General features: G+C 46.7%; 4 protein-coding genes and 2 pseudogenes across 24 annotated transcripts in view; 3 read left to right on the top strand and 3 right to left on the bottom strand.

The window, feature by feature from the left end:
* The window catches only part of DCAF1 (DDB1 and CUL4 associated factor 1), a 107,000-nt gene extending 41,201 nt beyond the window's left edge, over positions 1-65,799 (bottom strand). For 3 of the 11 annotated variants that reach the window (XR_004182157.1, XR_004182158.1, XM_031663310.1), the window contains exons 1-8: positions 65,711-65,799; positions 44,877-44,994; positions 30,911-30,987; positions 27,105-27,178; positions 23,120-23,233; positions 9,943-10,080; positions 7,567-8,079; positions 7,152-7,253 (exon numbers count right to left, since the gene is read on the bottom strand). Coding sequence is in view for 9 of the 11 variants with exons in the window: in XM_031663310.1 (XP_031519170.1) it covers positions 7,152-7,253; positions 7,567-8,079; positions 9,943-10,080; positions 23,120-23,233; positions 27,105-27,178; positions 30,911-30,987; positions 44,877-44,986 (1,128 nt within the window). In the remaining 2 variants the exon portion in view is untranslated. Of the gene's footprint in view, positions 1-7,151; positions 7,254-7,566; positions 8,080-9,942; positions 10,081-23,119; positions 23,234-27,104; positions 27,179-30,910; positions 30,988-44,876; positions 44,995-51,285; positions 51,311-57,997; positions 58,045-60,465; positions 60,630-62,555; positions 62,600-65,710 lie in introns of those variants that run through there. The other 8 variants (XM_031663314.1, XM_031663311.1, XM_031663315.1 and 5 more) reach the window with 8 other exon arrangements.
* A 34,086-nt stretch (positions 65,800-99,885) lies between these two features.
* On the top strand, positions 99,886-234,663 carry RAD54L2 (RAD54 like 2). Of its 7 annotated transcripts, XM_017955424.3 has the most exons (24): positions 99,886-100,085; positions 102,642-102,794; positions 158,846-158,921; positions 160,375-160,567; positions 199,311-199,512; positions 201,109-201,248; positions 202,058-202,174; positions 202,489-202,715; positions 205,040-205,222; positions 205,367-205,500; positions 207,060-207,256; positions 208,349-208,709; positions 209,346-209,523; positions 210,621-210,872; positions 211,083-211,201; positions 212,953-213,071; positions 215,060-215,159; positions 216,223-216,428; positions 216,811-216,983; positions 217,507-217,703; positions 222,395-222,594; positions 223,997-224,086; positions 226,431-226,523; positions 228,487-234,663. In XM_017955424.3, exons 4-24 carry the CDS (start codon positions 160,429-160,431, stop codon positions 229,479-229,481), a joined length of 4,422 nt encoding a protein of 1,473 aa, XP_017810913.1. In that variant the 5' UTR covers positions 99,886-100,085; positions 102,642-102,794; positions 158,846-158,921; positions 160,375-160,428; the 3' UTR covers positions 229,482-234,663. The 7 variants fall into 7 exon arrangements, with proteins under 7 accessions (XP_017810913.1, XP_017810910.1, XP_021790055.1 ...); XM_017955421.3 differs by lacking the exon at positions 158,846-158,921; XM_009200663.4 differs by lacking the exon at positions 158,846-158,921 and having other exon boundaries at positions 99,887-100,085; positions 208,367-208,709.
* Positions 182,229-182,334, bottom strand: LOC116274026 (annotated as a pseudogene).
* A 2,836-nt stretch (positions 234,664-237,499) lies between the features above and the next one.
* Positions 237,500-270,486, top strand: TEX264 (testis expressed 264, ER-phagy receptor). Of its 2 annotated transcripts, none has more exons than XM_021934361.2 (5): positions 237,500-237,619; positions 240,618-240,909; positions 250,668-250,889; positions 265,604-265,772; positions 269,887-270,486. In XM_021934361.2, exons 2-5 carry the CDS (start codon positions 240,652-240,654, stop codon positions 270,177-270,179), a joined length of 942 nt encoding a protein of 313 aa, XP_021790053.2. In that variant the 5' UTR covers positions 237,500-237,619; positions 240,618-240,651; the 3' UTR covers positions 270,180-270,486. The 2 variants fall into 2 exon arrangements, with proteins under 2 accessions (XP_021790053.2, XP_021790054.2); XM_021934362.2 differs by having other exon boundaries at positions 237,588-237,662.
* LOC116273874 lies at positions 260,689-260,807 on the bottom strand (annotated as a pseudogene).
* Positions 270,487-273,171: 2,685 nt separating the features above from the next.
* Positions 273,172-284,797, top strand: GRM2 (glutamate metabotropic receptor 2). 4 transcript variants are annotated; one of them, XM_003894348.2, is made up of 6 exons: positions 273,172-273,318; positions 274,980-275,565; positions 278,668-279,505; positions 281,255-282,330; positions 283,821-284,001; positions 284,223-284,797. In XM_003894348.2, the coding sequence occupies exons 2-6, from the start codon at positions 275,116-275,118 to the stop codon at positions 284,294-284,296; spliced, it is 2,619 nt and encodes an 872-aa protein (XP_003894397.1). In that variant the 5' UTR covers positions 273,172-273,318; positions 274,980-275,115; the 3' UTR covers positions 284,297-284,797. The 4 variants fall into 4 exon arrangements, with proteins under 4 accessions (XP_003894397.1, XP_009198922.1, XP_017810909.1 ...); XM_009200658.4 differs by lacking the exon at positions 273,172-273,318 and adding an exon at positions 273,336-273,958; XM_017955420.3 differs by lacking the exon at positions 273,172-273,318 and having other exon boundaries at positions 273,336-275,565.
* The last annotated feature ends 356 nt before the right edge of the window (positions 284,798-285,153 follow it).

Genomic DNA, 285,153 nt, shown 5'->3' with positions numbered 1-285,153 from the left:
TTTAAAATAAACAAAAAGACTAAGATTCCTTAACATTTCTCTTTTCTTTCCTAACACCAGGGATTTTTTTTTGGTTTTTTTTGTTTTTTCCAGATGGAGTTTCACTCTTGTTGCCCAGGCTGGAGTGCAATGGCACAGTCTTGGTTCACTGCAACCTCCGCCTCCTGGGTGCAATCGATTCTCCTGCCTCAGTCACCTGAGTGGCTGAGATTATAGGCACCTGCCACCACGTCCAGCTAATTTTTTTATTTTTTAGTAGAGACAGGGTTTCACCATGTTGGCCAGGCTGGTCTTGAACTCCTGACCTCAGGTAATCCGCCCACTGGGGCCTCCCAAAGTGCTGGGATTACAGGCGTGAGCCACCATGCCCAGCCTGATTTTTTTATGAAGGTGAAAAATATTGCTATAAGGGCTGAGTGCGGTGGCTCATGCCTGTAATCCCAGCACTTTGGGAGGCCGAGGTGGGCAGATCACTTGAGGTCAAGAGTTTGAGACCTGCCTTCCTTTAAATTGATCAATATATCCCTAAAAGAAGAATCTTGAGCAAATTATCTAAACAAGTATATTTTTAGAACTAACCATGTGCATTCTAAATAGATGTCTTAAAGGTTATCTTTTAAGGTTTTTTAACTGCCTGTTCAAGTCCCACTAGCCTCTCTGGGTGGACTTGATCTCCTGCACAATGTTATGAGCAAAGAATATAATCCAAGCAGCAGGCTGCTTGATGACTCTGAACCTAGGCCAACATAAACAGGGCCTTGGGAAAGCTAGAGCTCCCCCTACTGTTTCCCACGTCAAGGTATCTTCCAGGTACCAACAACATAGATTTGTAATTACATGATTTGATATCTGCACAAATCTCACTAAGGTCAATGGAAAAAAACAGGGATGTGCCCTCTTCAAAAAAGTTCTCTCAACAACCAGGCTCAGGCTAACCCTTATATATAATTCAAATCCCTTCTATCATTACCCTACTTTTTGTTTGTTACACAACACTCTACCACACTTCCACACACTCCTTCCCGCAAGACACAGCTAAACTATGTGACACCCATTATAATTCTCCACACAAAAACCTATAAAAATAGCAACTGCCCAATCCCTTCTTCCATTGCACCCTGTTCAGGACCAGAAATTGTATCTGAAAGCAATATCGTTGGGCCACTGGAGACAACTTTGACCTCCAGCTTCATCCCACTGTGCAAAGTATAACCATGAGCTTACACACTTAATATACACACACACCAAATCCCACATGTAGAAACACGTTACTCTAATTATGTCTGACCTCCTCCAAACTTGAAATTTCTGAAAGTTAAAAGGCAAATTTCCTCATTTCTATTCCATTTCAAAATACTTTGGAACTATACTACTTTGGCCAACATGGTGAAACCTAGCCTCTACTAATAATACAAAAATTAGCCGGCCATGCTAGCACATGCCTGTAATCCCAGCTACTCAGAAGGCTGAAGCAGGATAATCACTTGAACCCGGGAGGCCAGGGTTGCAGTGAGCAGAGATCGTGCCACTGCACTCCAGCCTGGGTGACAAGAGCGAAATTCTGTCTCAAAAAAAAAAAAAAGAAAAAAATTATAGGTTTATATGCCTGTATCTCTTAACAAACAAAAAATGACAAAGACTTGATTTATTTATTCGTTGGCCTCCTTGTATCCCTCGTACCTGAACATAAGCATCTGGCCCATAAAAAGCACTCAATAAATGTTCAGTAAAGAACAAACACAAAAATAAAGTTACCAAGTGGTAGTAAAATAAGCAGTTCGGCAAAGGGAAGATAAACTAGAAGATGATTAAAGAAAAAGCAAGAAGAGTGTTGTGTCAAGATCACCGATGGGCACATCACAAAAGTTTGATCCAACCTTGGTCCCCAGAGTTTTCACAAATGCTCACTGAAGAAAATTCCCAGGACGATTTGCGGGCCTCTCAAAACTTCTGCTTCGAGACTTTGATAAAGAACCTTAGTAACTTGACTACACACCCTAGTACTGAATTCCCTTACCATCTACCAGAAAATTCACCCCAACAATATACAGGAGCAGTGATCCTCAGGGAAGTCAGAGATGAGTTGCTCTACAGGAGAGGGGTAAGAACACTGCTGTCTGTGTAGAAAGAAAAGGATGGCAAAACTGAGATACATGTTACTCAGCAGAGTTCCTAGGCTTGAAAGAAAACTAACAAACAATGGGCTTAAGAGAGTTCAGAATGAATCAAGTAGTGGACCATTCAGATGTCGCTGCAGTTTCTGCATGTATAATCGATGGGATCCTTCTGAGGATGCTAGAATACAGAATTACGACACTGAGCCACGTCAGCCATAACCCTTATTCTTGTACTTTTCTTTCTTGCTAGTAATTTTATGTAGCAGGTTGAAAAAGCTACCCCATGCTAGGATAGACTGTATACCGATAATTTTGAAATAAGTTCTAGGATGTATTTTTCTTCTTGTATCTTTTCCTTCCTACCATGATACTAATAATTTATAAAGGATCTGCATAGTTTGAACATATTTGAATAACTTCAGTATACTTTAGCTCTACTGTTTGATTTGACCCAAAGAAGCACCAAGAGGACAAAAGTATTCCCATGTGTTTTAGAAGCCCAAAGTCAGTGAGACAAAACCCAACATCAAGAATCTGAAGCAAACTCACTTGCGGGGAAAGAATGTAAAGAGAGCATTGGGTAGTTTAGCTAGAGTATAATAGATTTTCTGGCTTTCAAAAATCTAGACTGCAATAAGATGAAACTTCGTGTTATTTTTACAATTTTCAGTACAAATAAAGGTATGTATAGAGAAATAACAAAGTTGACATATTTGAGTGTCTTTAAAAAAAAAAAAAAAAGAAAGAGCCAGGTGCGGTGGCTCACACCTGTAATCCCAGTACTTTGGGAGGCTGAGGTAGATCCTTGAGGTCAGGAGTTCGAGACCTGCCTGGCCAATATGGTGAAACTCTGTCTCCACAAAAAATTTAAAAAGTAGCCAGGCGTGGTGGCACATGCCTGTAATCTAAGCTACTCAGGAAGCTGAGGCAGGAGAATTACTTGAACCCGGAAGGCAAAGGTTGCAGTAAGCCGAGATCACACCACTGCACTCCAGCCTGGGAGACAGAGCAAGACTCAGTCAAAAAAAAAAAAAAAAAAAAAAGGCCAGGTGCGGTTGCCCTTGCCTGTAATCCCAACACTTTGGGAGGCTGAGGCGGGCGGATCACCTAAGATCAGGAGTTCTAGAACAGCCTGGTAAACATGGTGAAACCCTGTCTCTACTAAAAATACAAAAATTAGCTGGGTGTAGTGGCTTATGCTGGTAGTCCCAGCTACTCGGTAGCCTGAGACAGGAGAACTGCTTGAACCCGGGAAGCGGAGGTAGCAGTGAGCAAAGAGCACCACTGCACTCCAGCCCGGGTGACAGAGTAAGACTCCGTGTCAAAAAAAAAAAAAAAAAAAGAGCAAGAAGACCCCAAACTCACTAAAGGGAAATTATTTCCTGGGTTGCAAAAGGGCTGAACATGGGAGAGCAAGTAAGACTAACTCACAAGGTCCCCACTTACCCATGATGACTAAGCTGATCTGAATGGAGCAATACAGTTGAATGAATAACAATGTGGCTATCATACAGTTCTCAACAGGTAACTACTGAGAGATGAGGCCATTGCACGGTTGCTCACATCTATAATTCCAGCACTTTGGGAGGGTGGCACATGGAAAACTTGAGCCCAGGAGTTCGAGACTAGCTTGGGCAACATAATGAAACCCAGTTTCTACCAAAAATACAAAAAATTAGCTGGGCAGTGTGGTGCACACCTGTGGTCCAAGCTACTCAGGAGGCCGAGGCAGGAGGATGGCTTGAGCCTGGGGGGTGGAAGTTGCAGTGAGCCAAGATCACGCCACTGCACTCCAGCCTGGGTGACAGAGTAAGACCCTGTCCTCAAAAATAACAAAAAATAAATAAAATAAAACGTGTAACACAAACAACATTGTTGTAGTCCAGTCACTATGCCAGAAAAAAAAAAAAAAAAAGAAAAAAGAAAGAAAACACTGTAACAATCCTAGAAACCCAAACAAAAGTTATATTCAGTCTCACTTATAACAAAGTAACTTATCATCTTTGTGTTCCATTCAAATCTTGGCTAATTTTATACCTGTTACATGTTCATCTTAAAATTTTACTTGTTACATATTCATTCATTCTTTTCTGACTTCTGCATACCCAAGATTTCACTAAAAGTTTGGAGTGGTTATGCTTTTTTTTTTTTTAACTGTAATTTCACTTTAAAATTAAACTTTAGCCTAGCAGAGTAACTTCAGTTTTTCATGAAAATCCTTATTTCCATGGTTCAACAAACAAATATTAAGGGAATTCATTCAGTTCCTAAGTGACTACTATTTGTTGATTGCTTACCATATACCAGTCCCTGTTTTAAGCAGTAGAAATTTTAAAAAAAAAAAAACCCTCAAAATTATATGCAAAGATGTTCACTGCAATGTCCCCTGTAACAAAAAAATGAAACAGCACAGGCATATCACAAAACTAAGAAAATTACAGAGCATCTAATTTGTATAGAACAATCATATAGCTACATGTAAACATTCTTAGGATACAAGTGAAGCTGAACTGTAAAGTCTAGCTAACAATTATTTTCAAAGCAACTGTGTCTATTAAAGATTAGAATGAAGCACAAAAATAAAAAGTTATTTTATTATAAGCGAGACTGAATGTTATTTTCTTTTGGGCTTTCAGGATTGTTACAATGTTGTTTATGTTATACTTTTTTTTTTTTTTTTTTAGACAGGGAGTTTCAGAGTTTCGCTGTTATTGCCCAGGCTGGAGTGCAATGGCAGGAGCTCAGCTCACCACAACTTCCAACTCCTGGGTTCAAGCAATTCTCCTGCCTCGGCCTCCTGAGTAGCTGGGATTACAGGCATGTGCCACCACACCCAGCTAATTTTGTATTTTTAGTAGAGACGGGGTTTCTCCATCTCTAGTTGGTCAGGCTGGTTTCGAACTCCCAACCTCAGGTGATCCACCTGCCTCAGCCTCCCAAAGTGCTGGGATTACAGGCATGATCCACTGCACCGGACAAAGTGTTATACATTTTTTTTAAAAAGTAATTTTAATGACCTCATCTCTCAACAGTTACCTATTGAGGAGAACTGAATGATAGCTACATTCTTATTCATTCAACTCTCTCTCTCCATTCAGATCAGCAGTCACCTTGAATTAGGTGTGGACCTTGTGAATTAGACTTAGTTGCCCTCCTATGTTTAGCTCCTTTGCAACCTTTACTGAATTAGGGTCTGCCTGTCTTGTTTCTTTCCGAGAGAGTCTCGCCCTGTTGCTCAGGCTCATCCTAGTGATCTTGGCTCACCGCAATCTCCACCTCCCGAGTTCAAGTGATGCTCATGCCTCAGCCTCCTGAGTAGCTGGAATTACACGCGCAAGATACCACGCCAGGCTAATTTTTATATTTTTTGTAGAGACCAGGTCTCCCATGTTGACCAAGCTGGTCTCAAACTCCTGGGCTCAAGCTATCCTTCTGCCTCAGTCTCCCAAAGTGCAGGGATTATAGGCGTGAGCTAACGTGCCTGGCCTGTCTGCGACCCCTTTTTTTTTTTTTTTTGGGGGGGGGGATGGAGTCTCACTCTGTTGCCCAGGCTGGAGTACAATGGCACAATCTCTGCTCACTGCAACCTCCGCCTCCCAAGTTCAAGCAATTCTCCCACCTCAGCCTCCTGAGTAGCTAGGATTACAGGTACCTGCCATCATGGCCAGCTAATTCTGTCTGCTATTTCATTACTCATTTTCTAGTTTATATTTTGTTACCCCTAGGTAATTTAACATATACAATATGTACATAGTTTAGAAAAAATTTTTGTGGCCGAGCGTGATGGCTCACACCTGTAATCCCTACACTCTGGGGGGCCGAGGTGAGTGGTTCATTTGAGGTCAGGAGTTCGAGACCAACCTGGCCACCATGGTGAAACCCTATCTCTACTAAAAATACAAAAAGTTAGCCAGGCTTGGTGGCGGGTGCCTATAATCCCAGCTACTCAGGAGGCTGAGGCAGGAGAACTGTTTGACCCAGGAAGCGGGGGTTCCAGAGAGCAGAAATCACGCCACTGCACTCCAGCCTGGGAGACAGAGCAAGAAAAAGAAAAAAAGAAAAAATTGTTGTTAGCTGATACAGGTAATATCTAAAAAGCAGCGCATAAGCAAGCACTATTTCATATTTTTCCTCTCCTATTCAGCCACAATAATGGAGGCCAACTCATGTCTAGATCCACTTTTTATCTCAACACTCAGCCCTTTAGATTAACACCTAAGTTTCTATAGAGATACACAGTAAGCCTCCTCTCTTCTATCTAAACAAGAATGTTTTGATTGTTACTATTCTGATGCATCTGGCTATAGAAATATCCTGAGCAATATAATGCAGAGAAATTACATGTTAAAACACACAGGCACATCTCTGTCAATAAAATGGTCAGTGACACAGGGTATGGTGACTCATACCTATAATCCTAGTACTTTGGGAGGCCAAAGCAGAAGGATTGCTTCAGTCTAGTTTAAGATCAGCCTGGGCAACATAGTAAGACTGTCTCTACAAAAATTTTTTAAAAATTAGCTAAGCATGGTGGCATGCACTCGTCTCACTCAGGAGACCGAGGCAGGAGGATTGCTTGAGCCTAGGAGGTCAAGGCCACAGTGAGCTATGATCACCCCATTGCACTCCAGCCTGGATGACAGAGTGAGACCTATCTCTAAAAATAAATAAATAAAGCTTCACCAGGTGCGGTGGCTCACGCCTGTAATCCCAGCACTGTGGGAGGCCAAGGCGGGCAGATCACTTGAGGTCAGGAGCTCGAGTCCAGCCTGGCCAACATGGTGAAACTCCGTCTCTACTAAAAACATACAAATCAGCCATGCACGGTGGCATGTGCCAGTAATCTCAGCTACTCAGGAGGCTGAGGCAGGAGAATCACTTGAATCCGGGAGGCGGAGGTTGCAGTGAGCCGAGATCGCGCCACTGCAGTCCAGCCTGGGCAACAGAGTGAGACTCCATCTTAAAAAAATAAATTTAAAAAAAAATAAAGTTTTTAAAAAATCCCCAGTGACCCAATATTTTTAAGAACTTTACCTTTAGTGCCTCAAATGTAAGCAGGACATCATTAGTTTGCTTCAGGTCAATATAGAACATCATCAGCTCCCGTGATCCAAGTTGCATGAATATGGGAAGTAGCTGAAATGAAGACCAAATACAAGTCTTAAATTTTGGTTTTATTTTCATGTATTTCCTATTCCACTCTTTGAGGATAGAAGCCTAAAGAAATGACACACCTCTTCCTCCCTCCCTATGAAGATAAATGTATACACGCACTGTAATCAAACAGACCATATCAGGAACAACCTGCATAAGACTTGACCAGTTTCATGCAAAGTCTTGTTTGAGGCAGAGTTAGAATATATCTTTGTATAAAATGCTACCATAAAACACCAGAGAAATGAACACAATAATTCCTATGTGTGAACAGTACTCTTCCCAATAAGCTTACCTCCTGATACTCTCCTAGAGGGGTCAAATACTGGAGAATGAGTCGCTGCTCGATAGCAGGAGTCATAGGATAAAGGGTATAATTGGTGCCAATCACCCAGGGGGACATTTCTGACCAGCTGCTGTTAGACAGCTCAACAAACATGCGATCTGGATCAGAAGATGAGAAACCCAACTTTTGCTTGGCTTTCCTAAAGTTCTCTCTGTCACCCTGTTTTGCTGACTTGTTTTTCTTTAATCCTCCATCCTCAGGTTTGGTTGTTGAGTTCACTCTGCTACTGGTCTTGTGGCCTGAATCAAGATGAAAGGAGATCTCCATGTCTCCAGAAGCTTCCTCTTGGTCTCCATCCACTACATCTACAGCCATGTCACCATAGTCCATATCCACAGCCTCCTCATCCAGAGGCAAAAGGGGTTCAGAAGAGAGCTTCCGTGGACTGGGACGCTTGTTTTCCTGCCGCAAAGCCACTTCCTGTAGCTGTAGCTCCCTCAGTCTTCGAAGCACTATTGCCACCTATCAATAGATAATTGGAGAAAAATGGGGTGCCTCTTTATTAAGGATTAAGTAATCCTTAATAATTCTTATTTCCACATAACTGGAGACTCACACAGTGAGCCCAATACCTGGTAATAGCAACAATTTGATAAATATGTTGCTTTGATTCCTACAAATTGATAAAATAAGTAACAGCTAAGTATTATTCCTCATAAAATTTTCCAGAGAACCCAAACCAGAAGATTTGCACGTAAAATACATCATTGACAACTGATCTGTTTGGGTCAACTTGACCTGGACCATCACACCTGAAGAGGCAGAAATTAGATATATTCATGATTTTTCTAATGTGTCGTTGAAAACCAAACATGAAAGTTTCTCAAACTTTTATCTACTGCAGGTATTCCATTAGATATTGCCATCTGTATTATACATAACTACATTATCATTTTTCAAGTTCTTTTTTTTTTTTTTACTTCTTAAGTACTTACTTTTTGGGCCAACCCTATGAAGTGGTACTGTGTTTCATTTTAAAAAGAGAGGGATGGCCAGGCGCAGTGGCTCACACCTGTAATCCCAGTAATTTCGGAGGCCAAGATGGGTGGATCACCTGAGACCAGGAGTTGGAGACCAGCCTGGCCAACATGGTGAAACCCCGTCTTTACCAAAAATACAAAAAACTTCCCGGGCATGGAGGCGCTCGCCTGTAATCCCAGCTACTGGGGAGGCTGAGGCAGGAGAATCGTTTGAACCCAGGAGGCGGAGGTTGCAGTGATCCAGCTTGGGCAACAAGAGTGAAACTCCGTCTCAAAAAAAAAAGAGAGGGATTATGTGTGCACTTTACTTTGAACTGCATTTTTTAAATTAGAATAGTGGATAGATAAAAGGAAGGGCACTTGGAAGCTGTTATCCTCACCAAACTAATACAGGAAAAGAAAACTAAACACTGCATGTTCTCACTTATAAGTGGGAAATGAACGATGAGAACACAGGGACACATTGCGGGGAACACCACACACTGGGGCCTGTCGAAGGGGAGTGGGAAGAGAATCAGGAAGAACAGCTAATGGATGCTGGGCCTATTACTTAGGTGATGGGTTGATCTGTGCAGCAAATCACCATGACATATGTTTACCTATGTAATAAATGTACACATCCAGGAGAGGTACCCCAGAACTTAAAATAAAAGTTGATGGGGGGGGAGGGGGGAAAAAAGGGCAGAGGGATGGATATTATAAGTGTTCACAATCAATTTAGGTGATGTATATATGTAGTTGTTCACTGTAAAATGCTTTCAATTTTACTACACATTTGAAAATTTTCATAACACAAATGGTAGAAAGGGAAACAGAGAATGTTACTATTCTTTATTGGCATACAACGTCATCATCCTTGACAAGATTAAAAGTAGCTATTTTGTGCCAAACACGGTGGCTCACGCTTGTAATCCCAGCACTTTGGGAGGCCTAGGTGGGTGGATCATGAGGTCAGGAGTTCGAGACCAGCCCGACCAACATGGTGAAACCCTGTCTCTACTAAAAATACAAAAAGTTAGCCAGGCATGGTAGCGGGCACCTGTAATCCCAGCTACTCAGGAGGCTGAGGCAGGAGAATTGTTTGAACCCGGGAGGCGGAGGTTGCAATGAGCCAAGATCGCATCACTGCACTCCAAACTGGGCAACAAAGCAAAACCTCGTCTCCAAAAAAATAAAAGGCAGCTATTTTCTATTTTTAAAAACTCTTATGGAAACTAATATTGAAATTATAGCCATGCTCCAGTACAAGGTAATCAATATGATCTACTTATTCAGATTCAGGTAACAAAGAATTTGTGAATACTCTCCCACCTTATACAAAAATTTATTCTAATACAGTCCTTACCAGCTGTGAATTTTCATCTCTATAGTTGGCAGCAATGTCTTGATTTTCCATAGCACCTCCTAACAGTCCAGTAGAGTATGTCCTCAATGGTTGATCAGCCTCTCGGGCCCATTTGAAAAGATTCTCGACAATGCCCTCCTATAGTAAAGGAAATTAAATAGTACATTTCGGAAAAAGTCCACGTTCATGATTAACAATATAAGCAAATATTTCAGTGTCATGAAAAAAATTTTAATATTTCAATGTTCATAAGAGTAAAAAAAGCACTACTACACCATCTAATAGGTTCCTTAGTTATATAAAGTATCTGTGCAAAAGAAGCCTATTCAGCCAATAAAATTCAATCTATCTCTTTTAGGTTTTTGCAGTCAGAAAAAAATAATTAAAAAATAAATAAAACTCAAGCTAAAAATTAACAATCTCCAGAATATAGTCCTAATCTAGATGTTAACTTCCGAAAGGCTCCATGATCAACTGGGGATCACTGAAAGTAACCCTCATAGAAACTCACAATAATATATTAACGTTCTGAGAAGTACTCCATCAAAGTAGTGTTTAATTTAGGCCCCACATACCAGAACCTTCTTTTTTTTTTTAACACAAAGTCTCACTCTGTCGCCTCCCACTTGGAGTGCAATGGTGTAATCTTGGCCTGACTGCACCTCTCTGCCTCCCCAGGTTCAAGCGATTCTCCTGCCTCAGCCTCCTGAGTACCTTGGCCTATAGGCATGTGCCACCACAGCCGGCTAATTTTTTTATTTTTTAGTAGAGACGGGGTTTCACTATGTTGGCTGTGCTGGTCTCGAACTCCTGACTTCAAGTGATCCACCCACCTCAGCCTCCCAAAGTGCTGGGATTATAGCATGAGTGACCATGCCTGGCCTCCCAAACTTATTTCTAATTACCTTTTATTATGAAATATAATACATACAAACATGCATGGTCCAAAGAACTTGAAAATCACCTATGTCCTACTGCCCAGCTTAAGAAATAGAAACTTTCTGTAGGCCAAGATTGATAAAAACATAAAATAAAAATAAGTAATACATTAAAATTCTTTTACCTTTTCCAGATCACAAATTTAAAAATAAAAAAATTTTTAAAGAAATAGAAACCTCCAATGTACCCCTCCTTATACCACCTCCTGCAAGGAGGTTTAAACACTCCTAAATTTTAAGAATTTTCTTGTTAAACTTTGTTAACTGCTATATGCCTTTGAACTACATAAATTGTGATAGTGTATATATTCTGCTGCAACTTATTTTTTACTCAGCATATGTTTTTTAGATTCATCTATATTGCTGCCTGTAGCACACTTAAATAGCACTCAAGACAGGCTACAAATATTAATTTATCTCATACTCATATCAAGCCTATAGGATTGGGCAGGTACTATATTTACAGATGAGGAAAATGAATCACAATAAGGCTAATGAACCAAAAGTTACAAAACTAGTTAGTGGCAGAGCTAGGATGTGAACCTAGACAGTGTACACCTACAGATGCTCTTCACTGCCATACTCTGCTATTTTATTGGCTTGACCAATAATGATGATATAAACTATGTTTGTGCTAGCCAAGTATCTAACATACAAACCTAGGAACAGAACTGCTAGGTCATAGGGTATGTGCATGCTCAACTTTACTAAATGAGGCCAAACTTTTCCAAAGTGATTGCAACAATTCACATTTCCACCAATAGTGAATAAAATTTCTCTTCCTTTTTCCACATCTTTGCCAACACTACCACTATCAGTCTGATGGGTGTAAAAATAGCATTTCATTTAATTTGAATTTCCTTGGTTATTAAATAAGTTCTGCATTTTGTCATTTATGTGTTGACCATTCAGGTTTTTGCTTCTGTGAAGTACTCTTGCTTTTGCCAGTGTCTTTTGCTAAACAAAAGTTCTTTTTTTTTTGAGACACAGTCTTGCTCTGTCACCCAGGCTGGAGTGTAGTGGCGCAATCTCGACTCACTGCAACCTCTGCCTCTCAGGTTCAAGGGTTTCTCCTGCCTTGGCCTCCCGAGTACCTGGGATTACAGGTGCACACCACCACGCCCGGCTGATTTTTGTATTTTTAGTAGAGATGGCGTTTCACCATGTTGGCCAGGTTGGTCTCGAACTCCTGACCTCAGGGGATCCACCCGCCTCCCACTCAGCTCCCAAAGAGCTGGGATTATAGGTGTGAGCCACCGCACCCGGCCAAGTTCTTAATTTTCTTATAAGCGTACTTAAGGCTGGGAGCTGTGGCTCGTGCCTGTAATCCTAACACTTTGGGAGACCAATGCAGGAGGATCACTTGAAGTCAGGTGTTTGAAGTCAGGTGTTTGAAGTCAGGAGTTTGAAACCAGCCTAGGCAACATAGCAAGACCCCATCTCCACACAAAAAAAAATTTAAAAATTAGCTGGGCATTGTGGTGGACACCTGTAGTTGAAGCTACTTGGGAGGCTGAGGCAGGAAGATCACTTGAGCCCAGGAGTTCAAGGCTGCAGTGAGTTAGGACTGCACCACTGCACTCCAGCCTGGGTGACAAAGCAAGACCCCATCCCTAAAAAGAATAAAAATAAAAATAAATTTAAAAATAAAAAAAATACTGGCTGGGCATGGTGGCTCACACCTGTAATCCCAGCACTCTGGGAGGCCAAGGAGGGTGGATCACCTGAGGTCAGGACTTTGAGACCAGCCTGGTCAACATGGTGAAACTCCGTTTCTAATAAAAATGCAAAAATTAGCCAGCATGGTGGCGGGTGCCTGTAATCTCAGCGACTCAGGAGGCTGAGGCAGGAGAATCGGAGGCCAGAAGGCGGAGGCTGCACTGAGCCGAGATTGTGCCACTGTGCTCCAGCCTGGGCAACAAGAACAAAACTTTGTCTCAAAAATAATAATAATAATAATAATAATAATTTTTAAATTTTTCAAAAACTTAATATTTTCTTTTTCTTAAATTCTTCAAAAGAGTCATCAGCTCATTCTCCTATATATTACCAAAAGTTTTTACCATTTTTTAAAAATTCCTACTATGGGTTAGGCATGGTGGCTCATGCCTGTAACCCTAGCACTTTGGGAGGCCAAGGCAGGTGAATCACTTGAGGTCAGGAGCTCAAGACCAGCCTGCTGGCCAACATGGTGAAACCTCGTCTCTACTAAAATTACAAAAATTGGCTGAGTACAGAAGCGCGTGCTTGTAGTTCCAACTATTCGGGAGGCTGAGGCATGAGAATCGCTTGAACCTAGGAGGCGGAGGTTGCAGTGAGCTGAGATTGTGCCACTGCACTCCAACCTAGGTGACAGAGCAAGACTGTCTCTCAAAAAAAAAAAAAAAAATCTACTCTGAAGAACACATTTTTGGAAATTCTGTTGTAAAATTTCTACTGATACAGAATATATTTACCATGTATTTTCAGCATATCTCTTTGTGCCCTTTTTCCAAACAGTGTAAAAAACTTAAAATATTAATTCTATCTATTATCTTCCACTGACATGTTATGAAGAATTCTGTTCCACCTTTTGTCCTCCTAAACTGTTTCTTTTGATTAACAGTTCTAGGTTTACAGGCCAGGCATGGTGGCTCATGCCTGTAATCCCAGCACTTTGGGAGGCGGAGGCAGGTGGATTACATGAGATCAGGAGTTTGAGACCAGCCTGGTCAACATGGCGAAACCACATCTCTACTAAAAATACAAAAATTATCTGGGTGTGGTGGCACATGCCTATAATCCCAGCTGCTCAGGAGGCTGGGGCAGGAGAATCACTTGAACCCGGGAGGCAGAGTTGCAGTGAGCTGACATCAGACCACTGCATTCCAACCTGGGTGACAGAGCAAAACTCTGACTCAATTTAAAAAAAAAAAAAATAGCCCTATGTTTACAAACAGACACTGAGGATATTTTCTACTATCTTCTGACCTCTACTGCCACTGTGGCAAAGTTTGCTCTGTTTGATTATTTGCAGGAATTTTTTTTACTCTAGTTGCTTTTAAGATCTCCTCTTTGGTAATCTTCACTGTACTTCCTGAATCTGAATGGTGATGTCTTTCATTAAAATTCTACTGTCATCTCTCTGAATGCTGCCATCTCTCTGAATATGCCTTTGTCCTTTCTCATCTCTCTACTCCTTCTACCTGAAACTCCCTTTAGATATTCTGAACTTTCTAATTCTAGTCCATGTTTCAACTTCTTTTATACTTTTCATTTCTTATTTCTAGGAGCTTCATTATTAGTTATCCTGTCAGATCTTCCAGTCCATTAATTGTATCTTCAGCTCTGTCTAAACTTCACTCTAACTCAGAGAGACAGGTGTCTCACTTTGTTGCCCAGGCTGATCTTGAATTCCTGGCCTCAAGGGATCCTCCTGCCTCAGCCTCCTGAGCAACTGAGACTATAAGCATGCATCCCTATACCCAGCTCATTTACTAAGTTTTTAAATTCCGTAACTATAATTTTTGTTTTTTCATAGAATCTTGAACTTTTCTTAGAGTTCGGATTCCTTATTTTACATCCAATAGTTTAACCATTTTTAAGAGTATAATTCAGTAGGACTAAGTACATTCACAATGTTAAATAACTATTACTGGTATAGTATCTATTTTCAGAACTTCTTCACTATGCAAACAAAAACTCTATAGCCCTCACTTTCAATTACGATTAAGACAACCAGACAGAAGATCAATAAGGAAATAGAGAACATGGCCGGGCGCGGTGGCTCAAGCCTGTAATCCCAGCACTTTGGGAGGCCGAGACGGGTGGATCACGAGGTCAGGAGATCGAGACCATCCTGGCTAACACAGTGAAACCCCGTCTCTACTAAAAAATACAAAAAAAAAAATAGCTGGGCAAGGTGGCAGGCGCCTGTAGTCCCAGCTACTCGGGAGGCTGAGGCAGGAGAATGGCACAAACCCGGGAGGCGGAGCTTGCAGTGAGCTGAGATCCGGCCACTGCACTCCAGCCTGGGCGACAGCACGAGACTCCGTCTCAAAAAAAAAAAAAAAAAAAAAAAAAAGTAAATAGAGAACGTGAACAACACTATAAGACATTGAACCTAAAAGATGTACACAGAAAACTCCACCCAACAACAGCAGATTACACAATCTTCTCGAGTACACACAGAACTTTTTCCATGTCCTTTTACGTTTTTTTTTTTCTCCAGAGTAAACCATATGTTAGGCCACAAGTCTTAATAAATTTTTTAAAACGATTGAAATCTCATAATCTTTTCTAGTCACAACACAATGAAATTAGAAATCAACAATAGAAAACTATAATATTCACAAATACATGGAAATTAAACATCACTCTTGACTAACTAATGAGTCAAAGAAATCACAAGGGAAATTAGAAAGTCACTTTGGACAAATGAAAACACAACCATACCAAAACCTATGGAATGCAGCAAAGGCGGTGGTTAAAATGAAATTTATTTATTTATTTCTCTTTTTTTTTGAGATGCAGCTTTGGTCTTGTTGCCCAGGCTGGAGTGCAATGGCACAATATCGGCTCACTGCAAGCTCTGCCTCCTGAGTTTGAGTGATTCTCCTGCCTCAGCCTCCCAAATAGCTGGGACTACAGGCACATGCCACCACACCTGGCTAATTTTGTATTTTTAGTAGAGATGGGGTTTCACCATGTTGCCCAGGCTGCTCTCGAACTCCTGACCTCAGGTGATCCATTCACCTCAGCCTCCCAAAGCACTGGGATTACAGGCGTGAGGCACTGCACCCAGCCAGAATAAAATTTATAGCTGCAAACACATACAATTAAAAAAGAAGAAATATCTCAAATCAAATTCGGAACTAGGCCTAACTATGCCTTATTCTATATGACACTAGAAAAAAATAATACTCAAAGCTAGCAAAAGAAATAATAAAGATTATAGTGGAGAAAAATGAAACAGAGAACAGAAAAATACAGAAAGTCAATGAAACTACAAGTTCTTTACCAAGATCAACAAAATTGACAAAGTTTTGGCAAGACAGGTCAAGAATAAAAGAGAGGACTCAAATTACTAGGATCAGAAATGAAACAGGCCTCATTACTATCAACTTTATAGAAATAAAAAGATTTATAAGAGAATACCATATACAATTGTACAACAACAAATTGGATAACCAAGATAAAATGGACAAATCTACCAAAACTGACTCATAAACAGAAAAACTAAACAGACCTATAAGTAGCAAGGAAATTGAATCAATAATCAAAAACTTCTCAAAACAGAAAAACCCAGGACATGATGACTTCACTAGTAAATTCTACAAAACATCTAAAGAAGAATTAAAGCCAGGTACAGTGGCTTACATCTGTAATCCCAACAATTTGAGAGGCTGAGGCAGAAGGATCACTTGAGGCTAGGAGTTTGAGACAACTTAAGCAACAAAACCAGACCCATCTCTTTAAATAATTAAATAAAATAAAGAAGAATTAACACCAATCCTTCTCAAAACTCCTCCCAAAAACTGACTAGGAAGTAACACTTCCTAACTCATTTTATGATGCCAGCATTACCAAAGCTAAAGACACTATGAGAAAAGAAAACTATACACCAATATATCACTAATGACTATAGTTATAAAAATCCTCAACAAAATACTAGGAAAATGAATTCAGCAGCATAAGAGGATTATACATCATGACTAAATAAACTGTATTTCAGGAATTCAAAGATAGTTCAACATGCCACATGACCACTGCAACTGATACCAAAAAAATGTTGACAAGTCAATACCTTATAATGAAAAAACTATAAACTAGAAATAGAAGGAAACATCAGCATAATAAAGGCCATTTATGAAAACTCACAGCTAATATTATACTCAACAGTGAAAGACTCAAAGGCTTTCCCTTAAGATCAAGAAAAAGATGTCCACTTTTTTTTTAAAAGACAAGGTCTCCCTGTGTTTCCCAGGATGGTCTTGAACTCCTGAGCACAAGCTATCTTCCCACCTCGGCCTCCCAAAGTACTGAGGTTACAGGCATCAGCTACCATGCCTGGTCAAGGTGTCCACTTTTGCCACTTCTATTAAACATAGTACTGGAAGTTCTAGTGAAAGTAATTAGACATAAAAAAAGAAATTAAAGGAATCCAGATTAGAGAGGAAGAAGATTACATCTGTTGGCAAATGACATGAACTTATATGTATAAAACCCTAAAGACTCCATACACAAAAAAACCTGTCAGTTAAGAAACACATTCGGCAAAGTTATAGGACACAAAATCAACATACAAAAATCAGTTGCATTTCTACACACTAGCAATGAAAAATTTAAAAAGGAAATTATTTTTCTTTTTTTTTTTAAGTGACAAGGTCTCATTCTGTCACCCAGGCCGGAATGCAGTGACATAATCATAACTCACGGCAACCTCGAACTGCGCTGAAGCAATCCTCCTGCCTCAAACTCCCGACCAGCCAGGACTACAGCCATGTGCCACCACACTCAACATATATATACACACACATATATATATGCACACACATATTTTTACAGAAGGGGTCTCACTATGTTGCCCAGCCTGCAGTCAAATACTTTTAAATAAAAATAAATTTTAGCCCAGACAGAGTGGCTCCTGCCTGTAATGCCAGCACCTTGGGAAACCAAGTCAGGGAGGATCATTTGAGCTCAGGAGTTCGAGACCGGCCTGGGCAACATAATGAGACTCTGTCTCTATTTTTTCATATATATTTTTAAAATAAATAGATTTTGGGTCAGGTGCAGTGGCTCATACCTGTAATCCCAGCACTATGGGAGGCCGAGACGGGTGGATCACCTGAGGTCAAGAGTTTGAGACCAGCCTGGCTAACATGGCGAAACCCCATCTCTACCAAAAATACAAAAAATTAGCTGGGCATGGTGGCAGGTCCATGTAATCCCAGCTACTCGGGAGGCTGAGGCAGGAGAATCTCTTGAACCTAGGAGGCAGAGGTTGCAGTGAGCTGAGATCGCGTCACTGCACTCTAGCCTGGGCAACAGGCAAAACTCAGTCTCAAAAAAAAAATTGTAAAGCTTTTTTTTTCAATATCTCTGAAAGTAAAAGTCAACAACTTTTTAAAAACAATGGCTGAATAAAATCAACTTAGTACACTGAACCAGCATTTTAAAAAAGAAACAAAGTAAAAAGTATCAGAATGAATTGCACTAAGAGTAAACAGTGTTTTTAAAACTTCTTTTTCATACATATAATGTATTGACTGGGTTTCAAGGTTTTAAAAAAAAGTACATCACTATGTTTCACAAAATTTGAAAAACATTGTCCTAGAGCAGTAAGTCTTTTTCTTTTCTGTTTTGAGACAGGGTTTCATTCTGTCTCCCAGGCTGGAAAGCAGGGGCACAATCACAGCTCACTGCAGCCTCCACCTCCTGGGCCCAAGCAACCCTCCCACCTCAGCCTCCCAAGCAACTGAGACTACAGTGTGCACCACTACACCCACAAAGAGACTCCATCTCTTTGTAGATGAGGTCTCCTTAGGTCATCCAGGCTGAATAACTCTTAATTATAACTTTGAGGAACACCAATAGTCAATTTGTTGAGAAATAATTATTTCTGACTCATTAATTGCTATAATTAAAGTATTTTAAGAAACATTGATTCATTTAAAAAAGCTGCATAGGATACTTCTGAAGAGTACAGATCATCATGTAATCAAGTAACACAATATGAAAGAGGCTTGCAATCTGTTCTCTAAACACTGGATTCAAGACAATTTCCAATCTAATGCACAATGGAGTAAGTCACTTCTCCCAATAAACCATTAATTAAGAAACAATAAAACTGTTCTTGCAGAAAGCTTTATTATTCATAATTTCCCTTAAATAGTGTTTCTAACCTCCAAAAGTCATTCATTTCTTTTTAGATCTACAATGATGAAACTATAAAGAACCAGAGATGATTTTCCTACAAAGACAACATGGAAATTTTCAAAAAGCTCAGTTAAATCATCTGTAATTGGCTGGATGCGGTGGCTCACACCTGTAATCCCAGCACTTTGGGAGGCTGAGGCGGGTGAATCACCTGAGGTCAGGAGTTCGAGACCAGCCGGGCCAATGTGGTGAAACCCCATCTCTACTAAAAATACAAAAAAATATTAGCCAGGCATGGTGGCAGGCGCCTGTAATCCCAGCTACTCAGGAGGTTGAGGCATGAGAATCGCTTGAAGCCAAGAGGCGGAAGTTGCAGTGAGCCGAGATCACACCATTGCACTCCAATCTGGGCAACAGAGTGAGGCTCTGTCTCAAAAAAAAAAAAAAATCTGTAATCTTAGCTAAACCTTGTATATACAAATATATTGCCATAAATGCTTTTACTATCCTGATTTTCAGAAGAATCCATATCAAAATTTTTTTACAAAGATATAGATTCTTCTAGTCTCACACAGGGGTTGCTAACTGGAGATATTAGTCTATAAGAAATACTGCAAATTATAACGTTAATCACAATGTTATTCTTTAAAATACTTTATGTGGCACAATTATTCTGCAATAAAAGTTAATACAAATTTTCTTAAAAGCTAAATAAGAATCCAGATCTTTAATTTGGGTCATACACTTAACTATGATAAGACTTCCAGGCTGGGTGCAGTGACTCATTCCTATAATCCCAGCACTTTGGGAGGTTGAGGCGGTAGGACTGCTTGAGCCCAAGAGTGTGAGACCAGCCTGGGCAACATAGGGAGACCTCATCTCTACAAAAAATTTTTTTAAAAATTAGCCAGGCATGGTGGCATTTGCCTATGGTCCTAGCTACTTGGGAGGCTGAGGTAGGAGAATGGTTTGAGACAAAGAGGTCAAGGCTGCAGTGAGCTGTGATCACACCACTGCACTCCAGCCTGGGCAACAGAATGAGACCTGTCTCAAAAGAAAAGAAAACAAAAAAGGAGTTCCAGAGTGCTTAAGAAGATTAAAATTTTAATAGCTTTAAAAATAAAGCAAGTGGCCAGGCGCAGTGGCTCACACCTGTAATCCCAGCACTTTGGAGGCTGAGGCAGGTGGATCACCTGAGGTAGGGAGTTTTAGACCAGCCTGACCAACATGGAGAAACCCCATCTCTACTAAAAATACAAAAATTAGCCAGGCGTGGTGGTGCGCACCTGTAATCCCAGCTACTCAGGAGGCTGAGGCAGGAGAACTGCTTGAACCCAGGAGGGAGAGGTTGCAGTGAGCTGAGACTGCGCCACTGCATTCCAGCCTGCACGACAGAGCGAGACTCCATCTCAAAAAAAAAAAAAAACAAGCCATGGGGCATATCCAATTCACACAGCAAATTCTTAAAGCTAAGATACAAAATATTTACATTACTTCTAAAACTTGAGTAACTAATTTTTTTTTCTGTCTCACTCTCTTGTCAGGGCTGGAGTGCAGTAGCATAAATAGGGGTCACCACAGCCTCTACTTCCTGAGTTGAAGCGATCCTCCCGCCTCAGCATTCCAAATATCTGGGACTACAGGCATGACCTACCGTGCCCAGCTAATGATTTATTTTTGTAGAGACAGGGTCTTGCTGTATTGCCAAGGCATATGGCCGGTCTTAAACTACTGGGCTCAAGCAATCCTCCTGCCCTAGCCTCACAAAGTCCTGGGATTACAGATATGAGTCACCTCACCTGGCCCTAATTTTTCTCTTTATTTTATTTTATTTTATTTTATTTGAGATGGAGTCTCGCTCTGTTGCCCAGGGTGTGTGTAGTGGCATGATCTTATCTCACTGCAACTTCCACCTCCTGGGTTCAAGCGATTCTCATGCCTCAGCCTCCCAAGGAGCTGGGACTACAGGCGCACCCCACCACACCCAACTAATTTTTGTATTTTTTTGTACAGACAGGGTTTTGCCATGTTGGCCAGACTGGTCTCAAACTCCTAGCCTCAAGTGATCTACCCCCTTGGCCTCCGAAAATGCTGGGATTACAGGCGTGAGCCACTATGCCCAGTCCCTATTTTTTTTGGGGGGGGGGACGGAATATCACTCTGTCGCCCAGGATGGAGTGCAGTGGCACAATCACGGCTCACTGCAAGCTCCACCTCCCAGGTTCACACCATTCTCCTGCCTCAGTCTCCCAAGTAGCTAGGACTACAGGAGCCCACCACCACGCCTGGCTAATTTTTTGCATTTTTAGTAGAGATGGGGTTTCACCATGTTAGCCAGGATGGTCTCAATCTCCTGACCTCGTGATCCACCCACCTTGGCCTCCCATATTGCTGGGATTACAGGCGTGAGCCACCATGCCCGGCCAACCCAGTCCCTAATTTTTGATAGTTGAAGTATATGTGCATAGTCACTATCAATTTAACATTTGCTTGTCTTCCTAACACTTACTCTTATTTCAAATTATCAGTTTATTTTTGTTTGCCCACCCCCAAACACCTACATGAATGTAAAGCTCTCATGTTGCTAACAAAATATTCCAAGCCCCTACAACAAACACAGCACAAAAGAGATCTTCTAATATTAGCTACACGAATACTAAATACCACGTAGAAAAGGCTTCCTCAAATACAAAGCTCTTCATCACTGGGAAGGTCGTTCATCAAGAGTAAGAGTTTGAGATCATAAATCCATTCCAGAAACACATGAGCCAGGCATGGTGTCCCACATCTATAATCCCAGCACTTTGGGAGGCCAAGGCAGGAAGATGATTTTAGCCCAAAAGTTCAAGACTAGCCTGGCAACATAGTGAGACCTTGTCTCTACAAAAAAATTTAAAAATTAGCCGGGCATGGTGGCACATGCCTGTACTCCCAGCTACTCAGGAGGCTGAGGTGGGAGAACAGCTTCAGCCCAAGAGGTCAAGGCTGCAGTGAGCCATGGTGATCTCACCACTTTACTCCAACCTGGGCAACAGAGACCCCATCTCAAAAAAAACGCTGGGTGCGGTGGCTCACACCTGTAATCCCAGCACTTTGGGACACTGAGGCGGGCAGATCATGAGGTCACGAGTTCAAGACCAGCCTGACCAATATGGTGACACCCCGTCTCTACTAAAAATACAAAAATTTGCCAGGAATGGTGGCACAAGCTTGTAGTCTCAGCTACTCGGTAGGCTGAGGCAAAAGAATCATCTGAACCTGGGAGGCGGAAGTCGCAGTGCGCCAAGATCACACCACTGCACTCGAGCCTGGGTGACAAGAGCAAGACTCTGTCTCAAAAAAAGAAAAAAAAGAAAAAAAAAAAAAAACCCACACAACATATAATCTCAAGATTTAAAAAAATACTATAACGGCCAGGTGCGGCAGCTCATGCCTGTAATCCCAGCACTCTGGGACGCCAAGCAGGATGACCAGATCACTTGAGTCAGGAGTTTGAGACCAGCCTAGCCAACATGGTGAAACGCTGTCTCTACCAAAAATACAAACATTAGCCAGGCATGGTGGCAAACACTTGTAATCTCAGGTACCCAGGAGGCTGAGGCACAAGAATTGCTTGAACCCAGAAGGAAGTTGCAGTGAGCTGAGACTGCACCACTGCATTCCAGCCTGGGCGGCAGAGCAAGACTCAGTCTCAAAAAAAGAAAAAAAAAGTAAATAAAATAAAATTTAAAACACTGCCTGGGCGCGATGGCTCACGCCTGTAATCCCAGAACTTTGGGAGGCCAAGGCAGTGGATCACCTGAGGTCAGGAGTTCGAAGCCAGCCTGACCAACATTGTGAAATTTCATCTGTACTAAAATTACAAAAATTAACTGGTCATGGTGGTGGGCGCCTGTAATCCCAGCTACTTGGCAGGCTGAGGCAGGAGAATCGCTTGAGCCCAGGAGGCAGAGGTTGTAGTGAGCCGAAATTGCACCATAGAACTCCAGCATGGGTGACAAAGCAAGACACCATCTCAAAAAGAAAAAAAAAAAACTACAGCACCCAAGCAACAAGTATTCATCAAAATAACTATTTTTAAATTTCTCGCTGGGCGCAGAGGCTCACGACTATAATCCCAGCAATCTGAAATGCTAAAGTAGGAGGATCACTTGAGCCCAGCTGCTCACTGGGCAATACTGCAAGACCCCATCTCAATTTTAAAAATGATAATAAAAAATAAATAATTTTATTATTGCCTATCAGGATCTCTTAGATTTTTATAACATGTATTACTATATGAATAACAAAAACTGTAACAATGATTTTAACCACAAAGACAAATCAAATAGAACATAATTCAATTACAAAATAACATTATGACTTTACTTTTCGCTAAGTACCTTTTCTTGAAAGACAACAGCAGTTTCCAGCCCTGGCATGATGTCTAGTAGGAGTCTGCAAGCTGCAGTGTTTAAAGGGGGCTCTCGGCTTGTCATCACGTATGCATTCACCAGCTATAAAGAAAAAAAGAGATAGTGTTCATCTAAAATTCAACCCAGTCAAACTAAGGACATCTAATAAAACCTCAACATATTCCCATTACTTTCTTAACAGGTATGAAAGAAGACTGTATGAAACTAATTAAACTTTTACTAATAAAACCTTTAATTATTATAAACACTTATGATCCTGCTGAGCCATGATGATATCACACATAATTTCTTCTGCAGCTTTAAAGCCAAATCCCCCCAAAACAACTCAGCAATCATAGAAATTAAAGCTCGAATGCTGACGCCAGTGATGCACACTTGTAATCCCAGCACTTTGGGAAGCCAAGGCAGGAGGATCACTTAAGCTCAAGAGTTTGAAACCAGCCTAGACAACATGGCAAAACCCCATCTCTTTTTTTTTTTTTGGTGAGACGGAGTCTTGCTCTGTTGCCCAGGCTGGAGTGCAGTGGCGCAATCTCGGCTCACTGCAAGCTCCGCCTCCCGGGTTCACGCCATTCTCCTGCCTCAGCCTCCCGAGTAGCTGGGACTACAGGCGCCCACCGCTGCGCCCGGCTAATTTTTTCTATTTTTAGTAGAGACGGGGTTTCACCATGGTCTCGATCTCCTGACCTTGTGATCCGCCCGCCTCGGCCTCCCAAAGTGCTGGGATTACAGGCGTGAGCCACCGCGCCCGGCTGGCAAAACCCCATCTCTACCAAAAATACATAAATCAGTCAAGGGTGGTGGCCCATGCCTGTAGTCCCAGCTAAACAGGAGGCTGAGGTGAGAGGATGCCCAGAGCCAAGGAAGTCAAGGCTGCAGTGAGCCCTAATCACCACTGCACTCCAGCCTGGGCAACAGTGATACCCTGTCTCAAAAAAAAAAAAAGAATGCCACAAAGAAACCTAACCCCTTCCATATACACTTTATTTTTTTTTTTTTTATGGACAGGGTCTCATTCTGTCACTTAGGCTGGAGTGCAGTGGCACAAGCACGGCTCACTGCAGTCTCAACTTCCCAGTCTCAAGTGATCCCCAGCTTCAGCCTCCCAAGCAGCTGGGACCACAGGTGCACACCACCATGTCCAGCTAATTTTTAAATTTTTAGTAGAGACGGGGCCTCATTACGTTGCCCGAGCTAGCCTGTAACTCTTGGCTTCAAGTGATCCTCTCACCTCAGCCTCCCAAAGTGCTGGGATTACAGGCATGAGCCATCACATCTGGCCCCTACACCACTGCATATACACTTTTTTAAAAGCATAAGCAGGGCAATATGAGCCCCATATTCTTGACAATGGTTAATGAAAAACTCAGATTTTATAATAAATTATATATATAATTAATACATATAATAATATATATTAATAAAATCTCCATTTGGCACTTATTTACTGAATCTCTAACATTAAGTGGAACTATGTTCTGTGCTGGGCCTATAACAGTAAATAACTGACACAGTCCCACCAACCCAAGATTATCCAGGCTGGGTGTGGTGGCTCATCCCTGTAATCTCAGCACACTGGGTGGCCAAAATCTGAGGATCGCTTGAGCCCAGAATTCAAGACCAGCGTGGGCAACTCAGTGAAATCTTGTCTCTACAAAAAAATTTAAAACTTAGCCAGGCATGGTGGCACATGCCTGTGGTCTCAGCTACTCAGGAGGCTGAGGCAGGAGAATCCTTGAGCATGGAAGGTCAAGGCTGCAGTGAGTGATCATACCAATGCACTCAGAGTGAGATCCTGTCCCCCCCAAAAAAAAAAAAAAAAAAAAAAGATGTGTGATTCAATAGAGGTGACATTTGGGAAAACAGGTAATACCATGAGTAAAGGATGCTACAGAAGCCCCTAGGAGGGCACACAACCCCTGCAGAGGAATCAGAGAAGACTTAAGAGAAGAAGGGATTCCAAGCCAGGATGTAAAAGATGAGAAGAAGTATCTAAGGAAACACTGGAGGAGAGGAGGGCCAGAAGGCAAGAACTGAAACTGCAGAGAACAAAGTTCAGAGACAGATTTGCTTTTTATACCAAACTAAGAAACTTAAAATTTATCCTGAAGGTAACAGAAAGCCATTAATGGATTTTAAGCAAGAGGGTACCACAATTTCTGGGCTATAAAGTGAAGAATGAATTAGAGGAGGACAAGACAAGAAACCAGTAAAGACGTTATTTCAGTAACCAAGTGAGAAATGATTGGCTCAACTGTGGTCTAGCTAAAATGGGGTCTGGTGACAAGAACAGAACTAGAGAGATTTGTGAAGTTTAAGGTGAAGGGAATAATGACATCTGTAAATCCACTGTATAAGAGAGTTTGGAGGCGTAAAGGATGCTTTCTAGCTGACTAGACAAGGACATCATTACTGAGCTAGAGAACAAGAGAAATAAATTATGGAGCAAACGGGGTTAGATACATAAAATTCAAGGTGTATATGGGAGATACCCAGAAGGAAATGTCTAGAAGGCAGTTGGAAGTGATCTGAAACTAAGAAAGACACATTGGTGATACAGAAATAAATCTAGGAGTCAACATAATACAGATAATAATAGCTAACACTGGCTGGGTACAGTGGCTCATGCCTGTAATCCCAGCACTTTGGCAGGCCAAGGCAGGTGGATCACCCAAGGTCAGGAGTTTGAGAACAGCCTGACCAACATGGAGAAACCCCGTCTCTACCAAAAATACAAAAATTAGCCGGGTGTGCTGGCGCATGCCTGTAGTCCCAGCTACTCAGGAGGCTGAGTCAGAAGAATTACTTGAAATCCGGGAGGCAGAGGTTGCAGTGAGCCGAGATCATGCCACTGTACTCCAGCCTGGGTAACAAAAGTGAAACTCTGTCTCAAAAAATAAATAAGTAAATAAATAAATGATAATAATAGCTAATACCTATTCGGCCTTTATCATGTGCCTGGCTCTCTGCCAAGCACCTTCATGCTTAATTTCACTCAAGGATTACCAAAAAGGTTTTAAATGCTATTAACTCCATTTTATAGACTAGAAAAATAAGGCTGCGGCGGGCGGGGCGCAGTGGTTCACGTCTGTAATCCCAGCACTTAGGGAGGCCAAGGTGGGTGGATCACTTGAGGTCAGGAGTTCAAGATCAGCCTGGCCAACATGGTGAAAGCCCATCTCTACTAAACATACAAAAAAATAAACCAGGTGTGGTTGGCAGGCACCTGTGGTCCCAGCTACTCGGGAGGCTGAGGCAGGAGAATCGCCTGAGCCCAGAAGGCAGAGGTTGCAGTGAGCCAAGACTGTGCCATTGCATTCCAGCCTGAGTGACACAGCCAGACCCTGTCTCAAAAGGAAGAAAAGAAAAAGAAAGTGGGGAGAAAATAAAGCTTGAAGGGACTTAAGTCTGTCAGTGAAATATGGAGCTGGATTTAAATCCAAAACATGGACTCCCAAAGCCCACGTTCTCAAACATCATGGCATCCCACCTCCAAAAACAAAACTATCAGCCACAATTTGTTGAGCAATTACTATGTTCAGGAGCTGAGTAAAATATGTATATTCTCATTTACTCCTCACATGCCCCTCAAGATAGAGAGAAAGCACCTTTCTATCCCTCTGCATGCCCAATGCATACCCCACAGTGTCAGTGCAGAAGCATGCTGTATGCATCACTCTTATTTTTCCATTCAAAAACTCAAGAGGGCCCCTATACTCTCAAATTCAAAATCATTTTGCCCAAGAATGAGCGTAGATACCTTGGGAGGCCTCACCAATATCAAAGTACATATCAAAGAGAAAGCATTATGGCCACAACCAGGACTTTGGCAAAAAACTCTACTCCCAACTTTGTCAAGGCCTTAGGAGAAGGCAAACTATTCATGAAAAAACAATAAAGATACAAAATCTACAGGTGGTAATTGCTGGAGAAAAGTAAGAAGCAAACCTACTGCATTCATGAAATCATCATTCTTGAAGAGTATTCTCAGCAAGTGGCCCAGCATACACTCTGGATCAGCTCGACCTACCAAGAGAAGAGGGGAGGAACAAAGGAATGAGTAAGTCACCCCAGTCAAGCAACTTAGACCTCTGGAAAGGCACCTGGGTTGTTACAAAAACTAATAAAATGCCAGCAAAAATAATCAGAAACAAAAGATTATTGTGCTAAACTAGATTACATAAGAAACATGCTTTAGGCTGGGTGTGGTGGCTCATGCCTGCAATCCCAGCACTTTGGGAGGCCAAGGCGGGCAGATCACAAGGTCAGGAGTTTGAGACCAGCCTGGCCAACATGGTGAAATCCCATCTCTAGTAAAAATACAAAAATTAGCCAGGTGCAGTGGCGGGCACCTGTAATCCCATCTACTCAGGAGGCTGAGGCAGGAGAATTGCTTGAACCTAGGAGGTGGAGGCTGCAGTGAGCCGAGATTACACCACTGCAATCCAGCCTGGGTGACAGAGCAAGACTCTGTCTGGAAAAAAATAAAAAAGAAAAAAAGAAATATGCTTTAAAAATAACAATGTAAAAACCTGAGACACTGCTCTCTAGCCTTCCTATCTCCTAGCACACTGCCTATACAGCACTGCTGAATTAAACAAGTACTAGATCCAGATCAGCATCACCAAGAGTATACAAGGTCTACAAAAGAATCATAAAGAAACCTAAGAGAGAGAAAACTTCTGACTTCCCATCCATAAAAAGGTAGGAAGCATGCTTCTAACTATGGGTGGCCTGGAAAAGACAGGCTCCAAGTCCAACCTCTCCTTCTACTACAATGACAATAGCAACAGAGATGCATCCTCAAACATGTAAGGACACCCTGGGTCAAGGTGACGGGGGTGAATTCCACCAAGCAATCACTAACCCTAAAGATACAGTAACCTTGGCCATCTTAACTTCCTAGCTCTTGTGGAAAGAAAGGAGGCCAGGGGCCTAGGATCAACTCAATGCATAGCCTAATGATAGAAGAATTAGTTGATGGAAGGGAGAATTACAGTTTGTTGTTGTTGGATTTTTGAGACGGAGTCTTGCTCTGTCGCCAAGGCTGGAGTACAGCAGCTCAATCTTGGCTCACTGCAACCTCCACCTCCTAAATTCAAGCAATTCTCCTGCCTCAGCCTCCCAAGTAGCTAGGATTACAAGTGCCTGCCACCACGCCCGGCTAATTTTTGTATTTTTAGTAGAGTCGGGGTTTCACCATGTTGGCCAGGCTAGTCTCGAATTCCTGACCTCAGGTGATCTGCCCGCCTCAGTCTCCCAAAGTGCTGGGATTACAGGTATAAGTCATTGCGCACGGCCTGGTTTGCTTTTAAAGCAGAAACCTCTAATTTATTTCATTTCCTTTCAGAGCATTTAGAGAGGTAAATTCAGTCAAAACATACAATAGAGGATGAAGACAAGATGTGAGCTGCTGATGTTTTTACCAAGCTGTTAATTAGTATCTCAAAGTAATTCACAAAAAGAAACATTAGAGAAAAGCACCACCAAAACAAAAAGGATCATACATTACCTAATGTTAGCTGTTTATAAATCATGAAACTGAAATCCTTATTTTTAATGAAAGAGATAATGCCACTGACAAATATTGCTTAACATTAACAGTTAGGAAAAAATTGCTTTTTAAGCTCTACTGAAAAATGGCATATCTTTCTGTCTCTCCTTTCTTCCTCATTGCCATTTAATCCATCTCCAGGCAATGACACTCAGCATGATCATCTATCTTTTAATGCTTTTCATAATCCTATGCATTAACTTAATTTCTGATTTCACATTCACTTTCTTCTTCATGCTCTGATTTGAGTTACTGAAGATGTGGGTTAAATCGCGACTATTCCTCTGTAGTCACAAGTAGGGATGTCCAGGACAAGAGCAGCAGATAACATCACATAAGCAACTAGACTCTCAATCTGAAATGCCTAGCTTACATGTGAGAACAAAAGTATAAGAAATAGCAGTAAACCCTGGAACATTCAGGTGAATATACAATGTTCTTATAACTCCCACTCATTCACACTCTCTTTCCACACACAAATTTTCTTTCTTTTTTTTTTTTTTTTTTTTTTGAGACAGAGTTTTGCTCTTGTTGCCCAGGCTGGAGTTCAATGGAGCGATCTCGGCTCACCACAACCTCTGCCTCCCGGGTTCAAGAAATTCTCCTGCCTCAGCCTCCTGAGTAGCTGGGATTACAGGCATGCACCACTATGCCTGGCTAATTTTGTATATTTAGTAGAGACGGGGTTTCTCCATGTTGGTCAGGCTGGTCGCGAACTCCTGACCTCAGGTGATCCTCCTGCCTCGGCCTCCCAAAATGCTGGGATTACAGGCGTGAGCCACTGCACCAGGCCAAAATTTCAGACTCCTCTCCAGAAAGGACTGCTTCAGGCTATAGAGCTTATATGCACTATGGGCCCATGAATGACTTCAGCTTTGCCTACTGGTGATCTACTTTATAGTAAACATAAAATGGCAGTCTCAAGTCCCTCATAATTCTGTACCACAGTAGCAAATTCCATACCAAAGCAGGTGCTGTCATGACCTTAATTAAATTAGCCCAAAATTGGTCAGGCTCAGTGGCTCATGCCTATAATCCCAGCACTTTGGGAGGCGGAGGCAGGTAGATCACTTGACGTCAGGAGTTCAAGACCAGCTTGGCCAACATGGTGAAACCCCTTCTCTATTAAAAATGCAAAAATTAGCCGACTGTGGTGGTGCATGCTTGTAATCCCAGCTACTTGGAACACTGAGGCACAAAAATTGCTTGAACCCAAGAAGCCGTGGTTGCAGTGAGCCAAGATTGTGCCACTGCACTCCAGGCTGGGCGACAGAGCAAGGCGCCATCTCAAAAAATAAATAAATAAATAAGCCCAAAATAAAACCAAATTAACACGAGAAGGCACACTTTGGTTCTCAAGACACCAAAGCAGACATAAACGTCAAGGTTCCAAATACCAACTTCCTAACTAAAAGCAGGACACTGAATGTTTTCTCAACTATATTTCTCCAACAGTAAAAGGATAATTATTAAAAGGGTAACTATTATTAGAAAGATGAAGGCACAGAGAAGAACATCTTTTGCTTTTATGGTTTAAAAAAGTTGGCTGGGCACAGTAGCTCAAGCCTATAATCCCAGCACTTTGGGAGGCCCAGGCAGGAGGACAGCTTGCGTCCAGGAGTTCGAGACCAACTTGGGCAGCAAAGCAAGACCCCATCTCTACAAACAAATAAAAAATAAAAATCAGCCAGGCATGATGGTACATGCCTGTAGTCGCAGCTACTCAAGAGGCTTGAAGTGGGAGGACAGTTTGAGCCAGGAGATCCAGGCTGCAGTGAGCTATAATCATGCCACTGCACTGCAACCTGGGCAACAGAGTGAGTATCCGTCTTCAAAAAGGAAAAAGTCCGAAAGGAAGACCACTTTTCTTTTTAATTCTTTGTCATCATACCAACCGAGTTAACTAAAGTACACCTACTTTTGTTCCTTTAGGTTAGTTAAGTGATATTTAATCAGCAAATACCAAAAATATTTCCAATTTTTTCCAGAAATTTATTTCTCCTCACCGGTTCCACCTTGAGCAACATTTTAACAAATAAAAGGTCTTAAAACTTACCACAGAAGATGCTATTGCAACTCAAAAATATTCCCATAAGCAATTTTTCTTTTTTAAAAAAGAAAAAAAAGACTCTTGCTTTAATAAAAGTGTCTTAAAAGAAAAAAAAGAGAAAAAAAAGACCCACACTTAGGAGCACAAGTCTTACCAGGATGTCGATCATCAAATGGGTCTGGATCCCCTTTACGATACTCTTCAGTTTCTTTTTCAATCAATTGAGACATCCTAGCACAAAGGGAACAAGAAGTCAACTCTGGACAAGCATAAAAAAATGCACCACCTCCTACAACAGTCAATTCGACAGTCAAGGTAGAAAATAAAACCAAAGTTAGAAAAAGGCTATTTCTTCTGACGTACATAGAAATCTAAGCAATTATCTCATAAAACAGTTTCTTCTCCCAAACTCATTCTTTTTTTTTTTTTTTTTTTTTTTTTTGATGGAGTCTCGCTCTGTCACCCAGGCTGGAGTGCAGTGGTGTGATCCTGGCTCACTGCAAGCTCTGCCTCCCAGGTTCACACCATTCTCCTGCCTCAGCATCCTGCATAGCTGGGACTACAGGCACCCGCCACCACGTCCAGCTAATTTTTTGTATTTTTAGTAGAGACGGGGTTTCACCATGTTAGCCAGGATGGTCTCAATCTCCTGAATTCGTGATCTGCTTGCCTCGGCCTCCCAAAGTGCTGGGATGACAGGCGTGAGCTACCACACCCCGCCCCCAAAACTCATTCTTATATAAACTTTCCCTGCCTCAAAAAATAACATTACCTTCACCTCAGAAACCAAAAACCTAGGAGTCATCTTTAAAATCTTCCTTTTCCTGCCAGGCACGATGGCTCACGCCTGTAATCTCAGCACTTTGGGAGGCTGAGGCAGAAGGATCACCTGAGGTTGGGAGTTCGAGACCAGCCTGAACAACATGGAGAAATCCCGTCTCTACTAAAAATACAAAATTAGCTGGGCATGGTGGCACATGCCTGTAATCCCAGCTACTCAGGAGGCCGAGGCAGGAGAATCGCTTGAACCCAGGAGGCGGAGGTTGCGGTGAGCTGAGATCGCGCCATTGCACTCCAGGCAACAAGAGCAAAACTCCGTATCAAAAAAAAAAAAAAAAACAACTTCCTTTTGTACTCCCTCTCCCACAACAATTTCTATTAGCTCTACTACAAGGTATTTCCTGACTCACATCACTTCTCTAACTCTTTACCACTCCTATCCTCATCCAGACCACCATCATCAAGTGCCTGGATTACTTCCAATGGTCTCTTTACCAGTCTCCTTGCTTCCCGCTTCCATGTCTGACCTGACGCAATTCATTCTCCAACTTCCAATGACTTACCACAATACCCTGAATTAAATCCAAGTACTACTATGGCCTGCAATTATCTGGCTTCTGCCTGCTGCTTCCTGACCATTTCTTCTACTCATCCCCACCCCCCCCCGCATTAAGCTTCAGTCACTGTTCTTCAAAGAGCCCAATTTCACTCCTATTCAGGGTTACAGTGCTATTACCTCAGCTTGTAACATTCTTCCCACCATCTAAGCCTCCACCCCTGCCCCAAGTAACCATACATCTGCTTTCTCTCACTGCAGGTGAGTTCTGTCTGATCCAGAATTTTTTTTCTTTTTTTTCTTGTAGAGATGGGGTCTTCCTATATTGCCCAGGCTGGAATATAGTGGCTATTTACAAGCATAAACATAGCACACTACAGCTTCAAACTCTTGGCCTCAAGCAATCCTCCTGCCTCAGCCTCCCAAGTAGCTGGGTCTACAGGCACGCAACACTGTGTCTGGCTTGTTCCAGACTTTCACATAAATTGAACCATATATAATCTTTTTACATCTGACTTTCACATAGCATGTTCTGAGAGTCATCCATATTGCTGAACATATGAAAAGTTCTATTTTATTCATGCAGTCTTTTTTTTTTTTTTTTTGAGATGGAGTTTCACTCTTGTTGCCCAGGCAATGGTGCCATCTCAGCTCACCGCGACCTCTGCCTCCCGGGTTCAAGCGATTCTCCTGCCTCAGCCTCTTGAGTAGCTGGGATTACAGGCATGTGCCACCATGCCCGGCTAATTTTTGTATTGTTAGTAAAGATGGGGTTTCTCCATGTTGGTCAGGCTGGTCTCGAACTCCTGACCTCAGGTGATCTGCCCGCCTCAGCCTCCTAAAGTGCTGGGATTACAGGTGTGAGCCACTGCGCCTGGCTATTCAGGCATCATTTATAAAGCAAGAAAAATGGCCGGACACAGTGGCTCACACCTGTAATCCCAACACTTTGGGAGGCCAAAGTGGGTGGATCACCTGAGGTCGGGAGTTCGAGACCAGCCTGACCAACATGGAGAAACCCCATCTCTACTAAAAATACAAAATTAACAGGGCATGGTGGCACATGCCTGTAATCCCAGCTACTCAGGAGGCTGAGGCAGGAGAATCGCTTGAACCCAGGAGGCAGAGGTTGCACTCCATTGTACTCCAGCTTGGGAAGCAAGAGCGAAACTCCATCTTAAATAAAAAAAAAAACAAGAAAAATTACTATTTGAGTGTCCTAAGACTGACACTGTATTACAATGACAAGCCAATACAAGACTATCATACTCTCCATCTAACATGCTCTGTCCTATGTCAAACTCTCCTATGTGCTTATTTCCAGGACACCATACTTTCTAGTCTTTTTTTTTTTTTTTTTTTTTTAAAGAAACAAGGTCTAGCATGGGTGACAGAATGAGATTCTCTCAAAAAACCAAACCAAAAACCAAAAAAAAAAAAAAACGGGGTGTCACTCGGTTGCTCAGGCTGCAGTGCAGCAGCACGACTCATGGCTCACTGAAGCCTCAAGTGATCCTCCCACCTCAGGCTCCCGAATAACTGGGACTACAGGCACACCACCATGCCCAGCTAACTTTAAAAATTTTTTGTAGATGGGGAATTTGCTCCCCAGGCTGACTCAAACTCCTGGGCTCAAGCCCACCTTGGCCTACCAAAGTTCTGGGATTACAGGCATTCAGCTGTCACACCCAGCCTTGCTAGTCTTTTTTTTTTTTTTTTTTTTTTGAGATGGAGTCTCGCTCTGTCACCCAGGCTGGAGCGCAATGGCGTGATGTCGACTCACTGAAACCTCCACCTTCCGAGTTCAAGCGATTCTTCTGCCTCAGACTCCCAAGTAGCTGGGATTACACACATGTGCCACCACGCCCAGCTAATTTCTGGTTTTTTTTTTTTGTTTTTTTTTTTTAAGTAGAGACAGGGTTTTGCCATGTTAGTCAGGCTGATCTCAAACTCCTGACCTCAGGTGATCCGCCCGTCTTGGTTTCCCAAAGTGCTAGGATTATAGGTGTGAGCCCAGCCCTTTCTAGTCTTAAGAGTTAAACTTGGCCGGGCGCGGTGGCTCAAGCCTGTAATCCCAGCACTTTGGGAGGCCGAGACGGGCGGATCATGAGGTCAGGAGATCAAGACCATCCTGGCTAACACGGTGAAACCCCGTCTCTACTAAAAAATGCAAAAAAACTAGCCGGGCGCGGTTGTGGGCGCCTGTAGTCCCAGCTACTCGGGAGGCTGAGGCAGGAGAATGGCGTGAACCCGGGAGGCGGAGCTTGCAGTGAGCTGAGATCCGGCCACGGCACTCCAGCCTGGGCGACAGAGCGAGACTCCGTCTCAAAAAAAAAAAAAAAAAAGAGTTAAACTTTCTTGGCTGGTGTGGTGGCTCACGCCTATAATCCCAGCACTTTGGGAGGCCGAGGCGGGCTGATCACCTGAGGTCGGGAGTTTGAGATCAGCCTGACCAAGATGGAGAAACCTCATCTCCACTAAAAGTACAAAAAATTAGCCAAGCATGGTGGTGCATGCCTGTAAATTCAGCTATTCGGGAGGCTGAGGCAGGAGAATCGCTTAAACTCGGGAGGCGGAGGTTGAAGTGAGCCGAGATCATGCCATCGCACTCCAGCCTGGCCAACAAGAGTAAAACTCTGTCTCAAAAAAATAAATAAATAAAAGAGTTAAACTCTCTGCAAAAATTACTGGTCCACTCTAATCAAGCTTCAGAAGTATTTCTGCTTTTTCTTCCTTTCCTTCTAAACTCTGAAACCTCTCTTTGACACAAAGGGCAATCACACAAAATAATGTATGTGTACATATTTTTTTTGTTGGTGATGGTTTTTATTTTTTTATTTTTTTATTTTTTAAGAGACAGGGTCTCACTGTCTCTCAGGCTGGACTACAGTGGCACAGTGGCACAATCATACCTCACTGCAGCCTCAAACTCCTGAGCTTAAACAATCCTCCTGCATCAGCTTCCCAAGTAGGTGGGACTACAGGTGTGCATAAGCATACCTGGGTGTTTTTTTTTTTTTTTTTTTTTTTTGAGACGGAGTCTCGCTCTGTCGCCCAGGCTGTAGTGCAGTGGCGCAATCTTGGCTCACTGCAACCTCCGCCTCCCAGGTTCAAGCGATTCTCCTACCTTAGCCTCCTGAGTAGCTGGGGTTACAGGTACACACCACCATGCCCGGCTAGTTTTTGTATTTTTAGTAGAAATGAGGTTTCACCATGTTGGTCAGGTGGTCTCAAACTCCTAACCTCATGATCCACCTGCCTCAGCTTCCCAAAGTGCTGTGATTACAGGTGTGAGCCACTGTGCCTGGCCTTATACCTGGCTATTTTTATTATTTTTTATATAGACAGCATCTTGCTATGTTGCCCAGGCTGGTCTTGAACTCCTGGACTCAAGCAATACTTCCACCTCAGCTTCACTAAATATATTTAGAATTATATATTGTAAGATCTACTAGTATCAAAAAAGAAAAAAAAACCAAAAAGATCTACTAGTATCCTCAGTTGAAACTAAGCAATATAGCAAAGAAGTTAAAAATACGGCCTCTGGGCCAGACACAGTAGCTCATGCCTATAATCCCAGCACTTTGGGAGGCCAAGGTGGGAAAATCACTAGAAGTAAGGAGTTAAGAGACCAGCCTGGGCAATATAGGGAAATCCCCCCATCTCCTCTAAAAATTTAAAAACTAGCCAGGCATGGTGGCAACACATCCTATAGTCCCTGCTACTCAGGAGACTGAGACTGGAAGATGGCTTGAGCCCAGGAATTCAAGGCTGCAGTGAGCTATGATAAAACTGCTGCACTCCAGGGCGGGGAGCGGTGGCTCACGCCTGTAATCCCAGCACTTTGAGAGGCCGAGGCAGGAGGATCACGAGGTCAGGAGATCGAGACCATTCTGGCTAACATGGTGAAACCCCATCTCTACTAAAAATACAAAAAAATAGCCAGGCGTGGTGGCAGGCACCTGTAGTCCCAGCTACTTGGGAAGATGAAGCAGGAGAATGGCGTGAACCCGGGAGGCAGAGCTTGCAGTGAGCCGAGATTGTGCCATTGTATGCCAGCCCGGGCGACAGAGGGAGACTCCGTCTCAAAAAATAAATAAAAAAATAATAAGAAGAAGAAAAATTGCTGCACCATGTCTCCAAAAAAATAATAAAAGTGACTTTTGGAGCCAGATATTCAGGGTTCAAATCTGAGCTCTTCCACAGTGTGAGACACTCTGGGTAAATTATGTAACCTCTCTGTGCCTCAAGCTAATAGTCTACATTAGAGTTTCCCTGGGTTTAAGTTAATTAGAACAAAACCTGGTGTTAATTGTGGGGGTTTTTCCTTCTGTTTAGTCTTCTCATTTTCCAAGAGTAATTGGCATTATAAAAACTGGGAATTGGGCCAGGCGCAGTGGCTCACACCTATAATCCCAGCACTTTGGGAGGCTGAAGCAGGTGGGTCACTTGAGGTCAGGAGGTCAAGACCAGCCTGGCCAACAGGGTAAAACCCATCTCTACTAAAATACGAAAATTAGCCAGGCATGGTGGTGGGCACCTATAATGCCAGTTACTCAGGAGGCTGAGGCAGGAGACTCACTTGAGCCAGGGAGGCAGAGATTGCAGTGAGCCAAGATCAAGCCACTGCACTCCAGCCTGGGTGACAGAGTGAGACTCCATCTCAAAACAAACAAAAAACTGAGAATCAAAAATAGGAAAAACAGTTAATTTAGGGTAGCTATTGACTGGGATGAGGCAGGAGGGTGCAATCTGGTACTCAAGTTCTACTATAACTCAATCTCGATAATGGTCTTACAAAAAAAAATCCATCTAGCAGAGTACTTTACAGTATATAAATTACATCTCAAAAAAAAAAATGGCTGGGCACGGTGACTCATGCCAGCAGTAATCCCAGCACTTTGGGAGGCAGAGGCGGGCGGACCATGAGGTCAGGAGATCAAGACCATCCTGGCTAACATGGTGAAACCCCGTCTCTACTAAAAACACAAAAAAATTAGCCAGGCGTGTTGGCGGGCGCCTGTAATCCCAGCTACTGAGGAGGCTGAGGCAGAATAGCGTGAACTCGGGAGGTGGAGCTTACAGTGAGCTGAGATCACACCACTGCACTCCAGCCTGGGCGACAAAGCAGACTCCGTCTCAAAAACAAGACCAGCCTGGCCAACGTGGTGAAATCCCACCTCTATTAAAAAAATACAAAAAATTAGCCAGGTGTGGAGGTAGGTGCCTGTAATCCCAGCTACTCGGGAGACTGAGGCAGGAGAACTGCTTGCACCTGGGAGGCGGAAGTTGCAGTAAGCCAAGATAACACCACTGCACTCCAGCCTGGGCGACAGAGTGAGACTCCATCTCAAAAAAAAAAAAAAAAAAAAATTTAAAAAAATTTTTTTAAAAAAGCCCACTCACACAGCTTGGCCCAAAGCCAGCCTCTTTCAGCAGAATCAAGTCAAAAACTAATAAAAGGATGATGATTCAGGTTACAAAATGACATACATTGTTCTTACGAAACTGTCAAAAGATCATAAAAATAATGGTCAATAAAAAAGCAGCCAGGCCTAAAATTCATTTGCTCTTCCTGGAATACACTAAAACACGCAAACCTGCAGCCAGATGAGGGAAGAAAACAAAAAACAAAACCCTAAAACTATTTCAGAAAATACCCAGTAAACAGACCCACAATTTGGTGAAGGAGGGAAGTTGCCCGCGATTAAAATAAAATAAACTGACCAGCCTGGGTAACCTGGCAAAATCCCGTATCTACAAAAAAAAAAAAAAAAAATTAGTGGAGCATGATAACATGTGCCCCAGCCACTCAGAGGGCTGAGGTGGGAAGATCACTTGAGTCCAGGAGGTTGAGACTGCAGTGAGTACAACACTGTACTCCAGCCTTGGGGGAAAAAAAAACATTGGAATTGGAGTCGAAACCCAGGATTCTAACCTAAGTTTCCACTGCCTCACTATGCAGTTTTTTGCAAGTAAATCTGAGAAAGTCTATCATTTAATGATGTATCTTTCAGAGATACTTTGAGGGACAAATGAGGAAGGGGAAGTTCAGATAAGTGCCTCTTACAGTTCTGACACCAAAACAATGTCCTCAAATATTTGTTGAGTGGAATGAACCGATTCACTCATTTTCTTTCCATTCTGATAACCTCTTTAATATTTATAAACCTTCCCATTCCAGTAGGTGTGTTTTTTATATATATATATATACACACACACACACACACACACACACACACAAACCACCATACTGCCTGATTTGGCACTTCATCATTATATACTATTTTGTGCTACTATGCATTGTTCCTTATCTGTTAGTTTTTGTTGTTGTTGTTGTTGAGAAGAGTCTCTGTTGCCCAGGCTGGAGTGTAGTGGCACAATCTCAGCTCACTGCAGCCTTGACCTACCTGGCTCAAGCAATCCTCCTACCTCAGCCTCCTGAGTAGCTGAGACTACAGGCACGTGCCACCACGCCTGGCTAATTTTTGCATTTTTTTTTTTTTTTTTTTTGAGGCGGAGTCTCGCTCTGTCGCCCAGGCTGGAGTGCAGTGGCGCGATCTCGGCTCACTGCAAGCTCCGCCTCCCGGGTTTACGCCATTCTCCTGCCTCAGCCTCCCGAGTAGCTGGGACTACAGGCGCCGCCACCACGCCCGGCTAATTTTTTGTATTTTTAGTAGAGACGGGGTTTCACTGTGTTAGCCAGGATGGTCTCGATCTCCTGACCTCGTGATCCGCCCGTCTCGGCCTCCCAAAGTGCTGGGATTACAGGCTTGAGCCACCGCGCCCGGCCAATTTTTGCATTTTTTGTAGAGACAAGAGTCTCATCATGTTGGGCAGGCTGGTTTTGAGCTCCTGGGCTCAAGCAATTCACCTGCCTTTGCCTCCCAAACTGCTAGGATAACAAGTATGAACCACCATGCCAGGCCTCTGTTAGTCTTAGTTGCTTCCCAGGTAGTTATCTCCTTGAGGACAGTATCCCTCTGTCCAAACAAATTTTAGGTTTTGCATTGCTGAAGAGCATAGCATATTGAAAAAGTTGAGGATAAAATATGATAATGTAAAATAATGTTGAAAATAAAACATTAAGTACTTTTAGTATAAGTGCTCAAAGAATATTTCTTGAACAAGTGAATGAATCCACATAACCATCTTCATTAACAACACTCTCCTCCTTTCACAGTTACATCAATTATACACATGTTAACAGCACAATATTTAGATTCTCTAACTCACTGTGGCTGCATTTCAAGTATCTTGTTTAATAGCTGGTGTTTAATTATTCTTTTTTTGTTTTGTTTTTTAAATTAAGACGGGGTCTTACTATGTTGCCCAAGCTGGTCTTTAACTTGTGGCCTCAAGCGATCCTCCTACCTCAGCCTTCCAAAGTGCTGAGATTAGAGGCATAAACCACTACACCTGGCCTAACTTTCTTTTTTTTTTTTTTTTTTTTTTGAGACGGAGTCTTGCTCTGTCACCCAGGCTGGAGTGCAGTGGCCGGATCTCAACTCGCTGCAAGCTCTGCCTCCCGGGTTCACGCCATTCTCCTGCCTCAGCCTCCCGAGTAGCTGGGACTACAGGCGCCCGCCACCACGCCCGGCTAGTTTTTTTGTATTTTTTAGTAGAGACGGGGTTTCACCATTTTAGCCAAGATGGTCTCGATATCCTGACCTCGTGATCCGCCCATCTAGGCCTCCCAAAGTGCTGGGATTACAGGCTTGCTAACTTTCTTAATCTCCAATGCCTCTACCAATTAAAATCCAGTTTCCACCAGTCAGCAATAATCCTGTTCCTTAAAGAAACGCGGTATTCTCACATGTTCCCTATGTATTAAAAGCAATTAAGAACAATGCATTTATCCCCATTTAAACTTTCATAATATCATAGTTCTCCATAAAAAGTAAGAGATCACTGCACAGACAAAACAATTTTTTAACAGCTATGGTATTGAAGATGAGACGTTAAGGATCCCCACATTCCAGTGACCTTCCCCTTAGAAAACCCATGAGCACCCCTCCCCAGCCTTTACTTTTCACTTTTTCTCCATCTTGACACATTTATTAAATAAAATTATATACCATACATATATACCTACATATCCCAGGCAGTGGACAAATCATCATTTGAGGAGACACCAATAAAAAGACATAGTCGTAGGCCAGGCATGGTGGCTCACGCCTATAATCTCAGCACTTTGGGAGGCCGAGGCAGGTGGATTGCTTGAGTCCAGGTGTTCAAAACCAGCCTGGGCAACATAATGAAACCTATCTCTTCTAAAAATACAAAAAATTAGCCAGGCAGGGTGGTGTGTGCCTGTAGTCACAGCCACTCAAGAAGCTCAGATGGGAGAATCAACTAAGCCCAGGAAGTTGAGGTTGCAGTGACCCGAAATCACACCACTAAACTCCAGCCTGGGCAACAGAGGGAGATCCTGTCTCAAAAACAAAAAAAAACAAAAAAAAAAAGGACATAGTCTCTGCCTTCAAGAAGCTTACAATTTAGTGAAGAGACGTGTAAAAAAACAATTATAGCTGGGTGCAGTGGCTCATGCCTATAATCCCAGTGCTTTGGGAGGCTGAGGCAGGAGGACCACAAGGTCAAGAGATTGAAACCATCCTGGCTAACACGGTGAAACCTGAGACCCCGTCTTTACCAAAAAATATAAAAAATTAGCCAGGCATGGTGGCGGGCACCTGTAGTCCCAGCTACTCAGGCAGCTGAGGCAGGAGAATGGTGTTAATCCGGGAGGCAGAGCTTGCAGTAAGCCAAGATCGCGCCACTGCACTCCAGCCCGGGTGACAGAGTGAGATTCTGTCTCAAAAAAAAAAAAAAAAATATATATATATATATATGTACACACACACACACACACACACACACACACACACACACACATAGTACAATGTGGCATAATGGGTGAAAATTAAAATACATACATATGAACGATAGGAGTATTAAAACAAAGTGGTGGCCGGTATGGTGGTTCACACCTGTAATCCCAGCACTTTGGGAGACAATGAAGGAACATTTGAAGTGAGGAGTTTGAGAACAGCCTAAGCAACATAGTGAAACCCTGTCTCCCGCAAAAAAATTAAAAAATAAAAATTTAGCAGTGAGCTATAATCACACCACTGCACTTCATCCTGGGTGACATAGTGAGACCCTGTCACTAAAAAAAAAAAAAAAAAAAAAAAAATGTTTTTTGTTTAATGATGGGGAGCCCAAACCTACCTATGGAAGTCAGTCAGTGAAGGTTTTACAGACATGATTCTTGAACTACTTCTTGTAAGGACTAGGCCTGCCATGCAGACATGCCAAGGAAAGGCATTTCAGGCCAAAGAAATACCAAGTGTAAAGGCACATAGACATTAAAAAATATGTTAATCCGGCCGGGTGCAGTAGTTCACGCTTGTAATCCCAGCACTTTGGGAGGCCGAGGCGGGCAGATTATGAGGTCAGGAGTTCAAGACCAGCCTGGCCGACCAGCCTGGCCAACCAGCCTGGCCAACACAGTGAAACCCCATCTCTACTGAAAATACAAAAATAAGCTGGGTGTGGTGGTGGGCGCCTGTAATCCCAGCAACTCGGGAGGCTGAGGCAAGAGAATTGCTTGAACCCAGGAGGCGGAGGTTGCAGTGAGCCGAGACTGTGCCACTGCACTCCAGCCTGGGCAACAGAGCTAGATCTCATCTCAAAAAAAAAAAAAAATGTTAATACTTACAGAAAGAGACTAATACTATGAGGGAGAAAAAAGAGGCCATCCTTCTTTTTCTCATCCTATGGGGCTATTTATGATGTGACGCCATTTATGACAGGCTGGAATTACAGGTGTGAGGCATCCAACCCAGCACCCCTTGATTTGTTTTGATACTCCTATCATTCACGTGTACGTATTTTTATTTTCCACCATTATACCACACTATAACTTTTTTTCACGTGGTTCCTCACTAAATTGTAAAATTCTTGAAAGCAGATACTATGTCTTTTTATTGGTGTCTCCTCAAATAATGATTTACCCACTACCTGGTACTTAATAACTGTGTGGCACATAATTTTATTGAAAAAAATCTGTTAAGGTAGAAAGAGAGAAAAGTAAAGGCTGGGTAGAGGTGCTCATGGGTTTTCTAAGGAGAAGGTCACTGGAACGTGGGAATCCTCAACATCCCATCCCCAATATCAGAGCTGTGAAAACAACTTTTTACACATTGATTTCTTACTTTTTATAGAGAAAGAACTACAATATTATAAAAGTAAGCCACATCATAAATGGCCTCATAGGCCACCCTAAAAACTTTACATTTTACCCTGTAGGAAAAAAGAAGCCAGAGAAGAATTATGAATGAAGGTAGGGAAATCATATTTGTGTATGAGAAAAAGGAATCTTTCAGCAAGGGGGAGGATGTATTAAAAGAAGGTAAACTGGAGACAAACTTATAAGGCACACTGCTTAATGGGCCAGTCCACATGAGCAATACCTAACGAAGGCCAGGCGCAATGGCTCACTCCTATAATCCCAGCACTTTGGGAGGCTGAGGTGGGCGGATCGCCTGAGGTCAGGAGTTCAAGACCAGCCTGGCCAACACGGCAAAACCCTGTCTCTAATAAAAAAAATACAGAAAAATTAGCCGAGCCTGGTGGCTCATGCCTGTAATTCCAGCTACTCCAAAGGCTGAGGCAGGAGAATCACTTGAACCTAGGAGGTGGGGGTTGCAGTGAGCCAAGATCGCACCACTGCCTGGGGCAGAGAGCAAGACTCTGTCTCAAAAAAAAAAATAAAAGTAAAAACAGGCTGGGCATAGTGGCTCACACCTGTAATCCCAGCACTTTGGGAGGCCAAGGCAATCAGGTCGCTTGAGGTCAGGAGTTTGAGAACAGCCTGGCCAACATGGCAAAACCCCACCTCTGCTAAAAATACAAAAATTAGCCGGCATCATGGCAGGCACCTGTAATCCCAGCTACTCAGGAGGTTGAGGCAGGGAGAATTCCTTGAACCCGGGAGGTGGAGGTTGTGGTAGCTGATATCGAGCCACTGCACTCCAGCCTAGGCAACAGAGTGAGACTCCATCGCCCCAAAAAATAAAAAATAAAAAAAAGTTTTTCAGTTTAAAATCATTTAGTTTAAAATTAAGTAGGGAATTAAAAAAAGTGTTAAGTTATGAATAAATGAGAAGGCACACAGAAATGAGGATGATAAGCTCAATTTTGGACATGGTCTGTTTCAGGTATCTGTGGAAGAGTCAAGTAGGCCAGCACGGTGGTTTCGCCTGTAATCCCACCACTTTAGGAGGCTGAGGCAGGAGGACTGCTTGAGCCCAGATGTTCAAGACCAGACTGGGTAACACAGGGAGACCCTCCCTCTACAAAAAATTTAAAAATTAGTCAGGTGTGGGGGTGCACACCTGTGGTCTCATCTAGTATGGAGTCTGAGGTAAGAATATGGCTGGAGCCCAGGAGATCAAGGCTGCAGTGAGCTGAGATTATGCTACTACAGCCGGGCAACAGAGTGAGATCCTGTCTCCAAAAAAACGGAGCCAGAAGAGCCAGGTAAAGATATATTCACCAGGACGGGCGCGGTGGCTCACACCTGTAATCCCAGCACTCTGGGAGGCCGAGGCAGGTGAATCACCTGAGCTCAGGAGTTCAAAACCAGGCTGGCCAACATGGTGAAACCCCGCCTCTACTAAAAATACAAAAAATTAGCCGGATGTGGTGGCGCGCACCTGTAATCCCAGTTACTCAGGAGGCTGAGGCAGAAGAATCGCTTGAACCCGGGAGGCGGAGGTTGCAGTGAGCCAAGATTGCACCACTGTACTCCAGCCCAGGAGACAGTGCGACACTCTGTCTCAAAAAAAAAAAAAGATACATTCACCAAACAGTTACAAAATGAGTCAAATTTTTTTTATTTTTATTTTTCTAATTTAAAAATAGGCCGGGCATGGTGGCTCACACCTGTAATCCCAGCACTTCGGCAGGCCAAGGTAGGTGGATCACCTGAGCTCAGGAGTTCAAGACCAGCCTGGCCAACATGGTGAAACCCTGCCTCTACTAAAAAGATACAAAACTTAGCTGGGCGTGGTGGCAGAGGCCTGTAATCCCAGCTACTCAGGAAGCTGAAGCAGGAGAATCGCTTTAACCCAGGAGGCGGAGGTTGCAGTGAGCCGATATCATGCCATTGCACTCTAGCCTGGGCAACAAGAGCGAAACTCTATAAAAAAAAAAAAAAAAAAAAGGCCAGGCGCGGCGCTCATGCCTGTAATCCCAGCACTCACTTTGGGAGGAGTCCAAGGCGGGTGGATCACTTAAGGTGAGGAGTTCAAGACCAGCCTGACCAACATGGTGAAACCCCGTCTCTACTAAAAAACAGAAAAATTAGCCGGGCATGGTGGTGGGAGCCTGTAATCCCAGCTACTCGGGAGACTGAGGCAGGAGAATCGCTTGAACCCGGGAGGCGGAGGTTGCAGTGAGCCGAGATCACGCCATTGTACTCCAGCCTGCGCAACAGAGCAGAACTCTGTCTCAAAAAAAAAAAAAAAAAAAAATTAAGAAAATTAAACAGCTTCAGGAAGTAGGGAAATCTGACTATATCTGAGGAAAGAAAAAAATTGATTTACAATTTACAGTCTAGGTGAAAATGTTCCTATGCTATTCTCCATACCAATTTTTGCTTCTTTTAAACTAGCTTGTGTGTGTGTGTGTGTGTGTGTATGTGTATGTATCAAGAAATCTAGCATATGAGTTGTGTGAGGTCTTTTATTAAACTAGGTTTTAAAAAAATTATTCATACCTGGTAAGGATAGGTACCATGTCCTGCCCACTGCCATGTTCCTTTTCCCACTGCTCCAGCAGGGTAGTGAGCTCAGCTTTGGAGTCCACATGTACCACTACTGTAGTCATGGCTTTGCCTAAGGAAGCAAAAAAAAAAATTAAAAAAACAACCAATAAGTGAACACAAGCAAATAAAAGTGAAGAAGGGGTAGAAAAGGGATGAGAAAGCAAGAGAAATAATTAAAAAGGGAAATTTAAATTTAACCCCTTGAAACCTTTGGATTTATTTGTGGTACAGCGGAAAACTCAGGATACTCATCAAGCCTAGATACCCATTCAGTCATGATGAACAAGTACTTTCACCTTTCTCAGCCTCAGCTTCAACTGTCAAATGAGGCAAGAAGCTGGATCAAAACAGTGACTCTTAACCTTTTGAGGAGCCCCTTTGAAAATCAGACAAAAGATATGGTACCTTTCCCTCATCAAAAATGCATTTACTGCCAGGCATGGTGGCTCACGCCTATAATCCCAGCACTCTGGGAGGCTGGGGCAGGTGGATCATCTGAGGTCAGGAGTTCGGGACCAGCCTGGCCAACATGGTGAAAACCTGTCTCCACTAAAAATACAAAAATTAGCTGGGCGTGGTGGCAGGTGACTGTAATCCCAACTACTTGGGAGGCTGAGGCAGGAGAATCACTTAAACTTAGGAGGCAGAGATTGCAGTGAGCCGAGATCACACCACTGCACTCCAGCTTGGGCGACAGAGCAAGACTGTCTCAAAAAGAAAAAAAAAAAATAGATTTACCTAATGCCTACCTGTTATACAAAAATCCGAGGCCTAGATCTCTGAGGTTTGTGCTTACATTTTTTTAAGTACAAAATGTGGCTAAAACTACTCCTAAAAATATTTTGATCGTTAGTTCTTTGAGGGAAGTTCTATCAAAGATAAACGGCACACTCCTGGTTTTTTTTGTTTTTTTTGTTTTGTTTTGTTTTTTGTTTTTGAGACAGAGTCTCACTCTGTCACCCAGGCTGGAGTGCAATGGCACAATCTCGGCTCACTGAAACCTCCACCTTCTGGGTTCAAGCAATTCTCCTGCCTCAGCTTCCCAAATAGCTGGGATTACAGGTGCCCGCCACCACACCTGGCTAATTTTTGTATATTTAGTAGGCAGGCAGTTTTACCACACTGGCCAGGCTAATCTCGAACTCTGTTTTATGTTTTTGTTTTTTTTTTTGAGACAGAGTTTCACTCTTATTGCCCAGGTTGGAGTGCAATGACATGATCTCGGCTCACTGCAACCTCCGCCTCCCGGGTTCAAGTGATTCTCCTGCCTCGGCCTCCCAAGTAGCTAGGATTACAGGCATGCGCCACCATGCTCAGCTAATTTTTGTATTTTTAGTAGAAACAGGGTTTCACCATGTTGGTCAGGCTGGTCTCGAACTCCTGACCTCAGGTGATCTGCCCACCTCAGCCTACCAAAGTGCTGGGATTATAGGCATGACCCACCATGCCCAGCTCTGTTAATTCTTAAGGAGGCCAATAAATGAAATGGACCCTATTGCCAGTATGAAAGTGGAGAAGGAACACTATAAACTCATTTATCCTTCAAGCTTCCTAACCTCTCTCACAGCTGATTTCCTGGAAAGAAGACGCTGGAAGAGAGGCAGAGGTTGGTTGGGTTGAGTCAAACTAGGAATGCAGAAGGGCAGGGAGCTGAGGTGGGCTTTGGAGGTCCAAATAAGACAACCACACGCAAGAGGCTTATCAGGGGATCCAAAAGGGATAAATGAGACACAAACATCTGACAGGTTATAGCATCAACTTCCTTATAAAAGTAGCCTTAAAATCAAAATGTCATATTCTGCCAAGCAAAATGTGTTATCTTCTCAGAAATAGCAACCATTCCATAAAAAGAGCTTCACATCAGAAAGGAATTACTAGCTGATCTAAAATGAACACTTCTAAAGATATCTATCATAAAACCAAATAAAATACATGTAAAAGATGATATCATTATTGCATTGCATTATTGCACTGCATTGTAAAACGTAAATAATATTTGTGTTTTCATCAAGTAGACGCAATTCCAGTAGTAGTGATTCATGTCACCTGGGTTACACATAACTCCAAAGGAAAGTATCTGCCCCACTCCCAAAACTGAACAAAATCAAAAAGTTTTTTGGTTTTTTTGTTTTTTTTTTTTTTCCTGTTTTGAGGTGGAGTTTCGCTCTGTCATCAGGCTGGAGCGCAGTGGTGCAATCTCGGCTCATTGCAACCTCCACCTGCTGGGTTCAAGTCATTTTCCTGCCTCAGCCTCCCGAGTAGCTGGGACTACAGGCTCGTGCCACCACATCCGGCTAATTTTTTGTATTTTTAGGAGAGACAGGGTTTCACCATGTTAGCCAGGATGGTCTCGATCTCCTGACCTCATGATCTGCCCGCCTCAGCCTCCCAAAGTGCTGGGGTTACAGCCGTGAAAACCATGTCTGACAGATTTTTTTTTTTTTTTTTAAGGGTCTCAGCACGGTCCTAGCTCACCGCAGCAGCCTCAACCACCTGGGTCAAGGGATCCTCTCACCTCAGCCTCCAGAGTAGCTGGGATTACAGTATGTGCTGCCGTGCCCAGCTTATTTTTATTTTTATGATTTGTTCAGGTGGGGTCTCACTATTGCCCAGGCTGGTCTCAAACTTCTGGCCTCAAGTGATCCTCCTGCCTCAGCTCCCCAAAGTGCTGAAACAACAAGCATGAGCCACCACACCCTGCCACATTTTCAGACTTTCTAACCAAAGTCACAAAAAGGAAATGCTGTAGGTGTGACAGACTAATATGGACTTCTGACTTCAACCTGAGAAAACTCAGGTTGCATATTTTACTGTCTACTAACTATATATACATTGTTATTTTATTTTTTTTGAGACAGCATCTTGCTCTGTCACCCAGGCTGGAGTGCAGTGGCACGATCTCGGCTCACTGCAACCTCCACCTCCCAGGTTCAAGCGATTCTTCTGCCTCAGCCTCCCAAGTAGCTGGGACTACAGGTGCACACTAGCACACCCAGCTAATTTTTGTATTTTTAGTAGAGACAGGATTTCACCACATTGGCCAGGCTGGTCTCGAACTCCTAACCTCATGATCCGCCCATCTTGGTTCCCAAAGTGCTGGGATTACAGGTGTGAGCCACTGTGCCCGGCCTTGATATATATATTTTTAAAACACATTCTTTTTTTTTTTTTTTTTTAAGACAGAGTCTCACTCTGTCACCAGGCTGGAGTGCAGTGGCGTAATCTCGGCTCACTATAACCTCCATATCTCAGATTCAAGCGATTCTCCCACCCCAGCCTCCCAAGTAGCTGGGATTACAGGCGCGCGCCACCACATCCAGCTAATTTGTGTATTTTTAGTAGAGACGGGGTTTCACCATGTTGGCCAGGCTGGTCTCGATCTCTTGACCTCATGATCCGCTCACCGCGGCCTCCCAAAGTGCTGGGATTATAGGCGTGAGCCACTGCACCCAGCCAAAACAAACTTTTTATTTGGAGTAATTTTAGATTCACAGAAAAGCTGCAAAGATAACAGTGTTCCCGCATACCTCTCACCCAGTTCAGTTTTCGCTAACGTTACCATCTTATAGTGGTACACTGTCAAAATTAAGAAACCAGCATTGTTACATTATTAACTAAGCTCCAGACCTGATCCAGATTTCACCATTTTTCAAATCATGTGCTTTGTTCCACGATCTCATCTAGGATACACTGCATTCAGCTGTCTTGTCTATCTAGTGTCCTCTGGTCTATGATGGATAGTTTGGGGGCTTGTCTTTGTTTTACATGACCTTGACAATCCTGAAGAGTACTAGCCAGGCTGGTAGAATGTGGCAACAATTTAACCAATTCTTTCTTTCTCCTCTCTTTCCTCTCTCCTCTTTCTCTGTCTCTCTCCTCTCTTTCTCTCTCCTCTCTCTTTTTTTCTTTTTTAAAGACGGGGTCTCCCTGCCATGTTGCCTAGGCTGGTCTTGAACTCCTGGGCTCAAGCAATATTCCTGCCTCAGCCTCCCAAAGTGCTAGGATTACAGGGATGAACCACCATGCCCAGCCTATCAAATTTTTTTTTTTTTTTTTTTTTTTTTTTTGGAGATGGAGTCTCGCTCTGTCGCCCAGGCTGGAGTGCAGAGGTGTGAACTTGGCTCACTGCAACCTCCCCCTCCCAGGTTCCAGCGATTCTCCTACCTCAGCTTCCCGAGTAGCTGGGACTACAGGCATGTGCCACCACGCCCAGCTAATTTTTGTATTTTTAGTAGAGACGGGGCTTTACCATGTTGGCCAGGCTGGTCTTGAACTCCTGACCTCAGGCAATCCGCCTGCCTCGGCATCCCAAAATGCTGGCATTACAGGCGTAAGCCACTGAACCAGGCCTACCAAACATTTAAAGAAGAATTAACACCAATCCTTCTCAAACTTCTCCAAAACCTGACAAGGAAAGACACTTCCTAATTCATCCATGAAGCCATCATCACTGACATCAAAGCCAAATAAAGATATCACAAGAAAAGAAAGCCACAGCCGGATATCCTTTATGACCGTACACATAAAAATCCTCAACAAAATACTAGCAAACAGAATCCAACAGTGTATTAAGAAAATTAAGGCCAGGCACATGGCTCATGCCTATAATCCCAGCACTTTGGGAGGCCAAAGCAGGTGGATCATCAGGTCAGGAGTTCAAGACCAACCTGGTCAACATGGTGAAACCCTGTCTCTACTAAAAATACAAAAGTTAGGACTGGCATGGTGGCTCACGCCAGCAGTTTGGGAGGTCAAGGCGGGCAGAACACCTGAGTTCAGGAGTTCCAGACCACCCTGGCCAACATGCTGAAACCCTATCTCTACTAAAAACACAAAAATTAGCCAGACATGGTGGCATGCGCCTGTAATCCCAGCTACTTGGAAGGCTGAGGCAGGAGAATCGCTTGAACCCAGGAGACAGAGGTTGCAGTGAGCCAAGATCGCACCACTGCACTCCAGCCTCGGTGACAGAGCGAGACTTCGTCAAAAAAAAAAAAAATTATCCGGGGGTGGTGGTGCGCGCCTGTCATCCCGGCTACTCAGGAGGCTGAGGCAGAATTGCTTGAACCTGGGAGGCGGAGGTTGCAGTGAGCCGAGATCATGCCACTGCACCCCAGCCTGGGCAACAGAGCGAGACTCCATCTCGCCGCAGGGGGCGGGGGGGAAGGTAACGCTCAATAAACTAGGAACAGAAGAGACCTCTTACAACATGATAAAGGGGATTATGAACAACCCACAACTAACATTATACTCAATGATGAAAGACTGAAAGCTTTGCCCCAAAAATCAGAAACAAGACAAGAATGTCTGCCTTTGCTACTTCTATTAAAACACTGTACTGGAGTCCTCGGCCTGGCGTGGTGACTCACACCTGTAATCTCGGCACTTTGGGAGGCCGAGGCAGGCATCACTTGAGACTAGGAGTTTGAGACCAGCCTGGCCAACATGGTGAAATCTCGTTTCCAATAAAAATATAAAATTAGCAGGGCATGATGGGGCACACCTGTAATCCCAGATATTCATGAGGCCGAGGCATGAGAATTGCTTGAACTGAAGAGGCAGACATTGCAATGAGCCACAATTGTGCCACTGCAGTCCGGCCTGGGTGACAGAGTGAGACTCCATCTCAAAAAACAAAACAAAAAAACTACACTCTACTAGGGTCCTAGCCAGAGCAATTAGGCAAGAAAAAGAAATATAGGCTGGGCACGGTGGCTCATGCCTGTAATCTCAGAACTTTGGAAGGCCGAAGCGGGAGGATCATGAGGTCAGGAGTTCAAGATCAGCCTGGCCAACATGGTGAAACCCCGTCTATACTAAAAATACAAAAATTAGCTGGGCATGGTGGTGTGCACCTGTAATTCCCAGCTACAGGGGAGACTGAGGCAGGAGAATGGCTTGAAACCAGGAGCGGACGGAGGTTGCAGTGAGCCGAGATTGCACCACTGCAATCCAGCCCAGGTGACAGGCAAGACTCCGTCTCAAAAGAAAAAAAAAAGTCTGTATGTGTCTCTCTCTCTGTGTGTGTGTGTGTGTGTGTGTGTGTGTGTGTGTGTGTGTGTGTGTGTGTATGGTATCCAAGTGGAAAAGAAAGAAGTAAAATTATCTTTATTCCCAGATGACATAATCCATATATAGAAAATCCTGAAGAATCCACATAAAAATTATTAGAATAAATGAATTCAGCAAAGTTGTAGGGTACAAGAGCAACACGCAAAAATCAGTTGTACTGCTAAACAGTAGCCAAGAACAGTATGAAAGTAAATAAAGAGAACAATTTCATTTACAATAGCACCAAAAATATACAAAATAGAAACAAATTTAATTTAAAAGGCACAAGGCCGGGAAGGGTGGCTCACACCTGTTAATCCCAGAACTTTAGGAGGCCAAGGTGGGTGGATTGCTTGAGCTCAGGAATTCAAGTCCAGCTGGGGCAACATGGCAAAACCTAGTCTTTACAAAAAAGGCAAAAAATTAGCCAGGCATGGTATGAAACTGTACAAGGTGTGCACCTGTACTCCCAGCTACTTGGCAGGCTGAGGTGGGAGAACCACCTGAGCCCAGAAAGTTGAGGCTGCAGTGAGCCAAGATCATACCACTGCACTCTAGCATGGAAGACACAGTGGGACCCTGTCTCGACAACAAAAAAGGCACAAACACAAGACTTGTATACTGAAAACTACAAAACATTGCTGGAGTCAATTCATGATGACCTAAATTTTAAATAACCTAAATAAACAAAAAAGATATCCTGTGTTCACGGATTAGAAAGCTTAGTATCAAGATGGTAATACACTCCAACGTGGTCTACAAATTAAATGCAATCGCTATCAAAATCCCAGTGACAGATCAGACTTGGTGGCTCACGCTTGTAATCCCAGCACTTTGGGACGCCAAGGCAGGTGGATCATGAGGTCAAGAGATTGAGACCATTCTGGGCAATATGGTGAAACCCCATCTCTACTAAAAATACAAAAATTAGCTGGGTGTGTTGGCAGGCACCTGTAATCCCAGCTACTCGGGAGGCTGAGGCAGGAGAATCACTTGAACCCAGGAGACAGAGGCTGCAGTGAACCAAGATTGCGTCACTGCACTCCAGCAAAGCAACAGACTGAGACTCCGTCTCAAAAAAAAAAAAAAAAAAGTTGGAAAAATCACACTTCTGGTTTCAAAACTTGCTACAAAACTATAGTAAATGGAACAGCATGGCACTGACATAAGGATCAACGTATAGACAAACACAATAGAATTGATAATCCAGCAATAAGCACTCACATTTATGATCAATTTTCAATAAGCGTACCAAGACCATTCAATAGGAAAAAAGTATTTTCTTGTTTTTTGTTTTTTTTTTTTTTTTGAGACGGAGTCTCGCCAGGTTCCCAGGCTAGAGTGCAGTGGCCTGATCTCGCTCACTGCAACTCCACCTCCTGGTTCAATGCCATTCTCCCGGGCCTCAGCTCCCAAGTAGCTGGGACTACAGGCTTCCGCCACCACGCCCAGCTAGTTTTGTATTTTTAGTAGACGGGTTCACCATGTTAGCCAGATAGTCTCCGACTCCTGACCTCGCGGATCCGGCCTCGCCCGGGCCTCCCAAAGTGCTGGGATTACAGGCTTGCCGCACCGCCTCGGCCTTTTTTTTCTTTTTCTTTTTTTCTGAGACAGAGTCTTGCTCTGTCAGCCCAGGCTAGGGTGCAGTGGCCGGATCTCAGCTCACTGCAAGCTCCGGGCCCCTGGTTTACTTATCTCTTCTGCCTCAGCCTCCGAAGGACTACAGGCCTCGCCACCCCATCCCCGGGCTACTTTTTGTATTTTTAGTAGAGAGGGTTTCACCTGTTAGGCCAGGATGGTCTCACCTCCTGACTCGGGCGATCCCATCTCGCCTCCCAAAGTTGGGATTACAGGCTTGAGCCACCGCTACCGGGTTGGAAAAAAAGCATTTTCAATAAGTAGTGCTGCCCGGGCACAGTGGCTCACGCCTGTAATTCCAGCACTTTGGGAGACCGAGACAGGCAGATCACTTGAGCAGGAGTTCCAGACCAGACTGGCCAACATGGTGAAACTCCATCTCTACTAAAATACAAAAATTAGCTGGGGGATGGTGGCGCACGTGTAACCCCAGCTACTCAGGGGGCTGAGGCAGAACTGCTTGAAGCCAGGAGGCGGAGGTTGTGGTGAGCCGAGATACAGCCACTGCCCTCCAGCCTGGGCGACAGAGCGAGACTCTGCCCCCCCCCAAAAAAAAAAAAAAAAAAGTACTGATGAGGCTGGGCGCGGTGGCTCACGTCTGTAATCCCAGCATTGTGGGAGGCCGAGGTGGGCAGATCAGGAGGTCAGGAAATCGAGACCATCCTGGCCAACATGGTGAAACCCCATCTCTACTAAAATACAAAAAATTAGTCAGGTGTGGTGGCACACGCCTGTAGTCCCAGCTACTAGGGGGGCTGAGGGAGGGGAATCGCTTGAACCTGGGAGGCAGAGGTTGCAGTGAGCTGAGACTGTGCCACTGGACTCCAGTCTGGTGACAGAGCAAGACTCGTCTTAAAAAAAAAAGCTCGGGCTTAGGGTCACTGTAATCCCAGCACTTTGGGAGGCCGAGGCGGGCGGATCACAAGGCCGTGAGATCGTAAACCATGGTGAAACCCCGCCTCTACTCAAAAAAAATAGAAAAAATTAGGCCGGGCGCTGCATGGCGCCGCAGTAGTCCCAGCTACTCAGGAGGCTGAGGCCGAGAATGGCGTGAACCCGGAGGCGAGCTGCAGTGAGCCGAGATTGCCCCACTGCACTCCAGCCTGGGCGACAGGAGCTTAGACCCGCCTCAAAAAAAAAAAAAAAAAAAAAAAAGTAGTGCTGAGACAATTGGATATTATCACACAAAACAGTGAAGTTGGATCTTTGCCTCACAGTATACGCAAAAATGGGCCAAGTGCTTTGGCTCATGCCTATAATCCAACACTTTAGCCAGATCACCTGAGGTTAGGAGTTTGAGACAAGCACGGCCAACAAGTTGAAACCCATCTATACTAAAAATACAAAAAATAGCCCGGCATGGTGGCGGGCACCTGTAATCCCAGCTACTCAGGAGGCTGAGACAGGAGAATCACTTGAACTCGGAGGGGACAGAGGTTGCCCACTGCGCACCAACCTGGGCAAAAGGGTGAGACTCCGTCTTAAAAAAAAAAAAAAAAAAACCGGCCAAAAAACACATGAAAGACACTCAACATCAGTCATTAAGGAACTGCAAATCAAAACCACAATGAGCTATCACCTCTCACCTACTAAGATGACTATAGTTTAAGAAATGAGAAAATATAAGCATTGGCAAGCATGTGAAGAAACTGGAACACATATTGCTGGTAGAAATGTAAAAGAGTATAGTAGTTATAAAAAATAGTTTGGGACTCTCTCAAAAAGCTGTAGGGTTTTTTTTTTAAGTCACATGTAGAATTACTATACGACCCAGCAATTTCACTACTAGATATATACCCAAAAGAACTGAAAACAGGGTTGGGTGTGGTGGCTCACACCTGTAATCCCAGCACTTTGGGAGGCTGAGGCAGGCAGATTACCTAAGGTCAGGAGTTTGAGACCAGCCTCACCAACATGAAAAAACTCCATCTCTACTAAAAACACAAAATTATCTCGGCATGGTGGCACATGCCTGTAATCCCAGCTACTGGGGAGGCTGAGGCAGGAGAATCACTTGAACCCAGGAGACAGAGGCTGCAGTGAGCCAAGGTCACACCACTGCACTCCAGCCTGGGCTACGAAGGCAAAACTCCATCTCAGGAAAAAAAAAAGAGGGGGAATTCAAACAAAGACTTATACACAAATGTTCAGGGTAGCATTATTCACAATAGCCAAAAAGTAGAAACAACCTAAAAAGTCCATCACCAGATGAACAGATAAACAAAATGTGGTATATTCATACAATGGAATATTCAGCCATAGAAATGAATGAAGTAGTAACATGCTATAGATGTGGAAAAACCTTGAAAACAGTAAGTGAAAGAAACTAGACACAAAAGGGCACATATTGTATGATTCTATTAATATAAAACACTGAAGGCTGGGCGCGGTGGCTCACACCTCTAACCCCAGCACTTTTGGAGGTCAAGGTGAGTGGATCACGAGGTCTGGAGTTCGAGACCAGCCTAGTCAAGATGATGAAACCTCATCTCTACTAAAAGTACAAAAATAAGCCAGGCGTGGTGGTGCGCGCCTGTAGTGCCAGCTACTCAGGAGGCTGAGGCAGAAGCATCGCTTGAACCCGGGAGGCGGAGGTTGCAGTGAGCCAAGATCACGCTGCTGCACTCCAGCCTGGGCGACAGAGAGAGATTCCGTCTCATTAAAAAAAAAAAACAAAAAAACAAAAAAACCTTGAAATAGGTATACCAATATACAGAAAGCTAACTAGTAGTTGCCAAGGGCTTGAAGAAGGGGGTAAATGGGTAGTGACTGCTAAACGGGTATGAGGTTTCCTTTTAAGGTGATAAAAACATTCTAGAACTAGAAAGATAACAGTTGCACAACACTGTGAATCTACAAATGCCACTGATTTGTACACTTCAAAATGGGCAGTGGTTAATTTTATGCTATGTAAATATACCACAAATTTTTAATGAGAAAAGAATTGATCCAGAAGAGACTGCTTCTTAGATAACTTAAGCAGTTAGCTTACTAGAGCACATAAAGACATGATTTTTAAAAAAAAACACTACCTCTAATAAAGATGAATTCAAGGGCATTAAAACACTAAAATTTTATATTTTTTAAATTTTTTAATTTTTATTATTTTGTAGAGACAGGGTCTCGCTATGTTGCCCAGGCTGGTCTCAAGTTGCTGGGCTCAAGCAATCCTCTCCACTTGGCCTTCCAAATTACTAGGATTGTACACATGAGCCACCATGCCTGGTCTAAAACACTAAAATTTTAGAGTTCAACTTAGAAACATATACATATATACTTCTGGTATCATTTTCAGAACTTCCAACTAATCTATGCCTGAAGATAATTATAACTTTGGGAATAAGGCCAGGCGTGGTGGCTCACGCCTGTAATCCCAGCACTTTGGGAGGCTGAGGTGCGGATCACAAGGTCAGGAGATCGAGATCATCCTAGCTAACATGGTGAAACCCCGTCTCTACTAAAAATACAAAAAATTAGCCGGGCGTGGTGGCAAGAGCCTGTAGTCCCAGCTACTCAGGAGGCTGAGGCAGGAGAATGGCATGAACCCAGGAGGCAGAGCTTGCAGTGAGCCGAGATTGCAACACTGTACTCCAGCCCGGGTGACAGAGCGAGACTCCGTCTCAAAAAAAAAAAAAAAACCTTTGGTGGGAATAACCATTTGCCCAAGGAAAATATAAACCTTAGTGAGACCTTGTCTCTATTATTTAAAAAAATAATAAAAAATAGACCAGGCGTGGTGGCTCATGCCTGTAATCCCTGCACTTTGGGAGGTCGATGTGGGTGGATCATCTGAGGTCAGGAGTTCGAGACCAGTCTGGCCAACATGATGAAACCCCGTCTCTACTAAAAATACAAAAAATTAGCCAGACATGGTGGCAGGCGCCTGTAATCCCAGCTACTCGGGAGGCTGAGGCAGGAGAATCGCTTGAACCCGGGAGGCAGAAGTTGCAGTGAGCCGAGATCGCACCACTGCACTCCAGCCTGGGCGACAAGAGCAAAACTCCATCTCAAAAAAATATTAATAATAATAAAGAATAAAAAAATATAAAGGCAAGGCGTGGTGGCTCACACTTGTAATGCCAGCACTTTGGGAGGCTGAGGTGGGAGGATCACTTGAGCCCAGGGGTTTGAGACCAACCTGGGTAACAGTGAGACCTTGTCTCTATTATTTAAATACATAAATAAAGGAAAATATAAACTTATAATAGACTTAATAATAGCAATGTGAATTAATTTAGTATCAATGAAAACAGTCAGCAACTGGGTGTGCTGGCTCACACTTGTAATCCCAGCACTCTGGAAAACCTAGGTGGGCAGATCACCTGAGCCCAGGAGTTTGAGACCAGCCTGGGCAACACATGATGAAATCCTGCCTCTATGAAAAAAATTTAAAAATTAGTAATAGTAGTACCTACTTCAATGTTTGTTTTTTGGTTTTGATTTTTTGTTTTGTGAGACGGAATCTCGCTCTGTTGCCCAGGTTGGAGTGCAGGGGCGCGATCTTGGCTCATTGCAACCTGTAGTTCCAGCTACTCAGGGAGGCTAAAGCTAGAGAACTGCTTAAGCCTAGGAGGTGTAGGTCACAGTGAGTCATGACTGCACCACTGTACTCCAGCCAGAGCAAAAGTGCGAGACCTTGTCTCAAGAAAAAAAAAAAAAAAAGGCTGGGCACAGTGGCTCATGCCTGTAATCCCAGCTCTTTGGGAGGCCAAGGCAGGCGGATCACCTGAGGTTGGGAGTTTGAGACCAGCCTGACCAACATGAAGAAACCCCGTCTCTACTAAAAACACAAACTTAGGCTGGGCACAATGGCTCACGCCTAGTAATCCCAGCACTTTGGGAGGCCAAAGCCGGTGGATCACAAGGTCAGGAATTCGAGACCAGCCTGGCCAACATAGTGAAACTGCGTCTCTACAAAAATACAAAAAAAATTAGCCGGGCATGGTGGCACGTGCCTGTAATCCCAGCTACTCGGGAGGCTGAGGCAGGAGAATCACTTGAACCCAGGAGGCAGAGGTTGTGGGGAGCCGAGATCGCACCACTACACTCCAGCTTGGGCAACAAGAGCAAAAAGACAGTCATCTTCACCTTGTTATGCCCAAGACAGTGAGGATGCATTACTCAAGTTCTTAAGTGAGTTATTTAAGTGCTATGAAGAAATGATGGTCTGTCCAATGGTGACACGATAGTTACCAATTAGTGAATATCTAGTATGGAACAGACATTGAGTAAGTAATTTACTATACTTACATTATTCTGAATTTTCACAACCATCCTACCCTTTTTTACACATGAGGAAACAAGCTCCGAGAGGTCCCCAAGACCAGCTAGTACTAGGTAGAAAAAGTATTTCAAGGATTCAAATCCCAATTCTGCTGACATACCTGTGAAGTCTTGGTTATTTAACTTCTCCAAATCTCAATTTCCTTATCTGTAAGATGGAAACAGTTGTTGTGCGGGGTTAAATGACAATATTGTCCCCATGGTGGGATAATACAAAGCCTCAAGAAATACTTATGTAAAATTTCCTTACCCTAACAAGTGTCTGCTAGCGTATTCCACAAAATAAATATATAGATACCACACACAAAAACAGAAAAAATATGGCATAATATTAACAATTGTTTGCCGGGCACAATGGCTCATGCCTGTAATCCTAGCACTTTGGGAGACTGAAGTGGGTGGATTACTTGAGGCCAAAGTTCAAGACCAGACTGGCCAAAATGGCAAATCCGCATCTCTACTAAAAATAAAAAAATTAGCCAGGCGTGGTAGCACACACCTGTAATCCCTAGCTACTCCAGAGGCTGAGGCATGAGAATCACTTGAACCTGGGAGGCGGAGGTTGCAGTGAGCCGAGATCATGCCACTGCACTCCAGCCTGGGCAACAGGGCAAGACTCCGTCTCAAAAAAAAAAAAAAAAATTAAAAACTTGCCAGGCACAGTGGCTCAAGCCTGTAATCCCAACACTTTGGGAGGCCAAGTCGGGAGGATTACTTGAGGTCAGTTGGGCAACATTTCGAGACACAGTCTACACAAAAATTTTAAAATTACCCAATCATGGTAGCCTGTGCCTGCAGTCCTAGTTACTCAGGAGGCTGAGGCAGCAGGCTCCTTTGAGTCCAGGAGTTAGAGGCTGCAATGAGTTATGATCACACTCGAGACCATCCTGGCTAACACACTGAAACCCTGTCTCTACAAAAAATTAGCCGGGCGTGATGTCAGGCGTCTGTAATCTCAGCTACTCAGGAGGCTGAGGCAGGAGAATGGCGTGAACCTCGGAGGCGGAGCTTGCAGTGAGCCGAGATCGCATCACTGCACTCCAGCCTGGGCGACAGAGCAAGACTCTGTCTCAAAAAAAAAAAAAAAAAAAAAGGGTTACGATCACACCACTGCACTCCAGCCTAGGCTACAGAGCAAGATCCTGTATCTAAAAAAAAACAGTCCAGGTGTAGTGGCTCGTGCCTGTAATTCCAACACTTTGGGAGGTTGACAAGGGAGGATCACTTGAGTTCCAGACCAGCCTGGGCAACACAGTAAGACTACTGTCTCTACAAAAAATAAATGAATAAAAATAAAAAATTTAAAAACTGTATAATAGGCAGAACAGTAAAACACTGTACTCAGCAACTACCCAAGAGGTACTGAGCAAAAAATGATTTCCCTACATTCCCCAAATTCTCTATTATCTCAACATCCAAAAATATACACCTACTCAAAAATGGGTAATGAATAACTGCTATATAGAAAACCCAAATGTTCACATCATTAAGAAAAATACTAAATCGATTCCTAAAGTCTACATATACACACATAAACATTAAAGGTAAACTCCAGTAAGCTGGAAAAAGAAAACGAAGGATATTACCAATTAACCTCTCATTCTGTACATTAACAATGCATTTTGAACAGGAAGATGCTACTAACATAAAAAATTAAAACGTGTAAAGACTAATTAAAAGGCTTCATCGAAAAAACAGGGTAAGGAAAAACCAAGACCAACATGACGTGGCCAAGGACAAGTCATTTCTGACTCAAAAATAACTAATACAAACACTCCAAAACTATTTCCTCAACAAATGGAAAACCAGAGCGCTGCCACTGCAGTTAAGAGGAAGCCAGACAGAAAACCGTCTAGGAAGTGAAGTTGTGAAGCAAACGCTTCTGAAACCCCAGTTGAAAACTACTATAACCCCCGGAAACAGACTCCCGGGAAGTTTGGCGGGCACTCTGAGGTTTGACTCCAGGCTGCGGGACCCGCACACCTCTTTCCAACCCTTCCCTTCTTCATGGGGATGAGAGGAGTGACCAGAAAGCTCCGCCCCCGTCGCAAGGTCCAAGAGCCGGGCGGGTGCAGGGAGAGGTGGCACGAGGCCGAGAGACTGGAGAGCCCGCCCAGGTGACTGGAGCTGGAGGTGGAGACACAGTCCGTGAAGGGGCCCGCCGTATAGTACGGAAGATGGAGCCCCCCAAGCCCGTACGGAACAGAGACTAGGAAGATTGGAAGGGAAAAGATGACAAGGGATATGACATGCGCCCCTCCCTCCAGGTAGGGGCGGACACACCCCGCCCCCCCACTCCGGGCGGAAGAGTTACTCTCGGGAAGCTTCTCGTGGGGAGTGGAGGATGAACGTGGAGGCCCCGCCCCCGGGACAAGAATCAGGAGGAGGAAAAGTCCTGTCAGGCCCCGGGCCCAGCCTCCCGGCTGACCGGCCCGCCCCCTCCCCGCCGGCGGCCCAAGCAGGTGCCGCCCCTCCCCCAGCCCGGCGCCCACTCTGCCGCCCGGCCAGCCACGCGCCCTGCTTCCTCGCGCCCCTCCCGTAGAGTCGCCTCCCTCCATTTCCCACTCACCGTCCGAGGCGGCTCCGCCACTGCCCCCGCGCGACCCCGCCAGTGGCCACAGTTCACACACACAGCCTCAGGTCCCGCACTCACTCTTCACTCACATACACACACAGCGCGACCACGGCTCCACAGCGGCCCACATATTATGCGTCACTCGCGCGCTACGTGCACCGCGCGCGCGGGCGCGCGCGCCTACTTGGCGCGAGGACAGTGAGCAAGGGGCGGGAGGAGAACGCCTGCACGATCCGAGGAAAATCGAAGAGCCCCGGGGACGCCTGGGAAATGAAGTTCCGCGTCTATGGGCGGGCCCACCAGTCCCAATTGACGCATGAGCTCTTCGCCCCGCGCATTGACTTCTGGATTTGTAGTTTTTTTGGATAAATGCGAACTGCTGAGTACTCATTGGCTGCTTCGGAAAGCGGAAGTGAAAAGTGAGGGAGTCAATCCTTCCAAGACGGTACTATAATCGCCTGATGCTTTAGTGTCTTGTTCTGACCTGTGTGCGCAAAGAGCCTCTGTTTTATTCGGCTATTTGCCTCATTTTACCTAGAACATACCGTGATCTAAGAAAATATTTTCTCATAAACATATCAGAAATCACAGCACTCATTAAAACAGAAGGCACTAGTTGTTTTTTATGTGTTTGTTTTGTTTGTTTTGAGACAGAGCCTCGCTCTGTTGCCCAGGCTGGAGTGCAGTGACGATCTCAGCTCACTGCGACCTCCGCCTCCCGGGCTCAAACAGTCCTCCCACCTCAGCCTCCAGCTCAGACTACAGGTGCATGCCACGACACCCAGTTAATTTTTGTTTTTGTTTTTGTTTGTGTGTATTTGGTAGAGACATGGTTTCACCATATTGGCCAGTCTGGTCTCGAACTCCTGGGCTGAAGCGGTCCACCCACCGGGGCCTCCCAGCCTCTTTGTTCTCCGTCTTTTTGTTTTGTTTTGTTTTTTTTTTTTTGAGACAGAGCCTTGCTCTGTCACCCACGCTGGGGTGCAATGGCGCAATCACAGCTCACTACAGCCTCAACCTCCTGGGCTCGAGCTGTCTTCCCACTTCAGTCTCCCAAGTAGCTGGGACTACGGGTGTGCACCACCACACCCAGCTAATTTTTTAAAATTTTTGTAGAGACGGAGTCCCACTGTGTTGTTCAGGTTGGTCTTGAATTTCTAGGCTCAAGCGATTCTCCTGCCTCAGCCCCTCTAAGTGTTGGGATTACAGGTATGAGCCACTGCGCCCAGCCTCTCTTTTTGTTCAAGACCTAGCCTGTAGGAATCAATAGATACTTATTGCCAGGTATTATACGTGAGGCAGAGAAGTGAAAAATCAAAAGCTCATAGATTGAGGCAGGACTGACCTCACAGGTCACTTAATTCAATTTCTTCATGTTGTTGGGAAAAATGAGGCCCAGAGGGAGTGAGTGACTTGCCCAGCATCACACAACCAATTAACAGCAGAACCAGAAGACTCCTTACTCCGACCAGCGGTCCCTTTTGCGGGGCATAGAAGATAAACATGACTCCACATTTGAGGAGAATCTTGACCTGACAAGATCCTACCCAACCTTCAAGGCCTTACGCAGCTCATTATCTCTCTGGGAATGCTGAGCAAGTCTCCGTGCATTTCCATGAGTCTTCACGGACAATACTGTCACATGAACACAAGACACAGCAAGCCTGCTGCTATGCTCAGTGTTCCACAGCTAGTAAGGAACCTGAATCCTGGGTCCCTTGGTTTCACTCCCCACTAGATCCCATTTCCCTCTTTCCAGAAAAGAGACCATCCTCCTTCTCTTAAATGTGTACTCTACTGTGTGCTGGGAGTGCCACAGACATGTCACCTCTCTTCACTTCTTTCTCCTGCAACAACACACGGCTTTCTTCTCTGTGCTTCTGGAACTTTGCCTCTATCAGTAATGGCCACTACCATTTCTTTCAACTTTAGAGCATGCTGGGCTCTGAGCCAAGTGTTCTAGCCACACTCTCTCATTTAACCCTCACTACCCTGCCACACACACAGGGAAGATATGGTTAATCACCTTTACAGATGAGAAATCTGAACCCAGAGAGGTAGATCAAGGAATGGAACCCACATACCTTTCCTCCAGCACTCCTTCAGGTGACTTTCCTGGGCCATGAACCTAAAATGTATGGAGATGGGACATTTAAGCCTTAGATATCTCCCCTCTGTCTATGGTCTAGCCGGCCCAGTGATGACTTCTCCACTGGCTGGGGTCCTAAAAGGCAGAGCCCTTAAGGGAGCTCAAGGCCCAGCTCACCAGCTCCTGGCACTGCCTCAGCCTGCCACCAGATGGCACTGCTTCATTTCAGAAACTCAACCTGGTCAGCATGCTGTGGCTCACGCCTGTAATCCCAGTACTTTGAGAGGCTGAGAATCTCTTGATGCCAGGAGTTCAAGACCAGCCTGGGCAACATAGAGAGACACCCCCCACTCCACTGTCTCTACAAAATATCTTAAAAATTTGCCAGAAATGGTGGTGCATGTCTGTAGTCTCAGCTATTTATGAGGCTGACTTGGGAGGATTGCTAGCGCTTGGGAGGTTGAAGCTGCAGTGAGCTGTGATTGTGCCACTACACTCCAGCCTGGGTGACAGACAGAGACTCTATCTCAAAAAAAAATTTTTTTTATAATTTTTTTTTAAAAACAGAAACCCAGCCTGGGGTCCTGGGTTGGTGATGGGAGCAAGAAGCATTAAGAAGGGGCTTTGGAGAAGCCAGGGCCTAGGAGGCAGGGGAAGCAGAGCAGGAGACAAACAGGGCCTGTCCAGCAGCCACGCCCTCAGGATTCTGCACTCTTAACTCCTGCAGCCTCCTCTGCCCCTGCCAACACCTCCCCCTCCCCAACACACACACGGGCACACACCTGCAGGCACCTTCAAACACCTCCTTCCCACCTCTGGGAAGGGGAAGAGGGAGCACCCAGGCTTTCCCAACTGCTCACGCATTCCAAGTGTGCTTGGTGGCATATTTCACAGTTCAAGTATTACCCACATGTGCCAGATACACAAGCATGCACACTACACATTAGGCAACTAGTCCTCACAACAAATACTTCCACATCTAAGCATATGCACATACAAAGCTACAGACAATCCAGGCCCACACACCTGGCTTAGTTCTGGCACATGGGTCCTGCACCACTGGGAGGAGATTTATTGGCCTCTTTGGTAGGACATCTCTGGACTCCCTCTCACCTTGCTCTGCCTGTTCCACCCCCTGCTCCATGGTGTGCCCAAGAAAGAGGAAGCCCCATCTGAAAGAGTGAGGAGTGCTTTGGGGGCTGCCCAGCAGCAGAGAAAAGGCAAGAAGACCCCAACTCTGGCCCCAGGACCAAGGCCTACAGATAGGCATGCTCTACCTACTCCCACCTCCAAGCACGCCCACTCCCTGGCTAGGAAAATGGACAGCACCAAGCCCTCTGAGCTTCAAGCTTCTCCTTCATTCTCCTCCCTCTCCCACTCCCATCCTTCTGTGAGCTTTTCACTCCCACCACCTCCTTCTAGGCTTACCCAGGTGCTCCCACCAGCCCATCCTCACCCTGGTGCCCCCCCACAACTCCTGTGCTTCTTCCAGCAACTCCCTGGGGCTGAAAAGTGAGGCCAGCTGTCTCATATCCACCCCTGCTCTCCTGTTGGCTAGACAAGACTGCTACTGCAAGGGTCCAGGAGTGTCACAGGAGCTACCAATTAGAGGCTCAAGACTACCAGGCTTTGGGAACACCAGCCTGGACAAAGAGGAAATCCCAATCATTCACTGGGTACCCTGCTCCTGCCTGGTGGCCCCTATATCCCACCCCCATAAAATGAGGAGAGGGAACACCACAACATTTCCCAAAGGGTGTGTAATTATGTCTGATTACATCTACATCCACTACTCTCAATTTACAGAGAAAGAAACAGACTCCAAAGTCAACAACTTAAGTGCCGACATCAACCATTGGGCACAGGTAACAGGGAGATAAAAAAGCAAGCACACCTAGCCTCTTTTGCCTCAGGTTCCTGGGGTTGGAACTCCTTCCAGGAGGAAGAGTGGAGTCAACATTGGGATGAGAGTCTGTGTTGGCCTGGCCTCCAAGCTCTCAGAAGCCCCTGAATTTTTATTTACATATTTATTTTCAGATGGAGCCTCACTCTGTCCCCAGGCTGGAGTGCAGTGAAGCAATCTCGTCTCACCGCAACCTCTGCATCCTGGGTTCAAGTGATTCTCCTGCCTCAGCCTCCTGAGTAGGTGGGATTACAGGTGCCTGCCACAATGCCTGGCTAATTTTTGTATTTTTAGTAGAGATGGGATTTCACCGTGTTGGCCAGGCTGATCTCGAACTCCTGACCTCAAGTGATCCACCCACCTTGGCCTCTCAAACTGCTGGGATGACAGGTGTGAACCACTGTGCTCTGGCCACCCCTGGATTTTTTGAAAGACCATTCAACAGGATTCAGGGATCTCTGGCCTGACCCATTTGAAGGTACTCTGGAGACTGCTGGGGCAGACCCTCATGACGACTCAGGTCAGAAAGAGTTTACCACTCTATCAGTTCTTTCATTTTGGGAGGGCCTGTGCCTGGCACAGTGGCTCACACCTGTAATTCCAGCACTTAGGGAGGCTGAGATAGGAGGATTGTTGAGCCTAGGAGTTCAAGACCAACCTGAGCAACATAGTGAGACCCTGTCTCTATAAAAAATAATAAAAATAAAAATAATTCTTATGGCCAGGTGTGGTGGCTCACGCCATAATCCCAGCATTTTAGGGGGGCAAGGCAGGTGGATCACCTGAGGCCAAGAGTTCAAGACCAGCCTGGCCAACATGGCAAAACCCCATCTCTGCTAAAAAATTACAAAAATTAGCCAGGCGTGATGGTGCATGCCTGTAATCCCAGCTACTCAGGAGTCTGAGGCATGAGGATTGCTTGAACCCAGGAGCTGAGATCATGCCACTGCACTCCAGCCTAGGCAACAGAGCAAGATTCTGTCTTAAATAATAATAATAACAATAAAATTAATAATAATAATTTTTTAAATTAAAAAAAGAGAAGGCCTAGAGAAGAATGGCTTTGTCGAATGGGACAAATTCAGAGGTCAGACACTCACCCCACCACCCGAAGTAAATACCTCTACCATGGGCCTATCCCTCTTGGAGATGTTGCCAGATACAACCTGGGGTACCCAGTTAGGCCTGGGAGCCAAAATCACCAAGGAGGGGAGTTTCTAGGTATAGAGGGTGTCGTGGGTTCTTACCATGGGGAAGTTCTTCATCCCTTAGAGGTGGAGATGTCTCTCTATGAAAAGTCACATGATGTTCCTGAGGGGAGCCACCTCTGCCCTGCTCCTGCTTCACCAGGTCCAGGCTTCTCACAAGATAGCCTTTTGTGAAGTCACAAAGCTGGTTGCCTCCCCACAGGACCAGGGACCAGGACAACCAGGGACTAGTGGGCATGACTTTAGGGGAGAAAGGACTTCACAACAGCCTGTAGGCTCTGGAGAGGGGTGTGGAGTCTGGAGGGGCTCAGTGGACCAGCCTCAGGCTGTAGTGGGCAAGAAGGGTCATTGGAGACTCAGGATGGAATTAGTTTCTCATGTCTCAGTGATCACCAAAAGATGAGAACAGCTGGGGCCTGTGCCTGTATTCCTTGACCATTGTCCTGTCCCTTGAGACCCTAGGGCTGGAGGAGGACTCTTGCCCCTTTTGAATATATATAAGGGTCCTGATCACTGATGTTCTAGGTCATCCATGGAAAAAGGAGGTTAAGGCCCCTGAGCCAGGGACCAGATCTTCTCTCCTCAGTGCCATCCCTCTATGACCATCCACTTTCTTTTCTTTTCTTTTTTTTTTGAGATGGAGTTTCACTCTTGTCCCTCAGGCTGGAGTGCAGTGGCATGATCTTGGCTCACTGCGATGTGCACCTCCCGAGTTCAAGCGATTTTCATGCCTCAGCCTCCCGAGTAGCTGAGATTACAGGTGCCTGCCACCACACCTGGCTAATTTTTGTATTTTTAGTAGGGACGGGGTTTCATCATGTTGGCCAGGCTGGTGTCGAACTCCTGACCTCAAATGATCCACCTGCCTTGGCCTCCCAAAATGCTGGGATTACAGGCATGAGCCACTGCACCTGGCCTGACCATCCATTTTCTACCTGTTTCCTGGGCAAGCACATGCTACCAAATTCTGCTGCATTGAAAAGCAGCCCTGGTAGCCTTGGGGCACCCCTACCTGTTGGATTACGCAGAGGAAGAAGAGTGTCAAGAGAAGAAACTGGAGCACTCAGTGCCCACTCTCTCCAGAGGGTAGAGACTACCACCTCCTGAAGAGGCAACCCAGGGGAGAAAACAGAAAACAACCCAGGAGAAAAAGTGTCATTCCATAAAATGTGGAAACTCAGTTACTGCCTTGGAAGGTCACACCTCGTAAGTGGGGCATGGGGGCAGCCACTAAATGGAAACCTTGTCTTAAAAACAAGTGGCAAGGCGTGGTTGCCTTACGCCTGTAATCCCAGCACTTTGGGAGGCCGAGGTGGGCAAATCACCTGAGGTCAGGATTTCAAGACCAGCCTGGCCAACATGGTGAAACCCCATCTCTACGAAAAATACAAAAAATCAGCTGGGCGCTCCTATAATCCCAGCTGCTCGGGAGGCTGAGGCAGGAGAATCGCTTGAATCCCAGAGACAGAGGTTGCGATGAGCCAAAATTACGCCGCTGCACTCCAGCCTGGGTGACAGAGAGAGACTCTGTTAAAAAAAAAAAAAAAAAAAAAAAAAGAACTAAACTGTGTTTTAAGTTAGGATTCCTGAGCCCTTGCCCTGTGCCTGGCCCTGCACCCTGTGTCTTCAGTGCTGAGGAGAATGCAGCACAGACCCTGCCCTCAAGGCTCACAGTCTAAGGCCTGAATGACCATGTGCAGCTCCCTCCCTTAAAATGAAGGCTGCTATTCCCAGAAGTCAGGGGCAGCCTGGAACTCAAGAGCCTTGTATCCCTGTCCAGGGCACTACATTTCACGAAGGCAAAAACAGACCAAATCCTGTGGACTTTTGGCGGTTAAGCTAAGACAGCATCTTACTGCCTCTCAGGGTCTGCAGGTCTGGGTCTTGGTGTCATTATGTTGAGAGTGGCTTACCACCATGTGTCTCCTCCAGACCAAGGAGACCTCTTGGCCATTTTGTGTTCAAGCCATGCCTCCACTGAGGGTTTCTGCCATCTGCTCTACAGAGCCAACAGGCATCCTATGGGACAGGTCTGGTCTGACGTACAGGAGACTAGATGTGACTCTGGGCAAGTTTCCTCATCCATCCCCCATAAGGAGGGCTTTACTAGATCTATGATCTTTCTTTCTTTTCTTTCTTTTCTTTCTTTTCCTTCCTTCCTTCTTTCCTTCCTTCCTTCCTTCCTTCCTTCCTTCCTTCCTTCCTTCCTTCCTTCCTTCCTTTCTCTCTTTCTCTCTTTCTTTCTGAGACAGAGTCTTGCTCTGCTGCCCAGGCTGGAGTGCAATGGCACAATCTTGGCTCACTACCACCTCTCTACCTCCCCCGTTCAAGCGATTCTCCTGCCTCTGCCTCCCGAGTAGCTGGGATTACAGGCGCATGCCACCACGCCCAACTAATTTTTGCATTTTTAGTGGAGATAGGGTTTTGCCAAGTTGGCCAGGCTGGTCTTTAACTCCTGACCTCGTGATCCACCCACCTCAGCCTCCCAAAGTGCTAAGATTACAGGTGTGAACCACTGTGCCTGGCCTAGGTCCATGATTTTCAAATTATGTTAGTATTACTATTTTACCACAGAGTCCTTTTGGTCCCAGCGAAATCTTGTATACCTCTTTGTTAAGTAGAGAAAAGGAATGATGCAAGGGATTCTAGGACATGATGTAGCAGAGAAACTCCTAGCGTTACAAGGAATGCAGTTTAAAAATCATGCACCAGCCGGCTGGGCGCGGTGGCTCACACCTATAATCCCAGTACTTTGGGAGTCCAAGGCGGGTGGATCACAAGGTCAGGAGTTCAAGACCAGCCTGGGCAATATGGTGAAACCCTGTCTCTACTAAAAATACAAAAAAAATTAGCTGGGTGTGTTGGCGGGCACCTGTAATTCCAGCTACTCAGGAGGCTGAGGCAGGATAATTGCTTGAACCTGGGAGGCGGAGGTTGCAGTGAACAGAGATCAAGCCACTGTACTCCAGCCTGGGTGACAGAGCGAGATTCTGTCTCAAAAAAAAAAAAATGCACCACATGGCTTCCAGACCCTTTCAGGTGCTGTGAATCTGTGACTGCAAAGCCTGAGCTTTATGAAAGATGGGAACAGGACAAAGAATGCCACATGTAGTGGCCACCTCAAGAGTCCTGCTCTGAATATTTTTGCCACAACTATTTCTCGTTCCTGGTTCCAGTTCAGCTTATTTCCAGCCACCAGCGTGTCCCCAGCCCACCTCTCAGTGGGCCCTCTGCTCCTACCTTTGCTCCTCTCTTACAGGATCTGAAATCAGTATCTAGACCTTAGGGGCTCAAAGTCCACATGGGTTCTAAGTCAGGAGTACAACAGTCACCTCTCTGTACCTGAATCCAATAGGCAGGAGACAGGAGGCTTTCTCCAGGTAACATTGATCTTTGCCTAACTCTCTTCTGAGATCCCTGTAGCCTCTGGAATTGTCCTGGTCCTTTTTTGGATGCAAGGCATATTTGATTTCATGGGCTGCCAACCTCATCTGCCAGAAGATGCTCAGACAGCCAGGGTGCAGTACAAAACCTGCCGTCTCCATTTTCTTTTCTCCTAAGATACAGATCAGAGGGAAGACAGGCAAGATGGGCTTCCCACCCCACAAGGCAGGCATGTCTGAATTCTATGAGCTTTTGTTTCAAAGAATTTATGAGAAGCATCATGGCCTTGGCCCATTCTAAGAGCAAGTCAGGAGAGCAGAGTTATGGTGCCATGAGCCCTGTTGCAGGGAAAGGGAGCTGCATTATAACTGAGAGCAAAGGCTGCTCTCTGCCTTGTGGCTAGCGAGGCAGGGCAAAGAAAAGCGAACATTCCTTAGGGCCAGGCATGGTGAACGAACAAGACTAAGCTGACAGGCTAGTACTAGGTTCTCAACCCTGGCTGCAATTCAAATCACCTGCAGAGCCTTTCTGAACCTCTAGTGTCAAGACCCTATCCCAGTTCAATTAAGTCAGAATCTCTAGGGCACAGGCAACAATGTTTTCCAAAGCTCCCTAGATAATGAATACTCTGAATACTCCGCTAAGGCGGAGAACCTCTGGTCTAGGAGGAAGACTGGCATTAAACAGGATGTGGGCGGGTCAGGTGTGGTGGCTCACGCCTGTAATCGCGGCACTTTGGGAGGCTGTGGCGGGCAGGTCACCTGAGGTCAGGAGTTCAAGACCAGCCTGGCGAACATGGTGAAACCCTGTCTCTACTAAAAATACAAAAATTAGCTGGGCATGGTAGCAGGTGCCTGTATTTTTAGTCTCCACTAAAAATACCAAAATTAGCCGGGCATGGTGGCAATCGCCTGTAATCCCAGCTACTCGGGAGGCTGAGGCAGGAGAATCGCTTGAACCTGGGAGGTGGAGGTGGCAGTGAGCCGAGATTGCGCCATTACACTCCAGACTGCGGGACAAGAACTAGACTTCATCTCAAAAAAAAAAAAAAACTAGGATGTGGGCATGATGACCTTTACCCTGAGGTGGGGCCTAGAGGCCTAAAATGTTGGGGTCTAGTAAGCTGGACCTTTCTGCTCCTGGAATCCACAGGGCTCCCTCTTACCCACCCCTGCACATCCTCCACACACATCCCACACACACCAAGCACCTCTTGTGGGGAAAGCAAAACAGAAGACTCAGGAACCCAGCTCCAGGGAGGGGAAGAAACATACGCTCTAGGTTAGAATCATGACCCTGGATTCTCTAGTTGTGTGGGCCTGGCAACCCTTTGAGCCTCAATTCCTCCTCTGTAAAATGGAGGTAGTAGGCTGGGCACAGTGGATCATGCCTGAAATCCCAACACTTTGGGAGGCTGAGGTGGGCGGATCACTTAAGGTCAGGAGCTCAAAACCAGCCTTTCCAACATGGTGAAACCCTGTCTCTACTAAAAATAAAAAATTAGTTGGGTGTGGTGGCATGTGCCTGTAATCCCAGCTATTTGGGACGCTGAGGCAGGAGAATTGCTTGAATCCGGGAGGCGGAAGTTGCAGTAAGCCAAGATCACATTACTGCACTCCAGCCTGGGCAACAGAGCAAGACTCTGTCTCAAAAAAAAAAAAAAAAAAATGGAGGTAGTAATACCTGCTTTGAGGGTGGTTGCAAGGAGGGCAATGGGAAGCACGGGCTTACAGGAAAGGCTCCAGAGATGAAGCTTCTAGCAGCAGCAGCCACAACCCCAGCGCCCTCTGTCATCTTGGACAAAGCTCTAATGATCATCTACCCAGTCCCCTTGTTTTCACGTGAAGATCTCAATGTCCAAAGGAGAGAGGTTTGCTCCAGACATGCAGCCAGCAAGAATCTTAATCTGCCGCCTCCCAGGCAGCTTCACATCACAGTAGTCTTTTTGTATTGAACTTTAGTTTTCCTCTCTCAGCAAAACTCTTAAAATTACTATGGGGGCTTCTTCTCTCTTTCTCTCTCTCTTTTTTTTTTTAAACAGGGTTTTACTCTGTCACCCAGGCTACAGTGCAGTGGCGCGATCATAGCTCGCTACAGTCTCAACCTACCAGGCTCAGTTAATCTCCAACCTTAGCCTCCCTAGTACATAGCACTACAGGCACACGCCACCATGCCCAGCTAGTTTTTTTATATATTGTTTATTTTTTGTAGAGACAGGGTCCCACTGTGTTGCTCTAATTACAGGTGTGAGCCACCCTACCCAGCCTACTGGGGCTTCTAAAGCAGCAAGTAGGGATTTAAAAATACCTTTAGGCTATCTTATCTGAGATGCCTGACTGATCCTTGAAGTAGAAGCCAGTCTGACCACTTGGCTCCAGTCCCCTTTGATGTTCCTGATACAGAGAAGAAGGTACATTACCTCAGTGGCAAGGATATGGCCATCCCAAGGCTGACGATTACATAAGAAGATGCCACTCTGCCTGGGCTGGGGTTAAGAAGTGGGTGGGGGCCGGGCGCGGTGGCTCACGCCTGTAATTCCAGCACTTTGGGAGGCTGAGGCGGGTGGATCACGAGGTCAGGAGATCGAGACTATCCTGGCTAACATGGTGAAACCCTGTCTCTACTAAAAATACAAAAAATTAGCCAGGCGTGGTGGCGGTCACCTGTAGTCCCAGCTACTTAGGAGGCTGAGGCAGGAGAATGGCATGAACCTGGGAGGCGGAGCTTGCAGTGAGCCGAGATCGCACCACTGCACTCCAGCCTGGGCCACAGAGCAACACTCCGTCTCAAAAAAAAAAAAAAAGGAAGTGGGTGGGGTATGCAGGGAAGAGAGACACTGGGTTTTCCATATAAGCCTTTTTTGAATTCTTTTACTTTTTTTTTTTTTTTTGAGACGGAGTTTTGCTCTTGTTGCCCAGTCTGGAGTGCAATGACGTGATCTTGGCTCACTGCAACCTTTGCCTCCTGGGTTGAAGTGATTCTCCTGCCTTAGCCTCCTGAGTAGTTGGGATTACAGCCAAGTGCCACCACACCCAGCTAATTTTGTATTTTTAGTAGAGATGGAGTTTGTCCATGTCGGTCAGGCTGGTCTCGAACTCCCAACCTCAGGTGATCCACCCTCCTTGGCCTTTGAAAGTGCTGAGATTATAGGCATGAGCCACCACACCCGACGTATTCTTTGACTTTTAAGCCACTGAGTATACGTGGGTTTTTTTTCTTTTTTGAAACAGAGTCTCACACTGTCACCCAAGGTGGAGTGCATGGCACAATCGCAGCTTACTGTAGCCTTAAACTCCATGCTCAAGTGATCCTCCCATCTCAGCCACCCAAGTAGCAGGGAATACAGATGCATGACACCATGCCCAGCTATTTTTGTATTTTTTGTGGAGACAAAGTTTCGCCGTGTTGCACAGGCTGGTCTCCAACTCCTGGGTTCAAGCAATCCGTTTGCCTCAGCCTCCCAAAGTGCTGGGATTACAGGCATGAGCCACTGCACCTGGCTGAGCATGTACCACTTTAATAAAAACAAAATTACACTGGAAAGTAAAGCATAGGCCAGGTGCAGTGGCTCACACCTGTAATCCCAGCACTTTGGGAAGCCAAAGCAGGCAGATTGCCTGAGGTCAGGAGCTTGAGACCATCCTGGCCAACATGGCGAAACACCATCTCTACCAAAAATACAAAATTTAGCCAGATGTGGTGGCAGGTGCCTGTAATCCCAGCTACTTGGGAGGCTGAGGCATGAGAATCGCTTGAACCCAGAAAGCGGACTTTGCACTGAGCTGAGATCGCACCACTGCACTCCAGCCTGGGGGATAGAGCAAGACTCTGTCTCCAAAAAAAAGTAAGAAAGGAAAGAAAAGTAAAGCTATACATGTCACTATATGTTTTTCAAAGCCTATAGAATATACAACACCAAAAGTAAACTCTAATGTAGACTATGGATTTTGGTCGATAATGATATATCAGTATGGGTTCATTGATTGTAACAAATGTACCACTCTGACGTAGGATGTTGATAATGGAGGAGGACTTGCATGTGTGGGAGCAGGGGCATATGGGAACTCTGTACTTTCTGCTCAATTTTGCTGTTTTAAGATTACTCTAAAAAAGTAGTACAGTTGACTCTTGCATGGGGGTTAGTGGTGCTGACCCCCCACCACAGTAGAAAATCCATGTATAACTTTTTTTTTTTTTTTTTTTGAGACACTCTTACTCTGTCGCCCAGGCTAGAGTACAGTGGCACAATCTCAGCTCACTGAAACTTCCGCCTCCCAGGCTCAAGCGATTCTCCTGCCTCAGCCTCTCAAGTAGCTGGGATTACTGGTGCCCACCACCACACCCGGCTAATTTTTGTAGTTTTAGTAGAGATGGGGTTTTACCATGTTGGCCAGGCTGGTCTCTAACTCCTGACCTCAGATGATCTGCCTGCCTCAGCCTCCCAAAGTGCTGGGATTACAGGCGTGAGCCACTGCGCCTGGCCCCATGTATAACTTTTGATTACCCGAAAACTTAACTACTGATAGCTTACTTTTGACCAGAAGCCTTACTGATAGCATTAACAGTCAATTAACACATACTTTGTATGTTATATGTATTATATTCTGGTTTTTTTTTTTTTTTTTTTGGAGATGGAATTTCCCTCTTGTTGCCCAGGCTGGAGTGCAATGGCACTATCTCTGCTCACTGCAACCTCCGTCTCCCAGGTTCAAGCAATTCTCCTGCCTCAGCCTCCCCAGTAGCTGGGATTACAGGCATGTGCCACCACACACCGCTAATTTTTGTATTTTTAGTAAAGACGGGATTTCGCCATGTTGGCCAAGCTGGTCTCGAACTCCCAATCTCTCGTGATCCGCCCGCCTTGGCCTCTCAAAGTCCTGGGATTAGAGACATGAGCCACCGCACCCGGCCTATATACTGTATTGTTAGAATAAAGTAACTAGGAAAAACAAATGCTGGCCGGGGTCAGGTGCGGTGGCTCAGGCCTGTAATCCCAGCACTTTGGGAGGCTGAGGTGGGTGGATCACCTGAGGTCGGGAATTTGAGACCAGACTGGCAAACATGGTGAAACTCCGTCTCTACTAAAAACACAAAAATTAGTTGGATATGTTGGCAGGTGCCTGTAATCCCAGCTACTCAGGAGGCTGAGGCAGGAGAATCGCTTCAACCCAGGAGGCAGAGGTTGCGGTGAGTGGAGATGGTGCCACTGCACTCCAGCCTGGGCGACAGAGCCAGAAAAAAAAAAAAAAGAAGGAAGATGAAGTGGCACCTCTGGGAGGCTGAGGCGGGAGGATCCCTTGAGGCCAGAAGTTTGAGACCAGCCTGGGCAACATAGCAAGACCCTATCTCTACAAAAAGAAAGGAGAAAGAAAATGTTAAGAAAATCAAGCCAGGCATGGTGACCCTCCTATAGTCCTAGATACTCAGGAGGCTGAGGCAAGAGGATCCAAGCTCAGGAGTTTGAGGCTGTAGGGCAACATAGTGAAACTATGGCTCTAAAAAATGTAAAGGAAGAAAGAAAGGAAAGAAAGAAAGAAAATCATAGGAGAAAATACATTTATAGTACTCTATTGATCAATATCGTAAGTTTACATTATCTGTTTACAATGATATCTGACTGAAATGGGGGTAACCACAGCTGCAAACCTCAATCAAGGAATTCAAGTTTTTCTTATAATGTCATGACTTTTCTCAGCTTCTTGGGAGCACTTCCAGCATCAATAGTGATACTTCACATGGGTCCCATGGCGTTATTTGAAGTTTACAGTATTGTACTTAACAGGATGAAAAATACAAGAGAACTGGGGGAGGTCACTTTTAGTGCTATACACAGTTTACTGGAGAGACGAATTGCTCATGTGATTATTAGCAGCACATGATGTTTTAAGCTTTAGCTCACAATAGCAACAGGAAGTGGCTAGGAAATTATTACAGTAGTACAGTACATACTAGTTAATTCTATGCAGTTATGATTTATTTATTTACTTATCATTCCATTATTTGAGACTGGATCTTCTCTCCCTATCATCCAGGCTGGAGTACGGTAGTGCAACTATGGCTCACTGCAGCCTCGATCTTCTGGGCTTGCTCAATCCTCTCGCCTCAGCCTCCCTATTAGCTGGGACTATAGGCACACACCACCACGCTCTGCCAGCAGTGTGTGTGTGTGTGTGTGTGTGTGTGTGTGTGTGTAGATGGGGTCTGCCTACGTTGCCCAGGCCGGTCTCAAATTCCTAGGCTCAAGTGATCCTCCTGCCTTAGACTCCCAAAGTGCTGGCATTACAGGCTTGAGACACTGCACCCAGCCAATTATGATTTAACACTACATCTTTACATTTGTTCATATTTCTCTTGGCTATAAATGGTGCTATATACAGTCTTTAGGTGTTTGCATATATAAGGTTTTGTTTTGTTTTGTTTTGTTGAGACGGAGTCTCGATTTATTGCCCAGGCTGGAGTGCAGTGGCACGATCTCAGATCACTGCAACCTCCACCTCCAAGGTTCAAGAGATTCTTGTGCCTCAGCTTCCCAAGTAGCTGGAATTACAGATGTGTACCACCACGCCTGGCTAATTTTTGTATTTTTAGTAGAGACTGGGTTTCATCATGTTGGCCAGGTTGGTCTCGAACTCCTGACCTCAGGTGATCCACCCACCTTGGCCTACCAAAGTGCTGGGATTACAGGCGTGAGTCACATGTGTGGCCTTGTATGTGTAAGTTTTGATAAATTTTAACTTTTTATTTTATTTTATTTTTTATTTTTTTGTGATAGAGTCTTGCTTGGCTCACTGCAAGCTCCACCTCCTGGATTCCAGTGATTCTCCTGCCTCAGCCTCCCGAGTAGCTTGGGTTACAGGTGTGCACTACCATGCGTGGCTAAAAATTTTAAGTTTTTTTTTTTTTTTTTTTTGACGGAGTCTCATTTCTGTCGCCCAGGCTGGAGTGCGGCCGGACCGCCTCACTGCAACCCACCCTGCAAGTCACGCTTATTCTGCCTCTACAGTTTTCCCGGAAGCACTACAGGCTCACACTACTTCGGCTAGTTTTTTTGTATTTTAGTAGAGATCGGGTTTCACCATGTTAGCCAGGATCTCGATCTCCTGACCTTGTGATCCACCTCACCAGCTCCCAAAGTGCTGGGATTACAGGCTTGAGCCACCGCTACCGCAAAATTTTTAAGTTTTATAACAGATTTGTGAATATGTTATGGTGGTAAATGAAAAAATGAACTCATATCTACATATATTTTATGCATTCATGATATAACTGTTTCTTAAATTTTAAAAATATTTCTAACCTGTAAGGTTTATCTGCAAGTTTTTTAAATTGTTGCACCAAAATTTTTTCCAATGTATTTATTGAAAAACATTTTTGTATAAGTGAACCTGTACAATTTTTTTTTTTTTTTTTTGAGATGGAGTCTCGCTCTTGTCAGCTTCAGGCTGGAGTGCAGTGCCATCTCTGCTCACTGTAAGCTCCGGCCCAGGGTTCACTTCATTCCTGCCTCAGCCTCCCCGAGTAGCTGGACTCACAGGTGCCCGCCACTACTCGGCTAGTTTTTTTTTTGTATTTTTTAGTAGAGACGGGTTTCACTGTGTTAGCCAGGATGCTCTCATCTCCTGGACCTTGTGATCTGCCCGCCCCGGCCTCCCAAAGTGCTGGGATTACAGGCTTGAGCCACCGCGCCTGGCCTTTTTTTTTTTTTTTAATTGAGATGGAATTTCACTTTTGTTGCCCAGGCTGGAGTGCAATGATGAGATCTCCGCTCACTGCAACCTCCTCTGCCTCCTGTGTTCAAGTGATTCTCCTGCCTCAGCTTCCCGAGTAGATGGGACTACAGGCATGTGCCACCATGTCTGCTCATTTTGTATTTTTAGTAGAGATGTGGGTTTCACCATGTTGGCCAGGCTGGTTCAAACTCCTGACCTCAGGTGATCCACCTGCCTCGGCCTCCCAACGTGCTGGGATTACAGGCATGAGCTACCACACCCGGCACAATTATTATTATTTTTTTTAATTTTGTAGAGGCCAGGCATGGTTGTTCATGCCTGTAATCCCAGCATGCTGGGAGGCCAAGATGGGTGTATGGCTTGAGTCCAGGAGTTCGAGACCAGCCTGGGCAACATAGCAACATTAGCCGGTGTGATGGCACATGCCTCTAGTCCCAGCTACTAGGGGGACTGAAGCAGGAGGATTGCTTGAGCCTGGGAGGTGGAGGTTACAGTGAGCCAAGATTGCACCATTGCACTCTCGCTTGGGTGACAGAGCCAGACCCTGTCTCAAAAAAAATTTTTTTTTTGGTAGACACAGGGTCTCACTGTGTTGTCCAGGCTGGTCTCAAACTCCCGGCCTCAAACCATCTTCCCACCTTGGCCTCCCAAAGTACTGGGATTACAGGCATGAGCCACCATGTCCAACCAACCCTCACAGTTCAAATCTATGTTGTGTTGTTCAAAGGTCATCTGTATATTTATAAATAAATACTCACACATGCAAACCCTTTCCCATGGGGTTTGCAAGGATTACATGAGCTAAGGGATGTGAAGGGCTTAACCTAGGCCAGATGAGTGTTCAATATGAGTTGGCTTTTTCTTTTATTGCCGTCTCTGTCCCATGGTTCCCTCTCAGCTGTCATTCATGGGAGGGAGATGGTGGGAACAGGTCCCTCTTGCCCTTTATCTCAGTATGCTGAAGCATCAGAGGCTTTGTCACTGGCTCAGGCACATGGCTTAACTGGTGATGCTACAAGCCAGGCCTCTGATGACAGTTACTAATCCCTGTTGGGGACAGAATTCTGCACTCAGCCCAGACTCCTGAGAGGAAGTAAGCACCTACTTTGTGCCAGGTCCTATGTTCAGCCTTCAAATTATTCTCTCGACAGTCTGACAAGGTAGGGTAGGCATTATGTTCTATTTTAAACAGATGAGTAAGATGAGCCCCAGGGAAGTTAAATTACACATTCAAGGCTACTCAGCTACAAGAACAGTCCAGGCAAAGTTTCTGCTCTCCTCTATCAGGAAGGAGGCACAGAAGTGAACATTCCACCAGCACCCCAGGGACACTCCCCAACCGCACACCCTCAGCAGCCTAATGAAAAGGCCACCTTGGAGGACTGCCTCTTCTTCCCAGGGGGGCAGGAGTAGATTGGTGGTTCCAGCAGGTCTGTTGGGACACTTGCCCTGGGGGAAGAATAAGAAAGCATTGGCCGGGTGCAGTGGCTCACACCTGTAATCCCAGCACTTTGTGAGGCTGAGGCAGGTGGATCACCTGAGGTCAGGAGTTGAAGACCAGCCTGGCCATCATGGTGAAACCCCGTCTCTGCTAAAAATACAAAACTTAGCCGGGCGTGGTGGTGCATGCCTGTAATCCCAGCTACTCAGGAGGCTGAGGCAGGAGAATCGCTTGAACCCAGGAGGCAGAGGTTACAGTGAGGTGAAATCGCATCACTGCACTCCAGCCTAAGCGACAGAGCAAGATTCCGTCTCAAAAAAAAGAAAGAAAGAAAGAAAGAAAGAATCTCAACGCTCTCCTTAGGGGCCTGGGGCTGGGGCTGGGGCTGGGGCTGTGGCTGGGGCTGCTGGAGCTGAAGGCCTGATTCTCCACAGACCCCAACAGGTTTTCTCTTCCATTCCCCTGATCTCTCCCCTGCTCCTCCATCTAGCCACATGCAGTTTTCTTTCTCTCTCTCTCTCTTTTTTTAGCTTTTCTTGCTTGGTTCCATTATTATTATTATTATTATTATTATTATTGTTTTGTTTTTTAGATGGAGTTTTGCTCTGTCACCCAGGCTGGAGCACAGTGGTATGATCTCGGCTCACTGCAACCTCTGCCTCCAGGGTTCAAGCAATTCTCCTGCCTCAGCCTCCTGAGTAGCTGGAACTACAGGCGCGTGCCTCCCAGGTTCAAGTTATTCTCCTGCCTTAGCCTCCTGAGTAGCTGGGATTACAGGCATGCGCCATCACGCCCAGCTAATTTTTGTATTTTTAGTAGAGACGGGGTTTCACCATATTGGTCAGGTTGGTCTTGAACTCCTGACCTCAGGTAATCCACCCACCTCGGCCTCCCAAATTGCTGGGATTACAGGTGTGAGCCACCGTGCCCAGCCTCTTTTTATAATTATTTGATTTAGGGCCAGGCACAGTGGCTCCCGCCTGTAATCCCAGCACCTTGGGAGGCTGAGGCAGGTGGATCTCCTGAGATCAGGAGTTCAAGACTAGCCTGGCAACATGGTGAAACCCCATCTCTAGTAAAAATAAAAAAAAATGGCTGGGCATGGTGGCTTATGCCTGTAATCCCAGCACTTTGGGAGGCTGAGGCGGGCGGATCATGAGGTCAGGAAATTGAGACCATACTGGCTAACAAGTGAAACCCCGGCTCTACTAAAAATAGAAAAAATTAGCTGGGCATGGTGGCGGGCACCTGTAGTCCCAGCTACTCGGGAGGCTGAGGCAGGAGGATGGCATGAACCCAGGAGGCATCGCGTCCAGTGAGCTGAGATTGTGCCACTGCACTCCAGCCTGGGCGACAGAGCGAGACTCAGTCTCTAAATAAATAAATAAAACAAAACTAAAACAATTAGCCTGGCATGGTGGCAGGCACCTGTAATCCCAGCTACTTGGGAGGCTGAGGCAGGAGAATCACTTGAACCTGGAGGTGGAGGTTGAAGTGAGCCAAGATCGCACCATTGCACTCCAGCCTGGGCGACAAGAGTGAGACTTCATCTCAAAAAAAAAAAAAAAAAAATTTTTTTTAAATTATTTGATTAAATTAAATTAATTTATTTGGAGGCAGGATCTCTCTCATCCAGACTGGAGTGTAGTGGTGTGATCTTGGCTCACTGCAGCCTCCACCTGCCAGCCTCAAGTAATCCTCCTACCACAGCCTCCCAAGCAGCCGGGATTACAGACATGTGCCACCATGCCTGGCTAATTTTGGTCTTCTTTGTAGAAACTGAATTTTGCTATGTTGCCCAAGCTGGTCTCAAACTGCTGGGCTCGAGCAATCTGTTCCCCTTGGCTTCCCAAAGTGCTAGGATTATAGGTGTGAGCCACCACACCTTGTCCAGTCCTCTCACTTTCAATGTAGGCCACCACCATCTCCCCAAAGGGGCCATTATAGGGTTTCCCAATCCCCAGGCTTCTACTCTTAGTGCCTTTATGGTCCCTTTAAATTGCAATTTGTCTTAAACTTCCTTGTGGCTTACAAGTTCCTGAGTGGCCCTGGCCCTATCTCCAGCCTTGCCTCTTTGCACCTTACTCCTGGAGTTCCCATCCCTTGGCCTTTGCCTATGCTGTTCCCCTTGCTCAGAATCCTCTCCTACATCTTTCACCCAACCCCAATTTCTGGCCCTGGCCTGTCCTGCCTGCTCCCTTCTGTCCTTTACCTCAGCATAGGTTGGGAGCCTGCCTAGCTACTCTTGCCTCAATAAGGACCATTGTAATGGTATCCAGAATGCTTGAAGCTCCTTTAAGCAAAACAAGGAGACGATTGTAAGGATTGTAAAGAACTGATTGTATGAGGGTGTTCTTTAGACTCCACAGGCAACAACCCTTGTCCTTCCCTCCCTCCCTCCTCTGGTACTCTCAGCCCAGGGCTTTCTGCCTGATTGTTTCACAGCTCTCTGCATCTTTGAAACTTGATTCCAAATCCTGGGATACAGAATCGAATTGGCCCACCTGTAATGAAGTAATCTCCCTGGGCCACTCAGCTACTGGTAGGGAACTAAGACTCACTAGACACACAGGGTCTGCAAGCCTCAATCCTGAGTGGGTAAGCAGTTTTATAGAGGGCAAGATGGGCTAAAAAGACCCCAAAGGTGTCTCCTATAGCTCCTTCAGGGAGTATTTACCTTGTGCTCCCCTCTTGCAGTGGTGTAACTACCACTGCCTGCTGCTGTTCTATCTTCCCCAGTGGATATACACGCTTAGGACAGAAGCCAAGTGGTATAAATCCATCTCCAGGGCCAAAATGAAATTTACCCAGTAAGTATTTGTGGGATGAAGTGCAAAGAAAGCACAGAAAAAAAGCTGGCCTTCAAGTTCTTGGAGCCATCACAAAACAGGTGACATTTGGGCTGGGCATTAGAGGGAGTAGATTTACTAGTTGGGAGGGAAAGATAACCCTCTGGCTTGAACTGGACCAGTCACACATTACTGTGCATCCAACCCATTGGGTGACTTTATGGGATTAGGATGAGGCCTGGAAATGGGTGAGGAGTGGCCAAAGGAGGGATTTGACTCCTAAATGTCTGAGGCAAATATTTCCTTTTCTGAACACCCCTGCTGATAGTTCTGTTCTCACAGGAGTTAAGGCTGTATTATAATTATGTTTGTTGGCCAGGCGCAGTGGCTCATGCCTGTAATCCCAACACCTTGGGAGGCTGAGGCAGGTGGATCATTTAAGCTCAGGAGTTCAAGACCAGCCTGGCCAACATGGTGAAACTCTGACTCTACTAAAAATACAAAAATTAGGCAGGCATGGTGGTAAGTGCCTGTAATCCCAGCTACTCAGGAGGCTGAGGCAGGAGGATCGCTTGAATCCAGGAGGCGGAGGTTGTAGTGAGCCGAGATTGTGCCACTGCACTCCAGCCTGGGCAATAGAGTGAGACTCCATCTCAAAAAAAAAAAAAAAAAAATTATGTTTGTGTACCTGTTTCTCCCAGGGGCCTTAGGGACTGTGAGGTTTTCATCTCTGTATAACAAGTCCCCTGGGTCTGTTGGATGAAACTGAATCCCCAGATGGCAAATGTGTGGGCAGTAGCAACCCTAATATCCTCTTCAGTACATGCTCACAGAAGCCAATCCTCATCCAGACTTTGGGGCTTTTGGGGCTATTGCAATAGACTGACCTGGTCCCATCTGGAGCAATCAGATACAATTCCAGTAAGGATGGGATACTATAATCTAGATAACTGCAAAAGTGCAGCTGAGTCTGGGGAACCCAGCTTACTTATGTAATTGCTTTTTTTTTTTTTTTTTTTTTTTGAGACAGGGTCTTGCTCTGTTGCCCAGAGTGCGGTGGCATGATCAAAGCTCACTTCAGCCTCAAACTCCTGGGCTCAAGCAATCCTCCCATCTCAGCTCCCCCAAGTAGCTGGGACTACAGGTGTACACCACCATGCCCAGCTATTATTTTTATTTTTGGTAGGGATGGGGTCTCACTATGTTGCCCAGGCTGGTCTTGAACTTCTGGGCTCAGGGGATCCTCCTGCTTCAGCCTCCCAGAGTGCTGGGATTATAGGCATAAGCCACCATATGTGGCCCATTTAGCACTTTAAAAAGTGTTTATAGGCATTTCCCCATTTCTTACCACTGCAAGCATGTTATTCCCATTTTACAGATGAAGAACCTAGCTCAGGGTGGTTAAGTAATTTGACCAAGGTCACACAGCATGTGAAAGAAGCTAGTCCCTCCCTCCTATCCCTAAGGAAGATCCTTTCATTGCTTTGAGGGAGTTATGGTCCCTCCTAAACATCCTAAGTTCTCTCCAGACTTCAGAGCCTTATCAGTGGGAATCATTGCTCTTTCCTTCCTCAGAGAAACAGAAATTGTGTGCCTACTATGCAGAAGGCACTGTCCCTTCTCCCTTACAAACACCTGCTCTCAGAAAAACACCAGCATCAGCATAGTGAGACCTTGTCTCTACAAAAAATAAAAAAAATTAGCCGGATGTGATGCTGCACACCTGTAGTTCCAGGTACACAGGAGGTTGAGGAGAGAGGATCACTTGAACCCAAGAGGTCAAGCCTGCAGTGAACTATGATCATGCCACTATAATCCGGCCTGGATAATGAAGACCCTGTCTCTGGAAGAAAGAAAGGAAGAAAGGAAGGAAGGAAGGAAGGAAGGAAGAAGGAAGGAAAGGGAAAGGGAAAAGAAGAAAGGAAGAAGGAAGGAAGGAAGAAAAAGAGAGAGAGAGAAAGCACCAGCATAACAGTCATTAACCCCTGAAATAAGTAAAGAAAATGCACCTGCTTTCTATCAACTGGCAGACTGCAGATCTGGAGTTCAGTTATGGTTCGCAGTTGTTTAACAACCAAGATCTCACGTAACTCAACCACTCTGAGCTTCAGTTTCTTTTTCTTTAAAACTGTGGTAAAATTCATATAACATGAAGTCATTTTAAATGAGGAATTAAGTGGCATTCAGTACATTCACAGTGTTATGCAACCACCACCTTATCTAGTTTATTTCTTTTTTGAGACAGAGCTTGCCCTGTTGCCCAGGCTGGAATGCAGTGGTGCAATCTCGGCTCACTGCAACCTCCACCTCCTAGGTTCAAGCGATTCTCCTGCCTCAGCTTCCCAAGTAGCTGAAATTACAGGCATGCCCCACCAGGCCCTGCTAATTTTTTGTATCTTTAGTAGAGACAGGGTTTTGCCATATTGACCAGGCTGGTCTTGAACTCCTGACCTCGTGATCTGCCTGCCTCCACCTCCCAAAGTGCTGGGATTACGGGTGTGAGCCACTGTGCCCGGCTTTTTTTTTTTTTTTTTTTTTTTTTGAGGCGGAGTCTCGCTCTGTCGCCCAGGCTGGAGTGCAGTGGCCAGATCTCAGCTCACTGCAAGCTCCACCTCCTGGGTTTACGCCATTCTCCTGCCTGAGCCTCCCGAGTAGCTGGGACTACAGGCGCCCGCCACCTCGCCCGGCTAGTTTTTTGTATTTTTAGTAGAGATGGGGTTTCACCGTGTTAGCCAGGATGGTCTTGATCTCCTGACCTCGTGATCCGCCCGTCTCGGCCTCCCAAAGTGCTGGCATTACAGGCTTGAGCCACCGCGCCCAGCCTTTTTTTTTTTTTTTGACAAGGAGTCTCACACTGTCCTCCAGGCTGGAGTGCAGTGGCATGATCTCAGCTCACTGCAACCTCCGCCTCCCAGGTTCAAATAATTATCCTGTCTCAGCCTCCTGAGTAGCTGGGAGAACAGGCGCATGCCACCATGCCTGACTTTTTTTGTAATTTTAGTATTTGCCATATTGGTCAGGCTGGTCTTGAACTCCTGACCTCAGGTGATCCACCCACCTCGGCCCCCCCAAAGTACTGGGATTACAGGCCTGAGCCACTGTGTCCAGCCTCTATCTAGTTTCAAAACATTTTCATCACCCCAAAATAAAATCCTGTACACATTTTTTCTTTTTTGTTTTACATTTTAAAAATTTAATTTAAATTTTAATTTTTTTTTTTGAAATAGGGTTTGGCTGTGTCACCCAGAGTGGAGTGCAGTGGTAAGATTACGGCTCACTGCTGCCTCAAACTCCTAGGTTCAAGTGACTTTCCCACCTCAGCCCCAAAGTAGCTGAGAGCACAGGCACGTGCCACCACATATGGCTAATTTTTTAATTTTTTTTTTTTTTTTTTTTTGAGATGGAGTCTCGCTCTGCCGCCCAGGCTGGAGTGTAGTGGCGCAATCTCGGCTCACTGCAAGCTTCGCCTCCCGGGTTCACGCCAGTCTCCTGCCTCAGCCTTCCAAGTAGCTGGCACTACAGGTGCCTGCCACCACGCCTGGCTAATTTTTTGTATTTTTAGTAGAGACGGGGTTTCACCATGTTAACCAGGATGGTCTCGATCGCCTGAAGTCGTCGTGATCCGCCCACCTCGGCCTCCCGAAGTGTTGGGATTACAGGCATGAGCCACCGTGCCCGGCCAATTTTTAAATTTTTTGTAGAGATAGGCTAGGCTGGTCTTAAACGCTTGGGCTCAAGTTTTCTTCCCACCTTGGCATGAGCCACTGCATCCAGCACTTTTCACTTTTCGGATAATGGCTGTGATTTCCCGAACTTTAAATTTTGATAAAATCCAATTTATCTATTTTTATAATGCTTTTTTCTTTTTTTATTTATTTGAGATGGAGTTTTGCTCTTCTTGCCCAGGCTGGAGTACAATGACGCCATCTCAGCTCACTGCAACCTCTGCTTCTCAGGTTCAAGCGATTCTCCTGCCTCAGCCTCCGGAGTAGCTGGGATTACAGGCATGTGCTACCACGCCTGGCTAATTTTGTATTTTTAGTGCAGATGGGGTTTCTCCATGTTGGTCAGGCTGTTCTCAAACTCCCGACCTCAGGTGATCTGCCCACCTCGGCCTCCCAGAGTGCTGGGATTACAGGCGTGAGCCACTGCGCCCGGCCTTTATAATGCTATTTTATTTTATTTTATTTTACTTTTATTTATTTAATTTTATTTTTATTTTTATTTTCGAGACGAAGTCTTGCTCTGTCGCCCAGGCCGGAGTACAGTGGCGGGATCTCAGCTCACTGCAAGCTCCGCCTCCCGGGTTTACGCCTTTCTCTTGTCTCAGCCTCCAGAGTAGCTGGGGCTACAGGCGCCCGCCACCTCGCCTGGCTAGTTTTTTGTATTTTTTAGTAGAGACGGGGTTTCACCGTGTTAGCCAGGATGGTCTCGATCTGCTGACCTCGCGATCTGCCTGGCTCGGCCTCCCAAAGTGCTGGGATTACAGGCTTGAGCCACCGTGCCCGGCCAATGCTGTTTTATTATGACAAAATATCCATAACAAAATTTATCACTTTAGCTTTTAAAAAAAAAAAAATTTTTTTTTTTTTTTTCAGATGGAGTCTCTGTTGCCCAGGCTGGAGTGCAATAGCGAGATCTTAGCTCACTGCAACCTCCGTCTCCCAGGTTCAAGCAATTCTCCTGCCTCAGCCTCCTGAGTAGCTGGGACTACAGGTGCCCACCACCATGCCTGGCTAATTTTGTATTTTAGTAGAGACGGGGTTCACCACGTTGGTAGGGCTGTACTCAAACTCCTGACCTCAGGTAATCCAACTGTCTCGACCTCTCAAAATGCTGAGATTACAGGCGTGAGCCACTGAACCTGACCCACTTTAGCTATTTTTATTCATTTATTTATTTTTCTCAAGAGGGAGTCTTGCTCTGTCCCCCAGGCTGGGGTGCAATGGTGCGATCTCGGCTCACTGCAACCTCTGCCTCCCGGGTTCAAGCGATTCTCCTGCCTCAGCCTCCTGAGTAGCTGGGACTACAGGTACGTGCCACCACCCCCGGCTAATTTTTTGTATTTTTATTAGAGTCGGGGTTTCACCATGTTGGCCAGGCTGGTCTCAAACTCCTGACCTCGTGGTCCACCCACCTTGGCCTCCCAAAGTGCTGGGATTACAGGTGTGAGCCACCGTGTTCAGCCCATTTTACCTATTTTTAAGTGTACAGTTTAGTGGCATTACATTCACATTGTTGTGCAATCATCACCACCATCGATCTCCAGAACTTTTTCATCTTCTCAAACAAACTCTGTACCTATTAAACAATAACTGCCCATTCCCCACTCCCTGTGGTCTCTGGCAACCACCATTCTACTTTCTGTCTCTATAAAATTGACTATTCTAGGTACTTCATATAAGTCAAATATATAATATTTGTCCTTTTTATGTCTAGCATAATTAACTTAGCATAATTTCTTCAAAGTTCACCCATATTACAGCATGTGTCAGATTTTCCTTTCCTTTAAAGGCTGAATAATATTCCATCAATTTATACACCACATTTTGTTTATTCATTTATCTGTCTGTGGACACTTGGGTTGCTTCTGCTTTTTAGCTATGGTGAATTATGCTGCTATGAACATGAATGTACAAGTATCTATTCAAGGCCTGCTTTTGTTTCTTTTGGATATATTTCCAGAAGTGGAATTACAGTGATGCTATGTTTAGTTTTTTGAGAAATGGCCATACTGTTTACACAGTTGCTGTAGTTTTTACATCTCTACCATTTCCAGTTTCTCCACGTTCTCACTGAGAATTGTTATTTTCTGTTTTTTAAAAAATAACATCCTATATTTTAAAACATCCATCCTAATAAATGTGAAGCAATATCTTTTTGTAGTTTTTATTTGTGTTCCCTATTTAGTGATGTTTGACATCCTTCCCCAAGTTTATTGGCCATTATATAGCTCCTCTTTGGAGAAACGTCCAAATTCTTGGCCCACTTTTGAATCAGGTGTTTGTTGTTGTTGTTTAATTGTAGAAGTTCTTTCTGTCTTTATTTATTTATTTCTAGAAGCGGAGTCTCACTCTGTTGTCCAGGCTGAAGTGCAGTGGCACAATCATAGCTTACTGCAGCCTCAAACTCCTGGGCTGAAGTTATTCGATCTTCCAACCTCAGCCTCCCAAGTAGCTGAGACTACAGGTGTGCACCATCATGCCCAGCATTTTTTTTTTTTTAACCTTTTGAGAGCTGGGATCTCACTATGTTGCTAAGGGTATGTTACTCATGGGGTCAAGCTATCCTCCTACCTCAGCTTCCTGAGTACCTGGGATTACAGCTGTGAGCCACCATGCCTGGCTCCTGCAGAAGTTCTTTATATATTCCAAACACCAATCTCTTATCAGACATATAACTTGCAAATATTTTCTCCCATTCCATAGGTTGCTTTTTCACTCTGTTAATAGTATCCTTTGATGCACATGAGTTTTTAATGTTGATGAAGTCCAATTTATTTATTTTACTTTGTTGCTTGTATTTTTGTTGTCATTTCCAAGAACTCATTGCCAAATCTAATGTCCCGAAGTTTTCCCCTCTATATTTTCTTCCAAGAGTTTTACAGTCTTCACTCTTACATTTAGGTTTTTTATGCATTTTAACTTAATTTTTGTATATAGTGTAAGCTAAGGGTCCAACTGCATTCTTTTGTATGTGGATAGCCAATTTTCCCAGCACCATTGGTTGAAAAAAACTGTCTTTTTTCCCATTTAATGGCCTTAGCATCCCTGCTGAAAATCATTTGACCATATATGGAAGGATTTACTTCTGGGTTCTCTTTTCCATTCCATTAGTCTATAAGGTGTTCTTTGTGCCAGTACCACACAGTTTTAATTACTGTAGCTTGTAATAAGTTTTGAAATCAGCAAGTGTGGGATCTCCAACATTGTTCTTCATTTTCAAGATTGTTTTGGGTATTTGGGGATCTCTAGAGAGTTCACATGCATTTTTGGATGGGTTTTTCTATTTCTGCAAAAATATTGTTGGAATTTGATAGGGATTGCATTGAATCTGTTGATCACTTTTGGTAATATTGCCATCTTAGTGACATCAAGTCTTTCGATCCATGAACACATTTTTATTTGTGTCTTTATTTCGGCAGTTTTGTAGTTTTCTGTGTACAAGTCTTTTTTTCTCCTTAGTTAAGTTTATTCCTATTTTTTTTTCTTTTTGCAATAGGGTCTTACTTCTTTGCCCAGGCTGGAGTGCACTGGCATGGCCATAGCTCACTCTGGGGCTCAAGCTATCCTCTCACCTCAGTCTCCTGAGTAGCTGAGTAGCTAATACTATAGACATTCGCCACTTGGCTACTTTTTAAATATTTTCATGGAGACAGGGTCTCTTTACGTTGCCCAGGCTAGTCTCAAACTCCTCACCCCAAGCGATCCTCCTGCCTTGGCCTCCCAAAATCAGGTGTGAGTCACCATGCCTAACCTATTTTGCTCTTTTTGATGCTATTGCAAACGGAATTATCTTCCTTCTTTCCTTCCTTCCTTCCTTCCTTCCTTCCTTCCTTCCTTCCTTCCTTCTTTCCCTCCCTCCCTCCCTTCTCTCTCTCTCTCTTTCTTTCTTTCTTTCTTTCTTTCTTTCTTTCTTTCTTTCTTTCTTTTCATATGGAGTCTCACCCTGTCACCCAGGCTGTAGTGCAGTGGGTCAATCTCAGCACACTGCAACCTCTGCCTTCCAGGTTCAAGTGATTCTCCTGCCTCAGCATCCTGAGTGGCTAGGATTACAGGTGCCTGCCACCATGCTTGGCTAATTTTTGTATTTTTAGTAGAGACAGGGTTTCCACATGTTACTCAGGCTGGTCTCCAACTCCTGACCTCAAGTGATCTGCCTGCCTTGGCCTCCCAGTGTGCTGTGATTACAGGCATGAGCCACTATGCCTGGCCTATTTTCTTAATTTCCTTTGAATTGTTCGTTTTTAGTGTATACAAATTAAACTGAGTTTTTAATTTTTTTAATTTTTTATTTTTTAGAGACAGTGTCTCATTGTTGTGTCCAGGCTGGACATGAACTCCTGGTCTCAAGCAATCCTCCCGCCTCAGCCTCATGAGTTTGAGGGATTATGGGTGTGTGCCACTGCACCTGGCTTCAACTGATTTTTGTGTGTTGATTTTGTTTTTGTTTTGAGACAGAGTTTTGCTCTTGTTGCCCAGGCTGGAGTGCAACTGGCAATCTCGGCTCACTGCAACCACCGCCTCCTGGGTTCAAGCAATTTTCCTAGCTCAGCCTCCCAAACAGCTGGGATTACAGGCACCTGCCACCATGCCTGGCTAATTTTTTGTATTTTTAGTAAACACAGGGTTTCACCTTGTTGGCCAGACTGGTCTTGAACTCCTGACCTCAGGTGATCTACCCGCCTTGGCCTCCCAAAGTGCTGGGATTACAGGCTTGAGCCACTGCACCCAGCCTGTGTGTTCATTTTGTATTCTGCAACCTTGCTGCCTTTATTAGTTCTCACACTTTTTTTTTTTTTTTTTTTGGTAGACTCTTTAGGTTTTCTACATATAAAATCATGTCAGCTGGCTGGGTGTGGTGGCTCATGCCTGTAGCTCCTGCACTTTGGAAGGGTGAGGCAAGGCAAGAATATCACTTGAGGCTAGGAGTTCTGAGACCAGCCTGGGCACATAGTGAGACCCTTTCTCTACAAAAAAAAAAAAAAAAAAAAGCCTGATGTACCTATAGTCCCAGCTACTCTGGAGGCTGAGGCAAGAGCACTGCTTAAGTTTCCTGGAGTCCCAGGCTGCACTTAGCTACGATTGCATCACTGCACTTCAGCCTGGGCAACAAAGTGAGACCCTGTCTCTAAAAAATAAAGAAATGAATAAAAAATCATGGCCATCTGAAAATAGAGATAATTTTACTTTTTCCTTTCCAATTTGGATTTCTTGTGTTTCTTTTTATTGCCTAATTGCTCTGGCTAGAATTTCCAGAACTATGTTAAATAGAAGCAGCAAAAGTGGGCATCTAGGCCAGGCGTGGTGGCTCACGCCTATAATCCCAGCATTTTGGGAGCCCGAGGTAGGCTGGATCACCTGAGGTCAGGAGTTCGAGACCAGCCTGGCCAACATAGGGAAACCCCGTCTCTACTGAAAATACAAAAATTAGCTGGGTGTGGTGGCAGGCGCCTGTAATCCCGGCTACTCAGGAGGCTGAGGCAGGAGAATGGCATGAACCCGGGAGGCGGAGCTTGCAGTGAGCCGAGATCACACCATTGCACTCCAGCCTGGGCAACAAGAGTGAGACTTTGTCTCCAAAAAAAAAAAAGTTGGCATCCTTGTCTTGTTTCTGATCTTAGAGGAAACAGTTTCAAGTTTTATACTTAAACATGACATTAGCTATGAATTTTTTCATATACAATCTTTATTATGTTTCTTCTCTATTGCTCGTTTGTTGAGTGCTTTTCTCATGAAAAGGCGAATTCAGATGCCTTTTTTTTTCTTGCCTAATTGCTCTGGCTAGAATTTACAGTACAATATTAAATAACAGTGGTGAAAGTGAGCATCTTGTCTTATTCTGGTCTTATGGAGAAAGGGTACAAAGGTTTCAGTATTTCATCATTGAGTATGATTTGGCTGTGGGTTTTATATAAATGCCCTTTTCAGACTAAATAACTTTCTTTTCTTTTCCTTTCTTTCTTTCTTTCTTTTTTTTTTTTTTTTTTGAGAGGGAGTCTCGCTCTGTTGCCCAGGCTGGAGTGCAGTGGCACAATGTCAGCTCATTGCAACCTCTACCTCCCGGGTTCAAGGGATTCTCTTGCCTCAGCCTCATGAGTAGCTGGGATTACAGGCACACACCACCATGCCTGGCTAATTTTTTGTATTTTCAGTAGAGATGGAGTTTCACCATGTTGGCCAGGCTGGTCTCGAACTCCTGACATCAAGTAATCTGCCCACCTCGGCCTCCCAAAGTGTGTGATTACAAGTGTGAGTCACTGTGCCTGACCAACTTTCTTTCTTTACTAGTTTGCTGAGTATTTTTATCATGAAAGCTGACCCTGCCACCAAAACTTTGGCTCTACAGTGATTTGAGAGTGGCTACTGACTGAGCTGTTGGGAGTCACTAGGAATGGTACATCCTGGCCTTCCCAGACAAACCCTCGAGTCCAGCTAGGACTACCTCTCTCTTGTCTTTCCCACATCCATGCCTTTTGTCATGCTGTTCTTCAATCCGAGTCCTCCTCACCCTTTTTTTTTTTTTTTTAAATTTTTATTTTTAGTAGAGACGGGGTTTCACTGCATTAGCCAGGATGGTCTCGATCTCCTGACCTCGTGATCCGCCTGTCTCGGCCTCCCAAAGTGCTGGGATTACAGGCTTGAGCCACCGCGCCCGGCCCTCCTCACCCTTAAAAGGCCTTCTTCAGCAAGCCTTCTTCCTTTGTACAACACTCCCACCTTATGCATTCGCCAAGTCAGTAGTCAGGTTTAATTGTGCCTAGGAAGCAAGTACCTTGCCAGTGATAAGGTAGCCATGAGTAAGCTTGGATTCCACATATCCAAAAGAATCCATCGGGGCAATCCATTGTAGGCTGGTGTTCATAGGATTTTCCCATAGTGCACTTAGGCGGGGGTATGTGGCATAAGGGTTAGTGGTATTTGTACAGTTCCAGGCCCTTTTTGATGGAACACAATTGAGGTAGCTTAAGTTAGAGAGAGACCACGCTCTGTGGAGTAACCTTGGCCACCACTCGGCTGTGGAGGCGTTGACTGTTAGGGTTTGGTGACAAGTGCTTTCACCTTCAATGCAATGGGTTTTATTAGTCCACTTGTAGGATATGCACACCATCCCTCTTACTGGGTTGGTAAGTGTCCAGGACTGCGGGCATTCCTGAGGAGTGAAAGTGAGGCTGTAGTTTTGGGATATTAGTAAGGGGGAATGTCTATCCCATACCATGGCCACTGTTCACTCATACAGGCTCCCCTGCATACCCAGCAATTGGACACATTCATGGTAAGCACGATGCGTTCTCCTAGATCTACAAACAGGTTTTTCTTGGCTTGGGAAAGGATATGTCTGCTCGTAGTTTTTTTAATAAAGGGATGGAAATACTATGGGTGGTTTTGGGTGATAGTTGTTGGCTTTGGCTTTTGCTTTGGCTATAAACTGTTCTCTCTTTATGTCCTCTAGCACTTGAGTATTTACTCCCCGGTGTCCAATTTTGGTGAAGCAAAGCCACTGCTTCCCTTTGGGGCATATAGCCCCATTACGACTGCCAGATACTCCTAGATTTTTTACTTTATAATAACTTTTCCCTGATTCAACACATTTTTCAACTAAGGTTCCATAGCAGGATCTTTCTATATGGGTATGGTAAGTAAAGGACTGTTGCATTTTTTCCTCCATAGTAGAAAGACTGATAACACTCACGGCAACTTGAAGGGCTGCTGTGGACAGCAGGGTGGCTACTGACAGCATTAGGATTGTGATGAGGGATATTCCTGTATTAAGGCTTTTGGTTGGGGCCAGGCACGGTGGTTCATGCCTGTAATCCCAGCACTTTGGGAGGCCGAGGCAGGTGGAACACGAGGTCAGGAGTTCAAGACCAGTCTGGCCAACATGGTGAAACCCCATCTCTACTAAAGATACAAAAAATTAGCCTGGCGTGGTGGTGCACACCTGTAATCCCAGCTACTAGGGAGGCTGAGGCAGTAGAATTGCTTGAACCTGGGAGGTGGAAGTTGCAGTGAGCCAAGATAGCAGCACTGCATTCCAGACTGGGCAACAGGGTGAGACTCCATCTCAAAAAAGGAAAAAAAAAAGACTTTGGTTGGAAGTGAGGCACAGCAAGTGGTTGGGTAGATACACGCCATTTCTGGAAGCAGGTAATTAGTCTTCCCTGTGTTTATGCTTTCTAGGGGGTTTTTGGTTTTAAGAAGGTTTTTTGGTTAATTTCTGCGTGGTAGGAGAAATTGTGCTTGATGACCACTTAACTGTTAATGTTTTAGAGGAAGACGTAGGCTTTGGGATGAGTTTAACCCTGGTGTGATGGATCCAGTGGGGGAGTCCTTGGACTCTCACTACAGTTGGCATGCTGAGTATCACAGTGTAGGGGCCTGTCCATTTCGGTCGCAGCTTTTTGTGAGGGTCAGGTTGGCAGATGAACACCTCTGTGCCTGCAAGACAGTTATATTGAGAGGACAAGGAGATGTCGACCAGGAGAGGCATTGCCTCATTTGCTGCTTAACAGATGAAAGACCATGTCTTACGGAGGGGAGGTAATTCCTGAGTGGCTCAGAGTCTGGGGAGGATGAAGGCCCTAAGACAAAAGTTCAGCCATACATGATTTCGAAGGGACTATAAAAAGAGGGTGCTTTTGGTGTTGTGCAGAGTCCCATGAGGGTGACAGGGAGATTTCTTGTCCATGACTGATGGGTTTCTAGAGCTAGCTTAGTGAGTTGGGCTTTAAGGACAGAGTAGACCTTTTCAACTTTGCCTGAAGATTGAGGCCTGTAAGGTGTGTGGAGAATCCACTTTATTCCTCAGGATGTAGAGATGCCTTAGGTAATTTGGCTGATGAAGGCAGGCCCGTTATCAGACTGGATGGATGTTGGGAGTCCGAAACAGGAAATTATAGGCATGATGAGAGTTTGTGTGACGATATTTGCACCTTCTGAAGTTATTGGGAATACTTCTATCCACCTGGAGAAAGTACAAAGACTAGAAGATAGCAGAGCCATTTATTGGGCGGCATGTGAGTGAAGTCTACTTGCCAGTCTTGCCCGGGATCTGGCCCTGGGCTTGGTGGGTAGGAAAAGGTAGTGGCTGGAGGGAACCCGGGGGTGACACTGAGTGGCAGATAGAGCAGGACTGGAAAAATCACTTGGACAGAGCTGGAAAGGTGAGAACAAGTGGGAATAGGGCAGAGAGTTTTAAGAGAGGTTTGTAACTACATGAAGAGTTGTGGAGACTTTGGAGGATAGGAATTGTTTGAGAGTGAGGAAGAACGAAGTGCCCTTCCTTGACATACCGTGGTCCTTGCTTTTGGAGGTTCTGGGCCTGGAAGTCCTCCTTTTCTTCTGAGGAGTAAAGAGGAGAGAACGAGGACAGGGACAGAAACTGGCCTTGCACAGGTTGTAGAGCTACTTGTTTGGCTACCTGATCTGCTAAAGCGTTTCCGGCCAATACGGGATTGTCTGGGGTTTGGTGGCCCCTGCAGTGAATGATGGCAACTTTCTGTGGGAGCCTGGCAGCTTGAAGGAGCTTGCTGATGAGAGAGCCATTTATGACAGGAGTGTTTTTTGCAGTTAGGAAACCTCGTTTTTTCCAGATAGATGAGTGTGGTGAGTGTACTATATGGAATGCATAACGAGAATCCAAATATATGTTAATTTGTTGTCCAGCTGCTAGAGTGAGAGCTTGAGTGAGAGCAATGAGTTCAGCTTTTTGGGAGGTGGTGCCTAGGAGGAGTGGAAAACCCCTGCCCCATCCTCACTTGGGGCTGATGCCATTTTAGGCCTCAGCCCACCTGCACCCAGGGGCTCATTAAAACAGCGTGTTGCTCCACAACACGCCCTTGGGGTTTGAACCGATACAAGAACTTTCATCGGGTGCCGAAACCTGGGAGCACGCCAACAGACAACACGAGGCGGTGTGGAGCAACACGCTGTTTTAATGAGCCCCTGGGTGCAGGTGGGCTGAGGCCTAAAATGGCATCAGCCCCAAGTGCGGATGGGGCAGGGGTTTTCTAGTCTCCTGTAAACAGGAAGTGTCCCCGTCTGGCGTAACTGCTACGTGGTATCTGGGTGGCCTTTTTCTTGATCTTCGGGGGTACGTGTCTTCCAGCCAGGGTAGGTGTCTTCTGGCCTGGGTAGGTGTCTTCCGGCCAGGGTAGATGTCTTCTGGCCGGCTCTCTTCCTGCTTCTGCTATCTTGCTGACAGATACTGCTGGTGCAAGTGGCCTTTTGCCTTGGGACCGGGCCTGAGAAGGGAGGAGTTACTCATTCCTTCAAGCTTTCGGGCCCCGGGGAGAATCTTTCAAAGAGCAGTTTTCTGGGGCTTCTCACTACACCTACACAGCATGATGCCCCCAAGTTCTGGTCCCTCTGCCTAGAATTCTTCTTCCCCGAGACTTTACGTGGTTCTCTCTAGCATTCTTGGCATTCAGGATTCAGCTCACAGGTCACCTCATTGGGTTGGTCTTACCCAATGCCTTCTCTCTTCCAACAGCCTCTCTCCCATACTGGTCTCTGTTTTGTGTTTTCAGCACTTATTAGAATTTGCAATTATTTTGTACTGTCTTTCTCCCCTGTTTAGAAGGTAAGCTACTTGAGGGCAGATACCTGTTCCCTCCTGTTTAGTGCTGTGTTCCCCAGGGCATATCAGCATCTGAAATACAACTGGGGAACAATAAACATCTGTTCATCTGAATGAACATCCATACAGGATAGGTTTCTATTAGTCACACTTTACAGACCACACTCTTCCAGGCTCAACTCTGAACATACTTCTTCATTCATGATGGGGATGGTTATAAGCATGGGCTCTGGACCTAGATGGTCTGCACTCAAACCCCATCCCTCTTCTTACTTCTCAGCTTATTTTTCCACCTTTGAAGTGGAATGTTGATGTGAGGATTAAATGAGTTAATAACTGTAAAATGCTTATGGTCATACCTGTCATGTCTTATTACTATTCCCCAGCATTGGGTACAGTGCCTGATACGTATTTTTTTTTTTTTTTTTTTTTTTGAGACAGAGTCTCACTCTGCCGCCCAGGCTGGAGTGCAGTGGCCGGATCTCAGCTCACTGCAAGCTCCGCCTCCTGGGTTTCACGCCCTGCCCTGCCTCAGCCTCCCGAGTAGCTGGGACTACAGGCTCCATACCTCGCCCAGCTAGTTTTGTGTGAGCGGGGTTTCACGTGTTAGCCAGGATGGTCTGGATCTCTGACCTCGTGATCCGCCCGTCTCGGCCTCCCCAAAGTGCTGCCACAGGATTACAGGCTTGAGCCACAGCGCCCGGCTTTTTTTTTGAGATGGAGTCTCACATGCGCCAGGCTGGAGTGCAGTGGCATGATCTCAGTTCACACACGGCTCACCTCCCAGGTTCACACCATTCTCCTGCCTCAGCCTCCCGAGTAGGTGGGACTACAGGTGCCTGCCACCACACCCAGCTAATTTTTGTATTTTTAGTAGAGATGGGGTTTCACCATGTTAGCCAGGATGGCCTCGATCTCCTGACCTCGTGATGCACCCACTGCAGCCTCCCAAAGTGCTGGGATTACAGGCATGGGCCACCGCGCCTGGCCAGTGCCTGGTACATATTGGTACCCAGTAAATAGTTGCTGAATGGGGAATTTTATGGTGTAGCAATTATACTAGGCTGTCGTTAGAAACTGGGGTCAATTTTTAAAAAATCCCCTAGGACATTATAATCTGGGTGATGAGTGTTATACAAGCAGAAAGGTAAAAAAAAAATCCCAAGAATGGGATAACTGTTGAAGAAAGCAATACAACTCTTTGTCATCTTGGAATCTGGTTCAGAATGATCATGGCTTTGGCATTCAGAAGTGAGGGAGGGCCATTAAGTGTGGCTGGTGGATGCAGGATTAAGCTAACTCTCATGGAATAAGGAGGAGGTGAAACAGATAAAATGAAGACGGTGGCTTGAACCTGGGAGGCGGAGGATGCAGTGAGCTGAGATCGTGATACTGCACTCCAGCCTGGGTAACAGAGCAAGACTCCATCTCAAAAAAAAAAAAAAAAAAAAATGAAGAGGGTGTTTTTCCATTTGTGTTTTCATGGTGATGAAGACAGCCTTGTTCTGGTTTCTGATTAATCAACAAGTCCATGGAGAATTTTGCCTAATCCCAGAAGGGCAGTCCCAGATCTTTTAAACTCATTTAAAGGTATAGCCAACAATAAGCAGGTATATGCATAAATCACTCTTGGGACTTCCCCCTAATAGAACCCATCTTTCTACAGGTGAATTTTGGGGTACCATGAATCTCAGAGGTTGTTGTGAGGGTGTGACATCATCCAAGTAGTCAGGGAAGCTCTAGGAGGGTGAGGAAACAGATGTTACAGAAGGGCAATGGCATCCTGGGAGGAGGGAATGGAAGAGGCTTCCATCACCAGGGGAGCTAGCTCTGGCCTTTGTGGCTCCAACTTTAGTGATATGAGAAATGTAAGTGCCTGTGTTTTGGTGGGTGTGCCTTAAGTCTTTTAATTGGGGGTCGGAGGTTGGAGGTGGGGGGATTAACAATAGCAGTGTTTTTTTTTTAATCTGACCAACCTGACTGGTTTCTTTCTTCTCTCTTTGGTAGTCTCTGGGGCTCTCATGTGAACCTGTTGCAATTCTTGAGGCCAAATCTGCTCTCTGTGTCACCCAGAGAGTCCCAGCTAAGAGGCCAAATGGGTAAAATGCAAGACGTGAAGCTGGGAGGGATTGGAATGCTGATCTGACCTCAGGCTGCTTGAGAGAAGTTAACTAGCCTTTTAAAATTTTTATTTATTTTTTTAAGAGGCAGTGTCTTGCTATATTGCCCAAGCTGAACTTGAATTCCTGAGCTCAAGTGAGCCTCCTGCCTCAGCCTTCTGAGAAGCTGGGACTACAGAAATGTGCCACTGCACTTGGCTGGAACCAGCTTTTGAGGCATCCTTTGCCTCTGAAGAACCTAGGATGAAGTTCCTCTCACCTGAGGGAGCAAAGGATCTTCCAGAGGCTTTGACTGTGCTGTTTTCTAACCCATGAGCCTGCTGTTTCCAGAAGGGACACTCTATTAGTCTATTCTCACACTGCTATAAAGAAATGCCTGGCACTGGGTAATTTATAAAGAAGAGGTTTAATTGGCTCATGGCTGTACCGAAAGCATGATGCTGGCATCTGCTAGACTTCAGGGGAGGACTCAGAAAACTTACATTCATGGAGGAAGGCAAAGGGGGAGCGAGCACCTCACAAGGCTGGAGTAGGAGGAAAAGAGAAGTGGGGGGAGGTGCCATACACTTTTTTTTTTCTTTTTTAAAGACGATCTCACTGTTGCCCAGGCTGGTGTGCAGTGGCACAATCTTGGCTCACTGCAACCTCCACCTCCTGGGTTCAAGTGATTCTCCTGCCTCAGCCTCCTGAGTAGCTGGGATTACAGGCACGCACCATTATGCCTGGCTAATTTTTGTATTTTTAGTAGAGACAGGGTTTTGCCATGTTGGCCAGGCTGGTCTCAAACTCCTAACTTCAGGTAATCTACTTGCCTCGGCCTCCCAAAATGCTGGGATTACAGGTGTGAGCCACTAGGCCTAGTCGGCACCATACACTTTTAAGCAACCACATCTTGTGAGAACTCACTCACCATCACCAGAAGAGAACCAAAGGCACGGTGTTAAGCCATTCATGAAGGATCTACCCCCATGATCCCATTACTTCCCACCAGACCCCACCTCCAACATTGGGGATTACAATTCAACATGAGATTTGGGTGGGGACACAGATCCATATCAGATAGCAAAGTGCCTTTTGACAGGCAGAACCCTTTCATTACCTCCAGAAAATAATATACATGGAAAATCAGGCATATATGTGTCTCAGAAGCCAAGGGGATATGTAAAAATGGGAAATTTGAGAACACCTGAAATCTAGGATTTTTTTTGGAACACCTTCTGCAGACCTAATTCCCATCGATAGTTAGCTCCAAAAATAACTGCATCTGGTGTCTTAGAGGTGTGAAGGCCTAGAAGAAAAGGGAAGTGGGGACGAGAAAGGAATTGTTATCCTCTTGATTTCATGAATAAAATACAAAATCTTCAAAGAAAGATCCACTTTCATAATTTAAAACACCATTTTGTGGGCCGCACGCGGTGGCTCACGCCTGGTGGCCCAGCACTTTGGGAGGCCGAGGTGGGCCGGATCACCTGAGGTCAGGAGTTCGAGACCAGCCTGCTCAACATGGCGAAACCCCGTCTCTACTAAAAATACAAAAAATTAGCCGGGCTTGGTGGCGGGCGCCTGTAATCCCAGCTACTCGAGAGTCTGAGGCAGGGGAATCGCTTGAACTCGGGAGGCGGAGGTTGCAGTGAGCCAAGATCCCACCACTGCACTCTAGCCTGGGCGACAAGAGCGAAACTCCGTCTCAAAAAAAAAAAAAAAAAATCATTTTGTTAACATTCACGTCTTGGGAAGAGGAGAAGAGAACCTGAGGCTGTAGCGGAGAGAGCTGTTATAGTCCCATCAGTAACTGGAGCCCACATGGCAGTAATTCCCAACTTGAGGAAGGAGAACCTGCATCCTTAACCTCCACTTGAGTGTCAACAATCAAGAAAGCCCCGTTTTGCTTCTGCTTCTCTTCCAGGGAATTCTGAAGACAGCTTAACAGGAAACAGGATGCTAGGTGGGGACCGAGGGTGAAAAAGGAAGAGTTACATGGTGCGCATAATTTCAAGGGCCCTTGAGGGCTGAGCACAACCTACGTTGGAGGCAATAGTAGCAGCAGCATTGGCAGGATCAGTAACGATCGTAACCCCAGTGTAGAGCTCCCTATCTCTGAGCGAGGTATTCGTATCACTTCATTCAATTCTAACAAGCCGCCTAGATTATTCCCAATGAGAAATGAGGAGAAACTGCGGCTCAATTGAGGCGCTAAATGGCTGGCGAGTGCAAAACCATTCCGTTGGACCCACCCCTAGAACCATTCTCAGGCAGCTTCTGGCTTGGGATTTCCGTACGGCATTCACTCCAGAAACGGTCCCATCCAGGCAGGAATCGCCGTACACCCGGCGCCGGGAACTGCCTTTAGTCGGCTCTCAGCGGAACTTTCCTCTCCGCGGCGCGTGTTCCCGTCCGTGCGGTCGGGCGCGCGGGCCGGGAGGGGGACGCTTTCTGGCGCGGACCGCGAGCGGAGGCTGGCGAGCGCCGCCGCCGGTGGAGACCGACGCTCGGCCAGAGCCAGCCCGCTGCGCCCGGGCCTGGCCGGCTGCTTCCCGCCTCAGCCGCCGCCTCCGCCTCCGCCGCCGCAGACTTTGCCTAGGCGGGCGCAGCGGAACGTGAGGTCCCTCGGCCCTGCGCTGTCCGGCGCGGCCCGGAGCCGCGGCGCAGGAGGTGAGAGCCGGTGCCGGTTCCTCGCTCCCGGTCGGGGCCGCCGGGTCCCGCAACAATGGGGACCGACTGGAGACGCGGCCTGGGCCCCTGGCATGCAGTGGCTCGGGGCAGCTAGATGGACCCAGCACCCCGGGCCTTCGGGACACGGGGTCCCACCCGGGAAACTCCAGTGACCGGAGGCTTGGCGGGGGTCTTGGGCCTCGACCCGGGGCCTCAGAGGCTTGATATTTGAGGATTTCGTAGCCGGGGAAGGGAGTCATAGGGACACGGAGACCTAACTGTGGTCGCCCTGCGCTTTTGGCGCTGGATGCTGGCGCCCCGGAGGATGACCAGAGCGCGGTGTGGGGTAGGGGAAGTATTTGGAATTTTAGGGGCCTCTGTGTGTCTAATCCCTAAAGCGCATCTGGATGCGTTTCCCGGCCACCCTCTCCTGAGGTCTGGGAATTTGGCAGACTGCGGTCGGGCTGGGGCAGAAGAGGCATTGAGAGTTTAGCTTGTCTGAGGTAACTGGTGATTAGTTCCTGGAAAGGCAGGAGCTCAGCTGGGCACAGGAGAGTTAAGCAGAGAACTGGATCCTCCGGGGCCTTGATGCACCCTGACGAGGAGTGGTTCTCAGGCAAGGAACTTATCAGAAGAGTGAGTAGTGACACACGGTGAGTAGTGCTAGCTGTCTTGTCGTTAGGGTGAGGCTGGTGGGAGTTGTGGTTTGGGGAGTGTAGACGAGGGTTGATAGGCTACTGAGATTGGAGAATCAGCTTTATTTGGGTCATGGTGGTGGCAGCCTGGGAGATGAACAAGGAAACTTTGCAGAGTGGGCTTCCTGATGGAGAATGACCTCTTACTGCGTGGGAGTGGGTGACTCATTATCTGTTAGGATTCCTGTTGCTTGCTAGGGATTGTGGCTGACTATATTGGTGGCTGAACATTGAGGTGTATGCAACTGGAAGGGTTATGTGGGGCTGGATGAGTTTGTTCCCATGTAGAGGACAGTGTGGACCTTTCTTTCTTACTCCAAGTCAGAGTGGTGGTTGTCATTTGACAACATTTTAAGTAAGGAATTTCTTTGTGGTATTTGGATCCACAGCTTTTCTTTGTTCATTTTTTTCTTTCCTCCGTTGTTTTTGAATTGTGACTCATACTTTCTTTTCAGCACTGTGGCTATTGTTTGAAATGATAGACAAACTTAGACTTCATCATACATGTAAGTTCCAGGCGTTTTTAGTCCAATTCTTATAAATCTAATTTGTGTGCCATTGTTTAATGTGTGCAACACTAAAGAAGGATAGGAAAACCTTAACATTTATGTTGTTAAATGGTCTTTCCATGCTTAAATCCATGAAATTTCATCTTCTCTTACTGCCATGAAGTGAGTTTGTTGAATCTGTTAAATCTTAGTGACTCTCATTTCAGCATCCTTGTTTACTCTCACAGGACATTGTCTTCACTAGAAGTATTATCCATCTTCAGTGAATTTGGCCTGTACACTGTTTCCCTGTGACAATCTGTATCATTGAAAGACAATACGCAAACTCCAACTCTGAGGCCTGCAGCTGTGGGCCAGAGCTCTGTATGTATTATTCAGGCAAAAGTTGGTGTGTTGGCTGTAGGTGAGGTATAAAGGGAACCCAACATGTACAGAAACAGTATCAGAATCATTGTACCTTCTGAGTTTAGAGTGGTAGGAAGTATAGCCTAACTGGAGTCTAGTATAAACTTTCAAGTGCAATGTTAGGTAATTCTGTTTTTGTTGTACTGAGAGTTCTCATTATTGTAAACATTATCTTTTTTCTTAAGCTTTAAATAATTATTTTTCTTCAATGGTATTCTTTCTCTCTTGGCTGGGTGTGGTGGCTAATGCCTGTAATCCCACCACTTTGGGAGTCCGAGACAGGTGGATCGCATGAGGTCAGGAGTTCGAGCCTGCATGGCAGAATCCTGTCTCTACTAAAAATACAGAAATTAGCTGGGTGTGGTGGCATGTGCCTGTAATCCCAGCTACTCTGGAGGCTGAGGCACAAGAATCACTTGAACCTGGGAGGCAGAGGTAACAATGAGCCCAGATTGTGCCACTACACTCTAGCCTGGGCGACACAGCGAGACTCCGACTCACACACACAAAAAAAGTGGTATTCTTTCTCTCTCTCCATTCATTGTTTCATAAACCAACATTTACTGCATTATGCCAGGTACTGCTTTGGGCACCTCCAAAATGCTGATGGTATTTTTAACATTTTATTAGTGGTAGTTCCTGGTTTAGATGTGGTTATAGGTCTTTGAAGAAAGAAGTGATTCAGGTATATCAAGCTTGTAATCAGTAAAGCCATTGAATAAAGTTTTTATAATGTATTAATTTTGACTGGTGACAGTTAATTATCTTAACATCTTCATGGAAAAAGTTTAGCTATCACTGTGAGTTCATGTTGATATGGGATTATTTTTGCATTATTTTATATACCTGTTAATTTTAAGTACTCCTGTAGACAAACCACAGGTAAAACATTTTGTTTTGGTGTATGTCTCAATGAGCAGTGATTTACAAATACTATATGTGTTCAGATTCCCTAGGAAGCCATCACACTCCTTCCCACTGTGGTTTTGGGAGCATGAAGGCGTTGCTTATCCCCTGTGTCTGGTTCACTGTATGTAGGCTGGGAGTGTCTGCTGATCACCTGGAGTGCTGTCCCTTGGAACAGGAGGAGTAAGATTGAGGTAAGGCTCAGTCTGTTTGAAAGTCACTTGTCTCTTCATTTTTACTGCATAAAATATAATGTAAATCTGAATGTTTTTGCTTTGTTACTCTTCATTCTGATCTAGTAAAATGAAATTCTGCCTTTTGCTGTCTTCTCTATCTCTCTGTGTATGTATCTTGGGCAAAAATAAATGAAGAAATATAAAATCAAGGTATTTAGATAATAAGTGAATTCTTCAAAATATCTCATTTTCTATCTGGACTATTCACTTGATCAAAGAAAATAAAAACTTGTTTATTTGTTGCCTTGAAGGCAAGGTGATTGCTTAAATAAATGTTTTTGGCCACCTCTTAGTTAAATGGATCAACTTCAGAAACTCTTGGAAATAAGGCTTAGAGTGTTTCTATTTGTTTAGAAAAAGCCTGAGAGAAGAAATGTCTGGTACAATGGGAAGAGCTTGGTTTTTGGAGTCTTCGCACTTTTTATTGCTCAATTTTTAACCCTGGATAAACTGTTAACCTCTCTGAGCTTTGGTTTTGTTTTGTTTTTCCATCTGTAACATAGGCCTAATATAGCCTTCTTTGCAGATTGCATTGAGGACTGGAGATGAGGGCCTCAAGCTTTGGGGGTGGTCAGTGCTGGCTGTCAGTAGTAGTTAATGTGTATTATTATATAGGACCTCTAATCTCAGTAGTATTAATAGTAGGAATGTGGCTGGGTACTGTGGTGCTGTGCAGGGTTCAAGTGCCCAGTCTCCTTGTCTGGTGAGGAAGGCAGCTGTCTGTACCTGTTGGCACTCCGGACAGGTGAGGGAATTTTGAGATTGTCTTTATTCAGTGCTGGTAGGCAGGAGTCCACACTATAAAGTCCAAGGTCATTCCTGGCAGTAGAAGGTTTTTTTCCTGACAGTTCGTATGGAGAAACCAGGAGGTAACCGTTTGGCATGTTCTTTGGGAACCGTGGGCATTCCCATTGATAGAACACTACAGTATACCAGGCAGCATTGTGTTCTGTATCTCCCCGATCAGGACATTTTTCTAGCTTTCTTCTGCTGGCACCAGAGACCTGGCTTTGGTGTTTTTGCCAGGAATTCTCCAGATGCAGGAGAGATTTGTCATCTTCTTTAATTGGGGCTACTTTGGTAGAATCTAGCACTCTGTTCAGGCATGTTTTTGATGAACAGACGGCTCACAGACTTAGTTATAGAATTTTCAGTTTTATTTTTTCCCAATAAGAGAGGAAAAAAAAAAGTCCCACTAATATTTAAGAGAAAAATAAGTAGAGGCCAGAAGTGATTTGAAATAACCGGGCCGGGCGCAGTGGCTCAAGCCTGTAATCCTAGCACTTTGGGAGGCCGAGATGGGCGGATCATGAGGTCAGGAGATAGAGACCATCCTGGCTAACACGGTGAAACCCCGTCTCTACTAAAAAGAATACAAAAAACTAGCCGGGCAAGGTGGCGGGCGCCTGTAGTCCCAGCTACTCGGGAGGCTGAGGCAGGAGAATGGCGTGAACCCGGGAGGCGGAGCTTGCAGTGAGCCCAGATCGCGCCACTGCACTCCAGCCTGGGCGACAGAGCGAGACTCTGTCTCAAAAAAAAAAAAAAAAAAAGAAATAACTGGTCTCTAATTTCTTGCAGTCTTGGTGTAGTCAAATGCCCCCTCCATTCTGGTGGTCTTTAATTCCAGATAAGAGTAAATAATATACCTCTGGTCTTGAACATCTAGACCCTGGCCTGTGTCTGCTTCAGCATCTCATAAGGACCTTTATCACCTGGCCACTTCTTTATCTTCCTTTCTCTCCTGCCACAATTACTCTGGCATGTGAGGCTCAGTTATAGTGAACTCCTTGAAGGTCCCAGCATTCTCAGGCTATTCCTTCTGTGATATTTTGCTCTCCATTCTACAGCTTGGCTGACTCTAAGGCTTGAGCCAGGAGTTCAGGCACCACCTTCTCTTAATAAAAGCCTTCCTTGATTCCCTCCAGGTTCAGCAGAATGCCTCTCCTCTGTATGACATTGCAGTCTGTGCAAGCTTTTATAATCATTCTGTCCTGCTAAGGTTTGGTATTTTTTTAAAAATTATATTTATTTTTATTTTGTTTCCTCAAATTCCTTTTTACCATGTTTTGGTATTTTTTTGTGTGTTTCCCATACCTAGTTTATTACCTAATTGAAGGCAGGAGCTTGCCTTGTTTATATCCCAGCACCTGACCATTTCTGGCACAAGGTAGCTACTTGGCAAATGTTTGTTGAGTGAACAAATGAATAACCTTTGCTTATGAAATAACAGGAAATAATTCACCGTGGAGCTAGTGATGTGATGAGAGTTCTGACTTCGTGGCTGCATCTGATCCTGGCTGAAGCAGTATCTCCGCTTTTGTATTTCCAGGTTGCTAAAGGCAACACTTTGTTATGAGAATGTGTTGCTTATTCATATGTTCATAATTTTGAGGCTGGAGGGCTATTACTTGCTTTTTTTTTTGGGTTTTGCAAACATTTCCTTTGGGAGAAAATGTGACAGTTCTTCATTGGTATTGTTTGATCTTCTGCAGGCCATTTATTGCTCTGAGTGCTTTGTCCTCATATGTAAAGAAGTGACTAGTTTGGGCCACAGGGTATCTAGACAACTAACTACTGGTGAGCCACCACCTGCTGGGAATGGGGAATGACCTGATTGATTGATTGATTGATTGGAGATGGAGTCTTGCTCTGTCGCCCAGGCTGGAGTGCAGTGGCGCAATCTAGGCTCACTGCAACCTCCACCTCCTGGGTTGAAGCTATTGTCCTGCCTCATCCTCCCAAGTAGCTGGGACTATAGGTACGCCACCATACTTGGCTAATTTTTGTGTTTTTAGTAGAGATGGAGTTTCTCCATGTTGGCCAGGCTGGTCTTGAACTCCTGACCTCAAGTGATCCGCTCATCTTGGCGTCCCAAAGTGCTGGGATTATAGGCATGAGCCACTGCGCCTGGCCTGGGAATGGGTAATGGATTTAACACTAGGATATTGTGACTTTTGCTGCCTGGTTGGCCTTTTGGAGACCTATCTGAGCTCACTGTCACCATATTCAGGAAATACAATTATTTGAACAAACTTTATTCAGGGGTTAGAATTCAGTGACTGTAAAATTATCTGTATCCGTTTTCTGCTCAGTCTAATATTGTACTAATTCTGAAGTGTCTGGAGCTGTATGTTCTGAGTTATTTACCTAGAAATTACAGAATTGTGCCAATTTATTTACCCTCCTGGATCTTTTTTGTTGTTGTTTTGTTTTTGAGACAGAGTCTTGCTCTGTCACCCAGGCTGGAGTGTGGTGGTGCTATCTCAGCTTACTGCAACCTCTGCTTCCCGGGTTCAAGTGATTCTCCTGCCTCAGCCTCCTGAGCAGCTGGGATTACAGGTGCGTGCCACCATGCCTGACTAGTTTTTGTATTTTTAGTAGAGATGGTTACACCATGCTGGTCAGGCTGGTCTCGAACTCCTGACCTTGTGATCTGCCTGCTTCTGCCTCTCAAAGTGCTGGTATTATAGGCGTGAGCCACCGCGCCTAGCCACCCTCCTGGATCTTAGTGGTAAAATAACTTGAGTATACTATCTAAATTACTTTGAATTAGTTTAAGATTTTTTTTAATTTTTAATTTTTTTTTTTTTTTGGCAGAGTCTCTCTTTGTCACCACGCTAGAGTAAGTATAGTGGCATGATCATAGCTCACTGTAGCCTTGACCTCTCAGCCTCAAGCAATCCTTTCACCTCAGCTTCTTGAGTAGCTGGGAGTATAGGCATGCATGACCTTGCCTGGCTAATTTTTATATTTTTTGTAGAGGTGGGGGTCCCACTATGTTGCCCAGCCTGGTCTCAAACTCTTGGGCTCAAATGATCTCTCTGCATTGGCCTCCCAATCAAATTAGTTTTTATGGGTGATTAGACTGCATAGAAATCCCTATTGAAGGCTGGGTGTTAGGAAGCTTATCAAAGCCTACATCAATTCTTTTTTTTTTTTAGAGACAGAGTCTCTCTCTGTAGCCCAACTGGAATGCAATGCCATGATCTCAGCTCACTGCAGCCTCTGCCTTCTGGGTTCAAGTGATTCTCCTGCCTCAGCTTCCCAAGTAGCTGGGATTACAAGCATGTGCCACCACGCCTGGCTAATTTTTGTATTTTTAGTAGAGACAGGGTTTTGCCATGTTGGCCAGGCTGATCTTGAACTCCTGACCTCAGGTGATCCCCGCCCCCACCCCCCACCCCCCACCTTGGCCTCCCAAAGTGCTAGGATTACAGGCGTGAGCCACCACGCCCAGCCAAATGCAATTATTCTTTCATGCAAGTGATAAAATAGCAGACTGCAGAAAATAAAAGCATGTAAAGTAACTGTAGTTAGGTTAAAGATAAAAGTTGATACCAGATAAAAAGGAAAACTGAGGGCCAGGCACTGTGGCTCACGCCGGTAATCCCAGTACTTTGGGAGGCTGAGGCAGTCAGATCACCTGATGTTGGGAGTTCAAGACCAGCCTGATCAACATGGAGAAACCCTATCTGTACTAAAAGTACAAAATTAGCTGGGTGTGCTGGCACATGCCTGTAATCTCAGCTACTTAGGAGGCTGAGGTAGGAGAACCGCTTGAACCTGGGAGGCGGAGGTTGTGGTGAGCTGAGATCGCGCCATTGTACTCCAACCTAGGCAACAAGAGCGAAACGCCGTCGCAAATAAAAACAAAAACAAAAACACTGAGGCACTTTAAATTTGGCAGTAGCTGTTAAAAATTGATGACATTTTGTGAGCAGTGTCGAGATGTTAGGAGGAAGTTGTTGAGGCTGGGGGCGGTGGCTCACGCCTATAATCCCAGCACTTTGTGAGGCCGAGGCAGGCAGATCACCTGAGGTCAGGAGTTTGAGACCAGCTTGGCTAACATGGCGAAACCCCGTCTCTACTAAAAATATAAAAATTAGCTGGATGTGGTGGCGCACGCCTTGTAGTCTCAGCTACTTGGAATGCTGAAGCACGAGAATTGCTTGAACCTGGGAGGCAAAGGTTGCAGTGAGCCAAGATCTCACCACTGCACTCCAGCCTGGGCAACAGAGTGAGACTTGACTTTGTCTTTTTTTAAAAAAAAAAAAAAAAAAAAAAAGGAAGTTGTTGGTTGGCCAGGTGCAGTGTCCCAGCACTTTGAGAGGCTGACATGGGAGGGTTGCTTGACCCCAGGAGTTTAAGACTAGCCTGGGCAACATAGTGAGACCTCATCTCTACATAAAAATTAAATAAAAATTAGCTGGGCAAGGTGACACACACCTAGAAGTTATGGGCCACATCTGAGCTACCAGTGTCCCAGTTAGGAGGCTGAGGTGGGAGGATTGCCTGAACTCCAGAGACAGAGGCTGGAGTGAGCTATAATTGTGCCACTATCCTCCAGCCAGAGTAAGACCCTGCCTCAAAAACAAAAAAAAAGAAGGAAGATGTTATCATATAGGTTGAAAGTGATACAAACACAGAAAATTTCAGCCAGTGGAGGCACATTGGAGGTACTAACATGTGCTTATGGTTTTGTAGTACCATCAGTAGTAGGCAGAAATGAAAAATGTTTGCTTTACTGTGATAAGTATACTTTGCATACGTATTCTGTTTATAAAACACTTTTTTTTTTTTTTTTTTTACATTTGAGACAGGATCTGGCTCTGTCACCCAGACTGGAGTGCAGTGGCATGATCTCAGCTCACTGCAGCCTCCACCTCCTTTGTTCAAGTCATCCTCCCTCCTCAGCCTCTTGAGTAGCTAGGACTAATGGCATGTGACACTGTGCCCAGCTAATTTTTGTATTTTTTGCAGAGAGAGGTTTTTGCCATATTTCCCAGGCTAGTCTCGAACTCCTGAGCTTAAGCGATTCACCCACCTTGGCCTCGCAAAGTGCTGGGATTACAGACGTGCCCAGCCTATAAAATACTTCTTTTTTTTTTTTTGAGATAGAGTTTTGCTCGTCCAGGCTGGAGTGCAGTGGCGCGATCCCAGCTCACCACAACCTCTGCCTCCTGCGTTCAAGTGATTCTTCTGCCTCAGCCTCCCGAGTAACTGAGATTACAGGTTCCCGCCACCTCGCCCGGTTAATTTTTTGTATTTTTAGTAGAGATGGGGTTTCGCCATGTTGGGCAGGCTGGTCTCGAACTCCTGACTTCAGGTGATCTGCCCACTTTGGCCTCCCAAAATGTTGGGATCACTGGTGTGGATCACTGGTGTGAACCACTGTGCCCAGCCACTTCCTCTTTTTTTTTTTTTTTTGAGACGGAGTCTTGCTCTGTCACCCAGGCTGGAGTGCAGTGGCGTGATCTCAGCTCACTGCATGCTCCGCCTCCTGGGTTCACACCATCCTCCTGCCTCAGCCTCCCGAGTAGCTGGGACTACAGGCGCCCGCCACCTTGCCCGGCTAGTTTTTTGTGTTTTTTTAGTAGAGACGGGGTTTCACCGTGTTAGCCAGGATGGTCTCTATCTCCTGACCTCATGATCCGCCCGTCTTGGCCTCCCAAAGTACTGGGATTACAGGCGTGAGCCACCATGCCCGGCCAGCATTTTCATATATATATTTACTTCATCCTCCCAACAACCCTGTGAGGCAAGTATCCCCATTATGCAGATGAGGAAGCAAACCCGAAAAGGTGAAGTGGCTTGCTTTCCAGTACACAGAGCTGATAATAAGAAAAGCTGGGAATTGCTGCCTGTTTTCTGATTCTAAGTTTAGATCTCTTTTTATATCCTTATAGGATATTGTTAGGGCTTCAGTTTGGCACGGCAGTCACCCCTTATTTCAGGCTGCTGGCCAATAGGGGATACTCACAAAGAAGATAGTGCTACACAGTGAGTAGAATCTCTGCTCTAGCGGCCCAGTAACTCTGCTTTTTTTTTTTTTTTTTTTTTTTTGAGATGGAGTCCTGCTCTGTTGCCCAGGCTAGAGTGCAGTGGCGCTGCCTCCATTCGCTGCAGCCTCTGCTTCCGGGGTTCAAGCGATTCTGCCTCAGCCTCCCAAGTAGCTGGGATTACAGGCACGGGCCGCCACGCCCGGCTAAGTTTTTTGTATTTGTGTTTTGAGACGGAATCTCGCTCTGTTGCGCAGGCTGGAGTGCAATGGCGCGATCTCAGCTCACTGCAACCTCCGCCTCCTGAGTTCAAGCTATTCTCTCTGCCTCAGCCTCCCAAGTAGCTGGGATTACAGGCACCCACCACCACGCCCAGCTAATTTTTGTATTTTTAGTAGAGATAGGTTTTGCCATTTGGCCAGGCTGGACTCAAATTCCTGGACTTCAGGTGATCCACCTGCCTTGGACTCCCAAAGTGCTGGGGTTACAGGCGTGGATCATCGCTCCCGGCCTAGCAGCCCAGTAACTCTGGAACAGCTGGCTGCTGGAGGAAACTAGAGGGAGCTCTACTGTCTTCACAGATTGCTTAGTGGTCAGGAGAAAAATCCAGAACCAGGTGGAGATAGTTCTGCAATTGAGGCCCATGAAACAAGTAGGAGCCTTTCTACTAATGTATATTGTATAGAAATTGGAAGAAAAAGGCTGGGTGCAGTGGCTTATACCTGTAATCCCAGCACTTTGGGAGGCCGAGGCAGGGGAATCACCTGAGGTCAGGAGTTCGAGACCAGCCTGGCCAACATGGTGAAACCCTGTCTCTACTGAAAATACAAAAATTAGCGAGACGTGGTGGCGGACACCTGTAATCCTAGGTACTTGGTATTGCTGAGTCAGGAGAATCACTTGAACCCGGGAGGTGGAGGTTACAGTGAACTAAGATCACGCCACTGCACTCCAGCCTGGGTGATAGAGCGAGTCAAAAAGAGGGAAGAAAAATGGATGTATTCTGGCTTGAGCTCTGCTGTCATTGTGCCTTCCAGTACCACTGTCCCCCACACCCTATCTCTTCATTTTTCTTTCTCTATGTTTCACCTACCTCCCCTACTAGCTTAGCTCTGGTTGGTCATGGTCCACAGTTCCAGTGTTCCTTCCCCAGGTATTAGAACCCTTTGCCTCCCTTTGTGCTCTGCTGGCTATGCTAGTTGCTATCTCTGAATTCTCTTGCCTGGCTGCTTTTCACTGCCCCTAGGCTGCCCATTCCTAGTGTTTCTGGACAGTCAGGAACATGTGCTATCTTGGTTGCTAGCAGTTCCTACTGCCTCACTTGAGCTGAGCTCTCTCTGCCCCTCAGGGTGCTCCTGTGCTGCCTCCTAAGGATCCCATTTCCTACAGCAGCTGTTTGCATGTTTCCCAAAGGTGCCTTTTCCCCAGGCTCTGGACCAGTGACCTCATTTTAGGGCTTGTGCTCGCAAATATTTTCCCCATTCTTTCTCTCACCGTATTTTCGTCATCCAGTCTCTTGCTTTTAGAAAGTCCTTGACCTTTTTTCTCTGGTCACATAAACAATGTGTGAGTACAGTAAAATTCAGGCATTTTTAAATAGAGAAAAGAAACCATAATTTGATATTTCATTGTTAACTACCTTGAATTTAGGCCTGCTGGGTGCAGTGGTTTATGCCTGTAATCCCAACACTTTGGGAGGCTGAGACGGGTGTATTGCTTAAGTCCAGGATTTTGAGACCTGCCTGGGCAACATAGGGAGGCTCTATTTCTACAAAAACACAAAAATTAGCTCAGTGTGGTGGTGCGCCCCTGTGTTCCCAGCTGCTCAGGAGGCCGGGGTGGGAGAATTGCCTGACCGTGGGAGGTAGAAGATGCAGTGAGCTGCTATTGTGCCACTGCACTCTGGCCCAGGGCAACAGAGTGAGATCCTGTCTCTAAAAATAAATAAATAAATAAAGTCCAGGCACGGTGGCTTACACCTGTAATCCCAGCATTTTGGTTTGGGGGGCTGCGGTAGGCAGATCACTTTAGGCCAGGAATTCAAGAACTGCTAGGCCAACATGGTGAAACCCTGTCCCTACTAAAAATATAAAAATTAGCCAGTGTGGTGGTACATGCCTGTAATCCTAGCTACTTGGGAATCTGAGGCACGAGAATCCTTTGAACCCAGGAGGTGGAGGTTTCAGTGAGCTGAGATGGCGCCACTATACTCCAGCCTGAGTGATAGTCATACTAACAGATGTGTGTACATGTGTAAGAGAAAGTAATTCCTTTGTACAGAAATGGGGTCACAGTCTATCTACCTTTCTGTGACTTTTTTTTTTCATTTAATCTTTTTTGTTGTTGAGACAAGGTCTCAGTCTGTCAGCCAGGCTGGAATGCAGTGGTGTGATTATAGCTCTTTGTAGCCTTGACCTCCCAGGCTCAAGCAGTCTTCCTGCCTCAGCCTCCTGAGAAGCTGGGGACACAGGTGCATGCCACCATGCCCAGCTAATTTTTGTATTTTTTGTAGAGATGGGATTTTGCTATGTTTCCCAGGTTGGTCTTGAACTCCTGGGCTCAAGTGATCTGCCTGTGTTGGCCTCCCAAACTGCTGAGATTACAGGCATGAGCCATCATGCCCGGCCCAATTTAATTTAATTTTTTTTTTTTTTTTTAGGTGGAGTCTCACTTTATCATCCAGGCTGTAGTGCAGTGGCGTGATCTCGGCTCACTGCAACCTCCGCCTCCTGGGTTCAAGTGATTCTCGTGCCTCAGCCTCCCAAGTAGCCGGGATTACAGACGTGTACCACACGCCTGGCTAATTTTTGTATTTTTAGTAGAGGTGGGGTTTCACCATGTTGGCCTGGCTGGTCTCGAACTCCTGACTTCAAGTGATCTACCTACCTCGGCCTCCCACAGTGCAAGGATTACAGGCATGAGCCCCTGCTCTCAGCCTGTAGGATACATTTCCTTTTCTTTCTTTTTTTTTTTTTTGAGATGGAGTCTTGCTCTGTTGCCAGGCTGGAGTGCAGTGGCGAGATCTCGGTTCACTGCAAGCTCTAGCTCTGCCTCCCAGGTTCATGCCATTCTCCTGCCTCAGCCTCCCGAGTAGGTGGGACTACAGGCGCCCGCCACCACACCCAGCTAATTTTTTGTATTTTTAGTAGAGACGGGGTTTCACTGTGTTAGCCAGGATGGTCTTGATCTCCTGACCTCGTGATCCGCCCGCTTCGGCCTTCCAAAATGCTGGGATTACAGGCACGAGCCACCGTGCCTGGCCTTTTTTTTTTTTTTTTAAAGACAGGGTCTGACTCTTGCCCAGGCTGGAGTGCAGTGGCACAATGATCATGGCTCACTGCAACCTGTCTCCTGGGCTCAAGTGATCCTCCCACCTTAGCCTCCTGAGTAGCTGGGATTACAGGCGCTCAGTACTATGTCCATTTTTTGTAGAGATGAAGTCTCACTGTGTTGCCCAGGCTGGTTTTGAACCTCTGGACTCAAACAGTCCTCCCCACTTGGCCTCCCCAAGTGTTGGGATTACAGGTGTGAGCTACCATGCCAGGCAGGGAATCAATATTTTGAATCTTTGCCAATTTGAAGCCTAGGTAACTAATTTTTATTTATATTTCTTTATTGAAGAGGATGAGCATCTTTTCATGTGTTTATTTCATCTGTGTATTCATTTCTTGTCCTTTGTCAACTTTTTGGCTGATTTAATTTATTTTGTTGATTTGTGAGAAGTTTTTGACTATTATGAATTTTAACTTCGTTTTTTTTTTTTTTTGAGAGGGAGTCTCGCTCTATTGCCAGACTGGAGGGCAGTGGTGCAATCTCGGCTCACTGCAACCTCCGCCTCCCAAGTTCAAGTGAGTCTCCTGTCTCAGCCTCCCGAGTAGCTGGGACTGGTGCCACTACACCAACTAATTTTTTGTATTTTAGTAGAGACAGGATTTCCTGCTTGGCCAGGATGGTCTCAATTTCTTTTTTTTTTTTTTTTTTTTGAGACTGAGTCTGGCTCTGTGTCACCCAAGGCTGGAGTCGGTGTGGCGGGATCTCAGCTCACTGGCGCCTCGGGTTCCAGCCATTCACCTCAGCCTCCAGTGGCGGGACCCTGGCCCGCCATTGACTAGTTTTTGTATTTTTTAGTAGAGGCGGGGTTTCACCGTGTTAGCCAGGATGGTCTTGATCTCCTGACCTCGTGATCCGCCCGTCTCGGCCTCCCAAAGTGCTGGGATTACAGGCTTGAGCCACCGCGCCCGGCCGGTCTCAATTTCTTGACCTCATGATCCACCTGTCTCGGCTTCCCAAAGTGCTGGGATTACAGGTGTGAGTCACCGTACCCGGCCTATCTTTGATTTTAATAATAATAATAATAATAATAGCAGCTCACATACTGTATACAGGCATGCTTTGGAGATATTGCAGGTTGAGTTCTAGACCATTACAATAAAGCAAATATTGCAATAAAGCCTGTCACACACATTTTTTTGTTTCCCAGTACATATAAAAGTTATGTGTACAGGCTTGGCATAGTGGCTTATGTCCATAATTCCAGTATTTTGGGAGGTGGAGATGGGAGAATCATTTGAGGCCAGAAGTTCAAGACCAGTCTGGGCAGCATAACGAGACCCTGCCTCTACAAAAAAGTTTTTAAAAAGCCGAGTGTTGCAGTGTACAACTGTTTAGTCCTAGATACTCTGGAGGCTGAGGTGGAAGAATCACTTGCCAGCCCAGGAGTTTGAGGCAGCAGTATGCTATCATTGCACCACTGCACTCTGGCCTGGGCGACAGAACAAGATCTCATCTTAGAGGAAAGAAAGTTATGTTTGCACCATACTAGAGTCTATTAAGTTCCTAATAGCATTATGTCTAAAAAAAGCAATGTACATACCTTCATTTTAAAATACTTTATTGCCAAAAAATGTTATCAATCACCTGAGCCGGCCAGGCGCAGTGACTCATGCCTGTAATCCCAGTACTTTGGGAGGCAGAGGCGGGCGGATCACGAGATCAGGAGATCAAGACCATGGTGAAACCTCATCTCTACTAAAAATACAAAAAATTAGCCAGGCACGGTGGCGGGTGCCTGTAGTCCCAGCTACTTGGGAGGCTGAGGCAGGAGAGTGGTGTGAACCCAGGAGGTGGAGATTGCAGTGAGCCGAGATTGTGCCACTACACTCCAGCCTGGGAGACAGAGCAAGACTCCGTCTCAAAAAAAAAAAAAAATCAATCACCTGAGCCTTCAGGACTTGGAATCCTTTTGCTGGTTGTGGATCTTGCCTAGACATTGATGGCTGCTGACTGATCAGGGTGGTGATTGCTGAAGATTGGAGTAGCTGTAGCAATTTCTGAAAATAAGACAACAGTGAAATTCGCTGCATTGATCAGCTTTTCTTCTCATAAAAGAGATCTCTGTAGGCTGGGCGTGATGGCTGTAATCCCAGCACTTTTGGGAGGCCGAGGTGGGTAGATCACGAGGTCAAGAGACCAACATGGTGAAATGAGATCGAGAGCAGCCTGACCAACATGGTGAAACTCTGTCTCTACTAAAAATACAAAAATTAGGCCGGGCGTGGTGGCTCACGTCTGTAATCCCAGCACTTTGGGAGGCCGAGATGGGTGGATCATGAGGTCAGGAGATCAAGACCATCCTGGCTAACACGGTGAAACCCCATCTCTACTAAAAAAAAATACAAAAAATTAGCCAGGCGTGGTCGTGGGCGCCTGTAGTCCCAGCTACTTGGGAGGCTGAGGCTGGAGAATGGTGTGAACCCGGGAGGCGGAGCTTGCAGTGAGCCGAGATTGCACCACCGCACTGCAGCCTGGGCGACAGAGCGAGACTCCATCTCAAAAAAAAAAAAAAAAAAAATACAAAAATTAGCCGGGCTTGGTGGTACGCACCTGTAATCCCAGCTATTCTGGGAGCTAAGGCAGGAGAATCTCTTAATCCACGGAAGCCGAGGTTGCAGTGAGCCGCAGTCACGCCACTGCACTCCAGCCTGGGCGATAAAGCAAGACTCTCTCTCTCAAAAAAAAAAAAAAATTAGCTGGGTGTGGTGGTGCACAGGTGTAATCCCAGCTACTCAGGTTGCAGGAGAATCGCTTGAACCCGGGAGGCGGAGGTTGCAGTGAGCCAAGATCACATTATTGCACTCCAGCCTGGGCAATAAGAGTGAAACTCCATCTCAAAAAATAAGTAAATAAAAGTCAGATGAAGAAATCAAAATATTTTACCCAAAATATATTTCTTCGCTATATTTTGACATCTGCAAAGCCATTATTTGTGGTGGAAAATTTGCATCTGTAAAGAGTCTCTATGAACACAACTAGATCTTTTCCTTTCCAGGTTCTCCCAGTCCTGGAGAGATTACCTGAGAGTCTAGTACCTTTTAAAGGTCTGACTAGGAAACATTTGCCATCTATTGCTTCTAAGGGTGCCACCTTTAAGACTTCATCTACATAATAAGAACCTTGGTCTCCACCATCCCTTGTCTTAGACACTCATTTCGTTTCTTTTCTTTTCTCTTTTTTTTTTGAGACAAGGTCTCCCTCTCTCTACCAGACTAGAGTGCAGTGGTACGACCTCTGCTCACTATAGCCTCTGCCTCCTAGGTTCAAGCGATTCTCTTGCTGCAGCCTTCTGAGTAGCTGGGATGAAAGGTGTGTGCCACCATGCCTGGCTAATTCTTGTATTTTTTGTAGAGAAAGGGTTTAGCCATGTTGGCCAGGCTGGTCTCAAACTCCTGGCCTCAAGTGACCCGCCCGCATCAGCCTCCCAAAATGCTGGGATTTCAGGTGTGAGCCATTGTGGCGGTCCCAGACACTCCTTTCTATTGATTCCAGGTTTTTAGATGATAACTCTTTCAGCCAATTGCCAATCAGAAAATCTTTTAATCTGTGATCTGTAAAGCCTCTCCCCTCCCCCACTGTAGTGCTACCTTTCTGGACAGAACTGATACATACTTCACAGATACTGAGATGATGTTTTATGTTTCCCTCAAATACATAAAACTGGCCGGGCACAGTGGCTCACACCTGTAATCCCAGCACTTTGGGAGGCCAAAGCGAGCAGATCACCTGAGGTCAGGAGTTGGAGACCAGCATGGCCAATATGGTGAAACCCTGTCTCCACTAAAAACACAAAAATTAACCAGGCATGGTGTTGCATACCTGTAATCCCAGCTACTCGGAGGCTGAGGCGGGAGAATTGCTTGAACCCGAGGGAGGCGGAGGTTGCAATGAGCTGAAATTGCACCAGTGCATTCCAGCCTGGGTGGCAGAATGAGACTCCCCATCTCAAAAAAAAAGTATAAAACCAAGCTGTAACTCAACCACCTTTGGCACATGTTTTCAGGACCTGTTGAAACCGTGCCTTGGGCCATGGTCATTCATTTTTGGCTCAGAATAAATCTCTAATTATTTTACAGTTAGATTCATTTCATTGACAGTAATGAAACAGCATATGTCTGTATTTACCCCCAGACACAAGTACTTTACTTATGTCAACTTCAGTGACGGTGACAAGCTGAGATCAAAGTCAAATGGTTGAATGTCAGAGCCTCCTCCCTTAACTGTGGTATTACATGGCCCCTTTTGCATTCTAGTTTCAGAATGTTACCTTTCTCTATATTCATTCTCCCAGAAGAGATGGTCTTCATTGTTTTTTCAGTCTAACCCCTTGAATTGAATTTTATCTATTCCTGTTTTTTCTGTAACCTTGATTTACCTGTTACATCCTTTCTAAGGTCCTCCTATAGTTTTTCCTAGCCTTGATCCCCTCCCCTTTTGTTTTTCCTACATAACAGTAGGACCACAGTAACTGCTTAGCTCTGTGCCTCTCATGATAGCCTAGCCTTCTCCTTCCTGTCCTCCTTTGGTTTATTTTTTATCATCCTCTCATTAAGTTTTACTGCCATTTCCTTACCAACTGCTTTTTTGTTTTGTTTTGTTTTGTTTTTGAGACAGGGTTTTGCTCTTTTACCCGGGCTGTAGTGCAGTGGTGCAGTCTGCTCCCTGTGGCCTCAACCTCCCTGGCCCATGCTATCCTCTTAGGCGGGTGTCACCATGGCTGGCTAGATTTCACTTTTTATTTTTTATTTTGTAGAGACAGGGTATCCCTATGTTGCCCAGGCTGGTCTCAAACTCCTGTCCTCAAGTGATCCTCCTGCCTTAGCCTCCCAGAGTGCTGGGATTACAGGTGTGGGCCACCTCGCTCAGTGCCAACCAGAAGCTTTATCTCTCTCTCTCTCCCTCTCTTTTTTTGAGACAGAGTTTCACTGTTGTTGCCCAGGCTAGAGTGCAGTGGTGTGATCTTGGCTCACTGCAACTTCTGCCTCCCGGGTTCAAGTGATTCTCCTGCCTCAGCCTCCAGAGTAGCTGGGATTACAGGCATGCGCCACTATGCCTGGCTAATTTTGTATTTTTAGCATAGACGGGGTTTCTGCATGTTGGTCAGGCTGTTCTCGAACTCCTGACTTCAGGTGATCTGCCCGCCTCTGCCTCCCAAAGTGCTGGGATTACAGGCATAAGCCACCACACCTGGCCTATATATCTCTTAATCCTTTATTGTCTGGCTTAGTCCTACATTCCTCCTGAGCAATATCTCTGAGGTGAGTTCCTGGTTGCCTGTACCAAAGATTCTTTTCCTGATGTTTATTCTCCCTTGTTCTGACTAACTTCCCCTTTCCCATCATCCTTGCTGGGAGGGATGTTGCACATGCGTGGCATACATGTACAGCTGTGGAGAGTATAGTATCATGAAGCCTCATGTACCTGTTACCCTGTTTCAACAATTTTCAATCCTTCCCCATCTTTTTCAATATATTCCCTAATTTTTGTTGTTGTTGACTTTTTTTTTTTTGAGACAGGGTCTCACTCTGTTGCCCAGGCTGGCATGCAGTGGCATGGCTTACTGCAGCCTTGACCTCGCAGCTCAAAGGATTCTCCAACCTCAGCCTCCTGAGTAGTTGGGACTACAAGTGCACACCACCATGCCCAGCTAATTTTTAAATTTTTGTAGAGATGGGGTCTCACCACATTGCCCAGGCTGGTCTCAAAACTCTTGGGCTCAAGCTATCCTTCTGCCTCAGCCTCCCAAAGTGCTGGGATTACAGGTGTGAGCCACTGCACCAGGCTGTTGTTGGCATATTTTAAAGCTAGATCCTAGACATTGACACTGAGTGTTTATCTTTAATTAATAAGAATATTCTGGCTGGGCACGGCAGCTCACGCCTGTAATCCCAACACTTTGGGAGGCTGAGGTGGGCAGATCACGAGATCAGGAGTTCGAGACCAGCCTGACCAACATGGTGAAACACCGTCTCTACTGAATATGCAGAAATTAGGCAGGCGTGGTGGTGGGCACCTGTAATCCCAGCTACTCAGAAGGCTGAGGCAGGAGAATCGCTTGAAACCAGAAGGTGGAGGTTGCAGTGAGCCAAGATTGTGCCACTGTACTTCAGCCTGGGTAACAAGAACGAAACTCCATCTCAAAAAAAAAAAAAAAAAGAACATTCTATTTTATTTTTTTGAGACAAGGTCTCGCTCTGTTGCCCAGGCTGGAGTGCAGTGGCGCAATCTCTGCTCATTGCAACCTTCACCTCCCAAGGCTCAAGTGATCCTCCTACTTCAGCCCCAGGAGTAGCTGAAACCACAGGCGTGTGCCATCATGCCCAGCTAATTTTTGTATATTTTGTAGAGAGAGGGTTTTTACTGTGTTGCCCAGGCTGGTCTAAAATTTATAAACTCAACCAATCTACCTGCCTCAGCCTCCCGAAGTGCTGGGATTACAGGTGTGAGCCACCGCCCCTGGCCAATTTGTTTATGAATCTTATGAAGTCTGGCTTATAAGCTGATTAGGGCAAAGTAGAATTTACTGATTGACCTAATCTGTGCTTTCAGAGCCAGTTTCTCCACCAGAGACGTGTGACCTGGTCTTATCTGTCAGTTGGCTCCTGTTTTAAATGTTTTAAATTTTTTCTTAGATTAAATGTTTGAAAAATTTCTTAGATGTTTAGAGGAAGACTATTTTTTTCTAATCAAAATTATGTGCTATATCAGCATCTTAAAGATCAATTTCATTTCAAAGTGATTTTGGCAAGCTTTTTTCCCTTGAAGGTCCACTTCTCTCTCTCTCTTTTTTTTTTTTGAGACAGGGTCTTGCTTGCTGTGTTGCTCAGGCTGGAGTGCAGTGGCATGATTATGGTTCACTGCAGCCTCAGCTGCCTAGGTGCAAGTGACTCCCCCCACCTTAGCCTCCAGAGTAGCTGGGACCACAGACATGTACCACCATGCCCGACTAATTCTTTAATTATTGTAGAGATGGGGGTCTTGCTATGTTGCCCAGGCTGGTCTTGAACTCCTGGGCTCAAGCAATCCTCCCACCTCTGCCTCCCAAAGTGCTGAGATTACAGGCATGAGGCACCATACTGGTATTTCTTTTACTATCCTATAAGTGGAATAGCAAAGAATGCCTTGTGAAGTATACAGTCAATACATTCCTTAATAGAAATCAACTGTGTAACAATAGCAGCATTAACAAATAGCCTATTTATTTTTGAGACGGAGTCTCACTCTTGCCCAGGCTGGAGTGCAGTGGCATGATCTTGGCTTACTGCAACCTCTGCCTCCCACGTTCAAGCAATTCTCCTGCAATAGCCTCCCTAGTAGCTGGGATTACAGGCATACATCACCACACCCGGATGATTTTTTGTATTTTTAGTAGGGAGGGGGTTTCACTATGTTGACCAGGCTGGTCTCGAACTTCTGACCTCAGGTGATCCACTCTCCTCAGCCTCCCAAAATGCTGGGATTACAGGCGTGTATTAATGGCATGAACCACCATGCCCGGCCAACAATAGCCCACTGAAATGGAAAGGGTTACTCTTTCACATTTAATGTGTCTAAATTTTATCTCCACTGATATTCTCCCCAGGTTATACTCTCCAGCTTCCTAACCTCTCATAAGGAATCTTGAATCTTAATGAGGATAGAACGTTGGCTTTTTGTGCTTGCATAAATCTTTCATGTTACATAAATAACATGTAGAATATTTATGTCCCAGATATCTTAAATTTAGTAAGTTTGGTGTCTTATACTTGGTAACACAGTGCCTCCCCTGAGTGCTTCATCAGATCCAAACTGATTCATCCCACTGCCTCACTTGATTCCACTTGATTCTGAGTGGGTCTTTCCATCTGGGTTATTCTAGCTGTCTTAGAGCTCTTCCCTTCCCTACTGTTTTATCCACTCATTGTAGATTTGGTTTATCTAGTTTTGTCTGTGAGGAATGCATGTTTTCTGGGCTTGGGGCCAAATTTTTACTTAACTTTTGGGTAAAACTGTATCCCAGCTGCTGTTCTAGAGATGAACTCTCTGAAATCAGTTTTATTTGTTTAGGAACCAGATAGCACATATTATGGTGGAAGATATACCTATATTGAAAATAAAAACAATCTTGCTCTAAATGGAACACCGGTTGTCTGTATGAGAGCCAACATACTGATGAGTACTGGGCAGTTTCAGCTACAGGAGCTTCCAAATGGACTACAGATATGATAAGGCTATGTAGTATTTTCATAAGAGACACTGTTTAGTATGTTTCACATCTATATAGGATTTGTTTGTGATGTGCTGCTATTGAGTGATTGCCATGTTGTATGCTGTGTGAATCCTCACAGCACAGAGCTGTGGATGCCATTATGCCAGTTGTACAGGTGAGAAACTAAGTGATTTGCTCCAGTTAAGTGGTGCTGTTAAACCAGGTGTCTGACACCAAAGAGCTCCCACCCCGTGATATACCTGTGGCCCCTTCAGCAGTGTTGATAGTAAAAGCTGAAATATGTGTGGCGTCTGGTCTTCAGCCTGGGCTGGTGTTTGAGGAGGAGGTGACAATAGCACTGTAGGCCCTGGTTAGGGAAACTTGGAAAAGAAACCTCATATGTCTTTTACTCTTTTATTGAGGCTTGAAGAGCAGTACTTTACTAGCGTAGTTTATTTTACCTTCCAAGTAGTTTTATTTATTTATTTATTTTTGAGATGGAGTCTCGCTCTGTCACCCAGGCTGGAGTGCAGTGGTGCAATCTCAGCTCACTACAAGCTCTGCCTCCCGGGTTCACGCCATTCTTGTGCCTCAGTCTCCTGAGTAGCTGGGACTACAGGTGCCCACCACCACGTCTGGCTAATTTTTTATATTTTTTAGTAGAGACGAGGTTTCACTGCGTTAGCCAGGATGCGATCTCCTGACCTCGTGATGTGCCCGCCTCAGCCTCCCAAAGTGCTGGGATTACATGTGTGAGCCACCGCGCCTGGCCCCCCAAATAGTTTTCAAATCTGGCCTTTCCTCTGGCTTTTTAACTGGCCTTCTATTTTCAATCCCCTTTTATTCCGCCTTCCACATTTCTTCCAGCAAATTTTTCTTCTAGGCCATGTTTTGAATACAATGTGCTAAATACTGAGCCAGGTATCTTTATTGTACAATTTATATTCATTCACCACTTGATCCTCTTAAGAAAATTTGAAGGTAGGGAATATCTTCATTTTACAAGTGAGGAAACAAACTGTGGTCCAAAGAATTTAGGTAGCTTGCTGAAGCTCATGTAGCAAAATGAACTGGTACTTGTTTTCAGTTTGAAACTGCTTTTAAGCATTAACATTCTGTGCCACAGAGTGACCTTTCTAAAAGACAGATCTACTTATACCATTCAGCTCTTGCTTGGAGGCTAAAATCCTATCTCCTTAGCAGGTCTCCAGTTGCTCTATGTTCTTGACCCTGTTACTTCTCCAGGCTCATTTCCTACTCTAATCCCATACTTCCTACTTTATGCTTTAGTAATACAGACTTCTTGGATTTCCTTGAAAACATTCTGCTTTCTTGTTTCTGAATCATTGTTCATGAAATTCCCCTCCCCCCGCTTTTTTTTTTGGTGAGACAGTCTCGCTCTGTCACCCAGGCTGGAGGGCTGAAATGTGATCTTGGCTCACTGCAACCTCCGCCTCATGGGTTCAAGTGATTCTCCTGCCTCAGCCTCCCAACTAGCTGGGATTACAGGCATGCACCACCACGCCCCGCCGAAATTCCCTTTTATCTTTTTTTTTTTTTTTTTTTGAAACGGAGTCTCACTCTTTTGCCCAGCCTGGAGTGCAATATTGCAATCACAGCTCACTGCAGCCTCAACCTCCCAGGCTTAAGCAATCCTCCCACCTCAGTCTCCTGAGGAGCTGGGACCACAGGAGCATGCCACCATTCCTCGCTAATTATTTTATTTTATTTTTTGTTCCCTGTGTTGCCCAGACTGGTCTTGAATTCCTATGCTTAAGCAGTCCTCCTGCCTCAGCCTCCCAAAGTGCTGGGATTGCAGGTGTGGGTCATCACGCCTGACTTGGCTGATTTTTTGATTATTTATTTATTGTTGAGACAAGGTCTCACTTTGTTGCCTAGGCTGGAGTACAGTGGTGCAATTGTGGCTCACTACAGCTTTGACTTCGTGGGCCCAAGCAATCCCCACACCTCAGCCTCCCAAGTAACTGGGACTGTAGGTGTGTGGCACCCTGCCCAGTTAATCTTTTTTTTTCATCCCAAGACCGAGTCTCACTCTGTTGCCCAGGCTAGAGTGCAGTGGTGTGATATCGGCTCACTGCAACCTCTGCCTCCTGGATTCAAGCGATTATCGTCCCTCAGCCCCCCAAGTAGCTGGGACTACATGCGTGAGCCACCACACCCAACTAATTTTTGTATTTTTATTCTTTAAATTTTTTAAATTTTATTTTTTTTGAGATGGAGTCTCGCTCTTGTTGCTCAGGTTGGAGTGCAGTGGCGTGATCTTGGCTCACTGCAACCTCCACCTCCTGGGTTCAAGCAATTCTCCTGCCTCAGCCTCCCAAGTAGCTGGGATTATAGGCGCCTGCTACCACATCTGGCTAATTTTTGTATATTTAGTAGAGACTAAATATACATGTTGGCCAGGCTGGTTTTGAACTCTGGACCTCAGGTGATCTGCCTGCCTGGGCCTCTGAAAGTGCTGGGATTACAGACGTGAGCCACTGTGCCCTGCCAATTTTTGTGTTTTTAGTAGAGACAAGGTTTTACCATGTTGGCCAGGCTGGTCTTGAACTCCTGACCTCAGGTGATCCACCTGCCTCAGCCTCCCAAAGTGCTGGGATTACAGGTATGAGCCACCGCGCCTGGCCAGCTAATTTTTTTGTTTGTTTTTTTGTAGAGATGGGGTCTCCCTATGTTGCTTAGGTCGGTCTCGAAGTCTGTGCTCAGCGATCTTTCCACCTTGGCTTCCCAAAGTTCTGGGATTACAGGTGAAAGCCACCACACCCAGCTTGATATTTTGTAGAGATGAGGTCTCACTTTGTTGCCCAGGCTGATCTCAAACTCTTGGACTCAAGCCATTCTCCCACCTCAGCTTCCCAAAATGCTGGGATTATAGGCATGAGCCACTGAGTCTGGCCAGAAATTTCTTGTCTTTGAAGTTCTTCCCAGTCATTCCCAGTCAGTACCTCTGCCTACCCCATTCCCTGGACATTACCTAACAGTCCAATTCTTTCTTCAAAACTCTCTTTGAGCCTCACTCTTAGTGTTTTTAGCCTTTCCTGACCTGACCTGTGTATCTTTGTGTCTCCAGTAGATAGTGGTTGTTTAATAAGTCTTTGTTGAGCTGAACAGAATCTTTGGAGATGTGACTCTCTAGAAGCAGACATTCCAGAGACCACCAAAGCTTCCACATTGGTAAGCTGTTTTGTAAATTTAAAAAACCTGAGTAGGTAAGGGTCAATTTCTGACTTGAAGGATATAAACCTATTAATAAGAGCATGTTTAGATTTTGGCACCTGGATGTGTTAGAACTATCTTTGTAGAACCATCTTCTTCCTCCTTTTTAAACTTCTGTTACTATTTAGTCTTCATTTTTGGACTAGTACCCTAGGAGACTGTTCCTTATTTTAATGGCTTTCATTTCATGTGGTATAAGAGCTTTCCAAGTGTTGGTTCTCATCCATCCCATTTACTTTTTCTCTGAAGCTTCATAGAACAGCCTGATCCATGCCTTGAGAGCCTCTTTGTGTCAGGGTGCAGAGAATGTGCATTTTAGTAGAATGACCTTCTGGTTTTTGCCACGGTTCCCTCCCCAGTGTGTTTATCAAAGATCATCAGGGTCAATAGTTAGAAAGTAATAATACCGTAGTATTTGCTTTATCATTTTGCAGAGAAGGGTTTATTTTTTATTTTTTTCTGTGTTTAAGCATTTGGTAATACATTTAGTGAGTTTTAACTGATTGTTAAGCCTGCAGATAATGAAAGTGTTGACTATCACTGACACTGGAAAAGGCCCAGGTGTGGGAGGATTAGTTATTAGGTGGTAGACTATCAGCTTGTTCTGCACAGATCGTGATCCCTTTTCTTTCACGGAGGTTTCTCTTAAATAATTCCCTAAATGTCCTGTGGTTATTTGTAAATCTTTCTTAAAACATGCCACTTCCTGTCAAGTTTAGAGGCAGCCCAGAGGGGGACAACTTATGGAAAGCAAAATTAAATAATTGATTTAGGTATCAATGGGCTTTTCAAGGTTTTGAGTCTGCTGGCTATAGTATTTTAATTCTGATGTTAATGACTTGTATAGATACAAACCCTTCTGAAGGGTTTGAGGCTGCTGCCAGTGCCTGGTAAAGCCTTAGGAAATCTCAGGCCAGGCTTCTTTTCTATTCTTCTCTTAAATTGCAATGAAGCAATATGTCTCTGCCTTACACAGGGAAACAGGGAATGCTTCACTCTGGGCCACAGAATACATTAGATTTGGAGTCCTGTAACTGCAGATAGGAGGTTTGTTATCTACTACTACTATGTAAACATAGACTCAGGAGTTAGGAATGGAGAGACTGGATAGGAGGAGGTATAAGAGGAGGTATAAGGTATAAGGAGGTATAAGGTCTGCCCTTTCCTTTAGCCATCTAAATAAGGCAAATTAGTATTATTAGGATTCAGCAAAACTTAGACATTGGCTTCTTGGCTTAACTATATCGCCTGTTGAAGACACTGGCTCAGGCCAGGCGCAGTGGCTCACACCTGTAATCCCAGCACTTTGGGAGGCTGAGGTGGGTGGATGGCTTGAGCCCAGGAGTTCGAGACCAGCTTGGGCCACATGGTGAAACCTCATCTCTATTTTTTTTTTTTTTAATTTTCTGTTTATTAAGTTTTTAAAATTTAAAAAAAAAACTGGCTCAAATATAATAGGGGAAAAAGAGTTAAGAGAGAGCAGTCACAGCTTTGCAGGAGCATGTAGTACATGTTATTTATATGTTAGAATGCTGATAAGAAACAGCTTTTCATTTGAAGATCACGTGTTTGATTCTTTTCTGTAAGTTCAAATGAGGGAAGCCTTATTTCTTCCCATTTTGTTGATGACACTCTGAAGTCAGTGTCTAGACCTGAGATTAGAACAAAGAGGCCTTTTCACTCCTGTACACTACTCACTACTCAGTCTAATTGCTAGTCCTCAGGTGCTTGGAGAAGCCTGCATGAGGTGCTAGAATGTCAAAAACATACTGTATAATTATTGTAGCAAAGGTAAATAGGCTTTAAAAAAATACTTTCCAGCCTGGGCCACATAGACCCTGTCTCTACAAAAAGTGAAAAAAAAGTTAGCTTGGTGTGGTGGCGCATGCCTGTAAGTCCTAACTACTGGGGTTGGGGGTGGGGTTGCTAAGATGGAAGAATGGCTTGAGCCTGGGAGATAGAGGCTGCAGGCTGCAGTGAGCTGAGATCTCACCACTGTACTCCAGCTGCCTGGGTGACAAAATGAGACCCTGTCTTAAAAAATATATATATGTGGTGCGGTGGCTTAGGCCTGTAATCCCAGTGCTTTGGGAGGCCAAGGCGGGTGGATCATGAGGTCAGGAGATCGAGACCATCCTGGCTAACACGGTGAAACCCCATCTCTACTAAAAACACAAAAAAGGCCGGGCGTGGTGGCTCACACCTGTAATCTCAGCACTTTGGGAGGCCGAGACGGGCGGATCACGAGGTCAGGAGATTGAGACCATCCTGGCTAACACGGTGAAACCCCGTCTCTACTAAAAATGCAAAAAAAAAATTAGCCGGGCGTAGTGGCGGGCGCCTGTAGTCCCAGCTACTCGGGAGGCTGAGGCAGGAGAATGGCGGGAACCCGGGAAGCGGAGCTTGCAATGAGCCGAGATTGCACCACCGCACTCCAGCCTGGGTGACTGAGCGAGACTCTATCTCAGAAACACACACACACACACACACAAATTAGCTGGGCGTGATGGTGGGCGCCTGTAGTCCCAGCTACTTGGGAGGCTGAGGCAGGAGAATGGCCTCAACCCAGGAGGTGAGCTTGCAGTGAGCCAAGATGGCACCACTGCACTCCAGCCTGGGTGAGAGAGTGAGACTCTGTCTCAAAAAAAATATGTGTGTGTATATATGTGTGTGTGTGTGTGTGTGTGTGTGTTTATACTTGCAGGTATTGACTACATAGAAATAAAATAGATTTTTATTTATTTTTTGAGATGGAGTCTCGCTCTGTCACCCACACTGGAGTGCAGTGGCGCCATCTCGGCTCATTGCAGCCTCCGCCTCCCCAGTTCAAGCAATTCTGCCTCAGCTTCCTGAGTAGCTAGGATTACAGGTGCGTGCCACCTTGCCAGGCTAATTTTTATATTTTTAGTAGTGATGGGGTTTCACTGTGTTGGCCAGGCTGGTCTTGAACTCCTGACCTCAGGTGATCCACCCGCCTCAGCCTCCCCAAGTGCTGGGATTACAGGCGTGAGCCACTGTGCCCAGCCTAAAATAGATTTTTCCTTATTGATCTTTGTAGCCACCTTACTGAGCTTCCTTTTTTTTTTTTTTTAAGACGGAATCTCGTTCTGTCACCCAGGCTGGAGTGCTGTGGTGCCATCTCGGCTGACTGCAAGCTCCACCTCCCGGGTTCATGCCATTCTCCTGCCTCAGCTTCCCAAGTATCTGGGACTATAGGCCCCCGCCACCACACCCGGCTAATTTTTTGTATTTTTAGTAGAGATGGAGTTTCACTGTGTTAGCCAGGATGGTCTCGATCTCCTGACCTCGTGATCTACCTGCCTCGGCCTCCCAAAGTGCTAGGATTGCAGGCGTGAGCCCCTGCGCCCGGCACTGAGCTCCTGTTATGTCTAGTAGTTTGACTGGATTTTCTATGTTGAGATAATGTAGTCCTTGACACTTTACAGTTTTCTTTCTTTGTTCCAGTCCCTTTGCCTGTTTTTTTCATCTTACGTATTGTAGACTCCAGTTTGATGTTGAGAGAAACACTCTGACTGACTGCATGCAACCTTATCTTGTTCTGAATTTAAAGGGTACGCTCCCAGTCATACTGTGTGGGGCTTGTTTCTAGTAGACTCCTTTTATCCAGTGGAAGTTTTCCTCATGTTTGCTAAGGGCTTGTTTGCTTTTGTAATCATGAAGAGGTTCTGAATTTTATCACAGCCTTTTCTGTGTGTTTTTTTTTTTTTAATGGCAGTCTCACTCTGTCACCCAGGATGGAGTGTAGTGGTGCCATCACAGCTCACTGCAGCCTCGAACTGCCAGGCTTAAGCTTTCTTGAATAGCTGTGACTATAGGCATGCACCACCATCTTTTCTGCATTTTTTTTTTTTTTTTTTTGAGACGGAGTCTCGCTCTGTCGCCCAGGCTGGAGTGCAGTGGCCCGATCTCAGCTCACTGCAAGCTCCGCCTCCAGGGTTCACGCCATTCTCCTGCCTCAGCCTCCCGAGTAGCCGGGACTACAGGCGCCCGCCACCTCGCCCGGCTAGTTTTTTGTATTTTTTAGTAGAGACGGGGTTTCACCGTGTTCGCCAGGATGGTCTCGATCTCCTGACCTCGTGATCCGCCCGTCTCGGCCTCCCAAAGTGCTGGGATTACAGGCTTGAGCCACCGCGCCCGGCCCTTTTCTGCATTTTTAGAGATAGTTATGTCTGTTGACCCTGTTGGCTCTTTCTTCTGTTTGATTTGTTCCTCGTGTGTTTGTATGTTTGGATTGTGAGCAAGACTTTATCTGTGGGAATCTCACATGGCCTGAGTCGAGATATGTGCCTGAGCTATTTTGCATTTGCTTCTAGGCAACTAAGATGTATCATTTGCCTAGGACCACTTTAGTTTTGGTTAATTTCTTGGACAGTGTAGGTAAGTATGTATTTAAACCTCAAACTGATTTGAGGGCCGACTGATGATTACAGGCTCCCATTTTGTCTCCATCCTCCAACCTAGGTTGACGCAGCTTTTATGTTGTCTTCTGTATTGGCTGGCAGATTTTTTTCTAGTTCATTCTTTCATGAGATTTTAACTCCTTAAAGTCCTGGCTTTAGGTAGAGGTCATAGTTACTCCTTTTTAGCTTTTTTGAGCCCAAGGCATTATCTCTTACCTTTTATTTGTTCCTCAAGATTGGCAACCTCTTCTCCCAGAACTGCTGCAGTGTCAGCTCTCAAGAGTATTAGTCTGTGTTTTCAGTTTGTTTTTCATTCTTGGTCCTTGGGGGTTTATATTACCTTTTTTATAAGCCTAGCTGTGAATCATTTAAAAAGGACAGTTACTATAATTTTATCCACATTTCTAGGTGTTTTGCATTGGGATAAGTTGCATGTTTTCTTTAACTGCCAAGGTACCAAGTAGGAAGTTCTTGTCCAACTTGTTAGATGTACCTTTTTCATTGTGTTATCTTGTTGGTTTCTACCAGTTATTCAAGTACTTCCTCTCAGTACTTTTTTTTGTTAACTTTTGCAATTTTTTTGTTTTTGCAGATAATAATTTTATAGGGTTTTGCTGCAAAAATGGAATCAGTAGGGAAGCTATAAAATGACATACTTAATCTTGGTTTGTGTTAATTCTGAAATTTGAAATGGGCGTATTTCATACTCATTGATCAAGACAGCAGCAGCACTAAAGGTGTTTGTAAAATGACATGGGTCCTTCTCATCCTTTTATGTGAATGGTGTTTTTCAGATTCTATCCAAGCTCAAAATATGTAATTATTCTTTTAATTTTAATATTTTAATTACTGTAAAGAGTAAACTCCAGTTGGTATAGTATTAATATGTAGTCAGAAATCTAAGTAGAGGCCTTTTCAGTATGTCATATCCAAGCTAGCACAAAAAATAATTTAGTGCAGGAATAAGGCAGGAAAATCCCTTGAGCCCAGTAGGTTGAGGCTGCAGTGAGCTATGTTGGTGCCACAGCACTTGAGCCTGGGTGACAGAGCAAGACCCTGTCTCAAAAAAAAAAAAAAGAACAGGAATATCTTAAAAATGGGGATATTTGGATGTGAAGGTGCACTCCTTTCGAATTGTTATGGTAGCTCATGTTTTTTAGCTTTAGTGGGAGAGATGATGAGATTCTAGAAATAGAAGTGGCTGTTGTGTGGGGCATTTGGTAGTTTATTACTTAGTATGGCTGAGTGGCAGTCTCCAGCCCTGGTTTATAATGTTCTGCAGCTGTCACCATTGACTTAGCTGGGCCTTTTGTTCAGCTTCACTGTTATGTAACAGTGAGTTGCAGTCCTCATTCTTGTATGCTGTGGTGAGCAGAAGGGAGGATTAGCTCCTCATCCTGTCCTTTTTCTGTCATTCACTCCTCTTCCCTTTTTTGGACAGACATTTTTATTTTGGCTACAGTGCTGGGGAAATGTTCACTTGAGAGTAGGTCACAAGAATGTTTAATAACTACTTGTTGAATGAATAACCGGAAGATTGTAACTTCATGAACCTTCCTACTCAAATGCAGGCCTAAAGTCTCTGTCCTTGAGTTTTGGCAGTTTTTTCTAGGTGTTCCACTTTTATTTTTCACTCTTAGTCAGCTAGATTGTCTGAGACAATGATTGGTTGCCAACTGTTATAGGTTGACACAGTGAGCACTGGTGAGGCAGGGATTTGGGGTTTAATTCCAGGCTGCGGCCCCATGGTTAGAAATCATGCAAACCTACATGGTACTCTTAACTGAGTATCCTTGAGCAGTAGGGTACCAGGTTGGAGCCTGTAGAAGTGTTCAGGGCAGGATGTGTAATTAGGGAAGAGAAAGGATTGTAAATTTACTGGTGGGGAATGTAGTGCTATCTTTCATTTTTGTATTAGGGATATAATTTTATATTATATGTTTTAATTTGGTGTTTATTCAAATTGTCAACCTTAAATAATGCATTTCAGAGGATATGATTAAGTATGGCGTTTATTTGAGTGCAAAGCTTGAGGATGGCCATCTGGAAACACTGAGTCCAAACAAATGGGGTCAGCATTCCAAAGTGGAAGAGTTAAGGTTTCACTTACGTAGGTAGAGACAGAGAAGTTCCAGTAGGATTATAACATTTTCCACAGAAGACCAATGCATATCTACAGCCATTTGATTGGTTATAGATTGCTACATTTCAAGCAAGATTACTTTATTACTTAATAAGTAGGGGCAGGGATCTGAGAGATCTTATCTCTAGTGCCACTGGTCTTCCTAATTGTTTATAGAAAAAAATACAGTAGTTATAGCTGCATGCCAAGTCACTCAGACAGCATAGCCACATTCCTCTCAAGGCTCAGAATAATTTAAAATTCTGACAGCTTTAAGTTTGAATTATTTATTTTCACGAAATGATACAGACTTCTTTGATGACCAAATAGGGTATTTTTGTTGATTCTCTCTCTATTTTTTTTTTTTTTCCCTAGATGGAGTCTTGCTCTGTCACCTAGGCTGGAGTGCAGTGGCACGATCTCAGCTCACTGCAGCCTCTGCCTTCTGGGTTTGAGCAATTCTTCTGCCTTAGTCTCCCAAGTAGCTGGGATTGCAGGCGCCCGCCACCATGCCCAGCTAATTTTTGTATTTTTAGTAGAGACGGGGTTCTACCATGTTGGCCACGCTGGTCTTGAACTCCTGACCTCATGGTCCACCCGCCTTGGCCTCCCAAAGTGCTGGGATTACAGGCATGAGCCACTGTGCCTGGCCTAATTCTCTCTATTTTTGAGTCAAATAGTCTTACTGCTTTTTGTTCTTATCTGAGTTCTTTTATTTGATGCTTATATTTGTGCATCATAGTGGCTGGCACAGTGTCTTTTTAATTTATATTTCTATAATATGCTAGCATTTTATTTATTATCATTTGTTTTATTTTATTGTATTTTCAAGACACAGTCTCGCTCTGTTGGCTGGAGTGCAGTGATATAATCACAATTCACTGCAGCCTTGACGCTCTAGGCTCAAAATACTTCCACTTCACCTTCCTGAGTAGCTGGGTCTGCGGACATGCACCACCATGCCCAGCTGATTTTTTAGTTTTTTATAGAGACAGGGTCTCACTATGTTGCCCAGTCTGTTCTCAAACTCCTGGCCTCAAGTGATCCTCCTGCCTTGACCTCCCAAAGTGTTGGGATTACAGGCGTGAGCCACTGTGCCCAGCCTTTTAAATTTTTTTTTTTTTGGAGACAGAGTCTCACTCTTACCCAGGCTGGAGTGCAGTGGCGCGATCTCAGCTCACTGCAGCCTCTGCCTCCTGGGTTCAAGCAATTCTCCTGCCTCAGCCTCCTGAGTAGCTGGGATTACAGGCGTCCACCACCATGCCTGGCTAACTTTTGTATTTTTAGTAGAGACGAGGTTTCACCATCTTGGCCAGGCTGGTCTTGAACTCCTGACCTCTCGATCCACCCACCTCAGCCTCCCAAAGTGCTGGGATTACTGGCGTGAGCCACCGCACCTGTCCATCTTTTAAATTTTTATTTTTAAGAATCAATGTTTTGTCATTGGCGTGGTGTCTTTATACAGAGAATGCATAGGCTTTTGTTTATTTATTTATTTTTGAGATGGAGTTTTGTTCTTGTTGCCCAGGTGGAGTGCAATAGCATGATCTTGGCCCACTACAATCTTTGTCTCAGGGGTTCAAGCGATTTTCCTGCCTCAGCCTCCTGAGTAGCTGGGATTATAGGCGCCCGCCATCGTGCCTGGCTAATTTTTATATTTGAGTAAAGACAGGGTTTCACCATATTATCCTGGCTAACATGGTGAAACCCCGTCTCTACTACAACTACAAAAAATTAGCCGGGTGTGGTGGCGGGCACCTGTAGTCCCAGCTACTCGGGAGACTGAGGCAGGAGAATGGCGTGCACCTGGGAGGTGGAGCTTGCTGTGAGCTGAGATCGCGCCACTGCACTCTAGCCTGGGCGACAGAGTGAGACTCCATCTCAAAAAAAAAAAAAAAAAAAATGCTATGAATCTTTTTTTTTTGAGATGGAGCCTCACACTGCCACCCAGGCTGGAGTGCAGTGGCCGGATCTCAGCTCACTGCAAGCTCCGCCTCCCAGGTTTACGCCATTCTCCTGCCTCAGCCTCCCGAGTAGCTGGGACTACAGGCGCCCGCCACCTCGCCCGGCTAGTTTTTTGTATTTTTTAGTAGAGACGGGGTTTCACCGTGCTAGCCAGGATGGTCTCGATCTCCTGACCTCGTGATCCACCCGTCTCGGCCTCCCAAAGTGCTGGGATTACAGGCTTGAGCCACCGCGCCCGGCCCAGTTAGGTTATATTTCAAATCTATCTTTTTTTTTTTTTTGAGATGGAGTCTTGCTCTGTCGCCCAGACTGGAGTGCAGTGGCACAATCTCACTGCAGCCTCCACCTCCTGGGTTCAAGTGATTCTCCTGTCTCAGCCTCCAAGTAGCTGGGACTACAGGCATGCACCACTACACCCCAGTAGCTGGGAGTATAGGTCTGCCAACACGCCTGGCTAATTTTTGTATTTTTAGTAGAGATGGGGTTTTGCCATGTTGGCCATGCTGGTCTTGAACTCCTAACCTCAGGTGAGCCACTGTGCCCGGCCCAAATCTGTACTTTGAAATGAGATGTTTTGGGATTTTTTAAGTGTTTAAATCTTTGGAGAACTAGGGACAGAAATATTTATTTTCTTCCTTGTAATTGTCTTTTAGAAAGTTATTTATTTTTTATTTTTTAAAATTATACTTTAAGTTCTAGGGTATATGTGCACAATGTGCAGGTTTGTTACATATGTATACATGTGCCTTGTTGGTGTGCAGCACCCATTAACTCATCATTTACATTAGGTATATCTCCTAATGCTATCCCTCCCTCCTTCCCCACCCCATGACAGGCCCCGGTGTGTGATGTTCCCCACCCTGTGTCCAAGTGTTCTCATTGTTCAATTCCCACCTATGAGAACATGCTGTGTTTGGTTTTCTGTCCTTGTGACAGTTTGCTCAGAATGATGGTTTCCAGCTTCATCTATGTCCCTACAAAGGACATGAACTCATCTTTTTTTTATGGCTACATAGTATTCCATGGTGTATATGTGCCACATTTTCTTAATCCAATCTATCATTGATGGACATTTGGGTTGGTTCCAAGTCTTTGCTATTGTGAATAGTGCTGCAATAAACATACATGTGCATGTGTTTTATAGCAGCATGATTTATAATCTTTTGGTTATATACCCAGGAATGGGATGGCTGGGTCAAATGGTATTTCTAGTTCTAGACCCTTGAGGAATCGCCACACTGTTTTCCACAATGGTTGAACTAGTTTACAGTCCCACCAACAGTGTAAAAGTGTTCCTATTTCTCCACATCCTCTCCAGCACCTGTTGTTTCCTGACTTTTTAATGATCATCTTTCTAACTGGTATGAGATGGTATCTCATTGTAGTTTTGATTTGCATTTCTCTGATGGCCAGTGATGATGATCATTTTTTCATGTGTCTGGTGGCTGCATAAATTAAATGTCTTCTTTTGAGAAGTGTCAGTTCATATCCTTTGCCTACTTTTTGATGGGGTTGTTTGATTTTTTTCTTGTAAATTTGTTTAAGTTCTTTGTAGATTCTGGATATTAGCCCTTTGTCAGATGGGTAGATTGTAACAATTTTCTCCCATTCTGTAGGTTGCCTGTTCATTCTGATGGTCATTTCTTTCACTGTGCAGAAGCTCTTTAGTTTGATTAGATCCCATTTGTCAATTTTGGCTTTTGTTGCCATTGCTTTTGGTGTTTTTTTTTTTTTTTTTTTTTTTTTGAGACGGAGTCTCGCGCTGTGTCACCCAGGCTGGAGTGCAGTGGCGCGATCTCGGCTCACTGCAAGCTCCGCCTCCCAGGTTCAGGCCATTCTCCTGCCTCAGCCTCCGAGTAGCTGGGACTACAGGCGCCCGCCACCACGCCCGGCTAGTTTTTTGTATTTTTAGTAGAGACGGGGTTTCACCATGTTAGCCAGGATGGTCTCGATCTCCTGACCTCGTGATTCGCCCGCCTCGGCCTCCCAAAGTGCTGGGATTACAGGCTTGAGCCACCGCGCCCGGCCGCTTTTGGTGTTTTAATCATGAAGTCCTTGCCCATGCCTGTGTCCGGAATGGTATTGCCTAGGTTTTCTTCTAGGGTATTTATGGTTTTAGATCTAACATTTAAGTCTTTAATCCATCTCGAATTCATTTTTGTATAAGGTGTAAGGAAGGGATCCATTTCAGCTTTCTACATTTGGCTAGCCAGTTTTCCCAGCACCATTTATTAAATAGGGAATCCTTTCCCCATTGCTTGTTTTTGTCAGGTTTGTCAAAGATCAGATGGTTGTAGTTGTGTGGTATTATTTCTGAGGGCTCTGTTCTGTTCCATTGTTCTATATGTCAGTTTTGGTACCAGTAGCATGCTGTTTTGGTTACTGCAGCCTTGTAGTATAGTTTGAAGTCAGGTAGCGTGATGCCTCCAGCTTTGTTCTTTTTGCTTAGGATTGTCTTGGCAATGTGGGTTCTTTTTTGGTTCCATATGAACTTTAAAGTAGTTTTTTCCAATTCTGTGAAGAAAGTCATTGGTAGCTCGATGGGGATGGCATTGAATCTATAAATTACCTTTGGCAGTATGGCCATTTTCACGGTATTGATTCTTCCTATCCATGAGCATGAAATGTTCTTCCACTTTATTTCATTCAGCAGTGGTTTGTAGTTTTTCTTGAAGAGGTCCTTCACATCCCATGTAAGTTGGATATCTAGGTATTTTATTCTGTTTGTAGCAATTGTGAATGGGAGTTCATTCATGATTTGGCTCTTTGTTTGTCTGTTATTGGCGTATAGGAATGCTTATGATTTTTGCACATTGATTTTGTATCCTGAGACTTTGCTGAAGTTGCTTATCAACTTAATGAGATTTTGGGCTGAGACGATGGGATTTTCTAAATACACAATCATATCATCTGCAAACAGGGACAATTTGACTTCCTCTTTTTCTAATTGAATACCCTTTATTTCTTTCTCCTGCCTAATTGCCCTGGCCAGAACTTCTAACACTATGTTGAATAGGAGTGATGAGATAGGGCATCCCTGTCTTTTGCCAGTTTTCAAAGTGAATGCTTCCAGTTTTTGCCCATTCAGTATGATATTGGCTGTGGGTTTGTCATAAATAGCCCTTATTATTTTGAGATGCATCCCATCAATACCTAGTTTATTGAGAGTTTTTAGCATGAAGGGCTGTTGAATTTTGTCAAAGGCCTTTTCTGCATCTATTGAGATACTCATGTGGTTTTTGTCTTTGGTTCTGTTTATATGATGGATTACGTTTGTTGATTTGCATATGTTGAACCAGCCTTGCATCACAGGGATTAAACCAACTTGATCGTGGTGGATAAACTTTTTGATGTGCTGCTGGATTCGGTTTGCCAGTATTTTATTGAGGATTTTTGCATTGATGTCCATCAGAGATATTGGTCTAAAATTCTCCTTTTTTGTTGTGTCTCTGCCAGGCTTTGGTATCAGGATGATGCTGGCCTCATAAAATGAGTTAGGGAGGATTCCCTCTTTTTCTATTGATTGGAATAGTTTCAGAAGGAATGGTACCAGCTCCTCTTTGTACCTCTGGTAGAATTTGGCTGTGAATCCGTCTGCTCTTGGACTTTTTTTAGTTGGTTGGCTATTAATTATTGCCTCAATTTCAGAGCCTGTTATTGGTCTATTTAGGTATTCAACTTCTTCCTGGTTTAGTCTTGGGAGGGTGTATGTGTCCAGGAATTTATCCATTTCTTCTAGGTTTTCTAGTTTGTGTAGAGGTGTTTATAGTATTCTCTGATGGTAGTTTGTATTTCTGTGGGATTGGTGGTGATATCTCCTTTATCATTTTTTATCGTGTCTATTTGATTCTTCTCTCTTTTCTTCTTTATTAGTCTTAGTAGTCTATCAATTTTGTTAATCTTTTCAAAAAACCAGCTCCTGGATTCATTGATTTTTTTGAAGGGTTTTTTGTGTCTCTATCTCCTTCAGTTCTGCTCTGATCTTAGTTATTTCTTGCCTTCTGCTAGCTTTTGAATGTGTTTGCTCTTGCTTCTCTAGTTCTTTTAATTGTGATGTTAGGGTGTCAATTTTAGATCTTTCCTGCTTTCTCTTGTGGGCATTTAGTGCTATAAATTTCCCTCTACACACTGCTTTAAATGTGTACCAGAGATTCTGGTATGTTGTGTCTTTGCTCTCATTGGTTTCAAAGAACATCTTTATTTCTGCCTTCATTTTGTTATATATGCAGTAGTCATTCAGGAGCAGGTTGTTCAGTTTCCATGTAGTTGGGCGGTTAGGAGTGAGTTTCTTAATCCTGAGTTCTAGTTTGATTACACTGTGGTCTGAGAGACAGTATTTTATAATTTCTGTTCGTTTACATTTGTTGAGGAGTGCTTTACTTCCAACTATGTGGTCAATTTTGGAATAAGTGTGATGTGGTGCTGAGAAGAATGTACATTCTGTTGATTTGGGGTGGAGAATTTTGTAGATGTCTGTTAGGTCCGCTTGGTGCAGAGCTGAGTTCAAATTCTGGAGATACTTGTTAACTTTCTGTCTCGTTGATCTGTCTAGTGGAATGTTAAAGTCACCCATTATTATTGTGTGGGAGTTAAGTCTCTTTGTAGGTCTCTAAGGACTTGCTTTATGAATCTGGGTGCTCCTGTATTGGGTGTTTATGTATTTAGGATAGTTAGTTCTTCTTGTTGAATTGATCCCTTTACCATTATGTAATGGCCTTCTTTGTCTCTTTTGATCTTTGTTTGTTTAAAATCTGTTTTATCAGAGACTAGGATTACAACCTCTGCTTTTTTTTTGTTTTCTGTTTGCTTGACAGATCATCCTCCATCCCTTTATTTTGAGTCTCTGTGTGTCTCTCTCTGCACATGAGATGGGTCTCCTGAATACAGCATACTGATGGGTCTTGACTCTTTATCCAATTTGCCAGTCTGTGTCTTTTAATTGGAGCATTTAGCCCATTTACATTTAAGGTTAATATTGTTATGTGTGAATTTGATCCTGTTATTATGATGTTAGCTGGTTATTTTGCTCGTTAGCTGATACAGTTTCTTCCTAGCATCGATGGTCTTTACAATTTGGCATGTTTTTGCAGTGGTTGGTACCGGTTGTTCCTTTCCATGTTTAGTGCTTCCTTCAAGAGCTCTTGTAAGGCAGGCCTGGTGGTGACAAAAATCTCTCAGCGTTTGCTTGTCTGTAAAGGATTTTATTTCTCCTTCACTTATGAAGCTTAGTTTGGCTGGATATGAAATTCTGGGTTGAAAATTCTTTAAGAATGTTGAATATTGGCTCCCACTGTCTTCTGGTTTGTAGAGTTTTTGCCAAGAGATCTGCTGTTATTCTGATGGGCTTCCCTTTGTGTGTAACCCGACCGTTCTCTCTGACTGCCCTTAACATTTTTTCCTTCATTTCAACTTTGGTGAATCTGACAATTATGTGTCTTGGAGTTGCTCTTCTCGAGGAGTATCTTTGTGGCGTTGTCTGTATTTGCTGAATTTGAATGTTGTCCTGCCTTGCTAGGTTGGGGAAGTTCTTCTGGATAATATCCTGAAGAGTGTTTTCCAACTTGGTTCCATCTTCCCCATCACTTTCAGGTACACCAATCAGACGGAGATTTGGTCTTCTCACATATTCCCATATTTCTTGGAGGCTTTGTTCATTTCTTTTTACTCTTTTTTCTCTAAACTTCTCTTCTTTCTTCATTTCATTCATTTGGTCTTCAATCACTGATACCCTTTCTTCCACTTGATTGAATTGGCTACTGAAACTCGTGTATGCATCACATAGTTCTCGTGCCATGGTTTTCAGCTCCATCAGGTCATTTAAGGTCTTCTTTACGCGTTTATTCTAGTTAGCCATTCATGTACTGTTTTTTTAAAGGTTTTTAACGTCTTTGCAATGGATTCGAGCATCCTCCTTTACCTCGGAGAAGTTTGTTATTGCCGATCGTCTGAAGCCGCCTTCTCTCATCTTGTCAAAGTCATTCTCCGTCCAGTTTTGTTCCACTGCTGGCGAGGAGTTGCGTTCCTTTGGAGGGGAAGAGGTGCTCTAATTTTTAGAATTTTCAGCTTTTCTGCTCTGGTTTCTCCCCATCTTTGTGGTTTTATCTACCTTTGGTCTTTGATGATGGTGATGTACAGATGGGGTTTTGGTGTGGATGTCCTTTCTGTTTGTTAATTTTCTTTCTAACAGTCAGGACCCTCAGCTGCAGGTCTGTTAGAGTTTGCTGGAGGTCCACTCCAGACCCTGTTTGCCTGGGTATCATCCATGCAGGCTGCAGAACAGCAAATATTGCAGAACAGCAAATGTTGCTGCCTGATCTTTCCTCTGAAAGCTTCATCTTAGAGGGGCACCTGGCTGTATGAAGTATCAGTCGGCCTCTACTGGGAGGTATCTCCCAGTTAGGCTACTCGGGGTTCTGGGACCCATTTGAGGAGGCAGTCTGTCCGTTCTCAGATCTCAGACTCTGTGCTGGGAGAGCCACTACTCTCTTCAAAGCTGTCAGACAGGGACGTTTAAGTCTACAGAAGTTTCTGCTGCCTTTTGTTCAGCTCTGCTCTGCCCCCAGAGGTGGAGTCTACAGAGGCAGGCAGGCCTCGTTGAGCTGCGGTGGGCTCCCCCCAGTTCGAGCTTCCTGGCTGCTTTGTTTACCTACTCAAGCCTCAGCAATGGCGGACACCCTCCCTCAGCCTTGCTGCCACCTTGCAATTCAGTCTCAGACTGCTGTGCTAGCAGTGTGGAAGGCTCCATAGGCGTGGGACCTGCTGAGCCAGGCGCAGGATATAATCTCCTGGTGTGCTGTTTGTTAAGACCACTGGAAAAGCGCAGTATTAGGGTGGGAGTGTCCCTATTTTCCAGGTACCATCTGTCACAGCTTCCCTTGGCTAGGAAAGGGAATTCCCCGACCCCTTGTGCTTCCCGGGTGAGGCTGAGGAAGTGTTGCAGTACTCTCTTAGCTTTGTAATCTGTGGATGGCTTAAGTGTTAACAGCTCAGCGGAGGGTCCGTGTGACAGCCTCTTGCACCCACCCTCATAGCACCTGAGTTCTTGTTCGGCGTCCAGGAGGAATGAGGTTGCAGGAACGAATTGAAGGTGGTAAATGCAGGGGCTTTTATTGCTGAGGAAAGTAGCTCTCAGCCAGAAGGGGAGCTGAAAAGGGGACAGAGCGGGACTGTAATCTTTCTCTGTAGGCCTTCCCTGGCTGGACTCCTCTCCGAAGCTACACCATCAAGCTATCCCTCTGAAGTCAAACTGCTTTTCTGTGACATCCAAACATAGTCTCTGATGCACACCTGCTTCTCTCTCTGCTGGCTGAGCCTGTTTTTTTTTTTTTTTTTTTTTTTTGAGACGGAGTCTTGCTCTGTCACCCAGGCTGGAGTGCAGCTGCATGATCTCGACTCACTGCAAACTCCGCCTCGAGCCTGGGGTTTTTATGGGTGCAGGATTGGGGGCAGGGCAGGCCTTGGTTGGTTTTGGAAAAGCAGACATTTGATTGGGAAAACGGATGTAAGTTCTCACTTTGGGCCATGGTTCCAGGCTTGAGGGTGGGGCCCTTGCCAGGGACCTGCCCTCTTCTGCCCAGAATTTCCCTTCCTCCTGTTTCCATCAGTTTTCTCCTAATTCTCATTATCAGTTTTATTATTATTATTATTATTATTTTTTTGAGACGGAGTCTCACTCTGTCGCCCAGGCTGGAGTGCAGTGGCGCAATCTTGGCTCACTGCAAGCTCCACCTCCAGGGTTCACTCCATTCTCCTGCCTCAGCCTCCCTGAGTAGCTGGGACTACAGGCGCCCGCCACCACGCCTGACTAATTTTTTTTTGTATTTTTAGTAGAGATAGGGTTTCACCTGTATTAGCCAGGATGGTTTCGATCTCCTGACCTCGTGATCTGCCCACCTCGGCCTCCCAAAGTGCTGGGATTACAGGCGTGAGCCACAGCGCCCGGCCATCAGTTTTATTATTACTTAAAATATGGAAAACAGTACATCTGAAACAAATTTGGTTCATGTGAGATTCTTGTCCTCCTTTGTGAATTGAGGGGGTGAAACTCACTACGTATTTCTATTTACAAACCCCTGTACCATTTAATGACTAAGTCATTAAATTAATAACTAGAAATGTGACATTTAGTAGTTTACAGTTTAGGGGCATGTGTTCTCAGGATCTCTGAGGCTGTATCACAGGCAAACAAAAAAGTTAAATAAGTAGTATATAGATAAAAAAAGGTACAGTTTACCTGTTGTGTTCCATAGTTTATTTTTACATGTGGGAAGTCAAGAAATTAATCTTCAAACTTTCTGTTGCACTTTGCAGATAGAAACTTTTTACCCTTATTTGCCACTTAAATCCTTGTACAATCACTTCTCCAAACAGCACCGTGGTGTTTCCAGCATTAACAACCAATTGTCCGATTCTCTGGACAGTGACTAGATGTTCAACAGTATTCAGTTCTGACACTGCCGAGAGTTGGAGCAGATACCACAGGCTAAGGGCTCAGTCTTACCACAACACCCCCACTTTAGACACTAGTCTGAAGTCTTGTTCTGTTATGCCCAGACCGTTTGTTGCCCAAAGAAGACCACCAGAGTCCAGAGTCAAAGCCAAGCGGCAAGGATCTTTTACTGCAAGTTCGAACTTGGTCCCTCCATTCCACAGCATACAAGAGGGCCCCGAACAATGCGAGTGCTTGCCTTTTATAGCCCGAGGTAAATAGGATAGTAAAGTTACAGAGGAACAAGGGAATTCTTTTGGTTACAGCATTACAATTGGTTTACATTTTAAGTTATACATTTAGTAGTTTTTCTATTGGTTCCCGCGCTTTCAGTAAAACCTCAAACGCTGTGTCTTTATCAGGGATTTTCCAGGTGGTGTTTGTCAGGAAATTGAGAGATATATGGTGGGATGTGTTTGTACTGGGCTCAGGAAGTTGAGAGATATATGTAGTTTGTACTGGGCTCAGGAAGGAGAGATATATGGTGTTTGTACTGGGCTCAGGAAATTGAGAGAGATATATGCGGTGGGATGTTTGTACTGGGCCTCCATTTAAAGGGAGAGCCCAAGAATGTGCCTGATTTCATTCCCTTTTCTTAGATACTCCCTTCGTGGTGAGCTAATCTTGGGTCTTATGGAGTCTGATTCTGTTTCAGCGCTATAGGTTGGTATTGGGCTCTGAGACTATTTGAGCGTAACAAAGCCAACCTTTCCCTGACAAACTAGAATTTCTGTTAACAAATACAAGGTCCCTACTGCAAAGGTGAAATAGTAGACTCATGGTGCCCGGGAAGGAAAATGATTGCCACAGAGGAATTCCACCATTGAAGCTAAACTGCCGTTTTACTTCTGTGCTTAACTTATGTGACCAGTTAACCCGTCCCCTACAAGCCCTGATTCATTTTATGTATGGCTGCACTTCCTTTAGAAACATACATGCACCACCTTTCAGCAAGTGAGTAGGGTCTAGGCCCTCCTGCCCCAGCCACCTGAGCTAGGGACGGAGCTTCGTCGCCGAAGTGGGAGGGCGACTGCCCCACCCCAGCAACGCAAATTGTTGTATAACTGTTGCTTCTATGAGGGTGTGACCCAGGGCTCCCGCCGAATGAGGGATGAGGGGAGATCTCGTGAATGAGGGAGAAAAAGGGCGGCCCGTGCGGCATCCCCTGCCCACACCGCGGAATAGGCAGTACCTTAGTCCAGCCACGCAAATTCCCAGGAACTGCTCGGCAGCTAGTAGAGTCAACCGTAAACCGACGCACAGCGACATGGTGCAGGCTGGGCACGAGGGACCAGATAGGTTCCAGATAGGCCGTCCGGCTTACACAGAAGAATACCAGCGTCGCCGGTTCCCCTTAGGCGCGCGCCAGGCAGTGATGTTGCAGAGACTGGAATTAGTTCCTGAGAAACAGTAGGGAAACTTCTCCTGACTGGGGTTTAGGTATAGTGGCACGTTGGGGATAGGGGCATATGAGAGGTTTCGGAGGTTGTTAGCTTGGGCAGAGGTAGAGGATCCCCATGGCAGAGGGACAGCAGTTAGCGGTGGACGCCCTAGAGTGGCACACAGAAAGCAGCCAGACAAGCTGTGAAGTCCTGTAAGGTTAGCAAGTTCTAATCCTTCTTGTAATAATTTTAACCAGGAGAAAGGACGTAAGTCTTGTGTTAGTCTGTTTTCTTGTCGTTGGATATTCCCATGGACCAGGGGCCGTACCTGCACTAGACCCCGCCACAGATAGAGGTGACTGCTAGGCCATGTGGGGGCGGAGGAGTAATATACAGCCCCATGTTGAGGTGTGGTCCAGCGGAGTTCCAGGGGTCTCTGACTATCCATGTATATGAAAAGTCCTCATCCCGTCTACGATGGAAGGGCCTCTTGTCGGTGTCGCTTGACCAGGACCCAGTCTCCCGGCTGGTACAGATGGGGTGTCGGTGGGGGACCAGTCTTATATAGTTCCTTCAGCTTGGGCCAGATTTCTTGATGAATTTTCTGCAAGGCTTGTAGGGAAAATAAGAGTTCAGAGACATTTTCTGTTTCAGACTTGAGCAGGTCATCTTTTAGGCTGGGAACCAGGGGTGGGGGTCTGCCATACATGATTTCATAAGGGGTAAGGCCCAGTCTGTAAGGGGTATTACGGGCCCGGAACAGAGCGTAGGGGAGAAGGACCACCCAATTAGCGCCAGTCTCCATAGTCAATTTAGTTAAGGTCTCCTTTAAGGTCCGATTCATCCTCTCTATCTGTCCTGAACTCGGGCCTGTAAGCGCAATGTAGTTTCCAATTTGCCCCAAGGATGGAAGCCAGATCCTGACTTACCTTAGCGATGAAGGCCGGCCCATTATCTCACCCTATCTGGACGGGGAAGCCATACCTGGGGAGGATATCTTCCAGAATTTTCTTTGCTACAACCTGAGCAGTTTCCCTTTTGGTTGGGAATGCTTCAGCCCACCCTGAAAAAGTATCTACAAAGACAAGTAAGTACCGATACCCATATTTTCCTGGCTTTATCTCAGTAAAATCTACTTCCCAGTAGATACCGGGCCTGGTTCCCCTGAGCCTTGTTCCCGTTGCAGCCTGGGATTGGGGGTAGGCGTTGTTAAGCTGGCAGACTTTGCAACTTGTCACGATGCTGCTGGCCGTCTTGGCTATATGTCTGATTTTGAGCTTGGAGCATCTGATGAGGTCTATCATCTGCCGGGCACCCAGGTGGGTGGTTCAGTGGATGTGTTCTAACACTTGTTGTCCTAATATTTCTGGTAGGATGGTTTGGTCATTAGTATCAGTCCACCCCATTCTGGATCTGTTTCATGGGAAGTTTGTCAATCTACTGGAGATCTTGTTCTGAATAATCAGGGAGATATGGCAAGTCCCGGGGGCCCGGATCAGGGAGCTGGAGTTCAAGGAGTTGGCTGGGAGCCTTTGCCACACTCCTTGCAGTTTGGTCTGCCAGAAAGTTGCCTTGAGCAATTGGAGTGGTTGGTTTCTGACCCTGGGCAATGTACAATAGCCAATTTTTCTGGTCTCCATAGGGCTGTTAAGAGGGCTAGGATCTCTTGCTTGTTTTTTATTTCTTTTCCTTCAGCTGTTAGTAACCCTCGCTCCCTGTAAATGGCCCCATGTATGTGCGCCGTAGCAAGAGCATATCGGCTGTCTGTGTATACTGTCAGTTTCTTCCCTGCCCCTAAGGTAAGAGCTTGGGTGAGCGCTATCAGTTCAGCCTTCTGGGCCGATGTTCCCGGGGGCAGGGTTCATCAGATTGCCCTTTCTAGTCTCTGAAGTCACTGCTGCTCCAGCGCACTCTGGCCTTAGGCACGGGCTGCCCTACCAGTGAACCAGACTACAGCCAGGAAGCGTGCTGGCCATCCCAGAGGTCCTTCCTCGGCCCGCAGGCACTCTGAGCTAGTATTCCCAAAAGAACATGAATGGCCCCAGCCTGGGCCAGCAAGCGCAGGGCTTAAGGCTGGGGCAGGAAAGGTCCCAGTCTCTGTATGGAGGGCCCCACCTCAAACAGGTAGAGAGAGAGGAGAGTTTGTAACTCCCAAGTGCAGTCTGGGTCCATGTCAGTTGGCTACTATGCCTCCCAGGCCAGTCCACTGGGCAGAGCTTTTGGCCTGGAGGGGCCAAAGGCAAATCAGCAAAGCATCTTCAAATCTGAAACACGTCTTACTGGATGCTCGCCCAGGGTAATTCAGGAGGCGGCACGGGCAGCCAGCTGACGTACGTCCATAACCCTCCATTAATTCCCCAGCCCGCCAGGTCTGTATTCTCCTCTGGCCAGGTTTTACTGCACAATGGAGTATCCTCCCAGGGCAGTGATAGCGGCGGAAGGGACCCTTTGGTCGAGGAGCCGCTGGCGCGGGATGCACCCCTTCTTACCAGGGGTCACCGGGGCTGGCACCGAACGGGGTCTGTCCCAGGTTTGAGTCTACCGTAAAATGCGCAGGGCGCGGTGTTTTGTTAGGCCCCAGCGCCCCGCTTCCTCGCCTCTCAAGCCCTGGATACTGCTGGAGCCAGGCTGCTATGTCCTGGTCAGCTGCTCTGCCCTGGTGTGGTAGCCACTCATCTTCTAGGGCTATAGCCAGGACGATATGGCTGATTTTGGGAGTTGGATGATGCACTTCTCAGGGAGGAAAATGGATCTGTGCTCCTAGCAGGTCTCCTAATAGGGTTGTAGCCTCAGGGATGACCAGGAAGAATGGGTTGCATTCCCACAGCCTGAGGTCACGTTCTTTGTAGTTGTCCAGGGGTATTTCTCTAATTCCTGCGGCCCCCTTGTACCCACGAGGACTTGGAGGATAATTCTTCATTAGTTTTGGCTCAGGGACTTCCTGAGTGCTGTGCTCCCGTGATCGCACTAAGAACTGGACTGTGACCCCTCCACTTGCAAAGCGCCTCATAGGTTCGGGAGGGGGTCCGAACCCCTGGGCCTCTTCCCTATGCCTCTTTGTCTTGAGTGACTGCACGGGTGTAGACCTAGGGGTCCTGTCCCCGCTGCTCCCCTTTAAAGCAGTCTCACCTGCAGGGCTCAGCTCTCCAGTGGCATGCTACTTGGTCTTTGCTTCAGATTATCAGTGTCTGGGACCGCTTAGGTTGGTGTTCTCTGGCTGTAATGCTCTTTCTGTACTACTGCTGCCAGGGACTTTGGCTGCCTTTCTGTGTGTAGCCTCTTTAAATTGCTTTTCTCTCCTCTGAGTATCTCTTATATTAAACTCACACAACGAAGAGGTCCTGAATCTGTTTTCCTCTAAGTCTTCTAATTTTGAGTTTCCTTTTAAATGCTCAATGCCTGATTTACAAAGACATTACGATAGCCATCGGATCTCCCTACTCTGGGTCTATGGGGTACTGTCTAAAAGCTCCCATTAATCTTTCTGGCAGGTAACAGCTGGGCTTCTCTGTCTCCCCTGCAGAACAGAGTATACTTCCTTAGCCACCCAGTGGCCGAGGAGGCTGCCCAGGTCTCGGCTAGAGCCTCCCAAGCGAGTAGGGCAAGGCAGCTGCCCCCCCGCCTCTGGGCTGCCGTGTTCCCATCACTTGGCCTGGGTGAGTGGAAAGCTTGATTTATGAGGTCGGGGCTTGCAGCTTCAGCTTGACTGGCCGGGCCCCCTGACCTTCACAGTTCTCTAGCTTCCACCAGGAGCTCTCTCTCACTCCCATTGTGGTGTCAGATTCGAGGAGCTGCCACACCATCCCAAGTGGTGAACATGACATTATCCAGTAAAGCCACAAATTTCTGGGGCTGTCTGAAAACCGAGCACCTTTGAGCTCCGTGCCAGCGCAAATCACTGGTGGAGAGTACTGAGCCTGGGATTCCTGCGGTCATCTTAAAACCATTTCCTTTGTATGCATACCGTGAGCTGCATGGCTGGGGCTAGCCTGCAAAGTGGCTTCGCACATCCTCACGCCGCCCTCTGCAGAGTTACTTTCACTTCTCTCAGCGGTCGGGTGGCGCTCGGGCCAGCCCCGGGTTTCTGCCTGCCCAGCCCGGGGGCTGAGGCCTGGGCCCGGAGGGGTACTGAGGGGGTTCTAGACAGTGGGCCCCTGCAGGCCGGTGAACAGGATGGGGCCGCCGCTTGGATTTCGCCACGAAAGTTCAATTTTAGCAGGGTCTAGAAGCACTGGAAGGGGACAGCCGGGTGAGGTGGGTTCTCAACAACCCGCTATGAGGGATATATGGGATTTGATCTGGCGAGCCTCTTGTAGGTAGGAAAATCTTTGACTTTACTCTAGAAGCATGAAGCAGGAAGTCGGAATGTCCTCTCGGGTGGCTACCCTACATCAAAGGCAGGCTATCTAGTACAGAGTAATTAGCTTTCCTTTCCATTCTATACTAAGATCAAGTGGCCCTTTACCACATTATCCTTAAAATGCTATCAAGGAGAGATAGGGAGGCTCTGGCATTACCTCAGCCAATTTGTAGTCTCTTCCCTGTAAAGGAGGTGTTTAAAAGGAAATCTCAAAGTGATAAATAATACCCAGCCACAAGCTACCAAAGCCTGCTAAATGTCTGTCGATAAAAATCTAAATCAGACGAGAGCCATGGACGCCTCCCACTGTCTCCGCTGGGCCGGCCCTGGCATCGGCCTCACTAGATCACCAAGGCTGGGGGCTTCCAGCTCCTGACCCCACCGCTGCAGATACAGGCCCAGGAAATAGACACAGGCAGAGAAACAGAGACAGCCGCCTCACCTATCAGCAGATCGACCTGGGTAGATCCATGACTAGGGAGGGGTCTGGGGCCTGTGGGAATCCCGGATTTGCTTCCCAGTATGTTGGGTGCCCAGACCAAGCTTGTTCCCCAAAGAAGACCACACCACCAGAGTCCAGGAGCCAAAGCCAAGCTGCAAGGATCTCTACGCAAAGTTCAAACTCTGATCCTCTCCCATTCCATAGCATACAAGAGGTCTCTAAACAATGGTGAGGTTTTACTTTTTGTAAGTCTTTTGAGAATAGGATAGTAGTTATAGAGGAAATAACAAGGGAATTCTTTTGGTTACAGCATTATAATTGGTTTAGATTTTGTTGGTACATTTAGAAGTTTTTCTATTGGTTCCTATTTCAGTAAAACCTCAAACGCTGTCCTTAATTTGATTTCTCTCCAGGTGGTGTTTGTCAGGGAAAATCTGAGATATATGGTGGGATGTGTCAAAATTGGGTCTAGGCTGAGAGATATATGTGTCGGTAATTTTGGGGCCCCAGAAGTTGAGAGATATATGGTGTTTGTACTGGGCCTGTGGAAATTGAGAGATATATGGTGGATGTGGTGCCTTGTAATAGGCCTGCTCAGGTTGAGCCCGGGGCTGAGGAATGTGCCTGATTTCTTTCAGGCCCACCAGTAACTTCTGACCAACCAGCTATGAATAGGGCATTCCCAAGACCCCTCCTCAGGTTTAATAATTTGCCTGAATGGCCCATGGAACTCAGGAACACACTTTACTTAGGTTTACCTGTTTCTCATAAAGGATAAAACTCAGGAACAGCAAAGTGGAAGAGATGCCAAGGACAAGGTATGGAGGGAGTGGAGGGCAGAGCTTCTGTGCCCTATCCTGGAGTGTCACCCTCCCAGCACTTTGATGTGTTCTCCAACTTGGAAGTGCTCTGAATCTCATTGTTCAATAATTTTTATATAGCTCAATTTCCAGCCCTGACAACCCTACTTCTTAGAGTTCAGTGGGTGGGACTGAAAGTTCCATCCTGTAGTCCCTGGTCATTCTACGGACAGGGTCTTTCTAGGACTTTCCAGTCCCATCCTGAGGCTATCTAGGGGCCCCACCCCTAAGTTTATTAGCATAAACTCTGGTGTGATCCAAAGGGGCTGATTATAAATAACAAAAGACACTCCTATCACTTAGGAAATTCCAAGGGTTTTAGGAGTTCTGTGCTGGGAACCTGGGACAGAGACCAAATATCTTTTGTCTTATACCCAAAACACCACAAAGGGCCTGCAGCTAACATTACCATTGATTTTAAACTGTGAGAAGCAGAGCCAAAAGAGTTTACTCCTGTCTTGAAGCTAAGTGCATAGAATGCCCAAGTCACTGGCAGAGTCACAGTGGAGAAGCGTTAATAACTATACAAATGCAATAATATTAGTATATTATTTTCTGTAGAATATTTTGAAAATACAAAAGTATGTATCACAACTTAGTAGTCATCCATTAAAACTTTTATTTGTAGTAGATACCAATTAAGGAAAAACTGTAGTCTAGAAACAACCTATATACCATGTAGGTGTAGCTATTTTAAAAGAATTAGTAATTGAAAAGCTAAAGTGACCAGTGTCAGCTCAGAAAATCAGCGGTGGTTGTTATTATTCTTATCGAGACGGGGTCTGAGTCTGTCGCCTAGGCTGGAGTGCAGTGGTGCAGTCTGGGTCCACTGCAACCTCTGTCTCCTGGGTTCAAGCGATTATCCTGCCTCAGCCTCCCAGGTAGCTGGGACTACAGGCACCCACCACCACACCCGGCTAATTTTTGTATTTTTAGTAGAAATGGGGTTTCACTGTGTTGGCAAGACTGGTCTCGAACTCCTGGCCTCAAGTGATCCACCCACCTCAGCCTCCCAAATTGCAGGGATTACAGGCATGAGGCGCTGTGCCTATTTGCATTATAAAAGGATTCATGTAGAATTCCTGCAAGTCTTATTTAAAAGCTTTGATTTGTTGAAATGCTATTTCCACAGAGCTTTTTGGGATCATGTCTGGTGAGTAGTTTGACTAGATATAATCTTTGTCACGGATTTGATACTGAATGTTCGTGCGGCTATGAAGGGCAAAACATCTCCTCTGTGCACAGCTTGTATTGGTCTGGGCTTGAAAGCACTCAGACTGAGCTCTGTGGCTCTGTGATAGAGCTCTCAGGAGAGGGAGGATCCTCAGAGGGCTTGAAATTTGAGAAGAGACTGGTAAGGGAGAATGGAGGCAGTGGTGATTGGGGAGTTGGAAGGATGAGACACTGAGCGTGGCTTGGCTTTTTTCCAAGCCTCTTCAGTCTCATTGTCTAGCAGATAAACCTGATCTGCTTTTAAGCTCTTCTGAACTCAGGGCTGATTTAGGCTTAGGGAATTCTGAGAAAAGTGGGCCCTCCATGTCCCTGCCATGTGGGTTCTTGTTTCTGTAGTCTTCTGTCCTCTTTATTTCCTTCCTTTCCTTCCCTCCCTTCCTTCCTTCCTTCCTTCCTTCCTTCCTTCCTTCCTTCCTTCCTTTTCTTTCTTTCTTTCTCTCTCTCTCTCTCTCTCTTTCTCTCTCTCTCTCTCTCTCTCTCTTCTTTTCTTTTCTTTTCTTTTCTTTTTTTTTGAGTCAGGGTCTTACTCTGTCACCCAGGCTACAGTGCTGGGGTATGATCATGACCCACTGGAACCTTGAACACCTGAGCTCAAGTGATCCTCTGGCCTCAGCCTCCCAAGTAGCTGGGACTATAGGTGGGCACTAGCATGCTGGCTAATTTTTAAATTTTTTTGTAGAGATGGGATCTCACTATGTTGCCCAGGCTGGTCTCAAACTCCTGGGCTCAAGTGATCCTCCCACCTTGGCTTCTCAAAAGTTCTGAGATAATAGACATGAGCCACTCTGCCTGGCCAGTAATCACCATCTTAAGAAGTTAGAGCTGTGTGGAAAGACATAGGACTCACAGGTCGAATGGTAACATACTACATACACAGGAGGAAACACACACACAAACAAAGCCTTTGTTCACAAGCAAATAATTTCTTTCTCATTCTTGCGTCATCCCCTGTATCCAGAGATCTTATTTTTTTCCTCTTTTTATCACTTCATGTTACACTGGTCTGATGTTTTTTGTTTTGTGTGTGTGTTTGTGAGTGAATTTTTCAGAGCTCAGCATTCTAGAGGGTGGAGCGGTGTCTGTCACACAGGCTTCTTATAGCTCAAACTGTTGTCCCTGCTTTAGCTCATCTCTTTCTAATTGTTCTCTACCCTCCACCCCCCACAACTCTGCTGTTTTTTTTTTTTTTTTCCTGCTGGCCATGATTCCATGGAGAAGGAAACGAACCTTTCATTTGCTCCCCTCAGAATGGCCTTCTAGAACTTTACGTCTATTTACTCAAAACATCTGGGAATAATCCTGTACGGTTGTGCTATTCAATGACTTCCTACTTGAAGGGCCTAAGCCAGGGAAGTCTTGAGGGGGGCCACAGAGAACCTCTCAGCTCTTGCCCATTTTAAACCAGTTGTGGATAGCAGATTCAGTGGTAAAGGTAAAAAGTTGACTTTGCAAATACAGCATTAACTTCAGTCATTGAGAAAGCTTGCCTTTGATGGCTACTTACGTATATAAAATAACCTATCAATAACACATTTGTAAAATACATATATCATTTATGTATCAGATTAATCTTATATTTTGTTGTTGTTGTTTTTGTTGGTTTTTTTTTTGGAGATGGAGTCTTGCTCTGTTGCCCAGGCTGGAGTATAGTGGTGTGATCTTGGCTCACTGCAACCTCCGCCTCCTGGGTCTCAGCCTCCCAAGTAGCTGGGACTACAGGCGCCCGCCACCACGCCTGGCTAATTTTTTCTATTTTTAGTAAAGATGGGGTTTTACCATGTTAGCCACAATGGTCTCAATCTCCTGACCTCGTGATCCACCCGCCTTGGCCTCCTAAAGTGCTGGGATTACAGGTGTGAGTCATTGCGCCCAGCCTGTTGTTGTTTTGAGACAAAACACTATTTTGTCTCACTGTTTCCCAGGCTGGAGGGCAGTGGCACGATCACAGCTTACTGCAGTCTCAACCATGGGCTTCCCAGGCTGGTCTTAAACTTCTGGACTTAAGCATTCCTCCCATCTTGGCCTCCTAAAGTGCTGGGATTGTAGGCATGAGCTACCATGTCCAGCCTATTTGAAGACAATATGGAACAGTTCAGATATTTTATGATGTTCACATGTAATTTGGTCCTCTGCATATTAGATTTTTAAAACGTAAAAATTCTTGGTTGGGCGCGGTGGCTCATGCCCGTAATCCTAGCACTTTGGGAGGCTGAGGTGGGTGAATCACCTGAGGTCAGGAGTTTGAGACCAGCCTGATCAACATGGCGAAACCCCGTCTCTACTAAAAATGCAAAAAATTATCCGGGCATGGTGGCAAGTGCCTGTAATCTTAGCTACTCAAGAGGCTGAGGCAGGAGAATTGCTTGAACTCGGGAGGTGGAGGTTGCAGTGAACCAAGATTGTGCCATTGGACTGTAGCCTGGGTGACAGAGCAAGACTCTGTTTAAAAAAAAAAAAAAAAAGTAAATTTTTTTTCTTTGTGACACCTGAAAATTTGAGGGAGGAGATCATAGATCTTAGAGTTTTGTAGTCTTAGAACAGCAAAGACTAAGTTTTTTGTTTTGTTTTGTTTTGTTTTTGTTTTTTGAGACAGCGTCTTGCTTTATCTCCAGGTTGTAGTGCGGTGGAGCAATCTCTGCCCACTGCAACCTCCACCTCCCGGGTTCAAGCGATTCTCCTGCCTCAGCCTCCCAAGTAGCTGGGATTACAGGCACGTGCCACCATGCCCAGCTAATTTTTGTATTTTTAGTAGAGACGGGGTTTCACCATGTTGGCCAGGGTGGTCTCGATCTCCTGACCTCGTGATCCGCTCACCTCGGCCTCCCTAAATGCTGGGATTACAGGCGTAAGCCACCGCGCCCGGCTGACAAGTGGTAGCTTCTTAAAGGTTAATTGTAATACAGAGTTTGAAAAAATTACCTGAAGAAATTTTTTTGTACTTTGTTAACATAAAAATCCATTTTTTATCTTGCGCTTTGGATGGCTTTTTTTGTTGTTGTTTTTTAATTGGGGTAGCCTCTTGAGCCAGAGTGGGCTCAGAGATGCCCTGAATGTCTCTTTAAACTATAATTTTGACATTGTAGTTCCATTGAAAGGGTCTTGGGGACTCCCAGGGGTTCCTGGGCCATACTTTGAGAATTGCTGTTTTAGAATCTGGAAGAGATCTTGAAGATTAACTCAGGCCCATTTCTCCCTGGGTTGGAATAAGAGGAGTGATTGAAGCTGAGGGAGGACTGACTTGCACAAAGTCATGCAGCTAGTTACTCATAGAGCTGTGGCTGGATTTAGGTTTCTTGACTGATTCTGTAAATATGTGTCTAGTGCTATGTGAGGTTCTGATTCCCTGGGGCCAGGCTCCATCGTGCTATCTTTCGGAGGTAGTTGTCTCCTGTGGAGAGAGTTGTCTCCTGTGGCCCTGGTCCAAGTCTTGAATGCATTTGTTCACCTTTTGTTTCTTATTTTCTCTTAAGTTTCAAATTGCCAAAATCATCTTTATATTTCCAAGTAAAATGTTGAGCTGTTATGTCAGTTTAGCTCTGTGGCTGCTTTGTGTGATCTAAATTTTTTTAAAGTAACTGATAGACACTCAAAAGGCATTGGGCTACATGGAGGTTTGAAGTATGCATTGGGTGTGATTGGAGTAGTGTCTGTTTTGCATAGGAAGGTGTTTGGAAAGAACTTTAACAATCCATGGTGGATCTCTCAGCAGACTGGAAGAATTCTGTGGGTACTTGGTGAGTACTATATAGTACTACATATACTATATATATATATGTGCTGTATATACTATACTATATATACTCTATGGAGTAACTGAACTCTTTCTTTTGTCTTTAAATTATATAAATTCCTTGTCTAATTTTTTAAGGGTATTGACCAAAGCTTTGGACTGAATGTTTTCCTGATGTTCTTTTTAAAAAATTTTTATTTATTTATTTATTTTTTGAGACTGGCTCTATTACCTAGACTGGAGTGCAGTGGTGCAATCATGGCTCATTGCAGCCTTAACCTTCTGGGCTGAAGTGATCCTCCCATCTCAGCCTCCCAAGTAGCTGGGACTACAGATACACACCACCATGCCTGGCTAATTTTTGTTGTTGTTGTTGTAGAGATAGGGTGTTCCTATGTTGCCCAGGCTGATCTCAAACTCCTGGGCTCGAATGATTATCCTGCCTCAGTCTCCCAAAGTGTTGGGGTTATAGGAGTGAGCCACCATGCCTGGCCTGTTTTTCTACTCTTTTTTTTTTTTTTTTTTTTTTTTTGAGACGGAGTCTTGCTCTGTCACCCCGCTCTGTCGCCCAGGCTGGAGTGCAGTGGCGCGATCTCGGCTCACTGCAAAGCCCGCCTCCTGGGTTCCCACCATTCTCCTGCCTCAGCCTCCCAAGTAACTGGGACTACAGGCGCCCGCCACCAAGTATGGCTAATTTTTTGTATTTTTAGTAGAGATGGGGTTTCACCGTGTTAGCCAGGATGGTCGCGATCTCCTGACCTCGTCATCCACCTGCCTCAGCCTCCCAAAGTGCTGGGATTACAGGCGTGAGCCACCTTGCCCGGCCTGTTTTTCTACTCTTAAAAGACTTTCTTCCCCTTGTAAATTAGCTCAAATCCAGTGTTTTGTGTAGATATTCTTCAAGAAAAAAACAAGTCATTTGCGCTTGCCGTGGACTTGCTTTGAGATCATTTGACAGAGTTTAGTACTACTCAAGGTCACCAAAATTAATGAGGACATGGCAGTCTGGGAAGGATCCTTTTATTTAAAAGGAACAATCATGATGCTATCAAGGACCATAATGACATCTTTGAAATTTCATGAGCTGCCTCACAATGATGAGACAGCGTGTGTGCTCGGAGTCTTACGATTTCAATGTGAACTCTGCAAGTCTGGTGGTCTGCGTTGTGAACAAAGGCTTTGTTTGTGTGTGTGTTTCCTCTTGTTTATGTCCTAATATCCCCACCTTGCCATGCCTCATGTCTCTAAGGGCTGTGCCTGCATGATTAATTCTGCTGATTCTTGGCCAGGTACCACTCTACTGACAGGTGTTGTTGTCTTTGAACTTAGCAAAGCCGAACAACATTTTCCTTCACTCTCAAGATTGCCATGAGGTGCTAGGTTAGGATTGTCTGTGGGTTTCTTAATAATTACAGCCTCTTTTTAACAAACCCAATATATTAAACTGCAGACTTATTAAAACACTTAGGGGTTGAATATTTGCTTTTCAGAGTGGTCCTCTTTAGAATTCCTTTAAATAGCTAGTTCTCCAGTTTCATTAAAATATAATTTGATTCCCAGAATTTGCTTTGTAGGAACACAGGTCCTCATTAAGGTGCAACATACCCATTATTGCTCTTGTGGTTTCTATGCATTAGAGGCAGAGCTCCTTGTCACTGGAGATTGAAGCAGTGTTTTCCCTGGAATGAGGAGCAAATGAGGGAGATGGATTATTTTCTTTATCACCCCCCCTGCCCCCCACCACCAACCATGTCTGTCTAACAGTTCTAAGAGCTGAGTACTGAATCAAGGCTGCCTTGTGTTCTGAAAGGCTATGCCCCCATAGAGGTATGTGTGTGTGAGGGTGAAGCCCCTTAGAGACAGAATACAGTTGACTGCTGCTGCCCACCAAGGCCAGCTTTTCCTCTGCCATTTTCACTTGTTGCCTGGGCTCAAGTGATCCTCCCTCCTCAGTCTCCTAAGTAGCTGGGACTACAGGTGCACGCCACCATGCCCAGCTAGTTTTTGTATATTTTGTAGATATGGGCATCGCTGTGTTGCACAGGCTGATCTTGAACTCCTGGACTCAAGCAGTTACCCCACCGTGGCCTCCCAAAGTGCTGGGATTACAGGCGCGAACCACCATACCAAGCTCTTTGTTGCCTTTTTTTTGGACAGGGGCCGGGGAGTCTCTCTCTGTTGCCACCACACAATTTCTTCCCTAGAATGACAGGCATTCAGATTACCTAAAAGTACTTGCTAATTAAAAATGGTTCTCTAAAATCAGCCAAGCACACTGCAGAGAAAACACTCTTTTTTTTTTTTTTTGAGATGGAGTTTCACTCTTGTTGCCTAGGCTGGAGTGCAGTGGCGGGATCTCAGCTCACTGGAACCTCTGCCTCCCGGGTTCAGGCGATTCTCCTGCCTCAGCCTCCTGAGTAGCTGGGATTACAGGCATGCACTACTATGCCTGGTTAATTTTGTATTTTTAGTAGAGATGGGGGTTTCACCATGTTGGCTGCGCTGGTCTTGAACTCCTGACCTCAGGTGATCTGCCCACTTCGGCCTCCCAAAGTGCTGGGGTTACAGATTTGAGTCACCGTGCCCGGCCAAAACACTCTTATCTCAAGGAGTCTAGGATGAAAGAGAGGGGTTATGCTGATTACAACTATTGACTTCCAAACACAGAGTAGTTATTGATGAATATACTAACATTCAGAAATAAATTTCACTGCAAATATTAAGAAGTAAATTTTACTTCCAAAGTTGTTGATAGCTAATTGATTTACTACTTCCTTTATGAACCAGTGACACAGGATAGTTAGTTATTACTTTCTTTCTTTCTTTTTTTTTTTTTTTTTTTTTTTGAGGCCAGTCCTCTGTCGCCAGGCTGGAGTGCAGTTGCGGATCTCAGCTCACTGCAAGCTCCGCCTCCCGGGTTAGCCATTCTCCTGCCTCAGCCTCCGTGGCTGGGGCTGAAGCGCCCGCCCGCCCAGCCCGGCTAGCTAGTTTTTTGTATTTTTTAGTAGAGGCGGGGTTTTCACCGTGTTAGCCAGGATGGTCTCGATCTCCTGACCTCGTGATCCGCCCGTCTCGGCCTCCCAAAGTGCTGGGATTACAGGCTTGAGCCACCGCGCCCGGCCCTTTCTTTTTTTTTTTTGAGACGGAGTCTCACTGTGTCGCGCAGGCTGGAGTGCAATGGCGCGATCTGGGCTCACTGCAAGGTCCGCCTCTTGGGTTCACGCCATTCTCCTGCCTCAGCCTCTGGAGTAGCCGGGACTACGGGTACCTGCTACCACGCCTGGCTAATTTTTTGTCTTTTAATAGAGACGGGGTTTCACCCTGTTAGCCGGGATGGTCTCAAACTCCTGACCTCGTGATCTGCCCGCCTCGGCCTCCCAAAGTGCTAGGATTACAGGTGTGAGCCACCACGCCCGTCCGCATAGTCATTTCTACACAGATTTAAAATCTGCCAGGTCACTAAGTGAATGGTAGCTCAGCATTAGTTATATGAATTTGTATTTGTTGATCACATTTCTCCCCTGTCCCTTAATGCCCTTTGCAGATGTTTTTGAAAGTGAGTTATTAATGCAAAAATTTAAATTTTATTACTAGATCCTTTCACAGCTGTTTTTTACTTTGTCTTAAGAGGCTAAGTACATGAACCATCTGGACACACGTACTCTTAATTCCTGTTATTTCTAACTCTGAACAATCCTAAAGTTCTAGTTTTCCAAAACTCTAAATAATCTAGTTTGCTTTTCTTCTTCTCTGTTCAGGAGAAGATAGATGTTATGTTTCAAATTATCTGAAGCTTAGTAAGAGATTGCAGTTCTGCAGTACTTTTTATGTTAAATGACTAGAGACTTGTACTTCAGTTTTTATTTTGGGAGATAGGAATTTGAGGATGATCTGATTGTTGATGTATTTATCTACAGCAGTTTGTCTTATAAAAGATGATTTATGGCGGGCTGGGTGGCCCATGCCTGTAGTCCCAGCACTGGGAGGCGGGGCAAGGCCAGGATCACGAGGTCAGGAGGATGAGACCATCTGGCTAACTTGAGAAGTGAAACCCGTCTACTAAAAATACAAAAACTAGCTGGCGAGGTGGCGAAGAGCCTGTAGTCCCAGCTACTCAGGCTGAGGCAGGAGAATGGTAAACCGGGAGGCGGGCTGAGTGAGCTGAGATCAAAGCCACTGCCTCCAGCCACAAACAGGCTGAGACTCCGTCTCAAAAAAAAAAAAGATTATTTATGGCCGGGCTCGGTGGCTTATGCCTGTAGTCCCAGCACTTTGGGAAGCCAAAGCTGAGAAGCGGATCAGGAGTCAGGAGATGAGGAGACCATCAGGCCTACTTGGGTGAAGCCCATCTAAAAATACAAAAATTAGCGGGTGGTGGTGAGCCTGTAGTTTCCAACTCTGGGGAGGCTAGAGAGGGCAGGAGATGCGTGAACCACTGGGAAGGCAGGCTTCCACGGTGGCCAGGTGCACCCTCCTGCACTCCATCCTGGGTGACAGAGTGGGAGACTCCCGTCTCAAAAAAAAAAAAAAAAAAAAGATTATTTATGGCGGGCTGGTGGCCCCGCATGCCTGTAGTCCTTGCTTTGGGAAGCCAAAGGCGGATCACGAGGTCAGGAGATGGAGACCATCCGGGCTAACAGGGTGAAGCCCATCTGCAAAATACAAAAATTAGCGGGTGTGGTGGTGTAGTTTCAGCCTCACGGGGAGGCTGAGGCAGAGATGAAGTGAACCTGGGAGGCGGGCTTGCGGTGAGCCAAGATTGCACCTCTGCACTCCATCCTGGGTGACAGAGTGAGACTCCGTCTCAAAAAAAAAAAAAAAAAAAAAAAGATGATTTACCTCTTCTCTGATTTTAGTATGAAAATTTGAGCCTGGGTGCAGTGGCTGATGCCTGTAATCCCAGCACTCTGGGAGGCCAAGGAGGGAGGATCACCTAAGGTCAGGAGTTTGAGACCAGCCTGGCCAACATGTTAAAACCCCGTCTCTACTAAAAATACAAAAATTAGCTGGGTGTGGTGGTATACACCTGTAGTACCAGCTACTCGGGAGGCTGAGGCAGGAAAATCGCTTGAACCTAGGAGGTGGAGGTTGCAGTGAGTCGAGATCGTGCCACTGCATGCCAGTCTGGGCAACAGAGTGAAACTGCATCTCAGAAAAAAAAAAAAAAAAAAGAGAAAAGAAAAGAAAATTTGAAATATACAGAAAAAATGGAAAGAATTGGCCAGTGAACTTACTAGTTAACATTTTGCTATATTTATTTTATCACAGAGCTACCCAACTAGCCACCTCTTTACCATGGTTTTTTTTTTTAAACCCTCAAGAAGGAGTGACCTTTATAGCTAATGGTAAAGTGATGAGAGACAAACGGACATGCACAGTACCTGACACATGGTAGACATAATATAGCAGGTTAACAAATGACGGACTGAATGTGAATGAATGAATAACTTGGGTAAAACATAATTCTAGCTCCTGAGTACTCCCAGCCACTCCTCCTCTGCTGTTGGTGCTCACTCTACCTGGAACACACTCCCTCCAGATGTCGGTATGGCTTTCTTCCTTTCTTTTGGTTTCTGCTCAGTGAGAACTTTACTGACCTCCTCTATATAAACTAGCAGCTCCTCCTGCCACACACCAGCCTTCAGTACTCCCTGCATGCTTTGTTCTGCTTCCTTCTGTGTCCCCAAACTCTAGAATAGCACCTGCGATTATATACAGCTGTTCCTCCACGTACAGTGGGGTTACATCCTGATAAATGCATCGTAAGTTAAAAATATTGTAAGTTGAAAGTTTGTTTAATACACCTACCTTACTGAACATCATAGTTTGGCCTAGACTACTTTAAAGATGCTCAGAACACTTAACACTGTCTTAGCCAGGCATGATTGTATGTGCCTGTCATCCTGGCTACTCAGGAGGTCTTAAGCAGGAATATTGCTTGAACCCAGGAATTTGAGACTGCAGTGATCTATGATTGCACCACTGTACTCCACCCACACTCCAGCCTGGCCAACAGAGCTGGACCTTGTCTAAAAATAAATAAATAAAATAAAGAGCACTTACATTGTCTACAGTCAAAATCATCTGGCAGCACAGAAAACTGCATACTTTATGATAGCATGGTGGATTGGAAGCTCGGCTCGTTGCCGCTACTCAGCATTGCCAGAGAGTATAGTTTCATATGTTACTAGCCTGGGAAAAATTTAAAATTTGAAGTACAGTTCCTACTGAATGTGTGTCATTTTCGCACAATTGTAAGGTAAACCATTGCAGGTTGGGGACTCTGTGTGTATATATATGTACATATATATATATACACACCCACACATACATATATATACACACACACATATATGTATATGTATAAAGAAATATAGAGAGTTGGTGCTTAGGAAACAGTTGATGCAGGAAGGAATGAACAAATGGGAATTTCAAGGTTTATAGTTTTGTTGTTATTGTTACTTTAAGGTGTTTTCTTGTCAAAATAGCCAAGAGATGTTTGAGCTATGCAGTCACCAAAACATGACTCAGAGCCAGTACACTCATAGAGAATGTTGTGATTTGGGTACGGTTAGCTTTCCTTTCTTAGAGAAGTTCCAGGGAATTCATGTTCAGCATTTTTTAATTTGTTTTTATTTTGGAGACAGAGTCTCACCTTGTCGCTCAGGCTGGAGTGCAGTGGCGCCATTTGGCTCACTGCAACCTCTACCTCCCTGGTTCAAGCAATTCTCATGCCTCAGCCACCTGAATAGCTGGGATTACAGGTGTGTGCCACCATGCCTTACTAACTTTTGTATTTTTAGTAGAGATGGGGTTTCACCATGTTGGCCAGGCTGGTCTCGAGCTCCTGACCTCAAGTGATCCACCCACCTTGGCCTCCCAAAGTGCTGGAATTACAGGCGTGAGCCACTGTGCCCAGCTGGCAGTTTTTTCTTTGAAAGACTTGTGCTTCTAAGCAAAACCCTTGGTGATTCTGATGTCTCTTATCCTCCTCCTAGCACCCCTGCAGTGGACCATGAGTCGGTAATGCCCACTGAGGACCTCTGGGAGCCATGTCAGACGAATCTGCCTCAGGGAGCGATCCAGACCTGGACCCGGACGTGGAGCTGGAGGATGCGGAAGAGGAGGAGGAGGAGGAGGAGGTGGCAGTGGAGGAATGTGACAGGGATGATGAAGAAGACCTGCTGGATGGTAAGTGGGCTCTACTGAGTGGCAGAAATTGCCTTATATTTTCCTCCAATGGAATTTTTGCTGGGAGACTTTGGTGTTTCCAGTGGGATTTCTTAGGCCATCCATAGTGAGAAGACACAGACTAGGAACTGAGATGCAATGAACTCAGCTGCTCTTTCCTAGGAAGTGGATTGTTGTTCCTCCACATAAGCTTTGTTTTACTGCTGAAAGAACCTTTAGCCTTTAGCTTGTCTCTGACAGATTTATGGACTCAGGTCCAGAGATTCGAGTGTTACATACTTGCCCAGGTTATGGAGGAGTCAATGGCAGAGTCCCTATGGTAAGACTTTGCAGTCTGGAGGCCATGGGCTCTTCAGGTAGATGTGAGGGTAACTGTGAGTGGTCTGTAAGTTTTCTGAAATTACACATACAATTCTGCTTGTGTGCACATGAGAGAATTCCCCAGGCAGAGATTCTCAGACAGTTTCACGACTTCAGAAAGGTCACTGCATCTCCTGCAGTGCTGCTCTACCTCTTAGCCATTCCAGTGACTATAAATTGCTCCTACTGGGAGGGTACTGCATGTCCATAGCTGGTAGGCCCCCTTTTGATACCTTCTATTTGGTTTGCTCAGCTCACTCCTTTCTTTGCCCTCAGCTTCTTGAAATGGCATTGGACTTTTAATGTTCAGTCTAATGTTAGGTCATTTGGCCAGCCACAAGACTTCTCAATTAATTCCAGCCTTTTATGGCATGGGATTTAGTTGTTTGTAAGCTTCCTACTGACTGAGGAATAGGGTTTTTGTCTGTTCATAGCAGACCCCCTAGTGGAACTGAACGTTGCATTAGATCATCTAATTACTTGAATCTGAAGGAACATAGGAAAATGCACTCCTGCCATTCTCCAGATTCCAGGAGGATGAGCACTGATCCTCCGTCTTTGCTGATGTTTACTATCTTCAGTTCTCATTCATCCTAACAGCTGTCATGTGGCTTGGGATCCATTTGCCCTCCTTTATACTGTCTAGAAGCCTCTCTCCATTTCTGCAGGGAAATGACCATTCACTTTTATCCCCCCAATAGCATTTGCTGTCCATTGCTAGCTTATTCAGTTGGAGTCTTATTTCTAGAAAGTAAAATGAATAGAAACAATGGAAGACAGTAATGTTTGCTTGGTTCTTATTATTCCTGAGATAATGTTAGAGTCCCTAGGTGTCAACATCACTTTTTGCTTTTCATCATTTGGGTTCTCATAACTGTATTTACAGACACCCTTAGAACTCCCATCAGGTTTAGATTGGATTTTAGATGCTTCTGGTGAATGTAATGGATATATACACACCGTCTTCCCTGTTGGCTTCTTGGAATTCTCTTTTCCTTGTAAAATTGTTAATTATTCAAAAATTATGATATGCTTCTACGGACTTTACTATTATGTAGAAATGACAACAATTTAATTGTGATTTGTTTCAGAATAGTGTAGCTGTGCAATTTGATTGTTTTTTTTTTTTTTTTTTTTGAGACAGAGTTTCTCTCATTGCCCAGGCTGAGTGGAATGGTGCCAACTCAGCTCACTGCAACCTTCACCTCCCGGATTCAAGTGATTCTCCTGCCTCAGCCTCCTGAGTAGCTGGGATTACATGTGCCTGCCACCATTCCTGGCTAATTTTGGATTTTTAGTAGAGATGGGATTTCTTCATGTTGGTCAGGCTGTTCTCGATCTCCTGACCTCAGGTGATCTGCCTGCCTTGGCCTCCCAAAGTGCTGAGATTACAGGGGCAAGCCACTGTGCCCAGCCTTAAATACTTTTTTCAAATTTTGAAATGACTCATTTTTATTGAAGTTCAGAGTGGGATAAACAAACGTCCCATTAGGCACTATGTCCTGCTGTGCTCTGCTAGGTTAACTGACTTCTTGGAATTTGACTCATGGACCATCTTTTATATTTCACTACAGTGTTAGAGCCACAAAAGTAAAAGTGATACTTCTGTTACTTGTAGTGTCTTTTACCCTATTTTACCTCTTAAAGCTTTTTTTTTTTTTTTGGTCGGCCCTGGCTGGAGCGCAATGGCGTGATCTTGGCTCACTGCAGACTCTGCCTCCCAGGTTCTAACAATTCTGCTGCCTCAGCCTCCTGAGTAGCTGAGATTACAGGTGCCTGCCACCACGCCCAGCTAATTTTTGTATTTTTAGTAGAGACGGGGTTTCTCCATTTTGGCCAGGCTGGTCTTGAACTCTTGACCTCAGGTGATTCACCCACCTCGGCCTCCCAAAGTGCTGGAATTATAGGTGTTAGCCACCAAGCCCGGCCTAAAGCTTTTCTTTTCCTCTCATGTTGAGCACTCTATGCAATTTTCCTGAAAAATCCAAGACCTGCCTACGTCTTTAGTCTTGTCCTTGCTGCCATCCCGTAGTCATGGGTAGAGCAGCTAGCTATTCTACCATTAAGAGTATCTGTGAATAGGCTGGGTGCAGTGGCTTACACCTGTAATCCCAGCACTTTGGGAGGCCAAGGTGGGCGGATCACGAGGTCAGGAGATTGAGACCATCCTGGCTAACACGGTGAAACCCTGTCTCTACTAAAAATACAAAAAAAAAAAAAAAAAAAGCCAGGCGTGGTGGGGGGTGCCTGTAGTCCCAGCTACTCGGGAGGCTGAGGTAGGAGAATGGAGTGAACCCGGGAGGCGGAGCTTGCGGTGAGCCAAGATCACGCCACTGCACTCCAGCCTGGGCAACAGAGCGAGACACTGTTTAAAAAAAAAAAAAAAAAAAAAAAAAGAATAGCTATGAATAATCTAGTTTTAGTTGGCGTAGTGTGATGTGGCCTTTTTGTTTTCTTAGAGCAGTGGTTCTCATCCTGTTATGATTTTGCTTCTTAGGGAACAGTTTACAATGTATGAAGACATTGGTTGTCAGGATTCTTGGGGATAGGGTAGGGATGTTACTGTCTTCTTGTGGATAGAGGCTGAGGATGCTATTAAACATCCTATAATGCATAGGAGAGCCCCAAGCTCACCTCAAAAATTATCTGTCCCAAATGTCAATAGTACTGAGATCTGAGAAACCCATTTCACAAAGGAAATTTACTTCAGCCCTTTTTATTTGAAGTTTCATTTCTTTTTTTTTTTTTTTTTCCCCCCGAGACGGAGTCTCGCTTTGTTGCCCAGGCTGGAGTGCAGTGGCGCAATCTTGGCTCACTGCAAGCTCCACCTCCTCGGTTCATGCCGTTCTCCTGCCTCAGCCTCTGAGTAGCTGGGACTACAGGCGCCCGCCACCATGCCCGGCTAATTTTTTGTATTTTTAGTAGAGAACGGGGTTTTATCGTGTTAGCCAGGATGGTCTCGATCTCCTGATCTTGTGATCCGCCCGCCTCGGCCTCCCAAAGTGCTGGGATTACAGGCTTGAGCCACCGCGCCCAGCCTGAAGTTTCATTTCTAATGGATAACCATAGCTTACTTTTATATTGTTTGTCATAGTTTACACAAGCATGTGAACAATCTTATTCTTTTCAAAAAACTGTCTTTTGGCTTTGGTATATTGTGTTTGTTTTCTTTGTAATTTCTACTTTATGATTTTCTTTTCTATTTCTTTTGGGTTTATTTTGCCTTTCTTTCAGACTTCTTATGAATGTGTGTAGCTCATTAATTTTCAGATGTTTTTCTATATAAGTATTTAAAGCTTTCTTTCAAACTTCTTAAGAATGTGCATAGCTCATTAATTTTTAGATTTTTTTCTATATAAGCATTTAAAGGTATAATTTTCCCTATAAGCTTTAGCTCCGTTCCCCCATAAGCATTTTGACACACTTTATCATACTTAATTGTCTTTCTTTTTTATTTTCCTTTTTTTTTTTTTTGAGATGGAGTCTTGCTCTGTCGCCCAGGCTAGAGTGCAGTGGCGTGATCTCAGCTCACTGCAACCTCTGCCTCCTGAGTTCAAGCAGTTCTCCCACCTCAGCCTCCCGAGTAGTAGCTAGAATTACAGGCATGCACCACTATGCCTGGCTAAGTTTTTGTATTTAGTAGAGACATAGTTTCACCATGTTGGCCAGGCTGGTCTCAAACTCCTGACCTCAGGTGATCCGCCTGCCTCGGCCTCCCAGAGTGCTGGGATTACAGGCATGAACCACCATGCCCGGCCCATACTTAATTGTCTGGATAATCTTGTGTGTTAGGTAGGGTAGATACATTTTACATATGGGGAAACTGAGACTCAGAAAGGTGAGTGGCTTACTCAGTATAACTTAACAAGAAAGTGGCAAAGCTAGACTTTTGGTCTTGAAGGCAGTGCTCTTTTTTCAAACCAATGCTGCTTCTGAGACCATAGATTCTTTTTTTTTTTTTTTTTTTTTTTTTTTTTTGAGACGGAGTCTCGCTCTGCCGCCCAGGCTGGAGTGCAGTGGCCGGATCTCAGCTCACTGCAAGCTCCGCCTCCCGGGTTCACGCCATTCTCCTGCCTCAGCCTCCCGAGTAGTTGGGACTACAGGCGCCCGCCACCGCGCCCGGCTAGTTTTTTGTATTTTTTAGTAGAGACGGGGTTTCACCGTGTTAGCCAGGATGGTCTCGATCTCCTGACCTCGTGATCCGCCCGTCTCGGCCTCCCAAAGTGCTGGGATTACAGGCTTGAGCCACCGCGCCCGGCGACCATAGATTCTTACAATACCCTTTCCTGTGATAGTTTTGCTTTCTTTCCTAGTTTCTGCTTTGAGGGAAGAAGGTGATTGTTGATTATTGTAGAGCAGAGGTGGAAGGACAGTTAGAAGTAACTGCAGGTATAAGGCAAAGTAGAAGGCAAAGTATGGCAAATGCTAAGGAATGATGAGCTGTCTTATGTACTGGACACAAGACGGGGATCACTGGAGTGAGACTAGAGAGATGACCTATGGTCAGATAGATCATGGAGTAGTTTAGAATTTGCTTTATAGGCAACATGGAATTGATGGGTGCTTTTCTTTTTTTTTGAATGGAGTCTCACTCTGTCATCCAGGCTGGAGTGTAGTGGCACAATCTTGGCTCACTGCAACGTTCACCTCCCAGGTTCAAGCGATTTTCCTGCCTCAGTCTCCTGAGTAGCTGGGACTACAGGCACCCGCCACCACACCCTGCTAATTTTTTGTATTTTCAGTAGAGACAGGGTTTCACCACATGGGCCAGGCTGGTCTCAAATACCTGACCTCAATTAATCCACCTGCCTCAGCCTCCCAAAGTGCTGGGATTACAGACGTGAGCCACTGTGCCTGGCCGATGGGCACTTTTACTGAGGAGCATCCATCAGACCTTTGACTTCAAGAATGTTACTCTAGCACTGCATCAAAGACATGGCCTGTATTGTAGATAGGCAGGATCAATTAGGTCTGTAGTAGAACTCTATGGGAAAGGGTAATGAGGATTAGAACTGTTTGTGTCAGTCAATCACACAGGAGAAGTAAATGGTCAGACTTGTTGCATTGGATTTTATAGGACTTGATGACTTACTGGATTTGTGGGGCAGATTGAAGAGGGATGGGTAAAAGCCTAGGAAGATGATGAGATCTTTTACAAAGGTGGGATGAACAGGATAGAGTGGATGGGGGAGTGAAAGCTATTTTTGGCTTTACTACAATAAGTTGGGGCATTGTTTCCTCCTTGATACTGACCTTTGTATGTTGAGTAGTGGGATAGTAGTGCAAGAACTGGTTATTATAGAACACAGAGGTTTGGCTGTTGGAGAATAGCACCATGACTTTTATCTTCAAACCAACCTTCAAGTGAGGAGAAGATAGTTCTTTTTGTTTATAACATGTTAAAGGACCCATGACATGTTGTGAGACATTTTAGATTTGGTTTTTCACCCCCCTCTTTTTCTTTTCTCCTGATATCTGTCCTTAGCTTTCTCTATTCTTTCAGAATAGTAGGGAAAGTAGGGTGTTAACACGTTTAGGGTCTGTTGTTATTAAAGGTAGAGGTTCAAAATTTGATACCTCTGGGATTGGCTTTCCTTATGTGATGGTTTTTCTTTCATTCATTCATTCTTTTTTTTTTTTTTTTTGAGATAGGGTCTCACCCAGGATCACTCAGGCTGGAGTACAGTGGCATGATCACGACTCACTGCAGCCCCCCCAGGGTCAGGTGGTCCTCCCACCTTAGCCTCCCAGGTAGCTGAGACTACAGGCGTGCGTCACCATGCCCAGCTAATTTTTAAATTAAAAAAATATATATTATTTTATTTTGAGATGGAGTCTCACTGTGTTGCCTGGGCTGGAGTGCAGTGGAGCTGTCTCAGCTCACTGCAACCTCCGCCTCCCAGGTTCAAGCGATTCTGCTGCCTCAGCCTCCCAAGTAGTTGGGATTACAGGCATGTGCCACCATGCCTGGCTAATTTTTGTGTGTGTGTTTTTTTTTGTAGAGCTGGGGTTTCACCATGTTGGCCAGGCTGATCTCAAACTTATGACCTCAAATGATCCACCCACCCCAGTCTCCCAAAGTGCTGGGATTACAGGTTTTTAAAATTTTTTTAAAAAATAGAGACAGGGTCTCTCTATGTTGCCAGGCTGCTCTTGAACTCCTGGCCTCAAGCAGTCCTCCTGCCTTGGCCTCCCAAAAGTGCTAGCATTACAGGCATGAGCCACTGCGCCCAGCCTGGCTAATTTTTTTTTTTTTTTTTTTTGCAGAGACAGAGTTTTGCCATGTTGCCCAGGCTGGTCTCAAACTCCTGGACTCAAGCAATCTGCCTGCCTCAGCCTCCCAAAGTGCTGGGATAACAAGCGTGAGCCACTGCACTTGGCCTGGTAATGGTTTTGGGGCTCCATATTTTCTTCTAGCTTAGCTTCAGGTCCAGTCTATTGCCCCACATGAGGTACTTTGGAATATTTAGATGAAAAGAACTCCTGGAATAATCCAGCCTTTATTTTAAAAAGTTTATTTCCAGTTGCTGCTTAATGTATGTTCCAGTGGATGTGAAAGTGTGGAATGGTTGGATACATGTCACAGGTAGAGTCCTATGTTTTCGTGGCTTTGTAAAGGGATTTTCCAGTGTATTGCTGGTTCATTGGCACGTTTATTTATTTCCTTGATGTCACTTCACTGTTTTTTGGGTTTTTTTTTTTTTTTTTTTTGAGACAGAGTCTCACTCTGTTGTCCAGGCTGGGGTACAGTTGCAGGATCTCGGCTCAGATTCCCAGCCTCCACTTCCCAGGTTCAAGTGATTCTCCTGCCTCAGCCTCCTGAGTAGCTGGAATTACAGGCACACACCACCACACCTGGCTAATTTTTGTGTTTTTAGTAGAGACGTGTTTCACCATGTTGGCTGAGCTGGTCTCAAACTCCTGACCTCAAGTGATCCACCCACCCCGGCCTCCCAAAGTGCTGGAATTACAGGCGTGAGCCACTGCTCCTGGCCTTACATCACTCTTTAAGCCTGCAGTAGACTCTTCCTTAATGGTTGATAGCTCTGTCAACTGTCCATGATAGGGAGCCCAGACTAAGAGAGTTGTCCAAGGGTCTGTCAGTCTGTACAAATGGCAAAAATCCTAATATTATTTCTCCAAAGTAGTTTCTTGCCCTCCTGCAGCAGAAAAACATGGGAGAAAAATAACAAGAAGAAACCTGGGCTTGAATATGCACTAAAGGTTGGAGGGTAAAGGAGACTGTTAGAATTTAATATGTTTTCTTTGTTTAACAAGAATTTTATGTTTCTTATTCATGCAGACTTATGGATCCAGTTCCTAGTTTCACTCCAGAATTTCAACTACTTTCCAGATATATGTCAAATCTTAGTTAATAATGAGATTCCCCTTCCCAGTACCACTTGCATTTCTTTTAGGCTACCCTTTTTCTCATGTGAATATTTGCAAGGAAAAGCCAGATGTTCCAGTTCTTTTCCTCCATTGCTTTTACTTTATTACCTGTGCTGGTTTCTTTGGTCTTTGGTTCTCCAAGAAGGTATCCTGAGCCACCACCATCCTTTTCTTCTGAGAACACTCTGCTCATCAAAACTGTTTGGCCTACATTGTGGATAGCCATGTTCAGCTAAGACAAGAGTAGGGCTTTTCTCGGCCAGGCGCAGTGGCTCATGCCTGTAATCCTAGCACTTTGGGAGGCTGAGGTGGGCGGATCACTTGAGGTCAGGAGTTTGACCAGCCTGGCCAATATGATGAAACCCCGTCTCTACTAAAAATACAAAAATTAGCCGGGCATGATGGCAGCTACTCAGGTGTACTGAGGCAGGTACACCTGTAATCCCAGCTACTCAGGTGACTGAGGCAGGAGAATTGCTTGAACCCGGGAGGCAGAGGTTACAGTGAGCTGAGATCGCGCCATTGCACTCCAGCCTGGGGTACAAGAGCGAGACTTCATCTCAAAAAAAAAAAAAAGAGTAGGGCTTTTGTTAAGAATTTTATTGTAAAACAAATCAAAGCCCAGACCAGAAACTACAGACATAAGTAACTTACTGGTTATTCTAAGAATGACTGCTTGCCATAGGGTTTTATTTCCAAAGTTAGTTCCTTCATTTGTGGTTGGGGGTAACTGGGAGTTTATGGAGCTTTAGGATGAACTTGACAAACTTGTTGGAACGTCAGTTTTACCGGAAGATTGGTGAAGTGGTTGTCAAGGTTAGGAGGTTTGGTACTTTAACTGGTAAAGAATTTAAATGTTTTTTTGTATAATGAAAATTATGACATAGAAATAAAAATTCACATATATTTTTTAAGATGAAGTAAGATATTTTGGCCGAGCGCGGTGGCTCATACCTGTAATTCCAGCACCTTGGGAGGCCAAGGAGGGTGGTTCACCTCAGGTCAGGAGTTAGAGTCCAGCCTGGCCAACATGGCGAAACCCAATCTCTACTAAAAATACAAAACTTAGCTGGGTGTGGTGGCCCATGTCTGTAGTCCCAGCTACTTGGGAGGTTGAAGAACGAGAATCACTTGAACTCGTGAGGCAGTGGTTGCAGCGAGCCAAGATTGTGCCATTGCACTTCAGCCTGGGTGACAGAGCACAGTGGTGCTCGCCTGTAGTTCCAGCACTCTGGAGGCTGAGGCAGGAGAATTGCTTAAACCTGGGAGGCAGAGGTTGTAGTGAGCCGAGATCACGCCACTGCACTCCAGCCTGGGCTACAGAGCGAAACTTTGTCTCAAAAAAAAAAAAAAAAAAAAAAAAGAATGAATATCAAAATAATTATGCTGAGTGAAAGCCAGAACTCCTGAGAGAGAAAGAAAAAGAGCAAGAGAGTGAGAGAGAGAATAAGGAAGAATGTGGTATTAAGCCTAAGATAGCCATTTTTTATATATATATATATGGATAGCCATATATATATATATATATATATTTCTAGGCATATATATGGATATGCCTAGAAAATACAAACCAATCCTTAATGACAGAAAGCAGCTTAGTGCTTCTCTAGGGATAGGATTAGGGGCTATATATATATGTGTGTGTATATATATACATATATATGTGTGTGTGTATATATATGCGTATATATATGTGTGTGTGTATATATACACACTGTTATATATATCTAAAAATATATATATATAAACCGATATATATATGGCTATATACATACACACACATATATATACATATATATATATAGCGCCATATATATTAGTTTTCTTCCACAGTTCTTGGCTTCTAACTCCCATAGTCTTTGTTGCAGTCTTTTGTTATAATGGTGCATGTGTTAGGCCTCAGGGGGATATCTCAGGAAACAGAATCTCTCTGACCTAGTCTTGCCATCCTTTTACCTGCCCCAAGGCAGGACTCTAAAATTCCAAGCCCCCCTTTCTAATTATGGGTCATAAGACCCTCATTCCAGAGAGGGTCCTACTTATACACTGGGGAAGTAATACTGACGTGAAGCTTCCATAAAAACCCTAGAGGGGATGGGCGTGGTGACTCAGGCCTGTAATCCCATCACTTTGGGAGGCCGAGGAAGGAGAATCACCTGAGGCCAGGAGTTCGAGACCAGCCTGGTCAACATGTTGAAACCCCATCTCTACTAAAAAATGCAAATATTAGCTGGGCGTGGTGGTGCACGCCTGTAATCCCAACTATTCGGGAGACTGAGGCAGGAGAATTGCTTGAACCCAGGAGGCAGAGACTGCAGTGAGCCAAGATTGTACCACTACACTATAGCCTGGGTGACAGAGTGAGACTCTCCAACAAACAAAAAACCCTAGAGGACTGAGTTTGGAGAGCTTATGGATAGCTGAACATGTAGAGGTTTCTGGAGGGTGTCACACAAAGGGAGGGTATGGAAGCTCTGCACTCCTTCCCCCATACCTTACCCTACCATCTCCTCATCTGTATCCTTTGTAATATCCTTTATAATACCAGTAAACGTGTTTCTCTGAGTTCTGTGAGTGGTTCCGGCAAATTAATTGAACCCAAGGAGGGGTTCATGGGAACCCCAACAGGAAGCCTATCAGCTGGTGTGTGTCAGGGGGCAGTCTTGGGACTGAGCACTTAAATGGATTTGATACTATCTGACATAGTGGGATCTGACATTATCTCCAGGTAGATAGTGTTATAATTGATTTGGAGGGCACCTAGCTGATATCTACTGCAGAACTAATTGGTCGCTTGGTGGTGGGGAGAAATCCCCACGCATTTGGTCACTAGAAGTCTTCTGTGGTGGTGATTGTTGTTGTAGTGGTGTGAGAGCAGAGGAAAACCATGGTTTTAGAGTTTTTCCAAAAGAGAGTGAGAGAGCAAGAGAGAGAATACATCATGTGATTTCATTTGTATTAAAAGTCTAGAAAATACAAACCAATCCTTAATGACAGAAAGCAGCTTAGTGCTTCTCTAGGGATAGGATTAGGGGCAGAGAGAGGAGAGAAGGACTTTCAAGGGGCATAAGAAAAACTTTCAGGGTGACACATGATCATTATCTTGATTTTTATTAGTCTTATATAAATAGTATACAATCAAACCTGAATAAAGGTGGGAAAAATGTGAAAAAAAATTTAAAAAAAATCCAAGTATCTTTTTTTTTTTTGAGACAGAGTCTCATGCTCTGTCACCCAGGCTGGAATGCAGTGACGCAATCTTGGCTCACTACAACCTCCATCTCCCAGGTTCAAGCAATTCTCCTGCCTCAGCCTCCCGAGTAGCTGAGATTGCTGAAATTGTAGGTGTACCCCACCACATCCGGCTAGTGTTTGTATTTTTTACAAAAAAAAAACAAAACAAAAAACCGCAATTACTTTTGCACCAATCAAATAGTAGAGATAGAATTTCACAATGTTGACCAGGCTCGTCTCAAACTCCTGGCCTCGAGTGATCCACCTGCCTCAGCCTCCCAAAGTGATGGGATTACAGGCATGAGCCACTGTGCCTCGCCCCAAGTTAACTTTTTTTTTTTTTTTCCAGATGGAGCCTCACTGTCACCCAGGCTGTAGTGCAGTGGTGTGATCTTGGCTCACTGCAACCTCCGCCTCCCAGGTTCCAGCGATTATCCTGCCTCAACCTCCCCAGTAGCTGGGACTGACTACGGGCACCTGCTACTATGCCTGGCTCATTTTTGTATTTTTAGTATATTTTTAGTAGAGATGGGGTTTCACCATGCCGGCCAGGCTGGTCTCGAACTCCTGACCTTGTGATCTGCCTGCCTCGGCCTCCCAAAGTGCTGAGATTACAGGCATGAGCCACCATGCCTGGCCCCAAGTAACTTTTAATATAGTACTCTGTCTATACCACTCAGTGGAATATATTATATGGGGAAAAAAACTGTAAAAAAATAAAAATCTTATTGCTGGCCACAATGGTTTACACCAATAATCCCAGCCCTTTGGGAGTCCAAGGCAGGAGGATCCCTTGAGCCCAGGAGTTCAAGACCAGCCTGAACAAAATAATGAGACTCCATCACTACAAAAAATTTAAAAATTAGCCAGGCGTGGTGGTGTGCAGCTGTAGTCCAAGCTACTCAGGAGGCTGAGACAGGAAGACTCATTGAGTCTAGGAGGTCAAGACTGCAGTGAGCTGTGATCATGCCACTGCACTCCAGCCTTGGTGACAGAGTGAGACTCTGTCTCAAAAAATAAAGTAAAACCTTGATCTTTACTTAGATTTATTGTTTGTAATGAAACTATTTGAAACTATTTTGAGGCTGGGCGTGGCAGCTCACGACTGTAATCTCAGTACTTTGGGAGGCCAAGGCGCATAGATCACATGAGGTCAGGAGTCAGAGACAAGCCTGACCAATATTGTGAAACCCCGTCTCTACTAAAAATACAAAAATTGGCCGGGTGTGGTGGCATGCACCTGTAATTCCAGCAGTTCGGGAGGCTGAGACAGGAGAATCGCTTGAACCCAGGAGGCAGAGGTTGCTGTGAGCCGAGATCGCACCACTGCACTCCAGCCTCAGTGACAGAGCAAGACCCCATCTCAAAAAAACAAAAACAAAACCCACCTATTTTGAGTAGGACTGGGCAAATAAGCAAATGTATTGATGCTGTTGGAAACAAGGTTCTCACTGGGGGACAGAAGAGATACAGATATGGAATAGGAGAACTGAAATTAAGAGTATTGTTATGAACACATGATTTTTAAAGTAAATGTATTTCCTAACTAACTAATCACCATGCCCAGCTAATTTTTTTGTATTTTTAGTAGAGATGAGGTTTCACCATTTTGGCCATGCTGGTCTTGAACTCCTGACCTCGTGATCCACCTGCCTCAGCCCCCAAAGTGCTGGGATTACAAGCGTGAGCCACTGTGTCCAGCTTTTTTTTTTTTTTTGAGACGGAGTCTCGCTATGTCCCCTAGGCTGGAGTGCAGTAGCATGATCTTGGCTCACTGCAACCTCTGCCTCAGGGGTTCAAGCAATTTTCCTGCCTCAGCCTCCTGAGTAGCTGGAATTACAGGTGCGTGCCACCACGCCCTGCTAATTTTTGTATTTTTAGTAGAGACGTGGTTTCACCATGTTGGTCAGACTGGTCTCAAACTTATGACCTCGTGATCCGCCCAGCTCTGCCTCCCAAAGTGCTGGGATTACAGGCATTTGCCACCACGCCTGGCCAGAGATTCATTCTCGTATATTTGAATAGCTCATTCCCTTTCATTACTCAGTAGTATTCCACTTTATGGATATATATCCCAATTTGTTTATCCATTTGGGTTTTTTTTTTGTTTTTTTGAGAAAGAGTCTTGCTCTGTCACCCAGGCTGGAGTGCAGTGGTACGATCTCGGCTTACTGCAACCTCTGCCTCAACCTCCTGAGTAGCCGGGATTGTAGGCGCCTGCCACCATGCCCAGCTAAGTTTTTGTATTTTTAATAGAGATGGGGTTTCACCATGTTGGCCAGGCTGGTCTTGAACTCCTGACCTCAAATGATCTGCCTTCCTTCACATCCCAAAATGCTGGGATTACACACTTGTGCCACTGCACTCAGCTTCGTTTTCTTTCTTTCTTTTTTTTTTTTTTGGCCCAAGACGTTGCTTTTTTGTTTTTGTTTTTGTTTTCAGTTACAAATAAGACCACTATGAACATTCAGGTACAAGTCTTTGTGGGGCATGTGCTTTAATTTTGTTTAGATAATGGATTCTGCCACACTACTGACTATCCACATTATGGGGAAAAAATGGAATAGATTAAAACTGAGAATAGAACTTAGTGGCACTTTGCTAGAGATCTCCCTTTAGCTGAACCATTATCATTCAGTGAATAAGGTTATTCATCTGTCTCTGAATCTATGTGACTACTCTCCAGCCCACAGATCACCATATGATCTATAGGACTATCAGAATAGACTTTGTCAAAAGCGTTAGTTGAAATTAATTTCTTGTTAGGTATGTACCTGGTAGTTAAAAGTCAGCTTGGAGTGAAAGTTGCTTGAAAAGCTGTGTAGCCCCATGAGTATCAAAGAGACCAGTGGGCATTAGGAAAGCAATAACAGTGTGTGAGAGCAGCAGGGGAAAGAGATACATTCATCCAGGCATTCAATAATAATTATTGAGCACCTGTTCTTTGCCAGGCATTGTCGTGGGCATTGGGAATGGGGAACAAAAATGCCTGTCCTCATGGGATTTTCATTTTAGTAGGGAGAGATAGATGGTAAACAAGTATATAAACAATATATCAGAAGGTATAAGTGTTATGAAGAAAGGGAGAGTAGGTAAAGTCTGGGGTGGTGCTTCTTTTTTAGAGACAGAGCTCACTGTAGCCTTGAACTGCTGGGCTGAAAGGATCCACCTGCCTTAGCCTCCAAGTAGCTAGGACTACAGGTGCATACCACCACTCCAGCAATTTTTAAAAAACTTCTTGTAGAGAGGCTGAGACTAGTGGCTTATGCCTGTAATCCAAGCACTTTGGGACACTGAGGCGGGAGGATCACTTGAGGTCAGGAGTTTGAGACCAGCCTAGGCAACAGAGTGAGACTTCATTACTACTACAAAAAAAAAAAAAAAAAAAAGCCGGGCATGGTGTCAAGCACTTGTAGTCCCAGTTGCTTAGGAGGCTGAGGTGGGAGGATCACTTGAGCCAGAGGTTGAGGCCGTAGTGAGTCAACTTTGTGCCACTGCACTCCAGCCTGGGTGACAGAGTGAGACTTTGTTTCAAAAAATAAATAAATAGGCTGGATACAATGGCTCATGCCTGTAATCCCAGCACTTTGGGAGGCCGAGGCAGGTAGATCACTTGAAGTTGGGAGTTTGAGACCAGCCTGGCCAACAAGGTGAAACCCCGTCTCTACTAAAAAATACAAAAATTAGCTGAACATGGTGGTAGGTACCTGTAATCCCAGCTACTTGGGAGGCTGAGGCAGGAGAACTGCTTGAACCTGGGAGTGGAGATTGCAGTGAGCCAAGATTGTGCTGTTGCACTCCAGCTTGGGTGACAGAATGAGACTCTGCCTCTAAATAAATAAATAAATAAGTAAGTAAATGGGGGTCTCCAAGCCTACTGTGGCTTGGAAGGCTGCCTGAAAAATAAATGAATGAATGAATGAATGAATGAATAAATAAATAAATAATTTTGGGGGTAGAGGTGGAGTCTTGCTCTATTGTCCAGGCTAGTCTTGAACTCCTGGCCTTGAGTAGTACTCCCACCTCAGCCTTCCAAGTGATGGGATTACAGATATGAGCCACTGCACCTGAGGGAAGTAAGTAGGCTACTCAGGTGGTTGTCTAGGGAAAAAATATTGTAGACAAGTAGAATAGCAAGAGCTGTTGGAGAGTTTGGGCAGAGGAGTGACACAATCTGACTTTTAAAAGATCATTCTGATGGCCGGGGGCCCCCGGTGGCTCAAGCCTGTAATCCCAGCACTTTGGGAGGCCGAGACGGGCGGATCACGAGGTCAGGAGATCGAGACCATCCTGGCTAACACGGTGAAACCCCGTCTCTACTAAAAAAAAAAATACAAAAAACTAGCCGGGCGAGGTGGTGGGCGCCTGTAGTCCCAGCTACTCGGGAGGCTGAGGCAGGAGAATGGCGTGAACCTGGGAGGCGGAGCTTGCAGTGAGCTGAGATCTGGCCACTGCACTCCAGCCTGGGCGACAGAGTGAGACTCTGTCTCAAAAAAAAAAAAGATCATTCTCGCCGATATGGAGGTAATTGCCTGTATGGGGGATAAGGGATCAAGCAGGGAGGCCAGCTAGGAAGATATTGCAGAAATCTAAGCAGGAGGTGATGATAGCTTGGTGGAAGTGGTGAAAGTAGTTGGATTCTGGGTATGTTTTGAAGATAGAGCTAACTGGATTTGTTAGTCAAATGGATATAGATTGTATGAGAGAAATTAAGGATGAATTCCATGGTACTTGGACTGATAAACTGGAAGATGCCATTTTCTGAGCTTGGGAAGATTGTTGGGGAGGTACAGACAGGGAGCAGATAGGAGTTTGGTTTTGGAATCCATCGTTTAGGTTTGTAATCCATCAGGAATTGATTTTTGTGTGATGTGAGATAGGGGTCGAGGTTCATCCCCCTTTGCCCCAGTATGATTATCTAATTGATCCAGCACTCTGCATTGCATTTTTGTTGTACCCTTTGTTGTAAACCAAGGTATAGTACATGTGTGGATCTGAACTCTATTTTGTTCCCACATAGCTTTCAGGGAAATGGGAGTAGAGGGGAGGTAGTGCAGTGTGGTGAGTTAGAGCATGGACTTTGTAGACAAATCAACCACTTGGAATCAAATCTTATCTTTACCCCTTAGGGCTTTGTGCAGTAAATGTCCTCATCTGTAAAATGGGAACAATTAGAGCATGATCTCCTTAATAGGGTTGTTTGATGACTGAATTAGTTTATGTTGTAAGGTGACTAAATAGCTGAAGAAGGATAATAAGCATTGCTGATGGGCTGGACCCAGTGCTCCTGCAGGAGTGACTGAAGTAGTTGTTGGATGGCCTTGGACATGAGTGGGAATACAATGGAATTCCTCTCTAGAAGGGCTCATCACAGACTTGGGACTGGGGCTGTAGGCAATAGTCTGTTCTGCCAACCTTCCTGAAGGGAAATTGGTTAACTCTTCTTTGAATTGTTATCTTCTGAAGTCTTCCAGTGGTCTTCTTTTTTCTTTTTCTTTTCTTTTTTTTCTTCTTTCTTTTTTTTTCTCTTTTTTGGAGTCTCACTCTGTCGCCCAGGCGACAGTGGTGTGATCTCGGTCCACTGCAATCTCCGCCTCCCAGGTTCAAGTGATTCTTCCTGCCTAAGCCTTCCAAGTAGCTGGGATTACAGGTGTGAACTACCATACCTGGCTAATTTTTTTTTTTTTTTTGAGACTGAGTCTTGATCTATTGCCCAGGCTGCAGTGCAGTGGCGCGATCTCTGCTCACTGCAACCTCTGCCTCCTGGGTTCAAGTGATTCTCCTGCCTCAACCTCCCGAGTAGCTGAGATTACAGGCCCCCACCACCATGCCCAGCTAATTTTGTATTTTTAGTAGAGATGGGATTTCACCATGTTGGCCAGGCTGGTCTGAAACTCCTGACCTCAAGTGATCCACCCACCTCAGCCTCCCAAAGTGCTGACTGAGATTAGAGGTGTGAGCCACTGCACCTGGCCTTCCAGTGGCTTTTGATACAATTAAGATTACAGAAACAGGATGTATTTGCTTGAATTTGAGGTTTTTTTTTTTTTTTTTTTTTGAGACAGAGTTTCACTCTTGTTGCCCAGGTTGGAATGCAGTGGCGTGATCTTGGCTCAGTGCAGCCTCCACCTCCCAGCTTTCAGCGATTCTCCTGCCTCAGCCTCCTGAGTAGCTGGGATTATAGGTGCCCACCACCACACCTGACTAATTTTGTAGTTTTAGTAGAGACAGGATTTCACTATGTTGACTGGGCTGGTCTCGAACTCCTGACCTCAAGTGACCCACCCGCCTCGGCCTCCCAAGTTCTGGGATTACAGGCGTGGGTCACTGCACCCGGCCTGAATTTTGTGTATTTTAAATACATCTAGTTTTGAATGTAGTTTCTCAAACAGTAATTATAATTAGAGACAGCAGCAGCCATTGCCTTTCTCTCTGCAGCTTTACTGATAGGCATGCAGTGTGGCAATGTTGGGCACACTGTAATAAAGTGAAAGGAACCTAGAGAAGGCTTTCTGGAGGAATAACCATTAAACTGAAACCTGAGAACATGAATTAAAATTAAGTCATTTGTAACTGTTGGATTAAGAGGTGGGGAAAGAAGGAGACAGCATCAGCAAAGGCCCAGAGACCTGTGAGAGCACTGCGATTTTGAGACTGAAGACCACTGGGCAGAAGCTGTGTGGGTAGAGGTGGTTGGAGAGAGGTAGTAGGTGGTCAGAGGGAAGGCAAGAGGTGAGCAATCAAAAGAACCCTTAAACATTTTAGATTTTTATCCTAAGCGCAAAAGGGATAGGTGTAGTGTCTTAAAAGGTCCTGGGTGGGTGAAGACTCACATGGTCAAATTCAGAAAGCTCACACTCCCTGCATTGTGGGTTGGAGAGGAAACAAGTTAGGAGGCAGGGAGACTATGTGGAGGTTGATGTAGGAATCCAGACCAGGTAGTAGCAATGATACAGAGAGGAGTAGCCTGAGATACTTAGGTATACTCTTTAGGTACAGAATCCATGATGGACATAAGAAAAGGCAAGGATGACATTTTCTTTTTCTTGATGGTGACATTGTGGAGTGTAGGATCTTGAGAGAGCCACTGCTCTAAAAATGCCCTTCTAGCTTAGAGACTTTGTACTGTGTTCTTCTTTTCTTTGTTCTTTTTCTTTTCTTCTTTTCATTGTTCCTTTCTTTTCACCCATCAGGAAGCAATGTTACACCATGGTCCCAGATAAATACATATTTTCTTTGAATTTTCTATCACTCTATGGAAAAAGTTTATTTTTTAAAATGTATGTATGTATGTATGTATGTATTTTGAGACAGTCTTGCTGTGTCTCTCAGTCTGGAGTGCAGTGGTATAATCTCGGCTCGCTGCAGCCTCCACTTCTCAGGTTCACGCTATTCTCCGGCCTCACTCTCCTAAGTAGATGGTGTTACAGGCGCCTGCCACACATGTGGCTGATTTTTGTATTTTTAGTGGAAACAGGGTTTCATCACGTTGGCCAGGCTGGTCTCAAACTGCTGACCTCAGGTGATCCCCCCACCTTGGCCTTCCAAAGTGCTGGGATTACAGGCATGAGCCACCGCGCCTAGCCTATTGTTTTATTTATTATTATTATTTATTATTATTATTTTGAGACAGAATGTAGCTTCGTTGCACAGGCTGGAGTACAGTGGCACGATCTCAGCTCACTGCAACCTCCGCCTCCCAGGTTGAGGAGATTCTCCTGCCTTAGCCTTCCGAGTAGCTGGGATTACAGGTGCCCACCACCACGCCCGGCTAATATTTGTATTTTTAGTAGAAATGGGGTTTCACCATGTTGGCTAGGCTGGTCTCAAGTGATCTGCCTGCTTTGCCCTCCCAAAGTGCTGGGATTACAGGTGTGAGCCACTGCGCCCAGCCTGTTTTAGTTTTTAAATGGCCAGTCAGAAAAGGCTTTACCTGCCTTCTCTGACCAGAGTTTACTCTCCAGCTTTTTGCATTCACAGTGTTAAGATTTAGGGTTTCAACTAATGAGATAGTTCAGAAGGCTCATTACATGTATTAGTTTATTATTTTGCCAAGGCATGGCTTTAAATGATGCTTGCTTTATCCTTTCTCTTAGGCTGGGGTGTGGGAACTGGTAACTTGGCCCTGCCCTCCACAGCATATGCTCTTCAACCTACTCTATTCTCTACTCCCGAATCAGCAATTCTTATCATCATTAAGGTTCTGAAGGGATCATGTAAAATTTCAGTTATACTTAAGTGCATTTTGTGGAGGAAATTATGGGCTATAGCAATATTCTTTAATTTGTGATTTTGTAAAGGTTTGTTATTTCTTCCTTGCCTCTTGTGCTTTCCCAGCATGGTGTTTGCTGTGACATCTGATGCTCTGCTTGTGAAACCCCAGTCTTCGTTCAGTCTTTTTTTCCTCAACTACTGAATCCTTTTGGGCATTTGTGTGTGTGTGTGTGTGTGTGTGGTTTGTAGTCTCAGTCCTTCAAAGTGTTCACCAGTCGAATGGAATAGTAAACTGAGTTCTGTTGCTTCCACCCCCACACCCCACAGGTTACTAGCATGCTTTTGTTTGTTCATAGGATCAATTTTATTGTCGTCTTCTCTCTTAAGGTAACAGACATAATAGCGAAAAATTTGGAGGGATTATCACTTTAGTTTGTATACCTAAGTTCTGTCAAATAAAATAAGCAGAATGAGCTATTGTTCCTTTTTGCCCATTCCTTCTTAAAAGGGACAGTAGTTTCCTCTCCTAGTTTCTTCTCGCTTGATGTGGCCACCTCTACATGGGGCCTTAGAGGAGTTTGTGTGTTATGGAAAGATTTGTATACTATTCCATATCTCTGTCACCATTTAAAATGGATTTGGGGTAAAAAAAATTAGCCGGGCGTGGCAGCAGGCGCCTGTAGTCCCAGCTACTCCGGAGGCTGAGGCAGGAGAATGGCGTGAACCGGGAGGCGGAGCTTGCAGTGAGCCACTGCACTCTAGCCTGGGCGACAGAGCGAGGCGAGACTCCATCTCTAAATGAATGAATGAATGAATGAATGAATAAATAAATAAATAAATAAATAAAATAAATGGATTTTGGGGAGGGAGAATGGGTGTGATTCTGCACTATAACATGAGGCATTACCTGGCTAAGCCCTTAGGGAAGGATCACAATCCCCCGAGGCTACCGATTTGTTCTCATTATTATTACGTGTATCTCATTCATTATTAAAGAATGAATCTTTGGGGCTAGGCTTGGTGGCTCACGCCTGTAATCCCAGCACTTTGGGAGGCTGAGGTGGGTGGATCACTTGAGGTCAGGAGTTTGAGACCAGTCTGGCCAACATGGTGAAACCCCATTTCTACTAAGAATACAAAAATTAGCTGGGCGTGGTAGTAGGTGCCTATAATCCCAGCTACTCAGGAGGCTGAAACAGGAGAATCGCTTGAACCTGGGAGGCAGAGGTTGCAGTAAGCCAGGATTATGCCACTGCACTCCAGCCTGGGCGACAAAAGTGAGGCTTCATCTCCAAAAAAAAAAAAAAAGGAGAGAGAGAAAGAATTAATCTTCTTTAATAATCTCCCCTTTTAGGATATAAAGATTCCTTTTGCTCCTCCAACTCTCAGCTCCCAGGCTCTCTGGAGATGCTAGGAGAGAGCTTTCTGTGTCTCCTTGAGAGAGGCCGCCAGTTGGAGCCCTTAAGAGGGGCAGGAAGCCCAGCACCGATTGATATGACCCTTATACCAGCTCTAAATCCAACACATCAGGCAACCGCACTGTCTGGAACCATTTTATTCCTTGTAGTGCATAATATCAGGTGGAGGAATCACCGACCCTTTAGTGATTCTGAAGTTTCCAAGAATAATATGCTTAAGGCTTTAATTCTATTTTTATTTATTCCCATGTTTTATTCATACTTTGGGAAGTAAGCAAGAAAATATTGGCCGGGAGTGGTGGCTCACGCCTGTAATCCCAGCACTTTGGGAGGCCAAGGTGGGCGGATCACGAGGTCAGGAGATCGAGACCATCCTGGCTAACATGGTGAAATCCCATCTCTACTAAAAATACAAAAACTTAGCTGGGCATGGTGACAGGCGCCTTTAATCCCAGCCACTCGGGAGGCTGAGGCAGGAGAATGGCATGAACCTGGGAAGTGGAGTTTGCAGTGAGCCAAGGTCGCGCCACTGCACTCCAGCCTCGGCGACAGAGCAAAACTCTGTCTCAGGGAAAAAAAAAAAAAAAAAGGAAAAGAAAATATTTTATCACCTCTGTTCTCCTATTCAGATACCATTCCTTTAACAGATTTTTTTTTTTTTTCCTTAGAGAGATGAGAGACCCTTGGAGGTAAAATTGTAAGAGGAGCTCTTAAGTGGTCAACCTATTGTCACTTGAATCCTTTGGCAGTTCAAGTTTGTCACTTGAACCCTAACCTGGAAGGAAGGGTTCAGATAGGTAACAGGGACCAAGGATTGCCTGTTGCCTTTTTTTTTTTTTTTTTTTTTTTTTAATTTTTGTGAGTATGTAGCAGGTGTATATATTTATGGAGTACATGAGATGTTTTGATACATGCATACAATGTGTAATAATCACATTATGGAAGATAGGGTATCCATCCCCTCAAGCATTTACTGTTTATGTTGCAAACAATCCAATTATATTCTTTATGTTGCAAACAATCCAATTATATTCGTTTAGTTATAAAAGCTATAGTTCGATGCTTCAAAGTAGGTGGCTATGCCTTAACTGTATGTATATTGTCAGGCCGAGGGCCTCTTTCATCCTTGTCAAGGACATTGCAATCTTTGCTGTGTCTCCCCTCCCCTCCACTGCCCTCCCCTCCCCTCCCCTCCCCTCCTTTCCCCTCCTTTCCCCTCCTTTCCCGTCCCCTCCCCTCCCCTTTTTTTTTTTTTTTTTTTTTTTTTTTTTTTTTTTTAATTTGATTGTGTCGGAGTCCTGCTCTGTTGCCCAGGCTGGAGTGCGGTGGCGCAATCTCGGTTCATTACAACCTCGGCCTCTGGGTTTAAGCAGTTCTCTGCCTCCGCCTCCCGAGTAGCTGGGATTACAGGTGCCTGCCACCACGCCCGGCTAATTTTTATATTTTTAGTAAAGATGAGTTTGACCATCTTGGCCAGGCTGGTCATGAACTCCTGACCTCGTGATCCACCCGCCTCGGGCTCCCAAAGTGCTGGGATTACAGGTGTGAGCCACTGTGCCTGGCCTACCTTCTCTCCTTTTATATAGCACTCTTGAATGAGCTGCAGCCACTTTCAGGTAGAACCTAGCTCTCTCTATATTCTCTGGTCCCTGGGCAGTAGAGTTTCCCATCCTTAATGTGTGGTGATGGCTATGTATAAGATTGCTTCTGGAATTCTGGGAGATGGAAGGAATGAGGGAAATCGAACTAAATATGTGATTCAGCATTTATGTTTGGCATAAGGACTTTGGTTAAAGACAGATAAAATTAGTGGATCTTTTCTCATAGCTGATGGAATAATGAAGTTGAGTGATTGGAGAAAGTGGGGGAGTACTTTTAAAAATCAGCTCAAGGCCGGGTACAGTGGCTCACGCCTATAATCACAGCACTTTTGGAGGCCGAGGCGGGCGGATCACCTGAGGTCAGAAGTTTAAGACCAGCCTGGCCAACATGGTGAAACCCCATCTCTACTAAAAAAACAAAAATTAGCCGGGCATGGTGGACGCTTGTAATCCCAGCTACTTGGGAAGCTGAGCAGGAGAATCACTTGAACCCAGAAGGCGGAGGTTGTGGTGAGCCGAGATTGCACCACTGCACTCCAGCCTGGGTGACAGAGCAAGATTCGGTCTCAAAACCAAACCAAACAAACAAACAAAAAAATAGAATCAGCTCAAATTTCTGAAGCAGTGATGCAGTGATGTTAGCTTTGGATATGTGAGATAACAGTGTTTTACATATTTTTAAGTGTTCTTTTTGTATTCTAGATATACTAATCCTTTGTTACTTATATTGTTAGTAATAGCTAGTCTGTGGCTTATCTTTTAACTTAGTTCATGATGGTCTTTGTTGTAAAAAAAAAAACAAACTAATTTTATTGTAGTCAGTTTAAGCAGTCTTTTCCCTTGTTTCATAGTCATTTATTTCATGAGTGAAAAAGTAAGGACATAGGAGAGGCATACTTTAAAGATTGGAATATGATTTTCATCAGTGTCTTTAGTTTTAATTTGGATTTTAAAATTTTGGACTTTCTGAAATTTTTCTTTTTTTTTTTTTTTTTTTTTTGTTTTTTGAGACAGAGTCTCGCTCTGTCGCCCAGGCTGGAGTGCAGTGGCCGGATCTCAGCTCACTGCAAGCTCCGCCTCCCGGGTTCACACCATTCTCCGGCCTCAGCCTCCCGAGTAGCTGGGACTACAGGCGCCCGCCACCTCGCCCGGCTAGTTTTTTGTATTTCTTAATAGAGACGGGGTTTCACCGTGTTAGCCAGGATGGTCTCGATCTCCTGACCTCGTGATCCGCCCATCTCGGCCTCCCAAAGTGCTGGGATTACAGGCTTGAGCCACCGCGCCCGGCCTGAAATTTTTCTTGATACTACCCTGTCTATAAGATTTTAGTAGAACCGGGCATGTACTTTATTTTATTTATTTATTATTATTATTACTATTTTTGAGACGAGTCTCGCTCTGTTGCCCAGATTGGAGTGCAGTGGCGCGATCTCGGCTCACTGCAAGCCCTCCCTCCCGGGTTCACGCAACGCCATTCTCCTGCCTCAGCCTCCCGAGTAGCTGGGACTACAGGCGCCCGCCACCACGCCTGGCTAATTTTTAAATATTTTTAGTAGAGATGGGGTTTCACCGTGTTAGCCAGGATGGTCTCCATCTTCTGACCCCATGATCCGCCCACCTCGGCCTCCCAAATTGCTGGGATTACAGGCGTGAGCCTGGCCCCAGGCATATACTTTATATGTTTTCATAACTCTGTGTTATTCAGAAATTAAACTAGAACCCTTCACATTATCATACTCAGTCTTTCTTCTTTTACTTCTAGCTGAGACGTTCCCACTTTGTGGCTGGTTTGCTGAGAACATGGTAATTCTTGCCTATGGTTGCAGTGGTGGCCAAAAATCATCATGATGCTAAGCAGAGTCAAAATTAATTCTGTCTTCAGCACAGGGATAGAATTTAAGATGGTTAAAAAGGCATGTAGACTGGGCGTGGTGGCTCACGCCTATAATCCCAGCACTTTGGGAGGCCGAGGCAGGCGGATCATGAGATCGGGAGTTCGAGACCAGCCTGGCCAACATGGTGAAACCCCGTCTCTAGTAGAAATACAAAAATTAGCTGGGCGTGGTGACGCGCACCTGTAGTCCTAGCTACTGGACGCTGAGGCAGGAGAATTGCTTGAACCTGGGAGGCGGAGGTTGCAGTGAGCTGAGATCATGCCACTGCACTCCAACCTGGGCGATAGAGTGAGACTCTGTCTTAAAAAAAAAAAAAAAAAAGGCATGTAGTTGTGTTTAAGAATGATTGTTTCGTTGCTACTGTTTTAGCCTTAATTCTGCTAAAGCAGTGATTCGCAACTGGGGGAGTGATTTGGCCCTGAAGGGGACATTTGACAATGTCTGGAGATATTTTTGGTTGTTACAATCAGGATGCTGCTACTGGAATCTAGTGGATAGAGGTCAGGGATGCTGCTAAACGTCCTACAGCACACAGGATAGCTTCTCCCACCACAGCGTTATCTGATCTCAAATGTTAGTAGTGCTAAGGTTGAGAAACCCTGCGTAGCCTTGCTATCTTTTAACAATGGTCTGTAGTTGTTCCCATCCCTTGTGAGAGCTGAGTGGGAAGGCTGGCCATTTCATTTCTTCATTTTTTTTTCTTTTTTTCTGTCTCTCTAGAAAAAGAGTTTTGCTCTGTTGCCCAAGCTGGAGGGCAGTGGAATGATCTTAGTTCCCTGTAACCTAGATGTCTTGGCTTCCAGCAATCCTCTCATGTCAGCCTCTCAAGTAGCTAGGACTACAGGCATGTGCCACCATGACCGGCTAATTTTTTTATATTTTTTGTAGATACGGGCTTTTGCTGTGTTCCTCAGCCTGGTCTTAAACTCCTGACCTCAAGCGATCCTTCTGCCTCAACCTCCCAAAGCGCTGGGATTAAAAACATGAGCCACCATACCTGGCTTAGGTTGTTTCTTGAGCAGTCAGAATGATCTTGGTCCCCTTGCTCTCAGATCTCTTTTTTTTAGACAAGATCTTGCTCTGTTGCCCAAGTTGGAGTGCAGTGGTGCAATTATAACTCACTGCAACCTTGAACTCCTTGGCTTAAGTGAACCTCCCATCTTGGCCTTCTAGTGGCTGGGAATATAGACATGTGCCACCATATCGGGCTAATTTTTTATATTTTAGTAGAGACAAGGTATCATTATGTTGTCTGGGCTGGTCTTGAACTACTGGGCTCAAGCAGTCTTCCTCTCTTGGCCTTCCAAAGTTCTGGGATTACAGGCGGGAGCCACTAGCGCCTGGCCTCTAATCCCATTTTTAAAGATTTATTTAGAATCCCCAGCTGCCTTTAATATTAATGCTATAATGATTTTTTTTTTTGTCCCAGGGTGTAACTATGATGAGAAATTTTTTTTTTTTTCCCTAAAGCTGGCTTCATGAGTATTTCAAAGGTGAATTACATTTTGGTTTGCATGAGTTTTTAATTAGTTTTTTATTTTATTTTATTCTATTTTATTTTATTTTTTTGTGATGGAGTTTTGCTCTTGTTGCCCAGGCTGGAGTGCAATGGCGTGATCTTGGCTTATTGGCTTATTGCACCTCCTGGGTTCAAGCAATTCTCCTGCCTCAGCCTCCCAAGTAGCTGGGATTACAGGTGCCCATGACCATGCCTGGCTAATTTTTTGTATTTTTAGTAGAGATGGGGTTTCACCATGTTGGCCAGGCTGATCTTGAACTCCTGACCTCAGATGATCCATCCACCTTGGTCTCCCAAAGTACTGGAATTATAGGCATGAGCCACTGCGCCCGGCCGAGTTTTTAATTTATTTAGGCCTCTTGGCAAATATATTGCCTTTGTATAACATGAAGAATTAGGGAAAGTGTGGTCCACAGAGAATATCAACATGTGATTGCAGATGATAAATAAACATATTGAATAAGGACTGATATACGTCAGTGGATTTTTTATTCATACATATTTTATTCTAGTGGCAAAATTTTTAAAATTTAAAAAAATTTAAAAACTCATTTAAAATTAATTATTGAATGCTTGTTATGTGACAGGCATTTTTGTCAGGCATAATGATACAATGGTGATTGAGATGGACATAATCCCTGCCCTCAAGGAGCTACATTATAGAAGGGGAGACAGATGACAAGTTTTGTTTTGTTTTTTTTTTAAATTATACTTTAAGTTCTAGGGTACATGTGCATAATGTGCAGGTTTGTTACATATGTATACTTGTGCCATGTTGGTGTGCTGCACCCATCAACTCGTCAGCACCCATCAACTTGTCATTTACATCAGGTATAACTCCCAATGCAATCCCTCTCCCTTCCCCCTCCCCGTGATAGGCCCCGGTGTGTGATGACAAGTTTTTAATCAAATTACTAAAATTGATAAGATCTTGGTAAGAACCATGTAGACAATAAAGGAGTGAGCCCCAGCAGTAGGGAGGAAGGGCCTATTTCAGCTAGAGTGGTCAGGAGTCTTCTGAGGAGGCAGCATTTGTACTTGTCTTTTCAAAACAATCAATTTGGTTGTGGTTTTGTTCTTTTTTTAAACTTATGTCTGGTTTATAAAGAAGATTACAGTGTTTTTGTTCTTAACATTATTTTTCATTTCTCTATTTTATTAATCTGCTTTTTGTTTTCTTCCTACTACTTTTCTGGGGTTTTATTTCTAGTTCTTTCTCTCTTTTTCAAAAAAAGGTTTTTTTAAAATTGATGCATAATAGATGTACATATTTGGGGGGCACATGTGATAATTTTGTACATTCATATGTTTCAAGTTCAAATCAGTGTAATTGGGATACCCATAACCTTCAATATTTGTCTTTTCTTTATGCTAGAAACATTTAAATTATTCCCTTCTAGCTATTTTGAAATATACAGTAGAGTATTATATACTCATCCTACTGATCTGTCAAAGACTAGGTCTTATTTCTTCTATTATACTGTATATTTATACCCATTAATCAATCTCTCTTCATCCTCTCTCCCCTACTTTTCCAACTTCTGGTATCTCTAATTTCTTGAGAAGAAAATTGATATCATTGACTTTTTACCTTTTATTCTTTTTAAACATGTTCATTTAAGGCTATGTATTTCCTCCTAAGCATAACTTTAGCAATATCATAAGTTTTTTTTAAAAATCAGCATTATTGTATAATTTAAATACAGTAAAACTCACATATTTCACATGTATGTGACTATTGGTTGTATACATCCAGGTACTCACCACCATAATCAAGGTAAAGAAAATATCCACTGTTGGCTGGGCGTGATGGCTCATGCCTGTAATCCCAGCACTTTGGGAGGCTGAGGTGGATGGATCATCTGAGGTCAGGAGTTCGAGACCAACCTGGCCAATGTGGTGAAACCCCGTCTCTACTAAAAATAGAAAAATTAGCCAGGCTTGGTGGTAGGCACCTGTAATCCCAGCTACTTGGGAGGCTGAGGCAGGAAAATTGCTTGAACCCAGGAGGCGGAGGTTGCAGTGAGTGGGGATTGTGCCACTGTATTCCAGCCTGAGTGACAGAGTGAGACTCTGTCTCAAAAAAAAAAAAAAAGAAAGAAAATAAAATATCCATTGTCCCAGAAATTCCTCTTTCTGGGAACTTTAATTTTCCAGGCAACCAATGAACTGATTTCTGTCATTATAGATTAGCTTTGCCTATTCTAGAATGTGATATAAATGAAATTATACAACACATATTCTTCTGTGTATGGCCTCTTTTGCTCAGCGTAATGTCTGTGAGATTCATCTGTGTTGTTGCACGTGTCCATAGTTTGTTCCTTTTTATTGTTGAGTAGTATTCCAATTGTATCAGTGTACTAAAACTTGTTTATCCATTCACCTGTTGATGGACATTTGACTCTTATGAATAAAGCTGCTCTGAACATTCATCTAGAGATGGTTTGCTGTTTTTTTCAAAATTATAGATATGTTTTCGTTTCTCTTTTTTTTTTTTTGAGACGGAGTCTCGCTGTGCTCCCAGGCTGGAGTGCAGTGGCGTGATCTCGGCTCACTGCAAGCTCCGCCTCCCGGGTTCACGCCATTCTCCCACCTCAGCCTCCCAAGTAGCTGAGACTACAGGCGCCCACCACCACGCCCGGCTAGTTTTTTGTATTTTTAGTAGAGACGGGGTTTCACCATGTTAGCCAGGATAGTCTCGATCTCCTGACCTCGTGATCCACCCGCCTCGGCCTCCCAAAGTGCTGGGATTACAGGCTTGAGCCACCGCGCCCGGCCTGTTTTCGTTTCTCTTAGATAAAATTCCAAGAAGTGAATCGCTGGGTTATATAATAGATGTGTTTAACTTGATAAGAAACTGCCAAAGTGTTTCCCAGAATGATTATACCACTCTACTCCTGCCAGCAGTGTATGAGAGTTCCACGTGCCACATACCTTTGTTAGCACTTGGTATGGTCAGTCTTATTAGTTTTAGTCATTCTAGTGAGTGTCAAATGTCATCTCATATTTTAAATTTGCATTTTTCTAATGATATTGAGCATCTTTTCACATGTTCATTGGCTATTTGTATGTCTCTTTTTGTAAAGTATGTTTCTCCTCATTTGCCCCTTTTTATTGGATTCTGTGTAGTCTTACTGAATTGTAAGAGCTTTAAAAATATATTCTAGGCCAGGTGTGGTGACTCTAGGCCAGAGCTTTGGGAGGCTGAGGCGGGAGGATTACTTGAGGCTAGGAGTTTGAGATCAGCCTGGGCAACATAGTGAGACCCTGTCTCTTCAAAAAATTTAAAAATTAGCTAGGTGTGGTAGTGCTTGCCTGTAGTCCCAGCTACTCAGGAGAACTACTTGAGCAGGAAGATCACTTGAACCTGGGAGTTTCAGGCTGCCATGATTGTGCCACTGCACTTCAACTCTCATGACAGAACAAAATTCTGTCTCTAAAATATAAATACACCACATTTTAAATATATAATAAATAATGTATACTTAATACATACATGTTTCTAGATTTATGTCTTTTTTTTTTTTTTTTTTTTTTTTGAGACAGAGTCTCACTCTGTCACCCAGGCTGGAGTGCAGTGGCAGGATCTCGGCTCACTGCAACCTCAGCCTCCCGGGTTCAAGCGTTCCTCCTGCCTCATCCTCATGAGTAGCTGGGACTACAGGCACGTGCCACCACGTCCAGCTAATATTTTGTATTTTTTTTTTTTTTTTAGTAGAGACGGGGTTTCACTGTGTTAGCCAGGATGGTCTCAATCTTCTGACCTCGTGATCTGCCTGCCTTGGCCTCCCATAAGTGCTGGGATTACAGGTGTGAGCCACCACGACCGGCCAGATTGTGACTTGATTTTCTTTTTTCTGTCGGTGTCTTTTGAGGAGCAGAGGTTTTAGATTTTGATGAAGTACATTTTACCAGGTTTTTTATTTGTGATTTGAGCTTTTTGTGTCCTTCTTTATTAAATCTTTATTACAAAATTAGCCAGATGTGATGGTGTGTGTCTGTGGTCCAGCTACTCAGGGGCCTGAGGTGGGAGGATCGATTGCTTGAATCCTGGAGGTGGTGGCTGCAGTGAGCATTGATTGTGCCATCATACTCTAGACTGGGTGACAGACCAAGACTCTGTCTGAAAAAATAAAGAAAGAAGGAAAGAGAAACTATACTTAAAAAGTGTATCCAAGGAACTACAATGGAGAGCCACATCCATACATCAATTTGAGTTAGACAATAAGATCTTGGACTTTGAGCTGATGCTGTAATGACTTGGAGGGGTTCTTCAGAGAGGGAAGTGTGTTTTGCATATGAGAAGAATGTGAGTTACTGTGGCCAGAGAGTGGAATATGACAGACTTTTTTCCATAGATGAATACAACAATATATTCTATCCCACATGCTTTTCTAGAGTTGACCTTGATAACTCCTCCAATTGAGAGGTGGATTCTAATTTCCCTTGAACGTGGGTGGGAAAGGAGTTCCTGGAGCTGCTGTGGGATAACTCTAAGATTTTTCTAAGCTCTGTTTAATGGAGAAGGTCTGCTAGGTATGCCTTTAAGATCTTCAGGAGGTCTCTTATCTGTTGGAAAAGGTCTATGAGGCCCTATCTTTTTTGTTTGTTTGTTTTAGACAGAGTCTCACTCTGTTGCCCAGGCTGGAGTGCAGTGGCGCGATCTCAGCTCACTGCAACCTCCGCCTCCCGGGTTCAAGCAAGTCTCCTGCTTCAGCCTCCTGAGTAGCTGGAATTACAGGTGCCCACCACCATGAGTGGCTAATTTTTTGTATTTTTAGTAGAGGCAGGATTTCACCATGTTGGTCAGGCCGGTCTCGAACTCCTGACCCCATGATCTGCCCACCTTGGCCTCCCAAAGTTCTGGGATTACAGGCGTGAGCCACTGCGCCTGGCCTAGGCACTATCTTAAATATTTCTGAGACTGTAACAAAAGGTCTCATAGGCCTACTCTGGATTCAATCTCTGTTTTTCATATTATTGCAGGTGACAAAGTTGCTAAAGTTTCTGACACAGTGCAATGTGTCTCTGTCTTTTTTTTTTCCAGCTTCCTTTAACGTTTTCCTTTACACTTTACCAACAATATCCTTGATGACCTATAGGCTTTTACTACCGGTCTCCTCATGGCCTTTCCAGTTTTCCATTCACCACCTTATCTCAAATACAGTGTCATGGTTTAATTTTTTATTGTGTGGCAGGACCCATGTACCAAATTTCTATTTCAATTACTACTGTTGTGTCATAAATCACCCTGAAACTTAGTGGCTTAAAACTATTATTTCTCTTGGCTTCTGAAGGTAAGCAATTCAGGAAGGTCCTGGCTGGCAATCTAACAGCTAGTCTATCTACATTGCTCTTGACTGAATTTTCTGGGCTATGGATCATATTTTCCTATTCTTTGCATATCTAGTGAATTTTGATTAAACAATGGTCTCTGTGCATTATGCATTGTAGCGACTGCATTCTGCTGTTGTCCTCTGTATTTTTATAAACTAAGAGTGAGATCTTAAGGTGTGTTCAGGCTCCAGTGCAGAGTTTTTGGCACACATACATCGTAGGTTGTAGTGTGTACATCCAGTTGCATCACATCAGGAGAAATATGATGCGACTTTGAGTCCATTTTATTTTATTTTATTTTATTTTTATTTTATTTTAATAGACGGGATCTTGCTCTGTTGCCCAGATTAGAGTGCGGTGCAGTGGTATAACCTTGGCTCACTGTAGCCTCAACCTCCTGGGCTCGAGCGGTCCTCCCACCTCAGCCTCCTGGGTTGCTACAGGCCTGCAACACTATGCTCAGCTATTTTTTTTTTTTGTTATTTATTTTTTGTAGAGATGGCGGTTTCCCTATGTTGCCCAGGCTGGTCTTGAACTCCTGGGGCCAAGTGATGCTTCCACCTCAGCCTCCCAGAATGCTGGGATTACAGGCATGAGCCACTGGGCCTGGTCCTACTGGTCTTTTTTTTTTTTTTTTTAACTTTTAGGTTCAGGGGTACATGTGTGGGTTTGTTATATAGGTAAATTGCATCTCTCAGGAGTTCGGTTAGTCTTTTTTATACAATAGGAGAGAGAAGAGATGGAACCCCTGGAAAAAGAGTCCTGGAAGTGTTTGTACCTTGTGCCTTCATTGAATGTAATGTAGGATTGAATTTTTCTTTCAAAGCTACTCATTTGCCTGGTCAAATTTATAGTGGTGGTGTTCATAATTCATTCCCAAGAAACTTACATAAGTGTTCTTTGGTGTTTATATAACTCTTGCGGTTACTACTCACAGCTGGCTCACGTGAAGGAGAAAGTTCAGGGGTATTTGCAACTAGGTCTGATTCTGTAATCCTGAATTGTGGTGGTAATAGTCATTGACTTTTAAGCTATGCAGATACTAATTTAATTTACATTTGTTGTCTGTCAAAGCACATGTCTCTTTTCCTCCTTATTGAACTTTTTTTCTTTTCTCTCAGTAACTGTTGGTGGATTATAGTCTAGAATCTGGGGAAGGGCTATTTTTTGGAAGTTAAATTATTTTGCTTAGGTTGTAAATTCGCTTGATTCAGTGTTCAGAAGGTAAAAAAAGAACACATAGTGAAAAGTTACATTTTGACTGAAGGAAATTTAATTATAGAATTTTTGAAATAGATTTATTATTAAGAATAGTTTATTAAAGATATAGCATCTGTTATTATGTAAAAACCATAATCATCATGAAACAGCAAAAATGAAGCACTTGAAAGACATTGATTTACATGACAATGAGCTTTAAATATTAGCACATCTGTAAACTAAATTCCTTTAATAAGCTAAAAGTAGTTGATGAACCCAGAAGCTGAGGATTCACTCAAAGAATGCTGGGTGGTAAGGAGCTGGTTTAGACATGTATCGTCTGTATAAGGCATGAGAATTAAATATACTGTGCCTGATGATTTTAAAATTGTTACTGCACTTGGCCATGTTCAGCCCCATGTCAGACAGGAGTTCACAGTTGGGTCACAAGCCTTGTAACTTGGGGTGAATGTTTGATAATAAATCTGTTGGTGATATTGAAAGGTCAGCAGGTTCTATTCTTTATCCTCCCAGGAACAGCCCATTCCGCAAGGCAGAAGCTAGAACAAGGAAATATAGCAGTTGGCAAAAAGTTCCCCCTGCCCAGCAGATCAATTTCAAACCCCTCTGGACTTGCGCTCTATTCTCTGACTCTGTCCTATCTGCTTACTCTCTAATCTTGCCTCCAACTGTTTCTCCAAGTGATTGCCCAATAAATTTTCTTGTGAAATAGAAACAAAACAAAAAAGACCAGGAGAGCATCAGGGGTCACTTTATCAGAACCAGGCCAGAGGACCTAGCAAAACACTAAGTTGAAGTGTGTCAACCCAGCCCCAAGTGTAGTTGGTATGTTGTAGGCCAAGCTGCAGTATTGGTGGAAGTAGTCATTTAGCAGTGGATATCCCCTCTTGGGGAGTCTGCTGCCCAGCCAACTGTTTGTTTGGGAGGAGGAATTTGATGGCCTCCCCTTTTAGGAGGGAAGAATTCAGGGCTGTGAAGTAGGAAGAAGTTGACAGCAGTATTATGTGAAATGCTGTGGAAGTATTAGGTCTTTGGAGGGGTAGGGGGCCTGAAAGAGTGATAGTTCTTTTAAAGGAAAACAGGGAATTGCTGAACTTTCTCCTATGATGTTTCAGATGGAAATTGGAGAGCACTGTTTGAAGAGGTTAGTGAATTTGGGAGGGCAACTAGTCAGACTTGGAGCTCTATTTTGAAACTTCTCTTTTAGTTCTCATGTCTGGCTGGGCACATAAGCAATGGCACTTTGTTTCCTCAGCAGGTAGAACATGTCCGTGAGCCAAGGCTTACACACACAGTACATTCCTAGTGCTGCTTGCCACCCTAGGCTCTGCTTTCTTTGGGAGGCTTTTTGTGGTAGGCCTACTACAGACCGGTGGTAATGGAGAAGGGAGTGTGACATTTTAACCTCTTGCTTATGTTAATGGTATTGCAGTGTCCCATCATGAGCATTTCTTGTCTAATGCCTTTCTTGACCATGTCCCCTCTGCTTTTCGAAAAGCAAAAGCTGTCTACCTGAAACCTTCTCTCAGTTGAGGGCCAAGGAAGTTGCTGCCAGTGCTGCTGCAGGGGAGTGAATCATCCTGGGCATCCACATGTGAGACCCACCCATCTGTCCACTTTTACTCTAACCACATTAGCCTCCCCTCTCCACCCAAACACTAGGACAGTGGAAAGTAGAATGCCAGGAAGGAGAGGTTTGGGAGTAGTCTTCCCCAGGACTGGGGTTGACTTCTGTACCAGCATACAGAGAAGGATCTTAGATCCTCACCTAAGTCTCCCTTGGATGCGGAGCTCTAGGAAAGGCACAGGAAAGTGGTTCTTGGGTTGGAAGGTCCTTCCTATTGCTGCTTTACTTCCTTCATTTTGAAGACCAGGTCTCGGTCTTCCCAAGGAAGCGCCCCAATGCCCAGCCAGTAAGCCTGGATTTGGTGTCTTTTCCTCAAGTGTTATTGCTCTTGGGCACTTTCCATATAGCATATGTGTTTCCCCATGTGGTCTGTTCCACTGTGCCTTGGCACAGGGCCTGGTACCTAGCAGATGCTCATATGTGTATTGGGCTAAATTGAAAGCAGGGAGCAGGAGAGGCAACAGTGGCTGGTTTGTAGTAGTCTCACATGGAGAGGTTTAACGTGAAAGTGTAGTCTACAATTTCATGGAGGCAGTATGTGTGTGTGTAAGAAACATTGATTTTGTGACAAGATGCAGTTTGCACATGTCATTTCTGCTTCCCCCTTTGCTTTCTTATTTCTGATCTTTGATTAGAATATATAGTTGAGATTTGAAATCTCACACAAATGTCAGCATGTCTGACCAAGGCCCCCGAGCTTTGCATGCTCCCAGACCGTTCAATGTGATTGGGAGTATGGAATTCCACGGCGTTAGGCAGACAAGGGTTTGAAGAATACTATCTTCCACAAGATAACCGTTGACATCCCTATTTTGCAGATGTGGAAACTGTGGCTCAGGGAAGTTGCGTCTGTAAACATAGAGCTACAGGATTTAAAGGCAGCACTGCCTGAATGCAAAGCTCATACTTTTAACTGCCTGCTCCTGTTTTTCTGCTTATTTCTTATATTCCCATGGGCAAGTATTTTTAACTTTTCAGGGCTTCAGTGTCTTATATTTAGAATTAGGGGAGCAAAGTCTAAGCGTAGTGGCTTACGCCTGTAATCCCAGCACTTTGGGAGGCCAAGGCGGGTGGATCACGAAGTCAGGAGATCAAGACCATCCTGGCTAACATGGTGAAACCCATCTCTACTAAAAATATTAAAAAATTAGCCGGGCGTATTGGCCAGCGCCTGTAGTCCCAGCTACTCAGAAGGCTGAGGCAGGAGAATGGCGTGAACCCGGGAGGCAGAGCTTACAGTGAACTGAGATTGCGCCACACAGCATTCCAGCCTGGGTGACACAGCGAGACTCCATCTCAAAAAAAAAAAAAAAAAAAAAAAAAGAGGGGAGCAAAAATTCTCATGTTTAGAATTAGGGGAGCAAAACTCTTGTAGAGTTATTATAAGGGAGAAAGGAGGCAATGTAAAAAGCTAAATCCATACCTCATACCTGGAGTAGTAGTAGTCACAGTAAAAGCAGCAGCTGTTTTTTGTTTGTTTATTTGTTTTTTAAATGTAGTGTTTACTATGTGGCAGACACTGTTTTAGTTCTTTCTTTCTTTCGTTTTTTTTTTTTTTTTTTTTTTTTGAGATAGGGTCTTGCTCTATTGCCCAGACTGCATGCAGTACAGTGAGTGGTGTGATCACGGCTCGCTGCAGCCTCCACCTCCCAAGCTTAAGCAATCCTCCCGTCTTAGCCTCTTGAGTAGCTGGGACTATAAGCGCATGCCACCATGCTCATTTTAATTTAATTTAATTTCTTTTTTTTTTTTTTTTTTGTAGAGATGGGGTTTTGCTATGTTGCCCAGGCTGGTCTCAAACTCCTGGGGTTAAGCTGTTCCCCGACCATGGCCTCCCAAAGTGCTGGGATTACAGGCGTGAGCCACACTTGGCCTGTTTTAGTTCTTAATTTAGGCTATCTCATAAAATAATCACCACAACCCTTAGAGGTTACTACAATTGTTCTCCTCCAGTCCCTTTATAAACATGAACAGAAAGGTATAATAAGGGGCATAGCTGGAGTTCACACTCCATCGGTCTGGTTCCAGTGTCCTTACTGCACCCCTATGCCATGTTAACTCTTAGCAAACATTAGTTTTGAACTTCATGCTGTTCTAGAATCTGGCATCAATCTGAAAGGGACCATAAGGAAGCTGGAGTAGTAATATGACAAGGAGGAGGCCATACCAAGCTATGGAAGGTGAGCAGTAACATGGATACTCATGATTCCCTGATTCAGCCAGTGAGTGGTGAGACAGCCCATATGTTATTTCTTAGTAGTGACTGAGTGCATAGGATGATGATGACCCATGGTACATCATTCTTTTGGCCTAGGGACATCAGCCTACAGGTTCATTCATCAAGACTTAATGACAGCCCGACGTCTCTTTACCAAAGGCTCTCAGGTTGAATGTTTCTTACCCCAAAGACTCTTGACTGCATACTCATAGAAAAAAAAATTGAATAAATAAATAAATGGGAGGCTGGGCACAGTGGCTCACGCCTGTAATCCCAGCACTTTGGGAGGCCGAGGTGGACGGATCACTTCAGGCTGGGAGTTCGAGACCAGCCTGACCAACATGGAGACACCCCATCTCTACTAAAAATACAAAATTAGCTGGGCGTGGTGGTGCATGCCTGTAATCCCAGCTACTTGGGAGGCTGAGACAGAAGAATCGCTTGAACCTGGGAGGTGGAGGTTGAGGTGAGCCGAGATCGCATCATTGTACTCCAGCCTGGGCAACAAGAGTGAAACTCCGTCTCCAATCAATCAATCAATCAATCAATAGGACAATTCTTCCTTACAGAAAAATTCCAAATAATAAATGTAGAAGGAAAGAGGAAAATAGAAAACCACCATTAACATACTACAATAATAATTAGTTCTAGGTAAGACCCATTGATGAACGTTAAAATTAGTGGGTAAGGCTTGATGCAGTGGCTCATGGCTGTACTCCAAGCACATTGGAAATGTGAGGCAGGAGGATCACTTGAGTCCAGGAGTTTGAAACGAGCCTGGCCAACATATCGAGACCTTGTCTCTACAAAAAAGAAAAAAAAAATTAGCTGGGTGTGATGGCGTGCACCTGTAGTCCCAGCTACCTGAGAGGCCGAGACTGGGAGATCTCTTGAGCCGAGGAGTTTGAGGCTACAGTGAGCTGTGATTGGGCCACTGATGCCCAGCCTGGGCATCAGAGCAAGACCCTATCTCTAAAAAATAGTGTTACGGTCATGAGAGACCAGAATAGACTGAGAAGCTGCCATAGTTTAGGGGAGACTAAGGTGATATGACAGCTAAATGCAACATGGTATCCTGGATGGGATCCTGTAACAGAAAAAGGATATTAATGGAAAACTGGTGAAATCCAAATAAAGTCTATAGTTAAAAGCAAACAATAAGCCACCAGCCCCCTGACTGCACCCCTCAAAAAAAAAAAAAAAAAAAAAAAAAAACTAACAGAAAAACCCCACAAAGCTCCTGGTTCCTTCCTGCCTAAGATCCAAATGGCATTGTCTAGAGCACCTCAGTTCTGGCATTTATATTCTAGTTCTGAATTCCTGTTACCTTTGGGAAAGACCTTTTGGTTGTGTAGTGCTTATGTCTGGGAAGCTCTGACGAATTTGGGGACAGGCTTGTGGTCTATGTAACTCTCAAAGCCTGTCTACCCATTGAACAGAATGCTACTCAGCAGGCTGAGGACAGGGGTGTGCACATGGATCTGCCTACTCCAACTCTAGTCCTTGCTGGTACTGGATGTTACAAATGACATTCCCACTATCAGGAATCTTCCCTGGACCCCCAACCTTTTTTGTGTGTGTTTTTTAATAGACGGAGTCTCACTCTGTCGCCCAGGCTGGAGTGCAGTGGTGTGATCTTGGCTCACTGCAACCTCCGCCTCCTGGGTTCAAGTGATTCTCCTGCCTCAGCCTCCCGAGTAGCTGGGATTACAGGCACCTGCCACCATGCCTGGTTAATTTTTGTATTTTTAGTAGAGACTGGGTTTTGCCATGTTTGCCAGGCTGGTCTCGAACTCCTGACCTCAGGTGATCCTCCCGCCTCAGCCTCTCAAAGTGTTGGGATTACAGGCATGAGCCACCACGCCCGGCCCCCAACTATCTTTTAAGGTATTACCTTTAGACATTCTGCTTATCTTTCAAGGCCTGACTCACATTTTACCTCCCATATAGTTCCTGCATGATCATCACATGTATTAGTGTCTTTCAAATTCCTGTGATGTCGTCAACCTTAAAGTTCTTTATATCTGTTGATCTGCCCTTCCTGTGATATTTAGCACACCTTGCCATGTTGAGTCTGTGTGTGTACATGCCCTGTCTCCCTAAGCAGAACACAAACTTCTTGAAGGGAAGGAGTCTTACAAAACCTTCTAAACTTCTTGAAGGGAAGGAGTCTTAGAAATATCCCTTGAAGCATCTAGGATAGTGCTTGCCATAAGCCCTCATGAAATGACTGGCAAGTTTGAATGAGTGAATGCTTTACAACACTGAAAGGAGTAATATTGTCCCTGTTGGCAGATGAGAGGTGAATGGACTTGCTTAAAGTCGTACAACTGATTATGAGCTATATTTGGAGCCTGGCTGCTCAGATTGTCCCTTTCTGAGCATTCTGAGGCCATGAAACTTCCTCACTCTGATCATAGCACTAAACTATAGTAAGAGTGATGGCTATCATTTGTTGTGGGCTTACTCTGGGCCAGGCTTGGTTCTAGGCATGCACACTATTCAGTCCTCACAATAGCTCTGAGGTATGGGCCTCACTATCCTCATTTTGTAGATACATCCACTGATGTTCAGAGAGATATAAATAATTTGCCTTAGATTCCCAGCTAATAAGTTGCTGAGTTGAGATTTGAACCCAGTGTGTCTGGCATCAAAACTTATTCCCCCTCACCCCTGTAAAGCAATGTCTTTCCCTTTGTTTTTTCAGACCCATCCCTGGAAGGCATGTGTGGCACTGAGCATGCCCAGTTGGGAGAAGATGGGCAGCAGCCACCGCGGTGCACTTCAACTACCTCATCTCAGTCTGAGCCTTCAGAGCAGCTTAGGCACCACCAAGGCAAGAACCTAGTCTCAGAGGACCCCAAAAAGAAGAGAGCTCAGAAGCCCTCCCACATGAGAAGAAACATACGGTGAGCTGTGCTCTGTGTAAGAGGAGAGGGAAGGGAATAGAGGTTTTACCTTCATCTTAAGGCTGTCAATAGCAGAAAGACTGATTTGGGAAGGAGAATTCTCTCTCCAAAGGAGAAAAGTGTCAGGTGTGTGTCTCCATTAATAGTGAAGGTGCAGCTCAGGATCACTGGACTTGGGCTTTCAGAGGACTGTAGGGAGAATGAGAAAGGCCTTGACCACTGTGGGAGGGTGTTCTACTCTCTGGAGACCCCAGGTGGCAGCCCAAAGATGATAAGGTGCTCTCAGCTGGACTTTCCGGTTTTTCCTCTATTTTTCTTATGTCTCAAAACAAGACTTTACAAGTTGAGTTCTCATCTTCTTAGATGTCAACTTCTAATGGTAGAGGACTGTCTGACCCAAAGCAAGGCTCCTTCTAAGAGCAAAAATGTGAACTTCTTTAACTGTCCAAATCCCCAACAGTTCTTCCTTCTATCAAATAACAATATGTGCCATTGAAAGGAAATGAGTGATATCTTTTTCTCCTTCTGCCTCCACTTAAAAAAGAATAACAATAATGACAACTTGAAATATTACTCTGAGTTTGAAAATAATATAAAATCCCTGTAACCTTAGTTTCTTTTCTTTTTTTTTTATTTCTTTTCTTTCATTTTTTTTGAGATAAAGTCTCTGTTGCCCATGCTGGAGTGCAGTGGCGCAGTCTCGGCTCACTGTAACCCCCACCTCCCGTGTTCTAGCAATTCTTGTGCTTCAGCCTCCTGGGTAGCTGGAACCACAGGTGTCCGCCACCACCCCTGGCTAATTTTTGTATTTGTAGTAGAGACAGGATTTTGCCATGTTGGTTCAACTGGTCTGGAACACCTGGCTTCAAGTGAACTGCCCACCTTCGCCTCCCAAAGTGCTGGGATTTCAGGCATGAGCCACTGTGCCTGGCCAATCCTAGTTTCTTTTCTACATGACAATACTATTATTATTATTTTTTTTCTTGAGATGAAGTCTCACTCTGTCACCCAGGCTGGAGTGCAGTGGTGTAATCTTGGCTCATTGCAACCTCTGCCTCCCAGGTTCAAGCGATTCTCCTGCCTCAGCCTCCTGAGTAGCTGGGACTACAGGTGTGCACCACCACACCTGGCTAATTTTTGTATTTTTAGTAGAGACGGGGTTTTGCTATGTTGACCAGGCTGGGCTCGAACTCCTGACCTCAGGTGATCCACTTGCCTCAGTCTCTAAAGTGCTGGGATTATAGGCGTGAACCACTGCGCCTGGCCAACAACACTATTTTTAATACTGCTTTTCAGCTTTGTGAATCAAATATTACTCTAGTTTATTCTTGATCTGTTATGTGGAGAGATGAGTTGGCAGGGGCATCTGTCAGGGAGTTAAATAATATGGAAAGTATGTTTTTCTAGAGCCATCTGAGCTTGATGTCCTATTTTTTTAATGCTGTTCCTTGCATGGGTGTGGTGAGGCTGATGTGGCTTCTCTTTCTCCTGCCTCAACTCTCTGAGATCAGCAATGGCTATTTCTCTCTTTAGCTTGCCATTACATTGCCCAAATCTTAATTGAACCCAAGTGCTGTCTCTTATGTGAATGTTTAGAAAGCTACTCCGGGAGGATCAATTGGAGCCTGTTACCAAAGCAGCACAGCAAGAAGAGTTGGAAAGAAGGAAGCGCCTGGAGCAGCAGAGGAAAGATTATGCAGCCCCTATTCCTACTGTTCCGCTGGAATTCCTCCCTGGTAAGCAGTGGACATGGCAGGGAAGGCCCTTTGCTTCAGGAGGAAGAAGCCCTAGGTGCACACAGTGGTCAAAAGCAGATCTGGAATAAGATTGTGGCCTTTTGGCTGGGCGCTGTGGCTCATGCCTGTAATCCCAGCACTATGGGAGGCCGAGGCAGGCGGATTGCCTGAGGTCAGGGGTTTGAGACCAGTCTGGCCAACATGGTGAAACCCCATCTCTACTAAAAATACAAAAAAAATAAATTCGCCAGGTATGGTGGCGTGCACCTGTAATCCCAGCTACTAGTAGGCTGAGGCAGGGGGAATAGCTTGAACCAGGGAGGTGGAGGTTGCAGTGAGCTGAGATTGCGCCACTGTACTTCAACCTAGGCGACAGAGTGAGACTCCATCTCAAAAATAAATACATAAATAAATAAAAATAAAATGATTGTGGCCTCTCAGGAATCCTTTAAAGTCATTCAGCTTCTTGAGAGCACACAATCAGAAGAAAATCATCTAAAAAGCTAAAATGAATAAAAATGTACTCTTTAAATAGGTTTTTATCTAGATTTTTTCTCATAACTTTGGATTTTAACTTGCCAAAAGATTGGGACCTTTTCTAGTGGTCAGGTGGATAGCAGGAAGAAAAAACCAGTAGAGAAAGGGAATTTGGAAGGAGGGCTGAGGTTTTTGAGATGGGCTCTGTTTCTCTTCTTGGTGGATACTCCCCAAGAGAGCTATAAAAGAAAAGGGGTGGTGAATTGTTTTGGGAAATATGTTAGAGCCAAATGTGGTCTTGACATCGTTCCCTTCCATTTTGCTTTTCCTAGAGGAAATTGCTTTAAGAGCAAGTGATGGTCCCCAACTGCCTCCTCGGGTCTTGGCCCAGGAAGTCATTTGTTTGGACAGTAGCAGTGGCAGTGAGGATGAAAAAAGCAGTCGAGATGGTAAGATGAAACCAGGTGCCTCCCTTTCTCCCGACCTGGTGTTCATGCTGAGATTGACTGTACTTTGAAAAGAGTCCAGTCCTTCCTCATTCAGTTTGGGATGTGGCTTTGACTAATTTCCCTGTGTCTCATTGGTAAATATAAGTTTTTTGCTTGTCTTAACTTGAGCTGAAAGAGAGAAATAGTAAAAGTCAAAATTTTAATAAGTGATGAGAAGTTCTAACTTTAAGTTTCTGTAGTCTTCTGCTCTGACTGTGTGCAGTAAATTATCTTCACTCCCTGGATTTTTGGTTTTGCTTTTTTTGCTGTCTCAGAGGTGATAGAACTGAGCTCTGGAGAGGAGGACACTCTGCATATTGTGGACAGCAGTGAGTCTGTCAGTGAAGACGATGAGGAAGAAGAGAAGGGTGGCACCCATGTCAATGATGTCTTAAACCAGCGTGATGCCCTTGGGCGGGTCCTTGTCAACCTAAACCACCCTCCAGAGGAGGAAAATGTCTTCCTTGCCCCACAGTTGGCACGGGCTGTGAAACCTCATCAGGTACAGCAAACCTTGACTGTTTCTCCTTTTCCTTTTTGTTTCCTTGTTATGAACATTGCCTGCTGGTGGTTATTAGCATCACAGCCTGTGAAGTACTTGTTTGGTACCAAGAGCAGCTTGTTCAGCTATTGAAAAGATCTGCTACTTCCTTCCAGCAGTTGATGGTTCAGGATTCCTGATGAATAGGAAGGGATGGGGAAAGGGAAGAGACAAGCTTCAGGTTTGCCCTACCCCGTAGAAAGCAGTGGATCTCTTGACCTAATAATTTGAGCCTCTTTCTGTGGGATCCCATGACTGAGGTGGTCTCTGGCGAGCAGTGCTTTGATTAGGAAGGTCTGTATCTAGAAGAGATGTGAGAGTCAGAAGATGGAGGGACTTTCTGATAGGAGGGAGTAGAGTAGTTTGTGTTGATCCAGACCCTGGAACCAGGACTGGTGAGTAAAAGTTCCATGAAGACAGACATTGACTCAGTTTACAATTAAGAACCTTTTTTTTTTTTTCTGAGACAGGGTTTTGCTCTGTTGCTCAGGCTGGAGTGCAGTGGCACAATGTCTGCTCGTTGCAGCCTTGACCTCCCTGGCTTAAGTGATCCTCCCTCCTCAGCCTCCCAGGTAGCTGGGATTATAGGCCTATACCACCACACCCAGCTAATTTTTTTTTTTTTTTTTTTTTGTAGAGATGAGGTTTCACCATGTTGCTCAAGCTGATCTTGAATTCCTGAGCTCAAGTGATCCACCCGCCTCAACCTCCCCAAGTGCTGGGATAACAGGCGTAAGCCATTGTGCCTGGCTGAGAACTTTTTGTTTTTGAGACAGACTCTTGCACTGTCGCCCAGGCTGGAGTGCAGTGATTATGACTCCCTGCAGCCTTCACTTCCTGGGCTCAGGTGATCCTCCAACTCAACCTGAATAACTGGGACTATAGCCTCATGCCACCATGCCCAGCTAATTTTTAATTTTTTTGTAGAGACGAGGTCTCACTGTGTTGCCTAGTCTGTTTTTGAACTCCTGAGCTCAAGTGATCCTCCTGCCTTGGCCTCCCAAAGCATTAGGATTACAGGCATGAGCCACCGTGCCTGACCTAGTAACTGTATTTTTGTACCCATTAACCAACGTCTCTTCCTCCCCCTCCTCTCCCTTCCCAGCCTCTGGTAATTACCATTCTATTTTCTACTTCCATGAGATTGACTTTTTTAGCTCTCCCACATAAGTGAGAATGTGTGATATTTGTCTTTCTGTGCCTGGCGGGTTTCATTTAACATAATGACCTCCAGTTCCATCCATGTTGCTGCAAATAACAGGATTTCATTTTTCATGGCTGAATAATATTCCATTGTGCATAGGCACCACATTTTCTTTATCCTTTCTTCCACTGATGGACACTTGCGTTGATTACATATTTTGGCTATTGTGCATAACTCAGCTTAAAAACTCTGCTGCTGTTGTTGTTGTTTTTGAGATGAAGTCTCGCTCTGTAGCCCAGGCTGGAGTGCAGTGGCACAATCTTGGCTCATTGCAATCTCTGCCTCCCAGGCTCAATGATTCTCCTGCCTCAGCCTCCCAAGTAACTGGGATTATAGTTGTGTGCCACTGTACCCGGCTAATCGTTTGTATTTTTAGTAGAGACGGGGTTTCACCATGTTCGCCAGGATGGTCTTGAACTCCCAACCTCAGGTAATCTGCACACCTTGGCCTCCCAAAGGTCTAGGATTACAGACATGAGCCATCGAGCCCAGCCTTAAGAACTCTTTAACAGGCCGGGCGTGGTGGCTCACACCTGTAATCCCAGCACTTTGGGAGGCCGAGGTGGGCAGATCACCAGGGCAGGAGATGCATACCTGTAGTCTCAGCTACTCTGGAGGCTGAGGCAGGAGAATTGCTTGAACCTGGGAGATGGGAGGTCGCAGTGAGCTGAGATCGCACCATTGCACTCCAACCTGGGTGACAGAGCGAGACTCTGTCTCAAAAACAAAAACAAAAACAAAAAAACTACTCCTATGGAATGGGCTGCCTTAAGAGGGGAGCTTCCCGACGCTGAGGGAAACCAGACTGACTGAAAGATCCTGTCAGGAATTTGACACTACTGATTCATGCATTACATGGGGCATTACACTGTACTAGTGAATGCTTTTCTGTTTTTTCCAAGAGGACTGTCACCAACAAATAGACCAGTCAAGGTACAGGGAATCTTCTATGGCCATCCACACCTCTCTATCTATTATAATGCCTTCTCATTTACTTAATTCTTACTAATTACAAAGTGAGTAAAAACTGGAGCCCTCATCTTTTTGAGCCCCTCTGACATTTGTCTTTGTCCCTTGTCAGATTGGCGGAATCCGGTTCCTTTATGATAACTTGGTGGAATCCCTGGAGAGGTTTAAGACCAGCAGTGGCTTTGGCTGTATTCTGGCCCACAGCATGGGTCTGGGGAAAACTTTGCAAGTGATCTCTTTCGTCGATGTCCTCTTCCGCCACACGCCAGCCAAAACAGTCCTTGCCATTGTGCCGGTAAGAGTTTTTGGGAAGGCACCACTTAAGTCACTCCTCTGAAGAGCTCTGCGTTAATGCCTTTACTGAGCACCAAAAGGCTTGATGAGCTCAGCTCTGAGTTTGTTCCATAAAACTCTCTTTTTGGACTTGGCTTTCTAATAGGTTAATACTCTTCAGAATTGGCTGGCAGAGTTCAACATGTGGCTTCCACCTCCTGAAGCCCTCCCGGCTGACAACAAGCCTGAAGAAGTCCAGCCTCGGTTCTTTAAAGTTCACATCTTGAATGATGAGCACAAGTAGGTGGCCTGCCCTTTCCTCTCTGCCCCTTTCCTTTTAGACTTCTGTCCGGGATCTGATGTTAAGGCAGTCTCTTTGAGTATGTAGCCTGTGCATCCAGATTTGTTTTGGTTTCTTGATGTGTCACTTTCTCTGTTCTTGCTACTCATTTTTTTCTCTACCTAGCTTTTCAGGAAAGCCAGAGTTAAGTAGCCTGAGAAATTTCCTGTGTTCTGCTTTAGGAGGCTTTTATATCTTGAAAAATATGTGGGGATGGTCATATTTTCCCCATGCATATTGTAGTAAAATTCAACACGAAACAATGGATCTTTCCATTGTCAGATTTTTTTTTGTTTGTTTTTTGAGACGGAGTCTTGCTCTTTCACCCAGGCTGGAGTGCAGTGGTGCGATCTCAGTTCACTGCAACCTCCGCCTCCTGGGTTCAAGTGATTCTCCTGCCTCAGCCTCCCGAGTAGCTGGGTTTACAGGCGCCCACCACCATGCCCGGCTAATTTTGTATTTTTAGTAGAGACAGGGTTTTGCCATGTTAGCCAGGCTGGTCTCGAGCTCTTGACCTCAGGTGATCCACGCACCTCGTCCTCCCAGAGTATTGGGATTACGGGCGTAAGCCACCGTGCCTGGCCTCTACTGTCTAATTTTTTACTTATTACATTTCACTTTTCTTAAAAACCTAATCATTAGTCACTTCTTTTAGGCACTGGTCTGCAGTTGACCTTTAATGGTACAACTCCCAAAGCTTTGAAAGGTGTAAGCCTCGCTTTGTTTTAGATTTAAATAAAATTATCTATCTATGTATGCCATAAAGTCAACCTGATTTCCAAAAGTCTAAAGCTATTTCTTGGTTCAACAAACGAGCTCTATATGCTAACCTTTCCCCTCATTGGTATGGATAATTGAGAAGGTAGACTTACTGTATTTTTTGCAGAGGGTGCCTTTTGTGATGTTTGGACACACACATAAAAATGAGGAGATGATGAGTTGACCTCACAGGTGGTTGCTCTGCTTTCTTAGATTTCAGGACTTTTAGTCCACATGCAATCAATGAAATACAGTGAGGGCTCTGGTGTTTGGAAGTGGAGTGACTTACTGAGGGTCATCTGGTCTCTTCTCTTTCCTCTTTACTGTTTGTAGCTCTTTATTCACTTGAGCCCAGGCAAGTAAACTGCAGAATGTTGCCCTTCCTTCTGTGACCTTGTATTTATCATGGGATTGAAATGCTCCTTCAAATGTTGAGTTGTAGTCATGCGTGAATATCCAAGGGGATTTTCATTTTCTGTTGCCTTATGTAGTTGAATTGCTATGTTTCTTGTTGTTTAACCAGCATCAATGATCCGGTTCATCCTGAGTGCAATTAGTTTCTCTGAGATGATGGGAGGTCCTTGGGTGGTAGGCTAGCTAGCCCTGTGCTTGCTGCCACATGAAATCTTTGGTAATAAGAAGTTCTGAATGTACATCAACACAGCTTTGATTGTGAGCAATTCTTCCTTGGGAGCAGTGGAAACAATAATTCTTGAGATATAATTCACATCTCACACAATTTTCTCTGTTTACCTTGCAGGACGATGGCATCTCGTGCTAAAGTAATGGCTGATTGGGTGTCAGAGGGTGGGGTGCTACTGATGGGGTACGAGATGTACAGACTCCTCACTCTGAAGAAATCATTTGCCACAGGTAGACCGAAGAAAACCAAGAAACGTTCTCACCCAGTCATCATTGATCTAGATGAGGAAGATCGGCAGCAGGAGTTTCGGAGAGGTGGGCAGCCTATCCCAGGAATACTCTTGTTGGTGTTTCACGAAAAAAGAAATCATGTCTACTAATAGCACCTAGTCAGATGTAAAGGGCATTATTGATGTGAATTGTTATCATGGATCAAAAATCCTGGTTCCCAAGATGAGTAGGATGACTTCCAATGGCTCTTAGAAGGTACTGCTTTCTCTGCCAGCTGTGCAGTTATGGTTAGGCCAGGCCACACACTGGCTTGGGGGAGATTATTCCTCTGTTCGTCTGTCCCTGTTTCTCTCACAGAACAGTTGGAATAGTAACCATTTCCTTTACCACTTTCTAGAGATGTTCTGAGAAAGCATGAAGAAAATATAAAGTGTTTAAATCACTAATATAAAGACAAAGTAGTAATACTATTGTTTGTGAATTTATAAAAAAGAATGTATCCCAGTTGCTTTTAGTGAAAACCATTCCTGTCATAGTTCTAATTCTACTCCATCTTCTAAGGGGCCTCTGCTCATTTGCGAAAGAAAGTTTTTAAGGGCTCAGAGGCCATTTCACTTTATAAGTCTCTTCATCTATGAGATTATGTTTGTTTTAGGTTTGCTTCTATGGTAGAGCTGGGATGAATTTGCCATTTAGCAATGACTGGAGAATAACTGCGGGAAGACCCTGTCCTTTAGCTAGCTCTTACCAGCCAGCCTTCAGATGGAGTCAAGACTCTGGCAATGGTGAGAGCCCACTAAAGTGTCTGGATTATTCCCATTGGTTTCATCCAGATGCATTTTTAATCCCAGGCTGGCACTCTGTAAGGTCCCTCTCTGTGCTGCCCAGTTGGTCCAAGCCCTAGGAATGCAAGTCAGTTATACTTTTCACATAAAGAAAAACAAAGTAAGGAAAGGAACAGGGGAAAGGGATATTTATTGCAAGAGTGAACTGCCAGATTAGCGTCATACCAAGTCATACCAGTCATATCCAGGAGCTTGAATGGCTGGCACCCTCTCACCAAAGGGGGGCTGACTCTTGCTTCCTGCTTCCTTCATTTCTTCTGTCTCCTCCAGGGTGCACCCCTACTTCTCATATTATTGACTAAGAGCAGGCCCTGTCACCCTCTGACTCCAGATCCTCTTCCCTCCCTAGAGTTTGAGAAGGCTTTATGCCGCCCTGGCCCTGATGTAGTAATCTGTGATGAGGGACACCGCATCAAAAACTGCCAGGCCAGCACCTCACAGGCTCTGAAGAATATCCGCTCTCGCCGCCGGGTGGTGCTGACTGGGTACCCTCTGCAAAACAACCTCATTGAGTACTGGTGCATGGTGGACTTTGTGCGCCCAGACTTCCTTGGCACCCGGCAGGAGTTCAGCAACATGTTTGAACGCCCTATCCTGAACGGGCAATGTATTGACAGCACACCTCAGGACGTCCGCCTCATGCGGTACCGGAGCCATGTCTTGCACAGTCTTCTGGAGGGCTTTGTGCAGAGGTGAGCCATCCTCAGGGTCCTGCTTCCTGAATTTTCAGAGGGCCCTGTTGCCAAGGGCATGCCAAGCCTGTTATATAGGATAGGATGTTGGAGTAGGAGGGCCCCTTCCCTGAGGCAGTAGTAAAACTTTGCTTCCTGTGACAAGCTAGCAGATGGTGGATATCCACTGTTTCAATTCTCTGAAAGTTTGGCCTAGAAGTGCTTCTCTCAAAAGTTATCTTTAAAGGTACTGGAGACACCTCTCTTGCTGAGAGAAGCAAGAAAAAGTTACCATTCTGCTGACTTACCTTAGGCTAGTCTAAAGCAGATCCCTCATTTTTCCTTGTTGAGATGGCATATGGAGCGAAAGCTCAGAGAGGCAGCCTAAATTAAAGTAAGAACCTCAGGTTCCCCTGTCTCTGTCATGCAGTCAGACATGACCTGGGACAGGTCACTCTGCCTCTTAGTGTTAGTTTTCATCCTTAAGGTGAGTTTCTTCTTGCTTGTTGAACCGCTCTGCATTATTGCAAGGCTGCAGTGCATGTTGACATCCTCAAGAGGGAGGTGTGGTAGGAGTGCAAAAGGCTCTGTTTTTATCTTGCTCTGACCCCTCCTGGCCACACTACCTTGCCATTTCTGATCTGTTTGCCTCCGTAGGAGAGGCCACACTGTGCTGAAGATTCATCTCCCTGCCAAGGAAGAAAATGTGATCCTTGTGCGGCTCTCCAAGATCCAGCGAGATTTGTACACGCAGTTCATGGATCGCTTCCGGGACTGTGGTAGCAGCGGTTGGCTGGGGCTGAACCCCCTTAAGGCATTCTGCGTGTGTTGCAAGGTGCATTGGGGCCTCAGGAAAGATTGAGATGGGTACTAAGGATACACATGGTCCCAAGGGAGTTACTTCTACTGAGAGTCTTCAATAAAGGAAGAATAAAGTGAGAAGGGGCCACCTCAGTTCACTGCACTGGAGGTTTGGGGGCTCTAAGGAGAGAGGTGCTGGTTGTGTACCACATAACTCCTGGGGGTGCCATTCACACAGTGTAATATAACTGATGCTTCCTGCAGTGTGCAACTCAGCTGCACAACTTGTTATACCAAGGGGGATAATGGAAAAATACTGTGGGGCAGTGTTTTTGACTGCTAGCATAATCAGAATTCAAGAGATATATAGCTTAGACAAGTTATTAGGGATACCTTCCATTGGATTCCATACTAATCATATTGAGATTGCTTTCATTCTTTTGTTGAGGGACCTGTTTCATTGACTTTGTACCTCTACCTCTGGCTACTCTTTAGCAGACCTGTTAGGTATTATTCTTAATTGGCCACTGCTGTGATAAGTCAGCAGAAGGTATGTGTCTGGGCTTAGGAGGGGTTTCCAAATATTTCTTTTATAGCCACAGTGCTGGGTCAAGGCCAGGAAACTAAGGCAAACATGTTCTGTGATGATGCTTTGGTGTCACTGTATCCTTCCTTCTTCCTTTCCTCTCTTCTCCTGGGAGTTCTCAACTCTTGCTAGGAATACTCCCTGAAATGATATGTGATTGATCTACTATAAGTCAGATACATTTTTGTCTATAGTTTTATACAGTAGCAGACTGTAGCCACACTGTGAAACTGGAACATTCTTACTCTTATTTGAATAAGAATGTCAAAAAGGCTTGTGACAGCTTTTTTGATTATGTAGCAAACATACTTACTGGTATGGCTCCTGGTATGAATGCTCCCATTCATGTGTCATGGTGACCAGAACTGGCAATGAAAACAAATATGCAGGCTCTTTGGCTGTGAAGGGTTCTGACTTTAATTTTTGGTGTGACAGTGTTTACTGTGGGACGTGTGTGTTTGAGCAAGTATGTGTTTCCAGACTTCCTGGGACACCCTTGCATTGTTCTTTGTCCTGTGTCCCCTCTCCCTTTCCTTGAACCTCAGATCTGGAATCACCCTGATGTGCTGTATGAAGCCCTTCAGAAGGAGAGCTTGGCCAATGAGCAGGACCTAGATGTGGAAGAACTTGGCTCTGCGGGGACCAGTACCCGCTGTCCACCACAGGGAACAAAAGGCAAGGGGGAGGATAGCCCCTTGGCTTCCTCAGTGGGAGAGGCAACCAATAGCAAGTTCCTACAGGGCGTTGGCTTCAACCCTTTCCAGGAGCGAGGCAACAACATCGTCACATATGAATGGGTAAGTCAAACAGATCCTTCAGGAACCATAAACTATTGCTGAGAAGGGGTGGTGCAAGTCCTGCCTGGGGAAAGGGTAGGGATGCACGGCTAGGGTCTCTTTATGGAATTACAAAGGTGGCCAATGAGCTGCTGCCTTGGAAGGAAAGAATTTTATTTCTAGTGATCTGACCTTGCACCTGCTCCAAGCTGCCTTGTTTCTCTCTTGCAGGCCAAGGACCTTCTGACTAATTACCAGACTGGAGTCTTAGAAAACTCTCCCAAGATGGTACTGCTTTTCCACCTGATTGAGGAAAGTGTGAAGCTTGGGGACAAGATCCTTGTGTTTAGGTAGGATGAGAAACTTCCAGTTGAGGCTGTGTGTCTGTGGTAAAGAATGACAAAACCACCACAGAACAAGACCAAGGCCACCGCCCCCCCACAAGTGCTTATTGTGAGGACCTTCTTGCATGTTGTCTGTCTCTTGGAGTTTCTTTCATTGCCCAATTTGATTTCTCCACAGAGAACAATTTAGAACCCTAGGTTAGCATTGGAGTCTAATCTTTCAAATTCTGGCCTGTTTTTGTTTACTTTGAGAGCTAAGGATAGTTTTTACATTTTTAAAGGGTTATAAAAAACGTACAAAGAATATGCGGCAGAGACTCTATGTGGCCAAGAAAGCCTAAAATATTTGCTATGTGTCCTTTTACGGAAAATGTTTGCTGACCCTTGGTTTAATCTTCTGTCCCTCCCCAACCTTTTATTTTCGGTTTTAAGCTTTGTCTGTAAAGCCAAATAAGTGACGTAGTTTGCTCCAAGTTATATTCTCAGTCTGGCTAGAGCTTTGAGTCTCATTAAGACTTGACTCCCCAGGAAAATGAAGTTGATTGCTTCTCCTCCTTTATAATCTGACCAGATTATGCTCCAAGAAGAACCAAGTGGCAGGAGCCTGGCTCAGGAGCCTCAGAGTGAGGGCTTCCACATGTGACACACTTTGAGAGGACAGCAGTGATTCTAGCTTGGGGAGAGCCTAGTGTTGATTTTATGGATCACTTCTAAGGACACTGGCTCTCATGATATCTTGGAAGCAGTTGAGTGATTTTGTCTCTCTAGTAAAACCCATAATCATATCTGATGTATATTCATGCAGTGGTAGTGTTTAATGCTAAATGCTATTTGTTACTCTGCATTGAGCTAAACCCCAGAAACTTTCAACTGTGGAAGTGAAGAATGAAGAGAGTATTTTTTCAGTGTGGTGGTAGTCATAAGTATGTGGATGACTCTGCTCCCATTATGTGCTAGGAAGGATACCCTTGGTTGTTCTTGGTAGAGTTACCTCTTTCTTTTTCTTTCTTTTTTTTTTTTTTTTTGAGATGGAGTTTCACTCTTCTTGCCCAGGCTGGAGTGCAGTAGCGCGATCTTGGCTCACTGCATCTTCCACCTCCCAGGTTCAAACGATTCTCCTGCTTCAGCCTCCTAAGTAACTGGGACTACAGGCACGTGCCACCATGCCAGGCTAATTATTTTTGGATTTTTAGTAGAGATGGGGTTTCATCATGTTGGCCAGATTGGCCTTGAACTCTTGACCTCAGGTAATCTGCCCACCTTGGCCTCCCAAGTGCTGGGATTACAAGGCGTGAGCCCCTGTGCTGAACCTAGAGTTACCTCTTTTTTTTTTTTTCCTTTTTTCTGAGACAGAGTTTCACTCTTGTTGCCCAGGCTGGAGTGCAACGGTGTGATCCTGCACTGCAACCTCCGCCTCCCAGGTTCAAGTGATTCTCCTGCCTCAGCCTCCCAAATAGCTAGGATTACAGGCGTGTGCCACCACACCCAGCTAATTTTTGTATTTTTAGTAGAGATGGGGTTTTGCCATGTTGGCCAGGCTGGTCTTGAACTCCTGACCTCAAGTGATCCACCTGCCTTGGCCTCCCAAAGTGCTGGGATTATAAGCTTGAGCCACTGTGCCCAGCCTAGAGTTACCTCTTACTAGTGCTAGGTTCTGGAGCTCCCATTGTCAGAAAGTTGTACAAGAGTATGAACCTATTGGGAACAATGTTCCCTCAATTCTGGGAGCCATCTGAACAAAATGTTTTCCATTTCAGCCAGAGCCTTTCCACCTTGGCTCTCATAGAGGAATTCCTTGGAAAACGAGAAGTACCCTGTCCACCTGGTGCCGAGGGGCAAGGAGCACAGAAGTGGGTTCGAAACATTAGCTACTTCCGTGAGTTCATTGTTGCGTTGTTCTTGAAGCCTTGGCAAGGTCTGCTTAAGGGTTTCCTTTCCTTCTCTCTCTTTTCTTTTTCTCCACTCCATCAAATGCATAGGAATATTTGTGATTAGCCAAGGAGCAGGGGAATACTAAGAGCCAGTCATTGCGTACAGGGTACTGTACTAGGGGCTGGGGGATTGAGAGAGATGGGAGAGTATAGAGAAATAGAAGGCATAGGCCTTCTCTTCATCTGAGATATGACAATTCAAGAACAACTGAGTGCCCTAACTGGGGTTCTAAGGAGGATAGAATCACTCTGGTGAGGATGATTGGCCAAGGCGTCTCAAAAATGGGGAGGATTTGAATATACAGGGCTATTGTTGCCTGAGGATCATTCCAGGCTGAAAGATCAGAGTGAACACAAGCCTAGATCATGCATTCTCTGTGGGGGAGGTAATACTTTAAAGGGCTGAACTTTTTGTTTTTGAGCAGAGGGTGGAAATCTTAACTTTTAAAATGTGTAAGTCACAGATATACATACAGTACATAAACAGATATACAGTATATCTGTGGTATTAAATTTCATGGAGGACATAGTGTCATTGGGGGAAAAAAAATCATTCCTTAGTGGGGTGGTAATGAAAAAAAAGTTGAGAAATACAGACCTCAGCACTGCTGACATTTGGGCCAGATAATTCTTTGTTTTAAGGGGCTGTCCTGTATATTATAGGACATTTAGTAGCATCCCTGGTTTCTACTCACTAGATGGCAGTAGTGACAACCAAAATATCTCCAGACATTGCCAAATGTCCCGTGGGGAGTGGGAGTGTGGAGAAATCGCCCTCATTCCACTGCCCTAATGGAAGGATTTAGAGAGCTGGAGGTTCAGGGAGTAGCAGGAAGACCCCCAGCACAAGGTGTGGCTCAGAGCTTGCCCTATAACTCAGTGGTGAGCTGTGCTTGGAAACTGTTGGAACTCAGGTTGGAAAGGTAGGTTTGGGTCCTGACATAGAACCCCAGTACCAAGCAATTAAACTGTTGCTTCCTACAACAGTAGTAATTCAGTTTTCCAGGTGGTATTTCATGCTCTTAGTTTTGCTGTTTACTCAAGATGATAAGTGTTACCCTTACTATTTATGTTTCTTAACTGAAGTTTTTTTGTTTTTTGTTTTTTGTGTTTTTTTTTGGGAGACAAAGTCTCACTCTGTTGCCAGGCTGGAGTGCAGTGGCGCGATCTCAGCTCATTGCAGCCTCCGTCTCCCAGATTCAAGCGACTCTCCTGCCTCAGCCTCCCAAGTACTGGGACTACAGGCACAGGCCACCACGCCCAGCTAATTTTTGTATTTTTAGTAGAGACGGGGTTTCACCATGTTGGCCAGGATGGTCTCGTGATCTGCACACCTTGGCCTCCCAAAGTGCTGGGATTACAGGCGTGAGCCACTGCATCCAGCCCTAAAGGCTATTTTTTATCCCTCTTTTGAGCTTCCCACCTTTCATTCATGTGTTTCATCCTACTGTTCCAGATGTATTTCCTTTATGTCTCCTTACAGCAAGTTCTTAGCCTCAGGAGCTTGTTAAAAATGCAGATTCCTAGTGGAGGAACATAATCCATATCAAAACACAAACTCTTAGTCCTTCTGCACTCACCAGGACTCACAAGACTGAGGCAGAGAGGTCACTTTGAGCCAGTATTTTCCAAATTCCCTAGGTGATTACTATACACTCTGAAGTCTAGGATTCTTGGCTTTAGAATTGACCTAAGAACTAAAGGGGAGAAATGTAGTTTATAATCCATGGTGCACCTGAGAATCACCTGGGGATATTTTCAAATTGTAGATGCCTGGGTCTTACTTACTATAGGCCCATGATATGTCCAAGGGGTGAGATCTGAGCACTGTTGTGTTTCTGTTTGTTTTGCTCTTTAAAAGACATTGCCCAGTGATTTTGCTGTGTATCCTTGCTCTAATATATCCACTTCTTATGGTTTTCCTTCCTCCTAGGGCTAGATGGTAGCACCCCTGCCTTTGAGAGGGAGCGGCTCATTAATCAGTTCAATGATCCCAGCAACCTCACCACCTGGCTGTTCCTTCTTTCTACAAGGTGAGTGGATCCCAAGAGGTGAGGTCAAAGGAATCTGTACAGGCTGTTGGCCACCTGGGCTGGTACCCCAAAACTCCAAGTTCCCTCAGAAGAGATCAGCTTAGACTTGTAATTGTTTTTGGGGTCAGAGAGGGGACTTCAAAAGGAAATTAGGTTAGCAGGGCAGTCATGATGGTATCATAAAATTTTTTGAGACCTTCATTAACAATGGTTGTGGCTCATGCCTGTAACCCCAGCACTTTGGGAGGCCAAGGTGGGAGGATTGCTTGAACCCAGGGGTTCAAGACCAGCCTGGGCAACGTACTAAGACCTTGTCTCTACAAAAAATCAAACAATTAGCTGAGTGTGGTGGCATGCGCCTGTGGTCCCAGCTGCTTGGGAGGCAGAGGCAGGAGGATGGCTTGAATCTGAGAGGTTGAAGCTGCAGTGAGCTCTGATTGAGTCACTGCACTCCAGCCTGAGTGACAGAGTGAGACCCCGTCTCATTTTTGAAAAAAACAAACAACAGCAACAAAAAATACCCAAGGGTTTTAATTGGCTTTTCTCTCAGGAGTGTTATGAGGCTTAGATGATGTGGTGAATGTGAAAGTGCTTTAAAAAGGAGAAAGTGCAAGGTAACTGTAAAAGGCTGATGGCATTGTCTCATGCCAAGCAGCTTGAAGGCTGTGCTGCCTTCTGCCATCATAATGCCCTTGGCAGGCTGTGAGCCAGTCACTCTTCTAAGCTGTTGGACTAAAAATAGTGGAAACATCTGTGTGCAGAAGTTTCCCCTCACCAAGGAACATCACTCCAAGGCCAGGATGTGGGGGCCTTACTTGGTACAGAGAAGAGGAGAGTAAGTTTTCTTTCTGAGCTGGTAGACACTTTCATGTTGGATTTCAGGGCACAATTTTCAGTGCTTGAGGAATGTACTGTTTATCAGCAGGACAGCAAAATCCTTGAGTATGTTGTGCTTAGGGCTTAGGACAGAGTAATATTGGGGTAGAAGTCACAGAAGGCAAAACTGATTTGAAAACCTTTTTTAAGACTAAAGATTCTGTGATTGTTGGCTTGTCTTTTAAAGGGCCGGATGCTTGGGTGTGAATCTGATTGGTGCCAACCGAGTGGTGGTGTTTGATGCTTCCTGGAACCCTTGCCATGACGCCCAGGCAGTATGTCGGGTATACCGTTATGGCCAGAAAAAGCCCTGTTACATCTATCGCCTTGTGGCTGATTACACTCTAGAAAAGAAGATCTATGACCGTCAGATTTCCAAGCAGGGCATGTCAGGTGGGCCATCTTCCAGACTTCAGAGAGGCATATCTATACAGCCTTTTAGTATCAAGGGTGGGAGAGGAGGAGCAGGATATGGGAACACAGGCAGGCTTCGAGAAAGCCTTCATTTCCTCCTATCTCATTCTGATTCACATTGCTTAAAAGGTAATTGACCTCAACTTGTTGAAGGTGAGTTTAATGATAACAAACCAAGCTCGTTATACAAGTTCTCCCCTTATATGATGTTTCCAGTGTCACCAGGACCTCAGACCTAGTCTTTGACTTTCAGATATGGGATGACTTTTCATTATTAGTGACAGTTATGCTACTTCTGTCTGTTGACCTTTACAGTTTTTAATGCGGTGTGCTGACTTTCTCCATGTTTTTATCCTTCTAGATCGGGTGGTGGATGATCTAAATCCAATGCTGAACTTTACCCGGAAAGAGGTAGAAAACCTACTGCACTTTGTTGAGAAGGAGCCAGCTCCCCAAGTTTCCTTGAACATAAAGGGGATCAAGGAGTCAGTCCTGCAACTGGCTTGTCTGAAGTACCCTCACCTCATCACCAAGGTAAGAACTTGGTATGCATGCAGTCCCCGGAGTGGGAATCTCTCTGTCAAGGGAGGCTTGTCTTGTAAGCTTGTTTTCTTCATCCAAGGTGATGTTTCATGCAGGTGACTTGGACTCAAGGGCTTCTTTTTCTTGCCCCACTCAGTCCCCCTCCCTTTCCCCAACCACTTACCCCCTTCCCTAATCTGGTCCTGGGAGTGCTAAGGTTAGCCATGTATAATAATTTGGCTAGTGTGAGTCTTCTTAGCAGAAAGAGAGGGGAAATTTCTAAAAATGTAGTTTGTTAATTATCTGAACTCCCCCATTCTTTTGATAGGGAAGGCAGGCTTTGATGTCTAAAGCTGGTCCTAGGTTAGAGCTATAAATTACACTCTTGACAGAAAGACAGTAAACCAGCCTGTGTATCTATGAGCAATCTCTTCACTAGTGCTGGAGACAGCCAGCTCTTTTCTTGATCTTAAAGTAAGGCTCATTATCCATCAGCCATATTGGTAACTAAATCAACATCCTCCTGTGTCCCCAGGAGCCTTTCGAGCATGAGTCATTGCTCCTGAACCGAAAGGATCACAAGCTAACCAAGGCTGAGAAAAAAGCAGCAAAGAAAAGCTATGAGGAAGACAAACGCACGTCAGTCCCCTATACCCGCCCATCGTATGCGCAGTATTACCCTGCCAGTGATCAGAGCCTGACCAGCATCCCTGCCTTCAGCCAGAGAAACTGGTGAGTTGATGCTTCCTGGAACCCTTGCCATGATGCCCAGGTGGTATGTTGGGTATACCGTTATGGCCAGAAAGGGGAGGGTCTCCTGCTGGGCCAGGCACAAACACCTTTCAACTTGTTCATATTTTAAACAAAAGCAGAGCCTACAACTTGTTCCTTGACTGCTGTGAATTGACAGGCTCTGCTCTAGGGTAGGTGTGAAAGTAGTTCAGCAGCCCTGGTGTTTTGAATGGTTCTGGTTTTGACTGCCCTAGCTGGAAAAGTGAGCTGCTGGCCCATGACCCAGGAGAGTCCTTCTGGACACCTGGATAGGAGTCGGGGATAAAACTTCCCAAAAAGAGGCCCAGCCATTCCACACAGGTGCATCTTACCCCTAGCACCTTAGTTCTAGGCCTCACTTAGCAGTGATGTTCAAGGATAAAGGATCTGTTCTCTCAGATTACAGTCAGGGAATCCTGCTGCTCCTAAGGGGATTCATTCTATGTCTGTGCCATGATCTGGAACCAAAAAATCTCTTTTTTGAGTACAACATCTAGACTTGTTCAGAATATTAACAGAATAGAAGCCAACTGCTAAGCAGAGAGAGAGGCTCCTTGTAAGATATTACAGAACAGTTATCTAGGTTTAATTTTTTTTTTAAATTTCAAAACAGTGCCTCACAGCTCTCACCCTCCACTTACTTATCAGATCTGCTACCTGATTCAGTAGCTTGCATTTTTAATTATTTGATTATCTTGAATTAAAAATAATTATTTGATGTGAACAGATTTAAATTTTCTTTCTTTTTTGCGACAGGGTGTTACTCTGTTGCTAGGCTGGAGTGCAGGGGTGCGATCACAGCTCCCTGCAGCCTCGACCTGCTGGGCTCAAGTGATCCTCACACCTCAGCCTCCCAAGTAGCTGGGACTACAGGTGTGCATCACTATGCCTGGCTAATTAAAAAAATTTTTTTGGCTGGGCGCAGTGGCCCACGCCTATAATCTCAGCACTTTGGGAGGCCGAGGCGGGCAGATCATCTGAGGTCGGGAGTTCAAGATCAGCTTGACCAACACGGAGAAACCCCCATCTCTACTAAAAATACAAAAATTAGCTGGGTGTGGTACCGTGTGCCTGTAATCCCAGCTACTTGGGAGGCTGAGGCAAGAGAATTGCTTGAACCTGGGAGGTAGAGGTTGTGGTGAGCCAAGATCGTGCCATTGCACTTTGGCCTGGGCAACAAGAGCGAAACTCTGTCTCAAAAAAAAAAAAATTTTTTTTTTCTTTTAGTGGAGATGAGGTCTCACTGTGTTGCTCAGACTGGTCTAGAACTCCTGGGCTCAAGTGATCCTTCCATATCAGCCTCCCAAAATGTCATAATTACAGGCATGAGCCACCATGCCCAGCCTAAAATTTTTTTTCCTTATTAAGATTCTCATGTTAAAAACAAACAAGCTGCAGCTCCCAGCATGATCGATGCAGAAGTCAGGTGATTTCTGCATTTCCAACTGAGGTACCTGGTTCGTCTCATTGGAACTGGTTAGACAGTGGGTGCAGCCCACAGAGGGTGAGCCAAAGCAGGGCAGGGCATCGCGTCACCTGGGAAGCACAAGGGGTCTGGGGATTTCCCTTTCCTAGCCAAGGGAAGCCGTGATGGACTGTACCTGGAAAATTGGTACACTGCCACCCAAATACTGCACTTTTCCAATGGTCTTAGCAAACGGCACACCAGGAGATTATACCCCGTGCATGGCTCAGTGGGTCCCACGCCCATGGAGCCTTGCTCACTGCTAGTGCAGCACTCCAAGATCGAACTGCAAGGTGGCAGCCTGGCTTGGGGAGGGATGTCCACCATTGCTGAGGCTTGAATGGGTAAACAAGCAGTCCAGAAGCTGCAGCTGGGTGGAGCCCACCACAGCTCAACCAGGCTTGCCTGCCTCTGTAGATTTCACCTCTGGGGGCAGGGCATAGCTGAATAAAAGGCAGCAGAAACTTCTGCAGACTTAAATGTCCCTGTCAGACAGCTCTGAAGAGAGCAGTGGTTCTCCCAGCACAATGTTTGAGCTCTGAGAATGGACAGTCTGCCTCCTCAAGAGGGTCCCTGACCCCCGTGTAGCCTAACTGGGAAACACTTCCCAGTAGGGGCTGACTGACACTCATACAGCCAGGTGCCCCTTTGAGACGAAGCCTCCAGAGGAAGGTTCAGGCAGCAATATTTGCTGTTCTGCAGCCTCTGCTGGTGATACCGAGGCACACAGGGTCCGGAGTGGACCTCCAGCAAACTCTAACAGACCTGCAGCTGAGGGACCTGACTGTTAGAAGGAAAACTAACAAACAGAAAGGAATAGCATCAACATGAACAAAAAGGTCATCTACACCAAAACCCCATCTGTACGTCACCAGCATCAAAGACCAAATGTAGATAAAACCACAAAGATGGGAAGAAACCAGAGCAGAAAAGCTGAAAATTCTAAAAACCAGAGCACCTCTTCTCCTCCAAAGGATCACAGCTCCTTGCCAGCAACAGAACAAAGCTGGACAGAGAATGACTTTGACAAGTTGACAGAAGCAGGCTTCTGAAGGTCGGTAATAACAAACTTCTCTGAGCTAAAGGAGGATGTTCAAATGCATTGCAAGGAAGCCGAAAACCTCGAAAAAAGATGAGACAAATGGCTAACTAGAATAAACAGTGTAGAGAAGACCTTAAATGACCTGATGGAGCTGAAAACCGTGGCATGAGAACTATGTGACGCATGCACAAGCTTCAGTAGCCGATTTGATCAACTGGAAGAAAGGGCATCAGTGATTGAAGATCACTGTGAGAAACGAAGTGAGAAAAGTTTAGAGAAAAAAGAGTAAAAAGAAACGAACAAAGCCTCCAAGAAATATGGGACTATGTGAAAAGACCAAATCTACGCTTGATTGGTGTACCTGAAAGTGACAGGGAGAATAGAACCAAGCTGGAAAACACTCTTTAGGATATTATCCAGTAGAACTTCCCCAACCTAGCAAAGCAGGCCAACATTCAAATTCAGGAAATACAGAGAACACCACAAAGATACTCTTCGAGAAGAGCAACCCCAAGACACATAATTGTCAGATTCACCAAGGTTGAAAGGAAGGAAAAAATGTTAAGGGCAGCCAGAGAGAAAGGTCGGGTTACCCATAAAGGGAAGCCCGTCAGCCTAACGGTGGATCTCTCGGCAGAAACTCCAGTAATTGGAGACCAGCCTTGGCAACATAGTGGGACCCAATCTCAAAAGAGAAAGTCACTCTCTTTCAAAACTTTCAGACTTTACTTCTGTCATTTCCCAAGATAGTATTGCTCAGGAATGGTCTCTTCTCTTTTCCTCCACCGGCGTCCCCCTCTTTTTTTCCCCCCCTCTTTTTTGGGCTTTTCTGTGTAACATCAGGAGTGGACTAAATCTGAGCCCAGTGAGAAAAGCCACATGGAGAGAAGATGTGACAAATGGTCCAGGCTGGCTATAAGGAGATGTCAGCTTTGTTTCTGGCTTAGTTCTGGCCCTATGGGGGCACCAGCTTCTCACAGCATTTGATGAGTTCATGATCCTGCTGAGTTTTTTTTTGTCCGCATGGGTACATGTGAGGAACACTTCTTACCCAAATTCTTAGTCTTAGTGCCTGCAGGGTATGAGGCTTGGGCTGGGTTTCTGTTACATTGATACCTGACCAGGGCCTCTAACTCCTGCCAAACCATCCTAGGAAGACATTGGGGAAACAGGCCAGATAGTACAGGTCTGGGGCCCATCTGGGAAGTTGGAGGTCCACAGGGACAAAGGGCTGACCAAAGGGGCCTTTAAAAACCTAAGAGCAATGTGATTGAGGAGTCATGCAGACCAGCTCCAACAGCAGAGTGGTATAAAAGTGTTATTTTATGTGCCAGTCTTCAGTCAGATGAGGAAGAATGTATCAGTCCAAGGGTTTCCACACCCCCCCGCCTCCGCCCCAGGCCCAAAGACAAAAGATGCAGACTTAAGAAAGCTTGTAGACAGGGACTTTTCAAAAATCTTAAATCAGTAGAAGCCTGGCTTTTGTACACAGTGCTTTGGCAGCTGCTGCTTTTGTTGTTGTCATGACTGGAGGGGCACTTTGAGGGTTGGTCCAGGCTGGAGCTAGGATGAACTCAATGAAAAGTAATGCAGAAGAGAGAGAGAGGTGTCTGTATTACTTATTGAGACTCAAGGTTTCAGAGAGAAAGTAAAGATGTTTAAAGTTGGGACAGACTATTTTTTAGGATCACCTAAACATGTGTCATTACATGGCCCGTTTTCCATGGGTGAATGGGGAAAATTCTGCCCATCTCAACTTAACATACGCCGTGGTCAGGAGAACTTTTCCTGCCTTATTGCATCTTGATAGCTTCCTGACTTCCCTTTAGGGACTAACTCCTAGTGTAGATAGTCCAGGTTCTAGAGGAGCAAATACTGTCTTGCGTGTCCAGAAAATATTATTCCACCAACATCTGATTATCCTTAGACTTTGACAGATTTTATCCCTCTGCCTCTTTTGCTACAATTGAGTCCTGCCTTCTAGTTTCCTTTTGAATTAACCAGACCCTGCAGATTCTTCTGATCCTTCTCTGAGCAGCAACTGATGGTGTAGAATGGGACAGCCTAGAGAGGCTCTGTAGCCTTTGGAGAAAGGTAAGAGTTGTTCTGGCAAACTCTTTTAGTGTCCTTGTCTTTCTCTTACAGGCAGCCAACTTTGAAGGGTGATGAAAAGCCTGTGGCCAGTGTTCGTCCTGTACAGTCCACCCCCATCCCCATGATGCCCCGGCATGTCCCACTGGGAGGCAGCGTAAGCTCTGCCTCTAGCACAAATCCATCCATGAACTTTCCGATCAACTACTTGCAGCGTGCAGGAGTCCTTGTGCAGAAGGTGGTCACCACGACAGGTGGGAACTCCTGGGTTCTGTGGCAGAGCTGCTGTCCCTTTTAAAATTACTTTGTTCATTTAGGAAGTATCTATTAAACACCTTTTGTATTTTTGACCTTACTATACTTGGCACTGTTGATAAAAAATAGGGAAGACAACAGTCCCTGGTCTTGAGGAATTTGGATTCTAGTGAAATATCTTGAGAATAACAACACAGAACTGGGTTTTCTTGGATTTGGTGGGTGAGATAGACTCTGAGCGCTGCAGGAATTGTGGAAATGTCACTGGAACACAGGGTCGGTCTCAGGTTCTTACAGAGCTGTGAATATGCTGAACCCTGCTTGACTGTAGAGCCATCTGGGTTTAAAAGACAGCTGTCAACCTTTGTACATAATTAGAAGACCTGAATTGTCACTTGCTCTACCTTTGCGAGTCTGATGTAAATTGAGCATGGTGGGCCAGTCAGCAGTGGTGGGAGGTAGCTAACCCATCCACTCCAGGAGCTTGTTCTGTAATTCAGTATGATTAAGATGGAAAACATTTTGTGATCTTGTTTTTTATCTTGTTATTTGGAAATATTTGTTATATATAAATTATTATTATTATTACTTTTTTGAAGATGGAGTCTTGCTCTGTTGCTCAGGCTGGAGTGCACGATCTTGGCTCACTGCACTCCCAGGCTCAAGTGATTCTTCTGCCTCAGCTTCCCGAGTTGCTGGGATTACAGGCATGCACCACCATGCCCAGTGAACTTTTTTGTATTTTGGTAGAGATGGGGTTTCACCATATTGTCCAGGGTGGTTTCAAACTCCTGAGCTCAGGCAGTTCACCCGCGTGGCCTCTCAAAGTGCTGTGATTACAGGTGTGAGCCACTGCACCCGGCCAATATATAAATTTTAATGAAAAGATCTTAACTGATTTTTCTAAGTAAAAAAATTTGAAACGAGTGAAAAAGAGAGCCCCTTGTAATCCTATTATCTACTAATTCTTGAAAATACTGTTTCCCAGGTGTGGGGTAATGCCAGCAAGGAAGAAGATTAGGCCATTTTTGGAGCCTAAAGTGATGTGGAGCAGATACGTGCAAATAGTTTAGGGAGGAGGAAAAAAATACACAGAAACAACCATCTGAACTAAAACATTTTTCACACCAAAAACTATGAATTTCTATTTAAATCAAGGGAAATTGATTACAAAGATAATCAGCTCAGATTTCTGGCGAGGTTCCTGTTTTCATAATATTCTTTGTTTAGATAATTGTGAAAGATCCTACTTGCTTTACCTTCCTTGGTTTTGGACCTATGCCCCACTGAGAGGCTGTAGGGAAACCAATGAAGAACTGGGGTAGATGTGGGACTTTGCAATTTCCCCCCCCTTCAGTCAGGCCCCGTGCAATCTAAATTTAAGATTTGTGTTTTTCCTAGATATTGTTATTCCTGGACTGAACAGCTCCACAGATGTACAGGCAAGAATTAATGCTGGTGAGAGCATCCACATCATCCGTGGGACAAAAGGTAAGAGCCTGACCAAGGACTTGTGGCCTGCCTTTGGTTGAAAGTGCTGGGCTGGGAAGAAGAATAAATATGTATGACTTGAGCTAGACAGGGCATAGGAATCATCCCATTAGGATGTCACATTCGGGAACTGAATGAGAAAATAGCATTTGTAGGAGCTTAGGGGAGTTGGGTTGAGCCCATAGGATTATTAGTCAGTGGTTTAAAAGAAGGAAATTGAGGTCCCTACATTTCTCTATCTTGCTGTCCTTTTTTTTTTTGAGACGGAGTCTCGCTCTGTTGCCAGGCTGGAGTGCAGTGGCGCGATCTTGGCTCACTGCAACCTCCACCTCCCAGGTTCAAGCGATTCTTCAGCCTCAGCCTCCCAAGTAGCTGGGACTACAGGCACGTGCCACCACGCCCAGCTAATTTTTGTACTTTTTTTTTTTGTTTAGTAGAGACGGGGTTTCATTATGTTGGCCAGGATGGTCTCAATTTCTTGACCTCATGATCCGCCCACCTTGGCTTCCCAAAGTGCCGGGATTACAGGCGTGAGCCACCATACCCGGCCCTTACTGTCATTTTTATGAGAATCTTGGGATGGGACAAGTAGACACAAGGAGACCAAAATTGGAGGGAAAGAGTGGTGGAATGGGTTATAAGCCTACATATATTTACCCACTTGCTTGGAGCAGGGTGGGAGTCCCCTGATAGGAAATGTATTATGTGGATGAATTACACATGGGTTGCATGATAGAATTTTTGCATGTGGTAATTTGAAAAGTCCACATCTGCCTCTGTCTTCCTTACAGAGGGACATGAGATTGGTGGAATAAAAAAGCTGGGCTGAACAGTGTTGAGACACAATCTAAGCCTGTTTTTCCCCCTCTTTTCTGCACCCACATCTCCTAACCAAGCCTGTTTTACATATTAGTCTTTAAGCCCCATGATTGTGTGAGGCTCTTTGAGACTTTTTGTTCAGTAAAGAGATTTTGCCCTAGCTTCTATTGGATTAGAATACCTTTGAGGTTAGGGAAAAAGTGCCATGAAATACCCGGACTCACAGAAAACACCATTCCCAGCCTCCTTACTGGATTCTTCCTAGTCTAGATCCCAGCCCCCTTTACTGCTCTCTTCCTAGTGTATAGCAGGAGTCACCAAACTCTATGCCCCATGGGCCAAATCTAGCCTGCTACCTGTTGTAATATCTGCAAGATAAGAATGGGTTTTACATTTTTAATTGGTTGAAAAAAAAATCAAAAGAGTAATATTTTGTGACATGTGAAATTATATGAATTTCACATTTCAGTGTCCATAAAGATTTATTGGAGAACAGTCATGCCAAGCTATTTTTGTGTTACAGCAGCAGAATTGAGGAGTTTATGACTTATAAAGACTTTATGACTTACAAAGCTCTTATAAAACTATCTGGCTCTTGTTTTTGTTTTGTTTTGTTTTGTTTTTTGAGACGGAGTCTCGCTGTGTCATCCAGGCTGGAGTACAGTGGCGTGATCTTGGCTCACTGCATGCTCCGCCTCCCAGGTTCATGCCATTCTCCTGCCTCAACCTTTCGAGTAGCTGGGACTATAGGCGCCCACCACCATGCCCAGCTAATTTTTTGTATTTTTAGTAGAGACCGGGTTTCACTGTGTTAGCCAGGATGGTCTCAATCTCCTGACCTCGTGATCCTCCTGCCTCGGCCTCCCAAAGTGCTGGGATTACAGACGTGAGCCACCCTGCCTGGCCCAAAAACTATCTGGCTCTTGTAAAAAAGTTTGCCAACTCCCGGCCTAAAGGCAGCACTGACATTCAAGGAGGTTGATCAAATGACATACCCAAGGCTGAAGAGAAGATAGATTAGTGCCTTGTGGGAACAGAATGCAGGTCTTTCTTGAATTATTCCTACTAGGGGAGAGAGGATATTGAAGCAATAAGGTTCCTTCCTTCCAGATCAAGAGGAGGACCTGGGCCAGAGTGCCTGGGAACATAGGATGCCAACTTACTCTCTTTTGTAGTACCTTATTTATTTCTCCATTGCATTGAACCCTTCCTGATACTTTGTGGTGTAAGTCTCTGTCTCCCTCTAGAGACTAAGCTCCATGAGACAGGGACTTTTTCTGCCTTGTACATTCTAGTGTCTAGAACAGTGCCTGGCACATGGTAGTCATGTAATCAATGTTTGTGAAATAAATGAATAATTATGAGTCCATAGCTCAGTCACCCCACTCCTTATTTCAGGGGTCTTGGGAGATGGTATAGCTAATTGCATAGCTATTTACAAGCCCATGGCGTATAGCCCGGAGTTTCCCAGGATTGGCTGTATTGAATGTCTGCTTCTAACTGTCTTCCTCATGTCTATTCTTAGGGACATACATCCGTACCAGTGATGGACGGATCTTTGCTGTCCGGGCAACTGGCAAACCAAAGGTTCCTGAAGATGGTCGGATGGCTGCCTCAGGTGTGATGGCTTTTACTTTCCATTTTACTTTTCAAACATTCGTTTGCTTTATTTTGGTTAGGTATTAACTTATTATGTGAACAGATAATATGTACATGGTTCACAATTCAGAATGTACACAAAGAGGTAAAGTGAAAAGTAAGGTTTTTTTTTTTTTTTTTTGAGATGGAGTTTTGCTCTGTTGCCTAGGCTGGAGTACAATGGTGCAATCTCGGCTCACTGCAACCTCCACCTCCCATGTTCAAGTGATTCTCCCGCCGCAGCCTCCTGCGTAGCTGCGATTACAGGAGCATGCCACCACACCCAGCTAATTTTTGTATTTTTAGTAGAGATGGGATTTCACCATGTTGATCAGGCTGGTCTCGAACTCCTGACCCCGTGATCCGCCTGCCTCGGCCTCTCAAAGTGCTGGGATTACAGGCGTGAGCCACCACGCCGGGCCATAAGTTTTTCCTCCACCATGGTCGCAGCCATCCATTGCTCCTCCTTTTTTTTTTTTTTTTTTTTTTTTTTTGGGAGACACAGTCTTGCTCTGTCACCCAGGCTGGAGTACAGTAGCGCAATCTCAGCTCACTGCAACCTCCGCCTCCCGGGTTCAAACGATTCTTCTGACTCAGCCTCCCGATTAGCTGGGATTACAGGTGCGTGCCACCACACCCAGCTAATTTTTGCATGTTTTGTAGAGATGGGGTTTCACCATGTTGCCCAGGCTGGTCTCTAACTCCTGACCTCAAGTGATCCACCCACCTGGGCCTTCCAAATTGCTGGTGTTAAGGTGTGAGCCACCTTGCCCAGCCAACTTTCTTTGTATTTTTAAAACAAATGCTAACATACCATAAAATACTATTTACTCCTTTTTTCACTCACCAGTAATAGTTTATTCCTTATCATTTCTTCTAGATATGTCTCCTTGAAGGTTCGCACAGGATGAGCTATAACACAATGTATTAACTAGTTCCCTGTCAACATACATTTTGATTATTATACTCCACCATCACTGACAGTGCTTTTTCAGAGGTGGTTATATCTATAGGATATGTTCCTTAAAGTGGGATTGCCAGGTCAAAGGGTGTATGTGTGGCACATGAACAGTGTTAAGAATTCTTGCCAAGTTCCCCTTAGTGGGAGTGGTTCTCATTGAATCCTCCCACCCCAAGCTAGAATTCTAGAGGGCTAGAATGCTCTTATTCCCTGCTTTGTATTATGGAAATTTCAAATTTTCATACATACAGAAAAGTTGAAAAATAGCACCATGAGCACCCATATATCCTGCACCTAGATTTAATGATTGTTGGTTTTCATAAACCTTCTTCTTTCTCTCCCTCCCTTTCTATTATTTGAGTCATTTGTAAGTTGAAGATATCATGTCATGTTTTTCATCATGTCATTTTATCTCTAAGTACTTCAAGATACATCTGCTAAGATTAAAGATATTCTCTTCCTAGCCATAATATCATTATTACACTAAAGAAAGCTAACAGTTCCATAAAATTACCTAGTATTCCAAAATTGAGATTCCTATTTGTCCCAGTTGTCTTTCATAGCTATGGATTTTGTTTTGTTTTCAAATCAGAATGAAGTGCTTTTTAGCTTGATTTTCCTCTTTCTCCCACACTGATCACTGACTGTCTCTTACTGCCAGAAAAAGTTTGACTAGTTTTAAGAATGATCGCTTAGTGTTTCATATCCCTTATCTCATAGGATTTACTTTGGTATACTTTTACAGTTTGGGGAACTGGGGTGCAGAAAAGTTACATGTCTTGTCATAGATAGACTTATTTCTGGGGTCAAAGAATTTCTTTCTTTGTGACTGGAAAAGGTTGACTGGGTGATGTTGTTTAGACATCAAACTATTATAATTTTGGGGACTACAGGATAGGATTTTTTTTAATGGAGTTTTCTCCTCCACCCTTCTTCTCTCCCTGGCCACTCTGGTTCTCAGTTACCTACATTTTGTCCCCAGGTTCCCAGGGACCTTCTTGCGAGTCCACAAGCAACGGCAGACACAGTGCCTCATCACCCAAAGCCCCTGATCCTGAGGGGCTGGCCAGGCCCGTCTCTCCTGACAGCCCAGAGATCATCAGTGAGCTTCAGCAGTATGCAGATGTGGCTGCTGCCCGGGAATCCCATCAGAGCTCCCCAAGCGCCAGTGCCGCCCTGCCTGGCCCCCCGGCCCAACTTATGGACAGCAGTGCTGTTCCTGGGACAGCTCTCGGAACTGAGCCTCGACTAGGGGGTCATTGCCTCAGTAGTTCCCTCTTGGTGACTGGCCAGCCCTGTGGTGATAGGCACCCAGTGCTGGACTTAAGGGGCCACAAGCGAAAGTTGGCCACACCACCTGCTGCCCAGGAGTCATCCCGCCGGCGGTCTAGGAAGGGTCATCTGCCAGTCCCCGTGCAGCCGTATGAACACGGGTATCCAGTCTCTGGCGGGTTTGCCATGCCACCCGTCTCCTTAAACCATAACCTCACCACCCCCTTCACCTCCCAGGCTGGGGAGAACTCCCTGTTTATGGGCAGTACCCCCTCCTACTACCAGCTGTCCAATTTGCTGGCAGATGCCCGCCTGGTGTTTCCAGTGACTACTGACCCTCTGGTGCCAGCAGGCCCCGTCAGTTCCTCTTCCACGGCTACCTCAGTCACTGCCAGCAACCCCTCCTTCATGCTCAACCCTTCTGTGCCAGGGATACTACCCAGCTATTCACTCCCATTCTCACAGCCACTCCTGTCCGAGCCGAGGATGTTTGCGCCTTTTCCTTCCCCTGTCTTGCCCAGCAACCTTTCGCGGGGCATGTCTATCTATCCAGGCTACATGTCCCCACATGCAGGCTACCCAGCTGGTGGCCTTCTACGGTCCCAGGTGCCTCCATTTGACTCTCATGAGGTCGCCGAGGTGGGGTTCAGCTCCAATGATGATGAGGATAAGGACGATGATGTGATAGAGGTCACTGGGAAATAGCTGGGGAGCCCCTCCCCACCTCACTTGGGGCCCCCAGCAGGTTGCCCACCAAGCTGGAAGGCAGTGATTTAGACTTTTTGAGAATAGGACACTTGGCAGGAGGGAAAAGGAAGAGGACAAAGGAGGGTGGTTGGCCAAAGTGGCAGAGCTCTGTTGCTGTTTAACAAAAGAGGCAAAAAAAAAAAAAAAGGTCCAACAGAGCAGCAATAGTGGGAAATCAGGGACCCAAAACAGGGATGGAGGGGCAGTGCAGCCTCTTTTCCTTCCTGCCTTGCTTATGCTGTCTGCTGGCTTGCTCGCCCATCTGAGTGTAGAAGCGCACATCCCATTTCTGTTTTTGGGAACATTCTCTCCCAAGAGAGCTGCCTTACTAGGTGACTTAGCTTGGCCTGGGGAGGGGATTGAAGGGAGGGAGAATGAGTGAGAGAAGGAGGGTGGGTAGCAGGAGCAGACTGTGATCCCATGTGAAGTGGGGTCTTTTTAGGGGTTGGGAAGGAAGCTGACCAGGTATGTGTGTTTGTGAGTGTGTGGGTGTATGTTTATGTATGTATGTATGTATATGTATGGAACAGAGCAGGGGTGAAGGTGGGAGGGGAGGGAGGGAAGAACTAAGAGGGAAACTGAAAAATGAATTTATCTTTCTTTAAATGGAAGTCAGTTTGGTGGTTCATGGCACCTATTAGTGTGAACATCAGGGTGAGCCCAGAAGAGCCATGGAAATTACAAGTTTCCTTCTAGATGGGTGAAGAGAAGGCCCAGCTAACTCAAGTGTCTGGTTTTCAGAGCCACATTTGTGTGAGAATGTGGGGAAATTCATGAGAGAAAATGGGCATTACCAATCTATGTCTCTTAACCCCGGTGGCTATCTCTGAGCAGCTCTCCCTTTCCAGCATGGAAGGTTGTCTGTGTGCAGAGGCTGGGAGGGAGAAGCACTGCAGTATGTGAATGAAAGGTCATAGAGTTGTGGCTGGAAAAGACATTTTTCACCAGGGTGGAACTGAGCCTCCAGCTGCCTATCCTGGTAGTCTTTCCTGTTTCTTTCCTTCCCCTTTAGAGAGCTCCATGTTAATTTATTTCTTATGGGCAATTATTTATTACTTGGACTTTTCATGTGTCTTGTTTATTTGGGGGTGGGGTGGGGGGAGGTTAGGGGTAAGGAGGGTAGGAGATAGAAAGGGAAGTTTTAAGATATCCCAGACCCTATAGCTACTGGTGAAAAACAATCCTGGATGGATGGTAAATTGACCAGGGAAAGAGTTAGGTTTGACCAAGGTTTGGATTAAACAACTGTATTTTTGAGAGATGGCTTTTCAGGAAGATCAGGGAATCCTGAGACTGGATAGTTAGTGGAGGGTGGGACTTATTCCACAGAAATTGAAAGTTGTGATCATAGAGTTTGCAATTGGAAAGTAAGAGACCCCAGATTTGGAGCTATATCCTCCTGGGATGACCTTAGAGGCTGGCTCTCTATGCCAGATAGTGAAGCTGTGGATAGGTGGTTGCTGGGTTGAGGGATTATTGATTTCTTGTTAGGAATTGTCTTCAGGTAGTCCATGTAGGCCTGGTGTCTGCTGCCTCCATATTTGAAGGAACATGGAGGAGCCCTTTCTCTGTAGGAGCCCTAAGTCTGGGTTTTACCTTAAAAGAACGCGCCAGTCATTCTGGGTCTCCCATTATTGCCATTGCCAGGGGAGGGTCGTCTAGTCCTTAAGCATAAACACTGGCTGTCTTCCTATTGGTGTCCCTGCCCCCTCTGTATCCACCACCCCAAGACTTTGCCAGATGGTTCTTTATGATGAACAAACTTTGGCTTTAGAGCTTTACCACTTACCCATGGCTCCCTCCTTACTGGGCAGGTGCTGTACCTGCCTCTTCCCAGCCCAGAAGGCAGCTTAGTCAGGTTATCCCAGTAGTAGCTCCTGCAGTTCTTCTGACCAGCCCATTTCCATCTTTGGAGGGCCTTAGCAGACTCTGGGGTATTGTCCTCAGAGAAGAGACAAGGACATGATGGATGGGATGCATGTGTATATGTGTGTTTGTCTGCTGTCCAATAACACCAAAAGTGGAACTTAAGAAGCTTTGTGTTTTCATAAGCACCCTGCCAGACACTTAACTCTTCTACTCATGGAAGCCTTAGATCTACAATTTAGCTATGCAAATTATTTTAATAATTTAAAAATAGCAGTTCCAACCAGTGCTTTCTCTTTCAGATGCATCCCAAGAATGGATGGTGAAGGGACTCAGTTGGAGTGGGCTCTCAGGTTGAGGCTGGTGCAGTAGGAGTGAGCTAGACTGAATCTCCAATTTACAGGACATACTCAGAACCTGGGTTACACTGATGCCTCTCAGGCCCTGGAGCACTGGGATCCCAGAGACGCATGTGTGCAAGTGTGTATGTGTGTGTGTGTGTGTTTTGTCGGGAGAAGGGGGTATTTCTGTGTTCACTTCTAGGAAATCACTGTACCAACCTCCAAGAATCTGGAAACCTTCCCAGCCGGGAACTGAAACCATTCCCTGGAGGGATGGGCTTGACTTTTGAAGTTGACAGAAAGTAAATGGGTATTCTGAGAGGCAGCACATGCTTACTCTCTACCCAGTGTTCCAGGGACTGGGTCTTGCTTCTACTCAGCAGAGGCCATCATTCTGAGAGGCTGACCTGACTAGAGAAGACTTTCTCTCATATGTGCAGTTTCTATTGTGTAGAGGGGTTGGGGGTGGGATCATGGGAAATTGGAGTGCTACCAGGTCCGTGGTTTTTGCTTTTTTTTTTTTTTAAAGAAAAGAACCTGAAAACACTTCTGACTTTTCCGCTGTCTCTTTATGTGTGCTGGTAGGCAAATGTGCATGCATACCAAACATAAGCATGTTTGTGAGGGAAGCGGGAAGTATCTCAGAGCCTAAGAACCATGTTTTACAGTTTCTTTGATCATAAACACTTGGTGGTGTCTTCCACCCACCATCCAGGCCTGAGTGGGGGTTGTGGCTGGTAATAAGAGGGAGGGCAGAAAATCAGGCCTAGGCGTTTTCCCTTACCATTGTCTTCATGAAATGTTTTCAAGGGCCTCTCAAGCCCCATTCATCTGGTTTAGCCAAGTTCTCAGCCTGGGGAACACAGTACTACTTAATGATTCAGGTTTACCATTTATAGTGATGCTTGATTTCCTTAATATATTTGTAGATAAAAATTGAACAGGGACAAAGTAGCTATTTAAGAAAGGAAGTGAACCATGTTGGGTCATATCATTTTATTTAGATTGGATATCTATGAAGTCCACACTTCTTTGAGTTATGCTTCTTAGCCATCTATCTCATCATCTCCTGATTTAAGGATAATTCTGTCTGGTCCTTGGAGCTCTCTTCCCTAAGAATTAGTGTGTGGAGTTTCTATATGCTTGTGATTCACAACTAAATATGAAATTTCTCAATTCAGGAGCAGGAAGCAAAGTGCTGGGGTAAAGTTTTGCAGATTGGTTGAAACACTTAGCCAAACTTAAGTGACCTGGGTAGGACCATCACTCCCAAAGCTGTCAGCAGAGAAGGGCCCTCTGTGTCAGTCTATTCAAGCCTGGTATTGTTCTGAAATTAAGTCCTTATCCCATGGAGAAGGTCTTCTGGGGGCTTTACATTCTTTGTTACTAGTGTTCTGGATATTACCTTCTGCTTTCCACTTTTTTTTTTTTTTTTTTTTTGAGATGGAGTCTTGCTTTGTTGCCCAGGCTGGAGTGCAGGGGCATGATGTTGTCTCCCTGCAACCTCCACTCACGGGTTCAAGCGATCCTCCTGCCTCAGCCTCCCAAGTAGCTGGGATTACAGGTGCACACCACTACGCCCAGTAATTTTTGTATTTTTTAGTAGAGATGGGGTTTCACCATGTTGGTCAGGCTGGCCTTGAACTCCTGACCTCAAGTGGATCCGCCTGCTTTGGCCTCCCAAAATGTTGGGATTACAGGCATGAGCCACTGCTCCCAGCCCCCACTTCCTTTTGATTTCTCAGAAGATCAGTCTTTCCCTTCTGAGCCATGGCCTTCTGTGCACCCAGCTCAGTGGCTCTTCACCTCCAAAACTAGGTGAAGTCATCCTTCCCCAAAAGGACACCGGGGAGATGTTCTGGCCCTCTGCTGACTACTCCCAGGAATCAGTATCTCAAGGACTATTTGCGAATGCTGTGCTCTCCATTGGTCACCTTCAGACTCTGTTCCCCTGCTGCCAGCTCTTCTCTTCTGCCCTGTGTATTTTGCTGTGATCCCCTTAATGGCTTTTCTGTGCTACTAGCTTGGCCCTAGGCCTTTTATGAATATCTGAGTCTTATAACGATGAACTTCTTGAGCAGGCAGTGTCCAACTTCTTTGCTCTTCAGGGACCTGAGTGTGCACCTTTCGCTTTTGCAGGTCTATTTGACATAGTAATCTAGTGCGTTGGGGAGGGGTAGCCAAGCAGGCTGCAGTGTCTGCAATGCAGAGGGCTTGGGGAGGTTTGGGTACTCTCTGCTGCCACTACTGGGATGATATTCAGAAGAGAGAGGACCTAATACTGTGACCGGACCCAGGACCCTCCCTGGAAGAGAGCTCAGCCCAGCTGTGTGTGTGTGTGTGTGCGCGCGCGCGTGTGTATGTATGTGTGTGCTGTGCTCATCTGCACCTGGGTGTAAAATGACTGTTATCTGGTTGTGTTACTCAGGGTGGGCTGGGGACTCACCAGAAGAATCCCCCCCAGCCTGCCCAAGACAGGTTTTTCCCTTGTACCATCTTCAGAGAGGTCAGGGGAAGAGGGTCCAGGTGGGTTAAGGGGGGTCACTATGGACAACCACTAAGACCAGACTGCTGCCAGGAGGAGTGGGGGATAATGAGGTGGCCCCAGGGTCCTGGCATCTGGCTTTGGTTTTCCGTCTTCTTTCCTCAGGACGCCCCTGAGGCCTGGGACCTGTGCCTGGCTTTGAGGAGCATCTATGGCTGGGTGATCCAGCTGCTGGTGTGATCATGGGCTTCCCTCCTCTCAGCAGGGCAGGCGCTCCTGCCCCAGAGACTGGGCAACTGGCTGTTTCTATGACGTATTTATTTTTACTTGTGTTTCATGTCACTTTTTTAAAAAAAAAAGCAAACAGAACAATTGTAAGTCAGTATAACTGCCTATCAGTTTTCTTTATTTCTCTTTTTGTAAAATAAAATTTAAACTCAAGAAGGCAGTGTTGCTTGATCAAGGAATTGTCTGGATAGCTGTTTGGCTGGGTGGTGGTGAAATAGATCTTAGAACATAGTGGGCTCTGGGATAGCCCTTGGGTGGTGAGATAGGCAGGAGCAGAAGAAGGAAGACTGCTGGCAGGCTCTTTGTTGCAGTGGGGTTCACTGGGCTTTTTCTGCTTTTGTTCACCTGAAGAAGGATGTATTACCAGGCTCCAGGGGAAACAGCAAGCTGACTTCAGAGTGGCTTGAAGCTAGCTAGTCCTCAGCCAAGGCAAGACCAGTGAAGGGGCAGCCCTGACTAGACCAGTGAGTGGCTGGGGATTGGGCACAGTGCCTTCAGAGGGTGGGAGATGGTGTGTCTGTGAGTGGTTGGTGGCAGCGAAAGCATTCTTACTGCATGTGTATTCTCTGATTGTCATCCGTGTTGGGGAATCTAAGTCACTGGCCCACAGAGTTAACCAGAGCTTTGGAGTGTGAGAGGTGGGGGAAAGAAGGGACAGTCTACTCCAGCTTCCTGTTTAATTCTTCAAGGGGAGGGGCCCTGGGGAAACAATTTTCTGGAAATGTACAAAGAAGGATAGAGAAAGAATCTCTGTAGTGATTCCTTGGACAGAGGAAGGCAAGAGGAGATGAAGGCCAAGTCTGGACTCATGATAGGGGAATCTGTGCTATTGGGAGATAAGATTGGGAGTGGAGGCCGAGCGTGGTGGCTCACGCCTGTAATCCCAGCACTTTGGGAGGCCGAGGCGGGCGGATCACGAGGTCAGGAGATTGAGACCATCCTGGCAAAACATGGTGAAACCCCGTCTCTACTAAAAATGTAAAAAAAAAAAATTAGCCGGGCGTGGTGGGGGGGGCCTGTAGTCCCAGCTTCTCGGGAGGCTGAGGCAGGAGAATGGTGTGAACCTGGGAGGCGGCGGAGCTTGCAGTGAGTGGAGATCGCGCCACTGCACTCCAGCCTGGGCGACAGAGCGAGACTCTGTCTCAAAAAAAAAAAAAAAAAAAAAAAGATTGGGAGTGGAGGGTGGTAGCAGGTGGCTGGGCGAACTTGTTTCCTCCAACTTGTTACAAGGGGTTGGAGTAAAGAAAGTGCCTTGCAGAGTAGGCTGCTGCCTCCTGGTGGCCAGCCGCTGCCTTGCAGGGATCCTGCCAAGGGACTTCACTTGGCACTGTTGGAAGCAGCCTGAGGTGTAGCTGGGCAGGCTGATGTGATGGCCTGCAGCTCCAGTCACCAGCGGACTCTCCTTCCACAAAAGAGGTGCTGAAGCTCCTGAGGCACATGCTGAACTCTGATGTGGGGCTCTAGAGTTCCCCAGTCAGGCTAAAGGAAGTGAGCAGAGAGAACAAGATAAAGAATGGGCACCTCCTTATAATGGTTTCCTGGGAAAAGCTCACCACCTTCTGAGAAGCAGGAGAAATGACCACGCAGACCCCGCAGGCGGAGGCTGTCAGTCTCTGAGCCTGGGCCATGGCTGCTCGTTGTGTCAAAGGAAATGCTTCTAAGTGTGTAGCCCGCCTGCCTGGGGCACCTAAGCTGAGGGTTTGACCATGTGCTTGATGTTCATAGGTAAAACAACTGCTGCGACCTGCACTGGCCCAGCCCGGAGTGCCTGTGAGGGGCCAGCTGCCTGTTCTGCCAGTGTGCCTAGAGAGCTGGGACAGGCTTGGCCCTGTGGATAAAGTTCAATCTCCCCTGCCTGCAGAAGGAAGAATGTGAAGCACAGGGAAAGGAAGCTGGGATTCTGACTGCCTCTGTGTGCCCAGCCTGCTCTTTGCTGGTGCAGTAGTGGGGATCCACAAGGTGAACCACCCTGTGACTGCTGACTTTTCCCACCACCACCTTCGTGGTGTTCCCATCTGCTGGATCCCCTCCCAAACATCAGTCCTTGTCAGGATACCAAAGTAGCTCTTGGCCTCGCCGGTCTTGTAGCCAAGCTTAGAAGCATAGTTGTCACGTTCCCCACCTCCCACCAAAAGTCCGGGACTCTCACTAGGGGAGCGTTTTATCTTTGGGCCCCTAGAAGAGTGCTTTGTAGTTTGTAGGTCCTCAGAAATTTGAGGCGAAGATTGAACCAATCATCAAGGAGCTTACACTTGATGTGGGAATCACGTAAGTTATCGCTAAACCAGAAAAGTAGACCAGCCTCCCCCAGCTACAACCCGGGCACTGAGGGAGGAGCCTGGAAGAAGGGCATTCCCATGGAACGTGAACTCCAGGAGGGCGGAGCCTTGGTTTTGTTCACTCTATCCCCAGCCCCTAGAACTGTCCTGGCAAGGAGTGATAATAAGTGTTGCATGGATGAATGTACTCACGGAAGTGGGAATGGGTGGACGGAGGCAGGAAGCAGATATTTGCACTACGCAGAGATTGGATCCACCAGTTTCTTCCGCGAGCCCAGACTGGGCTGCAGCTTCCTCAGCTGTGTATGCCTTGCTTGGTTCCCAAGTCTGTTGTGAAGCCACAGTGAGAGAAAGTGGCAGGACTAAAGGTGGTACAAATGCCAGAGGCTGATACTGCTTGTGCTGCACCTCCTTAGCCTGTACAAATTCTCCTCAGCCCCAGCTCCCTGGTCCCCAGCCTGGCCCTCTACTGCGGACCACTGGGCTGCCTCCCGTACCCAAGCCTGGGCCAGGCTGTCATTATGGTGCTCCTGGCAACCCAGATGCCGGGGGGTGTTGCTAAATCAACCTCAGCAACCGGATAGTTTGTTGGAGGCGGGAAGGTACGCCGTGGGTTCCGCCGCAGCTGGCGCTGGGGCTAGGCGCACGCCCGTTGCCATGGAGACGGGGCGGGGCAGGCCTCCGCTCTCGGGTTCCCGCGCGCACGCGCCCACGGCCACGGCCACGTCCCGCCGCGAGAGGGGGCGGAGCGAGCGTGCGCGGCGGGCGCGCGCAGGCTCCGTAACCGAGCCCTGAGCCGCCTGCGCGGATCGGCGTCCGCAGCGGGCGGCTGCTGAGGTGAGGGCCGGGCCAGAGAAGAGGCATACCCGCTGGGGCGTAGGTCTGGGACCCCTGTCCGCCCTGGCGCGACCTCAGGACTCCCCGTGTCCCCTCCGTGACCCCCGCGGCCCGGGCCGCTCTTTGCATCGTCTTGCCCACAGATGGCCTCGGCCGGGTCCGAGGGCCTGGATGCGACGTTGGGGCAGCCCTACTCTTACGGGCAGCCCACTGCGGCGGCCACCGGTGCAGGGCATGCCCCGGGGCCGTGGAGGTGGGGGAAAGAGGCGCGAGTCGCGTTTTAACTCCGCCCCTGTCCCCCAAGGCCGCGCCTCGCAGCCTGGGCTGCAAACTTTAGCGTCCCTTAAGTTACAGATGTGCGTGGGGCTCCGTGAGGAGGTGGGCGAAGAGAAAGGCTCTGAGTAAATAGGCGAGGCCCGGGATGAGCAGGGGCTGGAATCCGAAAGTGGGAGGCGGCGGTCCCCGACCCACCATAGTCCACCCGCTGCCTGCTAGCACCGAAGTTTAGCCTAGGACTGGGGCCGTTTAAGGGCCCGGCCCTCCGCCGCCTCGCACGTGAGCGGCACCAGGAAGCCGGCTGGGCGCAGCCTTCCCTGACGCTCGCCGGCACCGGCCGCACGCGTTCATGCCGGGCCTCCGAGCGGAGGGGAAACCGAGGCTAGAGGGAGGGCGCAGTCCGCCCAAGGTCGGCGGCAGAGGCAGTTTCTGAGCGCCAAGTGTGGTTGGAGCCCTCCAGGAAGAGGGGCGTGACCAGAGCTCCAGTGAAGAGCCCTGACCTTGTAAAGCTAGGTTTAGCTTCTGATTTCCCCCAAAGGGTTTGAGAATGGGACGACGGTGCTTTAGAGGCCCCGGTAGGCTTTCCCTGAGGAGGGTAGTCAGGGCACGATGGTCGGCTCAGTGGTTATTTGCTGGGCAGGGGTGGCTGTTCTTTTAGCTCCCAGCACTGGAGCGCTCGGCTCCTGCCGCACTGGATGCAAGCAGTTACTAAAAGTGAGCCTGGCATTTCAGGTGAACTCCCAGACCGTCTTCCTTTACTTTTGAATATAGGGGAAATTCATGTTACCCCTCCCCGTGCCGACCAAGCCTCTGAGACGCACAGGTGCATTTTCCCCCCGCCTTTCTGAGCAGTTTGGGAAGTGAGAGGAAGAGAAAGGTAGATACTAAGTTTCCTTGGGGAGACAGAAAGTGTTCAGCTGAAATGGCAGATCAGGGTGAGAGTCTGTCATTCCCAAGGCAAGTGGGGGCCTAGATGCTGAGAGTTTTCCAGCTTTGGGCTCAGAGATGTCCAACAAGGATTTAATGCTTGAGCCTTTCTGGAAGCCAGTCACCAGAGAAGAGAGAGAAAGTGGAAATGGGGGCCTGGAGTCAGAGTGTCTGGGCTTGTGTTGCCTGCATTTTGGTCCACGTGGCTCTGTTTAATACCTGTGTTACCTTAGGCAAGTCTCTTAACCTCTAACCACTTGTACCTTTAGCCTTACCTACCTCTTTTGATTGCTTTAAGGTAATGAAGTAGCAGTGTTTCAACATTTAGACAGTGCCTGGCATATAGTAAGTGTTCTGTGGAAGATTTCTCATCATTATCAAAGAAAATTGGAATGAAAGTAACTGGAGATGAGATGAGTAGGACAGGCAGAAAAGAGAGAGATACTGATGGGTAGAAGCACAGGTGGGTGAGACTAGTGGGCAACACCTCAGTTTCCTGACACCAAAAGTTTAGAAATTTACTTTGCCTCTTTGTGAGCAAATACTGTGTGCTCATTGACTCCAAAGATGTTTTTTTTTTGTTTTGTTTTGTTTTGTTTTTTTGCATAAAATCAACACCCAGCACCCACAGGGAAGAAATAATTACACAGAGCTAAGTTTTCCACAAAGCTGCAGTGTGGCCTTTTCAGCTTCAAAACTTTTTAAATGTTAAATATTACTTTTAAATAATTGAGGTGGGAATGTCCCCCCAGTGGGTCACATGGCTCCGTTCCTCTTTAAACAGTCTTCTCTGGGCTGTGATTTATTCCCCCCACCTGGGCAACTCAGGTCAAGCCCTCCTTGTAAGAGGGTTAGGCCTCTGACCCCAAGCTGCCTGAAGACCTAGGCAGCCTGCCTTGAATAGCTCACACACTGGCCTCTGTGTTACGTTCCTGGGCCTGCTGTTGAACAGCTTCTTTTCCTCTTATGGATAATTGTTACTTCTTCCTGCTATGCGACTCCCCTTTTAGCAGCCTTTTCCTCTTACTCCTCACTGTTTCTTCTATGGGCTGGAAAATTGGGATGAAGCTTGTTAACATTGGTGGTTCAAGTCTGGGAAGCTTAGTGTTGGACTTTGTTCTAGCTGCTCAGGCCATTTTGCTCTGGTCTTTCCTCTGGTTCTGGATAGGTGAGCTTGCTGGATTGCAAGGTCCCTGAAGGCCAGATGTACTTAGAAAAGGAGAGTTTCTTATGGAATTCTCTTCCTGAGGCACATTTTCCCTCACGGGTTTTTGTTCGGTATGGTTTGTCTCCCTGTTCATTAATAAGTGTTTGAACCCTAGCATTTGCCAGTCCTCCCTCTGGCAGTCCTCCCTGAGGCTTGGGGAGGCTGGGCTGGTGGCGTGGTTCAGCTGTGCGGAGGAAGAGGTAATGTGGAGGAAAGGCAGGCTGGCTGGTATCTGGTGCATCTTGGGGGAGACTTTTCAGGGCCAGGAGTATGTCTCTGGCTGACTCACTCCTGTGCCCCTCTATGACTCAGTTTCCCCAGGTATGACCAGGGCTGCCAGCTCACAGGTAGAGCTGCTCTGAGATCCTCACCAACTGCGATTAAGAAATAAAGAGGCTTGTGGCTTCAGTCATCCTTTGTAGCTCCCTTCTAGGTCACTCTGTGTGTAAACACCTCTGGCCCCTCCCCTCTCTGGGTCAGAGCACCCAAGGCAGGACTGAGGAGGTTGGGCCAGAACTGCTTGGCGGGCAGGTGGGCACATTGTCAGAGCAGGCTACCAGCCTCCTCTCCCTTCTTTCTCCTTTACAGCTGCCTTGAGGTGCAGTGTGGGGGGTCCAGAGCCATGTCGGACCTGCTACTACTGGGCCTGATTGGGGGCCTGACTCTCTTACTGCTGCTGACGCTGCTGGCCTTTGCCGGGTACTCAGGGCTGCTGGCTGGGGTGGCAGTGAGTGCTGGGTCACCCCCCATCCGCAACATCACTGTGGCCTACAAGTTCCACATGGGGCCCTATGGTGAGACTGGGCGGCTTTTCACCGAGAGCTGCAGCATCTCTCCCAAGCTCCGCTCCATCGCTGTCTACTATGACAACCCCCACATGGTAAGGAGCCTCCATGGGGTTCTGCTCCATTGATGGACCTGGTGGGCCAGGGCTTCTTTGGGGAGGGTAGTTTTGGTTGCTGAGGAAAGGGTGGGAGAATCTTCAAGCTGGCTTTCACACCCCTCCTCTAAGAGCTTGAAGCGCCTTCCAGATTTAGCCTGGACTTCTGCTCCCAGCATCCATATGTGGGCTTTCTGTTTGCCCAGGTCTGGTTCCCCTTGCCCATGGCTAATTGTGGATTTCCAAATGCAGTGGACTATACCACCATGAATCCCTAGCTTCTGCCAGGACTTTGGTCCCCTGCCTCCTCTTCTTGTCATCCCTCCTTCCATCTCCATTTGGGGTCAGATTCTGCCCACTCTTTGGGGTTACATCTTGCTGTTTCTGTGCTTTCCATCCCTCAGCTCTCCTGCCATAGTTGTAGGCCCTTGAGGGCTGAGAGGGCAGTCCCTGGGCATGGGGCTTGGAATCTTACCTCTTCAGCCATTCTGATGCCCCCCAACCCAGTGATATGGCATTTCCTTAGACCTCAAGCTGCCTAGTTAGGAGATGGCCTAGGGGGCTAGTGGAGCCAGATGAGCTACTAAGATTGTTCAGAATGCTGATGTCAAAGACTAATCCAGCATCACTAGCACCCTGTGGGCGTCTGGCTGTTCTTACAACCTATGGTGAGTCAGAGCTTGCCAATGTAGCCTACTGCTATGCTATGGGGTGGTGCTGCCCACAGCTGGAGGGCTGGCAGCTCTGTCAAGGGTTCTTCAGCCTCTAATACTAAGCTGTGCCAAACCAAGCATTTGGAATCCCCAGCTCTGATTTCTTTGCCTGGAGAGCTCAAGTGGACAAGCCCTGCAGCCTACCCAATGCCTGCTGACTGGCTCACTGGGGCACTAGTTGAAACAGGGTGTGCTGGCTCCCTGTCAGTGCCAGGTTCTACTCTACACCTACACTCTGGAGATGAATCAGACCTGGCTGTGCCCTCAGGAAGCTCTGTGTGGCTGACATGTCAGCCCCACACAAGTGATTCTCCAACAAGACACTGTGCTTGATGTCCACAGAACTTTGAGCTGTAGGTTCAGGGAGGCTGCCATGAGTCTGCTGGGGAGGCTCAGAGAAGGGGTAGATGTCAGCTGGGCCTTCTCACGTAAGTAGAATTTTTGCTCTGTTGGGAAGGGGTACTTGGCTAAGAAAACTGCGACAGCAAGAGCCTGAAGACATGGGATGACCGGAGAATTGTGGTTAGTAGACATGTTGTGGGTGGAGAAAGGTGGAAGGGTTTGCTCAGCCAGGTGGTAGGGAAGTACAGCAGGTTGAAGAGAAGGGTGTGGCACAATTTGCCACCTTTGTTTTAGGAAGTTAGCTGAAGGGCAAGTGGAGGAGGGAAGGAGATGAGGCAGGAGGCCATAGAAGAGATTGGGCTGGGCCCAGGTGAGAGGTGACATGGGTTGGTTGAGGTTTTGCAGTCACATGGCCAGGAGATGGCACTAACTGAAGTTGGGAGCACTGGAGCCTGAGTGAGATGGGACAGACAGTGGGCTATGGGGAGCTCCTAGATCAGATGTGTGACCCTCACCCCTTCAAAGGCTCTGTTGTGTAAGCCCCTGCTCCTCCTTCCACACCTGGCCCAGTCAGAGCCTTCTGCAAGGAGAGTCCTTGCATCTGGCTCTCTTCCCATTGGCATGTCTGCCTGTTCTGGAATCAACATGTTGCCTCTTGGGTTGGAAGTGCTAATTCCTGGATGGGAAAGGGCTAAGGCAGCAGGGTACTCTGGGGTCAGTGCTGGAGGCTGGTCTAGGGAAGAGTGAGATGGAAGAAACCTGGCATGGGATATTCTGGCCTGGCCACTGCCTCCTGCAGCTTTCCCAGAGATGTGGTGGACCCCATGGGGTGGGCCCTGGGTCTCCAGGGTTGGTTGGTCATAGTCTGACTTGGGTGCTTGTCTGGGGAACTGTGGCCTGAGAGCACAGCCTTGAGGCTAGCAATCCCGAGTTCTGATTCTGTCCCATCACTATCCTGCTGAGTGATCTTAGGCATATCACATAATCTTTCTGAGCCTGTATTTCGTTGTCTGCAGAGTAATGATAAAATACCTGCTTCATAGTAGACTGAGAAGAGTTAAGTGATATAGGTGAGGCATTTATCCCAGCACTTAGCCCTCAACAGATGCTTAACAACAACAAAGACAGGTGGGAAAACCACTTGTGCTAACATGTGCTGAGAGGTCAGACTGAGCAAACCTAGACCCTTGGCCTGGCTGTGGTCATTTGGCTGGCACAGAGGATGATGAACAGGTCAAGATGGCCCTTGTGACCCTGCCCCTCCCAGTCCTGGGTCAGTCCGAAAGACACCTGTGTCCCCATTTAGAGCTACATCACACTCTGGCACGTGGGATGGCTCAGGGACACTTGGGTCCCCATCTACTCTGGGAGCTGGTCATTGCATTCTCTGCCTGACAGAGATTGTAACAGGTTCAGGGAAACATGGACCCCCAGGCTTCAGGTGCTCGTGGCTATCACAGACTGGTCCGGAAGGACCTGAGGCTTCCTGGTCCACAGTCCCTATTATGGAGGGGAAAACAGGTTCAGATAGTAGGAGTAAGGTGCTGATCTCATACGTTTTTGTTTTCATTTAACAAATATCTGAGCACCTGCTCTGTACGAGGCTCTGTGTTGGGCACTAGGGTACCATAGGGACCAGGACCTGCCAGTGTGTGGGTGTTAGGAGCCTAGAGGAAAGGCCCCATTCTGGTCCTGGAGTGGGCTGAGAACCCAAGCTTTTTGCCCCCTAGGCTGCCTCCACCAGCAGTATGCAGTCTGGGGCATGCTCTGGTTCTCAGAGAAAGAGAATAGAGGCTGACCTGTTGAGTGTCCCACCCCCATTGTGTCCTTCCCTTGCCCAGAGCAACAGGTGCCAGTATCTGCTTCTCTGTGAGTGTGGAGAGGCAGTGAGGCTGTGTCAGTCTCTGTGAGTGGGGTGGTGAGTAACCAGGTGAGAGGTGCCACCTTTAGATGATGCCCACCCCCATGAGGTGTGACGGACAGTTCCCTAGGCATGCCTCTTCCTGTCCTCAGCTGGGCAGGGAGGAAGCTGGTCCCACCTAGGCTGGGTGTGGACTCAGGAAGTAGCACAAGAAAGGGTACCACTAAGGTGGGACAGTGGCAGTTGCTGTGGACCTGTTCATAGTAGATGCTGCCGGAGCCTTGAGCCCTGGAGTCCTATATGGGAAGAGGCTGCAGGTCTGGGTGAGTGGTTCCTGTGAGGCAGGAGGAAGGATTCCATTCTCCATCCCTGAAAGCCTTGGCATGGTTGGGGATGGGAAGGTAGGGAAGAAGTCTCTTGGGAAGTGGACAGACCCTGGCAGGGGCTCATGGGTGTACTCACCCACCTCAGAGCCCAGCATTCATGGAGTGTGGGCCATTCCTCTTCAAGGTATGCAAGGGAAGGGGGATGAGTTCAGAGATAAGGGTCATGTGTAGGTGGATATCAGTCACAGATCTGCTACCTTACACACACTGGTCCATACTGCCCTTGCATGGCTGAAGAAGGGTCCTGACTAGAAAAACTGCTCTGCCCTCAGCCCTGCTTCTGGGGTGGGTGCTGGGGGCTTGGAAAGTGACTTCAGGCTCCCTTTTTGGGCCTTGTCCCTCTGGGAGCCTTCAGTGTTGGAGGGGAAGGAAGGAGCTGGGAGGACCCTGAGTGCCTCGCTTGATCCTGGCCTGCTCTGGCCCGTGGACAGGCCCTAGTAGATGGGCTACTGTCACTGTGCCTGTGGGCCCATCCTGTCTGCCAGGCTGGCCCTCTACCTCCTGCCCCACTCCGTGCCACCACCACTTCCGCTGCTGTGTTTGGGACTTAAGCAACCTGCCTGCTTGCTTGTATGGGGAGCCTGGCTGGGGCAAGAGGAGTGTGGCAGCTAGTTCAATTTATGTGGACCTGTATTTGCTGCTTACACCTACCACCTAGGAGGTGGTGTTTGCTCCAGGCATGGAGTGGGTTGGGGAACTGGTGGTACTTGCTTCTGCCTTTAGTAAGCAAGACTGCCATCAAAGCCCCCTTTCCCCTAGTCCAGTGAGAACCAAGGCCCAGGGCCACTAGATCTGCAGGGGCTGAGGCTGGTGAGAGTTCTGACATAGGCCTGTGTCACACTCCCTCTTCCCTCAGTATGTGTGGAGAGGAGGCTCCCTGCCCTCCCTGGAGGCACTTAGTTTGGATGGAGCCTGGGAAGGGGTGAGGGAGCAAGATTTCCCAGGACTGACCTCCTCAACAAGGGCAATGGGAATGTGGGCTGGGATGTTTCCTGAGGGCCCAGGCTGCCGCCTATCCTGGTTACTCCATGGTTATTTTCTGCCAAGTGGAGTCCAGGCATTTGCTGTGCAACAGGTTAACTATGTGGAACAGGTCTGGAGGCACGAGCTCCTCTCTGCCCACTAGAACTGTCCTTGAGGTGAGGTGAGATGAGGTGTGAGAGGAAGGGGCTTTGGATTTGCCCTTATAGGTTTGAATCAAGGCTCCACTGCTAACCAGTGTGTGACTTTAAGTGACTCACTTGGCCTGTCTGAGTCTGTCTCCTCATCTATCACATGAGAATAAAAGAATCCCTACCTCAGGGTTTTTGTTTTATGGGGGCTGATTGATAAGGATATGGTCCAATACCCAGCCCTTAATAGGTGGGTATCACACTTGACATCCAGTCCTGCCTGAGGACCTCATGCCACTGGGACTTTGTACTTTTAGGGACCCTGCCTGCCTTTCTGGTTTAGTCCCAGCCTCCTGCGGGTTGTCTGGGCAATGTGAGGTGGCAAAGTACAGGGAAAAGCCATTGTGAAGCCTGCTCCTTGCCAGGGCCAATTTCTCGGACTCTTGGATGCCTCTGGGTTGTGTAGTGCAGCTCTGAAGCTGGTCTGCTTGGGTTTGAATCCTGACTTCAGCACTGCCTTGCTGTGTGATGTTGGCTGAATCAGGAACAGGGGTGAAAACAGTACCAACCATAGAAGCCTGTTTGGATTTAATGAGCTTATGCTTGGAAGGCAGCACCTGGGGAAAGTGGTGAGTGCCTGGTCAGATATCAGCTATTTTTAGGATTCTGTTTGAAGGTGTAGGAGTATAGAGGAAGGTTCCTGAAAAGTTTCTAAGTAAACTCACCTTTGAGGGCTGGTATCTTGTTGACTCCTCTCTTTCCTCCCGAGCCTGAAGAATGAGTCCTGTCCTCTGGCCTGGCTGTCTGCATCATCTCGTGTCCTGACTGGTGCCTGTCTCCATGTGCCTTTGGGCGTAAGCTTCCCAGGGAAGTTGGAGGTTGGCGTGTTGACCTGTAGTACCTAGGAGGGCAAACGAGGTCCCGTATCAACCCTCTAGTCATGGGCCAGTGCAGCTCCTCTATTCCCTTGGGAGTACCAGTGCAAACGAAGGGCCCTGCCTCTACTTTCCCCCTTAACTTGGGTAGCTCTGGGTCAGTAGGCTGGCATGGGAAGAGTAAGGGCAGCCTTCTGTGCCTGGGTTTGAGAGATGGTGCTGCTGTCCCTGTCAGGTTGTGTAGGTTGTGGGCCTGGGGTTGGCTGTTTCTATTAACCCTGAACCCAACGGCTACATTTGATCTGGGCCGCTGACACCATTTCTCATTCCTGCATCCTGAAAGATTATCAGTCTTGTCCAGTTCCCAGACTCATCAAAGTCTTGGCTTGGCAGGGGCCCTGAAGTGGCTATCTTCACTATAGCCTCACGCAACAGGGTCAGCAGGGCACTGTGACACCACTCAGGAAGGGCCAGTGGGGCCAGCCTTAGGACTAGCTCAGACCTGAAAGCTTCAGGTTCTAAGCAGATTGCCCTCTTCTCCCAGTAATGGGACTTAGGAGGCTTCTCTGCCCAAAGGAGATGCTCTGGGGTCTGGCATGCCTCTATTGTTTTCCTGGTACTCTTGCTTTGAGGACACATCCTGGATGGGCTTGTCTTTACCCCGAGTGGTGGTGAGCCTGGCCACTGCCCTGTTTCCTGGGTGTGGTTCCTTGTAGGTACTAGTTCTGATCCAATTCTTGTTCTGGGCAGAGGTACCCAGAGAAATAGCTGATCTGGGGAGGAAGAGGAGCAGGCAGGTAGAGCTGGGAGGCCCAGGCCTGTGTCCTAGGGTTAGGCCCAAATAAAGATACTGCACTGAGCCAAGGTGGATGGGGTCTCTTGCCCGTCGGGACATCCCAGCCTTCTGGGCGCTTGACAGCCTTAGTAGGCCTTTTCCCTGGAGGCGGGTCTGGGCTTTACTGGGAGGCCAGGAAAGCTTTCTTCTGCCACTGGATCAGCCTTGCCACTCTCTGGGTTATTTTAGGGCCTGTTCCATTTCCTTCTTGCTGGTGCCTTGTTCAGCTGCTTCCCAGCTTCAACTTTGCATGGGGCTGCTTAGTGGGTGGTAGGCTTGCTGAGGGACCTTCTAGGCTCCCACTTAGGCCAAGGCAGGGGAGGGGGTAGGAAGTGTTCTTACTTGTAGAATTAGGGGGTTGCTCAGCCAGGAAAGGAGCTGCTGTGCCCCACACACCTCCTGGATCCTAGGAGCCCTGCCTTCTTAGCTCCCTTCTTCCACTGTGACAGGAGCTCCACCTTTTCTCCAGGTAGAGGGAGAGGAAGTTTGTTACGGTGCAGGGCTTGTGTGTGCATGCATGTACTGTCACTGAGCATGCCTCAAGAACTTTCTGTGTGCGCAGGATCCTGGACCTTTTTGCCTAGAGGCCTGGAGTGATGGAGAGAGATGGGGAGGCCATCAGTTACAGTGCAGCACAAGACCTTCTCCCTGATGGGTACTTGGGATCAGAGAGGAGGGGCTGCTTGGTGGAGAGCAACAGAAGGCTTTGAAGGGGAAAGTTGAGCTGAGTCTTGCAGGATGGGCAAGAGTTTCCCAGGCAGAAGGGACTCTGGAATAGAGTGAAGAAGGACATTTCAGACAGAGGAAGTAGCTTACGCAAAGGCAGGAAGCATGGGAGGACGTGGCATGTTTGGGGAGCTGCAAATAGTTTCATGTGGGTGTGTGTGGGGGTGTGGCGGGTGAGGAGGCTGGCAAGGCGGGCTGGGCCAGAGCCTGGATCTATCCCTCCCTCTGCCATGCAGACACTCAGTAGGTGCCTGCCCATCTGAGCTGTGGCCCCTGCTGGGGCCTGAGGCTGCAGAAAGGGAGTGCAAGGTGAGTGTGTGGGCAAATTCATGCAGTATTATGTAGGCCACTCCAAAAGAACCTTGCCTACTTGGCTTGTGAATTTAGTTTCATCCTAGAGGTAAATTGGGAGCCATTGAGCGGTTCTAAGCAAGATGACCACATGTGTTCTGTTGCCTTTTGGCTACTGAAGAGGATGTTGAGCTGGGAGTCCCATGAGGGCTGCTGAAGCGTTCCCAGGAAAGACCCTGGAACTCAAACCCAGGCAAGCCAGCAGTAGAGAGGAAGAGATCAAGTGACCTTCCACTTGTTTCTCCATGTGACTTATGTAGATGTTTCTTTTGCACAGCACAGGTTGGTAAGGTCAGGGACATGAAGATAGGCTTTGTGGCAGGCAGTGTCCCTTGGCTTGTCAGCAGGAGGTCCACCAGGTAACTTCCTGCCTATCTGGTCATGCTCAAGTCTTGGCGTGTGAGTAGGGCAGTTGCACCATCTAGAGACAAGAAGTGGTATTGCAGTGGTCTCCTGTGCCTCTGGGTGGGGTGGGAGGAGTTTCAGGCCAAGAGAAGTGACTGTGTGCAAGGTAGACTTGTGGAGGTCAAGAGAGTTTACAGCAAATTATTGGGGGAGAAGAGAGTGCCACTGAACCACTCTGAAAGGCTCTCCAAGAGGGCATTTGAACCTGAAGGACAGCAGGGAGGAGCTGCATATTCAGGGGTTTGGGTCGTTGGGCATTCTAGGCCATGGACAGTTGTTTGGACTGTGTCATAGCTACTAATAACCAACAATTATGGAGCACTTGCTGAATGCTGGGCCCAGGCTAAGCTCTCGTGAAGTTTCTTGTTTAATATGGCAGTTCTGTAATAGATATTGAGAAACTGGGGCTCCCAGAACCCAAGGGACTTGTCTAGAATCACACGACTCAGATTCACACCGTGGCTTGCCTCTCTCAAGCTGTGTTTCTGACCACTATACCCTGTTGCCTGCTACTAAAGCTCTGAGCCCGGTTTGGATGCCATAGGATTCAAGGGGGCTGCAAGGGGACCAGAGCCACAGGCAGTTGAGGGTTACCGTTAGGGTCTGCTTAGAGGTGAGAGCCTGGAATAGGTGCCCAAGTCCCAGGCAAACTGTGACTAAAAGGAAGGGCTGGGTTGGCTTCAGTAGAGGAGGCCATTCAGGGCTGAGAAACCCCCAGGAGATTTCAGAGAGGGCTTGGAAAGGGCTGTAATGGGAGGGAGAGGTGAGAACAGGTAATAATGACTTCACAGTGCTGGGAAGGAGGGGTAGGGACAGGAGTAAGTGGAGGTAGAGGGAGAAGCCTGTTTAAACTTAGGGGTCATCCCTGTGAAGGTGAACTGCTGGCAAAAACAAATTTTTTTGTGGTGGGTGGGGAGAAAGGAGCCTTTAGAGTTGAGCAAAACCCAGGATTGAGGGTACAAGGTCTGTGCTGAATCTTTTGGATTTAAGATCACATGCCTCTGAGGGCCCAGCCTGAAGGCTAGTACAGACTTAGGCACCTGGAAAGCTGACATGGGAAACAGGGAGCAGTAGGTGAGACAAAGTGAGGCCTCCTGATGCCAGGAGGAGAAATGAGTACTGGGTCTTGCAGCCTTGGGTCAGTCCTAGGAAGTGATGGAGGCTCACACGGGAGCCTTACATGGCTAAGGTTTCTGGGAGCCAGAGGAGGGAAGTTAGGTAGGGAGAGGAGCAGAGTGGAAAGTGCAGGCACTAACAACCTATAGAGACTTGAAGGGGAACCCAGTGGTCTTGGCTTTTAGCCAGGAAGGGACTTAGGAAGTGGGATAGGTCCCTGGATGGGCCATGGGTTGGAGAAGAAGTCTAGAGGCTCTGGTGATGGTTGGGGAGGATGATCTCTTCACAGAATTTCACCAGCAACCCAGAGGCCAGTGATCCTAATTCTGTGTCCTGACAGGTGCTTCCTGCAGCCCCTCCATAGCCACTTGCCAGGTCCTGACCCTGCAAGCATGTGTGTAAACACACACACACACACACACACACACACACACACGTTCTTGCTTTCCTAGGGCATGACCTTGGAGGGCTCTGAGCTCTTTATTCCTACTCCTCAGTTTTGCTCCCTTGCCTGCCATAATTTCTCTGCCCATGAAGACTGCTCTTCTCCAGGGGATAGGAGGGAAATGAGCTAATAGGATTGTGCTGGACCCAGGCTGAAGGATCAGCCACTGTACAGTTCTGCTGGTGGCCCTGGGGCGTGGGGGCTGACAGAGGGTCTCATGGTGGGGTGGAATGGCCCCCTCAGTGGAGGCATGTGGAGGGTGATGGTCAGAGGTCCTCTCTGTCCTTCCCTCTCCTGGCCTCCGGGAGGGCAGAGACCAAGTCTAACCCCTCAGCATGATCCCTGGGTTTCCACAGGGCGTGGCATGTTTGTTGAAGGAATAGATGAGAGTCCTGCGGTACGATGCCACAGGCAGGGGCCATAGGTGGGTTCCAGTAAGAAAACAGCTAGCTCTGTCCTGGTATCTGGGGCTGCATGGCTTGTCAGAGCTGGTGGTTGTTTTAGGCCTGATCTGGCACAACTCCAGGAGGAAGGAGGTCTGAGGGCCTCCTCCCTTTGCCCAACTCTCACACCCATGCTTTGCTTCCCCAGGTGCCTCCTGATAAGTGCCGATGTGCCGTGGGTAGCATCCTGAGTGAAGGTGAGGAATCGCCCTCCCCTGAACTCATCGACCTCTACCAGAAATTTGGCTTCAAGGTGTTCTCCTTCCCGGCACCCAGCCACGTGGTGACAGCCACCTTCCCCTACACCACCATCCTGTCCATCTGGCTGGCTACCCGCCGTGTCCATCCTGCCTTGGACACCTACATCAAGGTGAGGCACAGGCCTGGGGTGTGTGTGTTGGGGACAGCCAGGCCCCTTGGGTGGAGCTGAGGAGGACTGCCTAGAATGGGAGGAAGAGGTGGTTTTGGCAGAGCAGCACCCTGGGACCCTCATGGAACAGGTACCTGTGGAGCTAGGAAGATGGGCAGAGGTTGTTGGCATCTCTTTCAGATGCCCAAGATCTTGTGGGAGCCGGAGCATATCCCAAGAGCATGGAGAGCTTGTTCATAAACCTGGTGTGGTTAGTTTGGCTCTCTGGCTTTGACCAAAGACATCCTTAGTGCTTATCCCACACTCTGGCTCAGACGAATGGACAGGCCACTTTATTCTCATCCTGCTGGAGGCCTGCACAGCAAGGACCTGAGGCTCCCAGTGTCTGGGCAGGCCCCAGGTAATCATGTATTGCCCGTGGCCCTGCCTCTGCATGGGCTTATATACCTGCTCCCAGAGGCCAGGGCTGGGGCAGCAGTGGCAGGCTCTGTCTCCTTTACTTCCTGACTTGGTCACTGGCAATGCTGGCAGCCCAACCTTCCTGGAGGAAGGAGAGCCAGCCACCAGGTCATCTGACAGGGATTTCTGTGTCTACAGAGATAGATTTTTTAAAAACATGCCCTGTTACACATCCCTCCTCCCCTAAACGTTTTGTAAACTTGGGTGCTAGGGAAATGACCCCAGTTGGGTTTGGACATGATTGTTTGTTCATTCATTTAACTTGTATTTATTGTCTGTGTGCCAGGTGCTATAATGAGCACAATGTGAATGAAACATTGGTGCATGAAACAGACATTCACAGTGAGGTGGTGAAGATAGGTAATAAATGTCAGACAAAAATGGGACATGTGCTAGAGAAGGAGAGGGTGAGAAAAGTCAGGGAACCAACTTGGACAGAATGATCAGGGACAGCCTCTCAGAGGAGACAACCTCAAGGCAGAGTCCTGCAAGACCCTTTAGAGAGGAGATAAGAACTTCTAGGCAGAGCTTTGATCTACATGCAGCAGGAAGTCACTGCAGTGTTCCAGCCAGGAAAATAACACAGTTGGAGCCACGTCTGTACAAGATGGGCTGTCCCATATCTGGGCAGGGTGGGACTGGACCATAGACCTGGGACCAGGTGGAGATGCTTAGACCTAGGGCTGAGGAATTAGCCTAGGAGGCTGTCATGAATCCCATTGTAAGTGGTGGCAGCTTGGGCAGGCCCAGTGGCTACAGAGATGTGGACAAGGATAGAGATTTACAATCACTTTTGGGATAGAACTGATGGACTTTGGGTGGATTCGCTGTTGGGGAAGGAGAGGCAATGAGGGAGTCACAGAGGGCTCTGCTCCCCTCTGGCCTGGGCAGGTGGGCAAGCATGTAGTGATGCTTTTCACTGACATGTGGGAAACTGAGGGAGGTCCTGGTTTTGCGGGGAAGGTAGCTATTTGGGCTATGTCAGGGAGCTGCCTGAGATACATCTAAGTTGGGGGGTGTGGAGTCAGCAATGGTATGTGTGGCCTGGAGTTGAGAAAAGGCTGGGCTGGTGGATATATTTGGGGACATCAGCCTGTTGGCAGTATTTGACCTGGGAGGCTGCCCTGTGCCTCCCAGCCTCTGTGGGGCCAGGTAGGCGATAGACAACCTGTGGCAGCAAAGGCTGCACAGAGGGTGTGGCCAGTGTGGCAGGGGTCAGGGAACAGAACAAGAGAGTCAGTGGGAGTGAGAGCCTGGTACACTTGGAGGATCCTTGCAACTTTGTTCACCAAAGCAGCTTGGGGAAAGGGACAGAGTGTTGATGATGGAAATGGGAGCTCAGATGTCCCTGGAGTCTGGTGTTGGGGCTGAGGAATGAATAAATGAGGCCCTGGGTCACCAGCTGTGTCTTTGGTGGTCAAGGACAGGTTTAAAGAATCAGGAGTGAGAAGACCTGGAAAGGGGAGGGCTGTCACAGTGGTAGGGCAGGGGCACAGGGAAAATAGAGGGGAGTTTCCTTTGTGAGCTGGAGGGTGGTGGCCAGAAGGGGTGCTGGGCAGGATGTGCTTGCCTGGCTGCGGTTGGACTGGAGGTGGGGGTGGGCTGGCTGGTGGTGTGGGCAGGAAGGAAGATACCAGTGCCCTAGGCCTGCTTAGTGTGCCACCTCTGGGGAGTCCTCCCCCATTTCACTCAAGGAAGGCCTCTCCAGTCCTGTCGGTGCCATCCTCAGCCTCATGGGCCCATCTGGAGGGGCACGCCTGGGAAGAGACTTCTTGGGTTCCAGACCTCAGAACAGGACATGTGGCATGTGGTGGGGTGGCGAGCAACTCAGCCACCAAAGCCTTTTCCTGGCTTCAGGGGTTTATTTTTAGACACCTTTGTCCAAATTTCCCGGCCCCTGACAGTTTCACAAGTTGCCTGGTTTTGACGTCACCTCTTTGATGAAAGCCCTTCCTCCTTCCTCCCCGCTCCCATGGGAGCCTGTCAGCTGTGCTCCTAGAGTGGAGGTTGAGGCAAGAAAGCCAGGGATGTGGGGGAGAACAAGGGGCTTCTCCCCTGTGAGGCATGCTTGTGTGGGCTTGGCCATCAGCAGGGAAAGTAAGATAGAGACCAGCTGCCCACAGAAGAGGCATGGCCCAAGGTCCTGGGCTTGTATTGGCAGCAGGATGTGGGGGTTGCCTCTACTCCTGTGTTTAGCCTGACCTTGCGTCTTGGGGAACAAAGCCAGGGGAGAGATGAGGAAGGGGCTAGCTCTGTTTGTTGGTCACAGCCTGCAGTGGACAGGGGTGGCCCTGTGCCTCTCTCAGCCCAGGAGACAGCAAGGAGAGAATATAAGGTTCCCTTCCATCCCTGCCTTCATCTCCCCTGCCCTGGGGTCAGAGAAAGGAGATTACTAATGAGACTGGGTGCTTCTGACTGTAGCACCAACAGCTGACTGCCTTTAGCTGTGTGTGTGTGCATGTGTGTACACCCTTCTTTTTTCTCTCTGGATCTGGGACTGCTGTGAAGGTTCTTCAAATGGAATGACAGCAGCCATCAGCTTTCTGTTTTGGCAGGGGTGAGGGAGGCCAGGAGCCCTGCTGCCAGGAGTTGCGGGGGGAGGATGTGTCAGGCTCACCAGCCTCTCTAGAGGCTGGGTGAGGGGCAGGGGTGAATGGATCTTAGCTTTGGGTTTGGGAGGTGGAGAGCAGCTGCTGTCCTGGGAGTTGCAGATGTGCCTGAGCCTGGGACCAGATTGGTCTCATGGGACAGAGGGACCTGAGACCAACAAACCTGAAGTTCACAGCGAGAGGCCCAAGGAGAAGCACTTGTCAGGACTCTCGGGATTCTGGAAGGGATGGCTGATCTCAGCTTTCCTGGTTTGCATGGCAGCCTCTGGCTCTCTGGCTAGCCTTCCCCAGCTTGGCAGCCTGGCAAACTGCTATAGGAGCTGGAACTCTGCCTTTCTCCATATAAACTGCTAAGGGCCCCCAGGCTGAACACTCATTCCCCAGGAATCCATGGGTACCGTGTGACCATCACTCCATATGGAAGATGCCTCAGCTTTATCAGGCTGCTCCCCTGGAGTCCAAGGAGGTGGCCTCTAGTACAGGAGGAGACCACTCCCCAAGTCCCAGGAAGGGGGTGTCTTCTGGAAGCTGCAGGATGGAACAGAACTTGTTTGAAATTGCAAACCTGCAGAGGAGAGATGGGGCCCAGATGTGAGCCCAGAGCAATGGGCAGAGGCCCCCAAATTCACCACAGTCTTAATGAGTGTCCAGGGAAGGCTTCGGACACATGGAACAGACCAGGACTGAGGGATGGGCCTGGGAATTCCATGTGTGGGATTGTGTGTGTAAGGTCTCTAATGCAGTTTGCTCATATCTGTCTGTAGCACTTGGTGGGAAAGGCCATTGAGAGTGCTCCACTGGCATAGCCAAGCCCGCATACCTGACTTCTCTCCCAGACCCGTCCAAAATCCTTTTCATAAGTGCCCTTCCCCGTCGTCTCTGATTTCAGGGAGTTTTTAGGGGAGGGTCTTTGTAAAATGGTTTGATCTTCTTCTCCCAAGTTCAGGGTGTTACAGGGCATTGTTCATGTAGTGGCTGATTGGCTGGGGAGTGCAGGTGGCCCTGGAAGTCAGACTAATGTCTGACCATCCACCATCAAATTGGAGAAAAGTGTGTGGGGAGGGGTCACCAAGGGGATGTAGTAAGCCTCTAAGGGGAACCTTGGTGGCTGAATTCTGGGACAGCTGGGTTGACTGGGACTGTCTTACCAGGGGCTTAAAGGGGATAAGGCCAGGTGTGGTGGCTCATGCCTGTAATCCCAACACTTTGGGAACCTGAGGCGGGAGGATCACTTGAGCCCAGGAGTTCAAGACCAGCCTGGGCAACATAAGTGAGACCCTGCCTCTAAAAAACAAAAAACAGAAAAAAAAAAAATTAGCCAGGCACTTATAGTGCCAGCTACTCAGGAGGCTGAGGTGGGAGGATCGCTTGAGCCTGGGAGGTCAAGGCTGCAGTGAGCCATGATTATGCCACTGCACTCTATCCTGGGTGACAGAGTGAGACTCTGCTCAAAAATAAATAAATAAATGAAGGGGACATGGTGGCTCACACCTGTAATCCTAGCACTTTGGGAGGCTGAGGCAGGTGGATTACTCCAGCTCAGGAGTTTGAGACCAGCCTGGGCAACATGGTGAAACCTCGTCTCTACAGAAAAAAAATACAAAAAAATTAGCTGGGCATGGTGGCATGGACCTGTGGTCTCAGCTAGTCGGGAGGCTGAGACAGGAGAATTGCTTGAGCTCAGGAGGCAGAGGCTGCAATGAGCCAAGATCACGCTATCGCACATCAGCTTGGGTAACAGGAATGAAACCCATCTCAAAAAAATAAAAGTAAAAACATTAAAAAAAAAAAAAAAGAAGAAGGAAGGAAGGAAAGAAAAGGAAGGAAGTAAAGTAAGGAAGTAAGGCAAGGACCCCAGACCATAGTTCTCAGACTGCTCTGACTGTGCTGAGGTGCCCTGTGGCTGTTAGCCTAGGGTGGAGGCTGTACTCAGACCCTTACCTGCTTCACCTGAAGTAGTTCTGCCTGTGCGTTTTACAACCCAGGTGTCTTGAGCTTTTGTTTGGAAGGGAGCTTCTGAGGCTCAACTGGTTTGAAAACCTGTCCTAAGAGAGGTGCAATACTGGGCAGATGCCACCTCCAGTCCCGCCCACTGCATGTCTGTTCTCGATCCTGAGGATGCTGTAACTGCAGTGTGAGTGGATCTGGGAGGCACCAGGGCCCAGCCCTTGTGCAGGTAGGGCAGGGGCTCCAAAGAGACGCGCTTGTCTTGAGGGGAGTGTGACTGATTGGAAGCTGGACCCGGAGGGACCCTGGGGAGCTGCAGGTTGGAGTTCTCCTGGGGTGGTGGTGACTGAACTCCTGAGTGGTGATAGCATTATGGGGCAGCCATCTTAGAACTAAGGCCTATGGGCCCCAGCAGGGTGCCTGTGGAAGTGGGTCAGCCTGTTGAGCCGTGGCTGTGAGGAAGCTCGAAATAGCCTGGCCACAGCCTGTGTTCTGTCCAGTGGGAACAGAACCCCTTGTGTTTGTTTCCCCTTAGTCTGCCTCAGTGACCCTGAGGGAGTCAGTGGGTGGGTCTGAGTCCACGCTGGGGTCAAAACACCAGTGCAGAGCAACAAGGCCATGGCAGGGAAAATACTGGTGAGGACGCCACGCACGGTGGCTCACGCCTGTAATCCCAACACTTTGGGAGGCTGAGGTGGCTGGATCACCTGAGGTCAGGAGTTTGAGACCAGTCTGGCCAACACGGTGAAACCCCGTCTTTACTAAAAGTACAAAAATCAGCTGGACTTGGTGGCACACGCCTGTAATCTCAGCTACTCAGGAGGCTGAGGCACGAGAATTGCTTGAACCCGGGAGGCAAAGGTTACAGTGAGCTGAGATCACAACACTGCCCAGTGAGCTGAGATCATGACACTGCCCTTCAGCCTGGGTGACAGAGCAAGACTCCATCTCAAAAAAAAAAAAAAAGCAGGTGAGGAAGCCCTAACAGGAATGTGAAATCTGCGGTCATTTCCCTCTTCCTGACTGTCACCTTTGCCAAGCTAACGTGGGAGGCTTCCAAACTTTATTTTTAACAAGGGAGGCCCTCTTGGCATCTCAGCTCAGTCACTTATTCAGCAGTTATTTACTGAGGTCTCTTGTGTGTGTCATTGTTCTGTGCATGGAGGAACCAGCTAGGAGGCATGATAGAGTCCTAATCAAAGCCAGCATCCTCATTGTTTTACAGATGGGGAGGCTGAGGCCTAGGGAAGGAAGGTGCCTCAAGGTCAAGGGATGGAGCAGTGGCTGAGTCCAGACTGGGTCCCTTAGGCTGAGGATCGTTCTAATGGCTACATGCCTTTTGCCACTCTGTCCTATACATAAGTGGGGCTGGAACCAAGAGGCCGAGGACTTGTCGTCAATTTGGGATATGCTCGTGATGGTGCCCTGGGGCACCATCACGAGCATATCCCAAATCCACTTGATCTTCTTTCTCCAACCCTGGTAGTCACAGTTGGGGGCTGAGGCTTCAGGTCTAGGAGACTGCTGGGAGAGCCAAGTCTAAGCATAAGAAGAGGCTGTGTACCTGCTTGCCCAGGAGGCACTCACTAGTGCTCTGGGCACAGGAAGCAGCTGCTGCAGGCACCTTATCGGGCCTCATGTCCACACCCTCAGTGAGGCAGAGGCGGTTCTATTCCCAGGCTTCCCTCCCTGGATCTCAAGGGCTGGTTCACCTGCTGGTGCTGCCACCTGCTAAGTGGCCTGTTCTGGCACAGGGAGGAGGGCACTTTTGACAGCATCAGGACCTGGAGCTGAGTGACAATCCTCCAGCACTCTTTCCTCCTCCATCTCCTCCAGCCACAGAGCCTAGCCATGACTGGGGGTGGGGAGGGGAGGGATAGATTCGCTGGTAAAGGCAAAACAACCCTTGTAGGGTGGTGGTATTTGGGTTGCACCTATAAGGTGGGCAGTGTTCCCCAGGTGGCAAGGCATGTCAGGCAGAGGTACTGGCTTGGTGGCAGTCATGGCTTGTGTATCCAGTGAGACTGGAGTACAGGAGAGGAGCGAGTTTGGGCCTAAGAGATTAGGCTGGGTCCTGCAGGCACTAGGGAGACACTGATGGCATCTGAGCAGATGAGTGACAGTATCCAGGCTGGGATTCAGATCAAGTCTCTTGAGTACCTGGGAGATAAGGAGGAAGAGCCAGAGGCCACAGCTAAATTCTGCAAAAGGATAATGCAAGTTAGCAGAAAGTAGCAGTGACTTTTCATTCCCAGATGTCCCGAAGCCAAGAGGCGATCCTCCCACCACATCAGGGCTTGGCTTCCCTGGCCCCCTTAGGGAGCTACCCTTGGGTGTTGAGGTGTTGAGGGCCAGGCCTCTCCCTTTTGTTGGCCTAGGCACTGAAACCTGCTCCTTAGCCTCTCTGGCTTTACCCCACCTCCCTCCCTTCCCCCAGGAATGAAAGCACAAAGCCAGCCTTTGCTGGGGCGGCGTGGGAGCCACCACTCTCAAAATACCAGCTCGGATATTGTAGCTTGGCAGCCCTGCAGGACCCTGGGGGCTGAAGCTTGTCTGGATGGTGCTGTGGGGTTGGGCTGTCACCAATCCAGAGGGAGCCTTCTTCCCCAGGCAGATGGAATTTACTTATCAAGGAAGAATTCTGTTGCTCTTCTCCAGGAAGCTCAAGATTGGAATTAGGGAGAGGAAAGAGATTCCAAGGAAAGAACTTGCAGTGCACCCCCTCTCCCCCAAGCAGAACAACTTCTCCTTCAGCTGAGCCCTCAGATGAGGAGAGGCTAGCTGTCTAGTTATGCAGGTGGGAAGGAAAGGACTTCCCTGAGGAGTGGAGCAGAGGTCAGAGGTACCAGTTGGAGATGAGAAATTCAGGGCCTTTTCCTCTCCCTCTCTTCTGTCCCCTGTCTCCTCTGCATCCCCACTTGCCCACTTGTCCTTCCCCTCTGGCAATTCCTGACTCCTCTGGCTCTCAGGTGCTTGGCTTCACAGCTCCATCTGTATGAGCAGCCTTCCTGCTGCTGGATAATCATCAGCAACCAGTTTGTCAGCTTGTGAGCAGGACAGGGCTCAAGGTCCTTGACTACACAGACAAGCTGCTAAGAGTGCTAGATCTTGGAGAGGGGGTGGGCTGTGGAGCCTGCGATGGTAGGGCCATCATCTGGAAGGCTGTAGCTCTCCTCCCAGATTTGCAAGGGAGAGCAATGGGATCTCAGGGCTGACTCACCCAGTGCTCTAACTGAGCTCTCCTTGGGGTACTCACTCCCGTACTCTCCAACACTCTGGTCCGGCCACACAAGGGCCCAGGCCCGAGAAGGCCAGAGCAGGGCTGAGCCAGGGTTGTATCTTGGCCCTCTGGGCCTAGAGAAAGGTAAGACTGGGTATGGATGCAGGATTAGGGGCCTCCCAGTCCATCTGGGCACTAAGGTGCTTCAGAGCCTGTGTCCCATGTGCCTGCTTAGAAGGAAACATTATTTCCCCACCCCTCAATACCCCAGCCTGCCCTGGTGCTTGACTGCTGCCTAGGCCCTCCTCCACGGGCTGCCCAGGAAGCCAGGGTCTGCGTCGTGCCAGGGAGATGAACAGAGGTGTAAATTGTGTGGCAAGCTGCTGGCTCTGAGGTGAAAATGAAAAGTCTTCAGGCAGTGGCAGCAGCAGGCGCAGCAGGCTGGGGTGCCAGGCATAGCACACCGTCTCCCGCCCCACTCTCCCTCACACCTTCCCCCTTCTGCAGTCTTCCCCAGGTTCCCGCCCAGGCCTGGACCTGCCTGCCTGGCTCCTCTGCCATTCCCTGCCTTTCAACACGGGGCTCCCAGACTGGCCCTGGGTTCATCCTAACCCCAAGAGGGCTGTTATATCTCGTTTCCATTATGTTTTCTTTTTTTTTTTTTTTTTGAGGTAGAGTCGCATTCTGTCACACAGGTTGGAGTGCGGTGGCACTATCTTGGCTCACTGCAACCTCTGCCTCCCGGGTTCAAGCAATTCTCCTGCCTCAGCCTCCAAGCATCCACCACCATGCCCGGCTAATTTTTATATTTTTAGTAGAGACAGCGTTTCACCATGTTGGCCAGACTGGTCTCAAACTCCTGACCCCAGGTGATCCGCCCACCTCGGCCTCCCAAAGTGCTGGGATTACAGGTGTGAGCCACCATGCCCGGCCTCCATTATGTTTTCTAATTGGCTGATCTGCTGCACAGAAAAATGGGCTATGCTTGAGTTACCTTTGTGACTTAATGTTCGTAGTAGTCCCTCCATTGATTCTTTTTGGGTTTTCTGAGTATACAGTTTTCTTATCTTCACATAATGGTGTTTTTATTCATCGTTTCCAGTTCCTCACTTCTTTTGAGATCATCTATTCTAATCTCTTACTTTCTTTCCCTTTCCTTCCTTTCCTTCCGTCCCTTCCTTTCCTTTCTTCCCTCCCTCCCTCCCTTCCTTCCTTCCGTCTTCTTTTTTTTTCTTTTTCTTTTTCTTTTTTGAGAGAGTTTTGCTCTGTTGCCCAGGCTGGAGTGCAGTGGTGCGATCTCAGCTCACTGCACCTCTGTCTCCCGCGTTCAAGCAGTTCTCCTGCATCAGCCTCCCAAGTAGCTGGGATTACAGGCACCTGCCACCACACCTGGCTAATTATTGTATTTTTAGTAGAGTTAAGGTTTCACCATGTTAGCCAGGCTGGTCTGAAACTCCTGACCTCAAGTAATCCACCCGCCTTGGCCTCCCAAAGTGCTAGGATTACAGGCGTGAGCCACCACGCCTGGCCAAAGAGGGAAAGATGGAGGGAGCGATAGGCCAAAAGCCTACAGCGCCTGGTGTTCCCAGACAGTCTCCCATCCAAGTACTAACTAGACCCGATCCTGCTTAGCTTCTGAGATCAGACAAGATCAGGCGCATTCAGGGTGGTATGGCTGTAGACCCTTTATTTCATACTTGGGCAAATTGAGGGCCAGAGGGAAGCTACCCATTTGTCTAGCCAAGCCAATGCCCTAGGCTCCTGCCTGGGGTGCTCTCTGCCACGTCCTACTTCCTCTCTCTCCCCTCCCTGGCAATCCTGTCTTACTCCCTATCTCCTTTGCCTGCCATTTTCAGAGCTCTGGGCTCTCCTGGTGTGAGAGGAGAGTAGAGAGAGGGGAAGTGCTCACCAGCCCTTCTGCAGGCTCTCCCTGTTGGTGTGGCAAGGCCCCAGAGCACCAACAGACAGGTCTAGCTTCTGGGCCAGAGGCTTTGAGGCAGCCTGGTGGGGGTGAGAGGAAAGTTTCTGGGCAGAATAATAACCTGCTACCTTCTAGCTGCAGCCTCTTGCTATACCTCCCCAAAGCATTCACATGCCATGAAGACCAGCTGCCTGAGGGGCCTCCAGGGTCTGAGCCCCCACTTGCAGGGACTGCTGTGTGCAGGCAGGTACGTGTCGGTGTCTGTAATTAAAAACGAACATGCATCACTTCACCCAGCAAGGAGACACCACCACCTCGGGTGGGATGCAACAGCTGCTTTCTGGCTGTGCAGCTGCCTGGGTGTCCAGCCTGGCACAGAAGGATAGATAGGATTGGGTAGCTCAGGGTAAACAGTAAGGCAAGGCCCAGGGCCCCTCAGCCAGACCTCATGCCTTTCTGGGCCTAGAGCTTAGGTAGGAAATGTGACCCAGTCCTTGGCCCACACGTTGCCTCCTTCTTTTGGGCATTTGCAGCCACCTAATTATAAGCAAACCTCCAGCCTCTGGGTAGCCTGGGAGTGGGACCCATCATCAGCCTCCATCCTGGGCCTGACCTCTTCTGTCTTCGATTTGCTCCCAACCCCTAGATGAAGCCAGGGCACAGGGTGATGTCCTGAGTACAAAGCACTAAATGAGGATAGTTCAGGTCCTCTCTCATCTCTTTTCTTCCTCTCCCATAATTCAGAAAGACCTGCTGGGGAGGCACTGTGGGTCCTGTGGGGAAACCTTGGCCTGGTGTATCAGTCTTGCCCTGTTGTGGGAGCCCTTAGCTGAATGGGCTAAATGCCTGCACCCTACCCAGGAGACGAACTGAGGCTGAGGTGAGTTGGGAGTGTGTGGCGTGTCCCCAAGGTAGCCGAGGCAGTGGCACTGTGGCAGCCTGTGTGAGGTGGGTGAGCTGCTCCTTCCCTTTTTTACCAGCTCTCCTGAGTGGGTGAGCAGGTGTTGGTGCAGGGTGGGGTGGTGGTGGGGAAGTGCTGGTGTTTGGGGTCTCTTAGAAATTCCTGCATCATGGGTGGTGTCACAAGTCCCCATCTTGTTTCTGCATGTGGAAGACCCAGGTGGGAGGGAAGGCCCAGAGGTGTGTCTGAGGGATCGGAACTCTGAATCCAGTTTCTGGCAGTCATTGGCGGCACCTTGGCATGATTCACTGACTTTTGCCTGTTAGGTGGAGAGGAATGTGAACATCTGCAACTTTCCCACCTTGGAAAGAGGCTTTATGGCCTCCTTGGGTCTGTGTGTGGGAGTGAGCTGCTCTGGGCTGTGGGTTTGTCAGATGGCCAGTGGTGTCAGTGGCAGAGCATGTTCTCATGTCCTGGCAATGCTTCCACACACTTCTGGCTGTCTGGGCTGTGGAAGGGGGTGTACCAGGGGTAGGAGGACCCCAGGCCCACCCAGGCTCTTCACCAGAGGGGCCAGCCCAGTGTGACCTTGAGCTAGTGTCCTTGGCCGTTGGCAGTCTGCTCTCCAAGGGCTCCCTGGGGCTAGCTGAGGGAGAGGCAGCTGGCCTCGCCTTCCTCCAATGATTTTCCAATATTTACTGGCTCATTGACATATTGCCCGGGCCATGGCTCCTACCGTGCAGCAAGGACCTGAGAGCCAGCCCATGGTCACCCTCTCTTCCCTCTGAGGTTGCACCTGACTGGGAGGGAAAGGGCTTGTCCTCTCTGCCTGGTCACTCAGGGACAGAGCATATAGCTCATCCTGCCCCTCACCCTCTATCCCCAGCCCCCACTAGACTCGTTTTTGCTCAGTGGGCAGAGCATGGAAGGGAGAGCAGTCTCCCAGGAAGGGCCAGGGGCAACTACAAGCCCCTTCTCTGCCTGTGGGCCTGGCTTATAAGTTTACTCCTTTGCCTTCTTCCTGCCCCTTCTCTACCCAAGTCTGAATTTTGGTAGGACCTGGTGTTATAATGATTTGGGGCTGAACAGTCAATGGCACTTTAATTAGCTCCATGCCTCCCTCCAGTAGGGAGGACCAGGGCCCCCAGGTAACAGTGGGTAGGACCAGGCTAGTTTTGGGCCTGAGGCTGCCCCTCCAGGGGTCTGGGAACAGGCTGTAGGACCTGGTGCTCCCTGTGTGGGATGCTGTGAGGAGGGAGAGCTGGGCAGAGAAGGAAGGGCTGTGTGGCAGGGCCACGGTTTTCTCTCCATCCGCTGTCTCCCTTGTTCCTCTATTCTCCCCGATGGCTTTGAGATGAAGGCGATGGCAAGGATGGAGGATGCAGTTTCCATGGCAACGGGGCTGTCCACAGCCAGGCAACTTCAGAGCCGGGCTCTCCGGAGGAGGCAGATGCGCAGAACAGCCGCAGACTGCCTCCCGCCTGCCAACAAGGGGGCTGGCAGAGCAGGTGGCACCGGGTGGCAGCCTGGTGCTGCCCAGCCTAGGGGAGAGGGTGGAAAGAGCAGTACTCCCTCTTATCATCTTGTTACTGCCAAGTTCCTCCAGAAGGGAAGCTAGGGAGGTGGCTTGAGTGTTGAGAGGGGTTGGGGTAGGGTCCTTGTTGTCCCTGGAATCTCTGGGTGGACACAGGCTCTGGCCTCTGGGATCTTCCCCAAAAGCCAAATGTCTGCTGCTCTTGTGATGGCCACTCAGCTGCTACCCTTTGGACCCTTTGTTCAGAGTGTGAGGATGTTGGTGAAGGCCATGCCCTGACTAAATTCAGGGATCCTTTTCTTCCATCTAGCTACTGGGGAAGGACCTGGATCTTCAGGGGCCTCCCTGCCCCTGGCCTCAGTGACCTGGCCCAGTTTCCTGAGTGGGGCTTAGGTTTGGCAGATGCCTGCCTCTAAGTGCTGGCATTGGAGGGACCCCAGAGCCTGACAGCTCCTGCTTCCTGACACTGTGATCTTGTTTAGCATCCTCCTGGAGACCAAGGCTGGAGTGGGTATGTGGGTGCATAGAGAAGCAAAGACAGCCATCTGTGTGTTTAGAAATGGGAGGTGTCAGGGGCATGGACTCTTGAGATGGAGGAAGCCCCAAGGGCACCCAGGTTGGCAAAGAAGATTTGAATCCAACTATTAAAAAATAATGACTTTCCTTCACTGACCTTGGAAGCATCAGGGTTGGGGTGTTCTACTTTGCCGTTGAGCACATGGAGACTTAGGATGAAAGGCTTTGCCTGGATCACCCGTGGAGTCAGAGGCTGAGCCACAACCAGACCTGGGCCAGGCCATCCACCTCCCACGTGGCCTCCTAGATGCACCCTTCCTCCAGCTGGCTGCTGAGGGTACTAGCTAGATAAACCTTTCAGGCTCACTCCCCTTTCCCTTTATCATCCATGGGCTTGCTTTTAACTGTTCTTTGCTTGCTTGCTTTAGTTGAACGAGGTTCCTCAACCCTAGGGTTGGCCAGGCAGGCGGACAAGTGGAGTCCTGGAATGGCTTCTCCTTGCCAGGCAATAAGTTTCTCATTACTGCTAAGTGGAAGGCTCATTTCAGAGCTCATGGTGAGAGCGGGGCGAGTGCTATAAATAGTCATGTTGTGAAGGTTGGCGGGTGAGCAGTGACAGGGCAGGGGCCTTGCAGTCATCTTAGTGGGTATTTGTGCTCCGTCGCAGGAAAGGTTGGAGGGCAGACCGTGAGTGAGAAGCACTTGACCCCCTGTTCTGGCTGTCACTGCCCGCCTCAGGGTGGCTCTGGCATGTCTGTGCCCCTCCATACACATCAGAGCATTGGATTCTGTGTCTAGGCAGAGGGAGGTGGAGTGCCTTTTGGAACTTGGGGCCCAAAAGGTGGTACATCAGCCCATTGCATAATGTCCTGTGCTAGATCTACTTGTCTTACCTGCCCTTCCAGTCCAGGGTCTCCCTCCTCCCCATCAGCTAAAACCCTGGGTTTATACGTGAGGAGGTATGGGAACCACACCTGATAGTCTCAGAGGTTGATATAGATCTGAACTAGCAGGGGAATTAATGGGAGTGGAAGTGGTGTTTAACTGGCCTTGATCCTTGTTCAGGGTCTATAGTAGCGTGTCTGCAAGAGCAAGGGCTGGAGGCCTAAGGACTGAGGGTACTGGTCTTCTGATATCTATGGGTCAGTCAGCGTTGTCCAGGGTGGAGAGGAGGTCAGGGCCAGGGGGTCCTGGGATGGAAAGTCTGGCAGGTGAGACTTTGGCTTGGGCACATGGGATCCCTATCCTGGGGTGGTCCAGGGGTGCCAAGCTTTATGGCTCTGTGAGACCAGTGCCTTCTGGAACAGATTTCTGGTCTCAGATATACACATAAGAGAGCAGTGCCAGGCTCCTGGGTTCTTTTACTGCTTGCCCTAGGGTGTCGTCCTCGGTCTTCAGACTATTATTGCACTCTGGACTATGGGGCCCTGCTGTTAGGGTGATCTATGTGTGCCTCCCTCAGCAGGGCTTTGGAACTTGGAAGAAGTTGAGAGGCAGAACCAGGCCCTGGGACGGAATAGGTAATAGACAGTTCTGGGGGCCACCCAGGGACAAGTGAGTCAGGGGCCCTGTAGGGCTCATTTTACCTTTTGCCACTCTCTGACTAGGCACGGAAGCTGTGTGCCTATCCTCGGCTGGAGATCTACCAGGAAGACCAGATCCATTTCATGTGCCCACTGGCACGGCAGGGAGACTTCTATGTGCCTGAGGTGAAGGAGACAGAGCGGAAATGGCGGGGGCTTGTGGAGGCCAGTGATACCCAGGTGGATGGCACAGGTACAGAAGGTGGGGTATGAGGATGGGGCCCTCCTGGAGCTCCTCTCTTCTGGACTCCAGGGGCTTGGTTGAGGAGGCTCCTCCCTCTCTGGGTTGGCACTGTGGGTGTCAAGCTATGCTTGGCAGAGGGAGGAAGGAGACCCACCTACCCGAGGACCCACATGTGGAGTTGCCTATTCCCAGACACATGGATCTACATAGATCTGGATTCACACACATTACCTCCTGGCAACACAGATACAAAGACCCTGCCTGGATTCCCTCCAGATGCAGCAGGAGTACCCTTGGAAACAAAGATCACAGACAACTTGATGTTCATGGGAGGGGGCTGAGGCTGCTCAGGAAAGGAGTCCCTTGGGTGGGGCTCAGCAGGAAGTAAGATTGGCATAGATCTGGAAGGTAAGGAAGGGAGCAAAGTGTTCTCCTGTCCCTCAGTACGGGCCCCACCCAGAGCCAGCTGCTTTCTCCCTGCCAGGGAACAACCAGGGAGCATGCAGAGGGGAGCCAGGAGATCCGTCCCCTGCGCCATCCTCCAGGGCCAGTCCACACTCCTGCTGGCAGCCTCAAGGCCCCAGGTCCAGGCTGGAAGGCTGCTTGCCTGCCCACCTCTCTGCAATGATCTCTGTGACCCCGGGCTGTCTCAGGCACAAGGGGATCTGCTGGGTTACATCCCAGATGGTCCCAGGGGGCCTTATCCTTGGCCAACCTGGTGGAATTTGTGACTTCTAGGAGTGGTACAGGGCTGTGGGGAGAGGAACTGTCCCTCCTCCCCTCCTTCTTTAACAGATGATCTGCCCATCCAGTCAACAGCCAAGGTCACCCTAGGGAGATGTGTGTCAGCTAGGGCTGGACAGGAGGGTACTGGGAGCAGTCTCTACTCCCTAGGGGCCTGTGTCCAACACAGTTAACTTCATCTGCCACTTAATTACCTCCATGGGGTACAGCTCCCTTCTGCCTGGTAGTGCCCAGCAGACACTCTTCAGTTCCCCTACTGTGGGCACAGGACATGGCACAAGGTCAGCAGGCCCAGGCAGCCTCCAGGGCAGGAAGACAGAGTGCCTTCACTTTCCTGTGACCTCCCTCTGCTGCCAGCCTCCCCCTCCTTGACCCACCCACCCAGCTTCCTTCCCTCCCAAACACTGCCTGCCAGGGGCGTTGAAGGACTGCTTGGCACCCGCTACAGCTGGCTGCAGCAGTGGCTCCCACATTCCCCAGCTCCTCAGCCTGTTTTCCTCCCCTCCAGCCCGCCCACCCACTCCCTGGTGTTGGGACCAAGGGGTCTGCCCGCCTCTCACAGGGCCTGTCCTGACACCCCAGAGGGACTCGGTGTTTGCCCGCCAGGTGCATGCCACTGACACAGCAGTTGGTGGTGGGTGCATGCAGGGTGTCTGACTGCCCAAGGCTTGGCCTGTCCCTGCCCACCTCCCTGCTGTGGCCCCAGCTTGGGCTGAGAGGTGAAAGGGGGTGATTAGCTGCCTTGTGCCTGTTACTACATTGATGTATTATTTAGCTCTAGAGAGGCGATGAATATTTGATCATCTTGCACTGGCTGTGGGCAGAGTGGGAGGGAGGGATTGGGGTGAAGGGGGTGGGCTTCAAATCCCCTGCCTCAGCAGCCCTGGGGATTTAGGTAGGGCCCTGCCTTGCCTGGTATCTTCTCCCCAGGGATGCAGGCATGGGACTCTTGGACCTCCTCCTGTGTAGATCTCAGTGGGGCTATAGGGATGCTACTTCCCTGTATTGCTTTTTTTTTTTTTTTTTTTTTCTTCTGAGGCAAGGTCTGACCCTGTCGCCCATGCTGGAGTGGTGCAGTGGCAAGATCTCAGCTCACTGCAACCTCTGCCTCCCGGGCTTAAGCTGTCCTCCCATCTCAACCTTCTAAGTATCTGGGACAACAGGTGTGCACCACCACGCCTGGCTAATTTTTGTATTTTTTATAGAGATGGTGTTTTGCCATATTGCCCAGGCTGGCCTTGAACTTGTTAGCTCAAGTGATCCTGCCTCAGCCTCCCAAAGTGTTGGGATTCTAGGCATGAGTCACCATGCCTAGCTGGATTCCTTTTTTTTTTTTTTTTTCCCCTAAAGATGGAGTTTTCCTTTTTTGCACAGGCTGGAGTGAAGTGGCATGATCTTGGCTCACTGCAACCTCCGCCTCCTGGGTTCAAGCGATTCTCCTGCCTCAGCTTCCCGAGTAACTGGGATTACAAGTGCCTGCCACCATGCCTGGCTAATTTTTGTATTTTTAGTAGAGATGGGGTTTTGCCATGTTGGCCAGGCTGGTCTGGAACTCCTGACCTCATGTGATCCCCCTACCTCAGCCTCCCAAAGTGCTGGGATTACAGGCGTTAGCCACTGTGCCTGGCCTCCATCTGAATTCCTTTGCTTGAAGTGTATATATGTCCCCAGGGGCTGTCTTCATCTCAGCAGGCTGTCCTGGCCTGAAGGTGGCACCCCTAGGCTCCTTCCTCTGAACACTCCTAGCCTAGGAATTGGGTGGTAGGAGGTAGCATGCTGGGAAGCAGGCACATTCCTGTACCTGGGGTCCCAAGAGAGCCATTGAGTGGGTGGGCAGGCAGAACATATAGTTTAATAGGGCCAGGGAGAAACTGTCTCCCTCCTTTGCTCTTTTCAGGCCTGCAGCCCCTAGGGCACTGATCATTATTTAAGGAGCAGTGAGGGCCTGGCATCCTGTCCCCTGGTCAGAAGAAACTACCCAAAACTCATTCCCCCACTTCTCCCCTACCGCCTCATTCACAGGCCCCTGTCCTGGGAGCCACACCTGGGGCCTCAGCAGGAGGGGAGCCCTGAGCCAGCAGCCTGGGCTTCTAGGACTTACCTCACCTCTGCCAGTAGCACCCAGAGGGCATATTCTGGGGGCTGAGTGGGTGGTAGGGGTAGGGAGAGACCCCAAATTCCCCCACCTCCTAATTCTCCCACCCCTAACCTAGGCCCCAGCTGAGGCTCAAGGAAAGCCCCAGGCTGAGTCCAGGTGCCAGGCAGACCCCAGCTGCACCTAGCTTGGCTCCAGCACCATGGAGACAGCGACTGGGGAAGCTGGCCCACCCCTCACCTGTGATGTTTGACAGCTGACCCTCTCCCCATCACACATGAAGGGTAGCAGATCCACTCTCTCCCAGTCTGGATTCCTGCACACAGCAGGCCTGAGCCCTGTGTTCCTCCTTGCCACCCCAGCCTGCATTCAGTGCCTCTGATCCAGGGAGATGAACCCAGGGGTTGTTCCTGGACAGGGCAGATGAAGGGGCTGCTTGTTTGGAGGATGTATTGGGGGTGGAAGGAGCAGGTTAGAAGGGGTTTGGGCCATCAGCCTGGCTCAGCACTGGTTTGGGGCACCCCAACCACCAGCAGAGTGCTCTCATCATCTGCTTTTGCTATCTTGTGGCTCAGGAAGCACCAGTCATTGGGGGTGGGGTGGGTAAGGGTTTCTCAGGGTCGGCCCAGGCATAGGGAGAGAAAGCCAAGATGTTTTATCCCAGCACCCTCCTCCTTGCAGCTGGTTGAGTGTTTCTCAGGCCTTCTCCATCCTGCTCATACTTCAGCTCCCCCCTCAAGTGGGGACTTGGTGTGGGCCAGAGGCAGGGGCCTGCTGACTCCCTGGGTGCTGCTCCTGGGAGCCCTGCATGGGGGAGGGCTGCAGAGGGGCCTTCTGCTGTATTCTGCAGTCCTCATGCCCTTGGGTGATGTTCTGTAGCTGGCCCTGGATACATCTCTCTCCAAGCTTGAAATGGGGTTGGGGGAAGGTGGAGGGGACACTACTTCGGTCTCTTTGTTCTATCTCAGCTCCTCACCTCAGGGCTGAGTGGCCCTTAATAAATGTAGGGGGAAGGGCAGCAGGCTGTGTGGAAGTGCAGGGAGCTGAGGCTAATTCAGGGTGGGGAGAGGAGTGCACAGCTACCTCCTCCCTCCCTCCCCGCTCTTTCCCTCTGCCCTGTCTGTGCAGCCCCAGTCAGGGTAGAAGACAGAGGGCAGCTGGAGCGAGCCCCCTGAGCCCAGGAGGCTGCATTATTCATGAGTGCACTGTGTGCTGAGTTGCCTCTCCCTGGAGGAGAGGGTGGGGTGGTCCTGGCTAACCTGTGCTCCCTTTTCCTGGCCATAGGAGCTGACACAATGAGTGACACGAGTTCTGTAAGCTTGGAGGTGAGCCCTGGCAGCCGGGAGACTTCAGTTGCTACACTGTCACCTGGGGCGAGCAGCCGTGGCTGGGATGATGGTGACACCCGCAGCGAGCACAGCTACAGCGAGTCAGGCGCCAGCGGCTCCTCTTTTGAGGAGCTGGACCTGGAGGGTGAGGGGCCCTTAGGGGAGTCACGGCTGGAACCTGAGACTGAGCCCCTGGGGACTACCAAGTGGCCCTGGGAGCCCAGTGCTCCTGAGAAAGGCAAGGAGTAACCCGTGACCTGCACCCTCCTGCAGTGCAGTTGCTGAGGAACTGAACAGACTCTCCAGCAGACTCTCCAGCCTTCTTCCTCCTTCCTTTGGGGGAGGAGGGGTTCCTGAGGGACCTGACTTCCCCTGCTCCAGGCCTCTTGCTACGCCTTCTCCTCACTGCCCTTTAGGCTCCCAGGGCCAAAGGAGCCAGGGACTATTTTCTGCATCAGCACCCAGGGCTGCCGCCCCTGTTGTGTCTTTTTTTCAGACTCACATCGGAGCTTCCAGGACCCACAATAAAGCCAATGATTTACTTGTTTCACCTGGATTTGGGTTGTGTATTTGTTTGTTAGTTCTGCCTTGGTTGGGGTTGGCGGGGAGTGGCTGTACAGATAGGCTGGGAGTGGGAAGGAGCCTCCCCTCCCCAGGACAAAGAACAGAGGGAACATGGCAGGTACCCTGGGGTCGGGGGAGGAGGGGTGTTAGAGATCCTCCACCTCCTACTCTGTGATCCCAGTGGCCAGCTGCCCCCCCACTGCAGTTGCCAGAGAGCAAGCAGAGCCTGGCTTGGGTGAGAGCTGAGCATGGGGTACCCTCCAGGGCTCAGGAGTGGGGAGCTCACAGCCTGTCTTCGTCTGCCTCCAAGGGATGCCTTTGTGTCTGTAGCTCTAGTGTGCCTGCACGCTGGTACTTCCCCAGTAGGCGAGGCTGCCCCACTGTGCCTACCAGTGTCTGTGTACCTGTGTGTGTGCATGTGCCCCCATGCTCATGCATTTGGCTCTGTATAATCACGGATGGGGCTGCTTGGGTAAAGCTGTGCCCAGGTGAGCATCAGGGTATGATTGTACCTGAGCGTGGCTGAGTCTGTGTGGATGGCTGTGTGCCTGTGTGTGTGTGTGTGTGTGTGTGTATTGCTGTGCTTTGTGTCTGTGTATGGTTGTATTATAGGAGCATGTAAGGCCATCTAACAGCATCTCTATGGGGTCTTTGTTCATATACAACTGTGTGTGGCTGTGTGTGCAACTGTGTGTGTGGTGATGTTCATGACGTTCATGTATAAAGCTATGTGTTTTGCTGTGTCCACATATAAAAGCTATGGCTCTGTGCAGCCGTGTATCCATAATTATGGCAATGTATGTGTGGACATGTTTTGGTGTACAGCTATTTGTGGCATGTCTGTGTGAGCAGCTGTATATATGTGGCTGTGTCCACATGTGCAGCCGTGTGTAGACATGGTCACATGTTCTTAGGGGCAGGGGTGTGCCCATGTGTATTATTGCTGTCTACAAGTATAGCTGTGTGTGGTTGCATGTTTACATGTACTGTGTATGTGGCCATGTCCACATGTACAACTGTGTGTAAGGCTAGGTGTATGTCCTCATCTGTGTGCACACAGCTGGTAGTGGCTGCCTAGCTGTGTGTAACTGTGTGTCCATGAGCTGTGACTGTGCAGCTTGTTTGCTGCAGGCCACATCATGGGCTTTTCTGGCTGGTGCTGTACATAGCCATATCTGTGTTTACAGCCCTGTGCCTTTTGTGAGGCTGACTTGTAGAGCTGGTTGGGAGTGTGGCTAGAAGGAGTGTGTGACTCCTCACCTCAGCACCCTCCTGCTGTCAACAGAGGCCTGGCCCATTGCTCACCTACCCCAGGGAGCAGTTGCTCTTCGACAGCCAGAGAGGGTGAGAGCAGCCGGTGGCAGAGTTGGAGGTAGAAGACAGCATGTCTGTCTCCCACTGCCACCTTGTCTCCTGTTAGTGATGGGGCTTGTGTTTGTTTGGGTTTGATGTGTCTGTTTTGTTTCAAAGGTGTGTTCTTTCCACAGCAGCAGGGCATCGGGTTTCTGTGTCCAGGGAAAAAGCTCGTCCTTGGTGATCACCCCCGCCCCCCTACGAACTGCCACATGCACAAGTGGGTGTATGTGTCTGAGGGGTCTGGGCTTGGCATGTTCATTAGCATGTATCTGAGCTGGGCTTGCTTCCACTGACACTTGTGGAAGAAAGGGCAGTGTCAGGGGAATGTGTGTAGGGGATGCCATGCCCCTTGGCACTTGTTAAGTGTATGCACATGTTAGGGGCAGATAGCACAGGCTCTCTAATCCCCATTCCTTCAGCCCAGTCTGGCACTACAGCTTATCCACTACCCTCTACCCAGGGGCGTCCTTCCCCATCCTGCTGTGGGAGGGAAGAGTCAAGAGCATCTTCTCAGAGCTGTCCTCCCTCTGCTTGGGCTCCAGCTCTCACTCCCTCCTACGCAGCAGCCAGTTCCAGAAGCCTTTCCCCAGGCCCCTCCCCTCCCAGATCCCCCTGCCATCCCTAACACTCCCTCAGGGTTGACCCTAGTACTTGGTTCTGCAACCCTTCCTGCAGGTTGCTCTCTCCTTGCTTAAATACCCTTTTTACATGGGAGTGGGTGGCAGGTTTAAAGGGCATCTGCAGGAAGGAAGGGGAAGCCCCATTCTCCTCTGACCTCTCCCTTCCCCCAATCTTTTCCTCTTAGTGACTCGGGCTCCAGCTCTCACAAGGGACTGAGGACACATGCCTCAACCTCAGGCCTGGGATGTGGACCCAGCTGAAATGGCTGGGTGGGGAGAATAGCCTCCACCCGTCTCCCACGCGCCCCTTTACCTATCCCCCAGAGACACCCCTTGCACTAGGGCCAGCTCCTCCAGGGCCAACTCCTCCACTCTGCAGTAGCACTATGTGAACCTGTCGGGGCGCAGTGACCTCCCCACCCCGTGCCCCGTGGCATCCCCCCGCCCCGCACCTGTGCTCTCTAGGTGGTAGTCTGACTATGGAGCGGAGTGGGCCACCAAGCATCTGCTCCAGCGCAGAGCGAGAGTGCTTGGGGATTCAGCACCACGAGGCGGACAGCTCCAGGTCCTGAGGTCCCGAGAAGAGCAAGAGCGTGGAGGGTCCAGAGGCAGGCGGAGGCCGGGTTGGGAGCAGGAGACCCGGAGTTGGGAGGAACGGAGGAGGGGCTGGGGGCGGGCCGGGGCCGGGGGCGGGGCGGGCCGCGATTGAAAGCGGCGGGGTGAGCGGGCGGGAGGAGAGCGCAGGGGCGGAGAGCGCAGAGCCAGCGAGCAAGCGAGCGAGCGGGAGCCGGAACCCCGCGCCCCCAGCTCCACTCCGGTTCTCTCCGCGCCAGAGCCGGGCGCGCCAGGTAGGGTGAGCCGGCGGTGCCGCTGCCGCTGCCGATCGTTTTGGCCCTTACCTTATGTCCCAGGGCCCCGCGGGCCCTCGAGTTGTGGGGCGTCCGCACTGGGGTGTCCAGACAACGTTCCTTGCGAGCTCCGGGAGGCGGGAAGACAGCCCCGGGCGTCCCGCCTTTCTTCTCCAGAAAACGCAAGCCCCGCATCGCGCTCTCCCATTCCTCCTGCTCCAACGTCCTCTGGTCCTTCTTTCTGTCTGTGCCTCCGTCTTTGTCTCAACCTCTCAGGCTTGCTCGCTCCCTGCCCAGATTTTGTGGCCCAGGCCCCCGGCTGCCTGACTCCGGGTTTCTGTCCCCTTCCTGCCTCTGAGCTTCTATCTGGGCCTCCCCTGTGGGAGGCTTGCGACTTGACCAGTTTTGGCCTCAGCCCCCATCTGGGTCCATGTCCCCATCTGTGCTGGTCTTCCTCCCCGCTTCTCCCTCGCTTGCCTGGGTGAGCTGCTTCTTTCCTGATCCCCAGAGGAGCCCAGTGCCCCTGCCCTGGGGAGGGGCAAAATGGAGAGGCCCAGCATCCGTGGCCAGCACATGGGGTCCCTGAGTTAGTTGCTGCCCTTCTTCAAAGTCAGTTTCCTTTCCTGTTCTGAGGAAAGAGGTATGTTCGTCTCCCAGCCTTTCCACGCCCGTGTGATTGTGAGAGCCTTGTGGGGTGTGTTTTGGGAAGGCAACTGGGGTACAAATGATAGGACACAGTGGGGAAGAGACAGGGAGGGGGTCTCTGAGGGCCATGGCTAGGGTGGGCAGGACCTTGAAGCTGAGGATGGGGAGATTGGAAATGGTGACTTTCTCTGCTGGGTTGGGAGTGAAGAGAAAACAGAGGCACAAAGTCTCAAACAGCGTTCTACATAGAGCTAGAGAGTCCCACACTCTCACCCTCAGCACTGTTTGGAGACTCTGGCCCCCAACCCTGACACACACATACATGAACATCTGCTTGCCCTGTTGACTTAGGACCTTGAGCCACTTGGGTACCCTCCCTGAGGCCAGCCATTCTACCTTGCTGTCTCATTCCCAGGGCTTAGTGTCTCTATTTCTTCCTCAGTCAGGAAACTGTGGGGATGGCTTTTTAAGAACCACAGGCTAGGACCCTTGGGTGTTCACATGGGCTCCAGTCTCCCCACGGGTTGGAGACTGTCCCTTAGAGACTGTCTTTTCCTCTTCCCTGGTGGGTTCTTAGACAGCAGTTCCTTCTCTCTGGAAATTCAAGGCTCAGGATGGGGACCTCTGAGTTTGTAACTCTGACATAGTCTGTTCCAAAGGTATTGACCTCGGGATCCTGGGAGGTTTATACTGTTCTTGGACACCCTTTGATTTACAGAGGGGTCAGCATTGGCTAGGGTCTCCTGTCCTCTGCCTGGGACTTCACTGCTTGCATCCCTCCCCACTGCTGAGTTTGGTAGGTGAATAGGGCCCATCTCTCACCCAGCTGAGGCCAGGGCTGAGAGACAGGCCCAGGGGAGTCCCAGGAGCTTCTCAACCTACTTAATGACACCATCCTGTCCCTGGTTCTTGAGTACCCAGGAAAGGGGCTTGTGGGGAGGCAGAGTCAGAAGGCGCAACTGCTCTCAGGCTCCACTTTTCCTGGTCTGTTTTTCTGTCTTTCTGTATCTCTGCAGGAGCTGGGTCCCTTCGCATCTCTCTTCTTGTCTGTCCTTTCCTGGTCCCTGTTTCCTCCTCTCTTTGCCTTCGCTGCTTCTAATCTCATCCCCTGGAGACCCAGGTCTGCTGGACCCATCCATCCCCTTTGGGGCCATGGGATCACTGCTTGGGCTCCTGGCACTGCTGCTGCTGTGGGGTGCTGTGGCTGAGGGCCCAGCCAAGAAGGTGCTGACCCTGGAGGGAGACTTGGTGCTGGGTGGGCTGTTCCCAGTGCACCAGAAGGGCGGCCCAGCAGAGGACTGTGGTCCTGTCAATGAGCACCGTGGCATCCAGCGCCTGGAGGCCATGCTTTTTGCACTGGACCGCATCAACCGTGACCCGCACCTGCTGCCTGGCGTGCGCCTGGGTGCGCACATCCTCGACAGCTGTTCCAAGGACACACATGCGCTGGAGCAGGCACTGGACTTTGTGCGTGCCTCACTCAGCCGTGGTGCTGATGGCTCACGCCACATCTGCCCCGACGGCTCTTACGCCACCCATGGTGATGCTCCCACTGCCATCACTGGTGTTATTGGCGGTTCCTACAGTGATGTCTCCATCCAGGTACGTGGAGGCCACCCAAATGGGGGCTAGGGAGGGAGGCCAGAGGTGGTGACCCAGAATTCCTGCTGAAAAGGGAAACTAGAAGCTTCCCGCAGTAGCTTTTACAGAAGCTAAGAAAGTGCCCTGGTCACATAATGGCGGTCGATTTTTAGAGACTGTGCAGGAGAACATCTTACTCCTATTACTCCCACCACACATACCCCTCACACACACACTCACACACACACACACACACCCCCGTTATCGGCGTCATGGCGTGGCGTATCGGCGGTGTGATGCATTCGTCAGCAGCGGCCTGGGTCGCGGCATTGCGCGTCGCGTACCGTATCGCGGCATTACGGTATCGGATGGCTGGCAGGTCAGCATTACGCGTGGCGTTAAATGGTTCGCCATTATCGGCGGCGGTAAGCATTGTGGGTGGCGCGGTCGCGTCGGATCCTGGCGCGTTATTACCCAAATGGCTGGTGCCATCCAGCCATGCCAGCGTATTCGGATGACCAACATTACGCGCATTCAGCCATATTCCATTACGTAGCGTTCGGTACGCTGGCGTGCCGCACGGCGTGTCGCGCATTCGATGGCAGCAATGGCAGCCGCATGCGGTGTCGCGGATCGCTTCCTTCCTTTCTTCCTATTTGGTGTCCAGATCTCCCCCTTCTTCCTGTCCATTATTTCCTCTTTTCTGTCCACAGTTTCCTTCCAGGATTCGTTTTCTTTTTTGAGACAAGATATTGCTCTGTCTCCCAGGCTGGAGTGCAGTGGTGAGATCTCAGCCCACTGCAACCTCTGCCTCCCGGGTTCAAGCGATTTTCCTGCCTCAGCCTCCCAAGTAGCTGGGATTACAGGCGCCTGCCACCACGCCCGGCTAATTTTTGTATTTTTAGTAGAGACGAGCCTGACCTCACCATGTTGGTCAGGCTGGTCTCAAACTCCTGACTTGAGGTGATCCGCCCACCTCAGCCTCCCAAAGTGCTGGGATTAGAGGCGTGAGCCACTGTGCCCGGCCCACAATACTTTCTACTTTTAGGTTTGCCATGGAAATTTAATGAGTTGATACACGCATAGTATGTATCGGGGGCCTGACAAGTCATAAGGGCACAGTTGATATTAGCTGCTATTATTTTTAACCCATTTTACAGATGAGGAAACCAAGGCTCAGAGAGAGGTGGGCCACATTCAAGGCAGTGGTGGAGGGGAGCTGTGAAATCGGCTCTTGGCCAAGGGACTCCTGAGTTGTCAGATCATCTCTGCCTGGATTGGAGAGGGGTGGCCAGATAGAAGCCAGGAGTGGCCAGAGGAGAGAATCAGGGCAGAGGAGTCAGGAGGAAGATAAACAGAATGTGTCGGGGGAGGGTACCAGAGTCTTCAGGGGGCACAGGATTTGAGGGGGTGGGAAGGGTGGGGAGCCAGCTCCCCTGCCCTTAGCCTCCTACTTTCCCACAGGGGCCAGCAGAGGGTGCCCTGTGGTTCAGCTTCAGCAGAGGCTGCTGGCCCCGCTGACCCCTCTGCTGCTCCCAGGGCTGTGCCCAGCTGTGATCCTCCTGTCTCTGACTGGGTCCTACCTCTCATCCAGATTCCCGCTTGCCAAGTGCCCAGCACAGGCTGCTGGAAGATGTGGCTGGAGCTAGGATCAGGGCTGGGGGACATAAGGTAGGCCTTGGCTGGGCCTCAGCTTCCTATAGGAGAGTGACTGAGGGCATTGTCGTGATGGAGAGGGCCAGGCCCCCTATCCTGGATCAGTTGTTCAGGAGAAATGGAGCAGAAGCAGCAATCAGAACCCTGGAGTCAGTTACTGGCCTGGAGTCGGGGAGGCCTGGCCACGCTGTCCACTGCTGGGAGTGGATTATCTGTCCTGCTAGTCCCAGTCACTGGAGGTGGCTAGGCAGCAGCCTGGGGAAATGTGGCTTGCTAGCATCTACGTCTGCAGCCCTGGGTTGGGGCAGGGATGAGTGGGTGGCCTCCTACCTGCTGCTGTCTTCCAGGACCTCTGCTGATGTTTTCTCCACAGTTCTCCTTAGGGCCCACGTATTTATCTCCAGAAATCCAGTTACCTGCTTGCCATCCCGAGCTGCCTGCCTCCTGGATCAGGACCCATGCCTCAGCAGTGGTCTGCTTCTCCCTTGTCCTGATCAACATGAGGCTAGCCTGTCATCCGTAGGCTGCACCTACCTGTTGATATTCCCCCTCATGGCTGCTCCTTCTCTCTTGCCCATGTCCCTATCATCTTCCCTTTGCCAGGCACTGTGGCCTCCCATGCATTATCGTTTTTATCCTCTCAGCAGCCTTGTAGGGCAGGGACATGAAACTGAGGCTCAGGGAGATTTGCCAACTCCAGGGGCCCAAAGGTAGAACGTGTGGGAGGGGAGGAGACATTGAACCCTAGACTGTCAGAGCCATAGACTGTATCCAGTTGCAACACAAGACTCACCCTCTGCTGTAGAATCTGAGCCGTGCTCTGCTTTCACCTACCCACCCTCTACCTGGCCCTTGGCTGGATCCCACTCCTGTGGGACCTGAGGGTGGAAGATGGGGTGCCAGGAAGCCAGTGGTAGAGCAGAAGCCTTGTTTATTTAAGACTCAGGCATCCAATGGAGACCAAGCCTTGGACTATTAGGGTCATGGGACCCTGGGATCTGTGTCTTTCTTCCTGAGGGAACCTTTCCTTCTTTCTGTATCATTCTGTCAGATTGATTCAGGGGAAGGGCTACCTACCCTCAAATAAGTAGAGAGCCAAAGAGCTCTGAGTAGCCAGATGCCATCTCATGCCTCCCTCTGCCCCAGTGTAGCCAGGTGCCAACCTCCCTCCACCCAGGCCTTCCCTTGGCCCCCCTGCCATGTGTCTAAAAGGGGATGGCAGAGGGGATCAGGTGTGGCTCACGACCCTGGTGTCTCAGCCCTGGGTCTTCTCTCCCTCAGCCCTTGGAAAGATATTAAAAAAACTCCCTACCCCAGAGGGAAGTAGGGATGCAGGGCTTTAGAGAGGGAGCCTTTAGGGCTGACCTTGCGGACACTTGACACCAAGACCTGCTAGCTGTGGGGGATGCACCTGTCTCTAGTGTTTGATCTGACCTCTGATCTTTGCCTTCTCTAATCCTCCCCCAGGTGGCCAACCTCTTGCGGCTATTTCAGATCCCGCAGATCAGCTATGCCTCCACCAGTGCCAAGCTGAGTGACAAGTCCCGCTATGACTACTTTGCCCGCACAGTGCCCCCTGACTTCTTCCAAGCCAAGGCCATGGCTGAGATTCTCCGCTTCTTCAACTGGACCTATGTGTCCACTGTGGCGTCTGAGGGCGACTATGGCGAGACAGGCATTGAGGCCTTTGAGCTAGAGGCTCGTGCCCGCAACATCTGTGTGGCCACCTCGGAGAAAGTGGGCCGTGCCATGAACCGTGCAGCCTTTGAGGGTGTGGTGCGAGCCCTGCTGCAGAAGCCCAGTGCCCGCGTGGCTGTCCTGTTCACCCGTTCTGAGGATGCCCGGGAGCTGCTTGCTGCCAGCCAGCGTCTTAATGCCAGCTTCACCTGGGTGGCCAGTGATGGCTGGGGGGCCCTGGAGAGTGTGGTAGCAGGCAGTGAGGGGGCTGCTGAGGGTGCCATCACCATCGAGCTGGCCTCCTACCCCATCAGTGACTTTGCCTCCTACTTCCAGAGCCTGGACCCTTGGAACAACAGCCGGAATCCCTGGTTCCGTGAATTCTGGGAGCAGAGGTTCCGCTGCAGCTTCCGGCAGCGAGACTGCGCAGTCCACTCTCTCCGGGCCGTGCCCTTTGAGCAGGAGTCTAAGATCATGTTTGTGGTCAATGCAGTGTATGCCATGGCCCACGCGCTCCACAACATGCACCGTGCCCTCTGCCCCAACACCACCCGGCTCTGTGACGCAATGCGGCCAGTCAACGGGCGCCGCCTCTACAAGGACTTTGTGCTCAACGTCAAGTTTGATGGTAATGTTGTTGGCCAGTGTCCATTGGCCTGCTGGCTGTCAGAGGATGAGGGGAAGCAGGCCTTCAGCTTCCATTCCTTTGCTAAGGAAACAGCAGAGTGAAAGTAAAGGACTCACCCAGGAGTGGCATCAGAGCCAGGGCAAGGATGCTAGGCAGAGAGGACTCCAACTGAAGCCAGGGCTGAGGTTCCACTTTCTTCCAGAGAGTAGACCTCTGGCCCGGTCCTGCCATTTTGAGGGTCTCTGGCTCCTCCTTGGGCCCTGCCCTCTATCTTCTATCTCCTTATCTTGCCAAAGGTGGAGACCAGGAGACCTCAAGCCCATTCTCAGGCACCAGTGAGAGTTAGAGTCAGTCTGGCTTGAGGGTGAGCATCAGGATGACACTATATTCTTTCTTTCTTTCTTTCTCTTTCTTTCTTTCCTTTCTTTCTCTCTCTCTCTTTCTTTCTTTCTCTCTCTTTTTTTCTTTCAGAGATGGGGTCTCACTATATTGTCCAGGCTGGAATGCAGTGGTTATTCACAAGCACAATACAGCCTCCAACTCCTGGGCTCAAGTGATCCTTCTGCCTCAGTCTCCAGAGTAGCTAGGATGACAGGCATGTGGCACTGCACCTAGCTTCAGGGAAAATTTCTATTCCTAATCTTGATTTTCCACTCAAGGTGACCTGAAAGTCTCCTGAAATCAAAAGTTATTTTAACAAGAGTGCCAGCTTTAAGAGAAGTGAGTGCTACAGATCATCACTATGCTTCAGGAAGAATCACCATGGGAACAGTGGGAGACAAAGCTTGGAAGCCCAGGCTCAGGGTTAAGATGAAGAGTAATTCCAATAGAAGTGACATTCAGAGTTATGCTACAATCAGCGTAGGGGTTAGGGTTGGAGTCTGGGGTCCAATTGGGCTGATGTTAGAGCAAGGCTAAATTCAGCGTGTTTGACTTGGGTGGCATTTATGGTAGGGCTAGAGTTGGATTTTGAGAACTTTTAGGCTGAGTAGAAAGAGTAGGTGCTTGAGGGGACCTGGGTTTGAATCTAGGCTGCACTATTCACTCATGGGGCCTTAAGCATGTCTTTTGCTTTCTTGAACCCTGATTTCTCACTGGGGCTGGGGATGGCTGTAAATTCTGGCTAGAGCTTGGCTGGGAGATGTGAGGGATGAAGTGGGAGTGGAGAGAGGAAGTGATTTTCCAGCCACTGAGCACATTCTGGCGAATGGCAGTGGTTGCAGGTGACCTCTGAGGTTGGGATTCAGTTTGCACCAGGATGACTATTAGGACTGGGGGTGCTGGAGGTGGGGTTGTTGTTGGGATTAGTGGGGACAGGATTGGAACTGAGACTGGGTTTAGCCTTAGCATTGAGTCTGGGGAGAGGGCTGTAGTGTATGTTTCGATGAAGTTGGGATTTGGGGCCTGGGTTGGAAAGTGTTGGATAGTACTAAAGTTGAATTTGGGGAGTCATGGTTGGGGATTGATGTGGGCATTAGGTTTTTGGAGATGTCTGGGCTTTAAGGCTGGGATTACACTTGGCATTTAGGGTTGGGGTTTGATGTTGTAGTTTAGGAGTAAGACTTTGTTGTCATCTCTCATTTAGAAAAATGACTGGGGTCAAGACAGGATTTAGTATTGGGTTAAGGATTGGAAGGGCTAATGGTGGCCTTAGCTCTGGCGTTTGGGTTCCATGTTAGGGTGGATGTTGAGGTCACATCAGGGTAACACACTAGTCCAATCTTCTCTTCCTTCCCTTCCCCATCCTAGCCCCCTTTCGCCCAGCTGACACCCACAATGAGGTCCGCTTTGACCGCTTTGGTGATGGTATTGGCCGCTACAACATCTTCACCTATCTGCGTGCAGGCAGTGGGCGCTATCGCTACCAGAAGGTGGGCTACTGGGCAGAAGGCTTGACTCTGGACACCAGCCTCATCCCATGGGCCTCACCCTCAGCCGGCCCCCTGCCCGCCTCTCGCTGCAGTGAGCCCTGCCTCCGAAATGAGGTGAAGAGTGTGCAGCCGGGTGAGGTCTGCTGCTGGCTCTGCATCCCATGCCAGCCCTATGAGTACCGATTGGACGAATTCACCTGTGCCGACTGTGGCCTGGGCTACTGGCCCAATGCCAGCCTGACTGGCTGCTTTGAACTTCCCCAGGAGTACATCCGCTGGGGCGATGCCTGGGCCGTGGGACCTGTCACCATCGCCTGCCTGGGTGCTCTGGCCACCCTCTTTGTGCTGGGTGTCTTTGTGCGGCACAATGCCACACCAGTGGTCAAGGCCTCGGGTCGGGAGCTCTGCTACATCCTGCTGGGTGGTGTCTTCCTCTGCTACTGCATGACCTTCATCTTCATTGCCAAGCCATCCACGGCAGTGTGTACCTTACGGCGTCTTGGTTTGGGCACTGCCTTCTCTGTCTGCTACTCAGCCCTGCTCACCAAGACCAACCGCATTGCACGCATCTTCGGTGGGGCCCGGGAGGGTGCCCAGCGGCCACGCTTCATCAGTCCTGCCTCACAGGTGGCCATCTGCCTGGCGCTTATCTCGGGCCAGCTGCTCATTGTGATCGCCTGGCTGGTGGTGGAGGCACCGGGCACAGGCAAGGAGACGGCCCCCGAACGGCGGGAGGTGGTGACACTGCGTTGCAACCACCGCGATGCAAGTATGTTGGGCTCGCTGGCCTACAACGTGCTCCTCATCGCACTCTGCACGCTTTATGCCTTCAAGACTCGCAAGTGCCCTGAAAACTTCAATGAGGCCAAATTCATTGGCTTCACCATGTACACCACCTGCATCATCTGGCTGGCATTCCTGCCCATCTTCTACGTCACCTCCAGTGACTACCGGGTGAGCTACCTGCCACAGAGGTCAGGGGAGATGGGACACCAGACCCTCTGTTTCCTGGTATCTTATTTAATCTACTGGTAGCTCTGGGGCTCCAAGAGGTTAAATGCCCACTTAGGGGACCACAGCTTGTGTGGATCCCAAGGGGAAGGTGGGAGGGCTGAATAGGGCCTAGGGAAATGGCCAGGGAGGTGGGGAACTCGAGTTAGAGAGAGCTGGGATTTCAGGACTTGCATGTCATCCCCTATCCTGGGAGGAAATAGGGGTGCAGAAATATGTTCAAATGAAGAGGGTTCTGCCCTGCTCCACTGAGGGGTCAGCTGCAGAAGGGGTTGCGAGATGAAGCCAGGGAAGGCAGGAAAGATGAAGCAAGGTGGGTAGGGGAGGAGATCTGTGGTATAGAGTTGAGAAAAGCTAAAGCAGGTGAAAATTGTTCCCCAGTTGGTGGCTTCTGAGCAAATTTGGTTCCAACTGGCACTGTGTCTCAGTGGTCTCCCCAGCTCCAAGGGGCAATGACTGCTTCAGATAGGGTGGTCAGGGAAGCCCTGAGGAGGTGACAGAAGAGCTGTGTCCTGAATAAGAGGGTCATCTTGGTTAATCTTCATGACTTGAGTAAGCTCCATGGCTCTCCCATTTTACAGATGAAGAAACAGAGACTCAGGGAGGTTCAATCCCTTGCCCAAGGTCACTCAGCTTGGCAGTGCAGAGCAGGGTCTGAACTGCAGAAAAATTGAGGCGAAAGCCCCGGCAAAGGCCCCTTCCCCAGGACAGAGGTGTGGTGGCACAGTGCTGGGGGCCAGGGACCGCTGGGCTTGGCTGCTCTGCTTGCACCTGCTGGGCCACCTGCTTGGGTGGTAGAGGCCAGGGCTGGGGAGGGATTCTGCTCTAACTCAGCCTGTATTTGCATATGATTTGCATTTGCATGCCAATCACAGGCAGCTAAGGACTCACCTGGGACACACACTGTACCCATACATGCATGCACACACACACGCACTTGTACACACAGACATAGCCACATGCATGCACACACACAGATCCCACATACACACACTCGTTGGCACACACACACATATCTTCCTAACAAATGAATCCATATCCATGCACCCTACACTCACACACACATACACTCACGCAGACACCTGCAGAAATTCACCACCCCACATACATGCACTTACACAGATATACACACACACCTACATGCATGCACTCCATACCTGCACCCCCTCAAATGCACACACCCCTGTGCATACATGCACCCCTGCATGTTCTCCCCTTCAGCTGGAACTCTTGTCATCCTGGGAAAATGGTCTGGGTCTGATGCTGGGACTGTGCCCAATTTTCCTAGCAATGCTTTGGGACCTGGCAAATGGACCACAGCCCAGTGTTGGATGCTCAGTCTCCCCCACTCCCTCCCCCACAGCCCGGGCAGGGGGTCCTGGGGTCAGGCCCAGGTCTTGACCTGTGCCTGTTCACCCACTCACCCACCGCAGGTACAGACCACCACCATGTGCGTGTCAGTCAGCCTCAGCGGCTCCGTGGTGCTTGGCTGCCTCTTTGCACCCAAGCTGCACATCATCCTCTTCCAGCCGCAGAAGAACGTGGTTAGCCACCGGGCGCCCACCAGCCGCTTTGGCAGTGCTGCTGCCAGGGCCAGCTCCAGCCTTGGCCAAGGTCAGTGTCGTAAGCAGCCCTCTCTGCCTGTTCCCCTCTCCCTGTCCAGCTCCTTGGGTTGCTGAGATCTCTTGTCTGGGGGTGAGGTGCCCCTCAAATGACACTGGCAGGAGAGGATGGGAGAAGGGAGGGGAGGCTTCCCTCACAGCCCTGCTTCCCCGCTGCCTGCCCTCCATGGAGGACCTCGGAGGTGGCCCCAACCTCTGGCTTCCTTTTCTTAGGGTCTGGCTCCCAGTTTGTCCCCACCGTTTGCAATGGCCGTGAGGTGGTAGACTCGACAACATCATCACTTTGAAGACCCCATACTCCCGCCCTGACACAGCTGCTCCTGGGAACCTAGTGCAGACCCGCGTCCAGGGCCAGGAGGAAGTTGGCTGGAGCACTGCAATAATTTATTGCCCACCCCATGTCTGCCCCCAAAGTCACTTACCCACCTCCTTACCCCAACTCTTCAGACTCAGAAGTCAGGAGCCTTGGCTGGGAGCCTCTGCAGTGGCCACAAACTGCCCTTGTAGCTGTGTTTCATCCTGGCCAGGCCCAGGGCTCGGAGAGGAGCAAGCCAGGGTCCAGTCTGTCCTGGACCGGGGTGGCGGAGGACGGCAGGCCCCAGTCCTAACCAGCAAAGGTGCTTCCAGCCCAGCCCCTCCCCCTATCTAGGGCCTTTTTTATTTTTTATATCAGTTACTCTGGGATGGGGAGGGTGGTTATTGTGGGGGCTGCCCCTCCCCCGCACAGTAGTTTGTCCTGTCGTTTATTTTGTATTACCTGTAAATAAAGTGGCTTTATTTTAAAAAAATCACTCTTTGCCTTTGACCCAGCAAGGCCCCTCATGCCCTCCACAGCCTCCCAGCCATCATTCTGCTAGTGTTTAAACATCGACTCTGCTCTGCGCCTGATGTTAGGACCTGTCTGCCACCGAGACAGACCCAGCCCTGCCTGGTGGGGAGATGGAAAATGAATGAGCCATGCTCCCTTAAAAGGAGCCACTGCAGACTGGCCCAGGCATCCTGGGGTTGGATGGGGGCTTTAAATGGATAGAGATGAATGAACAGGCTTATCTGGCAGTCCAGGGGTTTCCCTGGGGTCCTGGCCTCCACGATGGTGTGGGTGATGGAGCAGGAGTGACCTCTGGGAATAGTGGGCTTTCCCACA

The sequence above is a fragment of the Papio anubis genome, chromosome 2, assembly GCF_008728515.1.
Source record: "Papio anubis isolate 15944 chromosome 2, Panubis1.0, whole genome shotgun sequence".
NCBI lineage: Eukaryota > Metazoa > Chordata > Mammalia > Primates > Cercopithecidae > Papio > Papio anubis.
This window is presented reverse-complemented; position numbering and strand designations above follow the sequence as displayed.

Excerpts from the sequence above, each read along its gene's own strand:
- RAD54L2 (XM_021934363.2), top strand. The coding sequence starts at position 160,429 with ATGTCAGACGAATCTGCCTCAGGGAGCGATCCAGACCTGGACCCGGAC. Across the intron at positions 160,568-199,310 it reads TGAAGAAGACCTGCTGGATG|ACCCATCCCTGGAAGGCATG; the intron begins GTAAGTGGGCTC and ends TTGTTTTTTCAG. Across the intron at positions 216,984-217,506 it reads ACCCTCACCTCATCACCAAG|GAGCCTTTCGAGCATGAGTC; the intron begins GTAAGAACTTGG and ends CTGTGTCCCCAG.
- TEX264 (XM_021934361.2), top strand. The coding sequence starts at position 240,652 with ATGTCGGACCTGCTACTACTGGGCCTGATTGGGGGCCTGACTCTCTTA. Across the intron at positions 240,910-250,667 it reads ACTATGACAACCCCCACATG|GTGCCTCCTGATAAGTGCCG; the intron begins GTAAGGAGCCTC and ends TTGCTTCCCCAG. Across the intron at positions 265,773-269,886 it reads TACCCAGGTGGATGGCACAG|GAGCTGACACAATGAGTGAC; the intron begins GTACAGAAGGTG and ends TCCTGGCCATAG.
- GRM2 (XM_017955420.3), top strand. The coding sequence starts at position 274,849 with ATGACACCATCCTGTCCCTGGTTCTTGAGTACCCAGGAAAGGGGCTTG. Across the intron at positions 275,566-278,667 it reads ACAGTGATGTCTCCATCCAG|GTGGCCAACCTCTTGCGGCT; the intron begins GTACGTGGAGGC and ends ATCCTCCCCCAG. Across the intron at positions 279,506-281,254 it reads GCTCAACGTCAAGTTTGATG|CCCCCTTTCGCCCAGCTGAC; the intron begins GTAATGTTGTTG and ends TCCCCATCCTAG.